The sequence below is a fragment of the Scyliorhinus torazame genome, chromosome 15, assembly GCF_047496885.1.
Source record: "Scyliorhinus torazame isolate Kashiwa2021f chromosome 15, sScyTor2.1, whole genome shotgun sequence".
NCBI lineage: Eukaryota > Metazoa > Chordata > Chondrichthyes > Carcharhiniformes > Scyliorhinidae > Scyliorhinus > Scyliorhinus torazame.
This window is the reverse complement of record NC_092721.1, coordinates 26,988,269-27,258,635: the sequence shown is the minus strand read 5'-3', so window position 1 is coordinate 27,258,635 and position 270,367 is coordinate 26,988,269. Positions and strand designations below refer to the sequence as shown.

The 270,367-nt window shown below is 48.7% G+C and overlaps 2 long non-coding RNA genes across 2 annotated transcripts; both read left to right on the top strand.

The window, feature by feature from the left end:
- Positions 1 to 38,485: 38,485 nt before the first annotated feature.
- Positions 38,486 to 46,608, top strand: LOC140391570 (uncharacterized). Its single transcript, XR_011935110.1, has 3 exons — positions 38,486 to 38,599; positions 39,842 to 39,917; positions 44,093 to 46,608. It is a non-coding gene; the product is annotated as an uncharacterized lncRNA (long non-coding RNA).
- A 14,767-nt stretch (positions 46,609 to 61,375) lies between these two features.
- On the top strand, positions 61,376 to 258,533 carry LOC140391569 (uncharacterized). The gene is made up of 4 exons (XR_011935109.1): positions 61,376 to 61,694; positions 247,513 to 247,645; positions 250,494 to 250,595; positions 258,131 to 258,533. It is a non-coding gene; the product is annotated as an uncharacterized lncRNA (long non-coding RNA).
- Positions 258,534 to 270,367: the final 11,834 nt, after the last annotated feature.

Below are 270,367 nucleotides of genomic sequence, written 5' to 3'. Positions count from 1 at the left end.
AGGGCAAAGAACAGTATTGATACATGTGATTGGGAGAGAAATAAACAGCAAATGAAGTCACAGTAGTGGTTGATGTATTGATGATCTGCCGAAGGACAGATCCTCAGCTCATTTCTCCACACCTTGTGGTCTTGCATTTTCACCTTCTGTTGCTCTTAAAAGCCTCCCATCTTCAAATTTGATGAAAATATAACGAAGGAAAAGGTGGTTTCCTGTTGCTTTCCCCATGTGCACTTAACCTAGATCCTCCAACTGTGAGCACCTATTGTTCCTTGAGATTTTAGCTCTTCCACCATCACCACCAAAATCCGCTGGTTCCACTCTTGGCCATTAACCATCAACCCTGAGCATGAGACCCTTACATGGGTCAGGGCCATCTCTCAAAAGGGCAGAAATGACCACTCTTTGAAGTCTCAAAACTGCAAAATGAAACACACAAGCAATCTGGAGACAAACACAGGTTTTACAATTATATTAATAACAATCACTTATTGTTACAAGTAGGCTTCAGTGAAGTTACTGTCAAAAGCCCCTAGTCACCACATTCTGGTGCCTGTTCGGGGAGACTGGTACGGGAATTGAACCCGCGCTGCTGGCCTTTTTCTACATTACAAGCCAGCTACTTAGCCCACTGTGCTAAACCAGCCCCCTATTTGGAGATTATATTAGTAGCCAAGGGGTAATGCTGTTTAAAAATGTATCTGATGATTATTGCAAATGAAACTAAGGAAATGGTTCAATACTTCATAGAATCAGAGACTGGTTGTGGCACAGGATGAGGCCATTTGGCCCATCCTGTCTGTGTTTTCTCTTTGAAATAGCATTTCAGCTAGTTTCACTCCGCTGCCTTCTCCCCATACACCTGCACGTTTCACTTTTTCAGATGTTCCAATTTCTTCTTGAATGCCTCGATGGAACCTGCCTCCGCCAAGCTCTCAGGCAGTGCATCCCAGATCCTAGTCACAATTAATTTGTGTCAGTCTTTGCAGTAGAGGAAAAGTTTGATGTACTCGACATTCCAAGAACAGGTGTCACGGTAGCATAGTGGTTAGCACTATTGCTTCACAGCTCCAGAGTCCCAAGTTCGAATTCCAAGCTTGGGTCACTATCTGTGCGTTCTCCCCGTGTCTGGTGGGTTTCCTCCGGGTGCTCCGGTTTCCTCCCACAGTCCAAAGATGTGCAGGTTAGGTGGATTGGCCATCTAGATTGACCTTGGTGTCCAAAAAGGTTAGGTAGGGTTACGGGTGGAGTTATGTAGGGTGCTCTCTTTTTAAAAAAAATATAAATTTCAAGTACCCAATTCATTTTTTCCAATTAAGGGCAATTTTGCGTGGCCAATCCACCTACTCTGCACATCTTTGGGTTGGGGGGGCGAAACTCACGCAAAAATGGGGAGAATGTGCAAACTCCACACGGACAGTGACCCAGAGCGGGGATCGAACCTGGGACTTCGGCGCCACGAGGCAGACTGCTAACCACTGCGCCACAGTGCTGCCTACGTAGAGTACTCTTTCTAAGGGCCAGTGCAGACTTGATGGGCCAAATGGCCTTTTTCTGCACTGTAAATTCTATGATTCTAAAAAAAACAATAACTATGAACCCAAAGTGCAGAACTCCTGGAAGTTAATGTAACAAGAAAACAAACAAAAAGTAACCGCAAGAAGAACTGGCAAATTCACTGCAACACCTGATGGGTTCGACCCCAGTTTTTCAATGGAAGCGGATGAGAAAATTGCAGATGCGTTGTTCAGAATGTCCCAAAGCCCTTCAATTCAGAAATTGTCCCGCTTGGACTAGAAAATTGCAACATCCGTTGAAAGTGAAAAACTACGAACTTGAGTCTAAAATCTGTGGTGGAGAAGTTATTGAAATCTGCAGAGTGAACATATAAACAGGGAGCAGGAGCAAAGCATCCAGCCCTCGAGCCTGCTCTGCTTAATAACATAATTGCTGATCTGACAGTAACCTCGAATCTGCATCCCACCTACTCCTGATAACCTAGCGCACCCCCCCCCCCCCCCCCCCCAGACTCTGCTTCCACTGCCTTCCCAAGAAGAGAATTCCAAATACCCACAACCCACTGAGAGAATTAAGTTAATCTCTGCTCCATTTTAAATGGGAGATCCCTTGGCCTGGATTCTATTCACCCCGCCGGCGGGATGCTCCATTACGCCGGCCGGTCAATGTGGGGCATCCCCACCCTGTCGGAAAACCCCAGGGCTGCCGGCAAAATGGAGCATCCCGCCGGCAGAGAAACCAGCCCCTTATTTTTAAATAATGACCCCCTAGTTCTAGATTTTCCCACGGGCGGGATTTTCCGATCCCACGCCGGTTCGGAGAATTGCCGAGGAGGGCGTGAATCACGTGACGCCACGCCGACGCCGGGACGGCGATTCTCCAGCAACCGGAGAATCGGCACGAATGGTGCCGGCGCGGTCGCCGCGGCGCCGGTCGGGGGGCGCTCAACGCAGCCCCCCCCCCCCCGGCGATTCTCCATGCTTGACGGGCCGAATGCCCGCCGAGTTCGGCCGAGGCCCACCGCCGTCATTCGCGTGTGGTCCTACCTGGCAGGACCTCAGCGTTCTGGCTGTGGGGGCCGTCCTGGTGGGAGGGAGGGGGGGATCCGACTCCGGGGGGGTGGGGGGGCCTCAACGGTGGCCAGGCCCGCGATCAGGGGCAACCGATTGGCGGGCGGGCTAATTCCAGGGGGTGGGGTCTATGTTCCTCCGCGCCGGGCCCCTGTAGTGCTCCGCCATGTTGCCCGGGGGCCAGCACGGAGAAGGCAAGCTACGCGCATGCGCGGACCTGCGCCGCCCGTGCTGGCGCCCGTATCGGCAGCTGGAGCTGCGTGAAGTGCTCCAGTGTCATGCTGGCCCCCTGTGGATTGAGAGATCGCTGCTCCTAGTGGCCGGATGACGCTGTCGTAAAACGCTCCGGCGTTTACGATGGAGTCAACACTCTACCGCTAAAACGGAGAATCCTGTCCATCCTCTCCGCATTCACCCTGTCAAGACCACTCAAGATCTTTTGTTTTTCAATCGAGTCGCCTCTCACACTTTTTAAAAAATAAATGTAGTGTACTGAATTAATTTTTTCCAATTAAGGGGCAACTTGCGTTGCCAATCCACCTACCCTGTACATCTTTGGGTTGTGGAGGCGAAACCCACGCAAACATGGGGAGAATGTGCAAACTCCACACGGACAGTGACCCAGAGCCGGGATCGAACCTGGGACCTCGGCGTGTGAGGCAGCAGAGTTAACCACTATGCCACCGTGCTACCCCCACCTCTTACACTTCTATACTCTACTGGATACCTGCCTAGCCTGTCCAACCTTTCCTTAACCCGGCCCATTCCAGGTATTAGTCTGGTAAACCTTAGATGAACTGCTTCCAACAAACACATTTACATCCTCTCTTTAAATAAGCTGACCAATACAGTACACAATACTCCAGATGTGGTCTCACCAGTGATTGGGTACATGAGAGAAATTTGAGCTGATTGATTCGAACCAATATGAATTTGTAAAGGCCAAGTCATGTCTAATGAACCTAAATGGCTTTTTTGAGGAAGTAAGTAAAGTAGTTGACAGGGAAATGTCAATGGATCTATTTTACATGAACTTCCAGAGGGCATTCAATAACGTTCAGAGACTGTTTCATGAATTTAAAGCTCTTGGGGTTGAAGGCAAATGATTGAACAGGTTAGGAGATCGATTAGGCAGTAGCAGATTGAGTAGAAAGAATGGGTATGTACTCATTGAAAGGAGTCAAATACCAGTGGTATCCCAAAAAGGATCACTGTTGGGCCCTTAATCATTAATTTTGTTTAGAGAATGCAGTGCCACAATAAGATAATAGAGAGCCTCGCATCCAAATTTTCCATTGACACAATGTGAGTGGCATATAGCTTTCATAGAATTTACAGTGCAGAAGGAGGCCATTCGGCCCATCGAGTCTGCACCGGCTCTTGGAAAGAGCACCCTACCCAAGGTCCACACCTCCACCCTATCCCCATAACCCAGTAACCCCACCTTACACTAAGGGCAATTTTGGACACTATGGGCAATTTAGCATGGCCAATCCACCTAACCCGCACATCTTTGGACTGTGGGAGGAAACCGGAGCACCCGGAGGAAACCCACGCACACACGGGGAGGATGTGCAGACTCCGCACAGACAGTGACCCAAGCCGGAATCGAACCTGGGACCCTGGAGCTGTGAAGCATTTGTGCTATCCACAAGGCTACCGTGAGAATAAATAGGAGCATAAAATTACAAAGGGACAAAGTGATTAGAAGAAAAAAAAACTGTACAAACAGATTTCAATATTGAGGCATCCATTTTGGACCAAATGGAGTAGATCCCAAGTTTTTTTGAATGGTGAAAAACAAGGAATAGCGGAGAATAAAATAAATAATAATCTTTATTGTCACAAATAGGCTCACATTACTGCAATGCAGTTACTATGAAAATCCCCGAGTCGCCACATTCCGGCACCTGTTCGGCATCCAAGGACAACAATCACAAAAATGTAGTTAAGAGATTATTTAAAAATCTAAAGGCGAATGAAATTCATAAAAAGAGGGCTAAAATAGAATATAAAGGGGTGGAAATTTTGCTAAAGCTACAGATGGCCTGGTTACATCACATCTGGCATACTATAAACAGTTCTTGACAAAATACATATTTACCTCGGAAGGTATGCAATGCAGATTCACCAGTGTTCCAAGGGTTAGGTTACGAAGAGAGATTGCAGAAACTAGTCATGTATTTCCTGGAATATAGAAGGTCAACGGGATGATTTTGATTGAAGAGGTTTTTAGGATTTTGAAAGGAATTGAATGGATTGTTAGAAACCTTTGTCAATGATGGGGAAATTCTAGGACACATTAAATAACCTTAAAAACAGAGGCCTGTCATTCAGGAGAAAAGTTTCTTCATGCAAAGCATGGTGTAAGTGTGAAATTCCCTCCCGTAACAAATGGTGATAATCTCAGATCAATAGGTTTTGTTCACAAAAGGCATCAAGAGATAATGAGTCAAGGTGGGTAGATGGAGATAGGTTACAAATCATCCATTATCTCATTGACTTGGAGACACTGATTTGGAGGCCAGAGTTTTTGGCAGCATTGGAGAATGTGTTTGCCACAGTGTGGATGTCTTCCTGCTCAGTCAGGGCACAGTCATCTGCATATAGAAGCTCTTTGAATACTGCCCTGTGACTTTAGTGGAGACACGGGGCTGGATTCGTTTTCGCACATGGAATCGGGGTTGAAACCGGTTTCACAATTCTCCAGCCCCTGCAAATTGGCGTAGAAGTGGAGTACGCTGCGCTGAATATCCATTGGCTGAGGCTCGCCCTCGATTCTCTGTCCCCGACCGGCCGAATTCCCTGTGGCGTGGTTCTAACATGGTCCCACCATCCGTGATGCTCACGTGGTGGCTGCGGACTCAGTCCGGCGCCGCCACAGTCAGGGGAGGGCTAATCGGGGGGGGGGGGGGTTCATTCGGGACTAGGGGCTATGTGTGCAGGCGGTCCGGGGCGGGCGAGCGGCCAATGCGGGGCACTATTTCGGCAGTCCAGGTCTGCGGGCTGAGTCCGCATGGAGCACGGCATGGCTGCTGGAGGCTGCCACCGTCGCATGCGCGGCCTCTGGCCTGGAAGTACGGGGAACCATGTCGGCCATCTAGAGCTGTGAGCTCTACGCCAGCTGCCTGCTTGCCCCCTGCAGGACGGTGAATCTGTGGCCTTTTGACGGTAGTTTACCTGGCGTAAAAGACCACAGTTTTCACGACGACGTGGGGACATAGTCCCAAAAACGGAGAATTGCAGTCTGGAGATTAAGGGTTTCCTTGAATGGATTCTTATGTTGACACCTGCAGCACAACTCTGGTGGTTTCCTTAAACATTACAGCAAAGAAGAGATTGAAGAGTTGGATGGCCTTACAAGCTCCTGTATTACAGACCATCTCTCAAGAATGCAAGAACGAGGTGCAGGAATAGGCCATTTTCCCACTTGGGACCACTCTACTAGTGAATAAGATCATGGCTGATCTGATTGTGAATTTAACTCCACTTATCTGCCTGTACATGCCTCCTCCTCCTTCCACTCCATAATCCTTGACTCCCTTATCGCTGAAAAAATTTGTCTAACTCAGCCTTGGTTATGTTCAATGACCCAACATCCACTGGAAGAGAGTTCCAAACACTTAATGACCTGAGAAAAATTCTTCCTTGGGCAGGATTCTCTGGTCCCCCAGCCGCATATTTCTTGGTGGTGCACCTTTCGCTGGTAGCGGGATTCTCTATTCCCGCCGCTTGTCAATGGGATTCCCCATTGAAGCCACCTCGAGACGCCAGGAAACGGGATGCACTGCTGGCGGGAAAAGAAAATCCCAATGGCCGGAGAAATCCGGCCCTCATCTCCGTTTGAAACTGTGACCCCCAAGTTCTCAATTCTCCCATCAGGGAAAACATCCTCTCAACGTCTTGAGAAACCATTGCAGCTGACCGGCACACATGGAGGCAAGCACTGAAATTTGGTCCAGCATGTTTCGAGGACTTTCTCTGCCAAACTCGCAACATCTGATATGTCCAGGGGAAGGCTAGAGGTGAACCGAGAATAGGTTTCCCCCAAGCAACAACATGACAGGATCCAAGGAAGATAATGAAATGATTGCAGCTTTTATATATTCAAACAACAGGAAGTCTACCGTGACAATCTCATTGAATGGTGGAAAAAGCTTGAGGGCGCTGCATGGTCTCCTCCAATTGCTATGTTCCTATATAGTATGTTTCCTTTATTTCCTGTATTGCATGGTTGGTGATAAATAGAAAACATGACATTGGAGGGAAATTTGTCAAAGTGTTAACGTGGGGAAATATGGTCTGCGCCAAGTGTCTTTGGTTGAAGAAATTAATATTTTTACATGCATTTTTACATTGTTGACGCTGCAAGGACATTGTTAGAATTCACAAAATAATGTTTTACATTGCTGCATAACCCAGAAGGAGAATTCCCCAGATTTTAATTTGCACTTCGAATCAGCCGTGCACACTTTATGAAATGGCAAACATATTTCATTTCCTTTCTGCACAATGAAATGAAAGAAATAGCAGTGATTGTAATTCCATTCTTCCTCATAACCATTGTGCACAGAGGTAAAATGATTTGTCAACTTGTTCTGATGTACCAGTTAGGATTCCTTTTTATTCATGAGTTCCAGGAGCTTTCGAAGGAGTTGTGAAATATCACAAGTACCTCGGTATAATCGTCTCTGTAAATGATTGAGCAAACATGGATTCCCTTGGGATTCGGAGAGAGTTCACACTGTTTTCTTCTGAATGAACATCTTTAATTTTGTAAAATACAGCAATGAACTTGAAACCCATTAACAAAGCCTTACTGGTGTGAAGCATTTCCATATTAGGTAGAACATGTATTTACGTAGTACACGATCACATCCTTAGGATTTCCCAAAGCACTTTGCAAACAATGGATTACTTATGCACAGTAATTGTTGCTAGGTAGGCAACAGCAGCAACCGACATGTACACAATATTGTCTCATAAATAGCAAATAAATAAATGATCAAGTAATTACTTCTCATTGGTGTTGATTGGGGAAGTGTTGGGGGGGGCGCGGGGGGATGTTGGCCAGCGTATGCGGGAGTTTCCTGTTCTTCTTCAAATAACACTTGCGGAACTATTATTTTCACCTGAACAAGAACACAAGGCCTTGGTTTACATTTTAACTGAACAATGGCACTTCTGATGCCACTATCCCTGAATACTATTCTGTAGTGTCAGCATAATGTCCTGGTCTAATCCTAGAAAAGGACAAGGAGAAGTAAGGGATGAGGGGAGGGGGGGGGGGGGGCGCGATGGGAGGTGAAACACAATCTCCCTTTTTCTCTTATTCTCTCCTTACCCAAATGCAGAAGATCATTAATATTTTGCAGTTCTGATGAATTCTCTGATTGAAATGTTAACTTGCCTGGAGCTCCATCGAGGCCATTCGGCCCGTTCATTTCCTGTTTCCGATTTCCCGTGTCCACAGTAGTTTTGTTTTTGTTGCTGCTGCTCTTGGCTCACAATGTCGTCCAGTTGAAAGTCAAAATGTCAGCAGCTTTTTAAGCCACCAGGTCTCTTTTGAATCTGAAATAACCAACAGATTTTTTTATTTTATTAATAACAGCAATAATCAGACCCATTTCTGAAGCACCAATAACATATTAAAAGGCACCTCAGAAAAAGAATCAGAAAAAATGGGCAACAAATCTAATCGGGGCTCTAAGGTGGGATGTAAACATAACTTAAGAGCTACGAGCAAGAGTAGGCCATCTGACCCTTTGAGCAGGGATAGGTTTTACGGAGGAGAGGGAAATTGAGTGGATTTGGGATTCAATTCTAAACAGAGTCCGAGGTGGCTGACGGGCGTGACACCAACCACCACCCTCCATCCCCAAATTGAGACAAAAGGAGGGAGATGCACAAAAGATTGAAGTCATCTGGAGTTGAAAGCTCCTCTCAGTAATGGTGACCATCGGCAGGATTCTCCGCAATCGGCGCGATGTCCGCCAACCGGCGCCGGAAACGACACGAATCAGTCCGGCATCGCGCCGCCCCAAAGGTGCGGAATTCTCCGCATCTTGAGGGTCTGAGGCCTCACCTTGAGGTGCTAGGCCCGCGCCGGAGTGATTTCCGACCCGCCGGCTGGCGGGAAAGGCCTTCGGCACCCCGCCAGCTGGCGCGGAAATGACTTTGCCGTGCGACGCATGCGCGGGAGCGTCAGCGGCCGCCCAAGGCATCCCCGCGCATGCGCAGTGGAGGGGGTCTCTTCCGCCATAGTGAAGAACGTGGCGAAGACGGAAGGAAAAGAGTGCCCCCACGGCACAGGCCCGCCCGCGGATCGGTGGGCCCCGATCGCGGGCCAGGCCACCGTGGAGAGCCCCCCCGCGCCGCCTTGTCCCGCCATTCGAAAGGTGGTTCAATCCACGCCGGCTGGCGTGGGTTGACAGCGGCAGGACTTCGGCCCATCGCGGACCGGAGAATCACCGGGGCTGGACCCGCCGACTGGCGCGATTTCCACCGGCGCGAGGCGATTCCCGCCCCCGCCGAATCTCTGGTGGCGGAGAATTCGGGACACAGCGGGGGTGGGATTCACGCCACCCCCCGGCGATTCTCCGACCCGGTGGGGGGTCGGAGAATCGTGCCCAATGAAACTATTGTCAATGGTCGTGTAAAAAAAAAAAAAAAAACCCCATCTGGTTCACTAAATTCCTTTTGGGGAAAAAAAGGTTGCCGCCCTTACCTGGTCTGCATGATATGAGACTCCAGACCCACAGCAATGTGGTTGACTCTTAAGTGCCCTCTGAATAGCCTTGGAACCCATTCAGTTCAAGAGCAATGAGGGATGGGCAACAATTACTGGTCTTTCCAACGATGCCCACATCTCAGGCAAGGAGAAGTATTTTTTTAAAAAGCAATTGAGTACACAAAAGGTGCCAATGCCATAGTTGAGTGTTCCTGCAGGCGATGTTGTGAAGGCAGGATTAATGGGTGAGTGGGCAAAGGTACAGAAACTCAGTTTGAGGATGAATAGAGCATTGGGACAGTGACTGGAGTGGGTAGATTTGGTGCCAATTAAATTCATGATTGTGGTGAGGGGTGGGTGGGGGGTCATTGGAGAATAAATATGTCCTTCCGATGTAAAACATGATGCTCAATGTAAAATATATTAATGTGTAAATATATATTTATTCTTGGGACACGGGCAACGTTTCTAGTGACCTGGGGGGGGATTTATGGTCAATTACATGGTATGGACTGGAGTTATATGTAGGCCAGTCCAATAAAAGGTAGCAAGTTCCCTTTCCTGAAGGATATTAGAGAGCCTGCAATTGTTCTTTGATAACACATGTGGCGCAGAACTTAATCTGATGGTAAAAATAAGAGTCAATAACGGAATGTATATCATTCTAGTCATCACTTATTTTCTTAGAGTAGCCAATTATTTTTTTTCTTTTCCAATTCAGGGGCAATTTTAGCGTGGCCAATCCACCTAACCTGCACAACTTTTGGATTGTGGGGCTAAAACCCACGTAGACATGGGGAGAATGTACAATCTCCATACGGGACAGTGTCCCAGGTCCGGGATTCGAACTTGGGTCCTCAGCGCCGCAGTCCCGGTGCTAACCACTGCGCCACATGCCGCCCCAATCACTTATTTTCTTGACTTAACAGCAGAACTGCCACAGTGATTTCCAGAAATTGAAAAAAAAAATATTCATCCCTCATTGCAGTGAAGCAAATAGGCGTTGATGGTAGATGAAAAACTGAGTAACGATGTGGAATCCTGAAACAAAGTGGGCTTGAGCCCTGTCTTCATGGAGTTGTCCGTGTTCTGCCATGCAAATATAAGATCAGCGTTGGAATATTGGAACCTCATTTGGCAGACCACAAAATAAAAATACTTCCCGGGGCTGGACTCAATCAAGGCTAAAGCTAAGGAGGCTAGTAGACGCAATGGGAATGGCCTGTACATGACATTGAGAAGAAACTGAAACTAATGCCTGTCTCCACACTGTCTGCTATCTAAGCAACTCCAGCTGCTGTGATTCTGCATTTCACTCCTCTGATGCACACCCATTGCTCATTAGAACGCTTGTCAAGTACTCACTTTTGGCCTCCAGCACCCAAACTACTTTGTTTTAATATATGTGAGCACAAGAGTATTTGCCAAGTGTCCAAGTTCAAGCATGCATTGACCGTGCGGATTGAGCTTGTCAGCTGTGGAAGGTTTCATCACGCGTCAGCCAAGCTGGCTGCCCAGTCAAAGACGTTTCTATGCCCCCCATCTCCAATCGCGAATTTTGTTTAAACACCCACTCTTTGGTAATGGCCCAATGTTTGTTCTTGTCGGTCATGTTCTAACACTTGCCAAGTCTCGTTTCCCTATCACCCCTGTGCTCGCTGGCCTAGATTGGCTCCCGGTCAAACAACATCCTTATTTTGAAACTTTTATCCTTGTTTTCAAATCCCTCCACGAACTTGCATCTCCAGCCCCACAACAGGTTGAGCTATCTAATTTCACCTAATTATGGCCTTCTGTGCATTCCAAATTATAATTGCTCCACCATTGATGGCTGCACTTTCAATTGATGTCACTAGCTTTCGGATGGCGAAAGCAAGTGACATTGAAACAAACCTGTTGGACTTTAACCTGGTGTTGTAAGACTTCTTACTGTGCTCACCCCAGTCCGACGCCGGTGTCTCCACATCATGGCTTTCAATTGATGGCTGCACTTTCACTGCCTATTTGCCAAACTCTTGAATTTCTTCCCTAAACCTTTCTACCCACTTTCCTCCTTTAAAACACTCGGTCATCTGAACTAACATGTGACTCCGTGCCATATTCTTTATGATGCCCCCGTGAAGCGCCTTGAGATGTTGCATTAAATTAAAGTTACTAATGTAAGTATAAGTTGCTGTTGTTGCTTTTCACAGTATCCTGGAAATTAATATTTACTTCCTGGAGGCTCTAGGGACAATCTGGAGGATTAACAACCCAAATGCAGGTTCAGTTGGTCCCCCGGCTTAATTCTGGTAGTAGCTTTGTGGAACCCATCAGAAAACATCCGAGTTCCAATTTTGCCGTGTTGACTTCACTTCCGATGTCTTTGTAGCGTACAGAATCTCTCGCTTTTCCTTGATGAGGCAAATGACATTTGGGCAGAGGGGGGGACCTAAGCATAGTGCAAGGGGCAGGGAGTCTCTCAGGCTGATTCAATCAGGACCCTGCGTTCGACAGTTGACCAAATTAAATGATACTTACCAGCCTTCGGATGCGCAGCGACTTATCCCCAGGTGGGATGCAGAGGAGCCTAAAAGGAAGCAACGTGGCGAGGGAGCTGCTTACACGAACAAAGATGTGTCACATTTTAAAAATAAGTTGAAGTGAGGGTGGCACGGAGTTGGAGTGGTTAGCACTGCTGCCTCATGGCACCGAGGACCCGGGTTCGATCCGTGTCTGTGTGGGTCTCACCCCCACAACCCAAAGATGCGCATGTTAGCTGGATTGGTCACGCTAAATTGTCCCTTCATTGAAAAAAAGAACTGGGTGCTCTAAATTTCTTTTTAAAATGTGGAAGTTATTCTTTTTACACAGCTGGGGGTGGGCAATGAGGAAAAGCTACATGGCAAATGAAGGAAAGCCCCAGATTTAGTGGCTGCAAGGAGCAGACAGGTGTTGGGGGTGCACTTGTAGTGGTGCATGAGTTTAGCAGCCTCATGCAAATTTAATGCCCATTAAGTGCCCCCCACAAATGGCTAGGACAATGCCAGCAGTCACCAATGGATGCAATCTAGGCACTTAATCCAGGACCGAGCAACGAAGACTTCCAAAATCCTTCAGGAGAAAAAAAAACAAGGCTTAACTTCCTTGTCTTTTATTGTAAGCACCAAATGCAGTTAACACCCTGAGCAGTTATATTTTTATCTCCATTTATTTCACTCCGCACGCTACTGTGAAAAGGCATCCTGTTGTTTTTTTTTACTCCCTGTAACCATTCCTAGTTACGCCAATTTATTGCTTAAACATCATACATTGGCATTTTGTAATTCACAGTGACAGTTCTCACACCAAGCATTACCTGCCAAGTCTTGTTTTACAGTCTTATGATGTGTATACTCTGGGACACCTCGTTCATTCAATTCTGAACTCGGTTCCTGGTTTAACAGTGAAATTGGCACCTTACAGGGACAATGTCTAGCACAGGGAGACATTTTTGGATGCAAAAAGAATGCTGTTTCAATGTGAAGTTTTAAAAAAAAAAAAAATAGCAAATTGACTCTAATTGCATTTGCTAAAAAAAAATACAGTCCGAAGTATTAATTTGCATTTATGCAGTGTCTCTTGACGTCCCCGGCAAGTTTTAAGCATTTCATCGCCAATTAAGTACAAATGATGTAGCCAAGCATGGCGGCTAAAGTTGTGTACAATATATGAAAATGTTTTGCAACTATATCAAGTTTCCCGGTCACCAAGGTGTTTCAGATGGTGCCAAACCTTTAACCCTTGATTTTCCTTCCTGAGCTGTCATTTAGTAGCTGACCTTTAACCAAAATAAATGCGACAGTAAAAAAAAAAAAAATGTATTCTATCACTTTTAGAGTGGATGATAGCATAACAGAACTAGTGCCTGAAAGATGGTTTATAGCAGGAACCTGTGATTTGCTGCCATCCCTGACTTGCCAAAAGGTGGGGTCCACTTGTTGCTGGAATGTATTGTAAAGCAGAAAGGTTACTCAGTTGAATGAGCGTGAGTGAACATCTAGGTAGGCACTCAGCAGGAATGGATGACCCAGTTATCCAGGTGGCCTGAGCATGGTCTGCGAATGATATGCCAGAGGCATCCTCTTTCTCTGAGCACATGGGTAAAGTATGCGCCAGTGTAGGATGTGGACATATAGCTGCAGTGAATGTGCTCGGCAACGAGCTGTCAAGGCTGACTTTGACTCTTGACAGAAAGAGATGAGAGTCTCGGGGAAGGGAGAACCCAGATCTGTAAGAAGCAGGGCCAGCTTTCTGTCAAGAGTCAAAGTCAGCTTTGACAGCTCGTTGATGTTAATGTTGGTGATCTTGTCTACCTTTGTGGCAATCTCAACAAGTCACAAGTCCACCAATGCTACTTGGGTTACCTCTGTCGACGGTGGCAGGTGAAATATTCAGATGTTTTTCAGTTCGCAGTTACCTTTGCAGAACTTATTGAGGCAAGCGATCAGAGTGCAATGTGCTCCCATCCCCCTGGAAGGGTCCTGCGATCCAGTCCATTTCCAGCTACGTGATCTGCCAGCCTTGGTGAATGCTTCTGACCTGTTCATGCCAACCGTAACATATTGACCAAGGTGTAGGCGTTCCACCGCTCCAGTGCCGTCAATTTATGGGATCAATCACGCAAACTCTACAGTCTTCAATGGGTCCCCCAGTCCTCTCCCAATCACTGATTTCAGGACAGATCCCTGATCTGGGGGGAGGGGAAGCCACTGAGGGCCGAGATCAGGAGGAAGGTTTCTACTCGGCGAGTTGTGAATTTTTAGAATTCTCTACCCGAGAGGGATATGGAAGTTCAGTCACTGGGCATGTTCAAAGCAGACATTGACAGGTTTCTAAATATCAATGATATAAAGGGGTAGTGGAGGAGGGGGGCAGGCATTGAAGGGATTGATCGCCATGATGGCGTTGACTGGCAGAGCAGGCTCAATGAGCTGAATGGCCTACTCCTGTTTATATGTTCCGAGTTAAAAGATGTGTTTTGTGAACATGGAATACCCTGAGAGGAGTCGCTGCATTCTGTGTTGCCTCTTTGTTCTCCCACTGTTAGACACTAAAAATGAAGTAAGCAGCGCCTGCTCAAGTTAGCAGTTTGGTAACACCGTAATATGTGATTTTTTTTAACAGAGTTGTTGACGTGGTACCCTCAGCACGAAATCTAACTTCAATTCTGCATTTCTTTGCCTGAAGACATCTAATTGTTGCTTTATTTCTGGTACAGAGCTGGTTCATCCTGTGGTATCATCGGCATCAAATATGCTGCCTGACTTTGGGGGCAAGATTTGCATTTTTGGTCAGGACCCTAACACGAGGGTCAAATATGGGGTCCTGATGTCAGAAACAGTCACCTGACCTTGATTTTTGCCAGTTAGTGGCCAACGGTGCATTCACTGTTCATTTATGGACAGCAGCTGGGCTCTCCAGGCAGGAGGGCCAATGGAGTTCCCTCCGGCATAGAAGGAGCTGCAGCCTTTGTCGCAGGTAAGAGAGAGAGTGAGAGAGGATGCCTCCATTTTGGGGCGCCCCGTCAGCATCTTTTATACGTTGGTCACAGCTGCCAGACTACCATTTTGGTCGGAAACCCCCTCCACTGCCAGTGACATGCAGCTATGACCAAGTCAGTGGGGGGTGCCTTGGAGTGTTCCTGAATCACTCGCCCCTCAGTCAGTATTGGGAGGGCACCTCCAGGAAATTTCAGGAGCTGCAAGGATCCAGGAGTCTGACATTTGTAATGAGCGTAACAAGCTTGCCACTGCTTGTGGGCAGGTAGCTGTTCCGCGCCCCTGCCCTGATCTCCCCCCGAAACGGTTTGGGAGCGGGATGATGCTGGTAAACCCTCGGACCACAGAAATCCTGCCCTCATCCTCTGACCCTGTTGGCAAATTACTTTTTGGCACATGCACTCAACAATTCCGCCTTAACCACAGGCATGCGTCGCCATTCTGCTGGACCTTGGAGACAAATAGAGTGACATTCCAACAGATTTTATGAGCATTTTGCGGTTTGGAGTTGATCTCAGACTCGTAACTCCGGGGAACTTGTGCCGTACGTCTCCTCAAAATACCATGAGGTTGATTCAATGAGATGACATTCCTGGCACCAAACGTTTTTTTGACGATCGGGCAGATTGAACAAATAAGCGCGAGGTGAGGAGCCGAAAAACTTAGCTCAATGTGGAAGTCATTTTTTGGTGGCTCTGGCATTCGCCTGCAAGGAGAGCACCTGCTATCACGTGATTGATTCAAAACTACTACACCCAGAGATAGAGAAATTAAATAGCTCAGTTGAGCATCATCTTTGTGGGAACATTTTTGATAAACTTTTCCCAAATGTGTTTAAATACGCATGATGCAAAAGATACAAAGACAAAATTGATAAATGTAGTCCGGGACCGTAGGGAAGGTCAGGATGGTGCAGGGAGACTGGCAAAGAGGGCAGACGTGGGATAGTCGCAATTTATTCCAGAGAAGTGCGAGCTGATGCCATTTGAAAGGAGAAAAGAGAAAGACATGATACAAACCAGCGGGTACAATATTTTAGGGGACGCAGGAACAGAGATGTGGGGTTTCATTTCCACAAACCTTTGAAGGTGGCAGGAAAAGCTGATAAGGCTATTAAAACAGTCAAAGGAAATTTTATAAATCAAGATATACAGTGCCGAAAAGAACAAAGTCATGCCAAACATTATAAATCGCTGGCTAGGTCGTAACTGGAGAATTGTGTCTAATTTTGGGCATCGCATTTTAAGAAGACTGTCAAAGCCTCGGAGAGGGTGGAAAGGAGATTGGCCGGAATGGTACCTGAGGAAGAGGGACTTCAGAAATGTGAAGAGACCAGTAGGGCTGGGATTATTCTCCTTGGTGCAGAGAAAATTAAGGCAGAATTTAAAGGAGGTGTTCAAAATTATGAAAAGTTTCGTTAGTATCGAGAGGGAGAAATTGCTTCCAATGCCAGATGGGGCAATAACCAGAGGACGAGGGGCAGCGCGGTGGGTTAGCACTGCTGCCTCACAGCGCCAAGGTGCCAGGTTCGATCCCGGCTCTGGGTCACTATCCGTGTGGAGTTTGCACATTCTCCCCGTGTTTGCGTGGGTTTCGCCCCCACAACCCAAAGATGTGCAGGGTAGGTGGATTGGCCACGCTAAATTGCCCCTTAATCGTAAAAAAAATGAATTGGGTACTCTAAAAATTTTTAAACAAATAACCAGTGGACGCAGATTTAAGGTAATTGGCAAAGTGAGCGCGAAGGAGTTGTTATTGTTGGGAATAAACTACCTGAAAGGCAGAAACAGAATCAACAGTAATTTTTACAGCATATTGGATACACTGTAGCACAGTGGTTAGCACTGTTGCTTCACAGCGCCAGGGACCTGGGTTCGATTCCCGGCTTGGGTCACTATCTGTGCGGAGTCTGCACGTTCTCTCTGTGTCTACGTGGGTTTCCACCAGGTGCTCCGGTTTCCTCCCACAAGTCCCGAAAGCGGTGCTTGTTAGGTGAATTGGACATTCTGAATTCGCCCTCTGTGTTCCCGAACAGGCCCTGGAATGTGGCGACTAGGGGCTTTTCACAGTAACTTCATTGCAGTGTTAATGTAAGCCTATGTGAGACACTAATAAAGATTAATATTATTAAAAAATGATCATTTGCAGGATATGGAGAAAGTGCGACCAAATTAGGTAGCTCTTTTAAAAACCAGCAGCTACATGATAAACTGCATGACCTCCTTGTCTGCTGTAAGATGCCAAGCCTCTGTAAGCACGTGTACTCTTGTTTCACTTGCATCCAACATCAGCATAATGTAAATGTGGCATGACTCGTTTGCCAAGCAACATTTCATTGAGTGAACTGGGAAAATGTAGGCAGGCAACTTTAATTTCTGCTAAGAACAGGATCCTATTTTGTCACTCGTGGATTACACCGCTTCATCTGTAACCGCGGGCGCGATTCTCTGCTCCCGCGCCGGTTGGGAGAATCGCCTGGCGCGCCATTTTTCCAAGTGACGCTGGTCCGACTCCCTCCCCCGATTAACCCAAGCGGCGAGAACTGCCCCGTCGTGTTCTGCGCGGCGCAGGCCGGAGAATCACCTGAGACACCCAAAATGGCAATTCTCAACTATCCCCGCTATTCTCCGGCCCGGATGGGCCGAGCGGCCTGCCCAATACGACAGGTTCCCACCGGCGCCATCCACACCTGGTCGCTGCCGGCGGGAACAGCGCGGGAACGCTGTGGGGACAGCCTGTGGGGGGGGGGGGGTTCCTGCACTGGGGTGGGGGCCTCAAATGGGGTCTGGCCCATGATCGGTGCCCACCGATCGGCCTCTCTGAAGGAGGACCTCCTTTCCTCCACGCCCCGCAAGATCCATCCGACATCTTTCTTGCGGGGCGGCCTCGGGGAGGACGGCAACCATGCATGCGCGGGCTGGCGCCGGCCAACCCGCACATGCGCAGGTGACGCCAGTTACGCGGTGCCGGCCGCGTCAGTTACGCGGCGCCTATGCCCGGTGCGTGCTGACGATGCTGCTTTCGCGACACGCCCCCCGGGTTTCTCGCGGCCCCGAGCCTAGCTCATTTTCGGGCCCTGAATCGATCGAGATCGGGGCCGTTTTGCGTCATCGTGAACCTCAACGGCGTTCAAGATGGCGTGGGCACTTAGTCGCGGGAGCGGAGAATCGCGCCCCTTATTTCTGCCTCTGAGCACTTTCCTTTCTCCCATTTTTTTTCCATAGAGTCAATTCCTGTTGTTGTGATCATTGTATTTAGATAATCCTCCACAGTGTAACCATTGGTAACTTTACTCAAAAGAATTTCGAACCAGGACTTTACAGCTCCAGATCTCAGTATGTTGGCTTGCAGAATAGCCGATACGCTTGCAGAGGAACTGAATGTGACGGGTGTCATGATTCAGATTTCAGACATTTTGAAAATAACGGTTAACGTGTCGCCAAGATTAGTATGTCGGTTTTTTTTGTGGGGGAGGAAACATTGAATAGATGAGTGGAATTTAAGAGTGGCGTGGTTTGGGCTGCACGTTGGCACAGTGGTTAGCACTGCTGCCTACAGCACTGTGGACTCTGGTTCGATGCTTGCCCCGGGTCAGTGTCCGCATGGAGTTTGCACATTCTTCCCGTGTCTGCGTGGGTTTGGTGGATTGGCCACGCTAAATTGGGAAAACAAATAATTGGGTACTCTAAATTTTTTTTAAACTAGCGGCATTGTGGCCCAGTGGTTAGCACTACTGCCTCATAGCCTGGCACCCGGGTTCGATTCAGCCCTCGGGTGACCGTCTGTGTGGAGTTTGCACTTTCTCTCCGTGTCTGTGGGGGTTTCCTCCGGGCGCTCCAGTTTCCTCCCACAGTCCAAAGACATGCGGGTTAGGTAGATTGGCCATGCCAAATTGCCCCATGGTGTCCAAAGGTTAGGTTAGGTAGGGTAACGGGGATAGGGTGGGGTATTGGGCTTTGGTAGGGTGCTCTTCCGGAGGATCGGCACAGACTCGACAGGCTGAATGGCCTCCTTCTGCGCTGTAGGGATTCTGTGATTCAATGATTCCATTGCAGAAAATATTTCCAGACCATGTTGTTTTTATCTATAGCACAATTGCTTCAAATCAACTCATGGAATTAACTTCTGAGTGTTCTGAAACTGTTTATCTTGTCCTTGTTGCCTCATTATTGTATTCCAAGTCCCAGCAGGCAAAAAAACAAAGTCAACAACATAGTATTTTTTCAGAAACAGGCTCTGTGCAGACCTGGCCTTCAGAAAACTGAAGAAGCAGTTGAAAATTAGACACCCTCTCCACTCGCATGTTGCATAATAATAGGCCCCACTCTATGCTTTCAGCCAGCTCCTGACTACAGACAATGGCAATTGCAGTACAAGACTAATAACAGGATTTAAAATAAATCCACCACAGGAAGTGAACAGTTGTACTGGCAAATAATTAACCGGTGAACATTTTATGGCGACATTAGAGCGTGTTGTGCATTCTACAGATCTGGGCCATTGTTGTCATGAAAGCGATACAGATCTTCATGGTTCCGAAAAAGGAACAAAATAAATAAAAAGGTCACTTTTATTTTTGGTGGGGGTGGAGACGGTGTCTCGGAGCTTGGAGTCGGTGTTCTCATCCAGCCGCACCAGGGATTACGCTGCTTGATGTAAAAGGCAGCTGAAAGAACTTCCTTCCTTTTCTGCTTTTAAGTTATTCAGCCTTCAAAGTGAGGTGAATTGCGGTTATTTAACACAACGATTGAGTGGTTCAAAGTGACACTTTGATCTTGAACTGCTGCCAAATTCTCAAAGTTTAAAGCCCTCCTGCCCGGTGCAGCCACATTTTGCAAATTCATTTTGTAGTAAAATGCCAAAACGTGACATTATGGGAAGGCGGGGCGGGGGGGGGGGTTCATTTACGCGGCGCCGCTTTTATGCGGCACCAAGGACCGGCGCGCGTAAATGATTTGGCGCCGCTCCTAGCCCCCGGGGGCGGGAGAATAGGGGGCTGGGCACGGCCTCCGACGCCGGACTGAACGACTCCGGTTTTCACTCCGGCGTTGGGACTTAGTCTCCCGATGGGAGAAATGCGCCTGTGGTGTCTGCTTGGCACTAATAATTAGTTGTTTAGCTAAATGGGAAAAATGTGGGGGGGGAGTTTCTGCACCATGCTGTCCTGCATTTTAATAAATGCTTGAGCCTTCTCCCCGTGTCTTGCTGGGTCTCGCCCTCACAACCCAAAGGTGTGCTGGGTAGGTGGATTGGCCGCGCTAAATTACCCCTTAATTGGGGGGGAAAAAATGAAGTGGGTACTTTATGCTTGAGCCGCACAAAGTCTGCCTTCTCACGAAGCGTCTTCTCTCTTCTCTCGCCCTGTTCTCTTAGAGTTATTCCAATCTCCCCAATATATTTCCCAATCTCTTTCAATGATGTGAAAAACCACGAAAAGCTTTCACGAGGCATCAAGACTTTTGTCAGAAACATTTGTTGGGAGTGGGTTCAATGTGACGAGCACCCACGTGGGTCTGGCAGGCTATTCAAGTCCTCAGCATAACGTGGCAAGGATAAACATCGAGCTGGTGTCTTCAGGGACCTCAAATATTCCAATTACGTGCAACACAAAATTCGTCATATGGTTTTCAGATTTGTCCTATATTCCTTCCTAAAACCTCTCACAATCCAAAGAAGTGCAGGTTAGGTGGATTGGCCACGCTAAATTGCTCCTTCATGTCCAAAAAGAATAGGTGGGGTTACTGGGTTACGGGGCTTGGTGGAGGCATGCCCTTAAGTAGGATACTCTTTCAAGGGCTGGTGTAGAATGATGGGCCGAATGGCCTCCTTCTGCACTATAGATTCTATGATAACTGGAACTTTTTGCGTGTCTCAAGTGTTAGTTCGGTGTTGTTTGCCTACTACTTTCCAGATGATTGTGTGTAATGACATACAGTTTATGCAAAAGTATTTAGAGTTAAATATATATTTGTAGAGCTCAGTCTCGGTCTAATTTTTATCCCCATTGTGTATTTTTCAAAGTTCTACTTAGTCTTCTGGATTGAGAGGACACGTTAGCAAAATCCTTTGGACGGGGAAGACTTAAATTCAGTCCGTGGAGATGGGGGAAATTGGACAAATTGGCTACCAGGCAATCCTAAATGAGGATAATTAATTGCCAGTGCCACAGCTTTTACTGTCCCTCCTCTGTTCCAGCCCAGGGAAAACCCCAGCCCACGGCGTTGCTGGAATGGGAGCCAATGTGGGCCGGCGAGCACAGGGGATTGGCGAACAGGACTTGCCGAAAGTTAGGACATGGGCAGCAGAGTTTTAGCTGAATTTGAGTGGAAGGGTGTCAAGTGGGTGGCCGGTCAGGTACAACTGACACTGGAGGGTTGTGTATAGGTTTGCTGCCTTTTAAGACTTTCAGAATCTAATAGGTGCCACTAGACCCAACCAACTGATGCACAGGTACACAGATACACAGGTACACAGATCCAGGACCCAGCACAGCATTGACAAGTGGAGGCAGCTCGGATGAGACTCTTGTTTCTCAGGATAGCAGCACGTACCAGCAGTCATTTGGCAACACAAGAATGATGCGCAGGGGTGTGACAGCAGGCTTTCCAGCTACGAACTTCACGGACGCAAACCAGTAGCAATTCTTCCCAAGGGAAAGCTGCCATGAAAGGACCATGAGCATTTTGTAACACAGGAGCAGACTTGATGCTGGCCTCAGTTTGAACTTAGGAGGGACACGTAGACTAAAGGCATATTTAGCCCACGGTTTGGGTGGAATTTCCTGTTGGCAGCAAGGATTTTGCCTGCCAGCAGGATTGTCGGTGAGAGAACTCTCCTTTGGAAGGCCTGCTGGATTTAGTGCCAATCGGGCAGATCCAAAGACACTCGAAGGCCTTCCAGAGGTGAAAATCCTGCCCACATTCAATATTCACCAGTCAAATCATCAATCACAGAAAGGTGCGAGTAAAATGATGATGGCCATTGTTGACCACTGTTTACAAATTTTGTCCAATATATATGCAGCATGTATTATTAATATTAAGAGCAGAAATGAAATAATGCAGGGTCAGTTTGTGTGCATCCTAAAGATGGTCCCATCGAGACTATTAAACAAACCAGCGAGTACAAATTTTGCTTAATTGGCATCGTACAAAATTGTTTATTTGACAAGAAAATATGCCATTAGTTATTTTTAACATTGTGCAAATCATCGTGTTGCTCTGAGCAATGCACCATATGAGCATGGTGACAGTAAATTCATATTTGGGAAAAGATTCAATACTTGCAACCCAGATAAACTGTGCAAGATCTTTTTCCATTCTGTGGAAGGATTAGAAGACTTTTTCCTTCTTGGGTGCATGATAATATTCAACATAAGTATTTCAGAACAGGGGTGTTATTGGATTCTATTTTATCAGTAATCACACGAGGTGGAAAGATCAAATGACTCTTGAGCAACTAAATGGAATGATTGAACAACATCGGTCTTCACTGTCAGTGAGAAGCATTGGAGTCCTAAGGTGTCTCTGTGCAACTTTTCAGAGGCCAGACAAAGACTGAATGGGTTACAATTGTATCTGTGTTTTCTTGATCAGCAAGTCCGAAGGTGTTGCTGATTGCTGCTTCTCATTCTAATATATTTTCAATATCTACTATTTTTAATTCCTCAAAAATCTCATTAAAGCACCATGGTAGAATGGGTGAATAGGTAAGTAGACGAAAAAGCACCATGATAGAATGGGTGAATAGGTAAGTAGACGAAAGGACAAGATTTAAATCAATGGAAAAGACTCTCAAAAGTCATGTTCAGAAAAAAACAAGTTACTGATTCACTGTGGGCCCATTGTGCACTCCTGTCCTGGAAATTTCACCCCACACCCCAATGATTGTTCATAGTAATCTCCATCACTCCCCCAATTTTGCCCCAACCTTCCATCACTCCCAAACCTAGTCCCCACCACTCCAACAGCCCTCAATCATTCTACAACCATCAAACACCCCTCACCTTTCCAAGAGCCCCCAATTTACCACCCTTTCAACAACCCCAACCCCAGAATCCACTTGGCTGTAAGATTTTGCTTGCCGTTTATCAAGGAAGAACACTTGCTGCACTGATGCTGTTAACATTTTGGCAGCTTAGGTTTTCTGGTGGGCTTTTCCAAAAAACTGTGAGCCATGAGTTTGCCCGAAGGTCAGAAGTAGCAGCACAGCAAATCCATTAAATTGACACTGACATTGACAGACTGGCTTTACACAAAATTGGAACTCAGCCTGCATCCCCCTCTCCCAGGCCCTGATATTAATAAATGCTGATCAGCTCCCAGCAGCATTGGTGAATGTATACCTGGGAGGCCAAAATACTATATCAGATCCACAGGATGATCATTACAGGACAGAAGCCCCGTAGAAATACGTCTCTTACCCTGGAATTTACCCATAAAACTGGTGACCCATATGCATTTGCCAACAGCATTAGTGCCAAACTGCAGCCTGTCTTTCCTGCATCGCACCAATCATTGCATCCTGGTTACAACCTGAAAAAAAGGTGAAATAGTTCCAAAATTATTAATTCAAAGATACATGGGTGGCACGGAGGCCAATTTTCTTTTTCCAATTAAGGGGCAATTTAGCGTGGCCAATCCACCTACCCTGCACACCTTTTGGGTTGTGGGGGTGAAACCCACGCAGACCTGGGGCGAATGTGCAAACTCCACACGGACAGTGACCCAGGGCCGGGATTCGAACACGGGTCCTCAACGCCGCAGTCCCAGTGCTAACCACTGCGCCACATGCCACCCCATATGTCAATGATTTTGACTTAAATATAAGGGGTATGATGAAGAAGTCTTTGGATGCAGCAAAAAATCGCCACGTGTTTGATCGTGAAAAAGAAAGTTGTTGGCTGTCGGAAGTTATTAATGAACTGGTCAGGTGGGCAAAAAAGTGGTAAATAGAGTTTAATCCAGTGAAGTGTGTTTGAAAAGGGTAAGCAAGGCAATTCATGATAAATCGTAGGACAGAGAAGTGGAATGGAACAGAGGAACTTTGGAGGCTTTCCTGAAATGTTGGCAAGGTGGTTCACAATGGGATAATTTTCTTTGTCAGCCAAGGCATAGAATACAAGAGCAAAGATGTCATGTTGGGTTAGCACAGGTAGAGCACTGCATACAATCACTATTATCGGAAGTATGAGGAGAATTATTGGGATGTTTTCAGGAATGGAGCTCTAAAGAAAGATTGGGTAGGCCAGGCATTGTTTTCTGACGAACAGTGGAGGCTAAAAGGAGATTTAATTAAGGAAAACAAAATGTATAAGTGGCCTAGATAGACTGGATAGGAAGAACGTTGTTCCCTCAGCAAACAGGTCAATAAGCAGGGAGAAATATTTGAAGTGATTTTTTAGAAGTATTAGAGTGGAGATATCCTTTCACCCAAAGGTAGCCCTGGGCTGGAACTCACTGTAAGAAGGGATGACAGAGATGGAAACCCTCATTGTAGTAAAAAGTACTTGGATGTGCAGTCGAGGCCCTGCAATCTGCAGTGTTACAGGCAAAGAGCTGGAAAGTGGGATTGAGCAGATGCCCCTTTCCTGGCCAGCACAGACATAATAGGCTGAATGGCCTCCTTGCCTACCGTGAGGTTTTTTTTGTGTGTTTCTTCATCTGAGCAACGGGATTATGTGGGTTGCTCACAATCACTGATATCTGGAATCATTTGATGATGCCCATTGTTTTCCAGTAACCTTGAAATGGTAAATTGCTTACCAGCTATTTACAGCCCTGTAGCTGGCAAATGCACTGTGAAAATAAGCACTCTGTGTCATGACTGATTACTGCTGCACTGTTGGGTGGCTCAGGGAGGCTCATGTGAAAAGGCCAGCAAAAAACAGAGTGAGTAGCTTTTAACTTTGTCAAGAAATATATGTGGGGGTTCCATTTTGTAATGCCTCCTATTAATTTCAATGAAATAACGGCATTCTCAGTTTGCACTGTCCTGTTGCCTATCATCCAAATCTGAAGAACGTAAGAAAGAGCACAAGAAGTAGGAGTAGCTGTAGGATATTCAACCCATTTGTGCCTGCGCTGCTTTTCAATATGATCATTGCTGATTTTGTACCTATCACACAGGAAATAGCAGCAGGAGTAGACCATTTGGCCCTTTGACCCTTTGAACCGGCTCATTCAGCCAATCAGATAACTCAGCACGAAGCTTCTTGTTTGGGTGTCAACTGGCTAGAAGGCAAGAAACAGTTGGGTCCAATTTTAATGTCAAATAAATTATTACAAAATATTGGGTGTGATTTAACAACGAAAAAAGAGCCCTGTTTTGGGTGGGTTTAGCAGGGTCGGACTCGACCTTTGTGGCACCGGGAACGACCCTCCTGTCGAACGGGACTCTTTCATTTTTGGGGCCTCGGAGGGTCACTCAGTCGCATTTCCTGTCCTGAGGAGCTCCACTCGCCATTGCAGGAAGAGATTCAGGCGGCATTTTAAAATGGCAGCCCGATCTCTAGACTCCCTCCTACGCAGCCCACAGACACCCACAATGCCCCAACTCAACCTTTGGGGGTGGTTCTTGAACCCCCCCACACCCCACCTCATACGGGCAGGGCACCCCGGGCATGATCCCAGCTGGGCAAAATGCTGCTTGGGCCTGGGCACTGCCAGCCTGGCACACTGGTGACCCTGCCAGGCTGGAAGTGCCACTTGGGCATCCTGGCAGTGCCAAGCTAGCATCTCGGTGGTACAGTCAGGGTACGCAGATATTACTGAAAGGTTTCAGGCCTACAGTGCCCCAGTGCCTGATGTGTTGGGTAGGCTGGGTCGAGGTGAACTGCACTTGATGCAGTGTAGCGAGAGACCGACCTCCGACACTTGATAAAATGCAACACGATTTTATTCAACATCCAAATTATTATACATGTTCACCTGTGGGCTGACACTATGCTGACTTGACTGGAGACCTGACACTAGCCTGACCAGACTAACCTAGCTACCACATGGTGTAGGCACTGGCTAGCTGACGAGTTCTGACTGTCTCAGAGGCTGGGTCCCGAGAAAGGGGGAAAACTGGTGCCCTCTGGCTTTATAGTGGTCGTGTCCTGTCTGGTGATTGGCTGCTCTGTTCTGTGTGCTTACTGGTCATCCTGTGGGTCAATCCCACTGCCTGTCTGCACTCCATTGTATACATAGATGTATATTATGACATCTCCCCCCCGCCCCTTTTTTTTTCTATATTGTGTGTGTTGATATAATAAATATTAAGGTGCATGTGTGTGTGGATGTGTATATGTGCGTGACTATATACAGGATGTGCTAAAATGACCTTATGTACACAGGAAGGTGTCGCTAGTGCAAATATAGGGCAGATGAAATGGTAACAATGATATTTACAGAGGTCAGAACGATAAGGTAACACAGTTGTGCCAAAGTTCAGTCTATAAGTTTAGTCTCTGCGGCGGACGACCAATTCTGGTTGACCGCCTCAAGGGTGGATCGGGGCCGCCTGCACTTGGATAGACAGTACAGCCGCCAATGCGGCGGTCGCAGAGGTCAGCAGGATTGCTGGTAGATCGGTGGCCTCCTGGTAGGGCACGTCCGGAGGAAGCATTGTGTGAGGCGAGACATCATGGTTAGGTGGCGGGCGTGGAACTCTGCGCAGCGCCCGTCTGTTGCGTCGTAGGAAGGATCCATCAGCCATGCGGACGAGGAACGATCTTGGGGCCAATTGCTTGACCACCACAGCTGTGGCGGACCAGCCGCCGTCAGGCAACTGCACACGAACATGATCAGTTGGGACCAGCTCGGGGAGATCCGTGGCATGAGCGTCGTATGCTGATTTCTGTTGGGCCTGAGACTGCTGCATCTTTTGTATGACCGTGAGGTGGTCAAGGTCTGGAACATGGATGGCTGGAACCGTGGTTCACAGAGTGTGATTCATGAGCATCTGCGCGGGAGACAACCCAGTGGACAGCGGGGATGCTCTGTATGCCAGCAGCGCCAGGTTGAAATCGGAGCCTGAGTCTGCAGCCTTGCTTAGTAATCTCTTGACGATATGGACCCCTTTTTTCGGCCTTCCCATTTGACTGCGGGTTGTGGGGGCTGGAAGTTACGTGACGAAAGGCGGGCAAAATCAGACCATTCCTGGCTGTAAAAACAGGGACTCACCGTGAGCGGTATCCCATGCCTGGCAAACGTTTCTTTGCATGCTTTAATCACCGCCTTCGACGTGAGGTCGGACAGCTTCATCACTTCAGGGTAATTGGAGGAGTAGTCAACCATGAGGACATAGTCACGCCCCTTGGTGTGGAAAAGGTCGACACCGACTTTGGACACTGGGAAGGTCACTATCTCATGTTGCTGCAGAGTTTCTTTGGGTTGAGCTGGCTGAAACTTCTGACATGTGGGACAGTTGAGGACCGTGTTGGCAACGTCCTAGCTGATGCCCGGCCAATAGACTGCCTCTCAAGCTCTGCGTCGACATTTCTTGACCCCCAGGTGACCCTCATGGAGTTGGCCGAGCACCATAGCTCGCATGCTCTGCGGAATCACAATCCTATCGAGCTTCAGGAGGATGCCGTCCACCACCGTCAGGTCGTTCTTGACGTTGTAAAACTGGGGACACTGTCCCTTCTGCCAGTCATTCGTGAGGTGCTACATCACACGCTGTAGCAGAGGATCCTTGGCCGTTTCCTCACGAATTTGGATGACCCTCTCATCAGTGGCCAGAAGGTTGGAGGCACACAATTGCACCTGCGCATCGATTTGGCAGACAAAGTCAGTTTGTTCACACGGTGTGGTGACATACCTGGAAATGGCATCTGCAACAATGAGTTCTTTGCCTGGCGTGTAGACAAATTCAAAGTCATAGTGGCTTAGCTTGAGAAGGATTCGCTGTAACCGAGGGGTCATGACATTCAAATCCTCCTGGATTATGTGGACAAGTGGCCTGTGGTCCATTTCAACAGTGAATTTTGGGAGGCCATACACATAGTCGTGAAATTTGTCGATTCCCATTAGGAGGCCCAGGTATTCCTTCTCGATCTGAGTGTATCGTTGCTCAGTGGGCGTCATGGCTCTGGAGGCATACGTAACCGGGGCCCATGAGGAGGAGTCATCCCGTTGGAGGAGCACCGCCCCAATACCGTCCTGGCTCGCGTCAGTGGATATTTTGGCCTCTTTGGTAGAGTCGAAGAATTCCAGAACCGGGGCTGTGGTGAGTTTTGCCCTCAGCTCACGCCATTCTTTCTTGTGAGCGGGCAGCCACTGGAATTCCGTCAACTTTTTGACGAGATGGCGGAGGGCTGTGGTGTGTGCCGCCATGTTGGGAATGAACTTCCCGAGGAAGTTGACCATCCCTAGAAAGCAGAGGACCGCCTTCTTGTCCTCTGGGGTCTTCATGGCGTTGATCGCCGAGACCTTGTCAGCATCTGGCCGCAAGCCTTGCTGCGAGATGTGGTCACCAAGGAATTTGATTTCTGACTGACCGAACGAGAACTTGGCTCTGTTGAGTCGGAGGCCATGCTCGTGGATTGTGTGGAATACCTGCTTGAGACGATCGATGTGTTCTTGAGGAGCTGTGGACCAGATTATGACATCGCCAACATAGACGCGCACCCTCCCGATACCCTCCATCTATTCCATGATGCGGTGAAATACCTCTGATGCAGAGATGAAGCCAAAAGGCATCCGGTTGTAGCAGTAGCGACCGAACGGGGTATTGAATGTGCACAGCTAGCGACTGGATGCATCCAGCTGTATTTGCCAGAACCCCTTGGAGGCGTCCAGCTTCGTATAGAGTTTGGCATGAGCCATCTCGCTGGGTAACTCCTCTCATTTTGGTATCGGGTAATGTTCCCTCATGATGTTGCGGTTTAAATCCTTGGGGTCGATGCAGATTCGAAGCTCCCCTGACGGCTTCTTGATGCAGACCATGGAGCTGACCCAGTCCGTGGATTCTGTGACCCTTGATCTGATGCCCTGGTCCTGAAGGTCCTGTAACTGCTGCTTGAGGCGGTCCTTGAGGGGTGCCGGCACCCGACGTGGTGCGTGGATCACAGGGGTGGCGTTCGGTATGAGCAGGATTTTGTATCGGTATGGGAGTGTGCCCATTCCGTCGAACACGCTGTGGTACTGCGTGATGATGTCATCAATTTCAGCCTGGAAGTTCTCATCAAGTGAGACCGTCGCCTGTGAGGATGACGTGGTGTGGACTCGCTGAACCAAGTTCAGGAGTTTGCAGGCCCAAGCACCAAGTAGGTGTGCTCTGTCAGGTCGCACGATCTCAAATCGCAGTGTCGCTTTAAATAACTTATTGGAGACTCTGTGTTGGCATGAGCGACTGGCAGCTATGGCATTGCCATTGTAGTCCAGGAACTGGCAGACCGGTGGAAGAATGTTTGGTCTGACGCGGATGGTGTCGAGATCGGATTTGGAGAGGAGGTGCGCCGGTGTCCAGTTTGAACCGGATGCGATCCTTGTTGACTGTGAGGACAGCACACCACACGTCATCGGGATCCACGCTGAGGATGGGGAGGTGCTTCGCTGTCTTGGAGAAAGGCAGCGCATGCTTCGTAATGATGCCCACCCGGTATGGAGATTTGAGGTACACAGCATCAGGATCTGTTGGACTGTCGGGGTCGGAGTCTGGTATGGCCTGCTGTATTGAACGGACGCTTCTGCGCCGCGGCTGGGATTGCTGGATGCTGGGCAGTGGAGCAGATCTGCAAAGGGCTGCGTAGTGGCCAAGCTTGCCACACTGTAGACACCGTCGTGATTTTGCCGGACATTGCCACTTTAAATGGGCGGAGCCACTATTCGGACACGTCATGACGCCAACGTCAGCGCGTTCTGTGCGCCATCACGCATGCAGTCGAACGATGTACGCACCTGCGCAGTCTGGTCGTCGGTCTCGCCGTCCCCTCGGTCGTGGCGCGCATTCGCAGGGGCCCGGGAAAAGCACGTGGAATGGCCACTCTCGTCGATACTTAGGCCCTGCATTTGTGTGATGGCCTGCACCCGTTCCGCCTCGTGGGAGGTGAGCTTTGCCGTTTCTGCCGCCCTGATGAGGGAGTACCGATTGTTAGCATGTTCGTGGAGAACGCACGTTTCCATGGCGATGGTGAGGGTGATCTGCTTGACTTTCAGGAGCAGCTGGCGAAGGGAATTGGAGTGGACCCCGAAAACGATCTGATCCCGGATCACGGAATCAGTGGTCGAGTCATAGTTACATGACTGCGCGAGGATGCGGAGATGGGTGACGAAGGACTGAAAAGGTTCATCCTTACCCTGAAGCCTCTGCTGGAAAACGTACCGTTCAAAGCTCTCATTCACCTCAATGTCGCAGTGGCTGTCGAACTTCAGTAGGACTGTTTTAAATTTCGTCTTGTCTTCGCCTTCAGTGAATGTAAGGGAGTTGTAGATGTGGATGGCGTGGTCCCCGGCTGTGGAGAGGAATAGTGCGATTTTACTGGCGTCCGATGCGGCCTCAAGATCGGTGGCTTCGAGATAGAGTTGGAAATTTTGTTTGAAGATCTTCCAATTTGCACCGAGGTTGCCGGCGATGCGGAGCTGCGGAGGAGGGCGGACGTTTTCCATGTCACCGGATGGCTGTTTGCTGGTCAGCGCTGATTCATTCAAGGTAGGTCTGTCAAATTTTCAGCAACATTCAGCTGGTACCATGATGTGTTGGGTAGGCTGAGTCGAGGTGAACTGCACTTGATGCAGTGTAGCGAGAGACAGATCTCCAACACTCGATAAGATGCAACACGATTTTATTCAACATCCAAATTATTATACATGTTCACCTGTGGGTCGACACTATGCTTACGTGACTGGAGACCTGACACTATCCTGACCAGACTAACTTAGCTACCACATGGTGTAGGCACTGGCTAGCTCACGAGCTCTGACTGTCTCAGAGGCTGGGACCTGAGAGAGCGGGACAACTGGTGTCCTCTGTCTTTAGAGTGGTCGTGTCCAGTCTGGTGATTGGCTGCTCTTACTGTGTGCTTACTGGTCATCTTGTGTGTCAATCCCACTGCCTGTCTGCACTTAATTGTGTAGATAGATGTATATTATGACAGTAATAGGTGGCATCAGTAGTAGCTGGGTACCACCCTGCCCAGAGGACAACTACCCAGGGACCTCTGAGTACCTGGGAGACCCCATCGAGTGCAGTTCCACCTGGTCATTCTTTGTGGAGACCAGTGCTAAACTGCGCCCAGCTGGGGTCTCCTCAGTGAGGCAGATAGATCCCGGGGGCTGGTTAGTTCTGGCCTAGGCAGAGTTAAGTGAGCAGTTGAGCTCACTTAATTAAGCAAGTCTGGATCCTGCCCATGGTGACTGGATCCAAATTGCGACGTCTCGCGAAATCCCGTTAGATCCCGCGGGGCGTACTAACCATTGGGAATCCCGGAAGAGAGCGCTCACAGGATTTACCGGCCATGTCCCATCCCAATTCCGGCAGGATGCAGCCAGTAAATCACGTCCAGTGCATGGGATTGGGGGAAATGTATTGAGGTGGATGAAAAACTATTTGGCAGAGAGGAAACGAAGAGTAGGGATTAATGGGTCCTTTTCAAATTGGCAGGCAGTAACCAGTGGGGTTCCACAGGGATCGGTGCTGGGACCCCAGCTATTCACAGTGTATATTAATGATTTGGATGAGTGAACAAAATGTAACATCTTAAAGTTTGAAGATGATACCTAACTAGGTGGGAGGGTGAATTCTGACGAGGATGCAGGGATCCTGGAGCAAGATCTGGACAGGTTGGGCGAGTGGGCAAACCAATGGCAGATGCAGTATAATTTGGATAAGTGTGAGGTTATTCATTTTGGAAGCAAAAACAGGAAGGCAGATTACTACCTGAATGGTTGTAAATTGGGAGGGGGGAAGTGTGCAGTGGGACCTGGGTGTCCTTGAGCACCATTCGCTGAAGGTAAGCATGCAGATGTAGCAGGCAGTAAAGAAGGCTAATATGTTGGCCTTCATTGCACGAGGTTTTGAGTATAGAAGCAGGGATGTGTTGTTGCAATTGTACAGGGCCTTGGTGAGACCACACTTGGAGTATTGTGTGCAGTTTTGGTCTCCTTCTCTGAGGAAGGATGTTTTTGCTCTCGAGGGAGTGCAGCGAAGGTTTACCAGACTGATTCCAGTGATGGCGGGACTGTCATATGAGGAGAGATTGACTAGGTTGGGATTGTTCTCGCTGGAGTTCAGAAGAATGAGGGGGGATCTCATAGAGACTGATAACATTCTAACAGGACTAGACAGGGTAGATGCAGGGAAGATGTTACCAATGATAGGTGCGTCCAGAACCAGGGGTCACAGCCTGAGGATTCATGGTAAACCATTTCTGACAGAGATAAGGAGACACTTCTTCACACAAAGAGACGTGAGCCTGTGGAATTCATTACCACAGGAAGTAGTTGATGCTAAAACTTTGAATATATTCAAGAGGCGGCTGGATATAGCATTTGGGGAGAATGGGATCAAAGGCTATGGGGAGAAAGCAGGATGAGGCTATTGAATTGGATGATCAGCCATGATCATGATAAATGATGGAGCCAAAAGGCGCCCTCCTGCTCCTATCTTCTATGTATCTATGTCAGTCTAAAGAACCTTCATCTAATGGTTCTGGCTCCCTGATGTGCAGTTTAAAGGGACTTGTTCCCACCAAAATTGTTGGAGGTTGATCCTCATCAGGCATCTTGTAGTCAGTTAATTTAGATAATGCGGGCAGGCCAAGAGTGGGAATCTGACTGGCAATGGGCCAGCCATGCCAGAGAAGCCAGAACATTTCAGGAAAAGGACGGACCAAGGGAAAAACAATATTTAAAGGGCTTGTAGCGCACAAAGACTCCATGAGACGAAAAGAGTGAAGTCGATGAGGCTTTATTAAGCGTGTCTGTTCCCCAGCAGCCCGATAGTAAACTGGCCTGCGGGGGAAGGCACCGGCTTCTTATACTTCGCCTTCAGGGCGGAGTATGAGGTCAACGGCCAACCAGGACCCGGGATCTGTCAGCCAATGACATTAGGGCTTCCAGTCCCACATGACCCCCAATACATACTACCACAGGGCTGTATGCATTTAATGCATCGGGCAGGTTTGTGGAAGAGAGCAGAACTGGCCGATCAAATGACGGGAGAGGGCGAGTATCTAAATTCTCTGAGGCTGTTGTGAAAGTACTGCTTGCCATACGGGGAAAAAGCACAGAGGGATCCAATAGTTGGCGTGTCAGGAAAGAATCAACACCTGCAATAGCGCAAGACATGTGAAAGACTGTATCTGTGGGTGGAACCTCCACAAGCCCAAGGAGCAGGGCAGAAAGAAGTTCAGCAGACTCACTAGGCCAAAAAAAAAAAGATCATAATCATGGAATCCATACAGTGCAGGAGGGGGGCATTCGACCCATCGGGTCATCACACCGACCTTCTAAAAGAGCACCCTACCTTGGCCCACTCCCCCTCCCGCCCCCCCTAACATATTCCTGTAACCCCATTTAACCTTTGGAGACTAAGAGACAATTTAGCATGGCCAATCCACCAACCTGACATCTTTGGACTGTGGGAGGAAACTGGAGCACCTGGAGGAAACCCACGCAGACACTGGGAGCTAGGAGAACGTAAAGACTCCGCACAGACTGTCACTCAATCACGGTCCCTGGCATTGTGAGGCAGCAGTGCTAACCACTCTGGGCGGAACTGTTTGGCCCCGACCCCGGCGGGCATCATCGCGAGTGAGATGGGAACATTTGGAGAGTCGTGAAAAGTCAATGGTTTTCCGGGTTTTCCCTGTCCCTCCCGTGATGATGTCCGCCAGTGTCGGGGCCAGGAAATCCCGCCTAGATTGTTTTCAGCACATTTCAGGCTGGGTAATAGAAGCACAGAGAGAGAAAAACAACATGGCCAATTCCTAGACCAATAATCTCATGCTTCTCTCTCTTCTTCCCCCCCCCCCCCCCCCCGCCCTTTACCAGACTCCTAAACGACCCTCTTATGGACTGATCTGATCTCTTCACACATCTTCTCTACCGAGTAATACTACACCCGATGCCAGTGTCTATGTATTTAAATTGTGAATTTGATGTTTGCCCTATTATATATTTTCTTTTCATGAACGGAATGATTTGCCTGGGCTGCACGAAGAACAATACTTTTCACCATACCTCGGTATACGTGACAATATATAAATCTAATCCAATCCAATCATGTAGTCCTTTCAGTATCAGATGGCACTGTGTTTCTTGTCAAAGGAACAAAAACATTTTGGCAGCATTGATGTTACCTGTTGCTGCAATCCATTCCATGAATACTGACTGACTTTTTTAAATAGCCTTGTGGATAGCACAATTGCTTCACAGCTCCAGGGTCCCAGGTTCGATTCCGGCTTGGGTCACTGTCTGTGCGGAGTCTGCACATCCTCCCCGTGTGTGCGTGGGTTTCCTCCGGGTGCTCCGGTTTCCTCCCACAGTCCAAAGATGTGCAGGTTAGGTGGATTGGCCATGCTAGATTGCCCTTAGTGTTCCAAATTGCCCTTAGTGTTGGGTGGGGTTACTGGGTTATGGGGATAGGGTGGTGGTGTTGATCTTGGGTAGGGTGCTCTTTGCAAGAGCCGGTGCAGACTCGATGGGCCGAATGGCCTCCTTCTGCACTGTAAATTCTATGAATAGGGTTAAGGAAGCTGAATATTAAAACCATACATTGCTCTTGGAGGAGAAGGCAGCAGACCATGCCAGAGGAAACCAGGCTACACCGGAAGTGGATGTACAAACATCTGGCATGTGACACTGCATGGAGAGGAAGCAACTGCAATAATTGTCTTGTGCCTAAAGGCAACCATGAATCAAAACTGATCTGGAAGATGGCCGCACAAACTTGGTCCTCTTGCACGTCAGGACATTGGATAAAGTTTGCAGTGCTGAAAATTACATCACAGCGCCAGACCAACCTGCACATTAGAATTTGTAAAATCTATTTCTGTAAAAAACCTAGAAACCATGTGGACCCAAATGGTAATGGGACAAGTCAGTACTGTGGGAATGTTTTAAAAGTTAAATCTGGTTGTAGCCATCTGGGATGGCCACTTCCCAATTACAAAATGGACACTTTGCAAAGATTGCAGGGAAAATGGACAATGCTGAGAAAACAAGCAGGTTCAGAGCTTGCCTGTATATTGGAGCCGCAGCTCCCAGACAAGACCAAAACTGTAGGCCCATTAGCATACTAATGGCCCATCTCCGGGAACAAAAGAGTAACATTTGAGTCACCGATACTAAGGCAGACACCCCGGCGGCAGAGGAGACCGAAACAAAGCAGGCCAACGGCCACCTAGGACACGCCCCGCCATCAGGGCACCCACCTCTTTATTGGATGAAATCAATAGGAATGATCAAGAAATGGCCCAATTGATTGGGGCCAAATTCAAGGCCCGCCCAAAAGAGAGCAAAGCCCCTTTGTGTATAAGAAGTGTCACAATATCCATATTAACATATCATGGTGCAATCACACACACACACTGATGGACAGGTAGACGGACCAATCAACACACACAACATCACAGCCAATCACCAGTGAGAGCACACGATTATAAAACAGGGAACACCACAGTTCCTGCTCATTCTACCAGGAGATAGCTCAAAGCACAGAGCTCACAGCGCGCCACTCAGACATACACCATGTGCTGAGTTGAGTGCCTCTCTCAGATAGTGCTAGGGCTGGATCCACAGGTTAACTGGTGAAGTACGAACCACAGCCACAAGTTAACAGTTGTTATTGTACAGAATAATAAAACAGAGTTGTACCATCTACAACCGTGTTGGTTCGTTTGTGTATCGGAACAGCCAACATGACAAGAAGGAGCCCCCAAGAGAGAATTGTTCTCTTGGACCCGACTCTCACCAAGGAGAGACCTGTCCACCAGCTGCAAGTAAGTCCAAGGTCAATACACGCTACCAGACAGACGACCTTAGCTATTCCCCTGTACCAATTCAACCCCAGCAGCCTCAGAACAGGACAACGACCATTGTTCCTCTGGCTGAGTGGGCGCCTGAAGCTAAATATAGGCTTTAGCAGTAGTGATACTTTAGTCTGTAGAGTTTTGTGCATGAGTATATTTAACTGTGTGTGTAAATAAATAAGCATTGACTTTGAACTAACTAATTGGTGTATCAGTATTCGGTTTTGAACCTTGTGGTGGTATCGAAAGATACCTGGCGACTCTAGAGCAAACGTAATTAGAATTAAGGAAGGTGACCATATTGACCACCATATTCAGAGCCAACCAAAGAGAGCAACGTGGTGTAATGAATCACCACCCTATTTCTTGATTAGGCAGGCCCACTATACATTCAATTAATAGATTAACTGATATGCGGATCGAGATTCTAAATCTAATGTTCACTTTAGGTCTTAAAGTAGCTAAGTTGGTTAAGGTGAGTGAGTGGCAAACTTAAACAGGCCAAGAATACCCTTGATCACGTGTGGAGCCATTTGGTACTCATGGAGAAAGAGAAGATGTAGAGAGAACTGATATGCGGATCTGCAGAACTAAAATCTGGATTCATAAATCATTAATAAAGTCCAGGAATTGGCATATTAGTGACTCGATGTGCAAACCTCAGCCATCTTGGCGTCCTGACCCCTATGGGGCCCTGCGGAGGCCCAAGCAGGGCCTTTCAGATCAGTTCTGGTTGTCACTGGCACAAACTGCTTCCTCTCCATTCAGTGTCACATGTTAGATGTTTATACATCCGCTTCCAGTGGCCTGGTTTCCTCTGGCATGGCCTATCATCTCCTCCAAGGGGAATGTAGAGGGAGCTGCTGGAGCTGTATTGGGAAAACTGTAATCTTCAGCCTCCTCATCCTATTAAAAACACAGTCAGTACGCAATGCGCTATCAGTTTCAATAAATCTTACTTTCGCTGGTGCTGCACGAACCATTGTACAACATGAATGTCTTCATTGGAGAGGAAATAGGTCAAATGTAGCCAGGCTAAAAGAAAGACTTGCATTTTATACAGCTCCATTTATGATCATGGTATGTCCCCTTTGTAAGGGCAACGAAGAGTCCACACTGGGCATGTCGAGAAATATAACTTACTTTATTTTACACTTTACTATTATTTACAGCTCCAGGTCGGTGCCTTCCTGGCCGTTTCTATTTACATAAGTGAACATTGTTAGGGGTCCCCCACCCTCTTATCTGGGGGCTCGTACTCTGCAAGAGCCACAGGGTAGTGAATGTAAGACCCGTAAGACCTGTAAGACCCGTGCAGGGTATAATGGTGCAAAGCATCTTACAACCAATTAAGTACTTTTTGAAATGTAGTCACTGTTGTAATGTAGAAAGCATGGCAGCCAATTTGCACACAGCAAGCTCCCACACAGAAATATGATAAATGACCAGATAATGTTTTTTTTTGTGATGTCCATTGAAGGATAAGTACTGGGCAGGGCTCTGGTGATAGCCCCCCTCCTCCCCTTCAAAGTAGTGCCATGGGATCTTTTCCATTCACTTGAGCGGGTTGACAGGCTTCAGTTTAGCATCTCATCTGCAAGGCAACATCTCTTCATTATTGAACCAAGTGTTGGTTTCTGTGCTGCAAATCTGTGACTCGGAGACGAGAGTGCAACCAACTGAACCACAGCTTGCACGCAGTCATCGCTGAGAGCACAGACTCTGAATTTACTTCCAGAATCATCTCTTGTGATAAACAATCGCATATGGAGACGTGAGCTTCGTCAGTGAAATTTTCCACTTCCACAAGGAAAAGGATGAGAAAATAGCTCACGTCAATAACTCTCAGGATTCCTTTCTTGTGGCCACTGATATTCTCATGAAGTTCTCCCATGCTTCTGTTGGATAAAACTCAACAAAAATCTGATTCTCCAATTGTTGAGTTAATGGCTGAAACAGATATCTCTCACTGCATTAATTTTACCTCTCAAAGACCCCTTGTGCTTATTCATCAACATTTAATTCGATAACAGTAGTTAATCTGGCATAAGAACGAGAAATATTTATATATCGTTTTCCATTGAAGTAATAATGGGGCAGCACGGTAGCATTGTGGATAGCACAAATGCTTCACAGCTCCAGGGTCCCAGGTTCGATTCCGGCTTGGGTCACTGTCTGTGCGGAGTCTGCACATCCTCCCCGTGTGTGCGTGGGTTTCCTCCGGGTGTTCCGGTTTCCTCCCACAGTCCAAAGATGTGCGGGTTAGGTGGATTGGCCATGCTAAATTGCCCATAGTGTCTAAATTGCCCTTAGTGTAGGGTGGGGTTACTGGGTTATGGGGATAGGGTGGCGGTGTGGACCTTGGGTAGGGTGCTCTTTCCAAGAGCCGGTGCAGACTCGATGGGCCGAATGGCCTCCTTCTGCACTGTAAATTCTATGATTCTATGAATATTTGAGGAAACCCGACCGTATTTATTATTTGATTGCATAATTTCCTTTCTTCCAACTTTCATCAAGAATGCAACTGGCTCAGAAATCAGCCACAGTACAGATTTAAAATAAATAGGTACAAAGTGAACATATATGCCAGAAATATTAAAATAATAGTTTAAATTGGATTCTAAAGACTGATTGAAACCCAAAAGGTTTATGTATTTCTTTGTTCTGCCTTCTTTCCTCAGCTGAAATGCCTTTTAATAGGACTCGGGGACTCCAAAGCAGGCAAAAGTAAACAACATTTATTTTGCAACGATTATATACATGAGTATTGGTAGAACCTCACCGGGTACTCTCTCTCCTGTCGGTAGGTTCCAGACTAGGCCGCCATTTTATACAAGTACAAGTAAGCTACTCCTCCCCTAATTGGGAGCTCATACTCCTCAAGGAGCAGGGGGGGAAACAATCATCCCCACACATTGGGCGGGATTTTCCGACCCCCCGCCGGGTCGGAGAATCGTCGGGGGATGGCGTGAATCCCGCCCCCGCCGGCTGCCGAATTCTCCGGCACCGGAGATTCGGCGGGGGCGGGAATCGTGGTGCGCAGATCAGAGGCTCCCCCCCCCGGCGATTCTCCGGCCCGCGATGGGCCGGAGTCCCGCTGCTGTAATGCCGGTCCCGCCGGTGTGAATTAAACCACCTCCCTTACCGGCGGGACCAGGCGGCGCGAGCGGGCTCCGGGGTCCTGCGGGGGGCGCTGGGCGATCTGGCTCCGGGGGGTGTCCCCACGGTGGCCTGGCCCACGATCGGGGCCCACCGATCCGCGGGCGGGCCTGTGCCGTGGGGGCACTTTCCCCCCCCCCCCCGCGTCGGCCATAGCCTCCACGATGGCCGACGCGGAGGTGACCCCCCCCCCCCCGCGTATGCGCGGAGATGACGTCACCAGCTTCTGATGCTCCCGCGCATGCGCGGACTTACGCCGGCCGGCAGGGTCCCTTCGGCCCCGGCTGACGTGGTACCAAAGGCCTTCCACACCAGCCGGCGGGATGGTAACCACTCCGGCGTGGGCCTAGCCCCTAAAGGTGAGGGCTTGGCCCCTAAAGGCCCGACGCTGGAGTGGGGAGAATCCCGCCCATTATGTCCCATGCCTGAGGTGGGAAATTCTCTGGGTAGTTTGCATGGATTATAGGAATATCGGAATAGGCCACCCAAGCACATTTGCCTGTTCCGCTATTGGGTTAGGTTATTAACTCCATTTATCTGTCTTTTGATCTACATCCCTTACGCGACAAAAGTCTGTCAAACACAAAGCTGCCACAGAGTCAGGCTTTCGGAAAGGAGCCTGAAGGAGCTGCAGGAGCTGCACTAACAGTGGAATATGTTCTGTAAATGCAAGTACCATTTTTGCCTGCCCATAAGTGGGGTTGATAGCCGTATGTTCATTTTATGTGCTGTTTAATGGGGAATTATGTGTTGGGGTTAAGAGATACATGTCAGCTGTTCTTGTTAGGTTTGACGTTAATAGTTTAAATAATGTTTTTTCTTTTGTTTCAATAAAGATTTGTTTGTAAAAATAACCAAGCCCTATTTCTTATGCAATCACTCCTAGATCGAATCAAATTTTCCACACAGCATGATATTTTCCTCTTTGAAGACTCAGCAATCCATTCACCAATCATAGAAAGGTACTTAGTAAAATGATGACACCCATTGTTGCATCTGGTTACAAATATTATCTGATATTTATGCAGCATGGGTCTTTAATGTTAAGAACAAGAATGATATCATGCAATGTTAGTTTGTGTACACTCTACAGGTGATCCCACCACAACTATTAAACAAATCAGAGAGTACAAATTGAACTTTATCAGCATTATGCAGGATTGTTAGTTTGACAGGAAAAAATGGTCAGTTATTTGTAACACTGTGCAGATGATAACATTGATTTTGGTGCCTGCCTCCACCCTCATTAACATCTTCGGCACATTGCACCATTTGGACAAGGTGGCAGTAAATTAGGGGCAAGGTTCAATGCCTGCAAGCCAGATAAACTGAACAATTTAGTTTCCTGCCTGAGTGCATATTATTCAATATAATTGTTTCAGAGAAGGGGTGCATTTGGATTCTGGTGCATCAATAATCTCACAGGGTAGAAGGATCAAATGACTCCTGAGCATTTTGTTGAACAACATAGGTCTTCACTGTTAGTGAGAAGCTTTGGAGTCCTCGGGTGTCTCTGTGTGGCACATCCTTCAAAAGGCCAAAATACGAAGACTGAATGGTTCTGTGTTTCCTTGATCAGCAAGTCTGAAGACTGCTGATTGCTGCTTCTCAATACAATATAATACAAGGATATAGACCAATGCTGGAAAATGGGGTTAGAATATATAGGTGCTTCATGGCCAAGACAGACACAATGGGCCGAAGGGCCTTTTTCTGTGCCATAAAATTCTATGACCCTAATATATTTTCAATATCTGCTATGCAACACAACTTTATCACAATATTTTAATACCTCAAAAATCTCATAAAAGCACCATGATAGAGAGGTATAATGGGTAAGTAGACAAAAGGACATGATTAAAGTCATGGAAAAGACTTTTGGGAATCCTGAGCAGTGTAAAAGAGGTTACTGATTCGCTATGGGCTCACTATGCACTCCCCTCCTGGAAATGCCACCCCAAAAAAACCTGCTCACAGTTAACTATCGTTAGCGACGGGCGGCATGATGGCGCAATGGTTAGCATTGCTGCCTCACGGCGCCGAGGTCTCGGGTTCGATCCCGGCTCTGGGTCACTGTCCGTGTGGAGTTTGCACATTCTCCTAGTGTTTGCATGGGTTTCGCCCCCACAACCCAAAGATGTGCAGTGTAGGTGGATTGGCCGCGCTAAATTGCCCCTTAATTGGAGAAAATGAATTGGGTACACTAAATTTATTGAAAATAAGGAAAAAAAACTTTCATTAGCGACAAAGTAAACAGAACGCCAGTCATTATTCCCCACCCTGTTCACAAGATAATTATGGGTGACAAAACCATATAACCCAACTCCTCCTCATCCATCCAGAAGGACAGATGTACGAGGAGCAGGAGTAAACGATTTGGCCCCACAAGCCTGCTCCGTTATTTGATAACATTGCCTACATCGTACCAGTGACTACTACAACTCAAAAGTATTGAGCTGTCTGTAAAGCAACTTGGCACAATGTGAAAGATGCTGTTTAAATGTAGGTTTTAACTTTCTTTCTTTACATCTGCATGCAGTAGGCAGAGTAAATGTAGCAATGGTAAAATTGGTGGCCCAATACTGATTCTCCAATAACAGAACAATCAACTGATGTTAGGAAAGTGGCTACAAATAAATTGCTACATTTACAAAACAATTCAAATCTGTAGTTATTACAACCTTAAAATCCTGACTTCTCTGGCGGCAACCTACAATATACTATAAATGGCATCTTCTCCTTTTACACTAATGATAGTGTCCTCAGGATTTCCTACCAGCAGCTTAGGAAAATGTATGGTAGATTAATTGCTGAATTGTTTCGTGAAAAATGATACAAAAGTACAGCTTTAAATCACAAATTGGATCGTTTCCCCTTTTCCCCAGAAACTATCGCACGAATCGTGTTGTACATTGTGAATTTACAGCCTAAACTGGAAAAATATAATTAATAAGAATATCCAACAGCAAAAAAGCTGTCCCACAACCCATACCACCCATGTTACCCACCCTTCCAACAGGCCCCAATCTCCCACCATACCTCCAATTTCCATACAGCATGGTGGCAATGGGGCGGCACGGTGGTACAGTGGTTAGCACTGCTGCCTTACAGCACCAGGGACCGGGTTCAATTCCGGCCTTGGGTGACTGTCTGTGTGGAGTTTGCACTTTCTTTCTATGTCTGCGTGGATTTCCTCCGGGTGCTCCGGTTTCCTCCCACAGTCCAAAGATGTGCAGGTTAGGTGGATTGGCCATGCTAAAATTGCCTCTTAGTGTCCAAGGATGTGAAGGTTAGGTGCGGTTATTGGATTATGGGGATAGGATGGGGAGTGGATCTAGGTAGGGTGCTCTTTTGAAGGGTCGGTCTGTGGGACGAATGGCTTTCTGCATTGTATTCTATGGTATTCTGACACCCCCAACCAACCCCGCATCTCTCCAACACCTTAACTTAACCATCCCACTCTTCGATACCCACAACCTATCCCCCACTACTCCACTATCCCTTAACTTACCCCATCAAATATCCCAACCTCCACCAACACCCAGCAACCATCCCCACCCCCCACCCGTGCATCCAATTGGTTAAACCAAAAACACTTTCAGTTGCTGCTGTGCGACTGATTTTCAGACATGGTTTTACTAGCGTGCTTTTCAATAAACAAATTAGAACACAAAGGTCAGAAGCAGCAACTCGGTGAAATTGGCCTGACAGACCGACGTTGTAAACAAACATCAGAACTCGGCCCAAAGGTTCTGATTTTGTTAAGGCGATCTTTCTCGTCTGCAGCTCTGCATCTGGCTGCTCAGATGGGGGGGGGGGGAAGGGAAAGGGGGGGGGGGGGGTCCCTCCCACCAGACCCTGCGCCCTGGTATTTTTGGCATTGTTTGCACCCACTCTCTCAAGCCATTCTCTTGATCAGGATTCCATCAGCAAGGTTAAACGTTCACTCCCTCAGCCTTTGATGTACACAGTGGAGGTTGTGCTGAAATAAACAATCATGCTGGACGCAATTCCAACTTGGAAATTTAAAATGGACAGGTTAATGCACTCAATAGCATTATAAGGCTGAAGACAAATTATGCAGCACCTGAATCTTTCAGGGACAAGTGTTCATACAGTATTAAGTCTAACAATTATTCTGAGTAAGGAATCTTTGTAGTGGGTCCCTTTAGTGTTTTGGTTCGTTAGCAAGATAACTTGGCTAAGGTAAGGTAGATAATGTCAGTTCATCCCTCAAGTATCCAAATGAAACATCTGGGCAACATCTCATTTCACAGAGAAGCTGGCATTTATGTAGCACCTTTAATGTCAAAAACATGTCCCAATGCACTTCACAGATTCACAATCAGGCAATAATTGACACCAAGCACAATGAAATACATCAGAGAGGGACAAAGAGATAGGTTTGCGGAAGAGGAGGTGAAGAAGTGGAAATCTAAAGCATATGGTGATGCATTTTAATGACAAAAATATTAGAAATTTAGTTGATGATTTTGCTGATTGGTTAAATTAATTGCAGATGGAAACAGATTAAGTGTATTTTTGTTTCCCGTCAAAACATTCCCATTGTTTTCAGTTGGGAATGTTGCCATTCAATAACTGATTGAAAAGCAGTTCTTACAATCTATTTTTATACTTCACCTTGGGATACTGCAGGTATATTTCTCCAAGGAGAGCAGATCGATTATCAGCTCCTGGACTTTTATTCATAGAATTTACAGTGCAGAAGGAGGCCATTCGGCCCATCGAGTCTGCCCCGGCTCTTGGAAAGAGCACCCTCCCCAACCGCAAACCTCCACCCTATCCCCATAACAAAGTAACCCCACCCAACACTAAGGGCTAAGGGCAATTTTGGACACTAAGGGCAATTTATCATGGCCAATAAACCTAACCTGCACATCTTTGGACTGTGGAAGGAAACCGGAGCACCCGGAGGAAACCCACGCACACACTGGGAGAATGTGTAGACTCCGCACAGACAGTGACCCAAGCCGGGAATCGAACCTGGGATCCTGGAACTGTGAAGCAATTATGCTATCCACAATGCTACCGTGCTGCCCTCATTAATCCAGCTCTCTAATTGCTCTATGGAGGTAAACAGAAGGTTCTTCAATGACTTAATGAATTTACATTCCAGGATGGAACTGAGACCAAGAAGGCCTCAGGTTTGATGCTCAGACTCTGCCAGTTATCTGAATACTTCGATATCGACCTTTACATTTTCTCTGGACCTCGCGAGCCCAATGCCAGCTCCGACGCAAACAGTGATGAGATGGCCCTAGAAGACTACGACTTGGACAAACCTTTCACCTTGGGAGGCTACCCCAGTACCAAATCCGAACCGCAACTAGATGTGTTGCACATTGGCGACCCCTGTATTGACTCCGATGCAGACGCGGATTCGTTCTTCGGAGTTGAGGATCTTCTGCCCAGCAGATATGACATCCCAACTCGTGAATGCAGGATGATGCTGCAGCCTGAAACCAAGAGACAGAGAGCGGTACAAGCCCACAGAGAGCGGCCTGCTGCCACACAGAGCGTGGTCCACGCACCGCTCAGGGTTCCTGACTCTAAGAAAGAAGACACGCAAGACTCCACACCGCAGCCCTTGCACGAACAGATATGACTCCAGTGTCACAAGCTTCCGCGGCGAGCTCGTGGACAGCCTCCACGATAGAAGCAACGCAAGACTCCGACGCGCAGTCCTTGCAGGAAAAAGACCATGAGGGTCTAGCAACCTCCTCTGACCAACTAGCGGCAGACGATGCAAGTCTGCCATGCTCAAGTAAACAGCAAGAAGACTATGACCGTCTACCATGCTCCACTGCACAGCAGGACAACCATGACTATCATGCTACAGTGAAGAACAAAACGACAACGACAGTCCAAGCCCAAATGAAGGACAACAGCAAGACAATGACAGTCCACCCACATTGCTTGCATCAACAGTTGAAGACTCTGACAATTTACCCAACCCAAGTGAACAACAAGCAGCTACTGAGGCTCTACCCACGGTATGTGAGACGAGTGACGACAGCATACCACTTCCCATGCAAGATGTGCAAAGTGACAGACCTCAGCTCGTGTGTACAGAGGCACTCGACGATCACTGTGAGACCACTGGTGACTCCGGTGACACCATGATACTTCCACCCTCAATCGCTCAAACCTCTCCACAAGTCTGCATTCCTGCATGTTCCGACTCCAGACGTGCAGCTTCAAGAAATCTCAGCTGACTCCAGTGAACCTGCTAAGACTCCGGACGGGGAGCTTCAACAAACCAACACTGACTCAGTTAAAACAGACCAGACTCCAGATGGGGAGCAACCAAACGGCGACTCTGATTCACGTAAGGTTCACTCCAGACAGGGAGTGCCGCAACCTCAGTGATGCCACGCTCAGGGTGACAGCAGATGCCACAACGACAGGTGATGAATCATTTAACAATTACACTGGGTCAGTAATAACGAGCAGCGGCTACAGTCCAAGAGGAATACACCAATATTCACCACGGCTATATCCACACATTTTTTCCACACCAGCAGTGCAGCCAATGACAGCTCATGGACAAACCCAGTATTCAGGCATGCAGCAACTAGCAGTCTATGCAGCATATTCTCAAACAAGCCAGCACTACGGATTGCCCACTAATGGAATCAAGACCGAAGGAGGACTACCGCAAGCGCAATCTGCACTGCAGACTGGATGCCTTAGTCACGGCCCAGGATTTGCTGCACCCCAGCCTGGCCAGACGGCATATTCCTATCAGATGCAAGGTTCTAGTTTCACACAATCACCAGGTATTTATGTGAGCAGCAATTCTGTTTCCAATTCGACAAGCTTCAACGGTTCTCAGCAGGATCACCCTTCCTGCACAGCACGTGGCCAGAACCAGTATGTACAGTCTTATCCAACTTCAACATATGGCACATCCATGTCCTCGAATGATACTGTTGATGGTACCTCTTCAACATCAACACTTTATCAGCTACAAGATGCCATCCGACAGCATCATCACAAACATCGAAAAAAGAAAGGGACTCCAAATCAGACAGCGAAGTGATTTGACCACTTCTTGGTTCCTATGGCACAGGGACGTTGATGGCGTTCATAACTAAGAGAGACATTTGACCATGATGATTGATGGTTTTTGGACTCACACAAATGATTTGGACATCTTGTTTAATCACTGTTCCCATGACTTGTATATACCTTAACTTATCTACCTGTTTTTTGTTCAATTTTCTCAGTGTGCAGAAAATATGTAACATATAAAAAAAGGGGGGGATGTGGTGATGTGCATCAATGTAAATGCATGTAGGCTAGCTAGACACTAGAGGGAGCACCAGTGACATCACACACACACACTCAACCAAAAGATCAGGTAGATAGAACACGACCAATGGACATTCATGATACACACGGAGGTCCACAGGAGGGCATTACACCAACTCATATATAAAGGACACCACACACGATCTGCCTCTTTCCAGTGGATACAGTCAGTGAGGGCAGACACAGGGTTGATTCAATATTTCACCCACCACATGGATTGCAGCAACTGGTTAGTCAGTCTGGGTAGCTATAGTAGGATTAGCAGTGTCGAACCCGAGTAATAGAAGTGTAAATAGTTTAATAAACGTGTTGAAGTTATCTCCACCGTCTGAACCTTCCTTTGTCAAGTGCACCACAAGGAAGCCGCTTATGTTACACCTACAACATAACACATCAGTGGGGTTACTGGGTTACGGGGTAGGTTGGAGTGTGGGCTTAGGTGGGATGCTCTTTCCAAGGGCCAGTGCAGACTTGATGGCCTGAATGGCCTCCTTCTACACTGTAAATTCTATGATCCCGGCTCTGGGTCAATGTTCGTGTGGAGTTTGCACATTGTCCCCATGTTTGCATGGGTTTCGCCCCCACAACCCAAAGATATGCAGGGTAGGTGGATTGGCCGCGCTAAATTGCCCCTTAATTGGAAAAACTGAATTGGGTACTCTAAAGTTTATTTTTAAAAATGAACGATTGGTGCCTCGTGTCTTATACAGTAAGCCCAAGGTATTATAATCATTGAAATAACACTGCACCTGCTGGCTCTCATACCCTAATGTTAACCTAATGTATCCACCGGGAATGGGAAGGGTTAAAATCCGGGCAGAAGACAACTTCAACCACCTCTCACAGGGTGGCTGCTACCCTTTGAACCATATCAGAAGAGGAGGGTAAGAGAAAAGGAGAAGGTTGGACAGAGAGGGAGAAAAATGGTGCATGGGGGCATTTCAAGTCGCCTCTGTTTAAACTTGCCTCTTGAGGGAGAAGCAGCTTTGCTATAATGGTCTCACTGGAAACCTGATCAGACCAAGTAAATGCTGCAAGCATACCGGGGGGGGGGGGGGGGGGGGTGAACTTGGCAATGCTTGAATTCATCAGTTGCTGGCTTTCTGCAAATCTTCATACTTATCAAATGGGAGAGGAAGTAGTTGAGTAACATAAAACAAACGCTGGTGAAAAATTTGTAATTGCCATAAATTAGAGACAGCTGAAACCCCAGTTACAAGCTGTACGGCCACAAGTGTGTACACTTCGCAACAATTCCTGATTAATGGACAGCCAGGGGGAGGCGGTGTCTGATATCTGCCATGAGAGACACTCTCTTCACATTGGTGGAAAAGCAATAAATGGCATCTCTGGATTATTGCTAGGAAGTGAGTCACCCTTTTGGGAACATAACAGGATTTGTGCTTTCTGTACGCAGAAGAGATCATGCTGTACTGGTGACTGCAGTGGATGTCACGGCTTGGCACTCAGAGTAAAACAGAAAAGGACAAGTGTGTGGGTGGGTGTAGTAAGAGCATTGATGTGGAAGCAGAATGCTCCTTTTAATTGGCTGCTTTTTCATTCACCAGCAAAGCATTAAGGCCCCTGTAGAATGAAGGTACCAACTCTGTGAAAAATCATTCTATTAACAACCCTATTTTTTTTAAGCTTAAGAGTTGGCTCATGACTTTGAAATGAGAATTTGTGCAAGATGGCAGTGGTGCATTGCACAAAGTAACAGCACCGAAGCGATAGATGGAAGGCTGAATTTTAAGCACCTCGGCTAAATGTCATGTGCCCTGGTGGGTGTGTTTTCTGTTGGGGGGGACACCTAAAAGGGGGTGAGCGCTCGTCACGTCACCTTACCGCCTACCCCCAATCTCTCTCCCATACTACATAATAAGCAGTACATAATTGCAATTTGGAGGCTGCTCTGGGCTGATCGCGTGGCGGCCCCCTTTGCTTGAGCCCCCTCCCCTTCTGCACCCTCCCTTAAACCCACCCCTCACGGGTGGCACAGTGGTTAGCACTGCTGCCTATGGCACTGAGGACCCAGGTTCAATCCCGGCCCTGGGTCACTGTCTGCGTGGAGTTTGCACGTTTTCCCCGTGTCTGCGTGGGTTTCACCCCCACAACCCAAAGGTGTGCAGGTTAGGTGGATTGGCCACGTTAAATTGCCCCTTAATTGTAAAAAAAATAATAATTGGGTACTCTAAATTTATTTATTTTTTGAACCACCAGAATGTTTCAGATTGACACAAAAGTTCATTGGACCGTGATTTGCGTTGAGCGTGTTTAGCGCTAAAAATCCAATGACGTTTTGCTATTGTTGACTGATTTGGAGAAGGCTGTGCTGAATGCACTAGTGCAATGTAGCAGACACCCCTGCCCCTCATAATTAGTTAACCTTGTTTTAAAAACAAGTTCAGTAACATTATACCTCACCTGACTGTCACAAAACCTAACTACAATAATATGTCCCTCTGAAGCAAAATGACTGCTTCTTTAAGGCATGTAATATGAATGTTATTATTCACACTTCATAATTGTATCTGTTTCATCAAAGGTGGTCTGCCTTATACTTTGCGCAGATGCAAATCCCAGAATTGTGATCTGGATTTAATGTTCAAAAAAAAAAACCCCAGAAAGATCCATGGGCACAAGGAGCGACATCTCATATCGCAGCTGCTTGGTCGAGCCATCGTATACAATAGCAAAACACATTTCAGAGCAGTGCGAGACAAAAGTATTGACTGCAGTTTGGCAATGGGCCCAAAAATTACAGGATTTTCCTGTGTGGTTTTTGTGCAATTCAAAAAAAAAAGGATTTTATTAATGGCAGGAACATTATGCACGTTCTGTGGTGTTCTGGGTTAGTTGCGTTAAATAATGCATTACGTTGCAGCCCGTAACAAAATACTTTGCAGGTCACAAAAGCACGTTTGGATATTTAAGCTGTGATGTATCTACATGGGGATAACAGCAGCAGGATGGTTGATGATTCAGAATCCGGCATCTTGATCTGAAACTCCATTCAGGGACCAGACCAGGCCTCTGACCATAATAACAATAGTAATACAATTAAATCTTGTTTTAATTAACATGTGCTGTGCAGTGACTGCTGTGGATGTCCTGCTGAATGAAATAAAGAGGTCAAGTGTGTTTGGCACGTACAATGTACTTCTTCGATTAAGGGGCTCGTCTTACAGAGGTTTAGGCTCCTTAAATGAACTATAATGGAGCTTCCTCTGGGAGTGGGAAAGAAAGTTCATCATTATCAAGAGTTTTTGTTCGCTAACAGTGCTCCACTGATTATAACTTCCACCTAAAGTCATTCAGTACTGGGTGCGGCAAAGTGAAGCTGGTTGTATCTGGAGCGTGAGCTGTGCTCCTGATGGGTGTGTCAGCCAGACACACCTCCAAGCATTAATGCCCTGTGGCACCTACAGTAAAAGGAAATTCAGACCGAGAAGCCAGAGTAAAACAAGTCTTTTGTACAGATGCCAATATTCTTTCAGGTAAACCGTGCTTGCATATTTGCATTTAAGAAGCAAACTGAAATAGGATCGGGGAAATCCATAGTAGCATGCTCAGTGCTTTGCAGTAGAACAACTATGATTAGGTATTTCCTGCCCCACCATGAAATTTGGCTCCAAACATTATTTTATAAAAGGGGTAAATCCAACATAAATAATAATCCCATCAATGGTGATTACACTAATACGAATGATTCTGAGTAGTTGGGAGAAATATATATAATGAATAGTTTAATAAGATGCAACCATAGGGCAGCACGGTGGCGCAGTGGGTTAGCCCTGCTGCTCCACGGCGCTGAGGTCCCAGGTTCGATCCCGGCTCTGGGTCACTGTCCGTGTGGAGTTTGCACATTCTCCCCGTGTCTGCGTGGGTTTCGCAAAGATGAGCAGGGTAGGTGAATTGGCCACACTAAATTGCCCCTTAATTGGGAAAAAAAATGAATTGGGTACTCTAAATTTATTAAAAAACAAGATGCAACCAAGGGCCGGGATTCACCGATATCGCGGGCAAATGTAGACGCCGGCGTCAAAACCGGCGTGAGTGACGCCGGCATCAACGGGCCTCCAGGCCCAGTAATTCTCCTCTTCTTTGGGGGCTATAATGTCGCCGGAGTGCTGTGCGCTGCTCTGGCGCCGGCCGGCACCCGTCCGTGCTTGCGCGCCACAGCCGTCTCCGCACCGGTGCATGCGCGTGGTTGCCGTCTCCGTGCTGGCCCCCGGGCAACATGGCGGAGTCCTACAGGGGCCCGGCATGGAGGAATATAAGCCTGCCCCCGGATTGAGTGCGCCCGCTGATCGGTCGCCCCCTGATCGTGGGCCTGGCCACCCTGGAGGCCCCCCCTCGGAGTCTGATCCCCCCACCCCCCCCACCAGGACGGACCCCGCAGCCAGAACGTCGAGGTTGCACCGGGTGGGACCATCTGTAAACCATGCCGGCGGGAATCGGCGTAACTTGGTGGGCACTTGGCCCGTCGAGCGTGGAGAATTGCCGCCGCGGCCGCTTTCAACGACCCCCGACCGGCGTCGATTCTCCGGTCGCCAGTATCATAGGATGAAGAGCCTGTGGGAGAATAGATATGTGGTCAGGGGGAGGGAAGGGTCAATATTTTATTGATCATTTATATGAATTCCGCATCCTGGTGCACCTGGCACAATCACTTCTGATTCTTCTTCAACAATTTAAAAAAATAAAAAAATTTAGCGTACCCAATTATATTTTATCCCAATTAAGGTGCAATTTAGCGTGGCCAATCCACCTAACCAGCACATCTTTTTGGGTTGTGGGGGAGAAACCCACGCAGACACGGGGAGAATGTGCAAACTCCACACGGACAGTGACCCAGGGCCGGGATGCGAACCCGGGCCCTCAGTGCCACAGTCCCAGTGCTAACCACTGTGCCACCGCGCTGCCCTATTCTTCTTCAACAATGTGTGCAGAGGTGCCAATGAGACGGCTCTGTTGGGGATAAATTTCCCATAATAGTTGATGAGGCCTAGGAACGATTTCAATTGCATCATGTTTCGTGGGGTGGGTTCCCCTTTTATGGCCTTTACTTTGTCCCCTTGCCCTTACAGGGTACAGGCCATTTTTATCAACGCGATAATGAGGCATGTTACCTCACCCGCCTCAAACACACACTTTTTCCTTCTGAGACGGACAGTAGCATTGGATAATTACCGTAGGATTTCCTCCAAGTTTGGCAGATGTTTTTTCAGTGACCCCTGTGATTAACATGTCATCCAGGTACACTGCCATCCTAGGCAACCCTTGAAGGATATTTTTCATTATGTTCTGGAAAATGGCACAAGCCGATGAGACTCCGAAAGCCAGGTGGGTGTATTCGTATAATCCCTTATTGATGTTGATGTTGACATATTTTCTGGATGCCATATCGAGCTCCAGCTGGAGGGTCGCGTGGCGTCATGTCCAGGCTGGTAAGCATCGTAAACAGTTTTGCGCAGAGTTCTTCTATTCGCTGCATGGGGAAACGGTCAAGGTGGGAGGCTCTGTCGACAGTTAATTTATAGTCTCCGCAAAGACGGACTGACTTGTCGGACTTTATTTCCGGGACTACTGGTGCAGCCCATTCCACAGATTGTTCTGGCATATGATGCCAAGGCTCTCCAATCGTCCAAGTTCGGCCTCTAACTTGGTGAGCAAAGCATAGGGGACCGTTGCTGTTTTTAAGTATTTGGGGCATCTGAGTCTATGTTGATTTTTGCCCTTACTCCTTTGATTTTGCCAAGGCCTTCCTCAAATACCTCAGGATATTTCTCAATTACTTTGTATTGGCCACCGGTTCGCATTTAAGAATTTGTTGCCAATCCAATCGGATTTCTTGCTGCCAGTGCTGCCCAGGAGACGGATGGAAAATTCAGAAATGTCCAATTTACCTAATAGGCACGTCGTTTGGGACTTGTGGGAGGAAACCGGAGCACCCAGAGGAAACCCACGCAGACACGGAGAGAACGTGCAGACTCTGCACGGACAGTGACCCAAGCCGGCAATTGAACCCGGGTGTCTGGCGCCGTGAAGCAACAGTGCTAACCACTGTGCTAACATGCCGCCAGTCCAAGTCCACTAGGGTGGGTTCTGCAAGCAGTTTACTCTGTGTCGCAACATTGTTTATCCCGCACACCAGTTGGTCCCGGAGCACCTCCGGCGGGGATGACCCATATGTACAGTGCCCAGCCAGTTTCTTGAACCTGCTCAGGAATTGCATAACAGGTTCGACAGGGATTCTTCCGGCTATATTAAACCTGTAGCGCTGAAGACTTTCGATTGATCTCGAGTCCGAGTGGTTTTCCACCAATTCTGCTAGCTCGTTAAAAATGTTTGAGTCCAGGGCGGCCGGGGTAAGTCAAACTCTGAATGATGCCAAACGTCAGGGCTCCGCAAATGGTCAGAAGGATTGCATTTTGTCAGTCGTCATCTTTTATGCCATTTGCATAAAATAAATAGCGCTTTATTTCAGCGTACTGGGCCAGTCCTCTATGCCCACATCATACGGCTCGAGTCTCCCAGATAGTGGCATTGCCAAGTTCGCTTCATAGGTTTCCTTATCGGAGTTGTTTTTTTAAAAGCAGGTCATCCAGAATCCCAATCCTATCCTCATCGCCAGTGTAGTAACCCAGGCGACATGAAGAGGACGTTTTAAACAGATTTATTCCTACTTCAAACGTAAATCCGCACCTGCAGCGTACAACACAAGTGTCCCAGCTCGGGACTAATAGAATTCCAGGTCTGTGTCTGGGATGGCATTTAAAGGGTTTGGTAACGGGTCCCAACCTCTGCCCATTACCATGGGAACTTGTACTCCATGAGCCCCACAGGGAGATCGATAAGTGATTCTCCATGGTTCTCATGAGGTTTATCACAGCTGACATTGGGAAGAGAGTGTGTACATCGAGATTTAGGATGCTGTACTGGAAGAGGCAGAGCGAAGAGGCGGCATTCTGTATCTTCAGTGAGTATGAGAGACTGCCCCCCGCCCAGTGAGAGGACAAGGCAAGAGGAAAAGGTAAATGCCGGGAGTATAACTCCAGGGACCTGGATCCAGTGCAGGAAGAAGTTTAATGATCTCACATGAGTTGTCAAGATCAATGTGTGCATCTTCAAATGCCGTGTCATACCATTAGCTTCATCCGCTGATTATTTCACTACACCCCTCAGTAATTAGCTGCCAGCAATCCCTATCAATCATTACCCATATCTAACATTCATATACTTCACCTCACCCGTACATACTTAGCACTGGTGTAATCTACACAGCCACACCTCAAAGTTGGCACACACTGCCAGCTATTCAACCATGATAGCCACGTCACCCAAAAGTATTGCAGGACACTCGCTGACTCACCTCCCGGTTCCTTACAGGAGAACGTGGCGATCAACAGGAGACTGCAGGAATTAATTGCAGGGGGAGAGATGTGCCTGCATGGTTTAATCCCCACGGATGAGATGCTGCTGACTATTATAGGCAGGGCTACATCTGAGGCATGGCAGCACAGTGGTTAGCACTGTTGCTTCACAGCTCCAGGTTCCTGGGTTTGATTCCCGGCTTGGGTCACTGTCTGTGCGGAGTCTGCACGTTCTCCCCGTGTGTGCGTTTCATCTCACAGTCCAACAATGTGCAGGTTAGGCGGATTGGCCATGCTAAATTGTACTTAGTTAGGTGGGGTTACTCGGTTATGGGGATATGGTGGAGGTGTGGGCTCATGTAGGGTGCTCTTTCCAGGCACTGGTGCAGGCTCTATGAGCCGAATGGCCTCCTTCTGCACTGTAAATTTTATGTCCATGTCCATGCCTGCCCATCTACAGGGTTGAAATGATTGAAAATAAGGGTATTCACCTACCTCATTCTTCTTCTCTCATCCCACATCTACTTCACCGCCAAATGCTTCTCACTGACGAGCAATAGATGGGAGTCAGCAAGCACTGCTCACTTCCTCGTCTCACGTCACTACAACCCTCTCCTTGTCATGTTCTCACTTCAGATAATAAATCGCTCAAAGCTCCTCAGGCAGTACAGGAGGAGCCAAAAGTCCACTGGAAACCTCCGACTCTTTCCCCACCCCCCTCCCCTCACACGGGCAGGGCAGCCCTGGGGCCGATTCCTGGGAAAAATGCCAATCTGGCACCTTGGCACTGCCAGGCTGGCACCTGGGTGCCCAGGTGGCACTGGAGGGCTGGCAGTGCCAGGATGCCACCCATCCCAGAGGCCAACCACCTGGGGGCTTCCGAACCCCTGGGAGACCCACCGAAGTTGCATCCCACCTGGTCCCAGTTTGTGGGGACCAGTACTGAATGGCGCTGGCCTCAGGCCTCCGAGGCGACATCATTACATCCCAGAGCCTCGGGTAAATCAGGTGAACGCATATTAGAGTGGGACTGGCTACTTCGATTTGCCAAATAGATCGCAATGTCTCACGAGGTCCCGTTAGGTCTCCCGAGGCGTGGCGAGCCAGGTAAATCCAAGAAGAGGCCTCTCCCCGGCATCTCCCGGCCACATCGTGCCCCGGTTCGCGTGGGACGCGGCCGATAGATCATGCCCATAGGCTCTGCACATAATTTAGAGGATAGCACAGATGCAGGATCTGTACACGGTGAGACACTGAGCACATGCGTGCTGGGGGAAATGAGCCAGCTGGGGAAGGAAGCGAATCACGATGCAACGTTTGATGACTGATGCCTCAGCTTCCATCGCGGCACAGACAGCACCCACCCAGCATCTGGGAGCAGCAGCGGGAAATCGGCCTACTGCCAGGCAATCTCAGCTTGGTGCCAGGGAAGCTCATGCTGCTGCCATCATGGCTGTGGGTCACCAATGTAGAAAGGGGCATCGAGGGAGTCACAACATTTCCAGCCATTTGTTTGTCTCGCCACTCTTGCTGTTTAGTATCCTGCCCGGCTCTGCCAGGTTAAAAGAGGAAGTAGACTGGAGTGCAGCGTTCCAAAATACCAGTGCTGATGCCAAATCAGTCTTACAGACTGATTGACTTTGTGATCTGCACGCCCTGCAGATGGCTGCCGCCATTAGGTGAGCATTGTGTTTACTACTGGCCTCCGTTCTGTTTCAAGCTTTCCCCACGGACGTTCATGGACACCCTGGCTGGGCGGAAAATGGCCCAACAGTGGACAACAATTGGTCATTTAAGGTCTGCAATTGGGGGCAAGGGTAGGCTTTCCATTTGAAATCTTGTCCGCCCCAGCATGAAATCGCTGTGTGTTTGGAGCTGGTGGAAACCCAGCGGAAATCTCATCCCTACAATTTCAAGTACCCAACCGTGCCCCCAACCCCCCCCCCCCCCCATCTAAAAACTCGCCGGAGCATAAAATTCTGTCCCTGATTTTGGGTGATCTTGAAGGAAATGGTGAAATCCAATATCGACGGATCGACTTAAAAACATTGCAATCTCCGGCACTTTAGAAATGACTTGGAGCACAGAAACGTCATCCCGGCCTTGCCTAGCAGGAGCGCATTCGCAACACCATTTTAGAATAATCTTTTCAGTAAATAAATAGACAGAAAAACATTCAGAGAATTTGCGATATAATTGGATGAGAGGCTGAGTGACTTGGGGTGCTGGAGGGACAAATGAGGTCTTTCCTCACCAAACATTTTCTTGTTTTTGTTATGATTGCACCTCAAGTAGCTGTTGAATTTCAAATGGAATATCCATCAGTCCCATAAAGAGTTGACCTTGAGCAACCTGCACATGCTTTTTTACAAGAAATCTATTAAATAGCCATGTGGCTCTTTATGAATGAAGTTTATTTTTAGTCCTCGAAATCGTGCGGAGTGCCAGTAACTGCTGCGAGGATTGGCTGCAGGCTACGTTGGCATAAACAAGTAGGCCAGAGTAATATTCCACACGTGTGGAATACTTCTGATAGCTGGCCACGTTCCACATCACAGTTTTATTCGATACACAATGGCAATATGAGCATGGAGTATGTGACAAAATTTGGTGCGTATAACACACAGCCTTGTATCTTATTACAATCTATGTTCCCAATCAATGTCAAACCTACACATATTGCAATCAGTCAGTCACCAGATTTCACAGCAATGTCATTTTATTATCCTTCGGAAAAAAAACAATCGGCCAAATCATCCGAGGAGCGGCAGTCACTGTCGGACTTATTTTTTAACATTAAGATGGGACTCCGCGTTTCTGGCCCTAGTTTCGGAACTGGGCCTCTTCAGAAATGTGGAGTTCACAGAGTCCTTCCTCGTGGTTCAGGCTGGTCAGGGGAGCCAGCCATGCCCTTTCTTACAGCTCCAGCCGTTGGTAAGTCTTCATTCGTCAAAACACGGAAAACCTTTGAGACATTTAAACAGCTTTTCAATGTGTATGTGAATGAGTGTAAGTAAGGTAAGTGGATAGGGTGCCAAGGTGGTGGGTGGGTGGCAGGGATCTTAGGGTAGCAAGGAGTAGTTGACAGAGTGGTGGGTGGCGGGTTCGGGTCTGGCCTGGTCAAGTTACAGGGGGAGTCAGGGAGGTCAGAGGGTCAGTGGAGAGTCAGAGTGTTATGGGGAGCCAGCGTATTGTTGGGTTGTCAGGGTGTTATGGGGAGTCAGAGGGTCGTGGGGAAGTCAGAGGGTCGTGGGGGAGTCAGAGGGTCGTGGGGGAGTCAGAGGGTCGTGGGGGAGTCAGAGGGTCACGGGGGAGTCAGGGGGTCACGGGGGAATCAGAGGGGCTTGGAGGATTAAGAGGGTCATATGGGAGTCAGAGGATCAGTAGAGATTCAGAGGGTCATAGAGTCACAGAATTTACAGTGTAGAAGGAGGCCATTCGGCCCATCTAGTCTGCATCGGCCCTTGGAAAGAGCAACCAGCCCAAGCCCACACCTCCACCCTATCCCTGGAACCCAGTAACCCCACGCAATCTTTTGTTTGGACACTAAGGGGCAATTTATCATGGCCAATCCACCTAACCTGCACATCTTTGGACTGTGGGAGGAAACCAGAGCACCCGGAGGAAACCCACGCAGACACTGGGAGGATGTGCAGACTCCACACAGACAGTGACCCAAGCCGGGAATTGAACCTGGGACCCTGGAGCTGTGAAGCAACTGTGCTCACGACTGTGCTACCGTGCTGCCCATTGTGCTACCATGCTGCACGGGGGGGGAGTCGACTATCTGGCCATTAACCGATTGCTATTTATGGGCATTGCTGTGTGTAAATGGGCTGCCAACTAGGACTGCACTTCAGAAGCATTTCACTGGTTGCTTTGGAATATCTGGGACCAATTAGATGGGGAAGGGAGACTAGAAGAGGTGAGGCTGGTGTATAGGCCTCAGGGGGGTATGGTAGGGGAAAGAGTGGGGTGCTGCGGGGGGGGTCAAGCAATGGGTGAGGTGCTTTAAGGAGCGGTGGTAAGGGCTGTCCTGGAGTACGGGCAGTCGGAGTGGAGGGTGCCGGTGTTAATGAGCAGTAGGGGGTGTGCAGCTGTGAACCGGCAGTAGAGGTGAGGGAAAGGGGTTCAGAGGGAGGGGTCTGCGCTGTCAATGTATACGCCCTGGGAGCATACTGAGAAAATTGTTGATAGGGAGGGATGGTGAGGGGGTGGTGTGAGCTGGTTGTGTGAAAGAGTGAGGGTGAGGGTTCGACGATGATGGGTGAAGGGACTCTGAGTGTTGTTGAAGAGGATACGTAAGTAAAAGCAGATTATGGGGGTCGGTAGGATGAAGTAGAGCATTGTCTATTTTAATGTGGGCGAGGCGGGCCCCTCGGGGAAGCAGGGGACGTGGTCATCCACCTGGATGGGACAGAGGGCAGTGCGGGTGGGGTTCAAGGGTAACTGTGGGAAGGTCAAGTGGTCATGTGATTATTTGAGGTGGGGTGGTGTGGGGTAAAGATGTTGGACTGCACTTTGAATGTAATACGAACCATGGCTGCTCACAATTATCCAGAACCTAATGGTGGAGATCTTGAGATGCTGGATGGGAGTTAGGTTGTCAAGTGTGGGCAGACCTACAGATCAATTCAACTGGGCAACTGAAGGAGAACCCCAGAATGTAATATTGACAATGCTAGGCTGTTGGAACAGATGGGCATGTGAATGGCAAAGGCTCACTGTGTGCAGGAGGCTCCTTGCACATGGCTCACATGGGCCCTGGCAAATACTTTTGCCTTCTTGCACATACATGATTCCGGGGAACATGGGCCCAGTCGAGAGTGTCTCCCTAATTGGGAGGGGGGGGGGGGGCGGCGTTGCGAGCATTAGAAGGGATGCATACCAGCTTAACAAATAGGAATCAAAATGAAACCACATCAAACCATATTGAAGTAAAAATGTGTCCGAAACTGTATAAATATGAATGATTATCGTTCACCTGTGAAACCACGTGGAATTATAACTTCTTAATTTTTGAGTATAATGTGACTGCATATGGCTGTTCTCCTAACCTCCACAGCAGGAGTTGAGGCAACTTTCTGACCTCCGGGCGGCACGGTGGCCTTGTGGTTAGCACAACTGCCTCACGGCGCTGAGATCCCAGGTTCGATCCCGGCTCTGGGTCACTGTCCATGTGGAGTTTGCACATTCTCCCCGTGTCTGCGGGGTTTCACCCCCACAACCCAAAGATGTGCAAGTATAGTTGGATTGGCCACGCTAAATTGCCCCTTAATTGGAAAAAATAATTGGGTAATCTAAATTAAAAAAAAAAAAACTTTCTGACCTCTATACCCTGTTGTCCTTGATGGCGTCCTCCACCTCCTTAAAGCCTGGAGGGTCCCAGCTTACTTTTGGTCCCCTACCCTGATGCAGCTGCACCCTCTGCTCTCACAGAGGCCGAGCATGAGGGATTCTGAGGAGTCGCACACCCTCTGAGAGCCCTGAGTGGAGGTCCCAGGGGTTCCTGTCGTTGCCTTTCCCTTTGGGTGCCTGCCTGTCCCTTTGAGGAGAATGGGCCCCCGGATGGAGGACAATGTGCCCTTTCACCCGCTCACGTAGCTACTGTGAATCCTCATGGATACTATGATGGAGTGAAGCTCTGCAAACATCTCTGGTCGAAACTTGTCATACTGCTGGGCAAGGGTCTCCATGACATCGGCCACCCTCCCCATTGGAGACCTTCATGTGCGCACATGTCGGTTCCTCTTCATCAGAGAGCGGTGGACAGACTCCTCCACCTCACACATGCCACTCTGTTGAGGGCTCCAATACCTCAATCGGGTTTACTAACCCTGATGGCACGGATGAGGTGGTTCATCTTTTTCCTGCACTGCACGTCTGTCCTCTGGTGTGTACTGTTCACACTCACAACCCTCGTAACTCTCTCCCATGCAGAGTTGGCGAGACAGGTGGGCCTCCTCCTTCCACCCCTGGGATATAAGAAGCCCCTCCTCTGCTGTACTGCATTCAGCAGTACCTCCAGGGATGCGTCATTGAATCTGGGTTTTGAGTGCAGCTTGCTTTCTCCAGGTCATTTCCTAGACCTTTGTTCAGGTTCGCGCAGAGCAGCGGTTTGGGCACCTTTCAAATATGGCGCCTGGATATGATGGTGGGGCACCCAACACCCTGCCCACCCCGCTGTGTAAATCATCACGTAATTAACGTGCCCAGCACTGCATGATTTGGAGGAATTTCCCTCCGTATCCCGCAAAGGGAAACGCTCTCGCTTTCCATCCCTACCACGGGACTTGGGCCCGGAGTGGAAAATCCCGGATGTGGCATGCGATTGATTATGTTAGACATTGTCTACTGAAGAGGACATTCAGAGTCAATCACTTCAGATTGAATTAAATCCAGCCTGTCACAGCAGAAACCACGATGACCGGGCCCACTTAACACAGAGAGGCCTCACGTCAGTCCCCTCCTATTAATCCGGTGGGTAGAATGGTTGATGTGGCCATCCTGGCCGCTGGTGATGGAATGTCAATTAGGCTCATTTGTGAACCAGTGGACACCCATTATATGTAAACCCAACAACATTTAGTGGTGGCCCCTCGATTAAACAGGAGACACGTGGCTTTGTCGCACCTTGCGAAGGCATCCCAACACATCCGGTTGGCTGAATGAGTGGCCTGTTTGAGAGGTAGGTGCCCGTTTTCAGGCACTCTGTGTCCAATCGAGGGGTGGAGCTTCAGGAGGGTGAATGGTGCTGAAAGCCACACCCTGCTCTCGCTTTCGACACCCCCCTCCTCTCCCTTACCCGTGACCAAACCCCTCAACCCCCACCCCACCCTCGCTCACCTTTGGTCTGGGCTCCCTCTGCAATCCCGGCCCCTGATGGGAACATTGCTGACAGCTGCCACCGCTCCCTCTGATTGGCCGGCAGCTGTTGGTGTCGAGGACTTCTACAGCCGGGCTCCTGAATCCTGGAAAAGACCCACCTGTGACCATTTATGTGCTTGAAGGGCAGCGAATAGAGCCGGGTCTCTCCTCCCTCCCCCCCCCCCCCCCCCCCCCCCCCCAATCGGAACTGATAGGGATTGCCCGTTGGTTCTCAGACCAGTGGGTGACACCCCTGTTGAGGTGAGTAAATCAAACCTTCAGAATTACATGTGGCCCAGGTAATAGGAATGACAGGTTCAATTCCCCGATTGCCTTTATGTCAATTTGTCTTTAGTATTAGGCCACAAATACCTGTGCATCATTTGTGACTCAGTCGGACATTTGGCTTTCAATCCGGAGTTTCCAGTGTCATAATATACACCAGTATATCATGGTGCAGACACACACTGATGGACACACAGTGGGACCAATCAACACACACAACACCGCAGCCAATCACCAGTTAGAGCACACGCACTATAAAGACAGGGGGCATCAGAGTTCCTGCTCATTCGAGTTGCAGCTAGCTAGGAGGACCGAGCTCACAGCCTGTAACACAGACATTCACCATGTGCTGAGTGCATCGACTGGTTAGGACAAGGCAAAGGTCTTTAGTTAAAGCTAGTATCGTATTAACCCACAGTCTGAGTATGTTTAAACAGTTAATGATTCAATAAAATAGTGTTGCACTATTTCAAGTGTTGGTGACCTGTATGTGATCCAGAACACCCAACACATCATCCAGGTTCAAGTTCCACTCTAGGACTAGAACACAAAGTCAAGGCTGACATTCCAGCGCAGTACTGAGGGAGTTCTTCGCTGCTTGAAGTGCTGTCTTTCTGAAGCCCCATCTGCCTGCTTGGCCCAATGTAAAATATCCTATGGTTCTATTTTGACGAGCGAAGGAGTCGGGTGACCTGGTCAAACCGTGTCCCTCAATAAATGCCTAAGGAACAGATAATCTGGCCATTATCGCTTCGCTTTTGTGGAAATTTGCTGAGTGTAAATCCTACATTAGAGCAGTGAATAACTTCAAATCTACTGCACTGGCTGTAATGTGCTTCGAGACATCTGGATGTTTGTGAAAAGCACTGTACAAATGTAAGTCTTCATTTGTTCTATTTCTTTGAAATCAAACTTCTAACCTTCCATATTGACATTTAAAACTCCTGCCCTCTGCGTTGTAATGCCAGTACCATTGTTGTTAAACTACCATAGCCGTGTCCTCCCAGGGTACAAACGGCATAAGGTACATATTACGGCCAATCAGTTAACATTTAGCAGAACGCTTCGGCTAAGTGAGTTAATCTTTTCCTACTGACAAGCTTAACCCTCCCCGTTCATCTGAACCTCCTCCAACCCCAATCTTATATGGCATGCTAAGAATGTTAATAATAAAAGGATGAGATATTAGTGCTATACATAAACTCTGACCCACATATTTGTTTATCTTCCTCATCCATTTCTCTGCCTTGTACACTGCGTGAAAGATCGGTGTAAGCAACAGTCACCAACCAAGTATAAGGCCCCCCACGCCCCATGGCGCAGGTCGTGGTAGCAGAGGTGGCCCGCCAATGGCTGGTAGCGGGATCCTCTGGTCCTACCAATGTCAATGGCCTTTTCCATGGCCTGCACCCTCCCCTGCTGGGGAACTCGCTGAAGGGGGTCGCAACCAGCAGGACTGGAGGATCCCGCAAGTGGGAAGGGCCGGAATCCCCCTTTCCAAAACCTTTATCACCTCTCTGTGCCTTTCTCCTCCTTTAAGTTGCTCCATAAAACGTACTCTTTTGACCAAACCTTATTGACGTAGTTGTAAAATTCTGTTTGATGATGCCTCTGTGAAGCAACTTGGGGGGGGGGGTTAGTATATTAAAGATGACATCGAAATCATAGGAATCATAGAATTTACAGTGCAGAAGGAGGCCATTCGGCCCGTCGACTCTGTACCGGCTCTTGGAAAGAGCACCCCTTAAGCCCACACATCCACCCCAAATGTAAGATTTCTGCTGGTTCTTATATTTCAACATTGCAAAAGACTGCAATAATTAATCAACATACAAGACAAGTTTAAAACTCTCAACGGCCTAGAAGTACTTTATCGTGAGGCCTGAATGGCTGCTACCAGTCTCCAAAGCGGGGAGTGCATGACTCGACTGACTTGTTGTGGCTTTGCCAAGCTTAAGTTATAAATTACTTGCAATTTATGGCATTCCAAAGAAGAGTCACATTGGACTTGACACGTTAACTCTTTCTCTCTCCACTGATGCTACCAAATGTGTTGGTTCTCCCCAGCACTCTCTGTTTTTATTTCAGATCACCACAGTATTTTTCTTTTATCGTTATGCTTTACTGTTTATTGTGGCCTGAATTGATGTCATGGTGGACCATGCTGTATTAATCACTGTTGATATGTGGGTAACATCAGGGCAGCATGGTGGTGCAGTGGTTAGCACTGCTGCCTCACGGCGCCGAGGACCCAGGTTCAATCCTGGCCCCGGATCACTGTCCGTGTCGAGTTTTCTGTGTCTGCGTGAGTCCCACCCCCCACAACCCAAAGATGTGCAGGGTAGGTGGATTGGCCACGCTAAAATTGCCCCTTAATTGGAAAAAGAAAAAAGGAAATGTGGGTAATATCACAAAAAACCTGTCCGTGAACTGCTTTTGGCAGCTATACATGGCAGACATGGTAGTAAAATTAAGAAAAAAGCAAGGAATTATACGGTCTGTAGATTCACAAGATTTGCGAGAGTAGTTGAAAATGAAAATGCAAATCGCTTATTGTCACAAGTAGGCTTCAAATGAAGATACTGTGAAAAGCCCCGAGCCGCCACATTCGGGCGCCTTTTCGGGGAGGCTGGTACGGGAATTGAACCTGCGCTGCTGGCCTTGTTCTGCTTTACAAGCCAGCTGTTTAGCCCACTGTGCTAAACCAGCCCAGTTCCAGGGATGAGGGACTTCAGTTGTGAAGATAGGTTGGAGAAATGAGGACTGTTTTCCTGAGAGAATAGAAGGCTGAGAGGGGATTCGATAGAGTTATTCAAAACCACGAGGGGTCGGGACAGAGTAGGGGGGGAGTAACTGCCCCCACTCGGGAAAGGATCGAGAACCAGAGGGCACACATTTAGATTAATCAGTAAAAGAATCAATCTACGAGTGGTAAGGGCCTGGAATGCATTGCTTGAGAGTGTCGTGGAGGCAGGTTTGATTGGGGCGTTCAAAAATGGGACTGGACTGTTATCTGAAAAAGAAGAATGTGCCATCTTACAGAGAGAAGGTGGGGGGATGGAACAAAGTGGATTATTTCCTCAAGGAGCTGATGCAGATACGATTAACTAAATGGCCTCCCACTCTGTAACAATTCTGTGAAATTAAAGTTGGCAATATTGGGATGAATGGGATGAATGTCTGATGGCTTCACATAAACATTCCTTTGTTTATTTGTTTTTTGTTGCAAGGATTAATCTGCTTATTTTAAAAGGCTTAGCCACCATCCACCCCCCCCCCCCCCCCCCACCAAATGCCAAAGAAACGTCCTAATAAGCATCCATCTGTTAATTTTGTCTGTAGTACTCCAAGGCGCCAATATTTCAGTTCTAATGGACCTAAATTCAACCTTTTCAGACTCGAGTAGATTTTATTAATGTTGATAAACAATTCACCAAAATTAATTTAACTCAGTGGAATTTTCATTATTTTTACATTTATGGACCTTTTTTTAATTGGGCATTTCAGTTCTTCTATCATTCCAAAGAGTCAATAGCAATTTCCCTTTTCTTTGAATGAGTCTATCTTTTTGTTGCAAATAGGCATGAATCAGATAACCTTGGGCTGGATTCTCCGATCCCTGACGCCAAAATCGCGTTCGGCGACGGGGCGGAGAATCCGTTTTGACAGCGAAATCGGGGGCGGCAACGGTTTTCGGATTCTCCGCCCCCTGAAAAGCAGCGTACTCTAGGAGTACGCCGCACCACGTATCCACGGCCGCAGGCCATTGCCCGAGGCCCGCCCTGGATGCTCCGTCTCTGACCGGCCAAGTTCCCGACGGCGTGGGACGCTCATGGTCTCAACCAATCATGAACTCAGCGTGGCGGCTGCGGACCCAGTCCAGCACTGCCACAGGGGGAGCTTCAACCAGGGCTGGGGGCATTGTGGGGGGGCGATCAGCGGTCGAAGGTGGGTACTATTTTTGTGGTCCGGATCTGCGGGCTGAGTCTGCCATGAAGCACGGCGCGGCCACTGCAGGCCACCGCCGTGCCCATGCACGGCCACGGACCCAGAAATGTTGCAGGCCGTATCGGCAGCTATAGCTGCGAGCTCTATGCTGCCTCCCTGATAGCCACCAACAAAACGGGAAATCAGTGGGCGTTTTGCACCAGTTTTCCTGGCGTAAAACACCACCGTTTTCACGCCGGTGTGGGAACTTAGTCTCCCAAGCGGAGAATCCAGCCCCATGCCTACGATTGTTTCAGCTACTGGATTTGCCTCTATTGGGTCTCACTCCAGTCTTTGTAAAATGGTGCAGTATACATTGTTTAAAATTTAATATATCAAGCACATTTATGTTAGGCAAACTGAAAAAGCACATAAGTAACAATCAAACAATGCAATTGCATACTTGCAATCCTCAACTATCGGACAACTCAAGTTGGCAAAATGAGAAAGAAGATCACTATTGTTAAAATAGTTCCGTTTTGCCAGAGTTACTAATCCTGTCTATAATTATGATACAACATGACACTAAGATGCGCACTAAACTTCTCGTCCTCAATATAAACTATAAAATAAAGATAAAGGTAGAAAAAAATTGAGTATACGACAAAGACTGTCCTGTGACAAATTGGAAATATGTATCTTCGACCTGCCACTGCCAATTTAAGATCCCAATTAATCCTTGATTATAGATTTTTTAAAAGAAAAATTTAGAGTACCCAATTCATTTTTTCCAATTAAGGGGCAATTTAGCGTGGCCAATCCACCTACCCTGCACAACTTTGCGTTGTAGGGGCAAAACCCACGCAAACACGGGGAGAATGTGCAAACTCCACACGGACAGCAGGTTCGAAGGGCTGAATGGCCTCCTCCAGCTTCTATTTTCCATGTATGAAGTCAAAATAGTACAAATGAAATCTATATCATGCAATTATTATTCAGAGTCTGTAATACCCTTTGGGATAGAAATGTAAGGAATGGCATTATGAATAAGACTTAAATAGTTCAAACTATCCCAAACAACAAATGCAATATAAAGAGAATAAATTGTACTCCAGGATCTTGATTTGATAAGCATAAATTCTTCCGAACTAATAAGCATTGTTAGTAAAAGCTTAGCAAGAGGCCCACAGAGATAACATGGTCTTTGAACGGCTAATAGTCTGGCCAAATTTCAAGATGTATTGACACCAGCACCACAATTAAACACTGATGACAGTCCTAAAAAAATTAAAATCTATCAATGTGGACAGCTATCTCTAAGCCAAGCTGCTTAGGGAATATCAGGCTAGTCTAGAGAAAGGAAAGGAAAATGCACAAGAAGGCACAGATTCGAAGAAACCAGCACTCGCTCTTCTCTCCTGCAAAAGAGTGAAGTCAAAGTTGTGTTCCTGCCTGTTTTGTCAAACAAGTCATCCTGGACTTTGTAAGCGTGACTTTCTTACTTTGTTCAAGTAGAGATAGCTTCTGGATATCCATGTACAAGTATATTTCTCTTTTAGACCCTGTAAATCTGTTTTATACTTTAAAATGTTTATATTAAAGCCTCACTAAAAATATTTTTTGAAACGCATTTTATTCAAACTTGTATCAAAGTAGATACAGCAAATAAACACCCCGGGAAACATTCTTCCCAACAATCAGCTATACAGCCTGTACAGATGTTCATCCTTTTTCACCCCCCCTCCCCATCAACCCCCCCACCCCCCCACAAAAAACAGCTCCTCAAACACAGTCACAAACATCCCCCACCTTTTCTCAAACTCCCCTGCTGAGCCCCTTAACTCATACTTTATCTTCTCTAACCGCAGGAAGTGGTACAGGTCACCCAACCATGCTGCGTCCCCCGGTGGAGATGAGACCGCCACTCCAGCAAAATTCGGCGCCGTGCAATCAGAGAGGCGAAGGCCATGACATTGGCCATCCTCCTCTCCATGAGCTCCGGCTTCTCTGAGACCCCAAATATCACCACCAAAGGGTCCGGGTCCACCTCCTCCTCCACTGTCCTGGCTAAGACCGCGAACACTCCCGCCCAGAATCTTCCCAATTTTTCACCAGCCCAAAACATGTGCGCATGATTCGCTGGCCCCCACTCGCACCTCTCACACTCATCTGCTACCCCCTGAAAGAACCCACTCATTCTCGCCCGTGTCATATGCACCCTGTGCACCACCTTAAATTGTATCAGGCTCATCCTTGCACAAGAGGAGGTCCCGTTTACCCTTCGCAGTGCCTCACTCCATAATCCCCAATTGATCTCCATTCCCAACTCCGCGTCCCATTTCTCCTTGATCTTCACCACCCACTCGCCTCCTTGCTTCCCCAGCCACTTATATATATCCCCAATTCTTCCCTCCCCTTCCACATCCAGAAGCAGCAGTCACTCCAGCAGGGTGTACCCCGGCAATCTAGGGACCCCTTTCCAGATCTTTCGTGCAAAGTCCGTAACCTGTAGATACCTGAACTCATTACCCATCGGCAGCTCTACCCTCCCCTAGCTCCTCCAGACTGGCAACCCCTTCCTCCAAATACAAATCCCTCACCTTGACCAGCCCCACTTCCCTCCACCTCCTGTATACACTATTCATCCCCCCCCCCCCCGGCTCAAACCCATGATTCTCGCACAGCGGTGTTAGCACCGACATCCCTTCCACCCTAAAATGCCTCCTCAGCTGATTCCATATCTTCACCTTGGACTGCACCTCTGGGCTCCCTGAATACTTACTCAGAGCCATTGGCAATGCTGCCGTCACCATAGCACTCAAACTAGATCCCTTACAAGATTCCTCCTCCATACTAACCAACTCTATCCCTTCTCCTTCCCACCAGCGCCGCACCTTGTCCACATTCACCGCCCAATAATAATGAAGCAAGTTTGGCAACGCCAACCACCCCTGCTGCCTCTGCCTCTGTAGCAGGGTCCTCCCCACCCTCGGCACCTTCCCCGCCCATACAAAGTCAGAGATGATTGTGTCCACTTTCCGAAAAAAGGCCTTTGGTATAAAGATCGGGAGAGACTGAAAGATAAACAAGAACTTCGGCAGAATATTCATTTTCACCACTTGGACCCTCCATGCCAATGTTAAGTGCAGTGTATCCCATCTCTTAAGGTCCTCCCTGGCCTCCTCCACCAGCTTTGTTACGTTCCACTTATGGAGCCCCGTCCATTCCTTTGCTACCTGAATCCCCAAGTACCTAAACCTATCCCTCGCTACCATAAATGGCATCCCTCCTAAATTAACCCGCTGTGCCAGCTCATTCACCGGGAATACCTCGCTTTTCCCTACATTCAGCTTGTATCCCGAGAACCCTCCAAACCTCCCCAACAGGCCCAGAATCCTTCCCATAATCCCACTGAAAATATGACTGTGTATGTGTTACATTGAGTAAGTGTATGTACCTAGAAGCTCATTAGGAAAAGTCCTAGGAGACAAGAATCCATGCTGAAAAATTAATAGTTTAGTATGGGCGATTTGACTGAGCTTGGGTGACTGTGTGGCGTTTTCATTTTCTCCCGGTGTCTGCGTGGGTTTCCTCCGGGCGCCCCGGTTTCCTCCCACAGTCCAAAGGCGTGCAGGTTAGGTGGATTGGCCATGCTAAAATTGTCCCTTAGTGTCCAAAGGTTAGGTGGGGTTACAAGGATAGGATGGGGGATTGGGCCGAGGTGGGGGTGCTCTTTCAGAGGGTGGGTGCAGATTTGATGGGCCGAATGGCCTCCTTCTGCACTGTAAGGATCCTATGATTTACCTGTAAAATCCCATGCAAACGTAACTGAAAGCTGTTTAACTATTTTAGAGCTTGAAGAGTAATCTCCCCCTGGTGAGAGCTGTTCTCTGTTCTGTCGAGGAAGATAGCTTTCCCTCTTTTAGTGGCTGAGTCAGAAACAGACTAGTAAGATTAATTATTCAGGTCAGAAATCCTAAATCCCTCACAATAGTTGATAATTTGTATTGCAAGAAATTCTATCAATAGTCACCCAATCAAAAGCCTGTGTTCCCAGCAATGGTGGGGGAGGGGTGGTAAAAGAATGAAGGGACGTCAGTGACATCCTGAGAAGTCACCGCTTTGCTATCCATGTCAGATGTCAATGTTTGGTTCAGAACAACTGGCGGCACAGTGGTTAGCACTGTTGCCTCACAGTGCCAGGAATCCGGGTTCGATTCCAGCCTTGGGTGACTGTGGAGTTTGCCTGTTCTCCCGTGTCTGCGTGGATTTTTTCGGGGTGCTCTGGTTTCCTCCCACAGTCCAAAGATGCGCAGGTTAGGTGGACTGGCCATGTGTGGGGTTACGGGGACAGGGCGGGGAATTGGGCCTAGGTAGGATGCTCTTTCAGAGGATCGTGCAGTCTTGATGGGCCAGATCGCCTTCTTCTACACTGTAGGGATTCCATTTAAAAAAAACAATTTGTATGTATATAATGCCTTTAACAGAATAAAATACCCCAAGATGTTTCACCGGAGTGTTTAAAGCAAAATTGACACAGTCATATAAGGTGACATTCAATGGTCAGAAGATCGGCCAAAGTTGTAGGTTTTAAGGAGTGTCTTAAAGGAAGGAGAGCTTTAGGGAGGGAATTCCAGAGCTTAGAATCTGAGCAGCTGAAGAAACATCCTGGGCAGCCTGGAAACAGCAATAACATCAACTCAACAGATTTCACTTGGAGAGTTTTGACAGCATTGTCTAGCCACCATTGTATATCAATCACTGAACCATCTGTTCTGTGGATGGGCGCTTAAGGTGGACCCAGTAGGAAGAGTTAACCTTTCTTAAAAGTTTGCCTCCCATTGAACGATAATGGGAGATTATTAATTTCAGCTTTAAAAAATTGGCTTGAGGAATGTATTTATGACAGGGTTCAGCAGCAAATTAAGGCTCTAAATTGCGAGGACGTTTCAATAAATGATTAAAGCTATATTCAAAATGTGACTCATTAAAAGACAGTAATGTCAAAAGGTTTAGAAAAAACATTTATTTCTGTAACATTCTCAAAAGACAATTATCATGTCTCCCATTTTCTATCAAAAGGAGCAGATGTTAAATGGTTAATTTTTTTTTTGACTCCAGATTAAAATCACTGGCCATAAAGGCTAAAAGCAGTCATAAAATCTAATTTTTCCCAAAGCACTGCAAATTCTGTTTCCTACTTCCTCTCTTCTTTCAGTGTCTGGCTCTGAAAGGCTCGCGGTTTATCAGGAAATCAACAGCCATCAAAGTCAGGGGCCTCAAGACGTGATAACAATTGCCATCAACACACATGGGCTCTCCGCCAATGTCTGGTATTCTGGTGCTGTCACTGGAGGAGGTCTCAGCTAAGTGCAGTTATAAATACATCAGGCCCTGTTAAAAAGTAAACTGACACAGGACTAAACTGCTGCAGTTCACATAGTAAGGAAATAGAGGGGTAATTTGGCTTTCTAATTGCACCCTGCTCAGACAGGATTCTCTTCAAAAGTTGACGTAAAGAGAGCATAATGGTTTTCGTCTTCTACAGTGAAAATTTACAAGACCTGGTCTCCTGTCTGCAGGCAGTGTGACAGTGTTTAAGCAGTGTTGGGAAACCCACAAAGAGAAATCTATTGCCTCGTAACAATCCTTGCTAGAATTTTATTTTAATATATAGCTGCAATTAAAAGAAAGATAACTTCGTTCGGCGGTTTTCCAAAACATTGTCAATTCAGACCGGAGTTAATCCTATTCTGAGTGAAATTATGAAGCAGACTAGTCGGATACATCAAAAGCCTGAACATATTTCACTTCAAATAGAGCAATCTGCATTCAGTCTGGGAATTCAAATAATTTGCTAATGCACTTCTGGTAAACAAAAATATTCTTGTCACTTTCAAATTGTAGCAAAGCAAACAAGCACCAACTTGAATTTATATAAATTTATGTTTTCCCTTCCAGTTGTGTCTATATCTATGGTGGCAATAAAGTCAGTCACTTGCAAAAGAAATGGGGCAGCCGGGAAGAATTGATGAAAACTGCAGATGAGTCCCCTCTCTCTCTCATCCACAGGAGCTTTATTTCAGGAAAAGTGTGTGTGTAAAGTATGACACACTGAAGATGTCCTGACCAACAACTCTTTTAAAACACTTTCCTAATCTCTCTAACCTCCAGTCCACCCAACTCTCACTCACCCAACATTTCTAAAGAGACCAGTGCTCCTGAAATCAATGCCATTTTATTCAGGAGAACGAGACAAAGCTCCCTTTATGTTGTTATTCAGAGAACATGCACGCGATATAAGGTAGGTCTGACATGCAGAAAAAAGGGTTAAGGGCAAAAATGACTAACTTGTCTTCACTCTGCAGGGGATTTTGAATAAAGGGAAAATCCATTAATGTATAGTTTATACACAGCCGCTGTTTGACTTGATGCATCTAAGTGCAAATGGAGAAACATGATGTTTGGTCACTTAATATCTTGTTATCAACCAGGTTCCTATTGAAGATCAATCTAGTAACTAGTTTCTATTAGTTTCTACTTGTTTTATCGTCAGTCATACACCCACAAGCATCTGTTTTTTCTTATCCCTCTCCCTCTATTGAGTTTATTTCTGACTGTAGCTGGACATCTGAATGTCCTGAAAACAGCATGAGCGGAACTGGCTCTCACAAGCCGAAAAGGAAACCTGCATCATAAGAACCTGTTTCAGGATTTGAAGGATACTTTCACTTATGATAATGGCTGAAGCTAAACTTAAAGAAACGGTGCCCCTTGTACTGACGTTTGGAGATTTGTGAAAGGTTTTGTGACCCAATGCTTGCAATGCATAATCCATGAGCTGACAGTTGAAGTCTAGGAGTCATCGTTAGGCCACCAGAAGCAGCAATGAACCTCTTTTAGCTCCTCTCAAGTTGACTTTGCTGATGAATAATGACATTTTTTTTTTACAAATTTACTTTGGTGTTTGTAAATATGCTGATTTAAAAAAAAACCCGATCAATTACAGCAACAGTTGGATGAAACTTCCTCCCAGACAAATAAACCTGTCCTTCCATTGGTGTTTGTCCTGACTCACAAAACCATCTGGTTCACTCGGAAGAGAAGCAAGTGTTGTACTTCGCCGTGTTTTTTGATGGCAGGGAATCTTCTTTTTAATTGATCTGCCTTCCAATATTTTTAACTTCCCGACCTGAAGTTCCAAGGGGACGAGTCACCCTCTGCTGCATGGAATCATAGAATCTCTACAGTGCTGAAGGAGGCCATTCGACCCATCGAGTCTGCACCCACCCTCTGAAAGAGCAGCCTACCTAGGGTCTGGCTCCCTCCCTATCCCAGTAACCCCATATCTCCACCGAACCTTTTGGACACTAAGGTGCAATAGAGCATGGCTAATTCACCTATCCTGCACATCTTTGGACAGTGGCTTTAGGCTACTGTAAAGTGACAGGCAAACGGCCACTCGGCAGTGATGACTGTAGAAAAGTTTGGTTTTATTCTCCTTACTATACACTCGTCCTACTCTCAGAAGGGTCTCCCGCGCTTGACCCACACCCGGGCTGGGTTATTTATATCCCAGCAGTCCTCGGAAAAGGGGAGGAAGCCCTGCCCCCTCATCTGGGTAAATCGTATTCAGGGGAGTCCACAGGGACTATATGATGTTGCAGAACCTTTGGCCTTCTGTCAGGTTATAGCAGCTACTCAGCTGAAAATGGCCAACCTCAATATACAAATCCAAGCAGAGTGAGCCACTCGGTTCACCAAAAGTTTAACTGCCCTGTACTTGGACACACGTACACTTTCCAGATGGGCTGCGAGAAACGTAATCCTTTTTTGAGCGAACTCATCGTGGACCAGGCAGCCATTCCGAGATCTTCTTGGCTCATGCATTTCAATTCCACAATCAGCAGTGCATTTAGACACTGAATCCTGATGGGCAGCTCACACTCAAGAGACTCAATACAGTAAATGGCGTCATCAAAGACAAGAATTTGCAGACTTTAGTTGCACTGTTTAGATTAAGAATTAACGCAGCCTCATATGCTATCAATTGCAAAGCGTTTCAAGTATAATACAAATTTGAGATTGGGCCGCAATGTTATTTTTGCTGCTTTCATTAATTTTGCGCTGTCATTCCCCCAAATCTGGACAATACAGTGAAGCTGGTCGAACTGCATTTCAACAGAGGTGCAGAATGGTCTTCCCATTGACCATAGTGTGTCCAGGCAATGGTGGATTGGCCACTCAGCGTATAACGGGTAGCCTGCCCACTCCCACTTGTATTGCAACCCGGCAGAGTTGAATCAGCCCCCTGAGAATGATTACGAGGAAGTAATCTAATTGAAAAGTTCAGGAGAGATCGTAAATCTTCCAATACATGCCCACACTGCCAGTTTTCCAAATACATTCTTACAGCACGGCTCTCCTAGAGTTGAGTTAAGAGACTCGGCGCTATTTGCAGTCTTATGAATGATTAAACCTGGAAGTTAATAAAAGTTTCCACTCCAGTGTCAAATACCACAAATTAAGGCCGCTTTTACATGACACCTGCACAGCCTTTCTCACGCACACACACGCAGAGTGATTCTGTTTCTCTGAGACTGCTCCGCTCACTTTCCCTGGCCTCCCAGATCTCACGGATCCTGAAGAAGAGTCACATCGGACCGCCAGCGTAGACTCCGTATCTCTCCCCACAGTCACTGCCAGACCTGCTGCCTTCTTCCAGCACTTCAACCTGCACACCTTTGGACTGTGGGAGGAAACTGGAGCACCCGGAGGAAACCCACACAGACACGGGGAGGACGTGCAGACTCCGCACAGACTGACCCAAGCCGGGAATCGAACCCGGGTCCCTGGCGCTGTGCAGCAACAGTGCTAACCACTGTGCTACTGTGCCACCCCGTCATAGCTAAGATGAAAATGTAATGTGGCTCCCGTAACTGTCCAAATGGAAAAACACTTTCCAAATACTTCTTCTGAACAAATTGCTCATTTGTTGCACACTTAATTTGCACCAGCATTTTTTTTTCAGTGTTCTCTCTTTTTCTATGAGAAGTATATAATCTGTGATACAATGTATTTCTGGAGGTTTTGTAACATGACTTGCCCCACACCTCCCGCTCTAGCCATTAGTTGGCCAACATCCTTGTGACGGACTGCTTTCCCACGCCATTGGAAAGTATAAAAGCTCATTACCCAATTGGATGACGCTTGACTGACAGCCAGATAGCCTTTTGAGGTACCCTCAAGAAATGACACTTAGAGATTAAACTGTAAAGAAGGCTTTAAGAACATAAGAACATAAGAACTAGGAGCAGGAGTAGGCCATCTGGCCCCTCGAGCCTGCTCCGCCATTCAATGAGATCATGGCTGATCTTTTGTGGACTCAGCTCCACTTTCCGGCCCGAACACCATAACCCTTAATCCCTTTATTCTTCAAAAAACTATCTATCTTTATCTTAAAAACATTTAATGAAGGAGCCTCTACTGCTTCACTGGGCAAGGAATTCCATAGATTCACAACCCTTTGGGTGAAGAAGTTCCTCCTAAACTCAGTCCTAAATCTACTTCCCCTTATTTTGAGGCTATGCCCCCTAGTTCTGCTTTCACCCGCCAGTGGAAACAACCTGCCCGCATCTATCCTATCTATTCCCTTCATAATCTTATATGTTTCTATAAGATACCCCCTCATCCTTCTAAATTCCAACGAGTACAGTCCCAGTCTACTCAACCTCTCCTCGTAATCCAACCCCTTCAACTCTGGGATTAACCTAGTGAATCTCCTCTGCACACCCTCCACTGCCAGTACGTCCTTTCTCAAGTAAGGAGACCAAAACTGAACACAATACTCCAGGTGTGGCCTCACTAACACCTTATACAATTGCAGCATAACCTCCCTAGTCTTAAACTCCATCCCTCTAGCAATGAAGGACAAAATTCCATTTGCCTTCTTAATCACCTGTTGCACCTGAAAACCAACTTTCTGCGACTCATGCACTAGCACACCCAGATCTCTCTGCACAGCAGCATGTTTTAATTTTTTATCATTTAAATAATAATCCCTTTTGCCGTTATTCTTACCAAAATGGATAACCTCACATTTGTCAACATTGTATTCCATCTGCCAGACCCTAGCCCATTTACTTAGCCTGTCCAAATCCCTCTGCAGACTTCCAGTATCCTCTGCACTTTTTGCTTTACCACTTATCTTAGAACAAAGAACAAAGAACAAAGAAATGTACAGCACAGGAACAGGCCCTTCGGCCCTCCAAGCCCGTGCCGACCATACTGCCCGACTAAACTACAATCTTCTACACTTCCTGGGTCCGTATCCTTCTATTCCCATCCTATTCATATATTTGTCAAGATGCCCCTTAAATGTCCCTATCGTCCCTGCCTCCACTACCTCCTCCGGTAGTGAGTTCCAGGCACCCACTACCCTCTGCGTAAAAGTGTCGTCTGCAAACTTGGACACATTGCCCTTGGTCCCCAACTCCAAATCATCTATGTAAATTGTGAACAGTTGTGGGCCCAACACTGATCCCTGAGGGACACCACTAGCTACTGATTGCCAACCAGAGAAACACCCATTAATCCCCACTCTTTGCTTTCTATTAATTAACCAATCCTCTATCCATGCTCCTACTTTCCCCTTAATGCCATGCATCTTTATCTTATGCAACAACCTTTTGTGTGGCACCTTGTCAAAGGCTTTCTGGAAATCCAGATATACCACATCCATTGGCTCCCCGTTATCTACCGCACTGTTAATGTCCTCAAAAAATTCCACTAAATTAGTTAGGCACGACCTGCCCTTTATGAACCCATGCTGCGTCTGTCCAATGGGACAATTTCCATCCAGATGCCTCGCTATTTCTTCCTTGATGATAGATTCCAGCATCTTCCCTACTACCGAAGTTAACTCACTGGCCTATAATTACCCACTTTCTGCCTACCTCCTTTATTAAACAGTGGTGTCACGTTTGCTAATTTCCAATCCGCCGGGACCACCCCAGAGTCTAGTGAATTTTGGTAAATTATCACTAGTGCATTTGCAATTTCCCTAGCCATCTCTTTTAGCACTCTGGGATGCATTCCATCAGGGCCAGGAGACTTGTCTACCTTTAGCCCCATTAGCTTGCCCATCACTACCTCCTTGGTGATATCAATCCTCTCAAGGTCCTCACCTGTCATAGCCTCATTTCCATCAGTCACTGGCATGTTATTTGTGTCTTCCACTGTGAAGACCGACCCAAAAAACCTGTTCAGTTCCTCAGCCATTTCCTATTCTCCCATTATTAAATCTCCCTTCTCATCCTCTAAAGGACCAATATTTACCTTAGCCACTCTTTTTTGTTTTATGTATTTGTAGAAACTTTTCCTATCTGTTTTTATATTCTGAGCAAGTTTACTCTCATAATCTATCTTACTCTTCTTTATAGCTTTTTTAGTAGCTTTCTGTTGCCCCCTAAAGATTTCCCAGTCCTCTAGTCTCCCACTGATCTTTGCTACTTTGTATGTTTTTTCCTTCAATTTGATACTCTCCCTTATTTCCTTAGATATCCACGGTCGATTTTCCCTCTTTTTACCGTCCTTCCTTTTTGTTGGTATAAACCTTTGCTGGGCACTGTGAAAAATCACTTGGAAGGTTCTCCACTGTTCCTCAACTGTTTCACCATAAAGTCTTTGCTCCCAGTCTACCTCAGCTAGTTCTTCTCTCATCCCATTGTAATCTCCTTTGTTTAAGCACAAAACACTAGTGCTTGATTTTACCTTCTCACCCTCCATCTGTATTTTAAATTCCACCATATTGTGATCGCTCCTTCCGAGAGGATCCCTAACTATGAGATCCTGAATCACTCCTGTCTCTTTACACAGGACCAGGTCTAGGACCGCTTGTTCCCTCGTAGGTTCCATTACATACTGTTCGAGGAAACTATCGCGGATACATTCTATAAACTCCTCCTCAAGGCTGCCTTGACCGACCTGGTTAAACCAATCAACATGTAGATTAAAATCCCCCATGATAACTGCTGTACCATTTCTACATGCATCTGTTATTTCTTTGTTTATTGCCTGCCCCACCATAATGTTACTGTTTGGTGGCCTATAGATTACTCCTATCAGTGACTTTTTCGCCTTACTATTCCTGATTTCCACCCAAATGGATTCAACCTTATCCTCCATAGCACCGATGTCATCCCTTACTGTTGCCCGGATGTCATCCTTAAATAACAGAGCTACACCACCTCCCTTACCATCCACTCTGTCCTTCCGAAAAGTTTGATACCCTCGGATATTTAACTCCCAGTCGTGACCATCCTTTAACCTTTATTAGACTAATAACTATACTAGAGCTAGAGACGAGAGCTGACTGTTACAGACCATGAGGCAGCCCTTATGTATGGCTCCCAGATGGGCGGAGCCAGAGGCGGAGTCCCCAGGGTTACAAGCCCGGTCTTAAAGGAGACATCATCTTACATGATAAGGCAGTAACCGTTCATCACATTCACCCCTTGTTTAAAAAGGAGTCCGGCGGGGGTGAAGTGCCATCATAGGTCCATCCGGCTCGGTGGCCGGATCGTCCTCCTCGACCTCCTCAATTCGGGCGGTGGTGTGGCGGGCACGGACGTCCCGGTTGAGGGCACATCCGGGAGCACAGCGGTCGGAGCTTCGATCCGGGTCAGGGCAGGGGAAGTAGGCAGGGCCGGGGGTAGCAGAGCCGGCGCCGGCGGGGTGTGTAAAGGGGCACAAGGAGGGCCGCATGGTAGGGGCTCACCAACGGGTGGTAGGGCCGGAAGGGGGTGTGTTGTAGGGGGTAACGGGTCCTGCAGGGGAGCGGAGCGGGAAGGGGCGCCTGTGGTGGAGGATCCAGCGGGTGCAAGATCCCAGAGGGAAACCGTATCTTGCCTGTCGTTGGAGTACTCCACGTAGGTGTAACTGGGGTTGGCGTGGAGCAGTCGGACCTTTTCAACTAGGGGGTCCGTTTTATGGCTCCTGACCATGGCTTTGACCTCCTTGGTTGAGTAAGGTAGGTTGCGGGACTTGATGAAATGGACGAGCCGGGTAACCCCCGGGTGGCAGAGGTCATTGTGGATGGCTTGCAGGCGGTCCTCCTGCGCGTTGGCGCATGTGCCGCGGGACAGGGCATCTGGGGGCTCGTTGATCTCCCCTGGACGATACTTGATATCGTACGAGTAGGTGGAGAGTTCGATCCTCCACCTCAAAATTTTATCGTTTTTTATTTTGCCCCGTTGCGTGTTATCGAACATATAGGCGACCGACCATTGGTCGGTGATGAGGGTAAACCTCCTACCGGCTAGGTAGTGTCTCCAGCGCCGTACAGCCTCCACAATGGCTTGTGCCTCCTTTTCGACTGCAGAGTGTCGAACCTCGGAGGCGGTGAGGGTTCGGGAGAAGAACGCTACTGGTCTGCCTGCCTGATTGAGGGTAGCAGCCAGGGCGATGTCTGACGCAGCGCTCAATACCTGGAAAGGGATGGTTTCGTTCACCGCGTGCATGGCGGCCTTGATGATGTCGGCCTTGACGCGGTTGAAGGCCAATTGAGCCTCAGCCGAGAGGGGAAAAGTGGTGGGCTTTAGTAGTGGGCGGGCTTTGTCCGCATACTTAGGGACAACTGGGCGTAATAGGAGAAAAGCCCCAAGCACCGTTTGAGGGCCTTGAGGCTGCGGGGTGGAGGGAGTTCCTTAAGGGGGTGCATGCGGTAGGGGTCGGGACCTAGGACCCCGTCTTCCACGACATAGCCGAGGATGGCCAGCCGGGTGGTGTGGAAAACGCATTTGCCCTCGTTATAGGTCAGGTTAAGGGCTCGGGCGGTCTGGAGGGACTTTTTGAGGTTAGCGTCATGGTCCTGCTGATCATGGCCGCAGATGGTGACATTGTCCAAGTACGGGTATGTAGCCCGCAAACCGTACTGGTCCACCATTTGGTCCATCGCCCTTTGAAAGGCGGAGACCCCATTTGTGACACCAAAGGGGACCCTGAGGAAGTGGAAGAGCTGGCCGGCTGCTTCAAAGGCAGTATAGGGGCGGTCTTTTGGTCGGATGGGGAGCTGGTGGTAGGCAGATTTGAGGTCGACCGTGGAAAATACTCGGTATTGGGCGATCCGATTTACCATTTCCGCGATGCGAGGAAGGGGGTACGCATCAAGCTGCGTGAATCGGTTTATGGTCTGGCTATAATCCACGACCATCCGTTTCTTCTCCCCGGACCGGACTAAAACCACTTGCGCTCTCCAAGGGCTGTTGCTAGCCTCGATGATCCCCTCTCCCAGTAAACGCTGGACCTCTGACTTGATAAAAGCCATATCTTGGGCACTGTAGCGCCGGCTCCTGGTGGCGACGGGCTTACAGTCAGGAGTGAGGTTAGCGAATAGCGAGGGGGGTGCGACTTTCAGTGTCGCAAGGCAGCACACCGTGAGGGGGGGGCAAGGGTCCGACGAACTTCAGTGTCAGGCTTCGGTGGCTGCACTGGAAATCCAGTCCGAGCAGCAGGGGGGCACAGAGGTGAGGGAGGATATAACATTTGAAACGGGTGTATTTGGCACCCTGGATCGAGAGATCCGCAATACAGTACCCCGTGATTTGTACCGAGTGGGACCCAGATGCGAGGGCTATGGTTTGGGATGCGGGATGGATGCGTAGGGAGCAGTGCCTTACCGTTTCAGGGTGGATAAAGCTCTCCGTGCTCCCGGAGTCGAAGAGGCATGCAGTGTCGTGCCCGTTGACCTGGACCTGCATCATGGAGTGCTGCAGGTGTTTTGGCCGAGTTTGATCGAGGGTGATCGCACCCAGTCGCGGGTAGTCGGAATCGTCAGCCGAGTAAAATGGCCGCCGCCGCCGGCTGCGCGTGTCGGGTCGAGAAGATGGCCGCCGACAAGATGGCCACTCCCATGATTCGCACGAGGCTGATGACGTGTCAGAAGAGGGCGTGTCGGGTCGGTGCGCAGCAGCATTGCGAGGCCTGCGGGCCTGAGAGCCTGATTTTCGGGCCGGCTCTTCTTTGTTTTTCTGGCCCCTGGGTCTGGCCAGGCAGACCCTCGCAAAGTGCCCTTTCTTCCCGCAGTCGCTGCAGATCGCGGAGCGGGCTGGGCAGCGTGGGTGTGGGTGCTGCACCTGCCCGCAGAAGTAGCATGGTGTGCCCCCATGGTGAGCGGGTCGCCGCGTGGCGCAGGCCTGTAATACGGTTGAGTCTGAGGAAGTCCGGGGGGGGCTGGCAGAGTCCGCGGGATACGTACCCAAGTTATGTCGGGCCACCTCCAGTGAGGAGGCGAGCGTTAGCGTCTCCTGGAGGCCTTTTGCCCCGTTTACGAGCAGCCGCTGCCAGATGTAGGTTGAGCGGATGCCGGACACGAAAGCGTCCCTGATGTGCAGGTTCATATGGACTTCCCTTGTCACATCCTGATGGTCACAGTCCCTGGCAAGCGCGGTGAGTTTCTCAACAAACTCGTCGAGCGATTTCCCCCGAGCGCTGCCGGCAGGTAGAGAGCAGATGCCTGGCGTGTACCTCATTGATGGGTTTGACAAACCGCTTGCGGAGCAACTCGATCGCTTCGTCATAAGTCGTCGCCTTTTCGAGCGTGGCGGAGATTCTGTGACTCACCCGGGTGTGGAGTAGACACAGCTTGCGTGGCCCCAGGATGGGAGTCTCTGCAGAGTCCAGGTAGGCCTCGAAGCACCGCAGCCAGTATTAAAAAATGTCCTTTGCCTCCGGCGTTTGTGCTTCCAGATTGAGCTTCTCTGGTTTTAGGCCTGCGTCCATCCTGACCTAGTTTAGTCTAATAAATTGAGGTACCCTCAATAATGACACTTCGAGATTAAACTGTAAAGAAGGCTTTATTAGACTAATAACTATGCTAGAGCGAGAGACGAGAGCTGACTGTTACAGACCATGAAGCAGCCCTTATGTATGGCTCCCAGATGGGCAGAGTCAGAGGCGGAGTCCCCAGGGTTACAAGCCCGGTCTTAAAGGGGACATCACCTTACATGATGATAAGGCAGTAACCGTTCATCACACCTTTACTTCTGATTTTCAACATTGTTATATCTGGTAAAGGGAAATGATTATACAAAATGACAAAAGAAACCCAGGACGGGACTCTCCGCCCCGTCAGCCCCATTTTCCTGCGGGATTCTCCGCTCCCACAGCCCGACAATAGGTTTTCCCATTGTGGGCCGCACCACGCCGTTAAGAAATACAGGGGCGTGTGTGCGCTGCCAGCGGGGCGGAGGATCCCGCCGATAGAGAATCCCGCAGCCAATCTTTTTTTAATTTCCCTATTATTTTCCCCCAGGGTTGCAGAGTCATGGAGATTGATCTTCAATCCCGGGGACTCCAGGCCAATCCTGGGTGGGGTTGGCAACCCTACACCAGAGTGTAGTTGCACAAGCATTGACAACCCTCTTGTGACCCTCTTGTGGGCAGCACGGTAGCACAATTGCTTCACAGCTCCAGGGTCCCAGGTTCGATTCCCAGCTTGGGTCACTGTCTGTGCGGAGTCTGCACATCCTCCCCGTGTGTGCGTGGGTTTCCTCCGGGTGCTCCGGTTTCCTCCCACAGTCCAAAGATGTGCGGGTTAGGTGGATTGGCCATGCTAAATTGCCCCACAGTGTCCAAAAGTGCCCTTAGTGTTGGGTGGGGTTGCTGGGTTGTGGGGATAGGGTGGAGGTGTTGACCTTGGGTAGGGTGCTCTTTCCAAGAGCCAGTGCAGACTCGATGGGCCGAATGGCCTCCTTCTGCACTGTAAATGCTATGATAATTCTATAATGACCTGACCGGAGTGTCATGGATTTTCACATCTTTGGACTGTGGGAGGAAACTAGAGCACCCGGAGGAAATGCACACAGACACGGGGAGAATGTGCAAACTCCACACTGACTGTCACCTAAGGCCGCAATCGAACCCAGTCCCTGGCGCTGAGAGGCAGCTGTGCCATCGTGCCACCAGACTAAATTGAAAGAAGACCAAGCAACTCTCTACTTCACCTGCAAAGGTGGGGCCTTGGTGTCATAGGAATAAGATAAGTTGTTGGGGGTGATGGAAGAGTGGATCTGGGGGGCCACAGAGGGAACAGGCCGTCGGAATGCTGACGGGGGGGAAGCTGTGTTAGGTGGTGGCATAATTCTTGGAAATATTGGAGGATGATCCTTTGAATTCGGAGACTGGGGGAGTGGAATCCTATTTTGGTCCTGGGAGGGAGGGTAAAGGGTGAGGGTGGAAATGCCGGAAATGAGTTGGATGTGGTTGAATAGATACAACAGAGACAGAGGCCATGATTCAGAGACCCCGTTGTGCCCAGAATGTGTGAATCGCGCAAGAGTGCCAAATTGGGCTCCACTCAGGGCACCCGGCCGATCACGAATTACCCACTTGCTCCACCCAGCGCGCTCTGGAACTCGTCCCCGCTGGCCAAGAAAAAGGTCTGCATGTTTAAATGAGCCTCATTTAAATACACAGACACCGGAGTCACCCGGCACCCAGGACTCATGGCTGCGTCTGGGAGACAGTATCATGGCGCCGTTTTATATTGGTCGACTCAAACGTGGGCCAGGAGTAATGGTATCTTGGGTGGGTCTCGCAGGGCATTAGAGACACCCGGGTGGTCAGTAACAGTGAGTAGTACTGGAATAAAGACAGGCATAACTAGGACCCAGGCAGGTATCATACCCACACCTTTCATTTGGACAAAGTGAGACATGTTAAAGGAGAAATTGTTCAATGGGGGGGACTCGTTCAGCCAGGTGGCGGGGGATGATATTGGATGGGGACACTTTGGGCCACTGTTCAAAGACGAAGCGAGGGGGCCCTCAGAGCATCTTGGTGGCGGTAAGAGGTGTAAAAGGATTGGTCATCTATGGAAAAGAGGCAGTGACGGCCAAGAAACTGGAAATTGTTGAAATGACAGAGGGTGTCAGAAGAATCAAGAATGTAGGTGGAAAGAGACTAAATGAGTAAGTAAGGGTGGAGAAACATAAGGCATTCAGACCCATTTTATTTGTGAAGTAGGCTTCAAATGGACTGAACTCACATCACGCATGAATTTTCAAACATGGCAACTTCTGGAGAACAGAAAGTTACACATTCGTGTTCTTATTTTTTGTTTCTTTTTTTATTGAAAAAGCATGTTGGTTGTTAAGAGCTTATGATGACAGGTGAGCGTATTTGAAACAATGCGATCACTACCTCATCAATCCAACCATTGTTAGGCCTCCATATATGTCCACATCCTTTCATCCCTCAGCATTCACATTCTTATCCCTTTTCAATCCCAATTTCTCTTGGTTCCACCCAGGAATAAAAATTCCAGACCAATTCAGTTACGACTTTGCTTTCAGACTTTTAACTGCTAACTTTTCACATTTTATTCTGGGCCCGTCAGTATGGTCAATCATTCTCTCTCCTCCTCCTTTGGTGGCTTTGTCCCCAGTTAATTCTTCATCAGCACCCACACTGTAATGGAACGGCCAATGCAGCGGAGTCAAATGTCCCATACTCCCACCCAAAACGCACCCCCCCCCGGAGCAATCACTCTGACGTACCCTCCTGCCCCCGAACAGTGAATCCAGACCAGGAGATTCTGACTAAACAAGTTAACTTCCCTTAGCCATGGAACATCAGCAATAGCCCTTTCTGTATTGGGACGATTCAGTACAGAGACATGACTACGCCTACGTCCATCAAGAAAATAACCCAAACCAAAGACAACAAACATTGGGGGCGATTCTCCGAGCCGCGCGCCGGGCCTGAGAATCGGTGCAACCGTGCCACGACGCCCCGCCACCGGTGCGCGATTCTCCGAGGTGCGGAGAATCGCCGCCATTTGCGCCAGCGCATTTGGCGTGCCGGGTGGGCCGAGCGGCCGAGCGGATACGACAGAGTCCTGCCGGCGCCGTTCACCCTTGGTCGCTTCGGCGGGAACTCTGCGCGAATGGTCGGGGGGGGGGGGGGTGGCGGCCTGTGAGGGGGCCTCCTTCACCGGAGGGGGCCTCCGATGGGGTCTGGCCCGCGATCGGGGCCACCGATCTGCTGGCCGGCCTCCCCCCCCCCCGCCCCCCCCCCCCGGCCTACTTCCCTGTGTGTCCGGCCCCTGAATACTGACGCCATGTTGAGTCAGGGCCGGCCGCTAAACAAGTCCCCCGCTCATGCGCAGGTTGGCGCGGCACACATTTGGCGCCGGGAAAGGAGGCTGGAACGGCGTGAAGCGCCGTGCTGGCCCCCTGTGGGGGATAGAATAGGTCGTACTCGGGCCCGGTTCGCGCCGTCATGAAATGCGACGGCGTTTACGACGGCGCAAACACTTGGGCTCCATTTGGGAGAATCGCCCCCATTATATTGGCACAGGATTTTTGGGGAAACAGAAAAATTGCAATGCAGCCACAGGAAACCCGATTTTCCTGTTTTCATGCCATTGTTTTCAAAATATTATTGTCAAGCCTCAGCAATGTTGCTTGATAAAACACAATGCATTCTAAAATAAGGGGAGAATATTTGAAGGCTGCAGGGCATTTAAGAGCTACTGTAAATTCCTGAACTTGTTTGTGCCCTGATTATAAGAGAATTAAATGTTTGTGGGGGGTTCAACAAGTAAGGCATGTTTGGCTGATGCCTGTATGCTTAACTGTTCAGGTCCCGATATCATTGTTGTATAACTTCCCAAAAGGCAGTGGAAGAAGAGTCTTGGAATATTCTAAAGCCAGTGTTAGATAGATTCTGGATAAGCAAGGGGTTGAAAGGCTATGGCAGATAGGCGGGAATGTGGAGTAGAGGTTACAATCGGATCAGCCATGTTCCTATTGAATGGCGGAGCAGGCTCGAAGGGCCGAGTGGCCTGCTCCTGCTCTAAAATTTGTATGTTCGTATATCGCCGAACTTCCAAGCACATTGTGCGGAAGGAAAACCTGTCAAGGCAAACAGTGTAACCATAGTATCCCTACAGTGCAGAAGGAGGCGACTCGGCCCATCGTGTCTGCACCAACCCTCCGAAGGAGCACCTGATCCAGGCCAACTCCCCACCCAATTCCCCGTAGCCCTGTAACCCCACCTAACCTGCTCATCTTTATTGTGGGAGGAAACCGAGCATCCGGAGGAAACAGATGTAGACACGGGGAGAACATGCAAACGCCACACAATCACCCAAGGCCAGTATCAAACCTGGGTCCCCGGCGTTGTGAGGCAGACACTGAAAGCAATAAAAATAAACTTTAATGAAATCCCCCAGTAAAAAGCATGTTTGTAACAGTGGGCTGGATTTAATGCTCCCTTGTCAATGGGTTTGAAGACAACGTAGTTAATTAAATCCAGCTGGCAGCCTGTCCACTGCCTATCAACCCACCCATGCCTGGATAATATAATAGTGATGGGGGTGGTGCAGGTGGCTGAATTATATGCAGCACCATATTTCCCCCCAACAACCCCCAACTAGAAAGTCAGAAATTGCCCATGAATTGTCTTGAGGTGAGACTTCTGGGTGAGGAGTTCTCGCCTCAGAGAGCTGTCAGTCAATCCGAGGGTGGGGCCCTTCTTAAGAAGCCTCCTGGGCCCATTGGAGAACCCCCCCAAGATATTACTTCTGCGAAGGTTCCCCTCCTCCAATGCGGTCTCAAACCACAGCCCTCCTCACCAGGTCCTGCCAGCCTGGCATCCTAGAGACCAGCAACCATATCCGAACGATTCAACACTGCATGCCTGAAATGCGGTCGAGTTGCTGGCCTCTGTTTGGGTCAGGTGCCCTCTGAGGTGGGATTTCCTGTTCCAGAAGGGTGGAAGTCTCACCTCCAGTATTTATTAATGGCCGAATGACCTTTAAATAGCTGCAGAGCAGACGATGTTCCCCTCAGCAGTCTCCACCCGCTGACCTTGTGGGGAACTCGGGGCCTCAATCTAATTCAGCCCAGTCTTAGGCCGAAGTCAAAATTAAACATCTAAATCGATCCAAATCAGACCATTTCAGAAGCTGACTCTAATAATCTGCACGGAGCACACGGGACTGGCTTGATTGTTTTCCCCGTGTGGCTCGAGGTGTATGAGCTCTTCCGCTAATTACAGGGCTATTACCATGTGTATATAAGGTCGGCCATATAGGAACTGACCGACAGAGGGAGAGGATCCGGTAAAGTCTGACCGGGCCCCTTTGTACATCGTATGTGTTATGAACAAACGTCTTCTTAATGTTACTTGTCTGACTCCTTTTCGCCTTTATCAAACTGTCGCTGAAGATACCCTGGAACTGTCGACGTGCTACTCTGCCGTCGACACCAACTCTCTGTGACATTGCATCACCTGGGACCAAGGTACAGTGTAGAGTCGTCACTATGCCTTAGATCATGGAACCAGCACACAGGATATTTGTGATCAGATTTCCGTGCCAACAACATAATCCAAAATAAGCGCCAGACTGTGATATTGTTTTTTTAAATATAAATTTAGTGTACCCAATTCATTTTTTTTTCCAATTAAGGGGCAATTTAGCATGGCCAATCCACCTAGCCTGCGCATCTTTGGGTTGTGGGGCGAAACCCACGCAAACAAGGGGAGAATGTGCAAACTCCACACGGACAGTGACCCAGAGCCGGGATCGAACCTGGGCGCCGTGAGGCTGCAGAGCTAACCCACTGCGCCACCGTGCTGCCCTCCCGACTGTGATATTGTTAATGGCCTGTGGTGCGCACATGTTTGGCCTCAGGTTTCCGGCTGCATCGGATGCGGTAGCATTCAACCAGCTCATCGCGCTGGTAAGGAAACATTTCAACCAACACCGTCCATCATTGCGCAACGGTGTAGATTTAATATGACAGAATGGTTGGAGGTTGAGTAGGTGCTGAGTATGTTTTCCAGCTGTGCAAACTCGCTGAATTTTGTGAATATGGGACTGCGTTGGTGGATATGCTTTGTGACTGCTTGGTTTGCAGTATTAACAACCTCGATGTACAAAAAAGACTACTAGGAGACGATTCCCTAACATTCCAGCAGGCTCCGCAGATTTCTCTTTCACAGTAGAGTGCCACTCCGGGTGTAGAGGAGCTCCAAGGTATGGAGGTTAATGCCGTGCGACGCCGCCCCCCTCGTCCCTTTCTCTGGCTAGACTGGATCGCGACGATGCAGCAGGCTCGAAGTCTTGAGGACCTAGGCAGTAGCACACACCCACTCCGGATTTGGGGGGTGCTGGCTGCGCCCCTTGTGAGAAGCGTGGACATCAGGGTCGTCGTAGCTGCTGGCTGTGTGAGGGACAGCACCCAGACTACTCGGGATGAGGCAGACGCCCGCCCCGTGCCTGGGCCCCTTCATTTGGACTATCCTGAAGAAGCGAGAGATGAGCCCGAAATGCGGCTGAACTGCGTAGCTGCAGCACGAGTGGCTCCTGCCCGCATCCCCGTGGGAGTTAATAGCCAGCTCGTTCAAATGGAATTAGATACTGGTGCTGCCATCTTCATGGGACCACACCACGTGTTCGACCGGATCCGACACGGAGTGGGTAAATTGTCGTTAGCTGATTCGGACGGGCACCTCATTACATATACCGGGGAGCGTTTGTCGATTGTGGGCTCCACGCTAACCCCGGGTGGTTTATGTGCATCAGTCTTTGAGTTCCCCTTATTGTGGTACAGGGCGATGGTCCCAACCTGCTGGGCCGGGATTGGCCACACCATTTGCCGCTCGACTGGCAACGTCGCCTCAAAGTCGAAACAGGTGATTTACATGCGGTATTGCAGAAATCCCCCGATGTTTTCGAGCCCGGCCTTGGGAAAAAGAAAGGGGATGCAGCGAAAATTGATGTGGATCCGCAGGCCCAGCTTTGTTTCTTTTCATGCTCGACCGGTCCCCTCTGCAATTGTGGGCAAGGTTGAAGCTGAAAGCCAGCGGTTAGAAAGTCTCGGGATCATTCTGCCGGTGCGTTTTGGCAGCACCAGTGGTCCTGGTTATGAAACCGAACTGGACTGTCCGCCTCTGCGGCGATTACAAGTTATCCATAAATACGGCTTCTTGTTTAGACTGCTACCCACTCTCTCGTATTGAAGACCTGTACCCAACACTGGCTCCACCTTCACAAAATTGGATATGAGCAATGCTCATTTTGTAGGTCAAATTGCACGAGACCATTCGGCATCTCTCCAGCTTGCGCGGCTTCCATTGAGTCATGGAGGATATTTTGCGAGGTCTCCCATGTGTTGCTGTCCATCTTGATGGTGTGTTCATTATGGGGTAAATGGAGATGAAATAACTCGAACACCTTGAGGCAGTTTTGTAGTAGTTTTCAGAATATGCTGTCCGTCTGCGTTAAGCAAAGTGCGTCTTCAATGCGAATGAGGTTGTATATTTAGCCACCGGATGGAGCAGGATTGCCTACACCCAGTCGTTGACAAAATACAATCATAACTATGGCCCCCGCACCACGTGGTGCTACTGTGTTTCCTTGGGCCTGACAAATTATTCTGGGTGTTTTGTACCAAAGTTAGCAATGATCCTTGTCCCCCTCCACTTTCTTCTGCAGGAAACCGACCCTGGGTTTGGGGCATTGACCAGGAGACTGCAATTCGTTTGATAAAACGGACATCGGTTTCTGTGGTAAATACCACTAGTAACACATTGCATGTATTACGGTACTGCCCATGTATTACAGGTACCATGGTAAATCTCTGCCTGCTGGCTCCTCCCAGCAGGCGACGTATAAAAGTGTACGCTCTCCTGGGCTGCTCCCATTCTGGTTCCAGCTACAGGAGGCACAACATCTTGTGCAATAAAGTCTCGATTGTTTCACCATTCTCGTCTCGTGGTAATTGACGGTACATCAATTTATTGCACAAGATTTTAAAAGGTGGACTCCCTAATCAAGCCTGATCGCCTGCAGCTGAGCCCTCACGCAGCCAATGCCACGTACACCTTCGACCACTGGCTAGCCTGCTTCGAAGGCTACCTCAGAGCAGCCACTGAAGAACTCTCAGATCCACAGAAGCTCCAAGTCCTCGACTCACGGGTGAACCCTGAAATTTTTCCCCTCATCCGGGATGCGCCCACCTACACAGAAGCGATGAAGCTACTAAAGGGACATTACGTTAAGCCGGTGAATCAAGTGTGCGCCAGGCACCTCCTGGCCACGAGACGGCAACTCCCGGGGGAGACTCTGGATGATTTCTTGCGAGCTCTACCGATTCTCAGTAGAAACTGTGACTGCCAGGCAGTTTCGGCAGTCCAACACCGAACTATTAATCAGAGACGCATATGTCACGGGCATGAAGTCTACGTACGTTCGCCAGCAACTTTTGGAAGGGGGTACGCACGATCTTGCAGAGACTAGGCAGCTTGCGAATTCACTAGAAGTGGCCTCCGGCAATCTGGAGTCCTACACCCCCGACCGCGCAGCACCCTCATGGGCATCGTGGGTCCCACCAGCTGCCGGCCCGACCTCACCACAAGCCTGCGCCACGCGGCAGCCAGCCAACTCCGGGGGCCCAAATGTTATTTTTGCGGCCAGGACAAACATCCCAGGCAGCGCTGCCCAGCGCGGAGCGCGATCTGCAACGGGTGCGGGAAGAAGGGCCACTTTGTTTCCGTCTGCCAGGCCCGGTCGGTCGCCGCTGTTTCCAGGCCCGGCATTGCTACACCCCCCAAGTGTGATCCAGGGGTGCCGCTATCTTCTCCACCTCAAGCCACGTGCGGCCAGTGGGCGCCACCATCTTCTCCACCACAAGCCACGTGCGGCCCGTGGGCGCCGCCATCTTTGATGCCACCCGCCATGTGCGCCCCTTGGGTGCCGCCATCTTGGACCATGCCTCAGGACCCCTGTTCGCTGCCCGCTGATACCTCCGCCACCGCTGATCGGCCCGGGACCAGCCAACATCTTCCGCAGCTCGCCTCCATCACCCTGGATCAGTCTGGGCCCCACAACCTCGCGACCGCTACGACAATGGTAAAGATCAACGGGCATGAGACGACCTGCTTCTTTGACTCCGGGAGCACCGAGAGTTTCATCCACCCTGCTACGGTAAGGCGCTGCTCCCTCCCGGTACTCCCCGTCACCCAGAAAATCTCCCTGGCCTCCGGATCTCATTCCGTGGAAATCCGGGGGTACTGTGTCGTGACCCCCACCGTTCAGGGGGTAGAGTTCAGCAACTTCAGGCTCTACGTCCTCCCCCATCTCTGCACTGCCCTGTTACTAGGCCTTGATTTTCAATGCCACCTCCAAACCCTTACTTTGAAATTCGGCGGACCCTGCCCCCCCTCACCGTTTGCCCAAGCCATTGTGGAAGCTGTGCGACATTGGAGGCATTAGGAGGCATTACCTGGCCGGGAGGAGATTCACTCTCCTCACTGACCAACGGTCGGTTGCCTTCATGTTTAACAATACGCAGCGGGGCAGGATCAAAAATGACAAGATCTTGAGGTGGAGGATCGAGCTCTCCACCTATAACTATGAGATCTTGTATTTCCCGGGGAAGCTCAATGAGCCCCCTGATGCCCTATCCCGCGGTACATGTGCCTGCGCACAAGTGGACTGACTCCGGGCTCTCCACTATGACCTCTGCCACCCGGGGGTCACCCGATTCTTCCATTTTGTCAAGTCCCGCAACCTGCCCTACTCCATTGAGGAGGTCAGGACCGTAACCAGGGACTGCCAAGTCTGCGCAGAGTGCAAGTTGCACTTCTACCGGCCCGATAGAGCGCACCTGGTGAAGGCCTCCCGCCCCTTTGAGCACCTCAGCATGGACTTCAAAGGGCCCCTCCCCTCCACCGACCACAACGTGTACTTCCTCAACGTAATTGATGAGTACTCCCGGTTCCCATTCGCCATCCCATGCCCCGACATGACTTCTGCCACGGTCATCAAAACCCTGCATAGCATCTTCACTGTTTGGTTTCCCCACCTACATCCACAGCGATCGGGGATCCTCCTTCATGAGTGATGAGCTGCATCAGTTCCTGCTCAGCAAGGGCATCGCCTTGAGCAGGACGACCAGCTACAACCCCCGGAGAAACGGGCAGGTGGAGAGGGAGAATGGGACTGTCTGGAAGGCCATCCTGCTGGCCCTTCGATCTAGAAATCTCCCGGTCTCCTGCTGGCAGGAGGTCCTCTCCGACGCGCTCCACTCTATCCGGTCTCTCCTGTGCACCGCGACTAATGAGACCCCTCACAAACGTGTGTATGCCTTCCCCAGGAAGTCTACCTCCGGGGTCTCGCTCCCAACATGGCTGACTGTTCCTGGACCTGTCCTTCTGCAGAAGCATGTGCGGAGCCATAAATCTGATCCCTTGGTTGAGAAAGTCCAGCTCCTCCATGCAAACCCGCAATACGCCTACCTGGCACACACCGATGGACGACAGGACACAGTCTCCCTCCGGGACCTGGCACCTGCTGGGTCCCCACCCACAACCCCTGACCTGATACCGCACCCCCCCCGGTTGCTTCGTTCCCCCTGCGCCACCCACCCTCCCACCAGCAAACCTCACCGCAGTCCCCACACCAGCAGGATCCGTCCCCTCACTGGATCCACTAAGGGGTGGCGAAGTGGATGACAACATGCTCTCGGAGTCTACATCGGCGCCCACATCACCACCAGGACTGAGGCGATCGCAGCGGAGGGTCAGAGCCCCTGACAGAGTTAACCTGTAATGGTTCCCATACCAGCCTCCCCGAACAGGCGCCGGAATGTGGTGACTAGGGGCTTTTCACAGTAACTTCATTTGAAGCCTACTTGTGACAATAAGCGATTTTCATTTCATGTTTTCTTCACTCCCGCTGGACTCTTTTTTTAAACAGGGGGTGAATGTGGTAAACACCACTAGTAACACATTGCACCTATTATGGTACTGGCCCTGTATTACAGGTACCATGGTAAATCCCTGCCTGCTGGCTCCTCCCAGCAGGCAGCGTATAAAAGTGTGTGCTCTCCTGCGCTGCTTCCATTCTGGTTCGAGCTACAGGAGGAACAACAGCTTGTGCAATAAAGCCTCGATTGTTTCACCATTCTCGTCACGTGGTAATTGACGGTACATCAGTTTCATTCAAAGTTCTCATTCATTTTGACGCCGCAGAACCTCTTTACTTGACGTGTGATGCATCACCATACGGAATCTGTGTCATCCTTTCCCACTGCATGGGTGACGGCCTGGGCAGTCCAATAGCTTTTGCCTCCGGGACGTTAATTGCTGAATGCAATTATACCCATATCGAAAAAGAAGGTCCGGCAATTATCTTCGGAATTAATGCTGCCGCCAATACGTTTCCGGCCGCCATTATTGGATTTGATGCTGCTTAGCCTCTTTCGCGAGGATACTGCGGTGTGACCAATTGCGTCAGCCCGGATCCAGAGCTGGGCTCTACTATTGGCTGATACCAATACTCTTTTGAACATCGCCCAGGCATGATGAATCCAAATACCGACGCAATAAGTCGACTACCATAGCCGATTGTCTCCTTGGATCTGCCCATGGCCAATGAGATCGCACAAGTCCTCAATTTCATGGGCACCTTCCCAGAGACGGCTACTTGCAACCGTGATTGGATGCAATATGATCCGGCGTCAGCTAAGGACCGACATTTGGTTTTATCCGGTCGACAATGACTACAGCTTCCAGTGGAGTTGAAGGCTTTTTCGACCAAGATGTCGGAACTGACTGCCGAAGACGGTGACCTCTTGTACAGGAGCCGCCGTACCTGCGAAAGGCCAGCCCGTAGTTTCGAAAGACCTTCGTGCTGCACATGCAAAATGAAAATGCTGGTTCGGTGGCCCGGCATCGATATGGACATTGAGCCCAGCACTGCCCTGTGTGTCAGGCCCATCAGAAGCTTCTGGCAGCAGTGCCTTTGCACCCATGGGGGTGGCACGGATGTCACTGGCCCGCTTTTAGGTTCCGTGTTCCTCATTTTAGTGGACGCTCACTCAAAGTGGCTCGAGGTCCACAAAGCATCTATCGCCTCTCGCACAACCATTGCGAGGCTCCGCCCATTCTTTTCTGCCCATGGATTTCTGGAGCTGCTCAGTATGGACAATGAGGGCCTCATTTATTAGCGAGGAATTTGCTGCTTTCATGAAGGTGAATGGCATCCACCATGTTCGCACTGGGCCTTATCATCCAACGTCAAAAAGATTTGCGGAATTTGCCATACAGTCCGTGAAGCGAGGTCCGAAGAAACAAACCACAGGTTCGATGAATACCAGGCTGGCAGGCTTCCTCTTCGCGTATGGGATGACTACTCATACTGTTACAGGGATGACCCTGGCATAAATGTTGATGGGTCGCCGACTCCACACTCGGTTGGGTTTGCTGCTACCTGACATAGGAGCAAAGATGCACTGCACACAGGATCTTCAAGGGCATTGCTCGAATAGGCATCAATGTCTACCCGTTTCGCACCTGACTGGGCAGTGAATGTTTGTAACATTGGTGAAGGTCCATGTTGGTTTCCTGGGGTCACGTACGCCAAACCGGTCCCGTTCATACCAGGTTTTGTCGAGGTCAGCTCATGAAGCGTCACCTCGATCACCTTCGCACTCGACAGACTTCCACTGCGGAGGTTCCTCAGGGGCCATCTCACCCGCTCCGGCCTGCCTTCCGGTCAGCTCCTCGGGGCACTTTGCCCCGGTCCTGCGGATGTTCCGTTTCCTCAGTCTGCACTACATAGTTTTCTTCTTGTGATATCGAAATGCCTGACATCCGGTTGTGGAGACTCAAACCTCTGGGCCCTCTGACTCGGACGTCGTCGTTCGTCCGTCATCGGAGGGCTCTCCGCTTTGGCAGCACAGCCGCAAACATCATTTTCCGGCTCGTTATACTGCGGCTGATCCAGTCCCACCGCCAGTCAACCATGTACCAAGACCAATAATAATAATAACTTTATAAAAATTTACAGTGCCCAATTTTATTTTCCAAGTGAGGGGCAATTTTGTGTGGCCAATCCACCTAACCTGCACATCTTTGGGCTGTGGGGTGAAACCCCCGCAGACTGGGGAAAATGCGCAAACTCCACACGGAAAATGACCCAGGGCCGGGATTCGAACCCGGGTCCTCGGTGCCGCAGTCCCAGTGCTAACCACTGCGCCACAAGTCACCCTCATAATAATATTTTTTACTCGTGTCACAAGTAGGCTTACATTAACACTGCAATGAAGTTACTGTGAAAAGCCCCTAGTCGCCACATTCCGGTGCCTGTTCGGGTACACAGAGGGAGAATTCAGAATGTTCAATTCACCTAACAGCACATCTTTCGGGACTTGTGGGAGGAAACTGGCGCGCCCGGGGGAGAACGTGCAGACTCCGCACGGACAGTGACCCAAGCCGGGAATCGAACCCAGAACACTGGCACTGTGAAACAACAGTGCTAACCACTGTGCTACCGTGCTGCTCATAGTGTCTACATGACCCACTGCTCGATGGAACTCCGTCGGTTTCATCTGAGTCTTCTTTGTCATCTGTGTTTTTACCCTTCTTCCACATCTCATTTTCATCGTCCTCATCGTTCCCTTTGGGGGTCTTCGGATTTCGGGGTGGGAGGGGTATCGTACGGAGCGTACGAGGGAGCCCTGATTGTTTTCCCCATGTGGCTCGAGGAGAATGAGCTCCCCAGTTAACTACGGGGCTATTACCACGTGTAACGAAGGTCGGCCAGTTAGGAACCGACTGACAGAGAGAGAGGACCTGGTAAAGTCTGACCGGGCCCCTTTGTAAATAGTACATGTTATAAATAAATGTTTCTTAATGTTACTCGTCTGACTCCTTTTAGCCTTTATTAAACTGACTACTTGTCCTAATTATTCACTTTTTCTAGCCCCAGTCAACACTCTTTTCTTTAACCTGAGAAAATGAAGCTGGATTATGGTCATTGAGATCTGAATTGGGTATTTCCATTGGCTGGGTGAGATTTATTCTACTCCCTCCCCCTCTGAGCCTTCAGGGACAAGTTGAAGAGGTCGACGGACAACTGCTTTAGCAAATCACCGCCAGCTGTGGCTCAACCACTTAAGCACAATCAGATTCTGCCCTCATCTGTCAAAACTGCCTTTTATCCTAGGATTATCCTGGAATACAAAGGCAACTTCTGGTTTCTTTCTCTAATGGAAATCAGCTTCTCTGCTTCCCGACCTTCACCTCCAACAGGAGGAGTTCATGGCTTTCTTTGTCTTCAAGATTGAGATTATCCAATTAGCGGCCTCCATATGTTCCCTGCATGAGCCTAGACTACCAGGCCAAACACAGTCTAAAATTATCCGTGCCCTAGCCCTGAACTTATGTAATTCTCTCCTCTCTCCACTCTTGCCCTCTCTGGCTCATCTTGTTGTCCATGAAACCCAGCTTCTGCTCTCCTGGCCTTTTTCCCATTGAACTACTGACCACCCAATGTCATCTTCTGGTTCCCATGTCACCCAACGTTCTGAATGGTTCCCTCACCTCAGATTCTGTCCCTTGAAATGAAATGAAATGAAATGAAAATCGCTTATTGTCACAAGTAGGCTTCAATGAAGTTACTGTGAAAAGCCCGTAGTCACCACATTCCGGCACCTGTTCGGAGAAGCTGGTACGGGAATCGAAACGTGCTGCTGGCCTGCGTTGGTCTGCTTTAAAAGCCAGCGATTTAGCCCAGTGTGCTAATCCAGCCCCTGCTCAAATCTGTCTTCATCAGCCCCCCACCCTTCAAAATAACAAATCTTGACATCTATGTTCTTGCAAACTATTGCTCCATCTTCAATCTCCTTCAAAGTCCTTAAATGTGTTGTCACCTCCCGGAACTCCATTTTTGGATCTCTCAGCCATAGCACCAAAATGGCCCTGATCAAAGTCACAAATTCTAAGGGCGGGATTTTATGGTCCCCCTGCGGGGGCAATTTGTACGGCACCGGAAATCATTTGCAATTGGCCACTGGTGGGATTTCCGAGTCCTGCCAATGTCTACGACATTTCGTGTGGCTGCCACCCCCCGCCCCCCCCCTTCCCCCCCACAAAGGGGAACCTGTCACGGGGAGTCGACATTGGCAGGTCGGGAACATCCCACCAGCAGGGAGGGCCGGAAAGTCCCGCACCGCTGTGAGTGTGGCAAAGGTAAACTTTACCTCCACTTGCAACTCAATCTGTCAGCAGCCTTTGCAACAGTTGACCTCAATCCTTCTCCACCATCTCCAGCTGGGGGAATCTGCACCTGGTTCCATTCTTATGTATCTAATCGTAGCCAGCGAATCGCCCCCAATGACTCCTCTTTTTGCTCCCCCATTGTTACGTCTGGTGTTCCCACCATGAATCTATACTCAGACCCCTCCTATTTTTCATTTACATGCCAACACGAGTGACATCATCTGAAAACATTTAGTTTTCACACGGACACTGATGGCACCAGATTTACCTCACTATCTTATCTGCTGACCCCTCCTGACCCCTCCACTGTCCCTAATTTATCAGGTTGCTTTTCCGACATCCACGGATGAGCAGACATTTCCTCCGGCGAAACACTGGGAAACTGAAACCAGTTTCTTCGGCCCTCACCACAAACTCTGCTGCCTGGCGGCTGACCAACCCTTCCCCATGGCAACTGCCCGCCGCTGAGCCTGTTCACAACCTTTGGTGTCGTATTCAACACTGGAAAGAGCTTTCAACCATGTGACAAACACTATCACGACGACTGCCTGCTCCGCTTTGCACAAATTTAGAGGCGGTTCCCCTGGGATTTGACTGATTGAGGTTTTAATGTACTTTCACCGACAGACCTTCACCTGACTCCACCCCTGCATCAGCTCTTCTGCTGCGGAAACCTCATTCATGCTTTTGTTCCCTCACGGCCTGATTATTCTTCGACACTCCCGAGCAGCCTCCAGCATGCTACCCTCCCTAAAGATAAAGATACCAAAACTCTGCGCTAACATGTCCTAACTCACATAAAATGCTCCTCTGAATGCTCCTCTAAATCTGTCTCGTTGAGCATTCCTGATTTTAATTACTGCAAAGTCGCCTAGGCCCTACGCTCAGGAATGCCTTCCCTAAACCGCTCCACATCTCTACTACACTTTCTTCTTTTGAGGTATTGGCTGAAATTTACCGGCTGTTCCCGGCGGCGGGATTTTCCAGAATCACCAACGGCGACCACCTGCCGCAGCTTCCCCGGCGGCAGAGGGCGCGAAGAAAGGGAAAACCCATTGAGAACGTCTGTCTGAGCAATATTGAGCCCCAGCAAATGGGCCACAGTCAATTTAATCGAAGGCATCAAGCTGGGCTTCCAGTGACACACCTGCTGGTGGGGGAGGAAAGGAGGAAATGGCATGCAGCTGGCTGCAAGACTGACATGTCTGCAGCAACTGGGATGACTGGGCCGCATAATAGAGTCGGGAAAATGCGAACGTGATCTAGCAGATGAGGCCTGGCACGGTAAGAGGACCTCAAACTGCGAAGCATGTTTGCCACTTCCAACCGACCAGCTGCAAGAGCTTGCAGAGGAACAATAGGAATAAGCTATTCAGCCCCCTTAGGCCTTCCAATCAGACCAGGGCTGATGAACTCCATTTGGCTACCTTAACTTTATATGCTGTGAAAACTTTAACAAGAATCTATCGGAAGTTCAATTTATTCAGCATGTACAGTCATTTTGGGAGAAAGAAAATCCAGACCTACACTCACCGTTGTGTGAGAAAGTGCTTTCTGATTTCCCCCCTCAATCTAAGATGATGTCCCCTCATTCTTCACTCTGCCAGAGGAAATCATTTATCTGTATCAAGCCTCTCAACATTTTAAAGGCCTATCTCAGATAACTCCTCAATCTTCTATGCGCAATGGAATTCAAGACAGGTTTTTTGCAAACTGTCCTCATGAATCAGAATCACACCCATCCGAGGCCAATTATCCTTTTTTGAAGCTGCCGTGCTCAAGTGTTACCATTAATGCCCTAGAAATTCCACATATCCCCAGCCTACACATTCACCTGTTCCGTCACTCAAAGGATAACACGTATGGATCCAGTTAAAGTCTCACTTAAAATGTGTTAAGTGAAGACAGCTACAGGGACAACCAAGGTTTTGGTGAGATTTTGGGATCTGTGCTTATCTGTGTCAAGTTAATGGTTACCCTCCGAACTCCTCCCTACTTATAAGTAGACTTTTTACCCGACCGATGAATGCATTTCTCTCCATCTCTGGATTCTTTTCATTCAGCAAGCCACTCCATTGTGTTTCAGTGAGGTTAAATTGTTTCAGCCCAAGCTAACCATTCATTTTGAGCATCATTTGGGTTGACCCCTCTCCACTTCAATGAATTAGGTGTGATCCAAATCAAATGAGTAAAACAAGATGATGCATACAAGGTTATATTTGGAAGGAAGGACTAAAATGCTTCCCATTTACTGACCTCAAAGAGCTCCCAGCTATTTAATAATGCTCAGGCAACATATATTTCCACAATTATTTTCAGATTCAGATAGCACAGAGTGGTAACTTCAAAGAAGGCAGCCATTCAGTCCATCGTGTCTCTGCTGGCTTCGTGAAGGGGCAATTTCCATAGTGCCACTACCTTGCCTTCTTCCTATTGTCCTGTGTTTTCTCCACCTCAGGTAATAATCCAGTTCCCTCTTCAATGCCTGAATTGACCCAACCTCCACCACACACTCAAGCAGCACATTCCAGATCCCAACTATTTGCTGCATCGAAACCCGCATTCGCCCAAGTGACTATTAATTTGGTTCGGAATGAATGTTTCTCAAAGCATCTCCACCACTGACGTCAAACTGTTTGGCCTGTAGCTGCTGGGTTTATCTTTACAACCTCTTTTGAACAATTTTCCAGTTCTCTGGCACCACCCCTGAGTCCAAGGAAGACTGGAAAATTATGGCCAGTTCTTTCCCCCCCCCCCCCCCTCCACCATCTTCACTTCCCTCAGTATCCTTAGCTGCATTCTCATCCAGTTCTGGTGCCTTATCAACTCTAAGTACAGACAGCCTGTCGGGCAGCATGGCGGCGGAGTGGTTAGCACAGCGGCCTCACGGCGCCGAGGTCCCAGGTTCGATCCCGGCTCTGGGTCACTGTCCGTGTGGAGTTTGCACATTCTCCCCGTGTTTGCTTGGGTTTCGCCCCACAACCCAAAGATGTGCAGGGTAGGTGGATTAGCCGTGCTAAATTGTCTCTTAATTGGAAAAAATGAATTGGGTACACTAAATTAAGAAAAAAAGACAGCCTGTCCACTACCTCCTTAACAATTTTAAACCTTTCAAGTGTCTGAATTGCCTCCTCTTTCTCTGTGACTTGTGCAGCACCTTCTTCCTTAGTAAAGATAGATGGAAAATATTCATTTAATACCTGTTATGCCCCTGCCTCATGCAAAAATCAATTGTTTTGGTGCCTTCTATTACCCATAGCTTTGAGAACACCTTCCGCAGGAAAAAAAAACTGAAGCAGTAAAACAGCAGAATTATGCAATGATATTCTTTGCTCTTAACGTCCCTGGTTTTCAGCAACTTGAAAATTATGAGGACTTAGCATTGTCTCTTTCCTGTTTCTGTAAAACAATGGCAGCAATCCCCTGGTAAACATTATCATAGAATCATAGAATTTGCAGTGCAGAAGGAGGCCATTCAGCCCTTTGACTCTATACTGGCCCTTGAAAGAGCAGCCTACTTAAGCCCACACCTCCATCCTAAACCCGTAACCCAGTAACTCCACCTCACCTTTAGACACTCAGGAGCAGTTTTAGAATGGCGCAATCCACCTAACCTGCACAATTTTGGACTTTGGGAGGAAGCCACATCATCCGGAGGAAACCCACGCAGACACGAGGAGAACGTGCATGCTCCGCACAGACAGTGACCCAGTGGGGAATCGAACCTGGGTCCCTGGCGCTGTGAAGCAACTGTGCTAACCACTGTGCTACTGTGCCGCCCATATCAATTTTCAATATTCATGAATCCAAATGCCTTTACTGAATGACAGGACTGTCCAAGTAGAGTGTGACCCTGCGGCATGTTCCCTGATTCACACGATGTATTCGATCATATAGCATTTTGATGTTAATATTTATTTACTTACCTGCCCTTTGTCTATTTGGTTTTACATCATCCTTGACCTGAAATGGTCATTACCACATCGGGTTAGTGCCACCCAAGTCATCAAACTCTGAGCGCAGGCTTACTTAAAACAGGAACTAAGGCCTGGAATGAAGGCAGTGGCGGGTCTCAGGGCTTCTCCTGCCTGTGATGATAGTAATTCCGTAGATAATATTATATACGACCTCCGGCCACCAGGTGGCAGTGTAAACCCACCACATGACCCTGTGTCTTGGGAGTTGGGAGTAAGTTGTATTTGTGGATAGACGTATTTTGCAGTAGCTCTAAATTAGTTAGTTAATGTTAGTAGTTTGTTATTTTATTCATTCTAGTTATCTTTACCACGCAGTTGTTCCACAATAAATTATTTCAACAAGATGTTCTGTAGTGCATCACTCATATCGGGCAGTCTACAAAACATGACAATGCCTCCGACTAATTTCAACCGCAGCAACTCGAACAGCACCTTTACCGGAATGAAACACCCCAAGTTGATTCACAGGAGCACGATTTCAGGGTTTGTCGAGCTTGGTCTCAGGCAGTGAAGGGCTGCACAGGTCCAGTAATTTGGGATTTCAACTAGTGTAGAGGCTAAGGGCTGGCTCTGTGCATTTGGCAAAGTTTCAGTCTTATGATGAGAAGCAGAGGTCAGCAGATGTAACAAAATCACAGTTAGGATTGTGCGACCGAATGCTTTCCCCATGTTACATGGAGTTGCCACAATGCTGGTTGATCAACTTCATATCAACCATTTGGATTTGGTGAGTGGTTTTACAGCCGGGCGGGAGGCCTATGTCATTAAATGAAACACAGTCTCTAAAATAAATATATTTTGATGAGCAATCTACACATATTCAAAAAGGATAAACAGTTGGTACATTGAGCCTTTCCCACACAATGGTGTTGCTAACTTTTGGTTGGCTCTTAAATCGTAATTTGCTCTGTTTGATTAACCTTTGCTCTAGAGTCGCCAGGTATCTTTACGGTACCGCCACGAGATTCAAGTTCAAGGACTGATCAATAACTCAACACACCAATTAGTAAGATTCAAATCAAAACACATTTATTATACACAGTAAATCACTACTCATGCATATACTCTACTTTCTAGGCTATTCCTATCACTAAAAGGCCAATACTTAGCTTCGGACTGGCCCACCTGGTCAGGGGAACAAATGGCCTTTTGTTCAGGTCCTGAGTCTGCAGGATTGAAAGCTGGTATGGACTGGTAGCTAGGAGCGCCTATCTCGTAGCGAGCGTTGACTTGAGACTTACTTGGTTGGCGGCAGCGAGGCGGGTCACTGTCAAGGGTTGGTTCAAGTTGCTGAGTGACGCTGCCAAAGAAGAACGATTTGAACTTGGGGGCTTTACTTTATAGTCCCCAGGGGCTTCCCGCCCTTCAGGGTGGACCCCGTACCTGGTTCCAAGTGATTGGACTGTGTTCCGATCACTTGGATCAATTTCTCCAATACTGGAGTTGTTCACTGATCGTTGGGGGGTCCCTAAATGTCCGTTGGCCTCCCTTTGTCTTGGCTCCTGCTGGCGCCGAGGAGTCTGGCTTGGCTTTATTCACCTTAACTGTTGCGATTGTGCCTTGGAATCGCTCATTACTATGCAGATGGCTGCTGCATTACTATGCAGATGGCTGCTGGTTTCAGTGCTGTCTGGTTCCTTACAGGTTTCAATACGCATGATTTCTGTATTTGCTAGTCTTTGCCTGTGTTGGCTGAATTTCCCTTCAGCCTTTGCGGTTCTCCATTTTTAGTCGGGAAGTGGCCAACCCAGGTGGCTACAATGGTGACTCCTTAAACATCATGGTTCACAACACAGTGACCCATCTCGCAGGCCTACATTCGGCAGGGCCTCAATTTTAAACTTCTCATCCTTGTTTTCAAATCCTTTCATGGCCTTGCATCTCCCTATCTCTACAACCACCTCCAGCCTTACAAGCCTCTGAGATCGCTGCAGTCCTCCAATTCTTTAAAAAAAATTTAGAGTGCCCAATTATTTTGTTTCCAATTAAGGGGCAATTTAGCGTGGCTAATTCACCTACTGTCATGTGAGAGCACCTTTAAGAAATGGGTGTTTATAAATGGGTGTGTATATAAATATCTGTAGCGAGAGTACCTTTAAGAAATGGGTGTTTATTACTGCAGTGATGTCAGAGAGGGGGTGGAGCTGGGCTGTCTGTCAGCTTTTTACTTTCATTTTAGGCTGTTTGCTGAGGGGGTGTTTTAGTTTCGTTTTCAGAGCTGGATAGCTGCAGTCACAGCCAGAAGGTGTATTAGAATCTCTCTCTGTAATCTGAAGACTGTAAATCGATCCTGGTGATTTAAAACTAATAACAGTAGTGACTTTAACCTGATGTGCTTCTGGTAAAAGGTGTTTTAAGTCTTATGGATGTTAAAAGGAAAGCTTAAAGGATTATTTAGTGTTGTATTCTTTGGGGGTTGTATTTGAATTGATGGTTGCTAAGATGTTCACTGTATGTTTGAAAAAGGTTAACTTGAGTTCATAGAATAAACATTGTTTTGCTTTAAAAAATACTTTTCCATTTCTGCTGTACCACACCTGTAGAGTGGGCCATGTGCTCCCCATACCACAATCTAGTAAAGGCTGCGGTTCAGGTGAACTCCATGATACACTTTGGTGTTCTCTAAATCCTGGCCCAGAACACTACCCTGCACATCTTTTTGGGTTGTGGGGGTGAGAGCCACGCAAACACAGGGAGAATGTGCAAACTCCACACGGACAGTGACCGAGAGCCGGGCTCGAACCTGGGACCTCGGCGCTGTGAGACAGCAGTGCTAACCACTGCGCCACCGTGCTGCCCCTGTGGTCCTCCAATTCTGGCTTGTTGCACATCTTTGATTTTAATGGCACCACCATTGGCTTACCTTCAGCTGCATTAGTCCCCAGCTCTGGAACTCCCTCCCTACACCTTTCCATCTTTCTAACTCTCCCTCCTTTCAGCCATTCTTTAGCTTTCAGCCATTCCAGCTTTCCGATTATTTCCTCATGTAGAAGGGGTGTTAAATTTGACAACATTCCTTGGAAAGTTTTGTGACACCAAAGGTGCTATATGAATGCAAGTTGTTATTGCTCTCCCACCATTAGCCAATGTGATCTCCTGGGAGAGTTAAAAATATAAACCGACAAAACTCGGCTCCAATTTCGTGGGAGAAAAATCTGAAATATTCCTCTCCGACCTGAGGCAATTAAAACTAGTCCGAGCGAGCACATTGACCATAATTTATATTATTTGATATTCTCCTGCATTTAGTGTGCCAAGATCTCTGCCCCTGTCAGGAACGAGTCCAGCTGTCTTGTGAAGGTATGCAGTAAATCAACACTCCCCGTACAAACCGGCAACTTTTATTCTCTGAGAAAATAAGAACTTCTAACCTAGCTCTGGCCTCACGTAACTTTTATGCATGGCCCCTGGTCATCCTGAACTTATCAAATTGAAATAAAGAGGGAGACTTTGAGCCTAAAATGGCCGTGAAGTGGGCAGACAGTCACATTAAAATTTGATGCGCAAGCTGTCAGCACCATTCATGCTGGTAACTGGACATCTCAACCATCAGGGATAAGGATTTTGACACCCTCCCCCCACCCCCTCACATCAGTTTGTGGTGGCCTGTAATTCTGAACCAAGTCATAACATTCAAGGCTATGGGCCAAGTGCTGGGAAGTGGGGTTAGTGTCGATCTTGAGTATTTTTTTGTCAGTGCAGGCTTGATGAGCTGAAGGGCCTCTTCTGTACTGTATGATTCTATGATTCGAGGAGGTGCAGTGTTCCTTGTGGAGCTCAGCTGAAGTCTGCTTGTGTATTGGATAGCAAACATATGTCAATTGGGAGATTGCCCAATTTACCCAGTGAGGAGACTTCGGTGAGGAAAGTGAAGAGGAGAAATCCATCCAACATGAGTGGCCACCACATTGTCAGAGAAGACAATGTGCAGGAAACAGGCATGCAAGATCACAACCTAACTTTTAATTTAATGTGGCTCATTTACATTTATCAGAAATGACATGCATTCATATACAGGCACCCCGTACTCTGTCAACAAACAAAAAAACTGCCTGTTCAAAAAATTACCCAGGGGCTCGGAGAGTCTTTAATTCCCCTTTGCTTTCTCCGTGGTGATGCCTCAGCCAATCCGAGTAGACTTGCCACCCAATCAGAACCCTGTCCTTTTGTAGCACAAATTGTTGTGGTCATTTGAAATTTGGCATTCTTGCATTTGTCCTGATGAGCGTGCGATGAAAAGCTTTGGCAACACGTCTCTCTTTTCAGCAATGTTCACCTTTTAATGCCTTAATTCACATATTTTGGTGGAAGCAGGCATCGACAAGTTGAAATTCCCCTCAGGTCTATCAATATGAGCGCCATCTAGCTCCGGCAGGATCTTCTGATCACGTTGATGGCAATGGCCATTTGGTTGTTCGCCAGCCAATAGCAAACCGTCTCCTCAGCTGGAAAACCGACCACTTGGCCGGGGTGGTGGGTGGGTGGGTGGGTGGGGGGCGGGGGGTGGGGGGGTGGGGGGGGCGGGGGAGCATCTTGCCAATATATCCAGAGGCCTACTTATCTCTATGGTAAATGGACTGAGCTTTTTAGACCTGTCTAGTGACCACGTCTTTTAAGCTGCGAATCATTGTTGTTATAGTCCTCAGAACAAAATGTAACTCAACTGGTAGACAGCTTTTAACTGCTTTAAATAGCACAGAAACAATTTGTTCTGAGGGATGTCTGGCGGAGGAACTCGCATCAGCTTCCTGTCGCTGTTCTGCCAACTGGCTGGCCAAACATTAAACAACAAAAATATTAAATCTGAGTGATTTCCTGTGCTATTATTTTATCAAACTGGCAATTTCCGAAAGGATTTGGACCTGAGCTCTTACTTCCTCAGGCATCCAGGGGGTCCAAAAATGGCTGCCAATATGATACATATCACAAGCTGGCTCTAATAGTTGGAACACATAAAAAACATTCCTTTCCCCATATTTTAAAGGCTTTCAGCTGGGTGTAATAATTCTGGTTGGAAATACCATGATACTATAGTATTTTATAGACTTCCAGAGTTTTATTTTACGAGGGTAATTTATAATGTTTGTATAAAAAGCTGATTGTGGAAGGGGAGTAAGTTTTTTCAGTAGATTTTCAAGTTTGATAATGACGTTGTTCCATGCGTCTCAAGGTATTAAATGCCATTAAATGCCACTTGAACAGAAGACAACACTCATTACCTTCTCCCTGTTGGAAACGGAACCTGCAGATATAATTTGACTATGTTACAATATTATGTTTTGAAGTTGGCCTTGCTTTGTACCCCATTTGCTCTCAAACTCATTCTGACCAGCATCGGATCAAGCCCAGCTGTGAAGCCTCTGTGGCCAAATAGTCTGCCGATGCTGTTAAGGCTCACATACTAATAATGGGCAGTTGGGTGAGGTTTCAAGGGGCAAGTGTTGGCTAGGCGGAAAATCAAGACCTTCAGGAAGGGAGAAGCTAAACTTGGTGAGGAAAAATCAATACATATTTATTAATTTTCTGGGAATGACTTTCTCAGATTAGTCAAAAAGGGGCCAAAGTCTCATTGTGCAATGTGTGTAATTAAATCGTGAAAAACCTTTAAGGATGGCTTTACAACCTCTCTGCATATAGCATACACAGTCTTTTCTCAGATTTGTTTTGAGATTTGAGAAGACATCAGCTCATAGACCAATAAACATCCATTGCTGGTGCCCCCAATACCTCACTCAGGGCAAATAGCAGTGGGGATAAGGAGCATTCCTGCCTTGTGCCTCTGTGCAGCAGAACGTATTCAGAGCTGGGTGTTGTTTGTCCGTACGCTCACCATGGGAGCGCTGTGCAGTAGTTTCACCCATGAGGTGAACCCTGACCCAAACCCAAACTGTTCTAATACCTCCATGAGGTACCTCCATTTGACTCTGTCGAATACCTTCTCTGCATCCAGGGAGATGATACATTCTGGTGTCTCCTCCCCAGGTGGGGTCAAGACCATGTTCAGCAGGCGTCTGATGATCACCATTAGTTGTCTGCCCTTGACAAAGCCTGGCTGATCTTCCACGACTACCTCTGTCATGAAACTCTCCAGTTGCTTTGCGAGGGCCTTCGCCAGGACTTTGATGTCATGGGTCTGCATGACCCGCATCCATCGGCTTTTTGTCTTTTTTAGAGCAATATCCAGGCCTGTGCCAGCATGGGAACCCGATAGCGAGTCATTGACCATCTCACGCAGTGCCGCCAGAACTTTTTTATAGACGTTCACTGCGAATCCGTCCAGACCCTGGTGCCTTCCCTGACTGCATGGAGCGATTCTCACCGTGACCTCCCCCAGTTCCAGTGGTGCTTCCAGTTCTGGCTGCAGGATACATATCTGCCGATGACATGTGACATTGTCTCACAAAACACCTTATCGGTCAGGAGGGCTGTCGCCAGCCTCCATGGGGGGGCGCTGGGCCCGGTCCATCTCCAACCTCACATTCACGTAATTTGGAACGTGGTCGGAGATTACTATTGCGGAGTATTCCGCCCCTACCATTCCTGGAAGCACCGATTTTTCCACGACAAAGAAATCAATTCGGGTGTAGACTTTGTGGATCTGGAAGAAGAAGGAGAACTTCCTCTCCCTTGGGCGAGCGAACCTCCATGGGCCCATCCCCACCATCTGCTCCAAAAAGGCTTTCAGTTTCCTCACCATTGCTGACTGCTTCCCCGATTTAGGGCTGGATTTTTCCGTCCATTGGTCCTGTACGCAGTTGAAGATCCCCTAACAACCACCCCAGGCCCCCTTCCATGATGAGTCAGTGGGTGTCTAGATCAGAGATTTCTGCTGTGATCTTTTTGACAAAGCCTGCATCGCCCCAGTTAGGGATGTATGCATTCACAAGCACTCCTGGTGCCCCTTCCAGGGCAGCGCTGACCATGACATACTATCCTCCTGGGTCTGTCACTGTATTTGTTGCTGTGAAGGTCGTCCTCCTATTAAACAATATGGCCAGCCCCCGAGCCCTCGTCCCATAGCACGCTTGGGAGATTTATCATATCCAACTCTTCCTTTCTCTCAGTCGGTCCTTCTCCCTAAGGTGTGACTCTTGGAGGAAGACTATATCAGTCCTCTGGCGTTTCAACTGGGCAAAGACTTTGGATATTTTCACCGGGTCAGTGAGGCCCCTGATGGGGGATTTCTGTCCCACCCCCACCTGCAGGGGGAAACCATACACACCATGTGGACATGCCCCTGCGTTCCAGAGCTTCCGTTTGTTTGGAGGCCATCCAAAATGGTCAACACTGCCTTCTTTTTTCTGGTCTTCCCCATTTGTGACCTGTTGTAACCAGCATTCTACCCTTACCCCTCACCTCGCCCCCCCCCCCCCCCCACCTCCGCTCCCCACGAGTATATATCAGAGTAACACCATTGGCTGGGGTAATGTCACGTGTTACGCAATGACATGATCGGAGCGTTTCACAAGTTTTTGTGGAGTTCACCATTGTAGCCTGTTAGAGCAGCATCTTGTGAATAAACCCCTTGCACTATGTTGCACAACTCAACATGTGCCACCTCTGACACTTTCTCTTTGCAGCTACAACAAAGAACGGAACAAAAGAGAAACTGGCGACGAGACCAGAAAAGAAAAGGGGGTAAAACAACCTTTGACGATGATTTTGTGAGCTAGAAGAAAGAAACATTGACACATATCCAGGGCCCAGACACCATCGGGAGTGAGGTCGGGAGAAATATCATCAACTTCCGAGGTGAAATCATCATTGTAGTGGGTGGAGCTGCAGAGGCCACGCACGAGACGCTGAAACGAAGCGCGGGAAGGCGAACCTACGGAGCTGCCCACTCTGCGACCTACTGTCCGGGAATCGACAGCGGGACACAGACACAGTTAGTCTGCTTGTGCGCTGTGAGTTTGCTTTAAGCAGAAGGAAAATAAACAACAGGAAAGACAGGCTGGAGACAGAGTAGGGAGCTGCAATCCAAAAATGGTGGGAAGAAAAGACACCACGTACGCGTTTAATGATGAGGAGGAGACAATGGAACTCTGATGAGGAAAGGTTTCAGTCGTTCCTTAAAGCCAATCAGACACCAGCAGAGCTGGGCACTGCGACCTTTCTCAGTCTACAGAATTTAGTACACCCAGCTAAACCTGGGCAAGTCACATGAAGAGTTAATGACTTTCACCCTCGTGCATAGGAGGATGGGAAAAACATTTCACAATTTTTTGCATCACTGCGAAAGCCAGCAAAATAGTGTGAATTTAGCCACACTTTGGATGATACACTTCGAGGATAGCCTCAGGAATGAAGCTATCCAAAGGAAATTGTTGACTGAAGGTGCATTAACCCTAAAATATGCTACTGAAATAGCACCATCTATGGAGCTTGCTGCAAAACAAACTTCGCTGATTGGTGTTCGAGCTGAAGTCCATAAAATAGAATCAGTGAGAAGCAAGTCCAACAAGAACCTACTATGTCATCGCTGCAATCAAGTGGGACATACGGCTGGAGATCAAATGCAAAAGCTGTGGTAAAGTTGGTCACATTGCCAAGGCATGTTGGTCACACCAATCTTCATATGCGCAAATGTGTACCAATAAAAATACTGCAATGTCTACAGGCCGAGTTTACCAGTTAAGTGATCCAACTGAAGACTCACCAAGTACCAAAATGTCAAGTCAGCTTAAGGAATTTATGCTCGGCGTTCTAGCAGTCCAAGGAGACCAGCAATGATTTGGGGTCTGTCCAACATTAAATGGGAACACTATTAAGATAGAAGTGGATAAGAGCGCTGCAGTATCACTTGTACTTGAATTAATGTACCATCAGAAATTGAAGTATCTGCCATTGCAACCATCTGATATGGTCTCGAGGACATATATTGAGGAGGTCGTGCCGCTGAAGGACTTCATCAAGGTGACTTTGGAAGTTAACGAGCAGAAAGTGAAGTTGTCTCTTAACACTTTTCAAGGAAACCTTCCAGCATCATAACCCAAAGCTGAAGCTGCAGCTTGCTTGTGAAGCATTACCCTATGGGATTGGAGCAGTTGCCTTGCATGTAATACCTTCAAGCGAAAAGCGACACGTAGCATTTGCTTCCAGGACTGTGACTAGCACTGAGTCCAACCATGCTCAAATTGAGAAAGCAGCTCTCAGCATTATTTTGGTATTCAAAGGTTCCACCATTATTTATTTGACAGTCAATTTACTCAATTGACCAACCATCGTCCCTTAACAGCACATTTTGGGCCGCGAAAGGGAATCCCTTCGCTCTCTGCTAGTTGATTACCATGGTGGGTGTTAATCTTATCAGCACACCATTATGTAATCAAATATCATAGATCTCAACAGCCACAAATGTGGACGCTTTATCTCGACTGCCGCTGTAAGATCAACAGAAGACCAAAAAGATAAGCATGAATCTGATGAACACATCAACGACATATTCTATCTGTCACATGTGGAAAATGTTCCGGTAACTTCTTCTCAGGTGCAAAAATTTACCCAAACAGATCTGGTGATGGGGAAGGTGTTGGACAGGATTGAAAAAGACATTCCAACTCAGGAACCCAGACCTTAACCCCCATCCTACCAGGCATACTGAGTTGACAATACAGAATTGTTGTGTGGTATTAGACCAATTATTCCATCATGTCCATGAAGTAGAATCCTGGAGCGGCTGCACGAGGGATGTCCCAATGTAGTTAGAATGAAGAAGTTGGTGAGAAGCTATTTCTGGTGGCCCGGGTTGATTTCTCAAATAGAGGAGTAGGTGGGGTTATATCAATCCTGAGCTGCGTTGAGCGCTGCAACCTTTGCATCCATGGAATGGCCCACGAGGGCATGGCAAAGAATCCATGTCGACTATGCAGGACCAGACGAAGGACATATGTTTTTGGTCATGGTTGATGCACATTCGAAGTGGCCGGAAGTTGCCATCATGAAATCGACAACTACGGAACAGTCCATAGAAATGCTTGACGAGGTATCTGCAAGATTAAGCGATTTGAACAATCCGTGACCGATAACAGTATGCAGATCACATCTGTTACATTCAAGGACGACATGAAGGGGTGTGGCGTCCACCATATCAAATCTGCCGCCCACCATCCAACTACCAACGGTGTAGCTGAACGTTTTGTACAATTGCTAAAGCACACAGTGAAGGTTTCAAGGGATAATAGCTCTCGACCTAAACACGTCAATAGATTTATGACATTCAGAAACACTGCACATTCCACAATGCAAAGCTCACTGGCTGTACTAATGTTCAAAACAAAACGCCGTACACCGTTCCAACTTTTGACTCCCCTTCAACTTCAGTCAAGTGACAACATCAGACGCAAGTGACTAGAAGGGAACAACATTCCAAAAGCAGAATCTTTGACAGTGGGGAACATGTTCTTGTGAGAAGCTACACCACAGGTGGAAAAGGGACTCCCGCAATTGTTCTAGCCAAACCGGGTCCGAATTCATATCTGGTGCAAACTGAGAATGACCGAATTTGGCGTTGGCACGCCGACCAATTATTGTCTGCATTTAGTAAGAGTACAGAATCTATACCAGATGTTTACACCACAGAGTATGGACAGTGACATGTCAGGTTTGAGAACTAGAACTGCCAAGGTTGCGGAACCTGTTACGACAGATTCATCCACACAACCAGAGACAGTTCTTGAGTTGGTTTCACCAGATGCAATGCCGACCAGTGTACTGGAAGACACTGCCAGTACCTTTAAAAGCCAAGTTCCTGAATGTCGTGTCCTGCCAAAATCAGACAGACATCCACCCAAGAGACTTATTATTTGCATAAAGTGTTGGATCTGTGTTAAAGTATTTGATTAAGTAAAAATGCCGGGGACACTAAAGGAGTAATGAGGGAGGGGTGTTATGACTCAGTGTAACATCACTGGTTGCTAAAATATCACGAGTTACGCAATGATGTCATCGGAGCGTTTCGTGGTTTTTTGTGAAGTTCACCATTGTACCCTATTTAAGCAGCCTCTTGTAAATAAACCCCTTGCACAGTGTTATACAAACTCAATGTGTGCCATCTCTGATTCTTTCTCTTTGTGACTACAACAAAGAACAGGGGCGTCATTCTCCGACCCCCCGCCGGGTCGGAGAATGGCGGTTGGCCGCCGTGAATCCCGCCCCCGCCCCCGCCGAAGTCTCCGGTACCGGAGATTGGGCGGGGGCGGGAATCGGGCCGCGCCGGTTGGTGGGACCCCCCGCTCAATTCTCCGGCCCGGATGGGCCGAAGTCCCGCCCAGAAATTGCCTGTCCCGCCGGCGTAAATTAAACCTGGTATTTACCGGCGGGACCAGGTGGCGTGGGCGGGCTCCGGGGTCCTGTGGGGGGCGCGGGGCAATCTGACCCCGGGGGGTGCCCCCACAGTGGCCTGGCCCGCGATCGGGGCCCACCGATCCGCGGGCGGGCCTGTGCCGTGGGGGCACTCTTTCCCTTCCGCCTCCGCCACGGTCTCCACCATGGCGGAGGCGGAAGTGACTCTCCCCACTGCGCATGCGCGGGAAACTTTCAGCGGCCGCTGACGCTCCCGCGCATGCGCCGGGAAACTGTCAGCGGCCGCTGACGCTCCCGCGCATGCGCCGCGTTTCCGCGCCAGCTGGCGGGGCAACAAACGCCATTTCCACCAGCTGGCGGGGCGGAAATCCCTCCAGCGTCGGCCTAGCCCCTCAATGTTGGGGCTCGGCCCCCAAAGATGCGGAGCATTCCGCACCTTTGGGCCGGCGCGATGCCTGTCTGATTGGCGCCGTTTTTGGCGCCAGTCGGCGGACATCGCGCCGTTGGGGGAGAATTTCGCCCCAGTTCCTTTTGATTTGAATTTAAGAATCCGTGCTTTTACCCTTCATTGGCCAGGGCAGACCTTTTTGTTATCCTGGGAGGACTAGGTCCTGTCTGACTCTTCCCTCAGGTCAAGTTTGTATTTTCCCCTGACATGGGTCTCACTCTTTATACGTTTTTAGATACAATTGGAGTTGGTAGAGTGTCTTGTCTGTTATGAGGGCAGACTGAGGTGGAATCAGTATGCCTGGTTGAGGATGAGAGGTGATGGTGGCCCTGGATATACTTTCCATGGTGGTGGTCGCCGTAAATGGTTTGGGTGTCACCTCTCTGGGATGCTCTTATCTCTTCTCTTGTCTGGGTGAGTGAACGTGCTCCTGGTCCTGGTTCTGGTCTGATCTGACTTGGCGGATTGGGAGGGCACTCTTGGGGGTCGAGGGAGGTGGGCTGGCCCTCCCTTCCTGGATTCCCAATTGATGCGTATCTTTCTTTTTAATATAAATTTAGAGTACCCAATTCATTTTTTCCAATTAAGGGGCAATTTAGCGTGGCCAATCCACCTACCCTGCACATCTTTTGGGTTGTGGGGGTGAGACCCACGCAAGCGCGGGGAGAATGCAAACTCCACACTGACAGTGACCCAGAGACGGGATCGAACCTGGGACCTCGGCACCGTGAGGCAGCAGTGGGCATCTTGACGGTTCTTCTTCCTTCGGATTGGGGTCCCCTCCTGGAGTGTTAGCCTTCCTATCCTCGTGTGAGTCGGAGTGGTGCCTGGTCTAGATGGGGACTGGCTAGGTGCAGGTTTGGTGGGGTATAGGTTAGTGGTTGTGCAAGAGAACATAATTTCATGTGTGTTTTATTCAACGTGGTGCTGGGCTTGGCCAGACTTGGCTTCATGGTCAGTGTCCTGTTGTCCCCGGGGATCAGGGGTGCCCTCTTCTGGGGTGTCTTCCTGGGTGGAGTGGGGAGGGGGGGGTTTGGTGAGCGAACCCCAGAAGTGTGAGGACTTGGCTGGGCTGAGTTCTACACTGAATAGACCTTCTCTGACCCCATTTCCAGTTCTTTCTAGCTCTGACATAGTCATCCAGACTCAAAACGTAAGCTTCCTTCTCTCTCCACAGATGCTGTTAGATCTGCTGAGATTGTCTGGCATTTTCTGTTTATGTTTCAGATTCCAGCAGTAATTTGCTTTTTTCCTTTTTCCCTGGTAGGTGAGATGCCCCCCTGTTGACTGAGCGGTGGGTTCTCCCCCTCGTTGGTATGAGTTGGGCTATTACCCGAGAGGTGTGGGGTTTAGGTTGGATGCTATTGCCCTGTTATCCGTGTGATTCGCTCTGATGGTTCTTACCTTTCCCTCCTTGTTTTCTTTTCTGTCCTGCCTCAGAGGCTGAGCCCTTTGCTGTGTCTCTCACTTTGTCCTTGAGTTTCGCCTCGAATAGTTCAATCCTGGCCATGTCGAGGCCGGCTGGGTTCAATTGTTTGGCATGGTTGGTAGTGGGATGGTCAGGGAGTGAAGCCGGGAGTGGGATGGTCAGGGAGTGAAACCGGGAGTGGGAGGGTCAGGGAGTGAATTATCTTGATATGCAAACATGCAACCAATGAACACTCAGAATAGGACACAACCAATGGGCAATCAGGACACTCAGAAGTGGCATCACCACAAGGGGGTATGACATAAACACAATAAAAGGGATGAGGCACTCACACCCTGCCTCTTTCCACAGACAGACTTCTAGAGAGTTAGACAGGGTTGATCAGCAGCATCACACCCCAGAACGTGGCTTAGAGCAAGCTGGTACAGTTAGACTGAGTTACTACAGTTAGATTAGCAGAGAGTCGAACTCATTTGAGAACTGTGTTAATAGTTCAATAAACACGTTGAACTCATTTCAGAGTCTGGAGCATCCTTTAGTTAAGACTGCACCAAGTAGCAGCCTGTGTTATCCGAAGAAGCATAACACAACATGATACAAGGACTGACTGTTCAATCTATTTAGTTCAACTCAGCAAGATCCGTGACAACCAGCTACTGAATGCAGGCACAATGGACAAGATTCAGGCTCCTCTTCAGCTCAGGACCACCGGCAATCTTAGTGCCAACTGGCGATCATTCAAGCAGAAATTTCAACTATACGTGGAAGCATCCGATCTCAATGACGCGACTGATGCTCGGAAGATAGCTCTTCTGCTCACCACTGTGGGTGACCATGCGATAGAGATCTTCAACTCCTTTCACTTTTCCGAAGGGCAGAACAAAACGAAGTACCAAACCATCCTGGACAAATTTGACAGCCACTGCGAGGTGAACACCAACAAAATCTTTGAGCGCTACATCTTCAAGCAGAGGATGCAAGGTAAAGGCAAATCCTTCAACTCCTATCTAACTAACCTTAGACGGCTAGCGCAATCCTGCAACTTCGGTAATATCACTGACTCCATGATCAGAGACCAAATCGTTTTTTGAGTCCACTCTGATCCTCTGCGAGAGCAATTGTTGAAAATCAAGCACATGACCCTGCCAGTCGCGATTGAAACGTGTACTGTGCATGAGCACTCTAAAAATCGCTATTCACAGTACAAAACGGCAGAAAGTGAAAAACAAGCCTCCCACGAGGTGGAGAGTGTTCAGGCCATCTCCCGGATTCAGCGCCTCCACATTGACGAAAGTGGCCATTTTGCGCGCTCTTCCCAGGGCCCGACGCATGCGCAATGCGATCGGGAACACAAAGCAGCTGAAAACCGCACTGTGGTGTTGGGCGTTCTGACACACAGATGAGCCAACACAGTTGTATATGGTACAACGCTATTTTATTTAAACCTTCTATGTACAGTTTTGTCTTGATACTCTGCACGTGGGGATTCCCTGTTTGTGATGTTAAAACAGGTCGTGTCCGTGTCCTTGTCCCCAGACCTACTGTCCACCAGGTGTCGTGTTCGTGCTTTTATATGGTTCCTGTCTTTGTTTGTGATTGGTTGTGGTGTTGTGTGTTCTGATTTGTCTGTTGGTGTGTCTATCATGATGTGTGTGTTTGAATATCATGACACGCACTGCGCAGGTGCAGACATCCGAGAACCACACCGCGCATGCGCAATGATGCACTGAGCGTTATGACGTGTGCGAACTGCGGCACCGCCCATTTAAAAGAAAACTGCCCTGCAAGAGGCAAGCGCTATTTAAGCTATGGGAAACCAAACCACTATGCAGCCCTGTGCAGATCTGCACCGCTAGTCAAGAGCCAGCGCTCCCAATTCTGACAGCGACGCATCAGAAGTGTACAACACCGAATGCATGACTCTGATCCAGGCAGTGCGACAGATCCAGATGATGAATACCTGGACAACATTTACCGAGTGGGCATTATTACGAAGTGCGAATACACCACACCGGACACATCACAAGTCGAATCAATTCTGGCCGTGGATTCCGAGGACGAATGGCATGCAGTGATGACGGTCAACCACTGCCCCATCCAGTTCAAACTGGACACAGGTGCCCCTGCCAACCTGATTTCGTAGGTGGACTTCAAGAGAATCAAGAAGCCCCCCACAATCCTTCCAGCTGCCTGCAAACTCCTGGACTACTATGGAAACGCAATCAAGGCACTGGGGTCCGACTATCTGCAGGTGTCCAGCCGACACACACAAGCAAGCTTACGCTTCGAGATTGTTAAACCAGACAGGGCGTCCCTGCTAGGTGCGCACGCCTGCAAGCAACTGAACCTCATTCAAAGAGTCTACACCACGATGCCGTCCCATTCGGATCTTCAGGCCAGCATCGAAGACATCCTAACCCAGTACCTAGAAGTATTTAGCGGACTGGGCATGCTGCCGTACGAGTACAAGATTCTACTGCGGCCTGATGCCAAGCCAATGGTCCATGCACCACGACAAGTCCCTGCTCCACTGAGAGAGCGCCTCAAGGCCTCATCTCCAAGGTCACTGAATCAACCGACTGGGTCAGCTCGATGGTATGCGTAAAGAAGCCTTCAGGGAACCTACGCATCTGCATTGACTCCAAGGATTTGAACAAAAACATTATCCGGGAACATTACCCAATCCCGAAGAGGGAAGAAATCGCGAGTGAGATGGCACACGCGCGCTTCATCACAAAATTGGACGCATCCCAAGGATTTTGGCAAATCCAACTTGAAGAATCCAGCAGAAGGCTCAGCACCTTCAACACGCCTTTTGGCCGATTCTGCTACAACCGAATGCCGTTTGGCATCATCTCAGCATCAGAGATTTTCCATCGCATCATAGAACAGATGATGGAGGGAATAGAAGGGGTTCGTGTCTTCGTTGAAGATATCATAATCTGGTCCACAACCCCAGAGGAACATGTGTCGCGACTCAAGAAAGTATTCAGACGCATACATGAAAATGGCCTCAAGCTAAACAGGTTCAAGTGCTGTTTTGGGACATCCACGCTGAAGTTCCTGGGCGATCAGATTTCGCGACACGGTGTGCGCCTGGATACAGACAAATTAAAGCCATCGAGGCAATGAAGGTCCCTGAGGACAAGAAGGCAGTACTGCGCTTCCTGGGAATGGTCAAGATCCTTGGCAAGTTCATCCCGAATTTGGCCCGAATTTGGCCACACACACCACGGCCCTACATAACATGGTGAAAAAAATCAACCGCCTTTGAGTGGAAGGCGGAGGGAGCATCGAACAGAGTGGCTGGAGCTGAAAGCCAAGCTCACCACTGCAGCCGTCCTTGCATTCTTTGAGCCAGACCGAGATACCAAGGTATCCACTGATGCGAGTCAGGATGGCATTGGCATTGCTTCAAAGAGACAACACATCATCCTGGGTACCAGTAGCATACGCGTCACGGGCAATGACACCCACTGAGGCCAGATATGTGCAGATTGGGAAGGAGTGTTTAGGTCTTCTCACCGGCATCCTCAAATTTCATGATTATGTCTACGGCTTGCCAACATTTACTGTTGAGACGGATCATAGGCCTCTGGTCCACATCATCCAAAAGGACCTGAACGACATGACGCCTCGTTTGCAGAGAATTCTGCTCAAACTCCGGAGGTATGATTTCAATTTGGTGTACACACCTGGCAAGGAGCTCATCATCGCCGTGCATTGTCCCGCTCCGTCAACTCACCCAGTGAACCACTGGAGATCATCCAGCACATTGAATTACGAGTACAACTGTGTGCACTCTCCCGGCAACAGATGAGAAGATCGTTCTCATCCGAGAAGAGATGGCCAAAGACCCCCTGTTGCAGTGAGTCATCCACAACCTCAGCAATGGCTGGCAGAAAGGGCAATGCCCTCAATTCTACAGCATCAAGGACGACCTGACGCTGATCGATGGCATCCTGCTCAAGCTGGACTGGATAGTCATCCCGCTCCATCTCCAGAGAATGGTAATGTGGCAGTTTCACGAGGGACACCTGTGCGTCGAAAAGTGCAGACGCAGGGCTGGACAAGCTGTCTACTGGCCCGACATGGTCCTGAACTGCAAAACCTGTCAGAGGTTTCAACCAGCGCAGAGCAAGGAGACGCTCCAACCACATGACCTACAGACCTCTCCGTGGCCCAAGATTGGCATTGACCTATTCCACGCGAATGGTCGCGACTATATTTTAATCATCGATTACTTTTCAAACTATCCTGAGGTGCTGAAGCTGCCAGACCTCACCTTACGGACCGTTATCAAAGCGTGTAAAGAGACATTCTCACGGCACGGCATCCCAAACACCGTCATGAACAACAATGGCCCGTGCTTCCACAGTCGAGAATGGTCCACGTTTGCCAAGAGCTACAATTTCAGGCATGTCACCTCCAGTCTGCACTATCCGCAGTCCAATGGCAAAGTCGAAAAAGGGGTGCACATCGTTAAGAAGCTCATCCGCAAGGCCTCGGACTCACCTTCCGACATCTACCTTGCACGACTTGCGTACAGGGCGACTCCCTTGTCCACTGGCATGTCGTTAGCTCAACTGCTGATGAACAGGGACCTGCGGACGATGCTTCCAGCCATACACCTGCCCAACCTTGATCACCTCCCGGTGCTGCAGAAGATGCAGCAGCTTTGCGACAGTCAGAAGCAGGGCTATGACGCACATGCCACCGACCTGGAGGTACTATCCCCGGCAGACACGGTCAGGATCAGGATACTGGATGGTGGGTGGTCTGCTCCGGCTGTCGTTGTTCGACAGGCCGCGCCCAGATCCTGTGTCATACGTATGGCTGATGGCTCCATTGTGCGAAGGAATCGAAGGGCACTGCGAAAAGTTGCTTGCCACAACCACTTTTCCCTCCATTTCCACATGTCGAGTTGCCATCTCCAGACACCTTGAACCACGAGGCCACCAGTCCTGCCTCCCACTCGCCTGTCAAGACACCGTCATCCCCTCCACCACCTCTCCGGCGGTCGATGAGGATCAGGCGCAAGCCTCAGAGACTGGACTTATGAACATTTGTTTTGTTTTTTCTGTTCTGTATTCCTCAGTCAGTCACATTAGACAGACACATTCACATGTATATACATCTACGAAAGAAAAAGGGGAAATGTCATGATATGCAAACATGCAACCAATGAACACTCAGAATAGGACACAACCAATGGGCAGTCAGGACACTCAGAGGTGGGATCACCACAAGGGGCATGACATAAACACTATAAAAGGGATGAGGCAGTCACACCCTGCCTCTTTCCACAGACAGACATCTAGAGAGTTAGACAGGGTTGATCAGCAGCATCACTCCCTAGCACGTGGCTTAGAGCAAGCTGGTACAGTTAGACTGAGTTACTACAGTTAGATTAGCAGAGAGTCAAACTCATTTGAGAACTGTGTTAATAGTTCAATAAACACTTTGAACTCATTTCAGAGTCTGGAGCATCCTTTAGGTAAGACTGCATCAAGTAGCAGCCTGTGTCATCCGAAGCAGCACAACACAACAGGAAGGTTAGAGGGTGATCCTCGAAGTGGGAGGGTCAGGGAGTGAAGTCGGGAATGGGAGTGTCAGGGAGTGAAGTTGGGAGTGGAAGGGTCAGGGAGTGAAGTCGGGAGTGGGAGGGTCAGAGAGTGAAGTCGGGAGTGGGAGTGTCAGGGAGTGAATTGGGAGTGGGAGGGTCAAGCAAAGTTTGTTTTTAAAGGACTGAGAATAGACAGTAACCACTTTCCAATGTAAATGGTGTTCAGTCTGACTGACTTGCAATTGTGACTTCGCGAGCCAGGAGGCCTCCTGATCGCAGTATCTCCCTGACCCAGCAGCAGCTTTAAAGCAAGTAGCCAAAATTAAAACAACAGTGAAAATTCTGTGTAACTGAGTCACACGAATTAAAAGTTGCATGCATTTGGACTCCAGGTTGCTGTGAGAATAATGCCTCAGCACTTTACTGATTCGGCGTTTGGATCTTGTATGTGCTCCTGAGATCTTTTCTGCGTTACAAATAACAGAACCTAACTGATAATCTTTTCCCGGCTATATGATGGTCTTCTCTCATTTCACTGGACTAGGTTTACTAAGGTCATTAGCTGGGGTGACTGTCGTAAGCCGCGTTAAGTGTTTAAGCTCACCTCTGCCCTGAACCAGTTCACCCACTGGAAGATATCAGTTTGCTAACACAATGCACTTGCTGTGCTTCCTCCACAAGACGGCTGGGGACTAAAGCATTCACTCTACACCTGTCTGATTCCAATTACATTGATACAGCTGTCGTTAATCATTAATCAGAATTGCTTTTGTCTTTATTTCTCAAACTTGAATACACTAACCCAAAAAATAAATTTGCAAAGGTTTTAACGAACTGGTGACTTTTATCTGTGTGTATCCACAATAAAGTTACAATCCTAAATCTGTTGCCTTCACATTCTTGGACATAGATCCCGTCCAAAGTTAAGTCCCGTGTGTTCTTTTAGCCTGCTATTGGCAGTCTGAGATAGCAGGAGATTTGAAAGTACAATCAAATAGAAGCAATGCAATTCTCTGGAATGGATTTTAACTCCCCCAGCGTCCCCCCAACTTAACAGAAACTGGGCAGGATGGGTAGAGGAGTAGAGCAGGTGAATTGGAGTGCAATTCTCAGTCACTCCTTTCCGAAATCATCCAAAACACATCAGATTCCATATGAATGCTGATGACATTCGGTTCATCCGCACCACCCAACTCACTACCTCCCCCACCCCCCACCCCCCTCCACTGCCTCTGATTTGTCCGGCTGTTTGTCTGACATTGTATTGTACAAGCAGAAATTTCCATCCATTAAATATCGGGAAGATCAAAACTATTGCTTTTGGACCCCACCAAAATCTCCATTCCCTGGCCATCCCGGTCACTGACTGAGACTGAAGCAGGCTGTCTGTAGCCTCAACATCTTAATTGACCTGGACATAAACAAATAAACCCCACCCCACCCATATTCTTCCATTGTTAAGACCACCACCCGGCTGTCTCTGCTTCCAAACTTGACTATTCCAATACTCCCCGTGTAGACCTGTCAGGTGTATGGCCTTTTCTGTGCTGCAAATTATATTTAATTCTGGAAATAGATTTCAGGCCAACTGTGTTATGGAACGATTCACACCCCGATGGACAAACTCTACAAACAGTCCCTCCAAGTGAGCCTACGTTGTGTGAATTCACCTGAGGAAGGAGCAGTGCTCCGAAAGCGAGTGATTCAAAACAAACTTGTTGGATTTTAACCTGGTGTTGTAAGGCTTCTTAGTGTGAACTGTTGGAGGAGAACCCCTTCTATCCATGAGCCAGAGTCGGTTAAAATCAGGCAGCGTCCTTGCTCACGATTGCTGTCCAGTAATTGATGGAGAGTTTTCAGGGGTGGTCTTGGAGATAAGGAACAGTGGACTTAGTTAAGACCACCAATTACAAGTTTAAATATTCTCCTGCCAGCCACACTCTTGACTTGCATATCGGGGCAGCACAGTGGCACAGTGGTTAGCACAGTTGCTTCACAGCTCCAGGGTCCCAGTTTCGATTTCCGGCTTGGGTCAATGTCTGTGCGGAGTCTGCACGTTCTCCCCGTGTCAGCGGGAGTTTCCTCCGGGTGCTCCGGTTTCCTCCCACAGTCCAAAGATGTGCAGGTTCAGTGGATTGGCCATGATAAAATTGCCCTTAGTGTCCAAAAAGGTTAAGTGGGGTTACTGGGTTATGGGGCTAGGGTGCAGGTGTGGGCTTAAGTGGCAGGCTCTTTCCAAGGGCCGGTGCAGACTCGATGGGCCGAATGGCCTCCTTCTGCACTGTAAATTCTATAAATTCTATGATTCTATAAAGAATAGCTAAGCCAGTACTGATTATGGTCTGGAAAAGACCAATTGGTTCATCAAACCTATCCCAAGTTCACGATGCTCAGGGCATTATGACACAGCACTTTCTTCTTTCTAAATAAACATTTTATTGAGGTATTTTTTGGTATTATAACAACACAATAAACAATGTACATGAAACTGTAAACATAGTGCAAAAGCCGTCTCCTTTCCTTGTAGGTCCCACCTTTATTAACCCCTACTCTAAGCTAAACTAACCCCACCCCCCTTCTGCTGACAATTAATTTTCTGCGAAGAAGTCGATGAACGGTTGCCACCTCCGGGCGAACCCTAACAGTGACCCTCTCAAGGTGAACTTGATTTTCTCCAAACAGAGAAAGCTAGCCATGTCCGATAGCCAGGTCTCCGACTTCAGGGGCTTTGAGTCTCTCCAAGCTAATAATATCCGTCTCCGTGCTACCAGGGAAACAAAAGCCAAAACGTCTGCCTCTTTCTCCTCCTGGATTCCCAGGTCTTCCGACACCCTGCCAAAATCCCTTAAGCTTCGGATGTGCCCAGAACATGTGGACATGATTCGCTGGTCCTCCCGCACATTTTCCATCCCAAAGAATCTGCTCAACCGGGCCATTGTCATGTGAGCCCGCTGAACGACCTTAAATTGTATCAGGCTGAGCCTGGCACATGTTGCTGACGCATTGACTCTACTCAATGCGTCCCCCCATAGACCATTCTCCATCTCTCCTCCCAGCTCCTCCTCCCATTTGCGCTTCAGCTCCTCGGTCTGCATGTCCTCTGATCCCATACGTTCCTTGTAAATGTCCGGGACGCTCCCTTCTCCTGCCCACCCTCTGGAAACTACCCTGTCCTGAATCCCCCTTCGCAGTAGGAGCCAGGTTGACACCTGTTTACGTCGGAAGTCCCGCACTTGCAGATACCTGAATTTGTTTCCCCTCGCCAACCCAAACTTTTCCTCCAGCGCCCTCAAACTCGGAAAGCTCCCTTCCATAAACATATCCCCCGTGCTCTCAATCCCTGCTCTCCGCCATATCCGGAACCCCCCATCCATACTTCCTGGGGCAAGCCGGTGATTATTGCAGATTGGGGACCAGACCGATGCTCCCTCTGCTCCCACATGTCTCCTCCATTGCCCCCAGACTCTCAGGGCCGCCACCACGGGGCTGGTGGAGTACCGTGCCGGCGGGAACGGCAGAGGCGCAGTTACCAACCCCCCCAAACTGGTGCCCGTGCATGAAGCGGCCTCTATACGCTCCCATGCCGACCCCACCCCCATCACCCACTTCTTGAACATGGCGATATTCGCCGCCCAGTAATAGTTACTAAAATCTGGCAGCGCTAGCTCGCCTTCTCCTCGACTCTGATCAAGCATTACCATCCTTAGCCGCGGGGTCTTGCTTTCCCAAACAAAGCCAGAGGTCACTTTGTTGACCCGTTTAAAAAAGGACCGTGGAATAAAGATGGGGAGACATTGAAACACGAACAAGAATCTTGGGAGGACCGTCATCTTCACCGTCTGCACCCTCCCATGTAATGACAACGGGAGCGCTTCCCATCTCTGAAAATCGTCCTTCATTTGCTCTACTAGCCTCCCTCTTTCTAAGCTGCTGTGCAAGCATTCTGCTGGCCTTCTCTCCATACTCATAGATCGCCCCCCTCGCTTTTCTCAGCTGCTCCACCGCCCTCCCTGTGGTTAACAAGCCGAACTCCGCCTGTAGCCTCCACCGTTCCTTTAAAAGCCCTGCCTCTGCGGTCTCCGCATACCTCCCATTGATCTGGAGTATCTCCTTAACCAGTCGGTCCGTCTCTGCCCTATCCACCTTCTCCCTATGGGCCCGTATCGAGATCAGCTCACCTCTGACCACCGCCTTCAGTACTTTCCAGACCATCACTGCTGAAATTTCCCCCGTATCGTTAACCTGCAGGTAGTTCTGAATACATTTCCTCAGCCGCTCGCACACCCCTTCGTCAGCCAAAAGTCCCACATCTAACCTCCAGTGTGGGCGCTGGTTACTCTCTTTACTAACCTGCAGGTCAACCCAGTGCGGAGCATGGTCTGAGATTGTGATCGCCGAGTACCCCGTGTCCACCACCCCTGCCAGTAAGGCCCTGCTCAAAATAAAGAAATCGATCCAGGAGGCATTTGTCAGGGCTAAAAGGCTGGGAACAGACGAAGCCTGTGTGGCATATAAGGAAAGTAGGAAGGAACTTAAGCAAGGAGTCAGGAGGGCTAGAAGGGGTCATGAAAAGTCATTGGCAAATAGGGTTAAGGAAAATCCCAAGGCTTTTTACACGTACATAAAAAGCAAGAGGGTAGCCAGGGAAAGGGTTGGCCCACTGAAGGATAGGCAAGGGAATCTATGTGCGGAGCCAGAGGAAATGGGCGAGGTACTAAATGAATACTTTGCATCAGTATTCACCAAAGAGAAGGAATTGGTAGATGTTGAGTCTGGAGAAGGGGGTGTAGATAGCCTGGGTCACATTGTGATCCAAAAAGACGAGGTGTTGGGTGTCTTAAAAAATATTAAGGTAGATAAGTCCCCAGGGCCTGATGGGATCTACCCCAGAATACTGAAGGAGGCTGGAGAGGAAATTGCTGAGGCCTTGACAGAAATCTTTGGATCCTCGCTGTCTTCAGGGGATGTCCCGGAGGACTGGAGAATAGCCAATGTTGTTCCTCTGTTTAAGAAGGGTAGCAAGGATAATCCCGGGAACTACAGGCCGGTGAGCCTTACTTCAGTGGTAGGGAAATTACTGGAGAGAATTCTTCGAGACAGGATCTACTCCCATTTGGAAGCAAATGGACGTATTAGTGAGAGGCAGCACGGTTTTGTGAAGGGGAGGTCGTGTCTCACTAACTTGATAGAGTTTTTCGAGGAGGTCACTAAGATGATTGATGCAGGTAGGGCAGTAGATGTTGTCTATATGGACTTCAGTAAGGCCTTTGACAAGGTCCCTCATGGAAGACTAGTACAAAAGGTGAAGTCACACGGGATCAGGGGTGAACTGGCAAGGTGGATACAGAACTGGCTCGGCCATAGAAGGCAGAGGGTAGCAATGGAGGGATGCTTTTCTAATTGGAGAGCTGTGACCAGTGGTGTTCCACAGGGATCAGTGTTGGGACCTTTGCTGTTTGTAGTATATATAAATGATTTGGAGGAAAATGTAACTGGTCTGATTAGTAAGTTTGCAGACGACACAAAGGTTGGTGGAATTGCGGATAGCGATGAGAACTGTCTGAGGATACAGCAGGATTTAGATTGTCTGGAGACTTGGGCGGAGAGATGGCAGGTGGAGTTTAATCCGGACAAATGTGAGGTAATGCATTTTGGAAGGGCTAATGCAGGTAGGGAATATACAGTGAATGGTAGAACCCTCAAGAGTATTGAAAGTCAAAGAGATCTAGGAGTACAGGTCCACAGGTCATTAAAAGGGGCAACACAGGTGGAGAAGGTAGTCAAGAAGGCATACGGCATGCTTGCCTTCATTGGCCGGGGCATTGAGTATAAGAATTGGCAAGTCATGTTGCAGCTGTATAGAACCTTAGTTAGGCCACACTTGGAGTATAGTGTTCAATTCTGGTCGCCACACTACCAGAAGGATGTGGAGGCTTTAGAGAGGGTGCAGAAGAGATTTACCAGAATGTTGCCTGGTATGGAGGGCATAAGCTATGAGGAGCGATTGAATAAACTCGGTTTGTTCTCACTGGAACGAAGGAGGTTGAGGGGTGACCTGATAGAGGTATACAAAATTATGAGGGGCATAGACAGAGTGGATAGTCAGAGGCTTTTCCCCAGGGTAGAGGGGTCAATTACTAGGGGGCATAGGTTTAAGGTGAGAGGGGCAAGGTTTAGAGTAGATGTACGAGGCAAGTTTTTTACGCAGAGGGTAGTGGGTACCTGGAACTCGCTACCGGAGGAGGTAGTGGAAGCAGGGACGATAGGGACATTTAAGGGGCATCTTGACAAATATATGAATAGGATGGGAATAGAAGGATACGGACCCAGGAAGTGTAGAAGATTGTAGTTTAGTCGGGCAGTATGGTCGGCACGGGCTTGGAGGGCCGAAGGGCCTGTTCCTGTGCTGTACATTTCTTTGTTCTTTGTTGTTCTAACACTTTATGCACATGTGAGTAGAAGGAGAACTCCTTCACCCTCGGCTGCCAAAATCTCCATGGATCCACCCCCCCCCCCCCCCCCCATCTGCTCCATGAACCCTTTTAGTTCCTTTGCCATTGCTGGCACCCTGCCCGTTTTCGAGCTTGACCGGTCCAAGCCAGGGTCAATAACTGTGTTGAAGTCCCCTCCCATGACCAACCTGTGAGAGTCCAGGTCCGGTATCTTCCCCAACAACCTCTTTATAAACTCCACATCATGCCAATTTGGCACACACACATTTACTAATACCACCTGCACCCCCTCCAGTTTCCACTGACCATAACCGAACTCCCACATCCGAAACTATTCTACCCGCCTCAAACACCACCCGCTTATTGATCAGGATTGCGACCTCTCTCATCTTTGAATCTAGTCCCGAGTGAAAGACCTGACTGACCCAGCCTTTCCTCAATCTAATCTGGTCAGTTACTCTAAATGCGTCTCCTGCAACATTACCACATTCGCCTTCAGTCCCCTAAGATGCGCAAACACACGTGCCCTCTTGACCAGCCCATTTAACCCTCGAACATTCCAGGTGATCAGCCTAGTTGGGGGGCTCATTGCCCCCCCCCCCTTCGCCAATCAGCCATCCCTTTTTTGGGCCCGCCTCCAGCCCATGCTCCGCGCATCCACCGGCCTGCCCCCAGGCAGTCTCTGCCCCCAACCTCCTCTCTGTCCCTTGGCCCAAGTCTCTCCATTGTCAGCAGAACATTTTCCCCCCTTCCCCCCCCCCCAGTAACAACACTCTGTAACCCAACCCCTTTGATAAACCGAACATATGCACACCCCCACTGCGCTTCCGTGAGCTAGCCCGCCCAGCTAGCTTGGTGGCCCCCATCCCTGGCGCCGGATAGTCTCCCACCTATTGTTCCACCCCCCGCTCATACAAACACACTCCAAAATGAAACAATCCCCACACAATTGCCCGACAGAAAAACACCAAAATCTAAACAAGCACACCTCCATCCCCCAACAGGGCAAATTAAAACCTTAACTCACTGAGCTCTGCCACTGGTCCCAAATCAATACAAAAGGCATTACAAACAGCTTCCACAAAACGAAAAACGGGAAACTTTTTTTTAAAAGAACAGAGGAACAAAAAGAAAAAAAAACATGAATGTTGCAGCAAAGTTCAAAAGTTCTCAGTCCACCACCAGTCCTTTCCTTTTCATGAGGTCCAGCGGGTCCTCAGGAGACTCTAAATAAAAGTGCTTTTCCTCGTACGTGACCCAGAGACGGGCCGGATACAACAGTCGGAACTTCACCTTTTTCTTAAAAAGGACCGACCTAATCTGTTTAAAGCCTGTTTGTCTCCTGGCCACCTCCACACTCAGGTTTTGGTAGACCCGTAGGATACCATTGTCCCACTTACAGCTCCCTGTCTGCTTGGCCCACTGTAGAATGCGCTCCTTATCCAAGTACCTGTGGAATCTCACCACCATTGCCCTTGGGGGGTCTCCCGTTCACGGCTTCCTCGTGAGTGCTCTGTGAGATCTGTCCACCTCTAAGGGTTAGGAGAATGCCCCATTCCCCAGCAGCTTCTCAAACATATCTGCGATGTATGCCTCAGCATCCGCTCCTTCGGACCCCTCCGGGAGCCCAATGATTCTCAAGTTCTGCCGGCGGGACCTATTCTCTAGGTCCTCCACCTTCTCCAGGAGCTTCTTCTGCTGGTCTCTCAGCATCCCTACCTCCAACTCCACCGCAGTTTGATGTTCCTCCTGCTCAGCCAGCGCCTTCTCCACCTTCTGGATCGCCCGATCTTGGGCGTCCAATCTCAGCTCCAACTGCTCAATCAACTCTTTTATCGGGTCCAAGCAGTCTCGTTTCTGCTTAGCAAAGCCTTCCTGAATAACTTGCACCAGCTGCTCCGTTGACCGCTGGGTCGACAAACCCAGATGTCCGGTCCTCCGCCATGCTGTCTCCCGCTGCAGCTTCAGCCCAAGCCTTCTCTGTCTTCCTGTTACCGATGTGGGAATTCAGTACACAATTGCCTCTGTCTTCAGTTTTACAGTTCAAGTCCGGTAGAAAATCGGGGTAAAAGGTCCAAACGTCCGACCCGAGCGGGAGCCACCAAATGTGCGACTTCCTCCTTCATAGCCGCCACCGGAAGTCGACATAGCACTTTCTAACTGTACCTGGCCACCCATGTCTGATTTTTCTTCAGCCTTTCAATCTCTAGGTAAAGACGGAAAACAAAACAATCAGAGAGATATCATGAGCCAATGAGAGAAAAGAATTCTCTGAAAAATGCCTCTCCAAAAGAAATCTCTGAAAATTTCCTCTCTAACTCTCGAGGGCCATGAGAACTAGCCCCGGGGATCATGTGGCAATGCATACATTAATCGTTAATCCACTTACCTTGGACACAATGCAATCTCTGCCTCAGCCTGGAACAATATCCCAACACACGTCACGGTCTGCAGGAGAGGCAAAGAAAAAAAAACAAGTTTTTATTTTGTAAAAAAAAGCTGCCATCAGTAATCCTCCATTGCAAAACTAAACTGATCGCACCATTTAGGAAAACAAAGCAATGTTCAGGAATCTGTTCAGAGCAGTAACAGCGTGGGGCATAAATTACTTTAGCAGCTCACTGAAGGTTTTAAGATGTCATCTGAAAAGCTGAAGTGTCACCACCTTGCAATTTAATGCCAGCTGTTGGTTTTCCCCGTGTAAAAGATCCTCAAATGGAGAAATACTCTGTGGAGAATGCTGTTCCAATTAAAGTGAAGGCACCCAGGTCAGGGAAAGGGAATACTTTTCTTCCTTGCACTCAACATCGGTCCTCCCAGGATAAGCATGTCTAAACTAAACTCAGGACGAAACCTTCCTCCCCAAAAAAAGCTTCAAAGTAGCACTTGTTGAACATATGACCCCATATCGTTCCATCGCGAAGACTGGCTACTTTCACGACCACAATACCCAACTGTCCCTGCCTTCACACTTGACTATTCTAATACTCCCACTGTAGACTGTCGGGCCATGTGGTAATTTCTGTTCTGCAAATTCTATTTAATTCTTGGATTAGTTTTGAGGTCGCGACTAGGAATCAATTGTGTGATGGGACAATTCCCACCCCGCTGGACAAACTCCATAACTATAAGCAGAAGTAGGACATTGAGTCTGCTCAGCCATTCAATGACAAAATGGCCAACCTACTTTCCTCCGAGCAGGTCTACATTGAGTCAGCTGTTGGTAGAGAACCCATGCTACCCCTGCGCCAGAGCGGATTAAAATCTGGCAATATTCTTGCTCAAGATCGCCGTCCAGTGATGGATGGAAAGTTTGCATCGGTGCTCTTAGGGTTAGGGCAGGATGGACTCAGCTAGGACCCCCAACTACAAGATTACATATATTCTACTGACAGCCACACTTTAGCCTTGCATATAAAGAATAGTTAACCCATATGCAATTCTTTTGTTTTCCAATGCCGCCTAGCCACGTGATCTCTTACAGTCCATAGTATTCCAAAAAGAGGTTGTGTTTGAATAACAGTTTTGCTGAATCTGATGCCCCTTTGGGATTCTAAGACTGTTAAATTTAGCACAATCGGGCCAATGACTTTGAGTTGGCCAAGAAACACCTCAGATCATATTTTGAAGATGAAAAATTTACTTGAAAAGAGCCCAGAAGTTGCATGACTTCAGGTAGAAGCACCCCTTTAAACAAATTAAATTTGGTGGTTTGGGGGTTCTTCAATAAGCCACAAGAGAGCCCTTGTGCTTCTGCCAGCCATCTGTAAAAGACACATCAGGACACTGTTGTTAACTTTTGCCTTAGTTTAATTGCTCTGTTTTGTCACCTTTGCTCTTGAGTCGCCAGGTATCCTTATGATACCGCCACGTGGTTCAAGTCCGAGTAATGATCAATAATCCAATACACCGCGTAGTAAGATTTAAATCAAAGCACATTTATTATACACAGCAATCACTACTCATGTATACATTCTATGTCTAAGCTACTTCTACGACTAACAGGCCAATACTTAACTTGGAACTGGCCCACCAGGTCTGGGAAACAAATGGCCTTTCGTTCGGGTTCTGAGTCTGCGGGATTCGAAGTTTGTACAGATTGATAGCTAGGAGCGCCTATCTCGTAGTGAACATTGAAGTAAGACTTACTAGATTTCAGCGATGGCTGGACCGGTCACTGTCAAGGGTTGCTGAGTGACCCGGTCAAGAAGAGAAGCAGAGGGCAGATTTGATTCTTATAGTCCCCAGGAGCTTCCCGCCTTTCGGGGCGGACCCTGTACCTGGTTCCAAGTGATTGGACTTTGTCCCAATCACTTGGTTCGATTTTCTCCAATGCTGGAGCGATTCCTTGATCGATGGGCGGTCCTGAGGAGGTCGTTCACCTCCCATTGTATAGGCTTCTGCTGGCGCCGACGAGTCTGGGTTGGCTTTATGTATCTAAATGTTGCTCATTGTTCCCGGGGATTGCTCATTAATATGCAGATGGCTGGTGTTTTGTTGTGCTGATGGTTACTGGTATCGATCTTGTCTGGCCTTCCCAGACGTAAATACACAGTCAACCTGCAGCTGCTCGTTTGTGTCCTGTTGGCTGACTTTCCCATCAGCCTTTGCCGTTCGCCATTTTAAATCGGGGGTTAGCCATTCTAAATCGGGAGTTAGCCATTTTAACTGGATACAACACCTTAAGATGCCACGTTATGAGGAGCAGAGACACAGTTCTGTCCCACTCCTTTGCTGACCTTCCTGCCCAGTGTACCCAGTGGAGGCTAAGTTCACAAGCCACTCTCCTGTCCTACTCACCCCGTTCTCTATTGCCTCCTCAGGTCCACACAAGGGGACCAGAAATGACTGCTCCTCTTTGGGTTTCACCCCAGTATATTGCTCATTCCTGACGAAGATCTTTGTTGTCCCTGACCATATGTGCATGATCACATGCTCATTTTGACATCTGGTTTTAACTCAAAAATGGCTCATGAGTAATGACATTTCTCTCCTCACTGTAGCCTCCCTATCTGGGCATACTCTCCACGACTATATCAAATGCCACAGTGGTTGTTTCGCCCTCAACAGCAAATTACACCTTGATCTCTGCCCTGCACTTTCTCCTCTTTTGAGAATCTCAGGCTGCCCCACCCCCCTCGCCTCCCGTTAAAACTATTATTGTCTGTCACCCTCTCCGAGACAAAATATCCTTTTTTTTAAAATTCCCCCAGCCTCCGCATCAAGCAATTCCTCATTCTTGGATGTAAACTTTTGCAGACCATTGAACTGTTATGGGATCTGCCCAATTTCCCTCCCAAGTCGGACACTTTTCTGTGTGAAAGTCATTATAACAATGCAAGTTGTTATTACGATGTGGGTCTTGCACCTTTGAGGCATTTCTGGCAATTATCCAAGGAATCTTGGGAAGTACCCCAAGAACAGGCAGAGATTCCATTTTGGGCCTTTATTTTTAGTATATCTTCACACCCACCCTGTTTTGTTTTCCGCTTTGGGTAATAGCGAGGGAGGACTCCTGAGCTGATTATCAGCCCTTTGGACCGTGTTACGAATGCTCCTTCCTTGGCCAACAAGTCCTGGTGTTGGTCTTCAACTTGAAGCCTCTGGTCCAGAGGTCAAGGTGCTACTGCACCATCAGGTCTCCTGTGGGCCTATTGAAGAGCCAGCATGCAAGCTGAAAGTATAAGAGGGGAATATCAGGACGCTTACGAGTTCAGTTACATATCATAGAATTTACAGAGCAGAAGGAGGCCATTCGGCCCATCGAGTCTGCACCGGCTCTTGGAAAGAGCACCCTACCCAAGGTCAACACCTACACCCTATCCCCATAACCCAGTAACCCCACCCAACACTAAGGGCAATTTTGGACACTAAGGGCAATTTATCATGGCCAATCCACCTAAACTGCACATCTTTGGACTGTGGGAGGAAACCGGAGGCACCCGGAGGAAACCCACACACACACGGGGAGGATGTGCAGACTCTGCACAGACAGTGACCCAAGCCGGAATCGAACCTGGGACCCTGGAGCTGTGAAACATTTGTGCTAGCCACAATGCTACCGTGCTGCCCCAAACACCCTGAGCCCGGAGCTTCCGTGGCTGCTACAATGCTGTGGAATGTTGTCCATTCAGATACGTAAGACCTGCATTGGACCAATGCCTAAATCTCATGGGCCATTTTTAATCTCCAAGAGCAAATTGCACTTCCTTGTTGCTTTTCGCAAACTGCTTCACAGGGATCAGCCATAATCTCATTGAATGGCAGGACAGACTCGAGGCGCTGAATGGCCTACTCCTGTTTCTATGTTCCTATGTCCCTAGGTTCCTATGTCTAAAGTAAGCACTGAGCCAAAAGAGGAGGTACTGGGAGGAGTAGCTTGGAAGCTTGGGAGATGTCATAGGGCAGGGTTTTCCGGTTATGATGCAGAGTCTCGCAGCAGACGGGAAACCACCGTGCCCGATAGCGGCTTTCTCTGCTGTATCGTTAGGGCGGTGGAAATAAAACTCGAAAGGGGGGTTCCCACAGCATCACGCTGCCAGGGTTGGCTATGATTGTACCCGCCCCAGCAGCAACTTCATTGTTTAACGAATAGGGCGCCAGTTTCAAAGGTCAGCCCAGTATATAATAGCAAAAGTAGATCATACTCCACCATTCCCCCACGCACATGCAGCACTCCGCACCCTGCCCTCCACCCCCAGCACCACACCCTGGCACTGCCCAGGCACAACCCCCTGGCTGAATGGACCTCTGTCACTTTTGCACATGCTGCTGAAGCTTCAGGTGGGCAATGGAAGCTCCTACCCAAATATATGGACATTTCTTAACAAGATTTAGTTAGTGTATGGGATGTGACTGTTCCTGTTTGACGCAGAACTTTAGCGAAAGAGGCACAGAAACAATGGAGGAACACCATGAATGGCATTGATGTTATTTTCTCCCGGTCTTCCTTGGTTCTTCTGCCAAGGTTAATGCAAACCAGAAGGGCACCCAGAGAACTTTCATTGCGTAACTTTTCCAGCCCTCCTCCTGGTACAGTGTCAGGTCATAAGGGTGTCCATACATAATAGATGCCCAAGGTTGCTGGGATGAGCTGTATTTGGAATCATGTCGAAAAGGCTTGGTGCAAAGATTAATTTAACAGATTCAAGGTCATTGGTGCACCACATTTCTCAATGTATTTTCCTGCTTCTACTTAGGCTTTCCAAGTGCCTGCATAGTGTGGTATTATAGGTATTACGGTACCTGAGAGGCTAAAGCACCATTGGTAGAACCTGTATGCTTGCTATTGGCTAGAGAGTATAATAGCTCCGCCCTGATAGGCAGGGTATAAGAACCCGTGCCGCCCCAGCGGCCCTCATTCTGTACCTGAGCTGCTGGGGGAAACATCTAGCTTATTAAAGCCTTCAGTTGGACTGCAACCTCGCTTTAGTGGACATTGATCGTGCATCACATAGTAATTATTCTCCTCCATTGCTCACACCAATTATTTGCCCCATTCTGCGTTCCCTTCTCACCTTATGGATTGAATTGGATTGGATTTGTTTATTGTGCCATGAGAATGTCGCTTTAAGAAATGTCTATCTGCTCATGTTGCTGCAGTGATGTCAGAGTGTGGGTGGAGCTGAGCTCTGGTTCTGCTTTTTAGTTTCACTTTGAGAAAAAGCTTGGGTGTGCCTCTGTCTTTTTGGTTTCGTTTTTCAGTGTGTTGCAGCTGGAGTCAGCCAAATAAAGCTGTATTGTTGAGCTCTCTGCCATGAAGGACTACCTCTAAATCATTTGGTGAATTCAGAATTATAGATGTGTTCAGTATTGAATATAAATCCTGATGTGCTTCTGCTTAGAGGTTTGTTCAGTCTTTTGGATGGTAAAAGAACAGCGTACAGCTTACTTAGTGTTGTATTCTTTGGGGGGTGTATTTGAATTAATGGTTGCTAAGATATCCACTGCACTGTTTGTTTTAAAAAGGTTAACTTGGGTTCATAGAATAAATATTGTTTTGTTTTTAAAAATACTTTTCCATTCATGTTGTACCACACCAGTAGACTCCCCATACCATACCAATTGGGGGCTCGAGGGGGATAAAAGTCTATCTATTGGATTGGCTTAGTGAACTTAAAGATAGTGAGGGGTGAGCATATTGTGGTTGCTTTTCAGGTGTGGTATTTTAGTTTAAGTGGGGAGTGTGTTGTGGACAATGGCTCTTTCAGAGGCTCTGAAGTTTTTGGGGGTGGAGACTGTCATACACAGCATCTTACGGACAGAGACTAAAAGCAGACTGTTAGATTTGGCAAAAACATTGCAGTTAACATTACCTGACAAAATGCGAAAAGATGAGGTAATTATGGCGGTGGCTAAGCATTTAAAGTTGCCTGAGATAGAGTTTTACTCATTGGAAATGGCAAAAATTCAGTTGCAAATTAAATAAATGGACCATGAGAAAGAATTAAAACAGCTTGAATACGAAAGAGAGAGGAAAAAGAAAAAGAGAGAGAAGAAAGGAGAAAAGAAAGAATAGCCCCAGCAGAACAAAAAGAAAGACAAAGGGAGATACAGATCAGGGAAAAAGATAAAGAGAGAGAGTTTGAACTTCAGAAAATGGCCATGAAATATGACAGTCAGTTAAAATTGGCAGACGTAAAGGGAAACATACAGTTGGATGATCGTGTTGAGGGTAGTGAGAAAGAGCGTCAAAGACGAAGGCTTGGTGGGAATCTATTTAAATATGTCCAAGCATTGCCAAGGTTTGATGAGAAGGAGGTGGAAGCCTTTTTTATTTCATTGGAGAAGATAGCTAAACAAATGAAATGGCCACAGGACATGTGGGTATTACTGATTCAAACAAAGCTGGTAGGTAGAGCTAGTGAAGTGTTTGCATCACTACCGGAAGAGGTATCTGGGACATATGAGGAGGTGAAAAAATCCATCTTAGGTGCATATGAACTAGTGCCTGAAGCTTACAGACAAAGGTTTAGAAATTTAAGGAAAGAATTTGGGCAAACATACATGGAGTTTGAAAGGCTCAAACTGAGTAGTTTTGATAGGTTGATAAGGGCTTTGAAAATAGACCAGGTTGATAAGGGCTTTGAAAATAGACCAAACGTATGAAGCTCTCGGAGAAATTATACTTTTGGAGGAGTTTAAAAATTCAATTCCTGATGTAGTGAGAACTCATGTGGAAGAGCAGAGGGTTAAAATTGCGAGAATAGCAGCAGAAATGGCAGATGATTATGAATTAGTTCATAAATCAAAGCTTGGTTTCCGACATCAGTTTCAGCCTGTGAGGGATAGAAACTAGGGATATGAGAAATACTCAAGTGGTAAAGGTAAAGGTGATCTGATGGGAGATAATAAGGTAAGTGTACCTCAGATTAAAAAAGAAATCCAGGAGAGTGGAAAAAAATGAAAAGTTTCAAATGTTTTCACTGTAATAAACTAGGCCATGTAAAGTCACAGTGTTGGTGGTTAAAGAAAAGCACTGGGAAGGCTGATGTGGTAAAACAGGATAAGACAGTGGGGTTTGTTAGAATGGTAAAGGAAAGCCTAAGGGAAGCGAAGGAGGTGTAAAAGATTGTACAGCCTGTTCAAGAGGTGATTGATAAGAAGGTCCAGATGTCTTTACATAATTTACTTGTGTGGGTAAAGTTTACTCATGTGTATCAGGGGGAACAGGTAAATAAGTCACAATTTTAAAAGATACAGGAGCTAGTCAATCTTTAATGGTAAGAGTTATGTAGTTTGGGAAGAAAGTTGCCTGAAAAGGTGGTAATATGTGGAATTCAAGGTTAGAGGAGTAGCGTTCCATTATATAATGTAAGGTTGGAAAGTCCATTGAGGAGTGGTGAAGTGGTAGTAGGAGTAATAGAGAAACTATCTTGTCCAGTGATACAGTTTATCTTGGGTAATGATATAGTTGGATTGCAAGTGGGAGTAATGCCTACTGTGGTTGATAAGCCAGTGGAAAATCAGACAACTGAAGTGTTGAAGGACGAATATCATGGGATTTTTCCGGATTGTGTAGTAACAAGGTTGCAAAGTCACAGGTTAAGACAAGAGGAGAAATCAAAGAGTGAAGAGGAAGTTGAAGTGCAATTATCAGAAACGATTTTTGATCAGATGGTTGAAAAAGAACAAGAACAGGTGGAGGATGAGGCGGATATTTTTAGTTCAGGACAATTGGCGGAGTTACAACTAAAAGATCTAGAAATAAAACAGATGTATCAGAAAGCATAAACGGAAGAGGAATCTGAGTGTATACCAGAGTGTTATTACCGTAAAAGTGATGTCTTGATGAGAAAATGGAGACCCCTTTACATATGCAGGTGGATGAAAAGTGGGCAGACGTTCATCATGTAGTATGGCCAGTAGGGTATAGAAAGGACGTGTTGCGAGTTACACATGAGGTACCAGTGGGAGGTCATTTGGGAATAAGGAAAACTCAAGCTAAAATCCAGAAACATTTTTATTGGCCTGGACTACATAAAGATGTAGTTAAATTTTGTCAATCATGTTATATAGCTACATAGAATTTGCAGGAGTGCAGGAGGCCATTCAACCCATCGAGTCTGCACCGGCTCTTGGAAAGAGCACCCTACCCAAGGTCCACACCTCCACCCTATCCCCATAACCCAGTAACCCCACCCAACACGAAGGTCAATTTTGGACACTAGGGGCAATTTAGCATGGTCAATCCACCTAACCTGCACATCTTTGGACTGTGGGAGGAAACCGGAGCACCCGGAGGAAACCCACGCACACACGGGGAAAATGTGCAGACTCCGCACAGACAGTGACCCAAGCCGGGAACCGAACCTGGGACCCTGGAGCTGTGAAGCAAGTGTGGTATCCACAATGCTACCGTGCTGCCCCCACAATGCTACCGTACATGTCACACATGTCAAGTGATAGGGAAACCTCAAGCAGTGATAAAACCAGCGCCCTTATTACCCATCCCAACATTTGAGGAACCTTTTACAAGGGCCCTAATTGATTGCATAGGACCGCTTCCTAAAACAAAAATGAATGAAATGAAATGAAATAAAATGAAAATCGCTTGTCACAAGTAGACTTCAAATGAAGTTACTGTGAAAAGCCCCTAGTCGCCACATTCCGGCGCCTGTTCAGGGAGGCTGGTACAGGAATTGAACCGCACTGCTGGGCTGCCTTGGTCTGCTTTAAATGCCAGCTCTTTGGCCCTGTGCTAAACCAGCCCCTAAAATGGGAATCAAAATCGTTTGACTATAATGGATGTGTCTACGAGATTTCCAGAGGCCATTCCAGTACGTAATATTAAAGCTAAAATGATTGTGGACGAGTTACTTAAATTCTTTACTAGATATGGACAACCCATAGAAATACAATCTGATCAAGGATCAAATTTTACCTCAAAGTTATTCAAAGAAGTTATGGATAGCTTAGGAATAAAACAATTTAAATCAACTGCGTACCATCCAGAATCACAGGGAGAGTTAGAAAGGTGGCATCAGACATTAAAGACAATGTTGAGGGCTTATTGTCAAGATAATCCAGAGGATTGGGATAAAGGAATTCCATTCGTACTGTTTGCAATTAGGGATGCACCTAATGAGTCAACCAAATTTAGTCCTTTTGAACAAATTTTTGGTCATGAGGTAAGAGGACCACTTAAATTGATTCAGGAAAAATTGGTGAGTGAGAAATCGGAAATTACATTATTGGATTACATGTCAAATTTTAGGGAACGATTAAATAGAGCAGGTGAATTGGCGAGACAGCATTTAAAAGGTGCACAAAATGTAATGAAACGGGTAGCAGACAAGAAATCCAACGTTCGTAGTTTTACCAGTGGGGATAAAGTTTTAGTGTTGTTACCAGTGGTAGATGAACCTTTAAAAGCAAGGTTTTGTGGACCTTATCAGATTGAAAGGAAATTAAGTGAGGTGAATTATGTGATAAAAACACCGAGAGTGTCATGTGAATATGCTTAAAAGGTACTTTGAAAGGGAAGGAGAGAAAAAGGAGGAGGTTTTAATGATTCTAACTCAAAGTGACGAACCAAATCCAGATGATTGTGAATTTGACATACCTCAAATTAAATTTGAAAATGAGAATGTTCTTAAAAATTGGGATAAATTGTTGAGTTACCTTCCAGACGAAAAGCAAACTGACCTCAAAGAATTATTGATATCACATGGGCAAGTTTGTGGAGATAAATTGGGAAGTACTAAAATGGCTATATATGATGTAGATGTGGGAAATGCTGTTCCAATCAAACAACATCCATTTGGCTTAATCCTTTAAAATTGGCACAGGTTAACAAAGAGATTGAGAGTATGCTTAAAAATGGCATAATTGAAGTGGGTTGCAGCCAATGGGGCTCACCCATAGTGATGGTACCTAAACCAGATGGTACCCAATGGTTGTGTGTGGATTATAGAAAGGTTAATGCAGTTACAAGAACAGATTCTTATCCTATCCCACATTTGGAGGATTGCATTGAGAAATTGGGACAATCAGCTTTTATTTCCAAACTGGATTTACTTAAAGGTTACTGGCAGGTACCTTTATCCGAAACGGCAAAGGAGATTTCCACTTTTGTGACTCCAGAAGGTCTGTACCAATTCAACGTTATGCCATTTGGCATGAAAAACGCCCCAGCCACATTTCAACGGTTAACTAACACAGTCGTTTCAGGATTACCCAATTGTGCGGTATACATCGCGATCTGGTAATTTTCAGCCAGATATGGACAGAACATTTGAAACATCTGATGGAGTTATTTGATCAACTTCAGGAGGCGGGTTTGGTGATAAACCTAGCCAAAAGTGAATTTGGAAAAGCCCAAGTCACTTTCCTTGAGGAGTTTTCGATACCCTCGAGACAAAGGGAAATTTTGCGATTTCTTGGGATGAGTGGATTTGATCGAACATTTGTGCAAAAGTTTTGTAGCGTGATTGCTCCACTGATGGACTTGCTGAAGAAACGTCGAAAATTTCAATGGACAGCGGAGTTTCAACAGGCATTTGACTGCCTGAAAGCTGTGATAACCAATGCTCCTGTGTTGGAGAATTACAAGGGACTCTGTGATCAGATTGAACTAAAGTATCTGACTTTAAAGAGAAATGCCGAGGCTTGGAGAAATAGATGGATCGTGCAGAGACCTTCTTGTTGAAAGAGACTGTCAATCGAGAAGGAATTTCAGTTGGAGGAAGAACTGAAAAAAATGGACTATATTATTATACCTGTTTTGTTGTTTTTTTTTAAACAGAAAAGTATATTTACTGTGTGCATTTCTTAAAGAATGTTGAAAAGGTGAAAAATGAAACCACCTTGAAGTTGATGGGGTTTTTTTTCTTGGGGGAGGTGTCATAAGAATGTCGCTTTAAGAAATGTCTGTCTGCTTATGTTACTGCAGTGATGTCAGAGTGTGGGTGGAGCTGAGGTCTGGTTCTGCTTTTTAGTTTCACTTTGAGGAAAGCTTGGGTGTGTCTCTGTCTTTTTGGTTTCGTTTTTCAGTGTGTTGCAGCTGAAGTCAGCCAAATAAAGCTGTATTGTTGAGCTCTCTGCCATGAAGGACTATCTCTTAATCATTTGGTGAATTCAGAATTATAAATGTGTTCAGTATTGAATGTAAATCCTGATGTGCTTCTGTTTAGAGATTTGTTAAGTCTTTTGAACGTTAAAATAATTCTTTGTGGGGTGTATTTGAATTAATGGTTGCTAAGATATTCACTGTTTGTTTAAAAAGGTTAACTTGAGTTCATAGAATAAACATTGTTTTTTTAAAAAAAATACTTTTCCATTTCTGTTGTACCACCCCTGTAGAGTGGGTAGTGTGCTCCCCATGACATAACAATTGTCACGTGTACCGAGGTCTAGTGAAAAGTATTTTTCTGCGAGCAGCTCAACAGATCATTAAGTACATGAAAAGAAAAGGAAATAAAAGAAAATACATAATAGGGCAACACAAGGTACACAATGTAACTACATAACACCGGCATCGGGTGAAGCTTACAGGGGTGTAGTGTTAATGAGGTCAGTCCATAAGAGGGTCATTTAGGAGTCTGGTAACAGCGGGGAAGAAGCTGTTTTTGAGTCTGTTTGTGCGTGTTCTCAGACTCTTGTATCTCTTGCCCGATGGAAGAAGTTGGAAGAGTGAGTAAGCCGGGTGGCAGGGGGTCTTTGATTATGCTGCCCGCTTTCCCCAGGCAGCGGGAGATGTAAATGGAGTCAATGGATGTGAGGCAGGTTCGTGTGATGGACTGGGCGGTGTTCCCGACTCTTTGAAGTTTCTTGTGGTCTTGGGCCGAGCAGTTGCCATTCCAGGCTGCGATGCAGCCAGATAGGATGCTTTCTATGGTGCATTTGTAAAAGTTGGTCAGAGTTAATGTGTAAATGCCGAATTTCCTTAGTTTCCTGAGGAAGTATAGGCGCTGCTGTGCTTTCTTGGTGGTAGCGTCGACGTGAGTAGACAAGGACATATTTTTGGAGATGTGTATACTCATTTCAATTGGTCGCTGAGTTCTTAAATATGGATCAGTCCACTGTCTCTAAGCAGTCACGTTTCCGTGGACCAGCACTGCATGACCTTCTTAGCTGGATTCTCCCGCTTGAGTTTCTGCTTGTATGCTCGGAGAAGGAACACCGTCTTATGGCCTGATTTCCCAAAGTGCGGTCGGGGGATGGAACGGTAGGCGCCCTTGATATTTGAGGAGCAGTGGTCAAGAGTGTTGTCGCCCCTGGTGGGACAGGAGATGTGCTGGTGGAATTTTGTTGAAGTCCCCGGCCACGATGAACAAGCTGTTTCGTAGTTGTTTATAACTGTGTACAGTTCTTCCAGCGCTTCCTTTCTTATAGAAGGAAGAAGAAAAGAGCCAAGGGGAGGGATGCCAGGCAGGCCTTGTGACACTCCAGATTTTCTAGGCCTATCCGCCAGCCCACCTCTGCAGACAGATAATTAGTGCCGGCAGAGATTAATGGAAAATTGAAGGGTGCTTTCTGATGCACAAAACCTGACCAGAATATCGGATGGCGCACTAAATGGGACGCGGAGGTGGGGGTGGGGGGGGGGGGGGGTGGGGGGGAGCAGAAATCTAATGTAACAGATTCTTGACCATTTAGTCTGTTTAGTTATGTCTACATAAAGCCCAATGATTGGGTGTAACCATTCAGAAAATCCACCCTCAATTGTTGTCTTAGTTATCAAGCAGTCGCCTCTAAAGGTGATCAAATTTGTGCCGAGAGAACAGGCAGTCTTGAGAATGAGTCTGGCAGAGTAAAAAACATTCTGATGAGAGTTCTTAAGTGACTCCTGTTTTCATGTGCTTGCTTTTGTCCTGCTCATAAATGGTAATAGCGAACATATCAGCATGTTTGATGCTGGCATTAGGGAGAAAGAGCCAATTAAAGTGTGATTCACAGTGGAGAGCTTTGAGCATTCACAGCTTCCCTATCGCCACATAGAATGTACTGGAATGAGCATTATAACCATGTCAAATTATACCAATCTGAAAGAGGAAAATTCACAAATATCTATACCAGTGTTGCAATGTGCTGCTTACTGATTCCTATTCTGGACAGAGCAAGACTTAATTTGTTACATGATTTGTTCATTTGGTACCCGATGACAGCACAAGGAACACAAAAAGTCAACCTTTGATCCACCAGCTTAAAGGTTACCATTCTTCTGGGCACCTTGCCGTTTGAGAAGTCTTTGATGGTGTTCATAATTATGTGCAATGGTGGCATTTGGTTTTCGGAACACAAATGTATATAGATCTTTTAACAGACACAGGCTAGCTGGAAGCTACAGTGGAAAGAAAGGTGTAGTCTGGGATGTTGTAGAACGGTAGAACCCATGGAAAGGTTACAGCACAGAAGGAGGCAAAGTGAAGGAGCCCTAAGAGTATTTCCTGATACTTTGTAATTATGTTCAAACAGTGAAAGGTATTGTTCCATTCAGCGAACAGGATGACGGCGAAATAAACTTGATTCAGAAGTTTTTCTGAAGCTGCATGACTCTCTGGTCAGACTGTTTCTGGACTATTGCACATAGTTCAGGTAGCCAGGACATAGGAATGGCGCCGGTCCTCAAAGCGATCTGGAGAAGAATAGCAAACCGCGCTGCAGAAATGAACAATTAGCCCTGACTCAATAAATTCAGACTTCTCCGTCTCAAAGGGAGATGTCTCTGGTGGCAGGGATATTGTAGAGATAAGCAAGATAAAAGACAAAGGAACTAAAACCAAAACATTAATTTCAACTATATTGAAGTTACAGGACAGAAGTGCACCCCAGATCATGGTTGTGAGAACAAGCTTAGAACAGATCCAGGGAGTGCTTCGTTAGACAGAATCATAGCTGAAACAACTTGGCGGAAGGCACAATCAAAGGTAGGACATTGGGTTTATTTTGACCCACAACTGGGTAGGCAGTGAGGTTGATATACTGGAGTAAAAAGATCAAATGGGTTTAATGGGTTCCCGTTGCCTGAGGTTGTCTTTGAGAGAGAAGGGAGCTAACGTTTCGAGTCTGGATGATTGAAGAGTCTCTTTCCGCAGGTGTTGTCAGACCTGCTGCAATTGTCCAGTATTTTCTGTTTTTGTTTCAGATTCCAGCATTCGCAGTAATTTGCTTTTGTTTGAAGTTATCTTGTGCACTCTTGTGACTGGGCCCCACATAACTAACCCATATGATAAAGGCGATACTTTTAATTTTAGTTTTTGTTATTGCAGTGAAAATTGCTGTATATATATTCATATATCAATGCTCACGTTTGCCATGTAAATCTCCTTTTTATAATATAAAATCGCCACAGAACTGAATTTTGACATTGATTAGGTTTTCCAAAAATATTCCTATCTAAAGCTCAAGACTTCATCAGCGTGACAAAATTGATTTTTTTTTTGTCATTCATCTTCAGTTCACTCGTACTCTGTCCCTTCACGTAACTGTTAAAGAAAGATGTTTCAGGGCTTAAAGGGGCATTACCATCATATGAAGGTGTTTGGCATACCTTACATTTGTTGGTCAAGCTGGCCAAGGGCCGGCCAGGAACCCACGTTCGACTCTGAACCCAGGTGACTATCTGTGTGGAGTTTGCACTTTCTCCCCGTGTCTGCCAGTTTGCTCCCACAGTCCAAAGATGTGCAGATGTGTAGGAGGACTGGACATGCTGGGTTGCCCCTAGGTGTCAACAGGTTAGGTTGGGTTACGGGGATGGGGCAGGGGATTGGGCCTGGGTGAGGTGGTCTTTCGGAAGTTTGGTACAGACCGATGGACCGAATGGCCTCCGCCTGCATTGTAGAGATTCTAAGCTCATTGTGTCACAGGAATGCAGTATTGCATCACACAAACAGTGACCAGTCTCTTACATACACATGCAAAAATGCATTTTCTAAAAAGAAGAAAGAGTTAGAGATGCCCTAATAACATTATATTTTAATTTTTTTAAAAAATGTTTTTTATTGGATTTTTGCACAGAGTATATTTTGCCGTTATGTACACAGGATATGATATATCTATATATATATGTAAGTAGGCATCCGTTCGTGCCAGCGAGGCACTTCCGGAGGGCAAACATGGAGTGGGTCTGGTGCTGGTGTTGGCCCTCGCTTCTCCCGGACAGATTTCGCTGCCGTTGTCGTCTCGTGCACGCTGCCGCTTCAGCCGGCCCTCCCGTCTTCCGCCTGTATTCTCCTTGTTCTCTGTTCCTGTGGATGTCAAGTTAGTTAACGTTCCCCTGCCCCCCCCCTCCCCTACCTCCCTGGCTCTCTATTGTTCCCTGTCTCTTCCCTCCTCCCTCCCCCACTGCGGTTCACCTTTCTTCCCCCCCCCCCCCCCCCCCCCCCCCCCCCCCCCCGGCGCGCCGCCGCTGGTTCGCCATTCCTTCCTTTTAGAATGAGTTGTCCTCCCCCCTCTCCCGGTCTATCTCCCCCTCTCATGCTTTGGCTGCTTTCCCCTGGTTCCTGGCTACCTGGTTATTCTTCTCCTTGTTTGTTGGCCACAAACAGGTCCTGGAACAATTGGGTGAATGGCTCCCACGTTCTGTGGAAGCCGTCGTCTGACCCTCGGATGGCGAATTTAATTTTCTCCATTTGGAGGGATTCCGAGAGGTCGGACAGCCAGTCTGCAGCTTTGGGGGGTGCTGCTGACCGCCAGCTGAACAGGATTCTATGGGAGGCAAAGTCAAGGGCGTCTGCCCTCTTCCTCAGAAATAGATCTGGCTGGTCTGAAACCCGAAGACCGCCACTTTCGGGCTTGGTTCCACCCTCACCCCCAGCACATTGGGAATTGCCTCAAAGAAGGCAGTCCAGTACCCCGCAAGTCTGGGGCAAGACAAGAACATATGGGCGTGGTTGGCCGGGCCTCCTTGGCACCGTTCACATCTATCCTCCACCTCCAGGAAGAACCTACTCATACGGGTACTTATTAAGTGGGCTCTATGTACCACTTTTAGTTGCGTCAGGCTGAGCCTTGTGGAGGTGGAGTTGACCCTATGCAGTTCTTCGCTCCAGAGTCCCCACTCTATCTCAATCACCAGGTCCTCCTCCCATTTCCTTCTTGTTGCATCCAGTACGGTGTTGGCCTCTTCTACCAGTCGGTCGTACATGTCGCTACAGTTTCCTCTCTCTAATATGCTTGCATCCAGTAACTCTTCCAGTAATGTCTGTTGTAGCGGTTGTGGGTAAGTCCTTGTCTCCTTTTGTAGGAAGTTTCTGAGCTGCAGGTACCTTAGCTCGTTCCCCCTGGTCAGCTGAAATTTTTCCGTCAGTTCGTCCAGTGTCGCAACCCTGCCGTCGGTGTATAGGTCCCTGACTGTCAGTGTCCCCTCGTGCTGTCTCCACCTTTTGAAGGTGGTGTCGGTCAGTCAGTGCTGGTGTGAACCTATGGTTGTTACAGATGGGAGCTTTGTCTGACATTTTAGTCAGGCCAAATTGCTGCTGTAGCTGGTTCCAGGACTGGAGGGTGGCTATCACCACCGGGCTGCTGGAGTGTTTTTTGGGTGGGGATGGGAGTCCTGCCGTGGCGAGGGCCTGGAGGGAGGTCCCCTTACAGGAGACCTCTTCCGCGCGCACCCACTCAGCTTCTGGCTCCTTGATCCATACACTTACTCGCTCGGCCGTCGCCGCCCAGTGGTAGAATTGTAGGTTTGGGAGGGCTAGCCCTCCCCTTGATTTTGTTTTTTGTAAGACCTTTTTTGTGATCCTAGCATTCTCTCTCTCTCTCTCTCTCTCTCTCTCTCTCTCTCCCCCCCGCCCCCCCCTTTCCAGTTGTGGGCTATTTGGATCCCCAGGTAGCGGAATTTGAGACGGGCTTTTTTAAACGGGAGTCCCATTAGTGCTGCCCCACCTACTTGTGAGTGTATCGGGAAGATCTCGCTTTTGCTCATGTTGAGTTTGTAGCCCGAGAAGACGCCAAACTCTTTCAGGAGCGCGATGATTCCGTCCATGCTGCTCTGTGGATCTGAAATGTAGAGGAGCAGGCCAACTGCGTAGAGTGAGACTCTGTACTCTCTGCCGCCCCTTTGGATCCCCCTCCAGCTTTTTGCTGCTCTGAGCACAATTGCTGGTGGCTCGATCGCGAGGGCGAACAGCAGCGGGGACAGTGGGCATCCTTGTCTGGTGCCCCTGTGCAGCTGGAAGTATCGGGAGTTGGTATTGTTGATCCGTACGCTCGCTATGGGAGCGTTGTATAGGAGTTTTACACAGGAGGTGAATCCTGTTCCAAGCCCGAACCGCTCCAGTACCTCGATGAGGTATTTCCATTCGACTCTGTCGAAGGCCTTCTCTGCGTCTAGGGAGATGATCACCTCTGGTGTTCTCTCCCCGGAGGGGGTCATTATCTGATAACATTTTTAATCCTGGCTGAAAATTATTATTATTAATTCCAATAACTTTAAAATTAGCATTTCCATCATGGCCTAATGATTGTTTTCAAGAATTAATAAGTATGCAATGTATAAAACTGTTAGCAGCGTAAATAGAAGCTAATAGGACGAAATATTAAGGAAGAAATGGAAAGGTCTGTGACATGATTGTTGATATCCATTATTCTCTGTCACAGATCACCATAAAATTACATAGCTACAGCACTGATGGAGGCCATTTGACCTGTGGGAACTCTGCCTGCACTCTGCCAGAGCAACTCAGTTGGTTCCATTCCCTCACCATTCCCCCATAGCCATCCAGTTTCTTTCCTCTTCAGATAACTCTTCAACTTCTTTTGAAAGCCACACTTGTATCTGCCTGCACCACAATCTCAGGCAATGCATTTCCAGATCCAAACCGCTCACTGCATAAAAAAGATCTTCCTTGTGTTGTCTTTAGTCTTTTATCATTCGCCCTAAATTGGTGTCCTCTCCTTCTCCAAGGACATTTTATCCTACATATAATAATAATAATATTTTATTATCACAAGTATGAAGTTACTGTGAAAAGCCCCAAGCCGCCACATTCCGGTATGCTGGTGCGAGAATTGAACCCGCGCTGCTGGCCTTATTCTGTATCACAAACCATGACAAAGATAGTTAATATTGTCACAATTATGTGAGTTGGGCATGCATGATATCAATTTGTAATTTCATCAGCTAATCAAATGTGTATTGAACTGTTTGAAAAAGCACTCTTTGAAAGCAAAGGACACTGCCTTAAGATGGCTTCCACCAGTCACCTGACATCTAGTGTTGCAGGTTGGTCAGTTTTCTGACAAGTTGCAGTGTGGAGTACAATTCAGACGTGCTATGGCACCCTGATGGAAATTCACACCGGATGTAAGGAATAACTTTAAAATATTTACTGAAATTACACTGGGTCTAACATTTGTACATCTATAAAGCTACCTCACATGCCTACCAGGACCATGGCTACATCACAAGGTGTCCTGCCTATCTCATCAAGGTAAATAATGGATGTTCAGGAGTTGATGGCTAGGTCATTACAAAAAGCTTAAAAAAAGGCCTTCTGAATTCATTATGGGGAGAGAGGTCATTTGACCAAAGTAACCATTTTGAAATCTCTTCAATACAGCAGGAAAGCAGCTAAAACAGTAGTCTGAAAAAGCTGTCCATGAAGCAATTAGAAGTTCCCTTCCCTTCTCCCTCAAATCAAGGCCTTGCCTCCGTTTGTTTAAAAATCCAGCAAAGAGATAGCGAATTTCAGCCGCAAGGCACCTCAGGTGCAAAGTTCATTGGCTTGTCAAAAACATGGATCACATTTTTAAATAGAAATTGGCTCTAGCAATTGTCGATATGCAATAATTATTTCTCAAGCACCATTAAATACAGATTATCCAGTGATTATGTCATTGCTATTTGTGGGAGTCAGTCATGCAAAAATAGGTTGCTGTTTCCCCTCCATCACAACAGTGGCGATACAGTGGTGGTGGCTGTGGTGGTGGTGGCTGTGGTGGTGGGGGCGGGGAGGGGGGAGAGTGGTTTGTTCGGGGGGGGGGGAGAGGTGTTTGTTCAGTTTGTGCGCTAAAAGGTGCATCGATCATCGTGGAGTCTGCCTAACCAGCCCGATCAGCCCCCTCCCAGCCTGACTCACAGTATAAACCCCGCCCACTCATTTTCCTTTATTCAGAGAGGCTCAAGACCTAATAATAATAATAATCACTTATTGTCACAAGTAGGCTTCAATGAAGTTACTGTGAAAAGCCCCTAGTCGCCACAGTCCGGCGCCTGTTCAGGGAGGCTGGTACGGGAATTGAACCGGCGCTGTTGGCTTTGTTCTGCATTACAAGCCAGCTGTTTAGCCCACTGTGCTAAGCCAGCACCTGGAGGGAAAGCTGGTCTGTGCAGCTGGAGAGCTACATGCTTTGTCGGAGACTCACACTCTGAAGAAATACGGGGAAATCCCACCCATTGTTACCCTCGGATTTCTTCACTATCAACTCTTTTCGCCAATTAGGCTGGCTGACGCATTTATTCGACCTACCCTGTGGTGAGGTGTAAACGGACCACGTCTCAGAGTTTTTTGCCAGGGGTGACTGGCTGGAGCACAGTTACAAATTTACCATGAATGAGAACAGTGGTGCTGGACAAGTGAACATGGTACCTTGAAATTCAGCTCTTTCATAGACTATGTCGCACTGCCCGCAAACGGGTAAAGAAGTAGCAGCAGCATGTTCCACAATCAATGAAAATGTTAGGTATAAAAATAGAAAATCCTGGAAATACGCAAGGTTACCAAGTTTCCTGCTATTTCAACTGCATAGTTAGTTCACAGAAAGTAAGAGCGAGGAGAAAAGGCAGAAGTAAGTTCAAAAGTACAGTTTTTTAAAAAATGTCAACACTCTGCAGTTTATTTGTAGCTCATGTTGCTGCTCCTTCACTAATATGTAGGTTCCTGTGAGACTTTGTGCCATTTATTTTATTTGTTTTCGCTCCCAACAGCATTGCTGGTACAACAGGAAGTGGTCATTTAAAGTGGGTGGAAATAGATTAGCACCACTAAAGAGTGCCAGGTCCGGCTTCATGGGAGGCTCCCTCTGTCCACTCTTTCCTGATATGGTGAATGTTGGTGGGTGGAAAATGAGAACAAGGACCGACCCTATCTTTGTCAAAACTGCAAAGTTGGTCAAGGAATGCGATTGTTACCTGGGCCCAAGACAATCATAGAATTTACAGTGTAGAAGGAGGTCATTCGGCCCATCGAGTCTGCACCGGCCCTTGGAAAGAGCATCAAGCCCACACCTCCACCCTATCCCCATAGCCTAGTGACCTTTTTGGACACTAAGTACAATTTAGCATGCCTAATCCACCTAACCTGCACATCTTTGGACTGTGGGAGGAAACCGGAGCACCCGGAGGAAACCCACGCACACACGGGGGGAACGTGCAGACTCTGCACAGACAGTGACCCAAGCCGGGAATCGAATCTGGGACCCTGGAGCTGTGAAGCACCAGTGCTAACTGTTGTGCTACCGTGCCACCCAATCAGAAAAGGACTAGAGTGCAATGGGGCGAGATGTCAGGCTTCAACAATACAAAACCTTTGTTCGACCACACATGGAGTTTGGTGAACCGTTCTAGGCACCAGACATAGGAAGGATATAGGGGGAGAGTGTAGTGTAGATACTTGAATGATTGAGGTGGTGCTCCTTTGTTTTTGAAAATATGATTTTTCAACTGACTGGAAATTTTGCAAGGCCTCATGCCAGGGTGAAGGGTTTTTTAAATTCATTCCTGGGATGAGGACATCGCAGGTTAGACCAGCATTTATTCCCCATTCCTAAGTGCCCTTGCGAAAGCAGTGGTGAGTTGCCTTGCTGAACTGCTGCAGTCCATGTGGTGCAGGGATGGAGTTCCAGGATTCTGACCCAGCAACGGTAATGGAATGACTGTATAGATCCACGTCAGAATGGTGTGTGACTTGGAGGGCAACTTGTGGGTGGTGGTGTTCCCATGCACCTGCAACCCTTGTGCTTCTAGGTGGTCAAAGTCTTGGGTTTGAAACGTACTTTCGAAGGAGTCTTGGTGAGATGCAGTGCATCTTGTTGATGGTACAAGAGGGTACATTTTCCCACGCCTTTTATCACTGACTACAATACTTGGAAAAGATTTAAAATTTTAAAACAAAAGTATTTATTTTTGAAAATTTAACTTCCCTAAATTACTTTTGAGCCAGTGATTAAATGGTGAAGGAAGTGACCACAAAATGGATATCACTGGGGAGAAATGAAGGCAATGCAAATATTTCTGCGGATGGCTCCACATGCTCCAGGCCACGTAGGTGCTGAGGTAAGGTGTTTCAGAAGGGTTGGAGTCAAGCAGTGAGTATCCAAGGTTCTCACAGTGAGCGGGAATTGACTCTGGGACATTGCACGTAGGCAGTCTGTGGTTTGCCGGAGGTGAGATTTTGTAGCTCTACAATTCTGGAGTGAAGGATTTACAAAACAAATGTCACTCCAAAATGACATTCTCACCAGGTTCACTAAACTGGATGCAATTTAGCACATGGCTTCACTTTGTGTCAAGTTGTGTCCAATTCTTGGCATGCCATAACTCACAATAAAGCTCGTGCCTTCCACGACTATTTTCTGCAAGATTTATGTGCAAAATGCAACTCAAGCCCTTTCTTTCTGTTGTCGCTGCTGAGGTAATCTTATATAGCAGGAGACTGCCGCAAACCTATGCAGCTTTTATCTCCAGGACTGTCAGTATATCTGTTTCAGGTTTCACTCATTTTAGACAATTCTTTTTTTTTCGCTGAGGCTCTGCTGCCTGGCCTCCCTTAGGAACCTGTGCAAGTGTAATCCATGCCAAGCCCTTGTCAGAACAGGATCCGCCAACTTCAGACAAGGAGGAAATCGATCTGCTGAGTCTGTCACACAAGTATGGAACTCTGTGAAATGCAGCATTGAGTTACAGTGTGCAGGTGCATTGCTCCTACAGTTTGCTGATGGTAGCTGACTTCAGGAAGGCTTATTCTTTCTCACAGCCGAGGAAAGAAATTTGTCAGTGCTTTGAGGGATGGCCGGCATGCCTTGGATTCCACTCTATTCAAAATAATGAAAATAAATAGAGGAAAAATCACATTTCTGCCAAGGATGTCAACGCCAAACTTAATGCAGGTGTAATATTTCTCCGAACAAAGAAGGCTTTGTTTCAGTTATAGTTTGTGTGATGAATTGAGCCCTGCTGCTTTATCAGTGGACGGTAGATTATAATGTTGATATGCTGAAGCTACTGCCAACAGTGAAACATTTTATAATATTCTTAGTTGAGTAAGTTTTGGCAAGTCTGCCTCTCAAGCTCCCCTCCCCCAGCTGGCTGCTGGGAATCTGGTATTGTGTGGAAAAGAGATTGCTGTTGGGACGTAGCAAAGTCATATCAAGGTGTTTAAAGAGCACAGCTATGCAAAATGTGGTTAGAAATTCAGTAAAGAATTCATAACCATCGGCTGACTATGTAAGTTATGGGAGAACATTGTAATTGAAATATACATAAACCTGCCAAGTAGGCTATCAGAACAATGCATTTCACATACCGACAAAATATATTAATTTATTGAATGAAATGCAGAGTAGCATAATGAGGTCATAAAATACATCATCATTTGATAGTCACTAAGAAACTCGATAGGGAATTCCGAGGAAACCTCTTTATAACAATCGCTTATTGCCACAAGTAGGCTTCAATAAAGTTACTGTGAAAAGCCCCGAATCGCGACATTCCGGCGCCTGTTCGGGGACGCCGCTGGCCTTAGTTCTGCATTACAAGCCAGCTGTTTAGCCCTGATGTACCATTAATCCACTGCTAGACGATGAGAGTGAGAGAACGTAGGCTTTATTACACAAGAACTTGCCTGCCTGAGATCGCTGTAACAACTGAGCGCCGCCCCCAGGCGGTCGGTCTATATACCGTCTGGGGGGCGGTGCCAGAGGCGGAGCCCACCAGGGTTCCAGTACACTACATGGAAAAGGGATCATATTACAGTACTCTACAGACAACTTATTCTACATTCACCACATTCACCCCCTGTTAAAAAAAATGAAGTCCAGCGGGGGTGAAGTGGGGTCATCAAATGTTCAGTCTGTCTGGAGGCCGGACTGTTCTATTGGACCTCCTCAGCCCTGGCAGTGCGGCGGGTGCTGCCGATGTAGTCGTTGACTCCAGGAACGTGTCGTCTGGAGCTTCGGTCTGGCGTGTCGGCGACGGTTGAGGAGTGGGGTAGGCAGGGGGGAGGTGGATGGTGGCAGCGTAGGCTCGGGACAGTACAGGAGCCCCGGGGGGGGGGTAAATGGTTGGGGGTTGGCGGTAGGCGGGGGAGGAGGGGGGGGCATGTTGCCATGGGATCCAGCAGAGGCCAGGTCCCGGAGGGAGACCGGATCTTGCCGTCCGTCTTGGTGCGCGCCGTAGGCGTATTGGGGGTTTGCGTGCAGCAGCTGGACCCTCTTGACCAGGGGGTCGGTCTTATGGCTCCTCGTATGCTTCTGGAGAAGGACAGGTCCCGGAGTTGTCAGCCACGATGGAAGCGAGGCCCCGGAGATGGACTTCCTAGGGAAGACAAACAAACGGTCGTGAGGGGTCTCATTCGTGGCTGTGCAGAGGAGCGATCTGATGGAGTGGAGAGCATCGGGGAGGACCTCCTGCCAGCGGGGAATCGGGAGACTTCTAGACCGAAGGGCAAAAAGGACGGCCTTTCATACCGTCGCGTTCTCCCTCTCCACCTGCCCGTTTCCCTGCGGGTTGTAGCTCGTAGTCCTGCTCGAGGCGATGCCCTTACTGAGCAGGTACTGCCGCAGTTCATCGCCCATGAACGAGGTGCCCCGGTTACTGTTGACGTATGCAGGGAAACCGAACAGGGTGAAGATGCTGTGCAGTGCCTTTATAACAGTGGCCGAGGTCATGTCGGGACATGGGATAGCGAAGGGGAAGCAGGAGTATTCATCAATGACGGTCAGGAAGTATATATTACGGTTGGTGGAAGGGAGGGGCCCTTTGAAATCGATGCTGAGGCGCTCAAAGGGCCGGGAGGCCTTTACCAGGTGGGCCTTGTCTGGCCGGTAGAAGTGCGGCTTGCACTCCGCGCAGACTTGGCAATCTCTGGTCATGGCCCTGACCTCCTCGGTGGAGTAGGGCAGGTTGCGGGCCTTAATAAAGTGGATAAGCTGAGTGACCCAGGGGTGACAGAGGTCAATGTGGATCGCCCGAAGTCAGTCGTCTTGCGCGCTGGCACATGTGCCGCGGGACAGGGCATCTGGGGGCTCGTTGAGCTTCCCAGGACGGTACTTAATATCGTAAGTATAGGTGGAGAGTTCGATTCTCCACCTCAAGATTTTGTCGTTTTTTATTTTGCCCCGTTGTGCGTTGTCGAACATGAAGGCGACCGACCGCTGGTCAGTGTCGAGGGTGAACCTCCTACCAGCTAGGTAGTGCCTCCAATGCCGCGCAGCTTCCACAATGGCTTGCGCTTCCTTCTCGACAGAGGAGTGTCGAATCTCGGAGGCGTGGAGGGTTCTAGAAAAGAAGGCTACTGGCCTGCCCGCCTGGTTGAGGGTGGCGGCGAGAGTGGCGGCCAGGGCGACGTCTGACACATCACGCTCAACCTGGAAAGGGATGGGATCGTTCACGGCGTGCATCGCGGCTTTGACAATATCTGCCTTGATGCGGCTGAAGGCCGAGCAGGCCTCAGCCATCAGGGGGAATATAGTGGCTTTGATAAGTGGGCGGGCTTTGTCCGCATAGTTGGGGACCCACTGGGCAAAGTAGGAAAAGAGCCCCAGGCAGCGTATAAGGGCCTTGAGGATGTGAAGAAAGGGAAGTTCTATGAGGGGCCGCATGCGGTCGGGGTCGGGCCCTAGGACCCCGTTTTCCACTGCGTAGCCGAGGATGGACAGCCGGGTTGTGCGGAAAACGCACTTCTCTTTGTTATATGTGAGGTTGAGGGATTGGGCAGCCTGGAGGAACCTCTGGAGGTTGGCGTCGTGGTGCTGCTGATCATGGCTGCAGATGGTAATATTGTCCAAGTACGGGTATGTAGCCCGCAACCAGTACTGGTACACTATTCGGTCCATAATTCTCCGGAAAGCCGAGACCACATTAGTGTCGCCGAACGGGACCCTGAGGAAGTGGAAGAGTCGGCCGGCTGCTTCAAAAGCAGTGTAGTGGCGATCTTTCGGGCGGATTGGGAGCTGGTGGTAGGCAGACTTCAGATCCACCGTGGAGAAAACCCGGTATTGTGCGATCTGGTTGACCATCTGCGCAATGCAGGGGAGGGGGTATGCATCCAGTTGCGTGAACTGATGAATGGTCTGGCTATAGTCCACCACCATCCAATTCTTCTCCCCGGTCCTGACAACCACCACTAGTGCTCTCCAGGGGCTGTTGCTGGCCTCGATGACCCCCTCCCTCAAGAGTCGCTGGACCTCTGACTTGATAAAAATCATGTCTTGTGCACTGTACGGCCTACTCCTGGTGGCGACGGGCTTACAGTCGGGGGTGAGGTTCGCGAAGAGCGAAGGGGGGGTGACCTTAAGGGTCGTGAGGCTACATACAGTGAAGGGGGTTAGGGGTCCGCCGAATTTTAGGGTCAGGCTTCGGTGACTGCATTGGAAGTCGAGTCCAAGCAGTAGCGGGGCGCAAAGGTGAGGGAGGATGTACAGTTTAAAACGGGCGTACTCAGCGCCCTGTATCGCGAGATTCGCAACACAGTACCCCCGGATCTGCACTGAATGTGATCCAGAAGCAAGGGAGATTGTCTGGGATGCGGGGTAGATGTGGAGGGAGCAACGCCTTACCGTGTCAGGGTGGACGAAGCTCTCTGTGCTCCCGGAGTCGAAAAGACAGGGGGTCTCGTGCCCATTGACCCGGACGGCCATCATCGAATCCTTCAGATGTTTTGGCCGTGACTGGTCGAGGGTGACTGCACCAAGCTGCAGGTAGTCTGCTTGGTCGGAGGTATCGGGGTCGTAAGATGGCGGCCCCCACGGGTCGCACGTTTCGGGCTGGGTCGGAGATGGCGATCAAGATGGCCCCCCCCCCCCATCGGTTGCACGTGCCGGTTGGTGCTGAAGATGGCGGCCAATATGGCCGCCCCCACGGGTCGCACGTGTCAGGCTGGGTTAAAGATGGTGGCCCCCACGAGCTGCACAAGGCGGATGACGCGTCTGAAGAGGGCGGTACCGGCAGGCACACAGCCACATTGTGGAGTCTGCGGGCCTGTGAGTCCGTGGGTCGGGCCCAGTACGCTTTTGACTTCGGGGCCTTGGATCGGGCCAGACAGACTCTGGCGAAATGTCCCTTTTTGCCGCAGTCGCTGCATGTCGCGGTGCGGGCTGGGCAACGCTGCCGGGTGTGTTGGCCCTGACCACAGAAGTTGCAAGGCGGACCCCCGGGCTGAATGGGCAGCCGCGCGGCACAGGCCTGGGACGTAGTCGGGTCTGGTGTAGGCCGCATCTGTGGTGCCCACGAGGGGTTCGCTGGGTTCGCCGGGAACGCGCTGAGGCTCTGGTAGGCCACCTCTAATGAGGAGGCTAGCTTTACTGTGTCCTGTAGATCAGAGGCCCTGTTTTCTAGCAGCCACTGCCGGATGTAGTTCGACCGGACCCCAGCCACGTAGGTGTCCAGGATCATCAGCTTCATGTGCTCGTCGGCCTTCACATCCCTGTAGTTGCAGTTGCGGGTGAGTAGGTTCAGGCTCTCCAGATACTTGTCCAGCGATTCCCCGGCGCGTTGTCGGCGGGTAGTGAGGAGGTGCCACGCGAACGCTTCGTTCACGAACTGTCTCTTTAGAATCGCAACCGCCGCGTCGTACGTGGCTGCGTCCTGAATCGTACCCGAGATTCGGTGGCCCACCCGGGCGTGAGGGCGTCGGAGGGAGGCATTGCAGAGGAGTCGAGGTAGGCCTCAAAACAGCGGAGCCAGCGCGAGAAGATTTCCTTAACTTCTGCTGCTCGTGCGTCGAGTTCCAGTTTATCAGGCTTCAGAGCGGCTTCCATAGTGATGTCTTTGTGTACTAAATTGATGTACTATTAATCCACTGCTAGACGATGAGAGCAAGAGAACATCGGCTTTATTACACAAGAACTTGCCTGCCTGAGATCGCTGTAACAACTGAGCGCCGCCCCCAGGCGGCCGGCCGATATAGCGCCTGGGGGGGCGGAGCCAGAGGCGAAACCCACCAGGGTTCCAGAACACTACATGGAAAAGGGACCATATTACAGTACTCTACAGACAACTTATTCTGGTGAATACATTCACCACAAGCCCACTGTGCTAAACCAGCCCCTCTTCATCTTTATTAGTGTCATAAGTAGGCTTACATTAACACTGGAATAAAGTTACCGTGAAAATCCCTTAGTCGCCATTGTTTGGGGTGGTTGAAGCAAACAGTTTAGATGTGTTTAAGGGGAATCTAGAGAGAAGAGAATAGGGGGTTACAAATCATAAAATGAGATGAGGGAAGATGGGAGTAGCCTCGAGTGGAACATAAACACCGGTGTCGATTGGGTTAGGCTGAATGGTCTGTTTCTGTGCTGTATTTTCCTTTGTAATCCTGTGTAGTGATGGCAGAAGACTTTGCATAACTGCGCCATTGAAACTTGATTGGAGGTACAATGGAAATCTTCAGTGTGAAAGTGAGCTCCACTTGGTAGTGGCACTACAGAATCCCTGAAATAAAAAGATGGAGCGCCTGACCTTCCAGTCACATCTGGCGTGGCACCGTGCTGGGACGGGGCCGGTATGGATGTGCTGGAATCGACAGGTGTGGTACCAGCTTGATGTCCAGAGGCAGTTCAGGCTGAATTAATATGATTTGCAGAAGATTCATCTGCTCAAATACAGTGAACGACGCTGACTACTTGAAGTGTTCGACTGCACAAGGATCACCCTGCCACCCTGCCAAGTAGTGCAATTCAAAAAGACAGACAACAATTTGCAGGTGAGGTGATTTTTGTCTTACACCTGCTGACGATGAGCTGGTGGAAGTCATTTTGGGAGCTTGGGATAGCTGGTGCTTCGAAGCAGGGAGGATACCGGGTTTGGGGATCGAGGTTTTGGGGGCTGTGGTTACAGCACACTCTGGCCTGCGATATGCCAATCAAATGGACTCAAGCCGCAGGAGGGCTCATAAGACCATAAGACATAGGAGCAAAATTAGGCCAATCGGCCCATCGGGTCTGCTCCCCCATTCAATATTTCTCTCATCCCCATTCTCCTGCCTTCTCCCCACAACCCCTGATCCCCTTATTAATCAAGAACCTACCTATCTCTGTCCTAAAGACACTCAGTGATTTGGCCTCCACAGCCTTCTGCGGCAAAGAGTTCCACAGATTCACTACCCTCTGGCTGAAGAAATTCCTCCTCATTTCTGTTTTAAAGGATCATCCCTTTGGTCTGAGATTGTGTCCTCAGGTTCTAGTTTTCCTACTACTGGAAACATACTCTGCATGTCCACTCTATCCAGGCCTCGCAGTATCCTGTGAGTTTCGACAAGATCCCCCATCATCTTTCTAAACTCCAACGAGTACAGTCCCAGAGATCTCAACCGTTCCTCATACGACAAGCTCCTCATTCCAGGGATCATTCTTGTGAACCTCCTCTGGACCCTTTCCAAGGCCAGCACATCCTTCCTTAGGTACAGGGCCCAAAACTGTTCACAATACTCCAAATGGCATCTGACAAGAACATTATACAGCCTCAGAAGTACATCCCTGGTCTTCTAACCCTCTCGAAACGAATGCTAACATTGCATTTGCCTTCCTAACTGCCGACTGAACCGACACGTTATCTTAAGAGAATCTTGAACAGTGACTCCCAAGTCCCTTTGTGCTTCTGCTTTCCAAAGCATTTCCCCATTTAGAAAATAGTCTATGCCGTCATTCCTCCTTCCAAAGTGCATAATCTCACACTTTTCCACATTGTATTCCATCTGCCACTTCTTTGCCCACTCTCCTAGCCTGTCCATGTCCTTCTGCAGCCTGCCTGCTTCCTCAATACTGCAGGTCCCTCTACAGATCTTTGTATCATCTGCAAACTTAGCAACAGTGCCTTCAATTCCTTCTTCCAGATCATTAATGTATATTGTGAAAAGTTGTGGTCCCAGCACAGAGCCCGATAGAGAAGGAGGGTTTCTCATACCTCCAGCTGATCCAGGAGCAATGCAACAGGTGACTCGGGTTCAGTGAATTGCGTCATCTCCCACACTCTGAACTGGAGTCTTACACTGGGGGAAGCATATTGATGGCTATCAAGGTCACAGTGGCATTGAACTTTTGTGTGCCCAGTTCCTTCCAGGTCGGAGTGGGGTGTGCATCAATGTAAATGCATGTTGGCTAGCTAGACACTAGAGGGAGCACCAGAAACATCACACACACACACTCAACCAATAGATCAGTTACATAGGACACAACCAATAGACATTCACGATATATAAAGGACATGATCTGCCTCTTTCCAGTGGAGACAGTCAGTGAGTAGAGACACAGGGTTGAGTCAATATTACACCCACCACGTGGATTGCAGCAACTGGTTAGTCAGTCTGGGTAGCTATAGTATGATTAGCAGTAGTGTCGAACCCGAGTAATAGAAGTGTAAATAGTTTAATAAACGTGTTGAAGTTAGCTCCACGTCTGAACCTTCCTTTGTCAAGTGCACCGCAAGGAAGCCGCTTATGTTACACCGAGAACATAACAAATCATGGTACCAGGACTGAACTGTTTCAATCCATATCGCCATATCTCAGCGTACAGTGACAACCAGCAATACCCAGGCAAGATGTTCAAGATCCGGGTTCCGCAGCAGCTCCAGTGCCACGGCGATCTCCGCGAAAACTGGCGGGCATTCCGGCAAAAGTTTGAAATCTTCCTGGTAGCAGCCAAACTAGAAGACCTGGCCGATCCTGAAAAAACAGAGCTTCTCCTCACCATCGCCGGTGCCAGAGCAGAAGAAATCTTTTAAAAATTCAAGTTCTCCAAGCGGCAAAACAGGAGCGACTTCCAGGCAGTCCTGGACAAATTCGGCAAATACTGTGAGGAAAACACACTCCAACCAGCAAGAAAAGGTAAGAGAAGCGCCAGTCCTCACCTCGAGGCCGAGATCGTGGAGCAGAGAACGATTTTGGTCTGCGGCCATCTTTCTACAGGGACTTGCGCAGTTGCGCGAGAAGCGCACAGAATGGGAAGGTCCATGCGCGAGACGCCGCGCATGTGCAATCGTGAAAATGGCCATCAGTAAAGGAACAGCGATCTGCTCATGCGCAATCGCTTCCTACGCTCTACGTCACATGCATCATGATGTTAGAGGCCCTGGACCACGCCCATTTAAAGGGGAAAAGTCCCAAAACAAAGAAAAAATTATTTAAAGCTGTAAAACAACCTTCCTTCACCTGGAATGACAGCACATGCCTCAAATTGAACCCTGCAACAAGCAGTTGCCTACGCCCAAACCGATAATTCCGATCTTGAATACTTCGATACCGACCTCTACATTTTCTCTGGACCTCGCGAGCCCAATGCCAGCTCCGACTCAAACAGTGATGATATGGTCCTAGAAGACTATGACTCGGACGAACCTTTCGCCTTGGGAGGCTACCCCAGTACCAAATCCGAACCGCAACTCGACGTGTTGCACATTGACGACCCCGACGACGGATTCTTCGGATTTGAGGATCTTCAGCCCTGCAGATATGACATCCCAACTCGTGAGTGCAGGATGATGCTGCAGCCTGAAACCAAAAGACAGAGAGCGGCACAAGCCCACAGAGAGCGGCCTGCTGCCACACAGAGCGTGGTCCACGCACCGCTCAGGGTTCCTGACTCTACGAAAGAAGACATGCAAGACTCCACACCGCAGTCCTTGCATGAACAAGAAGTGACTCCAGTGTCACAAGCCTCCACAGCGAGCACGTGGACAGACTCCACAATTGCAGAAACGCAAGACTCCACGCGCAGTCCTTGCAGGAACAAGACCATGAGGGTCTAGCAACCTCCTCTGACCAACTAGCGGCAGACAATGCAAGTCTGCCATGCTCAAGCAAACAGCAAGAAGACTATGACAGTCTACCACGCTCCAATGAACAGCAGGACGACCATTATGGTCTATCATGCTACAGTGAAGAACAAAGCGACGATGACAGTCCAAGCCCAAATGAAGGACAACAGCAAGACAATGACAGTCCACCCACATTGGTTGCACCACCAGATGAAGACTCTGACAATTTACCCAACCCAAGTGGACAACAAGCAGCTACTGAGGATCTACCCACGGATTGTGAGACGAGTGACGACAGCATCCCACTTCCCATGCAAGATGTGCAAAGTGACAGACCTCAGCTAGTGTGTACACAGGCACTCGACGATCACTGTGAGACCACTGATGACTCCGGTGACACTATGATACTTCCACCCTCATTCACTCGAACCTCTCCACAAGTCAATGCATTCCTGCATGTTCCGACTTAAGACCTGCAGCTTCAAGAAATCTCAGCTGACTCCAGTGAACCTGCTAAGACTCTGGACGGGGAGCATCAACAAACCAACACTGACTCAGTTAAAACAGACCAGACTCCAGATGGGGAGCAACCAAACGCCGACTCTGATTCACGTAAGCCGGACTTTACTCCAGACAGAGAGTGCCGCAACCTCAGTGATGGCACGCTCAGTGTGACAGCAGATGCCACAACGACAGGAAATGGTTCACTTAACAATTACACTGGGTCAGTAATAACAAGCAGCGGCTACAGTCCAAGAGGAATACACCAATATTCACCACAGCTATATCCACACATTTGTTCCACACCAGCAGTGCAGCCAATGACAGCTCATGCTGGACAAACCCAGTATTCAAGCCTGCAGCAGCCAGCAGTCTCTGCAGCATATTCTCAAACAGGCCAGCACTACAGATTGCCCACAAATGGAATCAGGACCGAAGGAGATCTACCGCCAGCGCAATCAGCACTACAGACTGGATGCCTTAGTTACAGCCCAGGATTTGCTGCACCCAGCCTGGCCAGACGGCATGATCCTCTCAGATGCAAGGTTCTAGTTTCACACCATCACCAGGTATTTATGTGAGCAGCAATTCTGTTTCCAATTCGACAAGCTTCAACGGTTCTCAGCAGGATCACCCTTCCTGCACAGCATGTGGCCAGAACCAGTATGTACAGTCTTATCCAACTTCAACATATGGCATATCCATGACCTCAAATGATACTGTTGATGGTACCTCTTCAACGTCAACACCTTATCAGCGACAAGATGCCATCCGACAGCACCATCACAAACATCTGAAAAAGAAAAAGACTCCAAATCAGACAGCGAAGTGATTTGACCACTTCTTGGTTCCTGTGGCACAGGGACGTTGATGGCATTCATAACCAAGAGAGATATTTGACCATGATGATTAATGGTTTTTGGACTCACACGAATGATTTGGACTTATTGTTTAATCACTGTTACCATGACTTGTATATACGTTACCTTATCTACCTGTTCTTTGTTCAATTTTCTTAAAGTGTACAGAAAATATGAACATATAAAAAAGGGGGATGTGGTGATGTGCAGCAATGTAAATGCATGTAGGCTAGCTAGACACTAGAGGGAGCACCAGAAACATCGCACACACACACAACCAATAGATCAGTTAGATAGGACGCGACCAATAGACAGTCACGATACACAAGGAGGTGACACGACCACAAGGGGGCATTACACCAACCCATATATAAAGGACACCACACACATGATCTGCCTCTTTCCAATGGAGACAGTCAGTGAGTACAGACACAGGGTTGATTCAATATTACACCCACCACGTGGATTGCAGCAACTGGTTAGTCAGTCTGGGTAGCTATAGTAGGATAAGCAGTGTCGAACCCGAGTAATAGAAGTGTAAATAGTTTAATAAACATATTGAAGTTATCTCCACGTCTGAACCTTCCTTTGTCAAGTGCACCACAAGGAAGACGCTTATGTTACACCTACAACATAACAAATCATGGGGGGCAACTTGAACATTCCCCAGCATGCCATCCATCGGAGCATTCAGGAGCTCACAGGAACCATCCATTCCAGTTGAGGAGAGTGCATGATTTTTTCTCTCTCTATAGAGATTTGCAGGATGCGAGGGCATATGTTCTTTTCCAGGATGGTGGGATACCTAATGATGCGGAGGTGCAATAGATTGCAAACATGTGACTCTGCTGTCCCACTTTATCAACAGGGAGAGGTAAGGAACTTATTCTTTTATCAACATGCTCTTGATGTACGGCCACTCCCAATAGATCCATTTGGTGAATGTCCGGTACCTTGGCAGCAGTCACATTTCATTCATCCTGTGCCAGTCAACTTTGCCTTCGAGGGCTTTCATTCCAAGAAGGGGTAGCAGGCGGGCACCCCACAAAGCCACTCACACTCCCATAGGGCAGCAGCTCACTAATCTTGATAATCTGCTGGAGGAGAGATTGACGACGGAATGCGGTTAGAAACTGCATCTCTCTTCCAACACTGTGATCCACACCGTGCTCTGAAACTACCTGGTAACACTGAGTCACTGGGCGATTTCCGCTTGCGACGTAGTGGAGGTTGAGACACCAACCACAGGACTCGGCATCATGGCTGGATTTGTAATTGGTGTCATTGAACATGGCCACCACTTCCTCAGTCGAGAAGATTGCCTCCAAGCTCTGCAGAATGCCCTGTGCCACATTGGAGCTGGCACCCTCCATGCTCCTTAGTAACAGGAGGCTGCTGGGCAGGCCTGTCAATGCACCAAGGATTTCTGTGTGCACGCTTTCAGCATTCCCCATGAGATGTCTAATTTAAATCCTCAACCGAGTCCCCTGTCACAGGATGTCATCTGTGACCTTGCCCACAGGTGGGTGGGGGGGGGGGGGCTGGCACAGGAATTGTCCTAGCCCCCTGTCCTGGCTGCAGCCAATTGAGCCCTCGTGCAGACTTCAACTCTGCGCTACCACACAAGGTACACACAGCGGCAGTATCTGAGCTGTGGCTGCAAGTGAGACTGCTCCTGTACCACCGGGGTCTAGTTGCTCTGTACCGTCATCCTTGGTGTGCTGAGACTGGGCGGGTCGCAGTTCTTGGGAATGTAAAAGACAAAATGCAGAAGGGGAGGATTTGGGTGAGGCAACGAGGAGTGGGGTAGAAAACACGAGATCCATGGGCACGCTGTCAGCAACTTGCTCACCATGCCAGCTCGTGGGTTGAGGGGGAAGGAGGGAGCTAAGAAGGGGCATCGGATCAACCTGGATGGTCCCAGAAACACTGGGTGCAATGGGCTCTGTGGAAGCCAGCCTCATGATGTACAGCACTACCATCTCCCTTAATAGTTCTCTGCTTCTGCCTCCTGCTATGGGCCACATTGTCTTACAAGAGGGAGGGAATAATGTCAGTGAATGTGTTTGCAATGTATTTCAGTGATGTGCCTTCCATAGTTGAATAGCCATGGGCTATAGATTATACTGCTATAGTCTGCAAGCAGTAAGTGTAATGCTGGCATCATTGATAGGTATTTGAGGGTGAGGTGGAGTATGTGAATGTTGAGTGAGAGTGCTGGATGGCAGGGCCTGTTGCTGGATGAATGATGGGATGAATGTGTTGAGCAGCTTGAAAGACTGGTGGTATGGTGCAAATCAGATGCCAGGTGAAGATGCCTTCACTGACATTGGCCATCCTTGTGTGGTTTACAAACTTCTCCCGATATTGTTGCCAGGTCCTCGGGGCCAGACTCTGGGCAGTACTTCCTTTGCCATCTATCTTCATTCCCTTAGGAGGGTTTACCTTGAGGGCATCCTACCATCCCACCACCCCCCCACCACCCTGAACCCCCCCCCAGAAAGTTGGACTCTTTTTCTCTGTCCATTGCAATGGCTAACACCTCCAGAAGCACATCACTAAATCTGGGTGCCCTCTCTCTGGTCTGGTATTTCCTTTATGTTGAATAGCAGCATTGGTTGTCAGCAGCAGTCGCCTGTGATTCAATGGCGCATTCCTTTAAGAGAGACAAGCTGCCTTCACGTACTGGAGACTGGCTGCAACACATACCCACATCGCACGCAGCCAGCAGTATGGGTTCCACTGGGCCACATGTAAATGAGAAGTCAGCACAAAATTTGTGTGCTGCCTGCTCCAATGCCAATCGTGATCCCCATGCCCAGAAATGGGACCAAACACATTTCATGAAGTTACACCATGCTAGCGGCAGAAGGCTGGAGGATAGGGCGGCATGGCGGTACAGTGGTTAGCACTGCTGCCTCGCGGCACTGAGGACCCGGGTTCGATCCCTGTCCTGGGCCACTGTCCATGTGGAGTTCACACATTCTCCCCGTGTCTGCGTGGGTCTCACCCCCACCACCCAAAAAAACATGTGGGCAGCACGGTAGCATTGTGGATAGCACAATTGCTTCACAGCTCCAGGGTCCCAGGTTCGATTCCGGCTTGGGTCACTGTCTGTGCGGAGTCTGCACATCCTCCCCGTGTGTGCGTGGGTTTCCTCCGGGTGCTCCGGTTTCCTCCCACAGACCAAAGATGTGCAGGTTAGGTGAATTGGCCATGATAAATTGCCCTTAGTGTTGGGTGGGGTTACTGGGTTATGGGGATAGGATGGAGGTGTTGACTCGGTGCAGACTCGATGGGCCGAATGGCCTCCTTCTGCACTGTAAATTCTATGATCTATGTGCCGGCCAAATGGATTGGCCACGCTAAATTGCCCCTTAAGTGGAAAAAAAATAATTGGGCACTCTAAATTTTTTTTTAATGTAAGCTGGAGGATATGTATCAAAAATCATAAATGAGTTCTTCGTAAATGGATTTATGATCCTGGTAGGGATTGCAATTAGAGGAAAGGCACCTGGTTGTTACACTTAATTATTCGCAGTGGCTCTGAAATTATATTGAATTGTGGGCGAAATTCTCCGGTTTCGGCGCGATGTCCGCCGACTGGCGCCCAAAACGGCGCAAATCAGTCGGGCATCGCGCCGCCCCAAAGGTGCGGAATGCTCCGCATCTTTGGGGGCCGAGCCCCAACCTTAAGGGGCTAGGCTGGCGCCGGATGAATTTCCGCCCCGCCAGCTGGCGGAAAAGGCCTTTGGTGCCCCGCCAGCTGGTGCGGAAATGACACCTCCGGGCGGCGCATGCACGGAAGCATTAGCGGCCGCTGACGGCATTCCCACGCATGCGCAGTGGAGGGAGTCTCTTCCGCCTCCGCCATGGTGGAGACCGTGGCGAAGGCGGAAGGGAAAGAGTGCCCCCACGGCACAGGCCCGCCCGCGGATCGGTGGGCCCCGATCGCGGGCCAGGCCACCGTGATCGGTGGGCCAGATCGCCCCGCACTCCCCCCAGGACCCCGGAGCCCGCCCGCGCCGCCTTGTCCCGCCGGTAAGGTAGGTGGTTTAATCTACGCCGGCGGGACAGGCATTTTAGCGGCGGGACTTCGGCCCATCCGGGCCGGAGAATCGCGGGTGGGGGCCCGCCAAACGGCGCGGCGCGATTCCCGCCCCCGCCGAATATCCGGTGCTGGAGAATTCGGCAACCGGCGGGGGTGGGATTCACGCCAGCCCCCGGCGATTCTCCGACCCGGCGGGGGGTCGGAGAATCTCGCCAATTAACACGTTCATCTAAAATTCCCCTCCCTGTTTTGAAGCACCAAATGCGTTTGAAAGTTCATTCATTCGTATTTAAGTCTGATATCTTGAATCCTTTTCTTCTCCTGACCTTGGAAGTATTATGACAATCTTTTTAAAAAAAATACACACCTGTTGACCAAAATGCTGAACTCTAATTCAGGTAACAACGTTCACTTGGAATATATGGGCACAAATAAATGATAAGTTAAATGTGCAAAGAGAAAGATCAACTTTATAACTTGTTCTCTTTGTGAGAAGCACATACCATCTGTGTGGCTGTTGTACTCATCTGAAATGTTAGAAGGATAAATAGCAATGCTTCCATCAACAACGCAGCTTTCCTGCTCTCAAATACCAGATCCTCCATCACCAACACAGCTTGTCCTCCTCAGAAATACCAGTTCGTTTGCTATGGTGGACATACAATTGGCTCAACTTACAACAGACTTGCACTGTACAAGCAAAAGCTGATACTGAGAAGTGTACAAATCATATAGTGCACAGAGGCATCAGGATTATTTGCTTTTATTTGATGAGTACTGTGGGTCACGGTGTCCTGATATATTAAGGATAGATTCACATGCAAAATAAGAGGCATGTATATCATTGGTATAATAAATATGGAGAAGACTGAAAAGGAACCTCTGACAAAGTCTTACAATGCTACTGAAATTTCTGTGTGCACTGTCAAAGGCAAAATTCGCTGTTCCCCTTACTACCCATGATCATAATGCTTTGTGTGAAAGAGATGTGAGTTTTCTTAATCTCAGTGTATCCCAATTATTAATTTATAGCAGCAAGCTTTTGTGAGTTTAAATATGAAATTTATTTATTCTCAGACACTTAATCTGAATTTAAAGCACGACACCCTACACACTCGTTCTAGAAACATAGAAACATAGAAAATAGGAGCAGGAGGAGGCCATTCAGTCCTTTGAGCCTGCTCCGTAATTTATTATGATCATGGCTGATCATCCATCTCAGTAAGCTGTTTCTGCCTTTCCTCCCATATCCTCTGATCTTTTTCACCCCAAGAGCTATATCTAACTCCTTGTTGAAAACATATTGGCCGAAATTCTCCGATGCCGCGCCGGCACGCCCCCCTCCCCTGGCAATTCTCCGTGCTCGATGGGCCGAGTGCCCGTCGAGTTCCGCCGAGTGCCGCCGGTGTCATTTGTGCATCGTCCTACCCGGCGGGACCTCGGCATTCTGGCTGCGGGGGCCAGCCTGGTGGGGGGGCGGGGGGAGCCGACTCGGGGGGGCCCTCCACGGTGGCCAGGCCTGCGATCGGGGGCAACCGATTGACGGGCGGGCTCATTCCGGGGGGTGCCTATGTTCCTCCGCGCGAGCCCCTGTAGGGCTCCGCCATATTGCCCGGGGTCCGGTGCGGAGACCGTCGTGGCGCGCATGCACGGACCCACGCTGGCCGTGGTGGGCCGTCTTTCGGCGCCAGAGCAGCACAAAGCACTCCGGCGCTGTTCTAGCCCCCGAGGAAGGGGTGAATGCCTGGGCCTGGAGGCCCATTGACGCCGGCGTCAACACTTGGCCGGGATTTTGGAGAACCCAGACCAAAATGTTTTGACCTCAACTACTTTCTGTGGTAAAGAATTCCACAGGCTCACCACTCTCTGGGTGAAGATATGTCTCCTCATCTCAGTCCTAAATGGTCTCCCCCGTATCCTCAGACTTCAACCGCTAGCTCTGGACTCTCCCGGCATCCGAAATAGCCTTCCTGCATCTACTCTGCCTAGTTCTGTTAGAATTTTATAGGTTTTTATGAGACACCCCTCATTGTTCTAAACTCCAGTGAATATAATCCTAAGCAACTCAGTCTCTCCTCATATGTCAGTCCCGCATATACAAAGAATGGTTACAGGTAAAGGTAGTAGACTCTTGGCGGAGGAATCAATGGTCAGGGGACATAGATTTAAGGTAAGGGGCAGGAGGTTTAGAGGGGATGTGAGGAAAAATATTTTCACCCAGAGGGTGGTGGGGGTCTGGAACTTGCTGCCTGAAAGGAGGGTGGAAGCAGAGACCCTAATAGCATTTAATAAATATTGAGATGTGCACTTGCAATGCTAAAACATACAAGGCTATGTGCAAAGTGCTGGGAAATGGGATTAGAATAGGTAGGTGGTTGTTTTTGACCGGCACAGGTGCAATGGGCCGAAGGGTCTTTGCTGTGCTGACAACCTCTATGAATCTATAACTTGTACAAATTATGGTTAACTCTGTCTCTGCTTTACAATCGCTAGTCTCCCGTGAGGCTGGCCTGGTTTCCTGCAGGAAGTTGCTGCACTAGAGTGAAGTGAGGATCTTATAAAACTGCGGATTCTTTTCAGGCTATAAGGTTTCCTGTCGGCGAAGTTCCAGCAGGCTGCATCTCAGACGAACGCAAAGTTGGAACACTGTGAGTGGCCTACGTCTGCCAGCACCCGGCCAATGCTCCCTCAGCCATGACCCTTTGTGAATGGGTCAAGCTCTGGAGCACTGCAGTAATGGCCATGTGGGCCCGATACATGGCTTCCTGTGGCTGGGGTCCCCTGCCCTAAGCCTCAGACATCGACCGCACAGATTGCCCCAAGCCTTGTACAACTTGACCGGGATGCCACCCCTTCATTGTTGACCTGGATACCAGGCATTGCCGGCACGATCTACTGCACCTTAAGGCGGTTGGACGCTGCACCTGCAGGCACTAGAACGTTGTTGACACCCACTCCTGTAAATCCTGGTTTTGCATCTCCATTTCCGCCAGTGAAGGATCATACGTTCTAGGGGCCCAGTACCCATCCAGACCACAGCTGCTTCCTGGCATCGGGCAGCCCTCCAACTGTCCACTCCCTCAGGTGTCGCTACCTCTACCAGAAGGTAACCCAGGAGCCTCTTCACTAAAATGCCCCACCGAGGTGATATTCTCTGTGATGCTAGAGGGTGCAGGTGACAACAGTGATGAAAAGACAGAGGGCGGGATTCTCCGAAATGGAGGCAGAGTGTTTGCGCCGTCGTGAACGCCGTCGAGGTTCACGACGGTGCGAAACGGCCCCATCCCGACCAATTCAGGGCCCGATAATGGGCTAGGAGCGGCGCCACGTCATTTACGCGCGCCAGGCCTTGGCGCCGCGTAAAGGCGGCGCTGCATACATGACGCGACCGGCGCAGCATAATTGGTGTCACCCGCGCATGCATGGTTGCCGTCCTCTCCGAGTCCGCCCCACAAGAATCTGACGGATCTTGCGGGGCTGAGAAAGACAGGAGGTCCTCCTTCAGAGAGGCCGGCCCGACGATCGGTGGGCACCGATCGCGGCCCAGACCCCATTTGAGGCCCCCCCCGGTGCAGGATCCCCCCCCCCCCCAGGCGATCCCGCGCTGTTCCCGCCGGCAGCGACCAGGTGTGGACGGCGCTGGGGGGAACCCGCCATTTTGGGCAGGCCGCTCGGCCCATCCGGCACTGAGAATCGCGGGGGTACCGGTGAATTGCCGTTTTGGCTGTCTCGGGCGATTCAATGGACCGCGCCGCGCAAAACGCGATTGTGCCGATCTGGCCGCTTCCGTGAATCGCGGGAGGGCGTCAGACCGGCGTCGCGGGAAGGTCTGGCGACCCAGGCGATTCTCCCAACCGGCGCGGGAGCGGAGAATCGCGCCCAGTGTCTTCCACGGGCAGGTGCTTCGGATGTGTTGGGGATGTGGCTCGGGTGAGGTACCCCAAATGGGATGGCATCACCTGATGGTGATCCTGCAAGACAGAAGACAAGGAGACAGGGAGACATTGGAAAGGGGTGGTCTGGGGTAGAGGGGTGACTCATTTGCTAATGGGACATCATTTTGCATTGGGAGCTCACTTGGTTGTCACAAGCCGATCACCGCATCTGAGATTTCCCTCTCCTTCACCTCCCCGGCTAACCCGAGCATTCTCTGCTTCACAGGTGTTAGAGCCCTCAGGTCTGGAACGCCCCTTCCGGTCTTCTGCCACTCTCACCTATTATGGGCTGCCTTTTCCTAGGGGCACATAAAGGACATGGTTAGATGCATGGAGGAAAGTTACACGGGGGACCTGTAGCTGGTGGCATGTGTGTGTAAGGCACCTGACCAAAGAGGACAATACAAAAGCTGGGGTTTGGTGGAGGGTGGGATGTGAGGGAGATGCAGGCAGGTGGGTTTTGATTGACCTCTATGGGAGTGGGGGTGTGATGTGAAGAGTGAGGGACAGGGGTGTTGCCAGGGACACAGAGGTGGTGGCTCACTCGAGCTGCCCGAAGGAGGTCATTCATCTTCCTGCACTCGGTCTCTGGTGAGGCTGGCAGCACTGAATGCCTCTGCCACCTCTACCCAGGCCCGGTTAATAATAGTGGGCTAGAGCCTCCTGCCCACCCTGGGGAAGAGGGTCTTCCACCTCTCGTCCACTGCTTCAAGCATCTGGGTCCAGGAACCATGGGGCCGGTCTCGGCTCCTCTGAACCATCTTCTTGGCTGGAGTGAGAGAGTTTCAGGAGTGGAGTGTTAATAAGGAGCTCCAGCTCGTCAAGCCCGCTAGCACCAATTCCGACCCCAGTGAATGGGAATTGCTCCAGATTCATGTGGGCAGAATTCTGGCCCATTGGCATGTCTTGACTTGCTCCACAAAGAGTGTCCCCAATGGGAATGCGAACCAGACGCAATTCCGTCCCAGCGTCAGCACTTAGGGTGCGATTCTCCGGCCTCGTTGCATTCGAGCGAGAGCGCAATGAGGCCGGTGAATAGCGGGAGAGGCCGAAAAAGAGAACCGCGCTGGGTGCCCAACCGTTTGGATTGTAATCGGCCTGCTCCCGCTGGCGAAATCCGGATCCGGCCGTAGAGTGGCGAGAAACCAGTTATCACCACTTAAACCCTATTTCCAAACACGGGAGCCACCCCACATCCAACGGCCTCCCGTGATCCACCGGCCTCCCCAGCAAGTGGTCACGCAGGCACCGATTAGTACCCCTTTATAAAAACGTGAACCTGGCGGATGGGCTGCTGCGGAGAGCTGAGGAGTTGAGCAGCCATCTTCACTCATAGGCAGTGAGCTCAGGGTCATGCTGGCTCTGTGCTCATGGGGGAGGGGGGGGGGGGGTGGTGGACAGGGCAATCAGGGGTGCAGCCCCCGTTGGGGGTGGGCTGGCAGTATTGGGGCTGGGTGGGGCCACTGCTTGGTGAGGGGGGGGGGGGGTGAGGGTCGGACGTCCACGGGTCTGCCTTGCAAACCCCTGGACCATTCCAGGGCCAAATCTAGCCCCTGCCTGTCTACCCCACTGACCAACTGTAACTCCCAACGACCTCGGAGGCCTCTGGCCTTGCGGTTGAAGGCTATTGTTAATAGGGAATTGGCAATCGTGGTTAACTGCGCACTTCACACAACCCATGTGGATCCCAGTGGGGTGAGGGGAATGTGGCATTTGCGGCTCATTGCCTAGCATCCCAATCACACCTTGATACATGGACATTGTGCTTGAACACTGCAGGAGACGCAGACGCAGTGGCCAATCTTCGATCACGCAGGGGATGTGCCCCAGCTCCGGGCACCTGTCCGCGGCCGAGTGTGCATGGCCATGGCATGTCGGTTGGTGGGGTGGGGGCCTGTCTGGGGGCATGGGTGGTTGGCCTGCATCATGAAACAAAGAGCCAGAGGCGTCATACTGGTGGTGGTGAGGGTATATTGATGTTCCTCGTACAAGTGTACACAACTGCCTCAGTCTCCCGATGGTGCCGCCCCACTATCCCCAAACTCTCTCCCTTCACCCTCCCAAACCACCCATACCCCATAACGCCCAGGGTTCGGGGGGAAGGGGGGGTGCTGGTAGCGTTGGGGGTCGTGAGGTTTCGGGGTGGGGGGGGTGTCAACTCACCCGTGTTGCTCGGTGTAGATCGTTGACCTTCTTGCGGCACTGGAGGCCCGTTCTCCTGGTCACGCTTCCTGAGCTGACGGCCGCTGCCAATTTATCCCAGGAGTCACTGGCTGCCCTGTGGCTCAGTCTTTGGGACCCTCGGGGGAACAGGACATCCCTCCTGGCAACGACCGCATTCAGGAGCCTACCCCGGTCCACGTCTCCAAACCTTGGGGCCGGTCGACTTGGCGCCATGGCGGCGAGCTGAGTGGGGCTGGCTGTGCCAGTGCAGTGTAGGTGCTGCTCGACCTTGCCAGCGGGGGGAGCTGGTGAGCGTGGTACCAGCCTTCATTTGCAGTGTGAAGCCCATGGGGCCTCCTTAAGTGGACCAACACTTATAAACCTTTCCGGAGAATCCCGGCCGGAGAATCCCGGCCAGTATTTTTTAAATTCAAATGCAAAAGCACTTCTAAAAATAAACATTCTGCCTCAGTAGATGTGAGTTGGCAGCAAATCCTGATTGTCAACGTTACATATGGAAGGGAATTCTGAAGGTGGCGATGTGCTGAACAGTCGCACAAAGGGTGGACTTCCCTTGGGAAACACGAACTAGGCTGTTTTAACTCGAAAATCGGACACCAAACAACAATCCCCCCCTGACCCCACCACCACCCACTCCCATGCCCCACCCTTACCCTAAACTAAGAACCCCCCCCCCGAGGAAATGCCCTCAAACCAGTCACGGAGCCGGAAAATGGTAAAAGCAGCAAGAGTCAGGAGAGGAAGATCAAGACTGCAGACACGTGGAGCGAAGCGGAGCAGGATATGGCGGACCGAGAGGGATTGCCAGCGCGAACACCGGCCCACCCATGGAACAGGCAGTGGATGGAGCTCCTTACACAAGAGCTCCGAAAACACAGGCACACCACCAAGGAGACCACGAGGTCGGCCATAGGAGTTGCGCTGGCTCCCGTCAAAGAGGCGCTGGAACGAACTAAGTGGAGACTGGAGACCCAGGAGGTGACATTGCTGGAGCTGGATAAAGCGGTCACAGTCCAAAGGATCGATCACCGAGCTCGAGGCAGAAGTGGCAATTTTGGTGACAAGCCAAGGAGCGCTCAAGGGGAAGGTGGAAGATCAGGGTAACAGGTCTCGCCGCCAGAACTTAAGGATTGTCTTGGGGGGGAGACTTCCACTGTGTACCGGACCCAAGGACAGACAAATCCAGCCCCAAATCAGGGAAACAATCAGCAATGACAAGGAAACTGAATGTCTTTATGGAGCAGATGTGGGGAGTGGACCCGTGGAGGTTCAACTACCTGAAGGAGAAGGAGTTCTCCTTCTTCTTCCACAAAGTATATTCCCACATCGACTTCTTTGTAGTGGGTAAATCGGTGCTTCCAGGGGTGGTAGGGGGGGGGATACTGTGCAATAGTAATCTCAGACTACGCACCACACTACATGGATGTGAGGTTGGAGACAGGCCGGGTCCAGCACCACCCCCATGGAGGCTGGACACATCCCTCCTCACCATTAAGGTATTCTGTGAGTAAATGTCACAAGCCATCGACTGGCACATATCCTGGAACCAGAATGGGGCAGTCTCACCCTCCACATTCTGGGATGTGGAGATGCTGGTGTTGGACTGGTGTGAGCATTGTCTTGCATCTTTGACTTTGTCTATATATATGTTTCTGGAACCCACCTCTTCATTCACCTGAGGAAGGAGCAGTGCTCCGAAAGCTAGTGATCTGAAACAAACCTGTTGGACTTTAACCTGGTGTTGTAAGACTTCTTACTGTGCACATTCTGGGAGGTGCTGAAGACGGTGATAAACTAAATAATAGTTTAGAGAGCGGCTATACAACAGCTGATCTGCCCCACGCTGGAGGTGGAGCGGCCGTACTCCAGGGCGCCGACCTTGTCACTACTGGCAGAGAGGAAGAAGCTACAAATGGAATTTGACTTGGTCTCCACCGGGAAAGCAGTGCACCATCTCCACCAGACTTGGCGGACCTTCTACAAACATGGAGACAAGGCTAGCCGCCTGCTGGCTCACCAGCTGAGAATGCAGGCAGGCTCAAGGGAGATAGTGTAGTTGAAGGACAGGAACGGTAAATTCGTCACAGTGCCAGATAAGATCAATGAGGCCTTTGTGAACTTTTACCGGGAGCTGTTCCCCTCCGAGACCCCAGAGGGGGACTCGAAGATGAGGTGGTTTCACGACGGCTGGACATACCAGCTGTGGGGGAGGAAAGAAGACAGGGCTGGAAGCACCGCTAGAACTAGGGGAAGTCATGGAGAGTATTGGCCCAAACCAAATTCCGATTAGATCCTGCAGAGGGCGGCAGAGCGGTGACACTGATTGGCTGTTGCGGGGAATGAATTGTGGAAAGCTGCTGTCGGGTGAGTTTCTGGAACTAATATATTTCACAGTGGCTAAACACGAGACACTACACAGGTAGTGTCTCCCACCCATCCTCCTCCTCTAACCAAAAAAAAAGACTGTGTGGTGAGTCGCTCAGGTAAGCTTTTCTTTCCTTTTCCTCTCTCCACCCTTCCACCACCGCTAACTTGCGGGGAGTGTGAAAATCAGGTAAGCTTTTTGATTTTGTCTCTGTAATTGTCAAGTGGATAAATGGAAGGGATGGCAGAGAGGGCAATGCAATGTTCCTCCTGCAGGATGTTCGAGGTGAGGGACACCGCCAGTGGCCCAGCTGAGTTCACCTGCGGGAACTGCACCCATCTCCAGCTCCTCAAAGACCATGTTAGGGAGCTGGAGCTGCAGCTGGATGAACTGAGGATCATTCGGGAGGCAGAGTCAGTTATAGATAGAAGCTACAGGGATGTCGTTACTCCTAAGAATGAAGGTAGCTGGGTGACGTTTAAAATGAGGGGTAAGAAGCATTCAGTGCAGGGATCCCCTGCGGTTGTTCCCCTCAATAACAGGTATGCCGTTTTGGATACTGTTGGGGGGGGAGGGGACCTACCAGAGGTAAGCCACAGTGACCAGGTCTCTGGCACTGGGTCTGTCCCTGTGGCTCAGAAGGGAAGGGGGGAGAGCAGGAGAGCATTAGTTATTGGAGACTCTATAGTTCGAGGTACAGATAGGTGGTTTTGTGGCAATGATAAAGGCGTGTTGTCTCCCGGCTGGTGTGTTGTCTCCCGGCTGCCAAGGTCCGTGACGTCTCTGATCGTGTTTTCAGGATCCTTAGGGGGGAGGGGGAGCAGCCACAAGTCGTGGTACACATCGACACCAACGACATAGGTAGGAAAAGGGATGGGGATGTAAAACAAGAATTCAGGGAGCTAGGGTGGAAGCTGACAGCCAGGACAGACCATGTTGTCATCTCTGGTTTGCTGTCAGTGCCACGTGCTAGCGAGGTGAGTAACAGGGAGAGAGTGCAGTTAAACACGTGGCTACAGGGATGGCGTAGGAGGGAGGGTTTCAGTTACTTGGATAATTGAAGCACATTCTGGGGAAGGTAGGACCTGTACAAACAGGACGGGTTACACCTGAACCAGAGGGGCACCAATATCCTGGGAGAGAAATTTGCTACAGCTCTTCTGGGGGGTTTAAACTAATTTGGCTGGGGGACAGGAAATTGATTTGTAGTCCAGGAGGTTCAGGAGTTCCAGCATTGCTGGAGTTCAGGGAAGTGAGGGTAGTGCAGTACTAAGGAAGGTACCAAGGTCACAAGAGTGGACCTGCAGGCATGAAGGTGGTTTGAAGTGTGTCTACTTCAATGCGAGGAGCATCAGGAATAAGGTTGGTGAGCTTCAAGCATGGATTGGTACCTGGGACTACGATGTTGTGGCCATTACGGAGACGTGGGTAGAAGAGGGGCAGGAATGGTTGTTGGAGGTTCCGGGGTTTAGATGTTTCAGTAAGATTAGGGAAGGTGGTAAAAGATGTGGAGGAGTAGCATTATTAATCAAGGGTAGTATAATGGCTGCAGAAAGGCAGTTTGAGGAGGATCTGTCTACTGAGGTAGTGCGGGCTGAAGTTAGAAATAGGAAAGGAGCGGTCACTTTGTGAGGAGTTTTCTATAGGCCCCCAAACAGTAACAGAGATGTAGAGGAAAAGATTGCAATGCAGATTTTGGATAGGTGTGGTAGTCACAGGGTAGTTGTCATGGGTGACTAACTTTCCAAATATTGATTGGAATCACTATAATTCGAATAGTTTGGACGGGGCTGTTTTTATCCAGTGTGTGCAGGAGGGTTTCCTCACACAATATGTGGATAGACCGACAAGAGGCGGGGCCACATTGGATTTGGTACTGGGTAATGAACCGGGCCAAGTGTTAGATTTGGTTGTGGGAGAGCACTTTGGAGATAGTGACCCCAATTCGGTGACTTTCACTACAGCAATGGAGAGGGATAGGAACATACGGCAGGGCAAGGTTTATAACTGGGGGAAGGGTAATTACGCTGCGATTAGGCAAGAATTGGGGAGCATAAGATGGAAACAGGAACGGTCAGGGATAGGCACAATTTAGATGTGGAGCTTGTTCAAGGAGCAAATACTGCGTGTCCTTGATATGTATGTCCCTGTCAGGCAGGGAGGAAATGGTCGAGTGACAGAACCATGGTTTACAAAAGAGGTTGAATGTCTTGTCAAGAGGAAGAAAGGGGCATATGTAAGGATGAGAAAACAAGGTTCAGTTAGGGCACTTGAGGGATACAAGATAGCTAGGAAGGAGCTCAAGAAAGGGCTTAGGAGAGCTGGAAGAGGGCATGAGATGTCCTTGGTGGGTAGGATCAAGGAAAACCCCAAGGCTTTTTACACTTGTGTGAAGAATAAAAGAATGACCAAGGTGAAGTTAGGGCCGGTCAAGAACAGTAGTGGGAACGTGTGCATGGAGTCTGAAGATATAGGAGAGGCCCTAAATGAATACCTTTCTTCAGTGTTCACAAAGGAGAGGGGCCATGTTGTTGAGGAGGATAGTGCGATACAGGCTGGAAGGCTGGAGGAGGTAGATATTCGGAAGGAAGATGTGTTAGAAATTTTGAGAAGCCTGAGGATAGATAAGTCCCCTGGGCCTGATGGGATATATCCTAGGATTCTTTGGGAGGCGAGGGATGAGATTGCAGAGCCTTTGGCTTTGATCTTTATGTCCTCACTGTCTGCAGGAATAGTGCCAGAAGACTGAATGGAGGCGAATGTTGTCCCCTTGTTCAAGAAAAGGAATAGGTATAACCCTGGGAATTATAGGCCGGTTAGTCTCACTTCGGTCATAGGTAAATTATTGGAAAGAGTCCTGACGGATATGATATATGATCATTTGGAAAGATATCGCTTAATCCAGGATAGTCAGCACGGATTTGTGAGGGGTAAGTCTTGCCTCACAAGTTTGATTGTATTCTTTGAGGAGGTAACTAAGCACATAGATGAAGGTAGAGCAGTTGATGTCATATACATGGATTTTAGTAAGGCGTTTGATAAGGTGCCCCATGGTCGGCTCATGCAGAAAGTAAGGAGTCATGGCATAGAGGGAAATTTGGCCAATTGAATCAGTAACTGGCTATCACATTGAAGACAGAGGGTGGTGGTAGATGGTAAATTTTCATCCTGGAGCTCAGTCACCAGCGATGTACCACAGGGATCAGTGCTGGGTCCTCTGCTATTTGTGATTTTTATCAATGACTTGGATGATGGAGTTGAAGGTTGGGTTAGTAAATTTGCTGATGACACCAAGATTGGTGGAGTAGTGGATAATATGGAGGGCTGTTGTAGGCTGCAAAGAGACATTGATAAGATGCAGAGCTGGGCTGAAAAGTGGCAGATGGAGTTTAACCCTGATAAGTGTGAGGTGATTCAATTTGGTAGGACAAATTTGAATGCGGATTACAGGGTTAATGGCAGGGTTCTGAAGAATGTGGAGGAGCAGAGAGATCTCGGAGTTCATGTCCATAGATCTCTGAAAGTTGCCACCCAAGTGGATAGAGCCGTGAAGAAAGCCTATAGTGTGTTATTATATAATTTACAGTGCAGCATTTATTGACAGGGGGATTGAGTTTAAGAGCCATGAGGTTATGTTACAACTGTACAAGACCTTGGTTAGACCACATTTGGAGTATTGTGTGCAGTTCTGGTGACCTCATTATAGGAAGGATGTGGAAGCATTGGAAAGGGTGCAAAGGAGAATTACCAGGATGCTGCCTGGATTGGAGGGTAGGTCTTATGAGGAAAGGTTGAGGGAGCTAGGGCTTTTCTCATTGGAGCGAAGGAGGATGAGAGGTGACTTAATTGAGGTGTATAAGAAGATGAGAGGGATAGATAGAGCGGGCAGACAGCGACTTTTTCCTTGGGTGGATGTAGCTGTTACAAGGGGGCATAACTATAAGGTTCATGGTGGAAGATATAGGAGGGATGTCAGAGGTAGGTTCATCACTCAGAGAGTGGTTGGGGTGTGGAACGCACTCCCAGCTATGGTAGTGGATTCGGACACTTTAGGAGCTTTCAAGCGGTTATTAGATAGGCATATGGAGTGCACAAGAATGATTGGGAATAGGTTGATTTGATCTTAGTTTCAGACTAGTTCGGCAAACATTGTGGGCCAAAGGGCCTGTACTGTGCTGTACAGTTCTATATTCTATGATACCTAGGGATCCAGATAGCCCAAGGCCGGACACGGATCCACAAATGAAACCTTTCTAGTCTGGTGGATGAGGTAAAGAGGGACCTACGGAGTTGGGACTCACTCCCCGAGTGGGGAGCATCCAGATAATTAAGACAAACGTACTGCCTAGGTTCCTCTTCCTATTCAGTTGCCTTCCGATCTTCACCCCCAAGGCCTTCTTCACCAAAGATTAATCATGGCATTTGTGTTGGGGGGGTGGGGGGGGATCTGTAAGGTTGCCTTCGCTTTCAACCGTCCTGTTCTACCACCGGACAGCCATCGCAGAGAGTACGGAGCCAGGAACGCAATGGGTAAAAATGGAGGAGGGCTCCTGCATGGGGACTTCCCTCCGAGCACTGACCATGGCTCCACTCCCATTCCCCGCCCCACCCCCCAAACAAGTACCATGGGGCTGGTTTAGCACACTGGGCTAAATCGTTGGCTTTGAAAGCAGACCAAGGCAGGCCAGCAGCACGGTTCAATTCCCGTACCAGCCTCCCCGAACAGGTGCCAGAATGTGGCAACTAGGGGCTTTTCACAGTAACTTCATTGAATCCTACTTGTGACAATAAGCGATTTTCATTTTTCATTTTCAAGAAGCCCAATGGTGGCCTCATTGAGAACGTGGAATCGCCTCAGGCACCACGTCAGTCTGGTCACATAGTCCACCATGGCCCCCATCTGTAAGAATCATAGATTTACCTCCTCAATGACAGATGCCTCCTTTAAAAGGTGGAGACAGAATGAAGGAGTAGGGGATGGTAAGGGACATATACATAGACGGCAGAATAGCGACACTGGGGAAACTGACGGACAAGCTCCAGCTCCCAACAGAGAACATGCTAAGATATTTGCAAATAAGGAACTTCCTCCGCAAGGAGAGAGCAACATTCCCCCAGCTACCAGGACACTCCCTACTGGACAGGCGGGTGAACTCGGTACGGTTCTGGGCTGCCATGTACGGACGACTACTGGAAGAGGTACGGTCACCGCTGGACAAGATACGGGAGAAATGGGCAGCAGGGTGGCGCAGTGGCTAGCACGGCTGCATCACGGCGCTGAGGACCCGGGTTCAATCCCAGCCCCAGGTCACTGTCCATGTGGAGTTTGCACATTCTCCCCGAGTCTGCGTGGGTATCACCCCCACAAAGATGTGCAGGTTAGGTGAATTGGCCCTTAATTGGAAAAAAAAGAATTGGGTACTCTAATTTTTTTTTTTTTTTAAAGATACAGGAGAAGTAGGAGGAAGAGCTGGGCATGGAGATGGGGGAAGACTCTGGATCGAAGCACTGCATCGGGCGAATTCCATCTCTTCATGCGCAGGCCTGAGCCTCATGCAGCTAAAGGTAGTGCACAGGGTGCACTTGACTAGAACATGCATGAGTGGGTTCTTCCCAGAAGTGGAGGACAAATGTGAACAGTGCCAGGGAGGCCCAGCCAACCACACCCACATGTTCTGATCGTGTCCCAGACTTGTCGGGTACTGAACCGCCTTTTTCGAGGCCATGTCCAAGGTGGTGAGGGTGGGGGTGGAGCCATGCCCACGCGTGGCGCTCTTCGGGGTATCGGAACAGCGAGAACTCTTTACAGGGAGAGGGACAGACGCCCTCGTCTTTGCTTCGCTGTTCGCTTGCTGGAGACTCCTGTTTGGCTGGAGATCAACAGCGCCAGCCAAGGCTGCGGACTGGCTATCCAATTTAGTGGAATTATTTTAATTGGAAAGGATAAAATTCTCCATTTGGGGATCGGAGGAAGGCTCCCACCGGATGAGGATGCAGTTCACCAGATTGTTTCAAGACCCGTGACCAGCAATCAATAAATGAAGTGGGAGGGGGGGTGGGGAGGGGGGGGGGGGGTGAAGGGGAGTGGGAGGAAGTCTGTGACAAAAACAGACAATGGAGGAAGAATAGGGGGGGAGCGGGTGGAGGGAGGGTAGGGGGGCAGGAGAACGGGAGGATGGGGTGGGGTACACCAACCAGGGTACAAGGCAGGCAAGGCAGAGGAGCCAGAGGGGATGAAGGGCAAGGAAACACATGGGTGCGATCACAACAAAAGCAAGAAAGTATGCCCAGGTAGCACCAAACATGCATTTGGTATGTTTTAATACCAGGAGGCAAGGTGTATAAAGTTAATACGCACAGTTGTGGCAACTGATCACTGGGGCCCAAAGTGAGGGCCCCCCATCTGTAGACACGTTTCCTTTGTGTACGCATTTGTTTATATTCCTCTATTTTTCTTTTCTTTCTACCTCACATAGCCACTCTGTAAATATCTCGTTATTGCTGTGTGATGTTCCACGCAGTGTTATTACCTAATAAATGCAAAACCAATAAAAAATACTTTTTAAAAACTGCACATGTGGAAAATTTAATATTATGGCCACCTGACAATGCTTTTGAAGAGGCCATTAGGAGGTGGCTAATCATGCCTGTTCCATGCTTTCAAAGTGCTATCTAATTCATCCCACTACCCTACCCCTGTCCCCCTAGCCCTGCAAATGTTTTCCTTTTTAAGTATTTAGCCAATTCCTTTTCCAGTAGTATTGTTGAATCAGCTTCGACCGCCCTTCCAGGCTTTCTGGTCATTGTGACATTGATGTTATTTTTGGGAGCTTAATGTGTCCAAGTTGGTTGCTGCGTTTCCTACACGACAACATTGACTGCACTTCGGATGTACTTCATCAGCTGCAAAGCAAGGTGTGGCTTTCTGAGGTCATGAAAGGCTCTATATGAAGGCTCGTCTTACTTTTCGTTCACTGCTCTGAGTTTATTCCAATAAGATGACAAACATTGGCCTCCGGGAAGGAGCCTTGTAAATAGGATTACTTCAATGATGAAAACATTAAAAATGTGCCAAAATCTCTGACAAACCAAGGGGGAGGAATTCATCCTTTCTAACATTTACTCAGATTTACCTAATGCTGTAGATCCCATTAAAGGGTATTCAAGTGAAACTGGTTTACCCTCGCTCAGTGCTACAGGACATTAATTTGTTCGTACGAATCTCACTTGAATTTAGTCTGTGCAGATTTGGAATTGTGCCAGCTCTTCAAAAATCCCACATTGTAAATTGAAAACAATGCACACAGTTTTATACTTCACTTGTTCTTTAAAAACAAGCCTTAATGGTAGCCCAATGATCCTCAAGAAATCTATAATGAACTAAATAACAGTTTATTCACTGACATGTGTAAACGGTTCAGGTGCTTCCACATTTCAAAACCAGATTCACACGAGAAGTCACACCTGAGAACATGTTGCAATTCCTGAATGGCAGATTAACAATTACGCCTTCCATTCTCTGCAGTACAGTCTTCTCTATTCAATGGAAGCAGATTAGGCCGAGTATAAATAACAGTAGTAGCGTTTTTCTAAAACTGTAGATACTCCCAGTATTTCTTGCTGAGCTAATGGAGCCAGCACTTTCCATTCCTGGAGCTCTAAGATAACGTGGCACAAGATAAACTCTACGCTTGGTGACAAATACAACTATTGTTGTACGTCATATTATTACTTGTGCAACATTGTGTTTTGTCTACTAATAGAAAATTAAGGTCATGCTGCCCTTTGGTCTCAGCCTTAAGAATATGAAATTGAGTATGATTGCAGCCATGAGTTTATTATTTAATTAGCCAGTCTCACCATGGAAAATAGGGACTTAACTGGGGATGGGGAATGATCTATTTGACTGGAGCAACTTCTGTAAGCCTTCCTCTCAGAAGTTCCCATAACTCAGGAAGTATTCGATCCTAGCCCCGGGTCACTGTCCGTGTGGAGTTTGCACATTCTTCCCAGGTCTGCGTGGGTCTCACTCCCACAACCCAAAAGAGATATGCAGGCTAGGTGGATTGGCCATGCTAAAATTGCCCCTTATTTGGAAAAACAATTGGGTACCCTAAATTTAAAAAATAGTTTTTTTTAAACTCAGGAAGTAGGAAGTCAAATCCTCGGCCTAGAAATTGGACTGCATACCACCTGAAACTCCCGACTATTGCGCAGAACAGTTGAAATTCTGCCATCCACCTGACAAAGGCAAGAACAAGCAAGAAGTGTTTTTTTACCAATTCCAGAAGCAGGCATTAGACCCTCAGCATCAGCAAATAAGGAGCCTAATGCCTGCTTGAGGGCCATTGAGGCTAACTGCACAATTTGCAGGAAGCGCAGAGAGTAACTTGCCCGTCTGAACTCCTACAACAAAGAAGGTCAGTAACTTATCTGACTGGATCTTGGAGGAGCAGGACGGGGCCACATTAAATGAACCCTGACTGCTGTCACACCCACTCACCGCCTCCACCCTGTCATGGCCCTGCGATCTCTGACCTCTGACCTCTCACCCCAGTCCTCAGGTGCTGCATGGAATCATCACCATCTGAAAGTTTCCCTCCAAGCTATTCCCCTCCATTGCCATTCCTTCACTATTGCTGAATGAAATAACTGGAAATCCCTTCCGAATAGCACTGCAGGTGTATCTACGTCACATTGAGTACAGCGATTCAAGAAGGCAGCTCACCACCTGAGGTGCAATTAGGAATGGGCAATAAATGCTGACCTAGCCAGCGATTCCCACACCCCATGGAAGAATAAAGAATAAAAGCCCCGATCACCCACCTCTCAGCCACCATGATTCTTGAACATCCTCCTTTAAGATTCCAGACCTTCCCACCTCAAGGTACCCTCTCCCCCTAACTGATCGGAGATCCTGGCCTGATGCACAGGCTCAGATTTTCTTGTGCTATGTCCCTGTCTTCCCAACCTCCACCCTCCTACTTCCCCAGTTAGATGCCAGGATCCACTGACTCAGGGGCATTAGCAGTGATCCGATTGGCAAGCTGGAGCATCGCACCAGATTGACCCGACAATGCCCAACATTCAGGCACAGGGTAAACACCCTACAACCTTGAGGAATGGGTGTGCCAAATTCCTGAATCCTGATTTAATAGAGCAGTTCCTCTCTTTGACTTCTCTAAAACTGCCTCTTAAAGGCTTCATTTAACGATGAAATCAGAATTACAATTCAGCTTTCTGAAACAGAAGGCTCCTGCCACATTGAAGCTGGATAGGAGTGGCACAGTGGTTAGCACTGCTGCCTCACAGCGCCAGGGACCCAGGTTCAATTCTGACCTCGGGTAACTGTCCACGCGGAGTTTACACTACTACAATTTCCTCCCCGTGTTTCCTCCGGGTGCTCCCGTTTCCTCCCACAGTCTAAAGTGTGCAGGTTAGGTGGATTGACCAAGCTTAATTGCTCCTTAGGGTGGGGTTACAGGGTGGGGTATTGGGCCTAGGTAGGGTGGTCTTTCGAAGTGTCGGTCAGACTCGATGGGCCGAATGGACTCTTTCTGCACTGTAGGGATTCTATGATTCTATAATTTTGTTTCTCATTTAACTCACTCTATATTTCCAACACTCGGACCTCAATTATTCCTAGTTTCATATTCCGATTAAATCGCCAACAAAAAGAGGCCACCGGGTGCGTCAATGGTAATTGAATCAATTGCCAAGATACATCAGACTACACGTCTCCAATTCCTATTTGGTGAGTCCTCCTTGAAAGTGGATGGGGATATTCCGGACACCATTCAAAGTCATGTGGCCTCCCATCACTTACTTGCTTCACTCGGAATGGTCACTTGCACAAGGTACAGCAGGGAAATTACCATCCACAAAATGATACCCCAGCAAAGGTTAGATTTTATAATATCATCAATGCAATGGGGTAAAAGTGGACTGACTCCGTGCAAAGGTTTAATTTTTATTTGAGGCCACCGAACATGCAATTGATGCCAGAAAGAGAGCAATTTTGCATATCATCTGAAGACCTGCAATGTTTATATTGATTAAGATTCTGATTGTCGTGTTAAGCACACTGAGATAACACGGGCTGCAACTGGATGCAGCTATAACGGAAAGATACTCCAGACCTTGAAGTTAGTTCAATTTGATTTATTGAACCTGTCACACAGTTAGGTCAGTTCTCTGTGAGTTCGACTCTCTGCTAACCTGAGTGTGATTACTCTGTCGGACTGAACCAGACTAGCTCTTAGCCACGAGCTGGAGGTGTGATACTGTGCATACACCCTGACTCACTCTGTAGATGTCCCCAGTGGAAAGAGGTGGAGTGTGAGTGCCTCGTGCCTTTTATAGTGGGAAACCACCCCCAAGTGTTCTGCCTGCTGATTGGTTATGTCCTGTTCTCTGTGTTCATTAGCTGCCTGTCTGTATCTCATTGTGTGCATGTCTGCATATCATGACACTGATCATCCTTGGCCCCTGCCCAGACTAAAGACAAAATATAGGTGGAGGGAACGTAAGTGGTGAAACTGATCTCAAAGACACTGGTCACTGCGGAATGGTTCAAGTTTAACAAGAGGATGCAAAGGGATGGGGAAAACGTTATTCGTATAACGGCACAACTATCTGAACTAGGTGACCATGGGAGGTTTCTCCAAGTCACAGTAATCGGAGGGCAGTAACAGCTTGAGTGGAAAGGAGCTCCTGATGATCGTGAGATACTGTTTTGGAGACTGAGGAACATCCGGTCACATTTCAGGTGTTTTAACAGTTAATGAAATGGGTTCAGGGACTGCGATGGATTCAAAGGAAGTAGCAGTTGCCACTCCCCGGAAACCTCAGACGTTCCACCTACCCCCATGTGCAGCAAACTAACCATGTCCCAGAATGGTGTTTGCTTTTGATTCTCATGTGAACTGTCCAAGAGCGTCTCTGGAGATGTTTGAGTATTCCAACAGTGCTAAACTAAGCCTGAGAAGCTGCCATCTACTGTGCCAGTTTAACCATTGCCACTCCTGCTTGAAGATATCCACAAGGGTCAAAGTAACCTCCAAGTGCTTGGACTTGTCGATAGCCATGAGTGTAGTAGTTTTTCTTTATGGTTCTGTTGATGACATAACCCTGTTTACTACTGGACTGTGCTGTGTTTTTATATCATGTTGTTGCAAGGTATACAAGTTAAATTTCTTTGTTGCAATTTTTTTAGGCGCATTGTGGGGGACATTTAGCTTAGCCTTGCAACTTTGATGAGGGAAAGTGATAAGTACAGTACTTGCATATTTTTGTAGATGACCCACTAATGGGAATAAATGTAGCAATTACACTCCAAAATCTTCTCTTGTATTCCTTTGTTATTCTTTGACAGAGGATTAGAAGGGGTCTAGAAATTCAGGAGTTTTGAGTGTTACTGTCTTTGGGTAGAGACAGTGTAATTCTGCGCAGGTTTAATAAAAAAGAATGTTGCTTGGGCAAGTAATTGGGTTATTAGACAATGAAATGCTCTCTTATCCTGATTTCCTGTTCAAGAATTCAGTCTGAATTTGTTTTTAAAAGCTGCACAGAAGTTCCCTAGTAATTCAGTTCTACACCCATTTGCACGAATGTTACGCCAATGCTTCCACCGTTAGGGTTGAGCAGATCCGGGAAACTCACAAATCTCCCTCTAGAGGCTGCTGGTGCAACACAGCATCTCCTCTCTTCATTTTCCAATAGGAGCCACTTGATAGTAATAAAGAATATTGTTTCATATTGTCCCTCCCAATGACTTAGGGGTAATGGGGAGACAGTGGTCTGGTGGTAACGTCACTGGACAAGTAATCCAGAGGCCCAGGCTAATGCTCCAGGGACATGGGTTCAAATCCCACCACGGCAACTGGTAGAATCGAAGAATCCATACAGTGGAGAAAGAGGCCATACAGCCCATTGAGCCTACACTGACCCTTTGAAAGAGTAGCCTACCTCGTCCCACTCCCCCACCATATTCCCGTGACCCCGTGTATTAATCATGGGCAATCCATCTAACCTGCACATCTTTGGACTGTGGGAGGAAACCAGAGCACCCGGGAGAAACCCACGCAGTCACAGGGAGAATGTACAAACTCCACAGAGCCAGTCACCCAAGGCAGGACTCAAACCTGAGTCCCTGGCGCTGTGAGGCAGCAGTGCTAACCAGTGTGTCAACATGCCGCCCCATCAGTAGAATTTTAAATTCAAGTAAGAATTTGGAATTAAAAATAGTGACCATAAAACCATTACTGATTGTCATAAAAACCCATCTGGTTCACTAATGTCCTTTGGAGAAGGAAATCTGCCATTGTTACCTAGTCTGGCCTACATGTGACTCCAGACCCAGATCAATGACTTTACTACCCTTATGAATGGTGTGATAATTAGGAATGGGCAACACATACTGGTCTTGCCAGTAATGCTTACGTCCCGCTAAAGAATTAATAACTGCCTAGTTGAGATCAAGTAACTCTGCATAGATGTAGAATCAAACATGGAACCTCAATGATCTGTACGGTACAGATATTTATTGGACATACTCATTGATCTATCATGTTTTTCCAGTGATTATGCTGATTATGTATTATGATCATATACAATGGTAATTACGCATTTTGAATTGCTGAGAATTAAAGTCGAAGAAAGGGACATAAACCCATTAGATAAGTGACCTGGATTTGGTTTAGATCGGAGATGGACAGTTCACAAAAGCAAAGGCTGATTCCTTGAGCTGTCATTCAACCATTTACCTTTCATATTGGGTCTTAGAGTATTCCAATTTTGAATTATCTAGATACAACATACGCTATCATCTAAATGCTTGTCCATAAACACAGATCTCTGTTCAACTGAATTACAATTATAAATTACAATTACAACTAGTGACATTGTGGTGGCTTCCCTACCTCTGGACCAGAAGCTCTGGGTTCAAGTCCAATGCCAGGACCTGTTGGTCACTGAAGCGTCTAAAACCTGGTTCAATGAGATCATAGTCAGCTCAGGAATCCTTCCCCACTATTTCCCAAAGGGAAATGAGTGCATGTGTGAAGGTATACTTAAAAGATTTACAATTATGTGATAAACAGCTTCACAAAACCTTAAAGAATCAAAGTTGTCTTCACTCCAGATTGTGTACCACCATTTTCTACCTCTTAGCCGATATTTTCACGTGGGTGGCATAAATGTGTTCATCGATGGGCAAACCTTGAGGAACATGCACGATATAGTCTAAGCATGTGTTACGGAGCAATAACGACAAGGTATTTTCCACATTGGATAGATGGAAATCCGGTCAAAAACCTCTCCTACTCTCTGTCAGCTTTTGGGGAGGAAATTAGAACTCAAGTGAAAAGCAAATAAGTGGATTAGGTAGTAGAAAATGGAGGCAAGCACAGATGTGATAACGAAAGACTGGGACGAAGGTTGAAAGAAAATGCTTCCTAACTCAAACAGAAAGACATGTAAAATCCTATTTGTCATCACGCTCCATAATCATTTTTTACAATAAATTTAGGGGACCCAATTAATTTTTTCCAATTAAGGGGAATTTAGCCTGGCCAATCCACCTACCCTGCACATCTTTGGGTTGTGGGGTCGAAACCCACGCAAACACGTGGAGAATGTACAAACTCCACACTGACAGTGACCCAGAGCCGGGATCGAACCTGGGACCTCGGCGCCGTGAGGCAGCAATGCTAACCACTGTGCCACCGTGCTGCCCCACGCTCCATAATCATAAAGACCAGTCTTTGAATGAATGAAAGACTTCAGCCAAAATAGGAAGTTCTTGTGGTGAGACGGCTGATATGGTCAGGCTGGAAAACCTCACAACTGCTTCCTGTGGTCACCTGCATTCCATGTGCTCACTGATTTGTAGGAGCCAACAAATCAAAGGTTTCTTAGAAATCACTGTGCACTAATCATAGACTCCACAAGTGGCATGTGACTCTGAGGTAGATGAGTTCAGTTCCTTCAGCAAACTTGCAGATGAGAAACGCTCTCACCCTTAAAGTGGAATTCCGGCTGAATTTAAATGTGCACATCAAAGGCAGAGATTTCTTAGCTGTGCCAATGAACCTGCTGATTCAAAAGACAACCCAACTCTCGTTCCATAGCTTCGAATGAATGAATGTTTTCTCAGAAAAGTATTTATACATTTCTTTCTCGTGCCTTTTTTTTTGCCTTTTTTTCAAGAGTTACCCATTATACATCCTGGACTTTGGAGGATTGAACAATCTCGATAAGATTGTGCCAACCACCATCAATAAGCTAAAATTCACTCAAAGCAAAGCTTCTTTAAAAAAAGTATTTTCTCTCCCCAAAGCTTTGCTCTAGACCTAGTGGGAACCAAAGTAAACAGTTCAATTTTAGATTGAACCGAGAAGAAGTCAATAGAGCAATAGGTGGTTAGAGAAAGTAAGCTCATTACTGGGGAAGACCTAACTTTTTGCATTTAATGTCAGATGGGTTGTAATGAGTCAGTAATCCATTTTCCGACCCTCCCAATTTTATTTCCAATGAAGTTGATGGAAATAAAAATGAGGAGGGATGTAAAATAGGAGCTGACTGACCTTCACTCCTTTTGGAACGATTGTACAAGATTTAGGGCCAGATTTTGCTGGATCGAGGTATCTGTTAACCTATTGCTGGACTCACTCCTGCACATTTAAGTTTTAAACAGATCTATACATAGTTATAAGTAATTTGGACATTCTGAATTCTCCCTCTGTGTACCCGAACAGGCGCCGGAATGTGGAGACTATGAAAAATATGAGGTGCTTGTTTCCAATTTGCACTTTTAGGTGATCTAAAAACATCATTGTTCACTTTTATTATTTTGGCTAATTTATAATTTCAGGACAATAGCTACTTAATAATAATAATAATAATAATAATCTTTATTGTCACAAGTAGGCTTACATTGCAATGAAGTTACTGTGAAAAGCCTCTAGTGAAAATGAAATGAAATGAAAAATGAAATGAAAATCACTTATTGTCACAAGTAGGCTTCAAATGAAGTTACTGTGAAAAGCCCCTAGTCGCCACATTCCTGTACCAGCCTCACCGAACAGGCGCCGGAATGTGGTGACGAGGGGCTTTTCACAGTAACTTCATTTGAAGCCTACTTGTGACAATAAGCGATTTTCATTTCATTTTTCTACTCCCGTCACTTATCAATGGGATTTCCCATTGAAGTCACCTCACGCCACCGGGAAAACTACGAGCAGGAGTGCGCTGCGGGAAAGGAAAATCTCAACAGCCGAATTCCAAACAAACTTTCGATATTCTATTTTATTTTATTGTATATATCTAACATTTACAACTTCAGAAAGGTGACTTGCCACAGTAATTGAGGGTTCGCTGATCTGACATCACGATTAGTGAGTAACTATGGTCACTCGCTCCTGAAGTAAAGATAAGCACAGTAGGAGCCCACACATCTCTTTGTGCCTATGATTGGCTGATCTATATGAAAAAACTCCATTTACCCATCTTGTTTCACATCCCTTCATGCCCTCACTTAACAAAAATCTAATGATCTTTCACTTGAGAAATTGTTCCAGATTCGCAGCATTTTTGGGGAAGCAAGGACCAGGGGTAGAATTCTCTGAAAATGGGGCTATGTCCCCATGCCCGTGAGAAAACGGGCGCGAATCACTTTGGACTTTCCTGGAGAAAGTCCAGAGTGATTCTCCGTTTTGAAGGGGGCTAGCAGGGCCCCGGAGTAGTCCACGCAGCTCTGGCTGCCATTACGGGGCCCTGCACCTCCGGCCGCGGGTTCGCGCATGGGCGCGGAGTCACTTACGGCGACAGCCCCACGCATCATGGCGGATCCATACAGCAAGCCGGCCCAAACAATATAGGACCCCCCCCCACTGATCGCGCCCGCCCGCCGATCGGTGGCGCCCGATCGCAAGCTGGCTGTCCTGGAGTCGTCCCCCTCCCCGGCGACGGATCCCCCCACCAAAGCGGCCGCGGATTGGGCCCGCAGCCACCACTCCGAGCGCCCGCCGGACGGAACCCTGAGTGAACCACGCTGGCGGGAAATCGGTCGGCTGCCGGCTGAGAATTGCTGCGGGGCCTCTTTCAATGGCCTCCGACCGACGCCGCGTAGACCGCGCGCGCGTGACTGGCGGTGATTCTCCCGGTCCATGGAGAATCGCGGGAAGGTGTCTGACCCGATCGCGGGTCTGACGTCCCATTCTCCGTCCCCGCGCCAATGCGATTTCGGTGCGGAGACTCGGAGAATCCCCCCCAGTATTTTTATGATTTCACTCCTGAGCAGCCCAAGGCATATTATAACATGATGCTCTCTTGGGCGAAATTCTCCCCAAACGGCGCGATGTCCGCCGACTGGCGCCCAAAACGGCGCCAATCAGACGGGCATCTCGCCACCCCAAAGGTGCGGAATGCTCCGCATCTTTGGGGGCCGAGCCCCAACATTGAGGGGCTAGGCCGACGCCGGAGGGATTTCCGCCCCGCCAGCTGGCGGAAACGGCCTTTGTTGCCCCGCCAGCTGGCGCGGAATTGACATGTCGGGGCGCGCATGCGCGGGAGCATCAGTGGCTGCTGACAGTTTCCCGCGCATGCGCAGTGGGGAAAGTCTCTTCCGCCTCCGCCATGGTGGAGACCGTTGCGGAGGCGGAAGGGAAAGAGTGCCCCCACGGCACAGGTCCGCCCGCAGATCGGTGGGCCCCGATCGCAGGCCAGGCCACCGTGGGGGCACCCCCCGGGGTCAGATAGCCCCGCGTCCCCCCCAGGACCCCGGAGCCCGCCCACGCCGCCTTGTCCCGCCGGTAAATAGGTACTTTAATTTACGCCGGCGGGACAGGCAATTTATCGGCGGGACTTCGGCATCCGGGCCGGAGAATCGAGCAGGGGGGCCCGCCAACCGGCGCGGGCCGATTCCCGCCACCGCCGAATATCCGGTCCTGGAGACTTCGGCAACCGGCGGGGGCGGGATTCACGGCGGCCAACGGCCATTCTCCGACCCGCTAGGGGGTCGGAGAATGACGCCCCACATTCTGGATTCCTGCAAGAGATGAAACAGCTTCTCTGTCTTTAGCCTATCAAATCCCTTCATCATTTTCAATGCCTTCTGACCTCAGGGAATACATTTCTGCCGCCTGTCCTCAGAAACTAAGGAGATATTTAGGTTTTCTTTTCTCAAATCCAAAGGGAGCGACCTCACACTTACCTTACATTGAACACGATCTGCCTTTTGCTCACTCTGTGTAAATCCCTTTGTAACTACATCCTCCAGTCCACGCAATGGTTCATCAAACTTGCAGGGAGAGCAAGTGCTATCATTTTGTTTAGTGCAGAATATACTTGAGGGGCTACCTCTTTCAACTAGATTGCAAGATACTCGGTAAACCCACCCCTACCACATCGTCGCGCTGCCTGTCTGATATCAACAGGGTCTGATCTGAGAATATTGTATTTTTAAAGATTGATAAACTTCCAAAGCACTTTGGTGATCGCCTGGGAATCTTTACTATTTTAGTTTGGCCAGTTCCAGTATCCAGGTTGATGGGGCTACAGTGACACATCTTCAGGTTGTGTACCAATACAAAGCTCTTCCACAATTGCACAAGATGTGCTGTATAACTGACCTATAAAAACATATTCTAGAAATGTCTTCAGCAATAGGACACTTCCTTGGAGGATTAAGTCAAATCAGGCCAAAACCAGGCACAAGCATGTATTTTTCACTTTAAAATGTATTTACCTTCGCAATTCTGGCTACAACCACAGACAGCAGACACATGCCCATCAACCCACCATCAGCCAAGCAAAATTAAGAGGCTTTGGGGAACATTCTGTCCTTTAGCATGTGGGCGGGAAGATGTTTTGGAAAGGGTTAGTCCAACATGAAATCAGGCATTGTATTTTTTTGGAACTGGCTGCAGAAATGACCTGATTCACTGCAGTTTTGCTTGTGGAATTTGCTTCTTTGCCGCTGTGTGAAACACAGCTATGTAGCCCCCATCACATTGGGGCGACGCGGTGGCACAGTGGTTAGCACTGCTGCCTCACAGCGCCAGAGACCCGGGTTCAATTACGGCCTGTCTCTGTGGAGTTTGCACGTTCTTCCGTGTCTGCGTGGGTTTCCTCCAGGTGCTCCGGTTACCTCCATCAAGTCCGAAGATGTGCAGGTTAGGTGGATTGGCCATGCTAAATTGCCCTTTAGTGTCCAGGGATGTGCAGGTTAGGTTGAGGGGTTTTGGGGATAGAGTGGGGTGGATATGGGTGGAGTGCTCATTCGAAGGGTCGGTGCAGACTCAATGTGCCGAATGAAATCCTTCTGCACTGTTAGGATTGTAGCATTCTATGATTCTCCAAAGTAACAGTGTTTTTGTGACTGCCTGAATCAAATGGTAAGCAATCTGGATAGAACATCCAATAATCATGCTGAGTTGGCCGTGACTCCACTCAGCATCCTTGGGACACAATCATGTACGTAAAAGGGTCGGCCCCTACACCTGTAGCAGTGCCACAAGAACAGACACTCTTGGGTAAATTCAGAGAAGAGAGCTGGTATTACTCAACAAGTAAGCAAGAGGGCCAGGCCAATGCTCTGGGGCCACAGGTTCAAATCCCACAACGGCAGCCACACTTAATAAGTCTGGGGTATAAAAGTTAGTCCCAGTAATGGTGACCTGAAATTATCGCTGATTATCAGAAGAAAAAACATTTGGTTCCCTAACATGAATAAGAAAATCTACAGTCTTTACCTGGTCTGGTCTATATGTGACTCCAATAATGTGGTTGACATTAAAATGGCCAACAAGCCAGTCCGTCCAAGGGCAATTAGGGATATCAACAAATGTCAATGATGCCCACATAGTATGAAAGAATAAAGAAAAAGACCCAGGAATATATTTTAATACATCAGAAAATTTATTGAAGAGAATTAGTGATACATAAGAATGAAAGAAGGCCACATTTATATGGCCTTTTTGTGACCTCAGGATATCCCAAAGTCCTTTACTGCTATTGAGATACTTTCAAGATGTAATCACTATTGCATCTTTAACTTCTCCCTACTCCATTCCAAAGTTCCCACCTGCTTCAAAAAGACCTCCATCATACCGGTGCCAAAGAAGAACCAGGCAACGTGCCTCAATAACGACCATCCGTTGGCCGTGACATTGATCATTATGAAGTGTTTCGAGAGGGCAGCATGGTGGCGCAGTGGGATAGCCCTGCAGCCTCACGACGCCGAGGTCCCAGGTTCGATCCCGGCTCTGGGTCACTGTCCGTGTGGAGTTTGCACATTCTCCCCGTGTTTGCGTGGGTTTTGTCCCTACAACCCAAAGATGTGCAGGCTAGGTGGATTGGCCACGCTAAATTGCCCCTTAATTGGAAAAATGAATTGGGTACTCTAAATTTATTTTTAAAAAATAAAAATTTATGGGGTCATGGTTAATGAACAAGCCTGATTTCAATGGGGTGTGGAGGTATGGGTTTAGGTAGGGTGCTCTTTCCAGGGGCCGGTGCAGACTCGATGGCCTCCTTCTGCACTGTAAATACTATGATTCTATAATCTTGTGGCCCACCGAGATGAAGGAGAGCCAATCATGTGGCCCACTCACTGGCCGAGGTTGCTCCCCACTGCTTTTGTGACTCATGAACTAGGACATCCAGATCCCTTTGAACATCAACGCTTCCCAACCTCTTACCATTTAAGATAAGGGGCAGCACGGTAGCCTTGTGGATAGCACAATTGCTTCACAGCTCCAGGGTCCCAGGTTCGATTCCAGCTTGGGTCACTGTCTGTGCGGAGTCTGCACATCCACCCCGTGTGTGCGCGGGTTTCCTCCGGGTGCTCCGGTTTCCTCCCACAGTCCAAAGATGTGCAGGTTAGGTGGATTGGCCATGATAAATTGCCCTTAGTGTCCAAAATTGCCCTTAGTGTTGGGTGGGGTACTGGGCTATGGGGATAGGGTGGGGGGGTGGGCTTGGGTAGGGTGCTCTTTCCAAGAGCCGGTACAGGAAGAGTTGAAGGGTAAATGGGAGGAGGAGCTGGGGGAGGAGATCGAGGAAGGTCTGTGGGCTGATGCCCTTGGTAGGGTTAATTCCTCCTCCTCGTGTGCCAGGCTCAGCCTGATACAATTTAAGGTGGTCCACAGAGCACACTTGACGGGGGCGAGGTTGAGTAGGTTCTTTGGGGTAGAGGACAGATGTGGAAGGTGCTCAGGGAGCCCGGCGAACCATGTCCATATGTTTTGGTCATGCCCGGCACTGGAGGGGCTCTGGAGAGGAGTGGCGGGAGCAATATCTCAGGTGGTGAAAGTCCGGGTCAAGCCAAGCTGGGGGCTAGCAATATTTGGAATAGTGGACGAACCGGGAGTGCAGGAGGTGAAAGAGGCCGGCATTCTGGCCTTTGCGTCCCTAGTAGCCCGGCGAAGGATCTTGCTAATGTGGAAGGAGGCGAAGCCCCCCAGCCTGGAGGCTTGGATAAATGATATGGCTGGATTCATAAAGTTGGAGAGGATTAAGTTCACCTTGAGAGGGTCTGCGCAGGGGTTCTACAGGCGGTGGCAACCGTTCCTAGACTATCTCGCGGAGCGTTAGAGGAATGTCGGTCAGCAGCAGCAGCAACCTTTGGGGGGGGGGAGGGGATGTCCTGGGGAGGGGAGGGGGGGGGGGGGAGGGGGGACTGCCTGGGAGGGTGGATGAGCAAGAGATAACATGAAGGGTTGGGGAAACTGGCACGTACGGGTGAGGGCCAGTGTACAAAGCTGTGTAAATATATCATTTTGCCATGTATATATCTTGCTCTGCGCGATTTCTCAGTTTTTTTTGTTACAAGGGTGGGGGGGGTGTTATTGTTTGTAAGGGAGAAAAATTGTGTTAAAAAACTTTAATAAATATATTTTTTTTAAAAAGAAAACCAACGCCAACGACTCCGGAGTCAACGGCCCCCGAAAGTGAGGAATTCTCACCTTTCTAGGGGGCTAGGTAACCGCTGGAGACGTCCCCGCAGCTTCAGCTGGCGGGGAACGGCCCGCGCGAGTCCACGCATGCTGGACAGCCAACGTATTTCCGCGCATGCGCGGGGCTTCCCTTCCCCGCGCCACCCCCTGGGCAATATGGCAGAGCCCTACAGAGGCCCGGCGCGGAATAAAGAAGGCCCCCATGGAACCAGCCCGCCCACCGATCGGTAGGCCCCAATCGCGGGCCAGGCCACAGTGGGGGCCCCCCCCCGGGGTCGTATCCCCCCCCCCCCCGCCCCCCCTCCAGGATGGCCCCCATACACTCACCTTGCAGGTCCCGCCGTGTGGGAAGTGAGTAATCCACGCCGGCGGGACTCGGCCAAACTCGTCGGCCACTCGGCCCACCGGGGCCCGGAGAATCGCCGGGGAGGCCGCTGTCAACGGCCCCCGACCAGCGTGGTGGCGATCCTGGCGGCGCCCGGAGAATAGGGAATCGGCGGCGGGGCGCGATTCTCGGGGCCCCCCAGGGATTCTCCGACCCAGCGCCGGGTCGCAGAATCCCGGCCATTGTGTTTGGTCCTGGCTATACAAATGGATATCTTGCAAGAAGATACAAAATAATGCCTTTTGCTTTGGGTTCAGATGATGTAGTTAATGGGTTGGGGGGGGGGGGGGGGGGGTGGTCAGCCTTTCTGAAAAGTCAGTTGGTGCTGGAAATCTCATCTGAATTTTGGGATATAGTTCATCGGGTTCAGCGGATTTATCAACCTTCAATACAATTAATTAAGTCCCTCATTTTCAGAAAGCCCTTGGTTCCCGAGTATTTCTGTATCTTCCTCCGTGAAGACAGACACAAATTCATTGTTTCATTTCTATCCCACTTCCCGATTCTGCATTATAAATTCTCCTGTCCCTGCCTGCCATGGACCCACATTTGTCCCTGCCAATTTTTTCCTTTTCACATATCTGAAAAAGAATTTACAGTTTGCCTTTATGTTTTTGCTAACTTGCATTCATATTCTCTTTTACTTTTCTTTATCAGTTTCTCGGTCACCATTTGCTACATTCAAAATTGTTCCAAATCCTTGGTCGTACCACCTTTCCTGGCAACTTTGGGCATGATTCTCCAGAACACAAATACTGTGTTCTCCTGCCTGAGCTGAGATGCACCTCTGATTTCAGAGTTAAATGCTTTCCTTTCATCTCCCTTCGTGGTTGAGTGGCATTGAAGTGGTCAGCTCTGAGTCTAACAGCACTCAACTCTGTTTGAAGTGGTCCAGGAGTTGTCAATCAAAGCTGATGTTTATAAACATTGCAAGTCGTCTCACAGCTGCCCATTTCAAAGTTACTCAATCATGAAGGGAGATGAATGGGACAATGCTGACAACTGGGAGTGTGTGGAAGATGTCAATCACAGCCTAGTAAAAATCAATATCAAAGAGAAATGAATGAATGACATGCAGATCAAAGATCTGAGGGGGCTTAAGCCCAGCTGACTGGTTTTCTCTTTCCAAGAATTGAGTAGTGCTGCTTCCTCTCCCTGAGCCAGCAGATGTATTGCTCAGGTGAGTTTTAATAAAGCAGTGATTTTTTTTTTCATTGCCTCTGTCTGGACTGCTCTCTGACTTCCAGTCAAGGATGTCTCTTCTGGGTGGCTTCCTGGCAGGGGTCTCTCTTCTGATTCCTGACAGGGCTCTCTATTCTGGTGAGTTTGTAGGAGGTCCCTTAATTTAGGGAGGTCTCTGGAAGATCTCTTTATGTAGGGTGTCTCTGGAAGAATCTCTTCACTTAGGAGGTTGGTGGGAAGGGTCTCTATAATTAGGGTTTATCTGATGGGGTGTGGGGGGGGCGGGGATCTAGTGGGTGTGAGCAGATCTTGCTCCCAGCAGCAAGAAGCAGAGAATCCAGCCCAGGGAGTCAACAATCCATTTTCCCTCTCTCTTGATTTTTATTTCGGGACCAGTAAGATGAGGAAGACATTTTGAAATGGGGAAAGAGCCACTTTTCCCTTACAAGCCCATCCCTTCGAATGGGCAAGTAAAATTTGCACTGTCAGTGACAGAGTTACTGAGTCAAGCTTCCGCCACGCTGCCTCAACAATTTGCCTCAGTCTCAAACTCCACTCCTGGGAAGATATTTTCTGATTTTAGAAACGGGTGTAGAGTTCCCTCTAGGGGTGCAACCAGAAACCTGGGTGCACATTTTTCTGGAATAATGATTCACGTTTCCTCTCAGTCTCATTTGCAAACATAATACAGCTTTAGAAACATAAAACCATCGACCAGCACAATTGGGCTGTGGTTTAGAATATGATGGTTTACATTTTCCCCTTGCATTGACAAAATACTCCGTGCGATAGAACCACAGAATTTACACTGCAGAAGGGGGCCATTTGACCCATCGAGTTTGCACCGGCCCTTGGAATGAGCACCGTACCTAAGCCCGTACCTCCACCCTCTCCCCACACCTCCACCCGATGCCCGTAACACCACCTAACCTTTTTTGGACACTGAAGACAATTTAGCGTAGCCAATCCACCTAACATCCTTGGACTGTGGGAGGAAACCGGAGCACCCGGTGGAAACCCACGCAAACACGGGGAGAACGTGCAGACTCCGCACAGGCAGTGACCCAAGCCGGGAATCGAACCTGGGACCCTGGAGCTGTGAAGAAACTGGGCTAACCTCTGTGCTACCGTGCTGCCCCTCCTTAATGTACTTAATAGTGGTAACTGGTGGCCTTTGATTAATACAGCTGACAAAGGTTTATCAACCTTTTGCATCTTGTGGACTGATCTGATTAATACTACACTCCTGTATGCTTCACCCGATGCCGGTGTCTATGTATTTACATTATGTTGCGATATTACATATTTTCTTTTCACGTCGATGATCTGTTTGAGCTGCACGCAGAAAATTACTTATCACTGTGCCTCGGTACGTGTGACAATAAACAAATCCAATCCAATCCAATTAGTGTTTTGTCCACCACCTTATTTTAAATGACAGACAATTACTTTTCTAAAAAATCTACGCATAGTGGATGGCACGCTGGCATAGTGGTTAGCACTGCCGTCTCACAGCTCCAGGGGCCTGGGTTCATTTCCGGCCTCGGGTCACTGTCTGCTTGGAGTTTGCCCTTCCTCCCCGTGTCTGCGTGGGTCTCCTCTGGTGCTCCGGTTTCCTCCCACAGTCCAAAGAGGTGCAGGCCGGCATGGTAGCACAGTGTTGCTTCACAGAGCTAGGGTCCCAGGTTCGATTCTCGGCTTGGGTCACTGTCTGTGCGGCGTCTGTACGTTCTCCGTGCGTCTGCGCGGGCTTCCTCCGGGTGCTCCGGTTTCCTCCCACAAGTCCGGAATGACATGCTGTTAGGTGAGTTGGACATTCTGAATTCTTCCTCAGTGCACCCGAACAGGCGCCTGATTGTGGCAACTAGCAGATTTTCACAGTGACTTCATTGCAGTGTTAATGTAAGCCTACTTTTGATACTAATAAAGATTATTAAGATTATTATTAGATGCAAAATGGAAGTGTATTGTGTGCTATTGAGCTTCTTTGAGTATTCATTTACATGATTTTGTTCCTGAGGTCCAACATCAACTGGACATGAAGGAAATGGAATGTTTCCCAATATAAGTAGCCTTTAGGGTAGGTATTAATGACCAAGATGATGATGAGTGTAATCAATAAGGCCTTGCATTGTTGGACACCCCAACGCCTAGTCAAAAAGTTATGCCCTATTGTGCTGCTGTTTCCTTTTTAGGAGAAAAGTGATGAAAATATTTCCCCAATAATCATCCAGCTTGGAAGGAATAAGTGACAAAATAGTGGCCAAGGGACAAGTTGTCCCTGTGATGGATGTTGTTCTGAAGGTCAGGCTTGAGAAAATATCACAGCTCAGTAATTGCCGTGCCTGTGAGGAGACGGTTTCAAAAGGGAGGCAGATACCATCTGACTTAGCAAGGTCGAATGCCTAGGTCTGAATAGGTCCTGTGGGTGAGGAGGATTGGATTCTGACATTTCAGGTGTAACTGTATCTGCCACCCACACTTTTACTGAAGGTTCTGTGCTTGCACTAAACCGAGGACCATCATTCAGACCCCCAGCAGAATTCCCAACCTGACCAATGGGCAGCGGCAACTGAACCAACTCTGACAAAAAAGAGTCGCACCAGAACCATGAATCCGTCTTGTCTCTTTAAAGAGGTTGGCAACGTCATTGTGTAATTCCAGCATTTTCTGGTACTGTTGAAGAAAATCCTTCCTGTCCTTTTAATTTCACTGATTCGCTCAGCCATCTGGCTGTGGGACTCAATTGGGAGCATCCCGCCCAGCACTTTCACATCCTGCACCTCAGTCTTGACCTCAAAGTTAAGACTGCAACACGGCATCAACAGCTATTTCAGGCTTCCTGTCTAGTGTAGGATGTTACTCGAGTACAATTCGTTGGCAGTAGATCAATGGTTGGGCCTTTGAGTTTCCATGAACAGCTTGGATGTCAAAACTGCAACTTGGCGGCAAACATTGGCACAGGAATCAGAGCGTTTAGCTTGATATGTGCAGATAAATGACGCTGGTCAGAACCAGCACAAGATCTAAATTGAGACAGGTTGGGAGAGCTAAATCCACATTGACGACAAGCAAAGGAATCGTGATCAAAGAGGGCCTTTATCTTTCCTGTGCGTTTGTACTTCCACAAGCTGGCATGTTTCAGGGCACATGGAATTTCCTTTTTACAGTTTATCCAAATCTTTATATCCCAGCGTCAGCCAAAAGTAACGCCACCTGGATTGGAGCAGTTCTGCACAACAAGCAGCTGACACCATTCCGGCACTTTGTCGGTTAAGGTTGCCACTGTCCTCAGTTGATCGAATGCTGGAGGAGTTATTCTGAAAGCCACGTCCGAATTAATTAAACATGGAGTACTACTAGCTGATGTTAATTGAACCTAGGTAAAAAATACTTAACCTACCCTTTGTCAGTAATCTCATTGGTGTACCATGTTTAAGTATTCACGGGATTACGTTAATCCATGTTGCATTAGGTATCCTTTTCACTGCAGCTTGCCTGAATAATTGGATCCTTTTACTCAAATGGTAATGTAAGGACACAAACGTTCAATTTCCTGCATGTGTGCGACCTGCCAAATCCACATGTTAGGGAATTGTGGATACATTGCCGAGGATTTCCTCTTGACAATGGATGCAGTGCACCTGCAGTTTTCCCAGATGTGCAGCCTAGGGCCAATGCTCCCTTCTGATGGAGTACATCCAGAAAATCCACTCTTTTATTATCATCTTCACAAGATTATTTTCTACAGACCCTACTTTGCCGAAAAGAGCAATTACAAAAATGAGAGATTGAGTCTAAGAAGGGACAACATTAAAGAAATGAATTATATTCCAGTCAGTCTGCAAGCAGCAATGGTTCTGATATTTATTGGGGTGGCGTTTCCAAGTCAAAGAGAGGTGTTCTGTTCAGGAAGTCCAGGTTTTCGCAAGCAGCGCAAAGTTTTAACTCCAGAGGCAGGCGTGTTTTTATTTTTAAGAAGCCAGAGGGCAGTCTGATTGTCAGGCTGGACTCCTCTGGCAGGTGGGGGTTACTGCAGATGTGTGCCCAGCTCAGGAGCAATTTTACATGCTGCTTGGGGTAGTGAACATGGGATAGAGGATGGTCAGGGCAGGTGCCATGGCTATCGCATGGTTGGCAGGAATGGATGTGATCACAGGGATTGGAGAGAACTTGGAGGAAGAGGTGGGGCATGGGGAGATTGGGAGAGTTGAGAGAGGTACCAGTGTGCGATCAGAGGGAGCGATGGTAGGTCAGATAGTGTTTGGAGGCAGAGATGAAGCTTTGCAAGGTCCAATGATCACCGGGTAGGTCAATGATTACCGGGGAACTTGATTATGCCATGTCCGGTTGTAGGGGGTATAAATTCTGGGGAAGATAACACGCTTGCTTGGAGGGTTGTTGGGTGGAAGGTCTCCTACCACTCTTTACACTCAAGTAGTGCTGGGAAGTAGTCCCCGGTTGGACTCCCTGCTTGGGTCACTGCCTGTGCGGAGTCTGCACGTTCTCCCCGTTTCTGCGTGGGCTTCCTCCGGGTGCTCCGGTTTCCTCCCACAGTCCAAAGATGTGCAGGTTAGGTGGATTGGCCATGCTAACTTGCCCTTAGTGTCCAAAATTGCCCATAGTGTTGGTTGAGTGGGGTTACTGGGTTATGGGGATAGGGTGGTGTGGGCTTGGGTAGGGTGCTCTTTCCAAAAGCCGGTGCAGACTCGATGGGCCGAATGGCCTCCTTCTGCACTGTAAATTTGATGATTCTATGTGACAGTTTGCCCTTTCCTTTAGATGCCAGTTTTCCCAAGGCCCAGTGCAGCTGACTGGCCAGGATTAAGACTGAAACACAGATAAAGGGGGCGATTCTCCGTCACAGGAAAGGCAATTGGGCGGAGAATCGATTTTGACACCAAAATCGTGGCGGATACCAGGTTCGCACCAAATCGCAATTATCCGTTGCCTCGGCAGCGGCATCAATGCATTCTACTCCGCATGTACATTAAACACCTTTTGCATATTATTAGCGGGCCTGACCCCTGTATTCTCTGGGGGGAATTTCCAGCGGTGAGGTTCACTTGTGCTTTTAAAAATCAGGAAAGACGTGCCGTGGCTGATGAAGGAGAGAGAGGAGGTAGGACACACAGAGGCGCGACCATGGGCTGCCGGTCCTGACACTGGCTGGGTCAGTTGGGGTGGGGGGGCCCATCCAGGGCCCGGGGGGTGTGTGGTGACCGGGGGACAAGCAGTGGATCTGGGGTGACCACCCTCAGGACTGGGACGGTTTCCAGGCCTCCAAGCCAGCCATCTTGCTGCGCACCCCACTGACCACACACCGTGGCCCGTGCTCCTGCAGAGTGACACCGACCATATGGGTGCCCGCACCACATCATCCAGCACCCCACCTCCCACTCTCCACCCCACCACGCCTGCACACCAGCCCCCAGCCTCCACCCACCACTGCCCCACCCCAGCCCTCACACCCACACCCCACCCTCCGCCATAACCCCTTCAACCAGCGGCCACTCATTGGCGCGGCATCATGTGATTCGCCTAAGGGCAATGCCCACAGTAGTCCATACAGGGGGGCACCAGATGGGGGCCGTGGAGCATACCACTGGCAAGGGCAGCCGCAGCCAACGGTACCCCTGGCAGCAGAGACGGGCATCAGGGCCAGAAGCCCCCCAGGGTGCCGAGCACCAACGGGACCAAGGTGCGTGGAGGGGGGGGGGGGGGGGGTGACATGCAGGGGCAGACTCCGCAATGCCAATCGGGGCCACTATGTAGCCCGGTGGACTTGGTTGGGCATGGGGGTACGCACGATGCTAACAGGTCGGCCTTTCATCCCCTGCAGACAATGGATATTGGAATTCAACCAGCAATGGTGGCCTTCCTGCTGGCCGCTGTAGCCCTGGGGGATGCACTGTGGCTGTATGAGCTGGAGCGGCTTGAGGAGGAGGAGGGAGCTGCCACAGTGAAGCCTGCCCCAGAGGAACAGAAGGCAGCCACTGAGGATGCAGAGCTGGCCGCCCAACAGGCCGAGGGTGAGCAAGTGCAATGGAGACACCGCATGAGGCCTCGTGTGTACCAGCAGCGCCTGTCATTCGAGGGCCTGTCTGACCGGCGTGCCGTTGAAGACTCTGGCTGAGCAGGGGGACAGTGCGACATACCTGCCAGACCATGGCGCACCTCACACTGCGGGGGCATTAGGGAGGACACCCGCTCTGGTGGCCATCAAGGTGCCGGTCACCCTGAACATTTACGCCACGAGGACCTTCCAGGCACCAAGTGGGGACCTGTCCGGGATCTCACAGAGCTCGGGGCATAGGTGCATCATGGAGACCCTATTTGATTAGTCGGCAAAATACATCCACTTCAGTGTGGACCGAGCCCACCAGGATGCCTGGGCACCGGGGTTCGCCGCCATCACCGAGAATCCCTGGGTCCAGGGGCTGATTGACGGGATGCATGTCACCCCACGAACCCTTGCAGATGACAGGCTACTCTACGCAAACCGAAAGGGGTTCCACTTGATGAACGTGCAGCTGGTGCGTGGCTATGAGATGCACATCTGCACCCGATACCCGGGTAGTGTGCACAACGCCTTCATCCTGACACAATCAATGGTTCCTGGCCTCATTAAGATGCACCCCGCCTGGGAGGTTGGCTCCTGGGTGATAGGGGTTAACCGCTGCGGTCATGGTCCCGCCACCTATCTGGAGGCCATAGACCGACGTGGAGACCCCCTACAACTACGCTCATACAGCGTCCAGCGGCATGATTCAGCGGTGTTTCGGCGTCCTGAAGATGCGGTTCAGGTGCCTTGACCGCTCTGGAGGGTCTGTCCAGTACGACACTGAGAGGATCGCCTGCATTGTGGCGGCCTGCTGCGTCCTCCACAACATTGCGTAACAAAGGGGCGACGTGCGAGAGGAGGAGGATGAACGCCAGTCCTCGTAGTCGAGGAGAATACGGGGAGGGGAAGGATGGGCAGGACATGGAGCCCAGGCAGGCATGGGAGGCTCTGAGCGGCAAGGGCCAATGTGCATGGGACACCCTGATCGCCTCCAGTTTCATCGACTGGGGGGGGGGGGACTGGCCAGGGGTATGGACTCCGCATCCCACCCCCACACTCCACCTCCCCAGCCACTCCTCCTGCCTGCAACCTCCTCCGTGATACCTACCTGCCTCGTTACGGGGTGCAAGCCCAGGCTTAGCAATAACAGCGGGATTTGCCCATGGGATGGAGGATGATGACAACCCGCTCTGCGATGAGCTCTGGTGCTCCGCATCGTTTGCCAATGTCTGACTTCTGCGCACGGTAACACTTTGCACCGTCCACCTGGGTGATCCCTGCATGCGAGCTACATTGAACAGGGTCTCCAGTTCCACGTCTGTGAACTTTGGTGCCACTTCCCTTGCTGACATTGTTTTGTTGGGATGGTGTGTGAGGGGAGTGCAGTGTGTATTTGTGGCTGCAGCTTGTCAGCCTCCTGAGTGTCAATCGTAAATCCAGCAAAACCCCACCGTTGCTCATTGGAATCGATTGTGTCCCATGTGACGCTGATGCTAGTGTGGTCGCTGAGTCCACCCAGATGCTGTCGTAGACGTTCACCAATTCTGCCCCGACATCAACACTTAGTCTCAGGAACGGAGAATGCAGCCAAAAATCCACGTCATGCAACCTCTTGCAAATGAGTGACCCACCTCCTGGGAGCAGGTTGACATACCGCATCCCCCACCACCCAATCACTACCTGTGCCTATTAAATTGGAAGTGGCAGCGTTCACAGGTTGTGTTCAAGTTTCAGCATCTTTTAGACCCTAACTTCCCACCTGACCCAAGTACACCTGTTTTTGGAGGTTAAAATTCCTTCCAATATCTTTACATTTTTCAGGGCTTTAAATGAGAGATAAGTATTGTCTCTCTTTTGGGCCTCTCATACCTTTTGTCATTCCCCAGCAGAAAGACCAGCAAGAATATGGGCATGATTTAATGGGGGGGGGGGGGGGGAAGTCACGCTTCGAGCAGGTTTAGCAGGGTTCCCGGCACCTGCCGGGCCGAGAACGACCGCGCTATTAAATGGGACCCTGCTTCTTTTTCAGGCCGAGGCCCCATTTAGGCTCATTTTGTGCACTAACGAGCCCAACCCGCCAGTGCAGATCCCCCCCAATGCCCCAACTTAACAATTAGGGAATCCTTCAGCCCCCCGTACCCTACATCATAAGGGCAGGGCAGTCTGGGGCGCCCGATCCCTGGCACAGGCAAGATGCCAGGGTGCCTAGGTGGCACTTTTAGCTAAAAGTAGATGGAAGTGCAAATTGCTGTTCTGGTTCTACAATTTGTATTTTATTTTAATAAATAGATTAGAATGTTTGTCTTCTACCATTGTTCATAGAATAGATACATTAATAATTTCACATCAGTGGTGTAAATGTAAATCATTTTACATCAGTGATATCCTCTGAATGTAATATTTTCACTGAATGAAACATTGGCAGCAATTTGAAGGATATGTGTTGTGACTAGCAACGTGTGTGTGAAGGTACCCTTCAGAGCTGTCAAAATGCACTGTGCAAAGCTGCAGAGAGATTGGAAGAAGTTGCCTCAACCACAAGTGGGTTGATGTTACATGAGACTCAGATAATGTCTACTTGCATGAATAGGGCGGCCAATTACCTAGAACATCATGCACCGCTATCAAGCAAATCCATGTAAACCTTGAGTAAGGGCAGTCAGTCTCTAAAACCCACATTAAATAGGTTGACAGATACCGTAGAATGGACCTCCAGCGCATCACTGACCTGCAGGAAAGTGTTCTCCAGCACAGTGGGAAGAGTGAAGTGAAGCACGAGCAATGAAAGGGTATATGGGAGTGGGACTCCTCGCAAAGGGCTTTTCACTCCTCCGCTTCCATTCGTGCAGCCTGTACCCCATGCTGCCTCATCACCTGAAGGTTGAGTCTAACCCTGTGTGGTGTGACGACTCGGAGACTTTAAGAATATTGGATTCTAAGTATTGGGCAATTTAAGGGTTAAAAACCTGGGGGTACAGTGCATTTTAAAAAGGAGTTTGTTTTGCTTCTCGGAAACAGAAGGTGAGATTGACAAAGGAATACGTTTTCAGTCTAGGTTAATGAGTGGCACAGTGGCATGGTGGCTAGCACTGCTGCTTCACAGTGCCATGGGATCAATTCCGGCCTTGGGTGACTGGCTGTGAGGAGTTTGCACGTTTTCCCCGTGTCTGCATGTATTTCTCCGGGTGCCCCGGGATCCTCCCACAATCCAAAGATGTGCAGGCTGAGTGGATTGGCCATGCTAAATTGCCCCTCAGTATCCAAAGATTAGGTGGGGTTATGGGAATAGGGCGGGGGGAGTGGGGCTAGGTCGGGTGCTCTTTCAGAGGGTCAGTGCAGACTAAATGGGCTGAATGGCTGCCTTCTGCACCGTATGGATTCTATGACTGTGATTTGACTGGGGAGGGCCCTGGGGAGTTAATCTGCTTTGCAGTCTACAGAGATAAGTTGTTTTTGAGCTTGGGGAGATGAGCTTGCTCGGCAGAGCTAAGGAAGGCAGAGAGACATTTTGAGAAGCTGTGGAGAGAGGCAGGTTTGGAGCAAGCTGTTAGAGAGACAGGGCTTTTGGAGAAAGGCTTATGAAAGTGAAGTCTGATCTCTGGGGCGAAATTCTCCCCCAACGGCGGGATGCCCGCCGACTGGCGCCAAAGCCGGCGCAAATCAGACGGGCATCGCGCCGGCAAAAAGGTGCGGAAGTCTTCGCATCTTTGGTGGCCTAGCCCCAACATTGAGGGGCTAGGCCGACACCGGAGGGATTCCCGCCCCGCCAGCTGGCGGAAATGGCGTTTGTTGCCCCGCCAGCTGGCGCGGAAATGCGGCGCATGCGCGGGAGCGTCAGCGGCCGCTGTCAGTTTCCCAGCGCATGCACGGGAGCGTCAGCGGCCGCTGTCAGTTTCCCGCGCATGCGCAGTGGGGAGAGTCACTTCCGCCTCCGCCATGGTGGAGGCCGTAGCGGAGGCGGAAGGGAAAGAGTGCCCTCACGGCACAGGCCCGCCCGCGGATCGGTGGGCCCCGATCGCGGGCCAGGCCACCGTGGGGGCACCCCCCGGGGTCAGATCGCCCCGCGCCCCCCCCCAGGACCCCGGAGCCCGCCCACGCCGCCTGGTCCCGCCGGTAAATACCAGGTTTGATTTACGCCGGCGGGACAGGCAATTCCTGGGCGGGACATCGGCCTATCCGGGCCGGAGAATCCAGCGGGGGGTCCCGCCAACCGGCGCGGCCGGATTCCCGCCCCCGCCCAATCTCCGGGAGCGGAGACTTCGGCGGGGGCGGGGGCGGGATTCACGGCGGCCAACGGCCATTCTCCGACCCGGCGGGGGGTCGGAGAATGACGCCCCAGATCTGGCAACCTTCATTTTTCCTGAGACCGCAAGAAAAAGCAGTTTTCTTTCCCACTAGGAGAGTTTAAAAATAAGAGTAACAATATTTTAAAGCAGAGCAGTCTTGACAGAAGCCAAGGAAGAGGCTGAAACAATCCAGTTGAAGCATCTATTTGAAGATATTCAGCCAGAGTCTGAAGGGGTTCTACCCAGAGCCAGAATCTGTTCTGCATCAGAATCTGTATCCCTCTATGCCCAGCGAATTGTAAGGTGGATTAAGAGGTTTTTTTCTATGTTCAGTGGGAAATTGTATTGTTATGTTAAGGGGTAATTGTAAGCTGTTCTTTTCGGGTATAATATTGCATTAATAATAAACTTTTGTTTTAGAAGCACCAAGGCAGTATTTTTTTCATGCAATCACTCCTGGAGTGAACTATTATCTCTGCACAGTCTTAAAATAAACTAAAATATTGGGTGTTGATCCAGTACCCTAGCCATGTTGTGGTCTGGTCTGGGATCGTAATATCCGGGGTTGTGGTGGAACAGTCTTTGGCATGGCCCACCTACAGGCCCCAAACCCAGAGAACATCAGCCAAGAGCACCTCAGCTGTCACCGCAGGGCCGCGAGCAATGTGCTCTACCAAAGTCACATGGGTTGCAGCACTCAGGAAAGGAAGGTTAAAGAGTTGGAGTTGCACAAGAACATGCAAGGAGGTGCTTTTGACATTAACACGTTGTTAAGTTCCTGTTTCGAAAATAGATAGACTCGAATGAATAGACCATTCATTCCAAAATGCCAAAAATGAATTTTTAAAAGAATCACACACTAATTTCACAACCCAGCCCAGACATGTACAAAAATGTGAGGAGCAATATTATAATTAACCCAACTGAACACATAATCATCTTAACTTTATCTTTGAATATCACATTTAAAAACATTTCAATCTCAAAATTCAGTGGCAAAATGTTCAAAAGTGCAAATCCTTGAACATTTTTCCTGGCACTAACACTGAGGGATATTTACAAGTGCCTGATTCCAGTCAGAAATGAAAGCCCGATAGAGGGGCTTGGATGTGTTACAGCAGGGAAAGGCTCTTTGGCCCATCTAGTTTATGGCAGCCCGCAACGCGCCAAAGTACCATTCCCTCAACCTTTCCCCGTAACCCTGCACATTATTTTTTGCAAGCTGCACTAAAACCACAGGCAGCTTCATGGAAAGAAAAATGTTCGTGCTCCCGAGAATTATTCCTGCTCTCCCAGGGATATCTCCCATGTTCCCGGGGATTATTTCCGCGCTCCCGAGGACAACTTTCGCCTTCCTGGGTTTAAGTCCCCCGCTCCCGGTGATTACTCCCACGCTCCCGAGGATAACTCTTGCCTTTCCGGACATAACCCACCCACTCCCATCACATGGTCACTTTTGTAGCCGCATCATCACATTCTCACATGACCACTCGGTCTACAGAGCTCATGAAAGTGATGTTTATATTGTAGCCCACATAGTGGCCTAGATGCTCCGCCGCCCACCGCTGGTAGCCGGGTCCCCAAGGAGAATCAAAAAAATCAGGATTGGCGGCAGGCGTTGGTGGGCTCCGATCCAATCATTTTCCTCCAGCCTCGCCGCTGGTGGTGGGGTCGGGGTTCATGCCTGTGCACCAGCGGAAGAATGTAAATTAATGCAAATGGACCTTAATGACCCATTTTCATCCATTTAGTGGATCCGGTACCCTATTCTCCGGCCGGCCGTTATTCCCTGGTCCTCTGGACCGAGAATCACGTGGCAGAAATTTTCTGCAGTTCTCACTAAACATGGTGGTCCTCGCTGTGGCCCAAGGGGGTAGCTCCTTCAGGGAGTTTCCCCAAAGTCCATCCGAGGGCCCCCCTCCCTCCCCCACACAATCACATACTTCAGTGATTGGAATGCACTTAGTAATTGGAATGCACTTAGCTCTCTTTGATGTGATTGACATTTGTAAACATTGGGGTTTCAGCGCTTAGACTCACTCACCCATGAAGGGAGATGAAGGAATCAAGGCTGCAGCTGTTGTGTGGAAGCTGCCATCACAGCCCGCGACTAGAAATGAATGAATGGCCTGCAGTTAGTGAATCTGAGGGGTTTAAACAGATGTGTTTCTGTCACTGCGCCTGTCTGGAGACACCATGATCAAGAAAGCACAATAGCGCCTATACTTCCTCAGGAAACGAAGGAAATTTGGCATGTCCCCTTGTAGCCATCTGGGATGGCCACTTACAACTAGGTACAGAGAAACTCGCAAAGCCTAGCGGGTAAAATGGACAATTCAAAAGTCAGGCAGGCTCAGAGCCTGAAATGCATATTTGCAAGCAAGAAGTCCAGACGGTATCGAAACTCCAACCAATTAGCATTTTGATGGGCCGATTAGCATTTGATGGCCCATCTTCACCAAAACAAAGGACTGATACTCGAGCGACCGGTACAGTCCCAGACATTTCGGCGCCACTCCCTGCTCAAGGAAAACGCAAACAACGGGGTCAGTGACCGCTTGGGACACGCCCAGCCATCCAGATCTCTGCCCACTTATTGGTTAGGAATCAAACGGAGTGATCAGGGATCACCCAATTAGTAAGGCCCAAATCCTTAATGGGCAGCACGGTAGCATTGTGGATAGCACAATTGCTTCACAGCTCCAGGGTCCCAGGTTCGATTCCTGGCTTGGGTCACTGTCTGTGTGGAGTCTACACATCCTCCCCGTGTGTGCGTGGGTTTCCTCCGGGTGCTCCGGTTTCCTCCCATAGTCCAAAGATGTGTGGGTTAGGTGGATTGGCCATGCTAAATTGCCCTTAGTGTCCAAAATTGCCCTTAGTGTTGGGTGGGGTTACGGGGTTACGGGGATAGGGTGGAGGTGTGGGCTTGGGTAGGGTGCTCTTTCCAAGAACCGGTGCAGACTCGATGGGCCGAATGGCCTCCTTCTGCACTGTAAATTCTATGAAATCGAAGGACCGCCCAAAAGGGCGCGAAAACCCCCAAGTATAAGAAGAAGAGTCCGCCACATGTTCGTTCTCTCTTGGAACTGGTACCCCAGTCACGGCCATCGCCAATTGCAGCAACACCAGAAGCAAGTCCAAGTTCAACGCTCGCTACCAGACGGATGAGCCCAGCTGAGCAGCAGTTACTCCTTCGGACTCGATAGATCCAGATTCGAACAATGGCCACTGTTTCTCTGGTCTAAGCCGGGTGCCCGAAGTTAAGTACAAGTTGTCTTAGTCGATTGGTGTAGTTAACTAGTCGTGTTTATGTTGCATGACTAATTGTGTGTCAATAAAGTACCCTTGACCTTGAACTAACTAACTGGTGTTTGGCTCTTTGATCGATAGCCGGTTGAAACTTGTGGTGGTATCATTTGCTACCTGGCGACTCTAAGCATTAGAACATAGATAACATAGAAAGAAGGGCAAATTCACTGATTGCTATAATTGGAACAGAGCCACAGAAAGGACAGAGTAAAAGAATAAAAGAAGAAAAGGCAACACCCTTTGACTCTTACCAGCTTTTACAGATACACCATAGAGTGCATCCTATTTGTCTGCATCACAGACTGTTATTGCAACTGCTTGGTCCAAGACCCAGAAACTATAGTGAGTCGTGAACATAGCACAGTTCGTCACGTAAACATTCCTCCCATCCATTGACTCTGTCTACATCTCCCATTCCCTTGGGAAAGCAGACAGCATAATCAAAGACCCCTCCCTTCCTTTCTTCCAACCTCTTCCATCAGGCAGGAGATACAAAAGTCTGAGAACACACATTAACAGATTCAAAAACTGCTTCGAACCAGACTTCTGAATGACCCTCTTATGGACTGAACTGATCTCTTCACACCTCTTCTCTACTGTGTAGTATTCACTCCGTATGTGTTACCCAATGCCTGTGCCTATGTATTTACATTGTGTATTTATGCATGTCCTATGTTTTTTCATGTATGGAGCAGTCTGTTTGGACTGTATGCAGAACAACACTTTTCACTGTACCTCGGTACACGTGACAATAAATCAAATCAAATCAATCAATCAACAAAGTATTTTCAAAAATAATACTTTTATTTGGTCAGACTTGATGCCAAGTTATTTATTGAGGAGGAACAAAGCAGTATATTTCTTTTGCGTATAATTTAAAGGAAATTATTATTTTACTGGAGTGTCAATGTTTGTGCAGTCTGTCACGGTGTCACGGACATGATGAGCAAACCTCACCCGACTGACTTTATCTGTGAAACAAATCCACATTCCCCAAATTGCAAAGTGTACGTGTAGTGAACTGCTGGGAGATTGCCTGTTGTAAATCACCTCATCAGCCAAGTAAGTCATCATTGCTTTTCTCTACAATGTATTGCACAAGGGGAACTGACTTGCAAAATCATGTACTTTAATGAGTAATCGCTCATTACACATTGACCTTGTTGTGTACCCAGATAACAGCAGCTATTACAACCCATTGTGCGAAACTCTTAGAGCGATGAGGTGCTATATAAATGCAAATACCTTCATATAGCTTCACTCATTCTATATAACAATGTTGAGCATTAGCGTGGGGTTTTCCAGGCCCGCCATCACCAGGATCAGGCCAGCCCCACCCAAAGTCAATGGACTTTTGGCTGAACTGCCAGAACCCTAATGGCGGGTCCCACCACGATAGGGCTGGAGGTTCCAGCCTTAACCTGACTGCAGTCAGAAGAACCGTAATGAGCATTTCAATCTGTTGTACCAAATAAAGTGGTAATTCTTTCATAGAATGATTCCTTAGAAGTCACAATCATGCTCCCTTCATTTGGGTAGAGTATCTACAATCAACATGTGAAGCACTGTTGCTTCACAACGGCAGGGTCTCGGGTTCGATTCCCGCTTGGGTCACTGTCTGTGCGGAGTCTGCATGTCCTCTCAGTGTCTGCGTGGGTTTCCTCCGGGCACTCCGGTTTCCTCCCACAAGTCCAGAAAGACGCGCTTGTTAGGTGAATTGGACATTCTGAATACTCCCTCTGTGTGCCCGAACATGCGCAGGAATGTGGCGACTAGGGGATTTTCACAGTAACTTCTTGCAGTTTTAATGTAAGCCTACTTGTGACAATAATAAAGATTCTTATTGTTATTATTAGAATAGGACTGTGAGCTTGCAAACAGTCTGATTTAACCTGACACTACAGTTGTAGAGGGAATTGAAATCAGTTGCCACGGAGCAGAACTCTTCTCTGGGGGGAAGCAAGACAACGGTTATAATCATTCCACCTTGGATGAAGTTCAGACTTATTCAAACCCAGACCTCAGCTCTGAGATAACCAAAGAGGTGAGAGAGGGGGTGAGGTGGCAAAGCTGTGTGTGACTGACATCCATGGGGAACGCCATTGCTGCAGAGGATGTCACCGAACAGTATAAATCAGAAAGAGACGTGGGCGAAGGCCAGTTAACATTGCATGGCTGGGAAGATAATCAATGCTGAAAATCCTCTGTGGAACTATATTCAGGGCGGGATTTTCTGCCTGTTCGCGCTGGTGAGATCTTACAGTCCTGCCGACGGTGCACCCCCGGTATAGGGTGGGTTCCATGGAAACCCTGTTGACAACGGCGGGACCAGAGCCTCTCGCCACCGGCTACGGACCAGCAGAACACGCTGCAGAGAGGCCTGTCATCGGGGGAGGAGCTAATTGGGGAGTCCCACAGAGCTGGACAACAGATGAGAGATATCGGAGAGGGATGTTGAATGTGTCAAATGCCATTAAAATTGTGGAGAATAAGAGATAAGAGAAGATTTTGCAACAGATGGCAATCTCTTTTAAAAATGGGGAAAAGGAATCTTAAAACATGGCTCCCAGGAATAACATGATTTCTCTTGTGGATTCCAACGGCTCCCAGCCAGACTGTTCTTATCTCAAAAAGGATCACACGACGCTTGAAATTCGAGAATGCCCAATTGGACAGCATGATTGAATCTCACAAAAGGTGTGAAAAGTCCTTTAACTTCTGAAGGAACTGGAGGGAAGAAGGATCCCTTCAAAGGATTGTGATTTAATTGACTTCTTTGGTTTGGGGAACGATGTGATTCATCGAAATTAACATAGCCGTCATTTTGCATTCTTGAATTATAAAACGGTTTGCAGGAAACCATATTGATGTGGCAGTTTCGAGAGACCCTACCATCTAGCAGCTCTCAACCCAAACACATGCGAGAGCTGTCTTTCCCATATGCTGGTACAGAGGAATGTGCCCAGCAGAAAAAACATTCCAGTTCTGTTAATAAAGGAAGCTAGGCAATCTTCATGTGTCATACAGGTAGAACCCCTGAAGAAAAGAGACCTTCAGTCACTCTCCAAAGCTGCTAACCTGCTGAGACAGTCTGCATAGGCATCCTTCAGAGAGTCGGCACTGGAAGCCATCGCGGATGCTGAACCTGACTTCTAATTTCAAATTCACCGTCACTTCGTCAATTCGAAAGAATTCAAAGCAACAGGATCGCAATAATTTTTTTACAGACACAGATTTGAGTCCCAAACACGATTCAGTGGACAGATGTTAAAGTCTGCTTTTGGGCGAATTTAGCAGGATGTTTCTCATCGGCTGTAGTGCCGATAAACACCCCGCTATTCGGTGTCACTTGGCCATTTTTTTGGACTCCCCCTCCAATTGGCAAGGCCCCCACCTCCCCCAGGCCTGACTCCTGGCAGTCAACCTAGCACCTGGGCACCCTGGCACTGGCACACTGATAGTGCCCCTGACAGTGCCAGGGATCGATAAAGTGCCAGGGTCTGACCCTGGCCTGTCCCCGACCATCCTGAGGTCTCTAATGGCCTGTGAGACCACCCCCCTCCCCAGGTGCTGTTGCGCCTGATCCGCGTTTATGTGGACCAGTCAGCACTAAACAGCATCCTGGCGAGGTCTCGCGGGAGGCCGTAGAGCCAATGATATCCAGATCGCGCCATGCAGAGTGAGTCGGGTGATTCGCCATTGACCCGGTGCCCAGCATGGAGCCCGATTAGGGACTCTGGCGTGATTCACCTATTGCACCCAGTTCCATGCTTGGCTCAATGGGGTTGCTGAATCGTACCCCTCATCCTTTTTCCGTTATTTGCATTTTAATCTTTGCATCTATAGTTTTAGTGAATAGGTTTGGGCAGGATTCTCCATTTGGGAGGTGGCTGAAGGTGAATTATGCCTGATTCCCGCTCCAAAACTTTTGCATGGTGAGGGTTGCGAGAGATTCCCTTGGGAATCCCTCTATCGGGCCACCATTTTGAGCGGACAGCCCCGCGTCTGCCCCCCCCCCCGCCCCTTCCCCTCGCAATGTAATTCAGGCCCCCCCCCCCCCCCCCCCCCCCCCCCACCAATGCATTTAAGCTCCACCACCCAGGGATTTTATGTGTCACCCCACTCCATCCCCAGTTCGGGGGTGACCCACCCTGCTCCTTCCACACACCCCCCCCCCCACCACCGAGACCCCCTAAATGAAGAGACCCCTGAAATTAAATGACTGCCCAGAGACCCCCTAAATAATGAGACACCCCCCCCCCCCCCGAGACTCCGCAGAAGAGAGACCCCTGTCTGGAAGCTCAAGAACAGTCCAGACAGAGGCAGTTGAAAAAGATAACTGCTTTAAAACTCACCTGGGCAATACACCTGCTGGCTCAGCCAGAGGAAGCAGCACCTGTCAATTGCTGAAAAGAGAAAACCAGTCAGCTGGGTTTAAACCTCCTCAGATCTTTGAGATGCTCGTCATTCATTCATTGCTCTTTGATATTGATTTTACTAGGCTGTGATTGTCAGCTTCCACACACACCTCAGCTCTCAGCATTGTTCCATTCATCTCCCTCCACCATTGAATAACTTTGAAGGAGACAGCTGTGAAACTAACCACAGCGTTTATAAGCATCAAATTTTGATTGACAGCTCCTGGACCAGTTCAAATAGAGTTAATGCTGTTAATTTTCAAGTTGACCACTTCAAAGTTCCCTCAAGGGCGACGAATGGAAAGCACTTAATTCTGGGGTCTCTCTTCTGTGGCGTCTCTGGGGGTGAGGGTGGTGCTTTATTTAGGGGGTCTCTGTCAGGGTTTCTTTATTTAGGGAGTCTCTGTGAGGGGGGCTTTTTATTTCGGGGGTCTCTGTGAGGGTCACTTTATTTAGGGGGTCTCTTTTTTTAGTGGGTCGCCTGGGGGCCTCTTTATTTGAGGGGTCTCTGTGGGAGGGTCTCTTTAATTGTGGACCGGGGTGGGTAGGTGTTGTGGGGGCGCGGGTGGGCTTCAATGAACTTTGGGGGCAGCCGCTTTAAAGAGTTACCCCCTTGGTCCACCGCGAGGTCCACTATGCCAGGTTCACGCTTGTCAAGACCTGCACCAATTCTCGCCCTGACCCAGAGGACCGGAGAATCACGAGGGCCTGGGGGCAATATGGTGCCCGGCCTGGAAATTGAGGTGGCACGGGGCACAGAGGGTGAACCTCAATGGCGACGCCAGCGAGGGGACGGAGCATCAGAAATGGGTCGGCACCCGCAGCCGATACCGTTTTCTGCCCGTTGCTGGATTCTCCACCGCATCAGGAATTCCTCTACCGGCGATGAGTTCGCGCATGCGCAGAAGGGCCGGCAGAGAATCCAGCCCCGCATCACTTTTAACTCCGTAACCTCCAGCAGTCGTCTTTACGATGAACTAATTTTTATCTTGTTTAAAATGAAAACTTGGCTGCTGGGTTATTTTTAATTGAATCCCTCCTATATTAAAGGGTGCTACGTATGTCATGATATTCAAACACACACATCATGATAGACACACCAACAGACAAATCAGAACACACAACACCACAACCAATGACAGAAAGATATAAAAGCACAGACACGACCCCTGGTGGTCAGCATTAGCTGCAGAGGAGAACCAGGACACATCTATAGCCAAACACACTCAGGGAGACAGCACGTGCAGAGTATCCAGAACGAACTGTATTATAAGAGTTATAATAAAATAGAGTTGTACCACATACAACTGTGTTGGCTCATCTGTGCACCAGAGCACCCAACACCACAACGTACACATGTAGAACTTCTTAGCTCACAGACCACTTTAAGGAAACACCCTATGTCATGATTGTGACATAATATAAGGTGGGGTGGCAATTGCAAGGGGCGAGGGTTGAGGGCCACCATTTTGCCATTCTCAGGTGGATGGCAAGGTTTCCCAAAGACGGAAAATGTCTGTTAGCATCAGGTCAGGAACATTAGAACATTACAGCGCGGAACAAGAGCTGGGTGGTCCCTTTTTTAGCAGGTGAAGGACTGAGGAAGTAGTGGACAAAGTGGGCGGGGATGTTAGAAAGGTGCTTCAGAGATAGGAGGCCTGCGTGGTTATGGGCTGGATGCTACACAGACCAAACGTAGTTAATGGACTGGCCTTTGACCAAAAGAATTCCCTCTCATTTCAAATTCATGTAATGAAGAAGGATCAAGTTATGGGGCTGGATTTTCCTGGAATTGGCCTAACTGCCCATCTGCACCAGGTTTACCCTGAAGTTACAATGTGTTTTGCCATTGGTCATTTTTACTAATATTTTATGTCTCAAAAGAAGCAGAAACCATGCAAGACATTGGGGCTGAGGAAAGTACGGATTATATACCTTCTTTTGTGGCTACCAAAACACCTTCTTCTTTGCAAGTTAGGTGCAGCATGTTTAAGAAAGCACAATTCTCTGTTTATTAGCATTTGTGTGGGAGCGGGGTTATGTTAATGTGTGGCAAAAGGATTCAGTGTGGGTGCTTTAAATGATTGCGGGAACATGGGGCCCTGTGTAAGGTTGGCTCAAGGTACCTCTGCCCAGTTGACTGCGATCTTTTGCGCTGAAAATCGTCATTGCTTCATACGTCATCAGCGGGATTCTCCCTTCTGGGGGACTAAGTCCCCACTCTGGCGGGGGAACCGGCGCCAACCACTCCGGCGTCAACGGCCCCCGAAAGTGCGGATTTCTCCGCACTTTCGGGAACTATGTGGACGGCGGAGGAGTTGGCACTGCTCCAGCCGGCGCCAAAGGGACTGTGCGAGTTCACGCATGCGCAGAAGGGCCGGCGTGATCTCGCGCATGCGGGGAACCGCCGGCATGGTTCCGCGCATGTGCAGACCGTCTGGCGTATTTTGTCACATGCGCGGCAGGAAGAAGTGGCCCCACGGAACAGGCCCACCCGCATATCGGTGGGCCCCGATCACGAGCCAGGCCACCATGCCCCCCCCCCCCGTGGTCGGATCCCCCCCCGAGGACCGGCCCTGCCGACTTACCTGCCAGTTCCCACCGTGTGGGACCATGCGTAACCGACGCCAGCGGGACTGGCCAAAAACGGACGGCCGTTCGGCCCATTGGGGCCCGAGGAATTGCCGTGGGAGGCTGCTGCCAATGGCCCCCGTCCAGCGTGACGTGAATCCCGCCCCGCCCAAAAAAACGGCGCCGGAGAATATGGCAGCCGGCATCGGACGGCGGGGCGGGATTCTCGCCGCCCCCCCCCCCCCCCCCACCCCCCGGGATTCTCCGACCCGGCGGGGGGGTCGGAGAACCCCGCCCCTTGTTTCCATGGATCCCACAGCCTATGGTCAGAAAATCTGATTTTTTAATATTCCGAGCAGTCACTGGGGACTATTTCTACCTTGAATTGACCACGTAAAACTGGCGACATTGATTCAAACACATGGGGCTGAATTTTTGGGCCCTGCCAATGTCGAGAACTGAAACGGATGGAGCCTGAAAATTATGAGACCAGCTAGCTTCACGACCCCCAACTGTTTTGGCCAATGTGCCCAGGGTCTGGCAAGAGCACCGGCCTCCATGAGGTGGGCAGACAATTAGGCTCATTAATTGCCTTGTCAAAGGCAGGAAGTGGAGGCCGACTGGGATTTCCCAGCCTGGTTTCTGCTTTCCACCTCCACGGGGAAAATTCAGCCCCCCGCTGTTCAAATGAACTTGCTTGGCTGTAAAGCGCCTTGGAACATCCCGTGCTTCTGAAAGATGCAAGTTAAATGCAAGTCTTTCGTTTTTGATTTATCATTAGGTAATGAAAATTAAACAAGATGTATCATGGATGACTAAATCAAAAGCACCGGCGCCACGACTCATAAAGGCATGCAAATATTCTCACCACTCATTTGTCTCTCAGACCTATTTGGAGTGCTGGTGAGTAAATAGCTGGTTAAGCACCTGACAAGTATTCCCGACAAAAGGGACATGCTGTCAAAGCTTTTTGTCTTGCCCTCATCAGGACAGATGGAAGAATACCAAATTTTGAAGGGAGCACCAATTTATGCTGCATGAGAAAATGGCGCTGATTGGTTGGCAATCACTCTGGTTTGTCGAGATGTGGCCACGGAGAACGCATCAGGGAAGAGTCATCCCTCCCCCCCCCCCCCAACGCCGCCCCCCCCCCCCCAACCCCCTAAGCTTTTCATTAAATTTTTAAGAATGCAAGTTGACTCTGATTGGTTGAGGCATTGCCGTGGGAAGTGCACCAGGGAACAATGGTTTTGCCATGTTCTTGTTTAACTGAAAAGGGTGCAATGCCCATTCTTTCTGTTCTTTTTTCTTGCAGAGGGCAAGGGCCTACCTATAAATATACGTAACATCTAGCGAGGGTAAGTTAACCACATTGATGATGAGTGCAAGATGAAAAACTTTGACAGCATGCCTCTTTTTTCACCAATATTCAAGTTCTGCGCTAACAAGGGACCACTTAAAAAGTGTGAAATTTAGTTTTTCATCGAGTGCTTGATATCTCAGTGTGAGATTATTCCATTTAGGAGGCCTAATGTGGGAAAAGGAACCTTAATTATACTGTCATCGTTCTGAGACAATTCTGGAAATGGGTGACCCATAATAATTACTTAAATATATCGGGGGGGGGGGTTCTCCGATCGCCAACGCAGAAATCACTTCGGTGATCGACCGGAGAATAAACGTTCGCGCCAAAATCGGGGTGGGCTGCTTTCGCAATTCTCTGCCCCCTCCAAAGCAGCGTACTCTAACAGTATGCCGCACGGCGTATTGACGGCCTCAGGATTTTGCCTGAGGCCCTCCCCCCCGATACTCCGCCCCCGACAGGCCGAGTTTCCGACGCCGTGGGTCTCTCATGCTATTATTTGTCGGGAACTCGGCATGGCGGCTGCGGACTCAGTCCAACGACGCCAGAGGCGGGGGAGAGTCGGTCTGCGGGCAGGGGGAACTTTGTCAGGGGCTGGGGGCACAGTTGGGGAGTGGTCGGGGGCTCACGAGCCGGCCAAAGGGGGTCACTATTTGGCAGTCCGGGTCCGCGCGGGGCCGGCGCCATATTGTACAACGCGGCCGCTGCAGGCCACCGCCATGTGCATGCGCAGCCATGGACACGGCAATTCTCCGGCCGTATCGGCAGCTAGAGCCGGCTGGTCTACACTGCCTTCCTGCTCGCCCCCCAACAAATGGAGGATCGGTGACCGTTTTGCGCCGAACCTTCGGTCGTAAAACGGCACCATTCCCACGCCGGCGTCAGGACATAACCTCTTGAAAATCGGAGAATCATCATTCTTTTGGATGATTCTAACCAGTTCTTCCCAATTTCCAATGTGACCCCATTTTAACATTTGAAAATTAACATGACTCTCAGATGCTCACAAAATCAAAACAGCAAAAAAGCAGCATTATAAAGTCAGTACATAATTATTACATTTTGTGCATTGCAGTTCAACAGATAACGCGCCATAAAAATATTAAAATCTGTATTTTAATCTATTTTGTAAATGTGTTATTCTTTCATGTAGTTTTGAGTCTAGCACTCCTTACTCCCAGTGCCAGAAGATTGAGTGAAAATCCTCTCCTCCTGCTTCCTGGCCCAGGATGACTGTGCATGTACCCTGCTGCTAACTGCCCCCTCATAAAGATGGCAAACATTAACCTGCCCCTGGCACCTGGAGAAGGCCCGTAACTAATGTTCTTCAGGGAGGTGTTGCTGATTTTCTCCTTGGTTCAATTGCTCTGTTTTATTACCTTTGCTCTCGAGTCGCCAGGTATCTTTATGATACCGCCACGAGGTTCAAGTCCGAGTAATGATCAATAACCCAATACACCGATTAGTAAGATTCAAATCAAAGCACATTTATTATACACAGTAATCGCTACTCATGCACAAAATCTACGTCTAAGCTACTTCTACGACTAACAGGCCTATACTTAACTTCGGACTGGCCCACCAGGTCAGGGGAACAAATGGCCTTTCGTTCGGGTTCTGAGTCTGCAGGATTCAAAGTTGGTACGGATTGGTAGCTAGGAGCGCCTATCTCGTAGCGAGCGTTGAATTAAGACTTACTTCTGTCGGGAGTCACTGCACCGGTCACGGTCAATGTTGGTTTGTGTTGCTGGGTGACCCCGGCAGGACGCAGAGGTGAAGAGAGAGCGATTTGAACTTGGGGCTCAACTCTTATAGTCCCCAGGGGCTTCCCGCCTTTCGGGGCGGACCCTGTACCTGGTCCCAAGTGATTGGACTTTGTCCCAATCGCTTGGTTCGATTTTCTCCAATACTGGAGCGGTTCCCTGATCGATGGGCGGTCTTGAGGTGCTCAGTCACCTCCTTTGTGTTGGCTCCTGCTGGCGCCGAGGAGTCTGGCTTTGCTTTGTGTGTCCAAAATGTTACTTATTGTTCCCGGGGATTGCTCATCAGTATGCAGATGGCTGCTACTTTGTTATGCTGATGGGCGCTGATATCGATGTTGCCTGGTTTTTTGCAGAGGTAAATACACAGCAAACCTGCAGCCGCTGATTTCTGTCTATGTTGGCTGACTTTCCCATCAGCCTTTGCCGTTCGCCATTTTAAATCGGGAGTTGGTCAATTTAGGTGGCTACAGAGGAAATCTGCCGTCCTTACCTGGTCTGGTCTACATGTGACTCCAGACCCATGGTTGACTCTTAACTGCCCCCTCAAGGGCAATTAGGGATGGGCAATAAATGCTGGCAAAGCTTGTGACGCCCACTTCAGTCAGACTTCCTTTGCTGACGACGATTAGTTTTGGCTTTATTACAATATCTGCGGTCTTATTCCATGTCCTCTAGATAGTTTCTACGGTAACACAATAAAACTGGCCAATAGAGTGGAGACACTATTGAAGTCAGTTACGCTAAAAACGGTGTCATTGTTATCCGAAGGTGAAAAATGAATAAGTAATCTAACGGAGTTCACAATCCACGAGTTATACATGTGTTAAATCATTCCTCAGAAATAAGAACGTAGTAACACTAAAATCTTCAACACGATGCAAAAACTTAACACAATCCCGCATTCATGAGCAACCCATGCAAATGGGATTTGCAAATGAAAAATCAGTTTGGAAAAAAAAATAATTCAGTTGACTTCATTGTAAAGAGCCTGAATAAGAATAAAGAGCAAACCACATAAAACATTTCCTTCTTAATTGTACTCTCAGAAGAGCCTGAAACATTTTGACCTTGTCACGCAAAACTGCCAGCGCAGACTACTAAAGAGTTATCTCCTGTCCCTCATGGGAGTTTGTCTGGAAACTGACATTTTAAACAGGCACATCTTTTCAACTAATCTTTATTATGCTCAGCAGAGTGGTAAGAATTGTTTTTATTTGGCGGTGATAACACTTTAAACCAGAGCAAACACTAATGGCTACAAAATGTTTTCTCAAAAGTAAAACTAATTTGAAGTTAAGATGCTCTTGGGGATTCTGAGGGCAAATTATTCAATTATGGTTTATAAATTGACCCCTTTTTGCTGTTCAGGCTCCATTGAAAAAAACAAAATTGTCATGACCCTCACAGCTTTTTTTTTCAATTGGGCTTAATATTTGCTTTGGAAAAATACCCCGACGGGATCCTACCTGCACGGGGTGAATGCTGATATCAGTCAAAGGTGGGTCCTCAATCCATGTGAGTGGACTGCAGTGGCAATTTTTACTGGCGGCGGCCAATTGAGAGGTCACTGCCAAGCCTAATTAAGGATGGCAAGGTGGCCACTGCTGAGGATGGAAGGGGACAGGAGAGAGCACCTACATATTGAGGCATCCCTGGAGGGGGTACCCCATCGTAGTGCCATTAGCACTGTGGAGCCCCTCCTTGGGCTATGGAGCCTTCGAGAAGGAAAGCACCCTTCCCTCAGCTAAACGCAACTGGGATGCCACATTTGTGCAGCTGGGGGACTCGTCACATGGCGGGTGGATGGGTGGGTGGAGGTGGGCGGAAAAGGGGGTGGGGGGGGGGGCTTGGGAGAGACCAGCAAAACGGTGTCCGGTGAAGGCCAATTAATTGGCTTAATTAGTCGCCTGCTTCCAGGCACTGGTGCCACTCCCACTCCCATCTCCGTCCAGCCGGGGCAGCACGGTGGCGCAGTGGGTAGCACTGGAGCCTCACAGCGCTCACACATTCTCTCTGTGTTTGCGTGGGTTTCGCCCCCACAACCCAAAAGATGTGCAGGGTAGGTAGATTGGCCACACTAAATTGCCCCTTAAATGGAAAAAATGAATTTGGTACTCTAAATTTATGAAAAATATCTCCGTCCAGCCACCACCCAGAGACCAACGAAAGCAAATAGCCAAGAGAAGGATGCAATTCTGACCCTGCGCGTCACATCCCTTTGTCTAGACGATGGGGAGGGTTTAGAACATTGCATGTGGAATTTGTGAGGATTATCTCTCAATTATCTGGGGAGGCGGTGGGGTAGTGTTACTGTCACTGGACTATTAAACCAGATACCCTGAGCTACTCTGGGAACCCAGGTTCGAATCCCACCACAGCAGATGGTGAAATTTGAATTCAATAAAAACCTGGAATTAGAAAAAGTCTAATGATGACCATGAAACCATTGTGGATTGTTGTAAAAACCTATCTGGTTCACTAATGTCCTTTAGGGAAGGAAATCTCTCGTCCTTACCTGGTCTGGCCGACATGTGACTCCATACGGACAGAAATGTGTTGACTCTTAACTGCCCCCTCAAGGGCAATTAGGGATGGGCAATAAATGCTGGCACAGCCGGCGATGCCCACGCCCATGAACGAAAAAAAAAAAAATGATGGACGCCTTAGGATTAAAAATTCAAAATAGTGCCGAAGACTGAAATATGGATAGGAAATGTTCCAAAAACTCTGCAGGTCTGGCAGCCTCTGTGGAGAGAGAATCATTTCAAGTCAACCAAGTTTTCATCAGAATCTCATTCACCTGAAATGTCTGTTCCTCTCTCCACAGCCTGACTCGCTGATATTTCGAGCATATTTGGGTAAAGTGGATATAAGCGAATGTTTGACAATGGGCGCAATTCTCCGGAAAGTGTGGTAGCGAGCGGGAACTGCCGCGAGCTTCCCAGCCCTCGGCCCAGGAATTGGGCCACTTAACAAGGCCCCACGGGCTTCCCGCCACAAATGAAGGATCGCCAGTCGGTTCGCTGCGACCGCGCTCGCCAGCATCCCCGCCAACAAGGTCGAGCAGCACTTGCACAGCCAACCCCACTCAGCTCGCAGCCATGGCGCCGAGACAACTGGCCACACGATTCGGGGATGCAAACTTGGGGGGTATCCTAGGCCAGGAGGGACGTCCTATTTCCCCCCCGAAGATCCCGAAGGTAGAGCCACAGGGCAGCCAGTGCCGCCTGGGATGAAGTGGAAACGGCTGAAAGCTCGCGCAGCCAGGAGGACTGGCTTCCAGTGCCGAGAAAACGTCAACAACCAACACGGGGCAGCATGGGTGAGTTGATATCGCCGCCACACCTCAGAACCTTCGCCCTACATATCCCCCAATGTGGCCAGCACTGCCCCCCCCCCCCAACCCTCTATCTGTCTCCCCAACCCACCAATCACACCGCCCCTCCCTTCACCCCAACCTTCCCATCACCCCAACCCTCCCTTCACACCCCAGGCACTGTGGCTAATGATACCCTCTCTGTTTCTCCGCAGGAGAAGCTCTCCCACAACCGCCAGAAGACAGCCCAGACTGGCAGAGGGGTGCCACACATAGGAATTCTCACAACTCCGAGGAACGGGCCAGGAGGTGACTGCGGTGGCGGAGGGCAGAGCGGAGGTTGGCGCAAGCCGCAGAGGAGATCCACCGAGCCCCACCGGTATGGACTGTCACATGTGAGTTGTTATTGCCATACAGACTGACCCATCCCTTCCACTGACCACATGTCCATTCTCCCGCAGGTCCTCCAGCCGACGGCACCAGCCCAACCGGGGTGGCCCCCTCCCCTGCCACCCATGAGACCAACTCGGAGGAGAGCTCCGAGGATGCCACATTCAATCCATCACAGCTGTCAGCCCTACCCTCCACCAGCGCAGATACACACACCTCGGTGGGAAATGTTAGTGGACAGGTTTCTGGGGCACAATCTGGTGAGCACCACACTGCTGCTGATGCACATCAGGTAGAGGCAGGAACCCCCAGGCGAGACAGCAGTCGGAGAGCTGCTGGATTCCAGGACCCAGCTGAGTCCCAGCCTGATGCTGAGCTTGTGATACAGAGGTACCCGGAGCTGATGGAGATGTCAGGGTGGGGTCAGAATATTTAGAGGGAGATGTCGGTGACACTCCACCAGATCCATAGCCAATTGGAGGAGTCCCAGAGCCTATGGGCGTAGGAAGTGTCGCCGGCAATATGTGGCACTGAGGCCAACACTGCAAGGGTGGCGACCGCAGTAGAGAGCCTGGTGCACGATGTCTGTAACATGAGTGAAGGTGTCCAAGGTATGGCACAGTCAATGGCGGCCATGGCTGAGGGTCTCGGCAGAACGTCTGACTTGATGGGAGACTTGACCCAGTACCAGGCTGACCTTGATGAAGGACATGTCCCAATCTCAGCTGGGAATGGCGAGGTGCTGAGGTGCCAGTCGCATTCGCAGGTGGGCATTACAGAGTCACTGCACAACATGGCCCAATCACTGAAGAGCATCTCCGAGGACGCCGACACCATTGTGCAGACAATGGGGAGCCACCAGGACTGGCAGGGGCAGACGATGCAGGGGCAGCCGGGGCTCAATCCAGCTGCCACTCCATCCCTAGGGCCCTGTGGATACCGACCAGAAGGAGGGGACACAGGGTGGCAACCCAGACCCATCGAATGGGCTGCCGATGGTGGATGCCAGCTCCCCCGAGTTCCATCCCTCTGATGAGGCCGTGTTTCGCAGTCCGCACCCGGAACAGGGTGGCATGGCAGTGCATATGCCGCCACCAAGTGGGTCGGAGCTCTCCGGCCCCAGAGCCCCCAGAGGACGCCTGCCAGGGACATCGAAGGCCAAAGGATGAGGTAAGCAGCTGGCTGCCTCCACCTCCTATGTGCATCCTGGAGATACACCTAGATGTAGTGGTGGACCTAGGAAGGCAAAGCACATCGAGGATCACTGAGAGCATGGGGGAGGGCAGGGTGGAGGGTGGGGGAGTGGTAAGGAGTGTATTGTGCATTGGGGAAGGAAGGGGAGGGGGTTTTGGGGGTGTTTGGGGGGCGCCGGTTGGTGAGGATAATGAGGCGGCAACATCAGGATAATGGGGCACTGGTGTACATTTGGACAAGGAACATTAAAATACCCTCACCACAACCAGTATGACGCCTCTGGCTCTTTGATTCGCGATGCGGGCCGACCACCAATCTCATGGCCCATCCCCCCAGACACGCTCCCCCAAACCCCCCGCGCCCCACCCAACATGCCCTGCCCATGCACACCCAGCTGCGAACATCCCCTGGGTGTTCGGAGGTTGGCCGCTGGGTCTGGGGTGCTGCCTCCCGCAGTGTTCAAGCACAGTGCCCATGCATCGAGGTGTGATTAGCATGCTAGGCAAAAAAGCCCCACATGCTACATGACCCGCCCACCCAAGGGGATCCACTTGGGATGTGTGAAGTTGTCACTTAACCTTTGATAAGTATGTACCGGTCAGACAGGGAGGAAGGCGTCAAGCGAGGGAACCGTGGTTTACCAAGGAAGTGGAATCTCTTGTTAAGAGGAAGAAGGAGGCCTATGTGAAGATGAAGTGTGAAGTTTCGGTTGGGGCGATGGATAGTTACAAGGTAGCGAGGAAGGATCTAAAGAGAGAGCTAAGACGAGCAAGGAGGGGACATGAGAAGTATTTGGCAGGAAGGATCAAGGAAAACCCAAAAGCTTTCTATAGGTATGTCAGGAATAAGCGAATGACTAGGGAAAGAGTAGGACCAGTCAAGGACAGGGATGGGAAATTGTGTGTGGAGTCTGAAGAGATAGGCGAGATACTAAATGAATATTTTTCGTCAGTATTCACTCAGGAAAAAGATAATGTTGTGGAGGAGAATGCTGAGCCCCAGGCTAATAGAATAGATGGCATTGAGGTACGTAGGGAAGAGGTGTTGGCAATTCTGGACAGGCTGAAAATAGATAAGTCCCCGGGACCTGATGGGATTTATCCTAGGATTCTATGGGAGGCCAGGGAAGAGATTGCTGGACCTTTGGCTTTGATTTTTATGTCATCATTGGCTACAGGAATAGTGCCAGAGGACTGGAGGACAGCAAATGTGGTCCCTTTGTTCAAAAAGGGGAGCAGAGACAACCCCGGCAACTATAGGCCGGTGAGCCTCACGTCTGTAGTGGGTAAAGTCTTGGAGGGGATTATAAGAGACAAGATTTATAATCATCTAGATAGGAATAATATGATCAGGGATAGTCAGCATGGCTTTGTGAAGGGTAGGTCATGCCTCACAAACCTTATTGAGTTCTTTGAGAAGGTGACTGAACAGGTAGACGAGGGTAGAGCAGTTGATGTGGTGTATATGGATTTCAGCAAAGCGTTTGATAAGGTTCCCCACGGTAGGCTATTGCAAAAAATACGGAGGCTGGGGATTGAGGGTGATTTAGAGATGTGGATCAGAAATTGGCTAGCTGAAAGAAGACAGAGGGTGGTGGTTGATGGGAAATGTTCAGAAAGGAGTACAGTCACAAGTGGAGTACCACAAGGATCTGTTCTGGGGCCGTTGCTGTTTGTCATTTTTATCAATGACCTAGAGGAAGGCGCAGAAGGGTGGGTGAGTAAATTTGCAGACGATACTAAAGTCGGTGGTGTTGTCGATAGTGTGGAAGGATGTAGCAGATTACAGAGGGATATAGATAAGCTGCAGAACTGGGCCGAGAGGTGGCAAATGGAGTTTAATGTAGAGAAGTGTGAGGTGATTCACTTTGGTAGGAATAACAGGAATGCGGAATATTTGGCTAATGGTAAAGTTCTTGAAAGTGTGGATGAGCAGAGGGATCTAGGTGTCCATGTACATAGATCCCTGAAAGTTGCCACCCAGGTTGATAGGGTTGTGAAGAAGGCCTATGGAGTGTTGGCCTTTATTGGTAGAGGGATTGAGTTCCGGAGTCGGGAGGTCATGTTGCAGCTGTACAGAACTCTGGTACGGCCGCATTTGGAGTATTGCGTACAGTTCTGGTCACCGCATTATAGGAAGGACGTGGAGGCTTTGGAGCGGGTGCAGAGGAGATTTACCAGGATGTTGCCTGGTATGGAGGGAAAATCTTATGAGGAAAGGCTGATGGACTTGAGGTTGTTTTCGTTGGAGAGAAGAAGGTTAAGAGGAGACTTAATAGAGGCATACAAAATGATCAGGGGGTTGGATAGGGTGGACAGTGAGAGCCTTCTCCCGCGGATGGATATGGCTGGCACGAGGGGACATAACTTTAAACTGAGGGGTAATAGATATAGGACAGAGGTCAGAGGTAGGTTCTTTACGCAAAGAGTAGTGAGGCCGTGGAATGCCCTACCTGCTACAGTGGTGAACTCGCCAACATTGAGGGCATTTAAAAGTTTATTGGATAAACATATGGATGATAATGGCATAGTGTAGGTTGGATGGCTTTTGTTTCGGTGCAACATCGTGGGCCGAAGGGCCTGTACTGCGCTGTATTGTTCTATGTTCTATGTTCTATGTTCTATTAACCACGATTGCCATTTCCCTATGAGCAATAGCCTGGCGCGGTTCTCGTTTTCTGCCTCTGCCCTTATTCACCGGCATTGTCTTGCTCGGGCAGGAGTGCCACGAGGCCGGAGAATCGTGCCCAATCTGTGCTTTTTATAAACAACTCCTCAGGGCAACTTCTGGCTGCAAAGGGCTCCGTTTTAACACTGCCGTTCATCTGTAAAATAATTCACTGAAGAATTCCGTGCAGTTTTGTGCCTTGCAATATTTACAAGAAAGAGGAGCCATAAAAAGACATAATAAAAAGCAAGAGATACTCCGCAGGAGCTTCCTCAAAATTTGTGCACAATTTTCAAAGATTAAACTTCCTCTCCAGGTGGCAATAATTCAGCTAAAAGTAATGACACAGACTAACTAATAAGCCCATAAAAGTTCAACAACAAAAACAGGGTTTGTTCCTGGAGGTATAGAATTGAAAAGCAGAAAAGTATGGCCCCTGGTTAAACCAGCTCACAATGCTGTGAATACTTCTGATCTCCTGATTCTGAAAAAAAGGGGGCGTCATTCTCCGACCCCCCGCCGGGTCGGAGAATGGCCGTTGGCTGCCGTGAATCCCACCCCCGCCCCCGCCGAAGTCTCCGGTACCGGAGATTGGGCAGGGGCGGGAATCGGGCAGCGCCGGTTGGTGGGACCCCCCACTCAATTCTCCGGCCCGGATGGGCCGAAGTCCCGCCCAGAAATTGCCTGTCCCGCCAGCGTAAATTAAACCTGGTATTTACCGGCGGGACCAGGCTGCGTGGGCAGGCTCTGGGGTCCTGGGGGGGGCGCGGGGCGATCTGACCCCGGGGGGTGCCCCACGGTGGCCTGGCCCGCGATCGGGGCCCACCGTTCCGCGGGCGGGCCTGTGCCGTGGGGGCACTCTTTCCCTTCCACCTCCGCCACGGCCTCCACCATGGCGGAGGCGGAAGTGACTCTCCCCACTGCGCATGCGCGGGAAACTGTCAGCGGCCGCTGACGCTCCCGCGCATGCGCCGCATTTCCGCGCCAGCTGGCGGGGCAACAAACGCCATTTCCGCCAGCTGGCGGGGCAACAAACGCCATTTCCGCCAGCTGGCGGGGCGGAAATCCCTCCGGCGTTGGCATAGCCCCTCAATGTTGGGGCTCGGACCCCAAAGATGCGGAGCTTTCCGCACCTTTGGGGCGGCGCGATGCCCATCTGATTGGCGCCGATTTGGGCGCCAGTCGGCGGACATCGCGCCGTTGGGGGAGAATGTCTCCCAGGATCCTTGGCGATTAGGCTCTGTGGAAAAGAGAAGACTGAAGGGTGGCTTGATGGACGTCTTTAAGATTATGAAATGGCTTATTCATGTAATCATAGAGAGGATGCATCTTAGCTGGGGGATACCAGAACTAATGGCCTTAATTATAAGACGGTCGCTGTAAAATCCAATCGGGAATTCAAGAGAAACCCTTTTATCCGGAAAATGGTTGTGTGGCACTCATGACCACAAGGTAGCTGAGGTGACTGACATGGATGCATTTAAAGGGAAATTGGAGAAACAGATGAGAGAGAAAGAAATAGAAATATTGATGGGTTAGATGGTGAAGAGTGGGGAGGCTGATGTGGAGCATGCACACCAGCTTGGACCTGTTGGGCCTATTTCTGTAGCATAAACATTATCTAATATTGAACAAGCCATAAACTTAAAGAAACACCAATGTGCTAATAATAAATGTTGGTCTTTAAAAAGGTAGGGAGTGAAAGTGGTCTCAGCACTTTGTGACGTTTAAGGGGCACCTTGACAAATACATGAATAGGATGGGACTCGAGGGATACGGACCCAGGAAGTGTAGAAGATTTTAGTTTAGACGGGCAGCATGGTCGGCGCGGGCTTGGAGGGCCGAAGGGCCTGTTCCTGTGCTGTATTTTTCTTTGTTCTCTTTGTTTGTTCAGGGAGAGGGGTTGGTGTAGCATGAAACTAGGAATAGCGAAATGTTAGCCCTCTTTACTCCCTGCATGCTATCCCTTTCCAGCAAAGTGGGATAGAAGGCTTTCACGGGATGAATGAATCATCTTTCCTGTGAAACTGGGCACAGTCCTGAAATATCTGGTCACAAGTGAATTGGACATTGTGCTCTCCGTCTCTGGATGGCAGGCTGTTGATGGCAAGCGCTCAGGGCAATCCCTGTCCCTTGGGAAGTCTGCCATGCAGGAAAAGTATCGGGTACCCACGTGTCCTAGGGAAGCAGGTATATCTGTTTCACCTAAAGGAGAGGGTTTTGACCAGCTCCATTACGGAGCAGAGTGTAGCCAACTGAGTGACGTTGTTGATGCCATCTGCTGCAACCTTAAAAATAAAAGTAAAGCTACGGCGCCGCGGACCCGGGTTCGAATCCCGGCCCTGGGTCACTGTCCGTGTGGAGTTTGCACATTCCCCCTGTGTCTGCGTGGGTTTCGCCCCCACAACCCAAAGATGTGCAGGGTAGGTGGATTGGCCGCGCTAAATTACCCCTTAATTAGAAAAAAACATAATTGGGTACTCTAAATTTATTCTAAAAAATTTTTTTTAAATAAAAATGAAAGTAAAGATAAAAAGACAAGGTGACCCTTGACATTTACAGGCCCTGCTGACTTTGACCTAGTTTAAGGGTCCAGTAAATGTTGCATGTGGTGAAACGGTTCAGTTACATGTTCCTTGCTGCACCTGCCTCAGAGATTCTTGACATGGCATTCCAGGTTGTGTAAGCAGGGGTGATGCCCCAAACCGCCCCCCCCCCCCCGGGTTTGGTTTCCTAAATATTGCCCTCCCCCTACCTCTTCTCCCAGCTGCTTCATGGAGGTATATCTGCTGCTATTGCCACTCCTCCTCCAGTCATCAAGGCGGACCCAACAGAAGTACCCATGAGGCAAACAAAATACTTGAAAGGCCGACAGGCAGTACCGTAGCCTCCATAAAGCTCGGCACTGAACACAGATGTCAATACTCTGTCAGATTAAATGTTCTTCACCAGGAGCATAACGGGATAAACCAGCAACTTCTCCATAAGGGGTGGATGATTGTTTGAATCATGGAATTTACAGTGCAGAAGGAAGCCATTCGGCCCATCGAGTCTGCACCGGCCCTTGGAAAGGGCACCCTACCTACTAAGCCCACACCTCCACCCTATGCCCGTAACCGAGTAACCGCACCTAACCTTTTTTTTTTGGACACTAAGGGCAATTTAGCCTGGTCAATCCACCTAACCTGCACATCTTTGGCCTGTGGGAGGAAACCCACGCAGGCACAGGGAGAACGTGCAGACTCCACACAGACAGTGACCCAAGCCGGGAATCGAACCTGGGGCCCTGGAGCTGTGAAGCAACAGTGCTAACCACTGTGCTACCGTGCCGCCCTGCTGCAGAATCCTTCCTGACTGTTGACTCCAGAATTGGCTGGGCCAGTGAGGACATGCCAATGCAGGGTGCTGGGCCCACAGCAATTACAAAAAGGGTTATATTATCAGTAGTTTTCTTGTTTCTGACATGCAACTGGTGCCCAGTCCAGCATGGCAAGTGCTACCCTTCCACCATCAGATGGGCGCACATATTCTGCTAACCGTATTCCGTCACTGGATAGCCATTGTATTCCCCAACAACAGATAGTTCACGATCAAACTTCTTTTTTTGTTAATTCAGAGTGACCAATTCATTTTTTCCAATTAAGAGACAATTTAGCGTGGCCAATCCACCTCGCCTGCACATCTTTGGGTTGTGAGGGCGAAACCCACGCAGACACGGGGAGAATGTGCAAACTCCACACGGACAGTGACCCAGAGCCGGGATCGAACCTGGGACCTCGGCGCCGTGAGGCAGCAGGGCTAACCCACTGCGCCACCGCGCTGCCCTTGCACGGTCCAATTTCTGAGGCAATGTTTTGAATAGCGAATCAAACCTTCTTCAAAAACCATGAACTATTGCTTCACAAGGCAGACTGCGGTGACAGGAAATATGCAGGATAACATAGGCAAGAGGTGCAGCAAAGGCAGTGATCATCGTGTTTCCCTGTTTCATGAGAAAAATCAAGGTTGTGTCAGTGCAGTAACCTATGAGCTCAGCCTGGCTCAGAACATTCTTTGCTGTTTAAACTAACAGCTTGGTGGGGGAGGGAAGGGGGGGGGTGGGGGAACGGCCAGTGTACTCAAACAGGATGGATTCAGTGAATGTTACCCATGACGTGACACATCACACAGGAAATAAAGTGGTATGAGCTACCAAGAAAATATTTTCAAGCAAGCCATTAAGTTGCAAAGCCCCAGCCTGTGTTTTTAGGAAGTCACTTATTAAGAAGCAAAGCCACAAGCGCCAAGCTAAGCTTTAACCTTTTGGTTATTTTCCAATCAAGCATTCAACAGCCAGACTGGGTCTTGTTTGGGAGGTACATGCCTGGAATGCTAGCAAGCTATTTGCAGAACATGCCCACAACGATATCGATGTTGATCGCATTAGTACGTTTGAGTAGGTAGAGAGCGCAAATGATTGAAAGTGCTTCCAGATCTTGGTCGTCAACAATGCAGGCACTGTTCTCTGATCTGATGGTCATTTTTTTGCCAGAGGATGTGGTGCAGGAAGAGGGAACAGTGCCAAGCTCTGTCTAATGGTTGCAAACAGGGTCTGGCCCATATCTTGGACTCCGATGAGTGGGAAATGAAACACAGATAGGTCAGATGGGCATAGAGGGGATTACAGGTCAGGCCAGAGTTGGAATACATTAGGTGCTTATGAGGTACAGAATGGTGCATTGTTAATGTGAATGGACAGAGGAAAACAATCTATTCTTTGTCAGTCGCTATGAACAGAAACCGCTTTAGAGTTCTCTTCAGTCTAACATATCGTTATTACAACTATTTGCAGTTTGATGCATGAATCAGCATGGCAATCTTTAAACTGCGAGCAGCATGAATAGGTCACGACCACAAACAATTCTTGCAAAAACGTATGGGGAGGTCAGGGATACAATTGCAGTTCTAGACCCTCAGAATGCTCAGAACTCTGCACTGAAAATGCATGGTCCTACAGAAAGGTAATCCATACAGCTGGCATAAAAGAGCTGCGAATCAATCATAGAGATTTCCGACTAATCTAATTGAAAGTAATGCCATCATCAAGGCTATAAAGTGGGTTTATACAGTTCAGGTTTACAGTAGGTAAGATGTTGCATTGAGTCATTCAGAAGCTAAACAATCACCAAATTGAAGTGGGTTGTTTATGTTCACCTGATGCGCACTGTACTACAGAATAGTTATCAAGGATATCAATAGTTACAATGTTCATGCATAACGTGTCTTTAGGCAAAAAGAAAAATGTGTCACAGTTTTCCTGGCATCTTTCTGGGAACTGTGATTTGTTTCCATTCTCCCACCCACTCCTCGCACTGCTGGAGGTGCTGATATTTGCTGGGAAAATTTCCACCGTGTTGTACAGGTGCCGACAGGCCTTCAGGTCTTATCCAAGCGTCCATCACTCCGATGCGAACATAGACAGGCAGCACTGGCAGGATACCATTGCCTGCCAAGCCCAGCCGCAGCCCTTTGCCCGATGCCCACACGGACGGACCTTCCAGCAAGGGGCCACTGGCGAGCAATGGGAAACAGGGAAGCAAAATATGTTTTACTTACCTCTGTCTACAGATCTACTTAACCTAGGGGATGCGAAGACTAATTGTACCTTGACCATGATCTACAAACTCAGCCCAAAGACCACAAACACGCAACCTTATTGGTCTGTGCCATTCAGCGCCCAGTGCAAATTGTACTGATCAACGGAGAAATCAAGAGGCACTTCTGTGGACTGGAAAGGAAATTCAGTTGCTGAATGAAACTTATTCTTTGTTTTAAGAATGACATGTTCACGAAAAATATAGTTCTCACAACAGCATGCTGGAATACTAGAATGGATAATAATAATAATCTTTATTAGTGTCACAAGTAGGCTTACAGTAACACTGCAATGGAGTTACTGTGAAAAGCCCCTAGTCGCCACACTCCGGCACCTGTTCGGGTACACAGAGGGAGAATTCAGAATGTCCAAATTACCTATCAGCACGTCTTTCAGGACTTGTGGAAGGGAACCGGAGCGGCTGGAGGAAACCCACGCAGATACAGGGAGAGTGCGCTGAAGCCTCTTTGCTTTTGTGGCCTGGAGTAAGGAAATGGTAAGATGGCCTGCTGCCTGGGCTGGCTAAGGGGAAGAGGCTCTTTCTCTCTTCTGGCCTGCTCTGGGTCGGGGCGATTTTCCACTGCTGGAGAATCTACTGCTGGGAGCTGCAGGAGGGCGAGAGAGAGGCGGATTGATCAGAATAAGCAACTTGATGAAGGTGTTGAAGAAACGCTTTTGCATGTTGTTGGTGATTGTATTGTGAGTGTGGTGAGTGCTGCATGTCGACTAGCACGTCGCCACGCGTCAAACATTCTGGACGTCGAGGTTGTTTTACTGCACCTTTAACGCCAGTGGAACATGTGGATACCGAGCTTTGGTTCTGATGAAATTAGGTCATATAAGAAGGCCGGTGCAATGGAGGCCCATAGACAGAGAATGATACGTAAACTGACCGCACAGCAAGAATGCTCCATTTTGTTGAGGACCTGCGTGGGGGCATACAGTGTGTTTATTTTCATTGTACAAATGAACTGTTGTAGCTTTGTGTTTGTACCGATATTCTGTAGTGAAACGGTATTTGTGTGTGTATGGCACGGTGCCTTTTCCTTGTTGATTAAAGGTTAGTGTGATTAATGAACTTTTGTTCTCATCTCTTTGTATCAATGTACTATTGACCTTGAATAAACAAAATACTCTCAAGTGGATTCTCGTGGGTACACGTGCCATGTCTGAGATGAGTGCCATTGCCTAGCATTCCAATGAATCTGTGAGGCCTTGACAGTCTGCCTGGACCCTGGCGGAGTCAACACCACAGAGGCAGCTTTGTGTTTTATCTCTTTCGGTACTGTAAAACCAGCATTGTCCAAACCCAGCTACATTATTAGCTTTTCTTTTGGCAGAGTCTGGGTCATTACCTATGTTCAAGGCTGAGATAGATGAGATTCATAATCTGTAAGGGAATCAAGGGTTTTGGGGTTAAGGCGAGAAAGTGGAGTTGAGGCTTATCATATCAGGCCAGTCATCATCTCATTTAATGCCGAAGCAGACTCGAAGGGCTGAATGGCCTACGTCTGCTCTTACATCGATGGTCTTATGGTATCACAGTCCATCTGCATGCTCGTGGAATTTTAATGATTGCCTTTCTCAAAGATTTGTCAGTCTGTCCAGGTGATCTAAGGCTACGTGTTAAAAGCTGAGTCACAATTTTAAAACCTTGCTATTTGAAAATGAACAACTCCTACGATTTGGGGATTTCATAGTATGAACATAGAACATACAGTGCAGAAGGAGGCCATTCAGCCCATCGCGTCTGCACCGACCCACTTAAGACCTCACTTCCACCCTACCCCCGTAACCCAATAACCCCTCCTAACCTTTTTGGACACTAAGGGCAATTTATCATGGCCAATCCACCTAACCTGCACGTCTTTGGACTGTGGGAGGAAACCGGAGCAGCCGGAGGAAACCCACGCAGACACGGCGAGGACGTGCAAACGCCGCACAGACAGTGACCCAGCGGGGAATCGAACCTGGGACCCTGGCGCTGTGAAGCCAGAGTGCTATCCACTTGTACTACCATGCTACCCATTTTGTTGCTTCATTGTCCTGTAGAGCCGTAGATCAGGTCTAACAATCGCAGGAGCCCCTTGAGTTGCAATCGGAATATTGAGTCTCGGCGTATCAGAAATTTCCGATGGTGGGACCTGAAGGAAACGTGATGCACAAAATGATAATGCAGCTGTGATCTTAACCTGGAGTGGGAGTGCTGGTCTCCAAACACTTTTTTTTAACATTTAGAGTACCCAATTAATTTTTTCCAATTAAGGGTCAATTTAGAGTGGCCAATCCACCTATCCTGCACATCTTTTGGGTTGTGGGGGTGAAGCCCACGGGGAGAATGTGCAAACTCCACACGGACAGTCACCCAGGGCCGGGATTCAAACCCGGGTTCTCAGCGCCGTAGTCCTCCAAACACACTTTAAACTTATTGCAGACACCCAGTGCTGGACGTAAGTTGAGCCTGGAGGTAAGTTGAGGTCACCTGCAACTTGCCATCCTTTCGATGTTTTTTTCCAGTGAGTTGGCTGAACATTTTGGAAATTCACACTTCCAAAATAGGAACCTAAAATCTGCTCACATACTAAGGATCCCATTTTTTCCTTTTGCTGCTTCTGTTGTGTTTAGTCTGTTACAATGAACGTTACACACTAAATTGTGAATGTTCTGCCATCCAGAATCTCTTCACACACAGTAATAGCCAACCGTTTGAAATGCATTTGTAAGCCAAAAAATACTGAGGCAAAAATGGATGTCTTAACATCCTCCACCTTAAACAATCAAAACCATTGCCTTTGCAACTTACCTCAAAGTTCACTCCTTTGCCATTGATTCCAAACCTTCCCCCATCCCTGTCTCCAGCTGAGCCAGACTGTTTACAACCTTAGCATCCTGTTTGACCCTGAAGTCAATTCCCAACTCTATATCCTATTCATCACAAAGACCACTTACTTCCACCTTCATAACATTGCTCACCTCTGCCCTCATGCAAAGTACCCATTTAATACCTCAGCTATGTCCTCTGCCTCTGTGCATCTGTCCCCAAGTCAGCAGTCTCTGCAATGGAGACCAATTTGCCCCATGCAAGAATGTGGCTTCATTAACACTCAGTTTAAACAAAAACTTATATCGTACTTTTTCTTAAAACCAGCTGAGGACGTCACAAAGTACTTTGCAGCCAATGAAATGTGGCAGTAGTGTAGGATAGTTTGAATAGTTACATTTAACAGGGCACGATTTCTTCCCATGCAATGCCCTAGTTTAAATAAATAAAGCGTGCATACGGAAGCTTTTTAAGCACAAGAATTCATATCTGTTAGCAGGGAGAGAAATGGAACATTGTATATTAGCAGCGGGGCTTACTATCTTAATGGCAGTAAGTTTCTGGTCTTCACTCACAAGAGTAAGTAAAAAAGAAAGATTTGCATTTATATAGCCTCGTTCATGATCTCAAGAACTCCCAAAGAGCTTCATAGCCAATAAAATGCATAGTCACTGTTGTAAAGTAGTGTGGCCAACCTTTACCCGATATAATAGCATGTTCATTATCCATTCTAGTCTTCCAGCATGCTGTTGTGAGAACTATATTTCTTTGTGAACTTGTCATTCTTAAAACAAAGAATAAATCTCATTCAGCAACTGAAATTCCTTTTCAGTCCCCAGAAGTGCCCCTTGATTTCTCAGTTGATCAGTACAATTTGCGGTGTGCACAAAGTGGCACAGACCAATCGGGTTGCACGTTTGTGGGCTTTGGGCTAGTTGGGCTGAAGGCGGCACAGTGGAACAGTGTTTAGCACTGTTGCTTCACAGCGCCAGGGTCCCAAGTTCGATTCCTGGCTTGAATCACTGTCTGTGCGAAGTCTGCACGCTCTCCCCGTGTCTGCATGGGTTTCCTCTGGGTGCTCCGGTTTCTTCCCACAAGTCCCGAAACACGCGCTGTTACAAAGAAGTTACTGTGAAAATCCCCTAGTGGCCACACTCCGGCGCCTGTTCGGGTACACTGAGGGAGAATTCAGATTGTCCAATTCATCTGACAAGCATGTCTTTCGGGACTCGAGGGAGGAAACCGGAGCACCCGGAGGAAACCCACGCAGACACGGGGAGAACGTGCAGACTCTGCACAGACAGCGACCCAAGCCAGGAATCGAACCCAGGTCCCTAATGCTGTGAAGCAACAGTGCTAACCACTGTGCTACTGTGTCGCCCATAAAAGGTGGCAGAAAACAAACACACAGCCTGCAGGCAGTAACATTGAACAGTCAACAGTACAACAAAGTCACCAGAAATCTGCAAAAGCATTTCTTAAATCCCTCCATCAAGTTGTTTATTTGAATCAATCCGAATCTCCCTCTTGGAGCTTCCAGCAGTAGGCTCCTCAACTTGGGAAAAAGTCATACTTACAGAGAACATACCAGAAGAGAGAAAGACCTCAACTTCCCCTTCTCCAAGACTTGATGTGGAGATGCCAGCATTGGATTGGGGTGAGCACAGTAAGAAGTCTTACAACACCAGGTTAAAGTCCAACAGGTTTGTTTCAAATCACTAGCTTTCGGAGCGCTACTCCTTCCTCAGGATTCACCTGAGGAAGGAGCAGTACTCCAAAAGCTAGTGATTTGAAACAAAACTGCTGGACTTTAACCTGGTGTTGTAAGACTTCTTACTGTTCTCCAAGACTGGCAGCAGGTCATCTTATTTCCTCCCTTTCCTTACGCCAGGCCACAAAAGCAAAGGGACAACAGCAAACAAGCACATAGCATCCAGGCAGCTGCAGCTGCAGTTGGATCAACCCACCTCTCTCTCCCCCTCCTGCAGCCCCCAGCAGTAGTCTCTCAACAGTGGGAAATCACACCAGAAGGTGACACCGATGCAGAGCATTCAAGTAGAGAGAAAGAGCACCCCTTTCCCCTGTCCAGCACTGGCAGTCGGTCACATTACGTCATCCCTTTCCATGCTCCAGGTCACAGAAGCAAAAGAGGTGGCAGCAAACAAACACACAGCCTTCGGGCATTTGCAGCTACCAGCAGGAGCGAACAGCAACCTCATTTGAGAATATTTTGTTTATTAAATGGTCACAGTAACAAAAATTTAAAATCAACTTCGTAACATTCCACATTTTGCACTAACCATTAAACAACAAGGAGACGTCACCATTCTATATTGGTATCAATATTAAGTTATATCTGCTTATGTTCACAAAAAAAACATACACACGGTATCACCCCTCACAGGTTCCGCAATAGAAAAGGAGGATCAGCCTGAGAATGTGTTACCATGTCTAGAACTTTGTCGTAGAAATGATCTGTCCATCAGTACATTACTTGTTCCACGTATCAGTGCCATTCTTCATTCAGGAGCAGCAGCTGTGCAGGCCCCTCCCACATGGCCCAATCTCACCAGAACCAAATCCTTGCCATCCACATATTCCACTGGCGCCCAAGATGCAGTTGAACATTCTTGACATACAGAGTGTTTAACCCGTGGTGACGGGCCAGTTACATGCAGCACTCACCACACCAGCAACAAAAGCATCAACAATCTGCAAAAGCATTTCTTCAACTACGTCATCAGGTGGTCCATTTGGAACAATTTCGCACACCAGGCCCCGCAGCGGCTTCTTGCTTCAAACCGGATTGTCTTCTGGACTCATACATCATCCTGAGCCCGGTGTTCCAGAACCAGTGATCTTAGAATAAATTGTCCTTATTTCCGACTACAGAAATAGAAGAAAATAGCAATAACAGCCTTAAGGCATTTTCAGATACCAGCAGCAGCAAGCAACAAACACAACTTGTAGCTGTGAATTAAAGTGCTCACATAATTAACATTGCCAATTCCGTATTAACAATAGCCGTCAGCTGTGCAGCCAGAGGCTGCTCACTGTCAGAGGGAGTTAAAATGACTGCACCAGATTACCAAAGACAGGGCTCAGCCCTGGAGGTGTTCGGTGGGACATGGGCAGCAGCTGTAATTGTGTGCACCTATAGGGGTACACACAATCTGGAGATAGCCTGTAGGACCTGCGGGCGCTGAATCTCTCACCCCCTCGCCCAAGAGACAACCCCTCACCGATGGCGCCCGGCCCCCCTATCAGGCTGGTCCCCCACGGGGGTTTCCCCCACCCCTGAGCACTGGGGCAGTAGCTCAGTTGAATCATTCCACCTCTCTCTCCTCTTCCCATAGCTCCCAGCAGGAGACTCTCAACAGTAGAAAATCACACCGGAAAGCCACATCGTCACAGCGCATGCCAGAAGAGAGAGAGAGAGAGAGAGAGAGAGCACCCTTCCCCTTCTCCAGCACTGGCAGCAGGTCATCTTACATCCTTCCTTACCTTACTCCAGGCCACAGAAGCAAAAGAGGAGACCGCAAACAAACTGGCTGCATGCCCGATCTTGAAAATGGCAGCTCACTTCTTCCGATCCCCACAGCAGCGCGCTAGATTCCCATTTTTAAATAGGTGGGTTAAAGGGCGTCCACATGACCTCTCACTGGGGCGCTGATTAGATCCCGGGAGGCCGGGAGTACATCTCGCTAATGAGATGGAGGTTGCCCCCAAATGGTATTAATTGATACCTCACCACGTCCGGGCGGGATCTGGAACCCGCCGATGGGAGCGTGCCGGTTAGATTGCAAACCAATCGCCGCCCGGCGCGGACACCGATTTCAGCCTCTCCCACGATCTAACTGGCTCACACAGATCTACGCCTGGCACAATTGGATCGCGCCCAATGAATGCAAACTGAATTTTCCCATGGGCATCAGGTCCCGATATCAGGACCACACGTGGCCTCAGTACACCGGCCAGAGCAACTTTATCTGAAATAGCCCCCTAGTTGGCTGCCTTCATGTTCACCATCCATTTAAGGACAGCCTTTAACCAGGGAAGCTTGAGGTCCAATAGGACTGACCACATCAACATCCAGATGGCTGCCTCACCGGGAGAGGTAAGGACTCTGGAAAATAGGAAGGCTAAGGGGCTGCCTCAAAATGGAGATGCTGACAAAGTCCTCCCTCTTCAGTGGTGAAAATGTAGCAAAGTACTGGGAGGGGCATCAGAGAGAAGGATTGACGCCTCCAGAAGGATGCATGCAGTCACACCTGTACCCCTATGGGCTTTGCAGTAATGTTGCTAACTTTTGGTTGGTTCAATTGGCTCTGTTTTATAACCTTTGCTCTCGAGTCACCAGGTATCTTTATGATACCGCCACGAGGTTCAAGTCCAAGTAATGATCAATAACTCAATACACCGATTAGTAAGATTCAAATCAAAGCACATTTATTATACACAGTAATCGCTACTCATGCACAAATTCTACTTCTAAGCTACTTCTACGACTAACAGGCCTATACTTAGCTTCGGACTGGCCCACCAGGTCAGGGGAACAAATGGCCTTTCGTTCGGGTTCTGAGTATGCGGGATTCGAAGTTGGTACGGATTGGTAGCTCGGAGCACCTATCTCGTAGCGAGCGTTGACTTAAGACTTACTGGATGTCGGCGGCCGTTGAACCGGTCACGGTCAAGGTTGGTTCGCGTTGCTGGGTGACCCGGTCAAGAAGAACGATTCGAACTTGGGGGCTTAACTTTATAGTCCCCAGGGGCCTCCTGCCTTTCGGGGCGGACCCTGTAACTGGTTCCAGGTGATTGGGCTTCGTTCCAATCGCTTGGTTCGATTTCTCCAATACTGGAGCGGTTCCCTGATCGTTGGGGGGTCTTGAGGTGTCCGTTAACCTCTTTTGTGTTGGCTCCTGCTGGCGCCGGGGAGCCTGGCTAAGCTTTGTTTGACCCAAATGTTGCGATTGTTCCCGGGGATTGCTTATTAGTATGTAGGTGGCTGCTACATTATTATGCAGATGGCTGCTTGTATCGATGCTGTCTGGGCTTTTGCAGAGTTTGATACACAGTAAACTTGCACCTGCTGGTTTCTGCCTGTGTTGGCTGAATTTCCCTGCAGCCTTTGCTGTTCTCCATTTTACATCGGGAGTTGGCCAACTCAGGTGGCTACAGTAACCTCCGATGTCCCCAATTAATTCAGCTCGAGCTGGCAGCCTATGAAATGCCAGGAAAGTTATGGCACTGGTGGAAAATGACCCTTGATTGGGGCCTTAATTGGGTTCATTACCTGCCCACCTCTTTGATGCGAGTGTCCAATTCCAATTGCCCCAGGGAAAGTTGCCCTGAGGTGGGACAGTGTCAGTGGACTGTCCCAAAGGTGTATCCCACTACTCTCCCAGCTCCTCACCATCTCCAAACCCCTGATTACAGGTTGGGGAAAATTCAATCCAGAGAGCAGAATGGCAGGTTTGAAAATGAAGGAAAAACAAAGTAAGTTATTTAGATTATGCTTCCCGATGCATTGATACAGAAACCACACTAAACAACAATGTTCATCTGCACACCAGATTAAACTCCCTGGCAGGCAAAACTCCTTACAATCAATCTACGTATGTCAAATTACCAGAAATCATACGGATTTAAAGCCCGGTAGTATGACTCAGAGTTGTTGCACATTTGATTTGCTCGCTGTGGTATTATGGATTCCAATTTTTGAGAAAAGATGAGTCGGGCGACATTCTCCGACCCCCCGCCGGGTCGGAGAATCGCCGGGGGCTGGTGTGAATACCGCCCCCGCCGGTTGCCGAAGTCTCCGGCACCGGATATTCGGCGGGGGCAGGAATCGCGCTGCGCCGGTTGGCGGGCCCCCCCGCTCGATTCTCCGGCCCGGATTGGCCGAAGTCCCGCCAATAAATTGCCTGTCCCGCCGGCGTAAATTAAATCACCTACCTTACCGGCGGGACAAGGCGGCGTGGGCGGGTTCCGGGGTCCTGGGGGGGGCGCGGGGCAATCTGGCACCGGGGCGTGCCCCCACGGTGGCCTGGCCCGCGATCGGGGCCCACCGATCCGCGGGCGGGCCTGTGCCGTGGGGGCACTCTTTCCCTTCCGCCTCCGCCACGGTCTCCACCATGGCGGAGGTGGAAGAGACTCCCTCCACTGCGCATGCGTGGGAAACTGTCAGCGGCCGCTGACGCTCCCGCGCATGTGCCGCCCGGAGATGTCATTTTCGCACCAGCTGGCGGGGCAACAAAGGCCGTTTCCGCCAGCTGGCGGGGCGGAAATTCCTCCGGCGTCGGCCTAGCCCCTCAATGTTGGGGCTCGGCCCCCAAAGATGCGGAGCATTCCGCACCTTTGGGGCGGCGCGATGCCCATCTGATTGGCGCCGTTTTGGGCGCCAGTCGGCGGACATCGCGCCGTTTCCGGAGAATTTCGCCCGAGGTTCCCGGCGAGCAACGCAAATGGCCTTTGACTTCAGTGAGAGCGGAAGATTCTTCCAGCACCCAATGGCAAGCTGCCTCTGTTGCCGGAAAACGTGCGTGGTGGGTGGGAAAATCCTGGAAATTGGGGTCCACGTGCAAAAATCCTTAAAGGTCTTGGTCCTGGGTCACTGTCCGTGTGAAGTTTGTACATTCTTCCCGTGTTTGCGTGGGTTTCGCCTCTACAACCCAAAAAGATGTACAGGGTAGGTGCATTGGCCACGCAAAATTGCCTCTAAATTGGAAAAAATTAAACTCTAAATTTATTTAAAACAAGAAATCGCAGGTTAGGCTTCAGCTGGGGTATTTGGAATAATCCCAGGCTCCACACTTTCAAAAATATGTGAAGACCTCAGAAGGAATAGACTGGAGGTTCACCAGGATGTTTGCTGGCATTGTTGTGCTTTCGTTCAGAGGTGAATTTGGAAAAGCTGGAGCGTTCTTCTTGCAACAGAAAAGGATAAAAGGTGACTTTATCGAAGTTTACAAGATGATGTGCAGTTTCGATAAAGGAGACAGAGGAAATCTGTTGTATCTGGCGTGTGGGTAAATCACAAAGGACAATAAATTTGTTCTTCCAGTCGTCCCACGGTGCCTGTGGCAGGAACCTCCACGTGGAGTCTTTAACATGCAGAGGATGTTGTGTTGCAGCTATAACACAGTTCTGACTGACGAGGGGGCTCTCCTGCGCTTGCCACCTTCCGTAGGGGTACTGGAAGGATTTACATACGGGCTATTAATCAACGTGTTTGGCTACAGGCACGATTGGGTGCAACGGGTGAGACTCGTGTGAGCCCCCTTGTTGGGCGTGATCCAGATCAGCATATTTAAATGAGCCATTAGGGTCAATCAAATACCCGTCGCCCCTTTCACCCGGCGCCTGGGAGCCAACAGCCACTCCCTCAAGCCCTTGGCTGGGTTCTGTTTACTCTGGTTTGCACAAACGTGGACCAGGCGTGATGGCAACTTGGGGAGTCTCACAGGCCGTTAGAGCCGGTTGATTGACAATAGGGCAACCCCTACCAGGCGCTCTCCCGGTACCCGGGCAGCTTGGCACTTTCAGCCTGACACCCTGACCCTGGCTGGGGTGCCTGGGTGGCACCTTCAGGGCTCGGGCCCAAGGAGGCCTTGCCCATTAGTGGAGGGGGTGAGTGGGGCGGGTCCAAGGGGCACAAGCTGTAATTTGAAATGGCGCCCCTATCTACGAGGGGCCAGTCCTGCTGACAAGCTCAACTCGCCGGTGCGGGATTTGAACCTACAACGTCTGGAGCAGAGGTCGGATTGCTATACCTTATGCCGCAAAACCTCTCTCGTAAATTTGAAAAACATTAGCAAAAGATACCTAATGAAGAGGAACTTGTAGACAGCTATGTCAAAGATCCAGCAAATGAAGGACAGGCCAAATGGCCTTCTGTGCTGTCTGCATCTATTATTCCGCAATTCTGTCGGGGGAGGAAGAGAGAAAAACCAGGATATGTGAGGAAATTTGTTTAAAAAATCTATTTATTTTGTGTTTTTGGTAGATTGCATAAAGAAGAGCAGCCATCTCAGTTACATGTTCAGTACTTTGATAGTGTTGCAAATCATACAGTAATAAAACTTTGGTGGTGGTGGGTTACAGTTCACTCAGGGAGCCCAAGTTGCTGTGGCAACGTGCACTTTTACACGCATGTTATGGTCCAGAAGTATGATGGTAGAGGCTTCAATTTTATGTGCCATTGGCATGGTTGACCAGGGACCTCTCCTGCGCTTACCACCCACCATGTGCTGGAAAGATTTGCAAGTTAATACTTAACTGTTTGACCAAGTTATGAGTGCATCTTCGTTGGCCATCAGGTCCTGGGGTGGGACTTGAACCCAGAGTTTCTGACTCAGAGATGGGGACACTACTCACGGCACCACAAGACCTCACATTAAGCTGGAGAGGAGAGCAAATTGAGCACGCCATATTTATAGAAAGTAAAGGTCTCAAAGGATATGGGGAGAGAGCGGAGGTACGACATTGAGATGGACGATCAGCCACAATCATACTGAATGGTGGAGCAGGTTCTTGGGGCTGAATGGCCTACTCCTGCTCCTGTTTTCTATACTTCCCACAACTGAAAAGTGTGTTTACACTTGTAGGTGAGGACTAGACTGCAGGCTATCAATATCAGATTGTTACCCAAGAAAAATCAAATTGAGAATTAAGAAGAGTGCTGAGAATGTGGGATTTACTCCCAAAGGGTGTGGTTGAGGTGAATAGCGTGGATAGATTTAAGGGCAGCCTTATAAGTATATGAAGGAGAAGGAAATAGAGGGTTTTGCTGATAGATTAGACGAGAAGGATTGGAGAAGGTTCATGTGGAAGGGGGCCGTCACGGGGTAGCCGGGGGCAGTATTTGGCAGGTCGGGTCCACGCACAGCCGGCGCCATGTTTTACGGTGCAACCGCTGTAGGTCGTCGCCGTGCGCATGCGCGGCCCATGCGCATGGACCCAGCCATTCTCCAGCCGTTTATGGGAGCCGGGAGTTTTAACCAGCGTGGATGCTAACCCCTCACCGGTCGCAGGATTGTAAAATGCCACAGTTCCCACCCCGGCATTGGCACTTAGCTTCAAAATCGGCGAATCCAGCCCATAGTGTTGACGCCAGCACAGAATTCGTGGTATTTCACGGCAGCCAAATTGGCGCCGATCCTGGACCGATTCAGCGACTACGGAGGGGTTAGCCCGATGCCACGTGGAACACAATCGATTCCTATGAAAAATGGTGTTGCATTCGCCGGGTCCATGATTGACACTCGGGAGGCTGACAAGCTGCAGCCACATATGCACATTACAATCCCCACACACACTCATCCCAGCCAACAAGGTGGCACTGGTTAAGCTGGAGCGTGCCCATACAGCTGATGGGTTAGCTGGGGTTAGAGGGCACCTAGCGGGGGTGGCCGAGGGGGACACCTATACGACAGTTGGCCCTAAGTTCACAGTGGGCAATCAGCGGTGTGCGCAGCTGCATGGCTGCCTTTCCGGTTACGGCAATGGTGTTCCGTGCCTGCCCACCCCGACCCCACAGCTCATCTCCTGGCCACCACCACCCCTACTCTCCCGGCCCTGGCAGAAGCCCCCCGGCCAGTGACACAGTTGTCAGCAAACTATGGTGATGTTGGACACTTTCCGCACCCCCTCTCTCTCCTTCAGCAGCCACGCCACCGGTTTCATGATTTTTAAAAGTACAAGTGAACTACGCCGCCGGCAACTCGACCCATCGGAGGCGGAGAATCGTGGAGGCCTCGCAGAACACCGGGTCAGGCACGCTAATGATATGCTAATGATATCCTGTATGTGCGTTCCGGACCGCATTTACTCTGCTGTCAAGGCAATGGAGAATTGCGATTTGGCATCAAATCGGCACCCGCCGCGATTTTCGCGTTGGAACCTATTCTCCGCCCAATCGTGGTTCCCGATTTCGGCATCAGCCAACGGAGAATCCCGTCCAAGATATTTATTTGATATAAGATATAAGATATTATTCTGGTAAGGTATTTAGTCATAGGAACATAGGTACAGGAGTAGGCCATTCAGCCCCTCGAGCCTGTCCTGCCATTCATTCAATAAGATCATGGCTGATCTGTGACCTAACTTTATACCTTTGGCCCATATCCTTTAATTTTTTTGTTTAACAAAAATCTATTGATCTCAGATTTAAAATTAACAACTGATCTAACTTCAACTGCTGTTTGTGGGAGAGAGTTCCAAACCTTTACCATCCTTGAGTGACGAGGTTCCTCCTAACATCGCTCCTGAATGGTCTGCACCTAATTTTTAGACTACATCCCCTCATTTTAGAATCTCCATCCAGTGGGAAGAGTTTATATTTATCGAGCCTGTCTTTCACTGTTAATATCTTCAATCATCCATGGTTGTTATGCATTGAAGGCATTTCTTAAAGGAAATAGATGAAATTGCTTTAGATAATGGCGACACGGTGGCACCATGGTTAGCACTGCTGCCTCACAGCGCCAGAGATCCAGGTTCGATTCCGGATTGGGTGACTGTCAGTGTGCAGTTTGCACTTTCTCTCCGTGTCTACGAGGGTTTCCTCCGGGTGCTCCGGTTTCCTCCCACAGTCCAAAAATGTGCAGATTAGGGTGGATTGGCCATGTTAAAATCGCCCCTTAGTATCTAGGGATGTGCAGGTTAGAGTACGGGAATAGGGAGGGTGGGGTGGGTAGGGGAGTGGATCTGGGTACAGTGCTCTTTCGGAGGGCCAGTGTAGACTCGATGGGCCAAATGTCCTCTTCCTGCACTGTAGGGATTCTATGATGATATTTCAATTCAGACTTGACTTTTGAAACTCTCCACAGGTACTCAGTGATATGTACTCACATATTAAGAATGTCCACTTGTGTGAGATATACCCAAGGAATTTTAAAGCAACAAGAGTGAGTCCCTCAACACAAGGAAGAAAGGGAGGAATACATTACTTAAGGTTACAATTTGAATCTGTAACTAATTACAGATTTAGTAGTTTAGGTAAAGTACCCTCCAGAAAATTTACAATTTCTCACTGTCAATTTATGTCTCCATTCCTCAAAGGATTTAATGAAGGCTAGTTCAGCAAAATTGAAAACAGGGACTGAACAGGCATGTTTAACAATCAGAATTCACTCAGAACTAATTTCTAAAACAACTAAAAAATTCAAACATTCAGATCTCTGGTCCATAAATTGTGAATGGTAACTTTAACTTAATTCACATCACTTAAGCCACTTACGACAACAGAAACAATGTTAGAGTAACTATATTACAGTTGAAGTGGGAAGCACGGTAGCACAGTGGTTAGCACTGTTGCTTCACAGCTCCAGGGTCCCAGGTTCGATTCCCGGCTTGGGTCAGTGTCTGTGCAGAGTCGGCATGTTTTCCCCGTGTCTGCGTGGTTTTCTTCCGGGAGCTCTGGTTTCCTCCCACATTCCAAAGACGTGCGGGTTAGGTGGATTTGTCATGCTAAATTGCCCTGAGTGTCCAAAGGGGTTGGGTGGGGTTGCTGGGTTACGGGTATGGGGCAGAGGTGTGGGCTTAAGTGGGGTGCTCTTTCGAAGTGCCGGTGCAGACTTGATGGGCCGAATGGCCTCCTTCTGCACTGTAAATTCTGGGCGGGGTTCTCTCAGTCCTGGGCCGGGCCGGAGAATCCCCATGACCGGGCCACGCCACCCCGACCAGGGCACGCGATTTCCGCAGAGCGGAGAATCAGTATCATTGGCGCCGGCGTGGTTGGCACGGTGCCGATTGCGGCCCGCTCTACGCGGCCGGCCCGCTGATTCACGGGCCGCGATGGGCCGAGCGGCCATCGCGGAAACACTGAGTCCCGTCAGCGGCCATCCGCACATGCTCTCAGCAGGCGGGAACTCAGTGTGGAAGGGTCGGGTGGCGGCCTGTGGGGAGGGGGGGGGGCTCCGACCCCGGGGGGGGGCCTCGGATGCGACCAGGCCCGCGATTGGGGCCCACCGATCGGCGGGCAGGCCTCTTTGGCTGGGGGACTCATTTCCTGCGTGCCGGCCCCTGTAGTCCTGCGCCATGTTGCGTCGGGGCCAGCGCGTTGAAGGAAGCCACTGTGCAGGAGCGGATCCCGCGGCACCCAGTCCGCACCGGGATCGGCAGCTGGAGCGGCGTGAACCACCCCAGCGCCGTGCTGGCCCCCGATAGGGGCCAGAATTAGTCCTGGGAGCGGCCTGTTCACGCTGCCATAACGGCGTGGACACTCTGCCGCGGGATGAGAGAATCCCGCCCTATATGTCTGTGAAGGCATTTTACCTTTACGTTAACCATTAGGGCTGCCAACTGTGATCATGTATTCCTGGAGGGTTAATCGCATGGCTTGCCCCTACACCTGAGCCATTAGTCGGCCAACGCATCCATCTTCGTGACGTGTTGCTTTCCTACCCCAATTAGAAAGCAAAAAGACTCATTGCCCAATTGGATGATGCTTGACTGTCAGTCAAACAGCCTTTTTTTTAAACTCCCATTTTCAATCATTTTATATCTGGTAAAGAGAAATGTTCAAAGAAAACTTTTTAAAAAATCTCTCCTTCTTAAAATCCCTGTGATTTTTCTCCTCCATTGCACACAGAAGCGTCCTGGAGATTGACCTTCAATTCATGGCACTTCCAGGTCAACCCAGGAGGGTTGGCAACCCTGTTAACCACAGGGATAAGAGATTTGTTTCAGGAATGTGAACCCTGTGCAGCCCCTTCTAATTTTTCACACTCGGTTTCAGGAGGTGGTTTCTGGGCTTTTGTGGTATTATGTAATATAGAAGACCAGAGTGTGCAGGATGTTTTCCTCTATATGTATTACAGGAGAAGCAACACTGGCATATTCATAGACCACCATTTTAAATGTTGTCATTGGTCCCTGCAGGAGAAGATAGCCCACAGCTGCAGAGAAAGAAAGAGAGAGAGAGATGGACGATGGAATGCCCGAACTTAAGATCGTGACTTCTTTCGATGAGAGGGCCATGGAACTCACAGGGGTGTACCAGGAGCATGCACAGGTACCGAGGTTGGACTGTGAACAATTTTGGTCCCATTATCTAAGGAAAGATACAGTGGCTTTGGAGGCAGCTGTGAGAAGGTTCACTCAGTTGCTCCCGGTTATGGAGGGATTTTCTTATGAAGAGCGGTTGATCAGATTGGGCCTGTGCTCATTGGAGTTTAGAAGAATGAGAGGTGACCTTATTGAGACATCCAGGATTCTCAGGGTGCTGAGAGGATGCTTCCCCTTGTGGGCGAGTCTAGGACCAGAGGCCATAATCAAAGAGTAAAGGAGGCCGCCCATTCAAGACAGAGAGGAGGAAGAATTTCTTCTCTGTGGAATTCTTTATCGCGGAGGGCTGTCGAGCTTGGGTCATTAGTTATGTTCAAGGCTGAGATAGACAGATTTTTAATTAGTAAGGAAATCAAGGGTTATGGGGATAAGGCTTGAAAGTGGGCCTGAGGATTATCATCAAATCAACCATCATCTCATTGAATGGTGGAGCAGACTTTTGTTTTCATTTTTTAATATAAATTTAGAGTACCCAATTCATTTTTTCCAATTTAGGGGCAATTTGGCGTGGTCAATCCACCTAGCCTGCACATCTTTGGGTTGTGGGGGTGAAACCCACGCAGACACGGGGAGAATGTGCAAACTCCACACGGACAGTGACCCAGAGCCGGGATCGAACCTGGGATCTCGGCGCTGTGAGGCAGCAGGGCTAACCCACTGTGCCACCATGCTGCCAAATTACGGGGTTGGGGGGGAGGGGGGGAAATTCATCGGCCGTCAGCGGAATTCCTGCTGTGCAAAATTGTATTAAGGTTCCTGGCCCTGCCTGGCATTGAGGACTGCTCAATGTCCAGGTTATTCAGCACAGTATGGACTGGGTAGAGGGACAGTGCCCTCCCCACACACGGCTACGAGGCTGTTTCTGGGGAACAGCTGCAAATACGTTCTCTGGAGGTTCCAGCTGGCCAGGCTCAAATCCCATTGATCTAGTTCCGTTCTAGCTCTCTGTTCTCAGAGTTCAAAGAACAACAAGGTCTGTAAAGAAATTACTGCCACATTGTTCAAACATCAACTGCAAGCATTACATTCAGATATAATTAGGAACACGTTAGGAAAAACAGCTCTATGGAGATAAGCCCTTTCACTGAGTACAGTTTTTCAATGGGGGCTTAGCACCAATTCCAGATAAAAATGATTAAACATTTGTAACCGTTGCCTTTGATCTTCAAACTGAACATGTGGTGGAGCATTTTTCTGTTCAAATTAAAAACATCCTGTGACAAAACTATTTTTTGCCAGAAGGTTCCCAGGGTGGTTTTAAACCCAGTGCAATAATCTTCAGTGTTTTTAATATGATTTAGGCCACATTGCACATGTGTTAAGATTATGCTGAAAGCTTTACTTGTATTGGAGACTGCCGAATATAGTAAAGCACGGACAAAACTGATTTAGTTTTATCAGAGGGTGGGTGGCTGGGGCGGAAGGGGAGAGGAGAGAGAGATCCAAGGGGAAAGTGACTGATAGGAGGTGATTTTAGGAACGTGAGAACAGGACAGCACGGTGGCAGAGTGGTTAGCACTGCTGCCTCACAGCTCCAAGGTCCCAGGTTCAATTCCAGCCTTGGAGTGTGCACCTTTTCCTGGTGTCTGCGTGGGTTTCCTCCGGGTGCTCCGGTTTCCTGCCACAGTCCAAAGGTGTGCAGGTTAGATGGATTGGCCACGATAAATTGCCCTTCGTGTCCAAAAGATTAGGTGGGGTTACTGGGTTACGGGGATAGGGTGGGGGCCAAGGTCCGGTGCAGACTTGATGGGCCGAATGGTCTCCTGCTGCACTGTAAATTCTATGAGGAGTTGGATATAGGGCCCCTCAAACCTGTTCTGACATTCATGTGTTGTAACTTAATTACCTGAGAAAATTATGTTTTTAGTACCCTTGTCTCCCAAAAAGTTATCAATCTTCGGTGTAAAATTATTAATTGAGAGTTCCATACCTCTACCACAATTTGTGTGATGAAGGGAGGGAGTTTCCAGACCTTCCCAACAGCAGAATCTTCCAGTCCCACCGAAGGCAACAGGTGGGGTGGGGGGGGGGGGGTGGACGAGCCACGCAAAATGCTCACGACATCGGCAGGGCCAGAATATCCCAATGGTGAAAAATGGCAAGCCACTTTGGCAATTGGAAAACACGCCACAACGGCGTGGCAGGGAGGGGGGATCCCACCGGGGGAATCCCACCCTCACATGTTTCTCAACCTCTCTCCTGAATGGGTTGGTTAAGGTTATGCTCCCTTGCCCTAGACTCCCCCCACCTACGGAAATCATTTCTGTCTGTCGACCATTCCAACTCCTTTCTGAATCCTAAAAACCTAAATCAAATGACTCCTTAACCTTCTATATTCCACAGAATATAAGGGAATCTGTGTTCTCCCCTTTCCATGGTCAATATGTAAGATGTGGTATCCAACATTGTACACAGTGTTGTAATTTTCCTTTCCAATTCATGACCATAATCATTTCCAATAAACCACTGAGAAGGGGTAATTGGAGGGTGCATGAAATGTTGAGTTAGTTAGAGAGACAAATAGCGGGAAGTAAGGATGGACTTCCAATTTCTTCCCTTCCTTGCTTGACTCTTCTGTATTACCGGCCCATATACCCTATTAACCCTTCGGTACCTTGCTGTGCTTCATGTTTAGGTAGACACAAGAAAGGAAGGGATTTTAATCCCTCCAAGCAAAAGTTAAAATCCAAGTGTTCCACTTTTTTTTCATTCATTCATGGAGATGTGAGTGTCGACGGCTGGGCCAGCATTTATTGCCCATCCCTAAATGCCCTTGAACTGATTATCTTGTTCAGCCATTTCAGAGCCAACCACATTGCCGTGGGCCTGGAGTCACATGGAGGTCAGACCAAGTAAGGACAGCAGATTTCCTTCCCGAAAGGACATTAGCGAACCAGGTGAGTTTTTACAGCAACGAACAATGGTTTCACGGTCATAGCTGGATGATTAATTCCAGATTTCTTTTACATTGAATTCAAACTTCACTATCTGCCGTAGTGGGATTCGAACCCGGGTCCCAAGAGCATTTCTCTGGTTTTCTGGATAACTAGTTCAGTGACAGTACCATTATGCCATCACCTCCTCCTTGCCACCATTTTTCTACCCCAGACCTATCTTAATGCTGGGTAGCTGGGGCATGGACACGGACACTTCACTCAGTGAAGTTGTCAAGACGTGCCAGAGACGCTCCAAGGGAAGGGACGCAAAGAGTTAACTTTTAATGTGGGTCGGGATGAGCAGTTGTGCTTCTCACTGTTAGAGCTATTAGATTGCGCTGTAACCACTCCTTCTCAATCCCCCCTCCCTTACATTGCCCAATCCCGTCGAAAGCCATACGCTAACTCCCATCACTCATTCGCCCTGCTGATCACCAAGCACTCACCCATTCCATTTAAACGTGGGTCGATCATTAAAATGGTGCCGGCCCTCCCCACTGCAGCTTCTGAATAGTATGCTGACTGTCAGGGGTTAAAATTTCCCCTCAGTGTGTCAGCAAATCATTTGAGTATGGAGAGTATTATGGCGAAGCTTGACCCTATGCTGATTAGGCCTTGATGAGTTCCAACAGGCATCAATCATTAGAAATCAGAGTGTTGCCCCCGTTTGTACAAAGAACAAAGAAATGGACTGTGGTGTTGGGTGCTCTGGTGCACAGATGAGCCAACACAGTTGTATGTGGTACAACTCTATTTTATTTTAACTCTTTTATACAGTTTGTTCTGGATACTCTGCACGTGCTGTCTTCCTGAGTGTGTCGTGTAGCAGGTCTGTCCTTGTCCTTGTCTCCAGCTAATACTGACCACCAGGTGTCGTGTTTGTGCTTTTATATCTTTCTGTGATTGGTTGTGGTGTTGTGTATTCTGATTTGTCTGTTGGTGTGTCTATCATGATGTGTGTGTTTGAATATCATGACATCCCCCCTCTTTACAAAGATATGTGCCTACGTGGTTATAAATATGATCGTGTCATGAGTGCATCTAAGAGTGTGTGTGTGTGTTGTGTACAGCATGTGTATATGACGTAACAATTTACATGGGGCGATGTTGGGTGCGTCACACTAACAAGGTTGTACCATAACAAAACATGAATGCGAGAAAAAAAAAAACTTGAACAGTGGTCCGGTCAGACGATATCTGGAACGATAAACAACAACAGGTTATAATACAGAAGTGTTTGACTTTTTGAACGTATGAACAGCGTTATAAGTCCAGTCTAATGGGTGACCGCCTCAAGAATAGGCTGGTCCTCAAGCCGGTTCAGCTGTGGAGATTTGGGTTCACACTGGTTCACCTTGGACTGTTGGAGGTGATGCTGTTGCCGAAGTCTCTACTTTTCCATTTGTTGTACTTCGTGCAGTGCTTGGTTTTTCATTCGTGCAAATATAACATTCAACATCTTTGTTAGTGTTGCCTTGGCTGTGGTTTGGTTTACTAAGTTTTTTTTTGCTGGCCAGGTGTATATTGTAGCGCGTTCTAACAGCCTGTAACACAGTTCCTTCGTGTATTTCTATGTGCTGAGATGTTACTGTAGTTAGTAAGGCCTTAATTATCTGCAACTGAACACCTTCGTCGGTTTGTGGTCCTTGAGAACAACCACATATTGTCTCTATAATTCTATCAATTAATTTCTGTAAACAGTCAGATGATGTGCTGACTATGCGGGGACATTTCGACTGGCATGCCAACTCAAAAGGGAGAAAATACTTGTCTGCTTCAATAAAGTTTGCCCTGGATTTGACAGGTGGCAAGGTCCCAGAAACAGCCTTAGCTTCTGCATGGGGAGGATTTTAGCTGCTGTGGCCTGGTCACGGGTGGCGATGGAAGGGGCATGATCCATGGCATCTCCACGAAGTCATCCTTGGGAACCAGTGGAGGATCCGGCGTGTGCGTACGGTTCAGTTGCGAGCGTGGAAGGCAGCACAAAGCTCGCTGATTGCGCCTACGCCCCAATCCATCCGCCCTGCATGCCAGGAACAAGGTGGAGTCTTTTTTCTTTTTATGTTTGTGGTGGACGGCATCTTGTAGCCGATGGGTCGTTGCCATTGAAGAAGCACCATCACTAATATCATGCAAGGCGATGATTGTGCCAGATGTGGAAGTTGGCCGAGACCGTGCACGCTGGTTCCGGCCACCTGCTGTGCCGGAAGGGCGACTCCGCAGAGAAACGTCAAAGCATGTCGCCTTGGAGAGAGAATTGTTGCTCGCATCAACGTCTGGCGATGGGGCGAGTTGGTGTGTCCGTCTTGGACCGCCGGTGCTGGTCGCCACTGCCGACCCAGTGGGACTGCCACGCGATCCATTCCCTGTCGCCGTGGCATCCGCCGTCACCCTGAGTGTGCCATCACCGAGGCCGCGACACCGCCCGTCCGGAGCAAGGTCTGGCGTGCACGAATCAGAGTCGGCGCTTGGCTGCTCCCCATCTGGAGTCCGGTCTGCCTTCCGTCGATGCTCCCCGTCCGGAGTCCCAACAGGTTCACTGGAGGCAGCCGAGATTCCCTGAAGCTGCACTTCTGGAGTCGGAACATGCAGGAATGCACCGACCAGTGGAGAGGCTCGAGCCATCGAGGGTGGAAGCGGTGCGCCGCCACCGCAGTTGTCAGTGGTCCCACTGTGATCGTCGAGTGCCTCGGTACGCACTAGGCGAGGTCTGTCACCTTGCACCTTTTGCATGGGAAGTGGGATGCTGTCGTCACTCGTCTCACATCCCGTGGATAGATCCTCATTAGCAGCTTGCTGTTCACTAGGGTTGGGTAAATTGTCAGAGTTTTCATCTGGTGGTGCACACCATGTCGGTGGACTGTCATTGTCTTGCCGTTGTCCTTCATTTGGGCTTTTCTTCTCAGGTGCCTCATATGTATCTTTGTCTAATGTACATGCCTTCATGGTCTCTGGGTCTGATTTTGCTGGGACTGGCATGGTCACAGTCTCTCTTTTACTGTTCTCAATTGCCCACATTATACTCCCCATACATAACTGCTGAATCACTGGGGTTAGTGTGGTTAAACATACAGGTAATTTCTTTAGCAAATCCTCAGTATCCTTCTGTGACCGTGCAGCATTATTAATCTCTGTTCGGCTACAGTGATTCTGAAGGTCAGCGCATGAACCTTTTTCCTTCGGGCTTGGAAGAGGAGATTCCTTTGGCTTGTCTTCAGTTGGGCTTGAACAGTCATCAGCGCTGTGCCCTTCATTGTAGCATGAGAGACCGTCATGGTCATGCTGCTGTGCAGTGGAGCATGGTAGGCTGTCATAGCCTTCGCGCTGTTCACGTGAGCATGGCAGACTTGCATAGTCTGCCGCTGGTTGGTCAGGAGAGGTTGCTAGACCCTCATGGTCTTGTTCCTGCAAGGACTGCACATCGGAGTCAAGCGTTTCTTCTATCGTGGAGGCTGTCCACGAGCTCTCTGTGGAGGCTTGTGACACTGGAGTCACTTCTTGTTCGTGCAAGGACTGCGCTCTGGAGTCTTGCGTTTCTGCAATTGTGGAGTCTGTCCACGAGCTTGCTGTGGAGGCTTGTGACACTGGAGTCACTTCTTGTTCGTGCAAGGACTGCGCTCTGGAGTCTTGCGTTTCTGCAATTGTGGATTCTGTCCACGAGCTCGCTGTGGAGGCTTGTGACTGTGGAGTCACTTCTTGTTCATGCAAGGACTGCGCTCTGGAGTCTTGCATGCCTTCTTTCATAGAGTCGGGAATGCTGAGCGGGACGTGGACCATGCTCTGTGTGGCAGCAGGCCGCTCTCTGTGGGCTTGCACCGCTCCCTGTCTGTTAATGTCAGGCTGCAGCATCATCCGGCACTGATAAGTTGGGACGTCATATCTGCTGGGTTGAAGATCTTCAAATCCGAAAAATGAATCCGCATCTGCGTCGGATTCAATGTGGGGGCCGCCAATGTGCAACACGAAAGGTTCGTCCGAGTCATCGTCGTATAGGACCACGGAGCTATCATTGGGCTCGCGAGGTCCGGAAACACTGTAAAGATCGTCATCGAAGTATTCGAGGTCGGAATCATCGGCTTGTGCGTAGGTAACTGCTTGTTGGAGGGTTCTTCGGAGGTCAAATTCATCTCCTGGGTCAATTTGCGGCAATGTGCTGTCATTCCAGGTGAGGGAAGGTTGTTTTACAGCTTTAACAGATTTTTGTTTTTTTGATTTGGGACGTTTCCCTTTTAAATTGGATTTGGGACGTTTCCCCTTTAAATTGGTGCGGTCTGGGGCCTCTGACATCCTGACGCTCGGTATGTAGCACGTAGGAAGCGACTGCGCATGTGCAGATCGCTGTTCCTTTACCGATGGCCGTTTTCTTGACTGCGCATGCGCAGCATCTCGCGCATGCGCAAACGAAACTTCCGGTTCTGCGTACTGCTCGCGCAACTGTGCTAGTGTGATACCTTTAGCAAGATGGCCGCCGACCGCGACCCAGCCCTCTCTCAGGCCCGGGATTTCGGCCTCTGGGAATTCGGGCTCCGGGATCCCGGCCACGAGGTGAGTACTGCAGCTTTTCTTACCTTTACTTGCCGATTGGATTGCGTTTTCTTCACAGTACTTGGAGAATTTGTCCAGGACTGCCTGGTAATCGTACCTTTGCTGCCTCCTGAAAAACCTGAACCTTGTGAATATTTCTCTTGCCCTTGCACCGGCGATGGTGAGGAGAAATTCAATTTTTTCGCTATCATCCAGGTCTTGGAGTTCAGCTGCCACCAGGAACAATTCGAACACTTGCCGGAATCACCGCCAGTTTTCGCGGAGATCGCCGTGGCACTGGAGCGGCTGCGGAACCGGGAGCTCTATCATTTTGCCTGGGCACTGCTGGTTGTCTGTGTACACTGAGGTATGCCGGCAGGTATCGATCCACTCCTGTACCATGTGGTGTTGGGTGCTCTGGTGCACAGATGAGCCAACACAGTTGTATGTGGTACAACTCTATTTTATTTTAACTCTTTTGTACAGTTCGTTCTGGATACTCTGCACGTGCTGTCTTCCTGAGTGTGTCGTGTAGCAGGTCTGTCCTTGTCCTTGTCTCCAGCTAATACTGACCACCAGGTGTCGTGTTTGTGCTTTTATATCTTTCTGTGATTGGTTGTGGTGTTGTGTGTTCTGATTTGTCTGTTGGTGTGTCTATCATGATGTGTGTGTTTGAATATCATGACATGGACAGCACAGGAACAAGCCCTTCAGCCCTCCAAGCCCGTGCCGACCATGCACCCGTCTAAACTAAAATCTTCTACACTTCCGGGGTCCGCATCCCTGTATTCCCATCCTATTCATGTATTTGTCAAGATGCCCCTTAAATGTCACTATCGTCCCTGCTTCCACCACCTCCTCCGGTAGCGAGTTCCAGGCACCCACTACCCTCTGTGTAAAAAAACTTGCCTCGTACATCTACTCCAAACCTTGCCCCTCGCACCTTAAACCTATGCCCCCTAGTAATTGACCCCTCTACCCTGGGGAAAAGTCTCTGACTATCCACTCTGTCTATGCCCCTCATAAATTTGTAGCCCTCTATCAGGTCGCCCCTCAGCCTCCTTCGTTCCAGTGAGAACAAACCAAGTGTATTCAACCTCTCCTCATAGCTAGTACATTTTCCCATCGTTAGCCATGGGTTCTGGGACTAACAAGTACTCCTACTGCTTTATTGGCAAAGATTGACCAAGATGGAATTGAATTTGGGAGCGCATGATCTGACAGTGTTTCTTACAATACATGTTTGGCCTTTGGGGGAGCTGTGGTTAGAAATAAATCCTGAAGCTTAAATTAACTTTGGTTAATGGGTTTGTGGGGGCGGTGGGGTTAGGGGTTTGGGGGGCTGGGGAGAGTGGGGGTTGGGGGGCTGGGGGAAAGAACACATGGGGTTAGATTCTCCCATTCTGCTATATCCCCACACCGGCGTGGGAACAATGGTGTTTTACACCAGAAAATATGGCGCAAAACAGCCACCGAATCCCCGTTTTGCTGGGGGCTAGCAGGACGGCAGCGTAGGGTACCCGGCTCTAGCTGCCAATAAGCCCCAGAGAATTGCCAGGCCTGTGGCTGCGCATGCACACGGCGGCGGCCTGCGGAGGCCGCGCCGTGCCACACAGCGAACGCAGCACGCGGACCCAGCCCGCATAATGCCCCAGCCCCGAATAATGTCCCCCTGCCCGCGGTTCAGCACTTCCCCGACTGTGGCAGCATTGGACTGAGTCTGCTGCCGCCATGCTGAGTTCCCGACGGATGAGACACACGGAACTCGGGAACTTGGCCGGTCGGGAGGGCGGAGCATTGGGGTGCGGGCCTCTGGCAATGTCCTGAGGCCTTCGATATGTGGCACGGTGCACTCCTAGATTACGCCGCTTTGGAGGGGCCAGAGCATCGCGAAAGAGGCGCCGGCACCAATTCTGTCATAAACCCGGATTCTCCGGTCAATCGCCGAACGCAATTTCGGTGTCGACGACCGGACAATCCAGCCCATGGAGTGAACTAAAGTTACAGCTCGGACATATTTAGCATTTAGACTCCAGCAAGTCTAACTTAACAGTAAATTGAAGCTGAAGCTACAAATCTGATTGGCTAGAAGAATGGTCTGAGGACAGGTCCTTCAGTTAAGAGGTACAAATTAAGGTTGGATTGTTGCGGGGAAGCAAGGAGCGCTCTTTCTATTGATCAAGGATTGCAAATATTAGGTTAGAAAATGTTATTTGTGTTGATTCAGGTGCACATACATGGGCTAAATGTTGCAAAGCTACCTGCAAAAAAAGGGTCTAAAAATAGAGCAGCATCACTGAGGTCTTTGCATTTGCCAAGAATTAGCATTTGTCACAGAATTGTTGGGGAGGGGGATTGGGGGTTGCCGTGGTGAGGCGGGGGGGGGGGAGGCATTTGTCAGGAGAGAGAGTTGAGAGTAGTGCATTTTCTAGGATGTCAGCAGTTGTGCAGAAAATTACCTGTCGATGGATATTTGTCCCAGCTGACTGGTTACTGGAAGAACTCAACATTCTGCTGAGCTAGTGACTAAAGTGATTGTCACAAGAGGGAGGGTTGCCGTGACAATCCAGAATTAGAGATTAGTGCATCTAGGATTGTCAGGGCTAAAGTAACTGTCTCGAGAGAGAGAGTGAATAGAAACGTATGACCACTTAGCTGCCGAGTCAGTTATAGCCTAACTTGGGAGAATCAGTAGTAAAGTCCTAGTCATTTTTTTATTCGGAAGCGGATTCTACCAAAGAGAGAGAAAAAACATTTTGCAGGTAGCTGTTAATTGCATAGCTTCAGCAGTTCAGGTGGACTGGAAACACCAATAATTAGGTAAACTGGGAAGTTGAGTTGAAAAAGGATCTACTTTGTTGAAGTAGAACATACAGTGCTATGGGCCATATGGGCCATCGAGTCTGCACCCACCTCACTTCCACCCTATCCCCAAAACCCAATAACCCCTCCTACCCTTTTTGGTCTCAAAGGGCAATTTATCATGGCCAATCCACCTAACCTGCACATCTTTGGACTGTGGGAGGAAACCGGAGCACCCGGAGGAAACCCACGCAGACAACGTGCAGACTCCGCACAGACAGTGACCCAGCGGGGAATCGAACCTGGGACCCTGGTGCTGTGAAGCCACAGTGCTATCCACTTGTGCTACCATGCTGCCCACGTCTTGAAGCTTCAAAAGGACGCATATCTATGTTAGAGTGAAGTTGTCTAAGTTAAAATCTTGAAGGAAATTGTAAGTCAAGAGACGGTTCAAGGAACCAAGAAAAGACACCAGCACAAAAATAGACTGGTGTATCATGCATTGCCGTGCCGAGTCAAATGTTAAGTATTAATCTCTACTGTCCAATAAACCTTGTTAGTTATCATTCTAAACTCGTGATTATTCTTTTTGCTAGTAAGGTTATTCCTTGACAAGAATTTTCTAACTCTGAGATTTAGTACAGAGTTCAAATACCACACACTCTGCCACCTCACCCACCTAGCCATCCTAACAACCTACCTATTGACTCATTCACTTGCATTCATCCATAATAATAATAATAATCTTTATTGTCACAAGTAGGCTTACATTAACACCACAATGAGATGTAACCTTAACTCAGAAAATCCCCCTAGTCACCACATTCCGATGCCTGTTCGGGTACACAGAGGGAGAATTCAGAATGTCCAAATTACCTAACAGCACGTCTTTCAGGACTTGTGGGAGGAAATCGGAGCACCCAAGGAAACCCACGCAGACACGGGGAGAGGATGCAGACTCCACACAGGCAGTGACCCAAGAATCGAACCTGGGGCTCTGGCGCTGTGAAGCAACGGTGCCAACCACTGTGCTACCGTGCCGCCCATACATCCACTCACTAACATTCAAAGTGCACATTTCAACTTGTCAGAGAGTAGCTTGTGCTGTAAAAAGGGAGTATCTTCCACCCACAACTCTATTCCACCGTGGTAGAGTTCTCCATGGGACACTATGCTCTGTATTTCTGGAGAATCCAGGCTCAGAAGACCAGGCAAGAAATGCAAGGTAGTGTCAAGGTGTGGAAAAGTTGAAGCGGAGCAGCGATCTGATGATGAATGTTGCTCTGCAGCAGATCTGGGACAAAATATCTCAAAAACTAACAGACAGATTTCAATGAAACTTTGTATACAGGGAGCGCAAGGCCCACAAGAGAACTGATTCGTATTTGACAAAGAAAGAGGTATGGATCCTGGAATTTTTTAAAGGATTCATTAACTTTGGGAGATAGGGGGTGGCACGTGGCACAGTGGTTAGCACTGATGCCTACGGCGTTGAGGACCCGGGTTTGAATCTGGCCCTGGCTCACTGTCCATGTGATATTTGCATATTCTCCTCCTGTCTGCCTGGGTTTCACCCCCGCAACCCAAAGGACTGTAGGTTAGGTGGGTTGGCCATGCTAAATTGCCCCTTAATTGGAAAAAAAAAGAATTGGGTACTCTAAAATTGAAAACAAGACTTTGGGAGATAGACGGAATTTATTTTTTGGAGGGTTATTTTAGTTCGAATGCTTTGGATTGTCTCAGCTGCTGAGGTGGAATTTAGGGAGAGTTTTCAGAGCAGCTTGTTGGATGTGGATATCCCTGAAGCGTCCTCCAGGAAGAGCAGCATAAGTGTAATAGTTTTGATTTAACACAGCGTATTGGAGGTTTGTACTTCGCTTAATATCCCATGCTTTCTTTAGCATCTTATTGCAAAGTTAGAAAGGATTTTCCGCCTGTGCGTGGCTGCAGGGATGTAACCTTAACACAGATTGCCCTGCAAGGCACAGTGAAATTTTATCCATTGTGAGTTTCAGCCCTGGTTTCCCGGAAGACGGGAAAGTAACCCAAAACAGCAACTTTCATTTATACAATACCTTTAATACAAAAAAATATTTCATGCTTTGCTCTTTTCCTTAAAGGCTGCCATGAAAACCAAACTCTTTGTCCAAACAGTTGAATACCTCTGGTTTGGTTCACATGTAGGCTTATTTGTCTGTGGGACAATTCCCTGCATTAAAGATGCTAGATTTTTGCAAGTGTTACCATCACTGTGACCCTTATGGAACAGCATGTGTGGTAAAGAATTGGTATGGCTGGTGCTGATCGCATGATGCGTGTATATATATGGCGGGAATTTCCACGCAACCCATCGTGTTTCATGGCAGCAGAGGCTATATGCTGTTGGTCAGCGGCAGGATATTCTGGTTCCGTCATTGTCGACGGAGTTTCCTGTTGAAGGCACCACTTGCCCCTGTAAAACCAGCGGCGGGTGTGCGCCGACGGCCGGACTGGAACATCCCATTGGTGTGAATGACCGGGAAGTTTCAGCCCGAGTGTAGGTTCAGAATGAATACAGATCGCGGGGTTTATCGAACTGCATTTCAATTCATGGTGGAATTAATTTAAAATGGACCCAACAAATGTTCCAAATGCCCTAAATCTGGCTGGTTTTACATCACGTTCCTTCGTCCGAATCAGATAAGATTTCTTCTGAATTTGTAAATGCTTCGAATCAAAGCATGCCACCTAAAGCATGCAAAGTTATTCAGCCCAATGTCAGTTCCATGGAAAAATAAAGTCAAGCAGACTAATTCAAATCAGCCTAATGTGGCTTGAGTCAAATCCCTGAGCAATTCTGCCCTGCAGAACATGCCATAAATAGTCTTGTTCCATATCACGTGCCATAGAGAGTTTGATTCTGATATCCACCCATTTTCTCTGCACAGGTCATGATTCAAGCAGTAAGCAGGTCGATTCAAATACTCTCAGTTTCCACCACATGGCACGTTAAATGGCCATTGAAGTTGTGCTTCTTTTTTAAGTGGCCATTGTAAAACCACTGTTTTCTTTTTGAGTGTTTCTTAGCTTCTGCTTTTAGTTTGAGAAAATCAAAGGGGGAGGGGGAGTGGGGGAGGGAGGAGGGGGGAATGGAATGCTGCCCAAAACAAACAAAGTCAGTAAACCAGCAATTTTTATTTGAAATAACGCTGAAACTCAAGAAAGTAAACACGGGACCAAAAAAATGCAGTCCAACGAAATGGCAACACTGAATTATTTATGCAGTTCACACACACATACATGGCCTTTGTGCAGTTCCCAATGGCAGTTCCGGAAGATTTTTCCATTCTATTTCTAAAAAAACATCGCTGCGGAAGGAACAGGAATTGGGTGCCTTTGAAGATAAAATTAACCTGAAAATTATCGGTCGGGGATTTCCTCGACGATCTTTCCGCTCCCTACCTTAACGTGGCTGAATTGCAGCAAGAGCCTTGTTTTAGCACATGAATGGAGTTTCTACAGAAATCCCAGCTGAATCGCAACAGTGAAGACAATGCAGGGTGAAGAAGATTCTTCCTAATAATGGCGCAGTCAATGTGTTAAAGGTCAGCTTGGCTTGGAATAGACATTGCCCAAAAGATCAAATTTCACATTTACAACATATTTTATGATCAGATCTTGTTGAAGCCAGTTGCGCTATTTCAAGGTAATTTCTACAAATATTTGCCGATTCCAGAACTCATCTCAAGTTGGCTCACCACGAATCGGGAATTGGAAATCATGTCCAAAATCAGACATGCATCTCTCACATGTAGGAGCAGAAATAGGTCATTTGGCACGTCGAGTCAGCTCCACCATTCAATGGGATGACGACTGACCTGATGCGATAGCCATTGATTCCCTTACTGATTAAAAGTCTGCCTATCTCAGCCTTGAATGTATTTTTAAAAATAAATTTAAAGTACGTAATTATTTCTTTTTCCAATTGAGGAGCAATTTAGCGTGGCCAGTCCATCTACCCTGCACATCTTTGGGTTGTGGGGATGAGACCCATGCAGACACGGTTGAATGGGAGAACTCCACACAGACAGTGACCCGGGGCTGCGATTGAATCCGGGTCTTCGCCGCTGTGAAGCAGCAGTGCTAACCACTGTGCCATCGTGCTGCTCCGCCTTGAATATACTTAATGGCACAACTTTTCTAGCCCTTTGCGGTAAAGAATTCCACAGATTCATTACCCCCTGAGTGAGGAAATTCTTCTTGTTTTCTGTCTTAATTGGACGACCCCTTACACTGAGATAATGCCCTCTGGTCCGAGACTCTCTCATAAGGGACAACAACTTCTCACTATTTACCCTGTCAAGCATGCTGAGAACCCTACGGGGGTGATTTTGGGGCTATGTTTGCAGTACGGTTTGTAGGGCGGCTATGTTTGGACCGCCGGCGCAGACAGAAAATCCAGATAGAATCGGGAAACGCTATTCTCTCCGGAGAGATTGTGATTCTCAATTTTCCACACCTCTCATTGGTGACATCATGAAGTTCATGCCGACGAAAGGCAAGAACCTAATTTAATGGTTTTGCACACATTTTAACACACTTAACCCGTTTCCCCCCTACCACCACCACCACATGCCACCACTCCCCTCATTGTATACTGAATGTTTACGGCAGGTTTTGAAAAACAAGATCCAGGGCACTACCCTGGTACAAGTTGACAATGGCAGGTTGAGGGTGAGAGGGGCACCCCAGATGCTTGCAAGAGGATCGGGGGGGGGGGGGTTAGAGGGGTTGCCCGAGGCCTGCAAGAGGAGGGGGAAGGAGGTTTCCCGATGTTGGCGTTGTGGGTGTCGGGGGTGGGCCCCGTCGCTTGTTCTGTGGTGGTGGGGGGAGTCCCCGATGTTTGTGATGGGGGTCCTAACTTTTACATGGAGGGGGGCTGGGGTCCATTCAGTTTGTGTGCTGATTGGGCGCTCTTTAAAGATGACCCCCCCGATATCCGTGGCGATGACATTGCCGGTGGCAATGACCTTGCGGTTCTATCAGGGCCGGCCCACCAGAGTCATACCACGCCCACTCATTTTTTTTTTCACTCGGAGCCGATCAAGCTCTGGGGTTAAAACCGGTCTGTGCAGCTGGAGAGTAACAGGCTGGTTTTCAGTCAGAGCCTGACACACGTACTATAAAATATGGTAACTTTCCACCCAATGCCAATGAATACTAGTCCAACACACTCAACCTCTCCTCATAAAAAATTCCCTCCATACTCAGGATCAACCTCGTGAGCATTCTCTGTGCTGCCTCCCATGCCTCTAATTTCCTTGGATAAAGGGACCAAAACTATTCACAGTATCCCAGCTGTGGGCCCAACTAGTGCCTTGTATAGTTTTAGCTGGGCTTTCCCCAGTTTTATACTCCATTCCCTTTAATAAACATTCCATTTGCCTTCCTAATTACCTGCTGAATTTGCATGCCAGCTTTTTGCGATTTATGCACATGGACCCCCAAATCCTTCTGTGCTGCAGCTTTCTGCAATCTGTCCCCATTTAAATAACATTCGGCTCCTTTATTCTTCCTACCAAAGTGCATAACTTCACATTTTCTTACATTATATTCTATCTGCCAAGTTCTTTGCCCACTAACCTAACCTGCTTATATCCCTCTGAAGACTATTTGTGTCATCCTCACCACTTACCTTCCCATCTATTTTTGTGTTATCTGCAAACTCACTTGTCCAAATAATTTAATATATATTGTAAATAATTGTGGCCCCAGCACGGGTCCCTGTGGCAGTCCACCATTTTACAGCTTGCCAGTTTGAAATTACCCCTCTTTTCCCAACTCTCTGTCATCTGTCAGTTAGTCAATCTTCTACCCAATATACTACTCCCAACACCATGGGCCTTCAATCAAAAACAGAAAATGCTGGACAATCTCAGCAGGTCTGACAGCATCTGCGGAGAGAGACCGGAGCTAACGTTTCGAGGCTGGATGACTCTTTGGCTTTGATTAGCTTTTTATTACTGGTCGATCTCCAGTGGTGCTACACATAGTAAACCAGAGGATGTGGAGCTTTATCATTCAGGTCCACGGAACCCCAACAGCTATCTTCTCCAATCCAAGCAGAGCCAAGGATTCACACATTACATCATAGACCTAGTGCTAATTAAGGGGAAAGTTACCACAAATGTTGTCTTTTTTCCACCAGGAATGTCCTGGATCGGGCGGCACAGTGGCTCAGCGGTTAACACTGCTGCCGCACGGGGCAATTTAGCGTGGCCAATCCACTGACCCTGCACATCTTTGGGGTGTGGGGGCGAAACCCACGCAAACACCGGGAGAATGTGCAAACTCCACATGGACAGTGACCCAGAGCCGGGATCGAACCTGGGACCTTGGTGCCGTGAGGCAGCAATGCTATCCACTGCGCAACCGTGCTGCCCCTGCATTCCTTAGAGAATGGTTTCTGGTAGTTCACAGGCGGCTCGGCCATGATATGCATTCTTCTTCACGGTAGTGTAGCCACCTAAGTTGGCCAACTCCCGATTTAAAATGGCGAACGGCAAAGGCTGAAGGGATATTCAGCCAACACAGGCAGAAACCAGCAAGTGCAGGTTTGCTGTGTATTAAAACTCTGCAAAAGCCCAGACAGCATCGATACCAGCGACCATCAGCATAATAATGTAGCAGCCATCTACATACTAATGCGCAATCCCCGGGCGCAATTGAAACATTTGGGATAAACAAAGCAAAGCCAGACTCCCCAGCGCCAGCAGGAGCCAACACAAAAGAGGTTAACGGACACCTCAAGACCGCCCATCGATCAGGGAACCGCTCCAGTATTGGAGAAATCGAACCAAGCGATTGGAACGAAGTCCAATCACCTAGAACCAGGTACAGGATCCACCCCGAAAGGCGGGAAGCCCCTGGGGACTATAAAGTTAAGCCCCCAAGTTCAACTCGCTCTCTTCTTCCTGCCCGGGTCACCCAGCAACGCGAACCAACCTTGACCGTGACCGGTGCAGTGACCGCCGAAAGACCGTAAGTCTTAAGTCAACGCTCGCTACGAGATAGGCGCTCCTAGCTACCAATCCGTACCAACTTCGAATCCCGCAGACTCAGACACCGAACGAAAGGCCATTTGTTCCCCTGACCTGGTGGGCCAGTCCGAAGTTAAGTACAGGCCTGTTAGTCGTAGAAGTAGCTTAGACGTAGATTTTGTGCATGAGTAGCGATTACTGTGTATTATAAATGTGCTTTGATTTGAATCTTACTAATCGGTGTATTGAGTTATTGATCATTACTTGGACTTGAACCTCGTGGCGGTATCATAAAGATACCTGGCGACTCGAGAGCAAAGGTAATAAAACAGAGCAATTGAACCAACCAAAAAGTTAGCAACAGTCATAGCCAATGATATACCAGCCTTTAGGGTAGTTTCCCATTGAGATCCCATGGCCCACACGTTAGAGGTCAGGGTACTACCTACATTGTCTTATGAAGAGAGATTGGGCAAACTGGGCCTATATTCTCTGGAGTTTCAAAGAATGAGAGGTGATCTCATTGATACCTACAAAATACTTCAAGGAATAGATGCAGATAAGATGTTTTCTTTGATTGTGGTATTTAGCACTAAGGGGCACAATTTCAAAATATGGAGGCAGCCACATGGGAATGAGATGGGAAGAAATTTCTTTACAGACAGGGATGTGAATCTTTGGAATTGTCTACCCCAGAGGGCTACGGGAGCTCAGTCACTGAGTATGTTTAAAGCAGAGATCGATAGATTTCTGATTAACAATAATGTAACACGTTATAGGGGATAGTGGATGTAAAAGGCTTGAAGTGCTCAACCACCATGATCGTATTAAATGGCGGTGCAGGCTTGATGGGTTGAATGACCTGCTCCTACTGTGTTCCTACACACACTAGGTATTGGCACACCCACTGGAAGCCAACCCAGAATTCTGAGCCGGAGCTTCCGAGTCCATTCTTCAGGATTCTCCTGCCCCCGGGCTTCTTGATGGTTGGAGCCGGTGTAGCGTTCGCTGGCGGTGAGATTCGCCGTTTTCACTGCTGTCAATGGAAATTCCCACTGAAGCCACCTCACGCCGCCAGGAAACCCGCGGGCGGGGATGGGCATTCGGCGGGCCCAGAGAATCCCTCCTCCAGCGACGGTCCGGAGAATCACGGCCAGGTTTTCAGCGCTGCTTAGTGCTCAGAGGGGGGGAAAGCTATCACAAAGTCAAAGGCTCAATCGTCAAGTGGACAGGAACACTAATAGGGTTGGATGAAGTAGGATAGAAGGAGGCTGGCGGGAAGCATACGCACTAGCAGACCAGGGCCGCATTCCTGGTTCTCTCTGCTGTAAATTCCACGTAGTTCTATGCAAAACAGATTTTTCATTGTGTGGTTTAACGCTGCCCGCTTTGTTAAAATCCTTGACAGGAGGAATTAAAGTGCCCTGGAGTTTAAAAGGTTCTCTTAAAAAGTTTCAAATGAACCTTAATTGATAATTAAATAGGATTGGGATCCAAATGCGATAGTTTCGATAACAAAAGCTGATTGTTGTTCACTGAATGACCCTGCAATGTGCCCAGGACTGCTGCTGCTACCATCGCATTAACAAGTGCAATGCACCTGAGAAGATCTGTACTCCTGTTGATTATTCTGGCAGTAGCTGCCACACATCAGTCATGTTAGTTTGGGGGTTTTCTTTGCGCCACAAAAACATTCCAGAGTCACTCCAGCAAGGATCTCGAGTGTTTTAACCATACCCTTTTCAACTGGTACATTTCTCTTCGAAATCAGTGGAAAACCAAGTGTTGCGAAGCTAAGCATGTTGGCAACACAACATAATCACTCGCACGTTGCTGGAATATTTTGGAACTTTAAATCGTTACCCAAAAGGAAAACTAATGTGCTTGCATAGAAGCTCACAGGGTTCATATTAATTTGAACACTGTATAGACACTAATGCACTGAGTTCCCGTAGATGTGTTCATTTGAGCAAATTACTTTGTAAAGTTCCTTACAGCTGCCTTTATTTTCTCTTTGTGTTCCAGGCAGTCATGGTAACGAGAAACTTTCCTTACATAAGAAACGATGACCCCCACCCGCCCCCATATAAAAGGTTTGATAGCCTTTATTCGCCCGGCCGTTTTCTCTCGTTACTGTTGATTTGGCCTCCAGGGAGCATTTTGTATAAACAGGATAGGGCACTTGGCTGGTGTGGATAGGAATTCTGTAGCTGACCCGCTGGGTCACGCCAAGCCTCGAGTTGTCACCTGTGCCAGATGACAGATGGGACAAGGTCAGTGGATCGGAGCAGTGAAAGGGCAAGGGTGGCCGGAGAAAAACGCAGTGGGCCAAATGATGGCTCACCTGCAAATTGAACTGGTTACGCAATGCTGAATTTAAGTGATTAACGCACGAGGATTTATGTGAATCCGAGTCAAGGTTATCTGCCCGAAAAGCATTGTGCGACAGCAGTTTGCTCCTATATTTATACTGCTCTATGCTGTAAATTAATATGAAGTACTGCAAAACACATGCTACTAAAGCTGCAGAAAATCGCTGCTACTAGTTTTGATGAGTAAATAATGTCGTTCATTTTGTTTACATAAGACAGATTGGTTGCGTGAGAGTTTACTTTTGAGATGAACGTTTCCGAATCACGACTCGTTGATTATATTTCTCTTAATTATCTGAATGAATCATTATTTCTTGAATGAAGACAGAATAGCCGCTGGGGGAGATTTTCATCCCGCGATCGCTGTCAGAGAGAACGGCAACGCGGGGGAAAATCCGGAGAGACCCGCGAAACGCGATTCTCTCTGGAAAGATTGGCTTTCCCGATTTTTCTCGGCCCTCGCCGACGACGTCACGAGGCTCACACCGACAAAGGGCGGGGAACCCATTTCAATAGATTTAATGAATTTAAACATTATTAATGGGCCTACCGCCTCGTGATCACCCATCACTAAACATTCATCCTCGCTGGCATTCAACAGGTTTGGCCAAATGAGAAACCCCACTGGGGAGATGGACATGCCCTGGCAGTGCCCTGGCATTGCCTCCTGGCACAGGTTGGTGCTGCCAGGTTGGCACAGTGCCAATCTGGCAGTGCCAACCTTTGTGGGGGCAGGGTCAGGGGTGGATCCTAGTGGCAGACCCATGGAGGGGGGTGGGGTTCATTTATGTGTGATGGTGGTAGGGGGGCAGGGAAAGCAGGCACTAAGCGGAGGTATGGAATGACAGCAATAATTCTTGGTGGAGGGGCAGAACGGTGGTGCAGTGGTTGGCACTGCTGCCTCTCGGCGCCAAGAACCCAGGTTCAATCCCGGTCTCGGGTCGCAGTCCGTGTGGAATTTGCACATTCTCCCTTTATCTGCATGGGTCTCACCCTCACAACCCAAAAAGATGTGCAGGTTAGGTGGATTGGCCATGCTAAATTGCCCCATGATTGGGTAAAAAAGATTGTTGGTACGGATGGGGGGATGGCGGCAATTATTATCAGGGCGGGAAGTGCCAGCGATGATTGTCTGTGAGGGGAAGGGAATGGAAAATGGCAGAGATGCTTTTCTGTGGGGGTGTGCATGGTGGGGATGCCTACGATGTCTGTCACGGGTGGGGGGAATGCCGGCAACGATAGATGGTGCGGCGGGGAATTGCCTGTGACCGTTGTCGGAGAGGGGGTTGGGGAATGGGTAAGGCTGACAATCTTTGTCAGCTGGGGGGTGGAATGCCGGTGATGGCTGTGGTGATGGGAGGGAATGGGGAATGCTGGCGATGATTGTCGATGGGAGGGAATGGGGAATGCCGGTGATGGCTGTGTCGATGCGAGGGAATGGGGAATGCTGGAGATGATTGTCGGTGAGAGGGAATGGGGAATGCTGGCGATGTTTGTCAGTGGGACGGAATGGGGAATGCTGGCGATGATTGTCGATGGGAGGGAATGGGGAATGCTGGTGATGGCTGTGTCGATGGGAGGGAATGGGGAATACTGGAGTCGATTGTCGATGGGAGGGAATGGGGAATGCTGGCGATGATTGTCGATGGGAGGGAATGGGGAATACTGGCGATGATTGTCGATGGGAGGGAATGGGGAATGCATGCGATGATTGTCGATGGGAGGGAATGGGGAATGCCGGTGATGGCTGTGTCGATGGGAGGGAATGGGGAATACTGGAGATGATTGTCAGTGTGAGGGAATGGGGAATACTGGCGATGATTGTCGATGGGAGGGAATGGGGAATACTGGCGATGATTGTCGATGGGAGGGAATGGGGAATACTGGCGATGATTGGAAGTGTGAGGGAATGGGGAATACTGGTGATGATTGTCAGTAGGAGGGAATGGGGAATACTGGAGATGATTGTCGATGGGAGGGAATGGGGAATACTGGCGATGATTGTCAGTGGGAGGGAATGGGGAATACTGGAGATGTGTGTCAATGGGAGGGAATGGGGAATACTGGCGATGATTGTCAGTGGGAGGGAATGAGGGATACTGGCGATGATTGTCAGTAGGAGGGAATGGGGAATACTGGAGATGATTGTCGATGGGAGGGAATGGGGAATGCTGCCGATGATTGTCGATGGGAGGGAATGGGGAATACTGGCAATGATTGTCAGTGGGAGGGAATGGGGAATACTGGAGATGATTGTCGATGGGAGGGAATGGGGAATACTGGAGATGATTGTCGATGGAAGGGAATGGGGAATGCTGGAGTTGATTGTCAGTGTAAGGGAATGGGGAATACTGGTGATGATTGTCAGTGGGAGGGAATGGGGAATGCTGCCGATGAATGTCGATGGGAGGGAATGGGGAATACTGGCGATGATTGTCAGTGGGAGGGAATGGGGAATACTGGAGATGATTGTCAGTGGGAGGGAATGAGGGATACTGGATATGATTGTCGATGGGAGGGAATGGGGAATGCTGCCGATGATTGTCGATGGGAGGGAATGGGGAATGCCGGTGATGGCTGTGTCGATGGATGGGAATGGGGAATGCTGGAGATGATTGTCAGTGTGAGGGAATGGGGAATACTGGTGATGATTGTCAGTGGGAGGGAAAGGGGAATACTGGAGATGATTGTCAGTGGGAGGGAATGGGGAATGCTGGTGATGATTGTCGATGGGAGGGAATGGGGAATGCTGGTGAAGGCTGTGTCGATGGGAGGGAATGGGGAATCCTGGAGATGATTGCCGAATGGAGGAAATGGGGAATGCCTGTGATGGCTATGTCGATGGGAGGGAATGGGGAATGCTTGCGATGATTGTCGATGGGAGGGAATAGGGAATAGTGGAGATGATTGTCGATGGGAGGGAATGGGGAATGCTGGCGATGATTGTCAGTGGGAGGGAATGGGGAATACTGGCGATGATTGTCAGTGGGAGGGAATGGGGAATAAAGGCGATGAT